Here is a 263,104-nt window from a genome sequence, read left to right on the forward strand (position 1 = left end):
TGCTGTTGGTGGCCCCGTGTGCAGGAGGGCCCCGAGGAGCCGGCGAGAGCAGATGGAGAAGGGAGGGCTGCGATGGAAACGGTGCCCAGGGCGGGCTGGCAGCATCCTGGCAGCAGAGCCGCTTCCCCTCCTTGTGGCAGCCGGTGGGCTAGGGTCGGGGAGCCGGGCTCCCATGCTCCCCACGGCTCCCCTGGGTCTCCCAGTGCAGCGGAGAAGAGTCCGGCATCATCTCCTCCGCGGCTCCGCTTCCCTTTGGGAGCATCCCACCCCTGCCGAGCGCCTCCGTGCCATCCCCGCTGGAGCATCCCGGTCTGCTCCAGCCCCGGCTGCCCACCCTGAAAGATTTGTTTAACCCAAGCCAGAGCGAATGGAAAATTGGGGATGTTCAACCTGGATTGACAGCGCGGGCAGGGATGGGGTGGGCAGGGGGCTGCGAGCAGAGGCTGGGAAGGTGGGGAGGTGAGTGGAGGGCTGCAGCCCTCCATCCACACTGCATTGCCATACCTGGCACGGAGTGTGGCGTGGGAGGGGGGGAAGGTGCCAGGGTGACCCCCTGGGTATTTATTACAACCGGCTATTTCTGAGGCATTGGGTAGCCCGGGCAGGCTCACGGCTTGGCCAGGTCCCCTCCGCAGCACATCCCAGCGCTGCGGCGTGGGCAGCACCCATGGGTCTCTCGCCCCGTCCCCCATCTCCCCGAGGTGGGACACCCCCGTGACCCCTGGCACCCCCAGCACTGCCCACTCGGCCCATCCCACCCAGACAAGGGATGCTCGGGGATGGACTTCAGCCAGGGTGTCCCCTCGGGACTCGGGGCACGCTCCCACCCGTGGCCCTGGCCTCGTGCCCACGGTTGGGTGGGGAACCACAACTCCTATTTCTGGTTTTCTCCCTGGGATGGAGGACAGGAACACCCTGACCTGGTCCCCGAGGTCCCCGAGCTCCAGTCTTTGGGATGGGTCGAAAACACCCGTGCCCAGGGGACGGCTGTGCTGGGAACGGGGAGGGGAGGGATGTCCTTCACCTCTCCGCTTCCCCATCCCTCCTCCCTGCGGTCAGGACCCTCCCTGTCCCCATCCCTGTCCCAGTCCCCAGCTCGAGCCGTGGCTGCTCCCACCAAGCCCGTGCAGCAGTGAGACCCCGGCAAGCTCCTCGGCGTGCGGGGGCACGGAGGGATGCGGGGGCACGGAAGGATGCGGGGGCACGGAGGGATGCGGAGGCCGCGCTCATCCAGGGTTACCTTGGAAACGGCGCCCGAGCCACACGTCCCTGTCACCACCGAGGAACCAAGCCACGGCGATGGCGAGGCCAAACCTTGCTCGCCGGTTCGGGGTGACAGCAGGGGTGTCAGGAAGCGTGTGTCCCCCATCCTGCTCGATGACCGGTGCCGGGCAAGGGGACAAGTGGCCGCAAAGGGGGCTGCATCCTCCCCCTGGGTAGGGGGGCATCGCCCAGCCCCGGGTGGGGGGAGAAAAGCCCCCGCAAGGGCAGCCGGCGGTTCTCCCCGGCAGCCGGATCCCTCCCTGCAGGACAGGCGCTCCCCGCAAAGATGGAGCTTTAAATAAATAACGAGCTGCCGACATCTCCCCGCTCTGCTGGCAGCGCCACGCTGGGACCCCTCCCCGGCGGCCCCCACGCTCCAAAACGTGCTGGGAATGGGGACGGCGGCTGCTGGGAGCTCAGCCCAGGGTGGGGGCGGTGGTGGGGGGAGATGGGGGAAGGGGGTTAGGGGGTACTGGGGGGGCCGGTGGGACCCTGGCAGGTCAGCACTGGCTGACGGCTTCTGCCAACCCTCTCCTCAAAGCCTCCTGTGATGGAGCATCACAACCTCGCATTGAAAATGTGATTTAAATGCTGAAGGTCGGCCGAGGGAGAAGCCCTCCGTGTATTCTCCAGGGACACTGGGATGGATGCAGGGATGCGGGCAGGATGTGGGGATGCAGGCAGGGTGCGGGCAGGGCAGCGGGATGTGACCCATCGGTTTTTCCCTGGTGGAAGATGCTTCATTGCAAACTGGTTTGCACGGTGGAGCGCTCCAGAAGTCAATGCAGGCAGGGGCGCAGGCAGCCAGATCCTGCAGGCAGGGTTCAGGCAGAGGCCAGGCAACCCAAGCGAGCAGCGCAGGCAGGGAGGAGAGGGACCGACCAGCGAGCCAAGGAGCCTGAAAGGGCAGCCACAGGCTTCAATTAGCCAACGAGCAATGGCAGGATCTGGCCTTAAATAGACCCTCCGCGCCTGGCCGGCGGGCAGGCAGGGAACCGTGCCCGTGGGCAGCACTGCCTGGCACCCCACGGCTGCCCGTACCGGCAGCCCCGGCACCCGGCATCGCTCGCCTGGCCACGGTCCGGGGTGTCCAGGGGATGCTGGGGATGGAGGGGCCGGGGGGATGCGGGTGGGCAGGGGGCTGGCGTGGGTGGGGTGGGGGCTGCCAGTGGGGGAGCGGCGCTGGCCTCTGCTCCGAAAGCAGCTGAGAGGAAGGAAGAAGCAGCTAAAATAAGCAGGTGGGTGGACAGGGAGGAAATAATAGTGAGGCTGATAACAAATTGGCTGGGGAAGGGGGAAAAGAACTAAAATGTCCCCAGGAAAGAGGAACCGGCTCCCGGGAAGCAGTGGGAGATCGTGGGGGGCAGCGGCACAGAGAAGGCATCCCGAGGGAGGAGGAGGGATTGGGGGGAACCGGGTCTTGTGCTCCCACAGGGGGTGGGTGTGTGGGCAGGGAAAGGGCAGGATGCTCTGCCCGGCAGCGTGGGAAATGCCGGCCAGGAGCGGGATCAGCCCCGGTCCCCCCCTCCCTGCTTTAGGCAGGGGGACAGCGGGAGGTGAGTGCAGGCAGGGGCATCGCAAGCACCCTCGGAGTGTGCGTGGGAGCCCGTGGGTGAGCCCCCCGGGAGTGAAATGCCAGGAAGAGGCAGGCAGCCCAGAGCTCCGGGTGGTTTATGTGCAGGCAGCTGCCAGCTCCACTCCAGGAATGGCCCTGCTCGGACATGGCGGGGGGACAGGGACCGAAACCAACTGCCCAGCACTCAAGAAGCAATTTGGGCTGGCCCCAAGGGAGATGGGGCAGGGGGTGGCGGGATGCGAAATACTCTCTCAGGCAGGGTCCTTCATCCCCAGCATCCTGGGGTCTCCCGCAGCATCCCACCTCCCCTCTGCGTAACAAAAAGGGGGGGGACGGGTGCCAGCGAGGGTGTGGGGCCGTGGGACTGGGGTCAGGGCAAACCCAGGTGCTTGTGCAGAGGGGTCGGGGTGCTGGGGGGGGATCTGGGGGGGGGCCGGAGCCCTGCCACGGGGAGCCGGAGGAGGCAGCTTGGCCGGAGAGCAGGATGCACAGGGCCGGCTGTCGCTGCTGCCCTGGGAGTTTCCACATTAACCGCACAGTGTTTGCATCTGAGCATTTTCCCCTCGCCAGGGCCGCTGCTGCCGGGGGTTATTTCCTGCCCTTTGCGCTCTCCCCCCACCACCCCGGCCTGCCCGAGCCCGGCTGCTTCCTCTCGTCCGCCCCGGGGGCTTTCCATGCTGCCAGAAAATAAATCTCATGCTATTTTTAACAGAGGGGAAAACGCCAAGGTCTCCTCCAGCCTGGGCTGCTGTGGTGCTGAGTGCAGACGGGCACCCCCGGAGAGATGAAGGAGGGAGAGGAATGTGTGGGGAAGGATGTGGGCAGGCAGGGCAGGCAGGGCAGCGTGAGCCCCGCTTTCATCTCCCTGCCTTCGGGCAGGATTTGGGGGAAGGCAGAGAGGAGGGCGCTGGGAGGGGGGCACCAGCTGGGTGCTGGGGGACCACCTTGCCCTCCGCCACAGCCCTTTGCAGCAGACAGTAGCCCCTGCCGTGGTCCCCCAGCCCAGCACCCTTTATTAGCGTCACCCATCACTCCCCCACCCACCCCGCAGGCAGGCAGGGAGGAGGCAATGTGGGGGGGGGGGTCACCCCACATCTGCCCCCACCGCCCCAGCTGGGAGGGGATGGGGTGACCATGAGATAACACCCATGACCCTCCTGGAATGGGGTGGTGGGGGACGATGACACCCACGCAGGGGGGTGGCCAGGGTGCCCACCCTGCACCAGGGCAGCGCCAGCACCCCGAGGGAGCTGGGGACGTCAGAGGGTCCCCTGGGGTCAGGGCTGGGACAGTTGCTGTTTTTAACCCCTGTAAGTGCCTTAGGGAGGCTGCGAGCGGGATCAGCTGGCTAATGCCAGAGAGGGATGAGGATGGAGCTGATGATAACCGGCCGGGGGGGGGGGCACGGAAAGGCTCCCCCCACCTTGCTGGTCCCCGAGGGTGGCTGTTCCCACTCAAGACTGGGATGCCACCGTCCCCTGCCAGCCGTCTCCACGGCTGTAGCGAGAGCCAGGCGAATTGCACTTTCCCATGACTCCAGGAGCTGAGGATTTATTCTTTGCAAGGCTCCTGCTCAAATCTTTTCGCCTGCGGGACCTCCGCCTGCCCCCACACCCCCCAGCCCTCCCGTCTGAGCAGGAGGAGGTCCCCGCTCTCCTTCTCCTACCGGGAGATGTTGTGCAAAGCCCACGGCCAGCGGAAATGCAGGAAGAAAAGCAGGGAGAGAAAGAGGAGCTGTTTCCAAGCGCCGGGTGGGAGGAGAGCAGAAAACAGGAGGTGGAGGTGAAAATGTCAAATCCAGCTCCCATTCCCCCTCCCGGGGCTGGCTGTGCCAGGGACATGGCGATCCCCGGTGGCTTTTGGTCCTCACCCCTCGTCACCGAGACCACCTTTGCCTCCGGTCCCCAACGTGGCGGTGATGCCCGTGGCCACCTCCCCACCAGTGCTGGTGGCTTCGGCTCAGTGCACGCCATGGCGTGGCCATCACCGCTGGCACCCGGGGCTCAGCCCATGCCAGAGCTTTCTGGGAAAACCTGAGCTCCACGTTCACAGCCCGAGGGCCACCAGCCAGCTTCGATGCCGCTTTCCTACGTTGTGGGGATGAGCAGCGTGGTGCAGCCAGGGTAGCCGGTAGGAAAGGCACCCGTTGGTTCTCTGTGCCGGGAGGAAGGGGGACACGTCCCACCAGTGTCCCCCCAGTCCTTTGGGCATCCCCGGGGTGGCTGGCAGATGCTATGGGGTCGAAGCCCTATGCGGCTGCTGGCCGGGGGCTGCCTGGGGGTCTCCTGCCCAAGCAGGGGGAAGGGGAAATCGTTTTGCTCCGGTTCAGCCCAAGCTGTCAGAGTCAAGCAGCCTTGCCCGAGCTCCTGGCAGTGGGATGGGAGTTTGCAGGGTGTAACACAGGGCAGAAACCCCCGGGGCTGGCCAGGATGGGGAGGGGGCCGGCTGTGTCCCAGCATCGCCCCAGGCTGGGGGTTTCCAGTGCCAGGAGCGGGGCAGCCCCTGTGCCATGGGACACCCACAAAGCTCCAGGCTGGGCTTCACCTGCGCCTGCCCCCAGCCGGGCCTGATCCTGCCCACGGGGAAAACCCTGCTCTGTGCCCTGGGACTGCCCAGAGCACCCGTGGGGACTTGCCCCGGGAAGGGGGATAACCGGGGTTTGGGGACCATCCCCACCGTGGGGCTCACTGGGATCACCCAGAGCGGGCCTGATCCTGCAGCGGGGATGGTGCCGAGGGGCTTTGCCCATGGCCAGATGGCTCCGAGGAGCCCTAAGCTCCCAATAATGCCCCTAATTGTCCCACGGCACGGGAGCGGGTGGCCCGGTCCAGCTGGTGCCTGCATCCCCCTGCAGCAACAGCTTTGGGACCTCTGGCTATTTTTAATCCCGGGAAGCTATTTTTGAGGAGAGGCTATTTTCCCTGCCTGTGGCTAATCCTGTCTTGCTTTTCAACCTTACCCAGCTATTTGCCAGGGCTAGGCGATGGGCAGCTCCCTTCCCCGGGGCAATCTGTATCCAGAAGGATCCAGGGCAGGAGGAATTGGGTGGGAAATGCCAGCTGGGATGGGGTGGTCCTGCACCCTCTGCCCCGCTCTGCCAGGTCCCAGCGTGGGGCTGGAGCTACTGGGTGCCTGGCATGGCACTGGGCAATGGCACCACGGTGCCGCGGAGGGGAATGCGCCCCATTTGGGCACACGAGCTGATGGTCCCCCCAGCCCTCCCCATGAGAGCCAGGAAGGCCATCAAAGGATGGGGATGCCAGAGGTGACGGGGCCGCGTGTCCCTCGGGCGTTGCGGGGACCACGGGGTCCTGGGAGCGCTGGCGAACTGGGACTGAACTGGAAGCAGGTGTCGGGCACGTCCCGCAGGAAAGGAGCCGGCAGGGAGGAAGGGTGGGGCGTGCAGGGGGCCGGAGGGGGGGTGCAGACCATGGCGGGGGGAAGCGGGGTGCACATCTGGTGGCGGAGGGGTGGCGGGAAGCGTCGCGCTGGCTCGGCCCCCCCGTCCCGTGTTCGGCTGCCTCAGGGTCCCGGGGGGCTGTGCCGCTGCCAGATGTTGTGCAGCTGTCTCCGGCGTTTCCTCTCTCCCCCCCCCATGCCCCACATCCTCCGGGAAGCTCTCCCCTGCGCTTCCTCGGCGGGGAGAGCAGGGGGGAGACCACCCCCCCGGTCCCCCGCTCCTCTGGCCCCGGCTTCCTGAGCCGCAGAGTCTGTCTGCTCCCGCATTCGGCTCTTTTGCCGCCGGTTCATTCCCCCCATCTCCTCTCCCACCTCTCCCCAGCCTCTCGCTCCCTTTTTTCTCCTGCCAGCTGCCCCCCAGCTCCCAGCCCTGGGGGTTCTCTCCCCTCTGCTGCCTCCTGATCCTGGGCCGCATCCTGCTCTCCAGCCTTCTGCCCTGGCTGCAGAGCTCGCTCCGCTCCCTGGGGCAGAGAGGAGGGCAGGGAGGCGGAAGCGTCGGGCATCAGATTGATTTTCTTCCCTCTTGTCTCCAAGTATTTTGCATTTTCCCGCAGCACAGGGGCTGGGCTGGCCGGATCCTGTCCAGCACCTAACCAACCCTGGCACCATGGGCAGGGAAAAGCCGGGAGAGCCGCAGCAAGCGTGGCCGTGGGCTGCCGGGGAGCGTGGGCTGCGGGAGCCGGGGAGATGCTCGTCGCTGGCGGCTCACGCCGACTGCGGGACACAGATAGGATTTGGGGATTAAAGCAGCTTAGGGACCAGGGTTTTTCCAAGCAGCAGATGGTGCTGGATGGATCCCAGGGCGAGGTTAGCAGGGTGGGAAGCAGGTCCCCGAGCAGCCCTGGGCAGGGCAGGGAAAAATCAGGCAGAAGCGGGGAGGAGGAGGATTTTTGCCCAGCCTGTTTCCTGACAGGAGCATGAGGGAGGGCTGGAGGGCCAGATCCTTCCCCCAGTGCCCAGGCATGCTGGCTACCAGCGAGGACATCCCACGCTGATGCCCAGAGCCGCTCGCAGCCACGGTGGCAGCTCTTGCACCCCATGTCTCCCCCCGGGAAGCATCCCTTGTGTCCCAGCCAGGCTGGGAAGCTCAAGGTCCCAGGGATGGGACGTGGCTCTGTCACCCATTTGGTCCTTTCGGCTGCATGTGTCCCCTGTCCCCGTGACTGCACGTGTCCCCGTCAGTGTGTGCATGCTCCCAGGTCATTGTGAGTGCATGGGAAGTCCCGGGACCAGAGGCTTCCCCACAGGAACCCCCACATTCCCCTGGGGGGAGGTTTGGCCATGGGGATGGGGCTCATGGGCAGGAGGGTGCTGGCGTGGGGCTGGAGCAGGGCAATCCCTCCTGCCCCACGGCGCTGGTGGTTCCCAGGGCTCTGCTGCAACTGCGGAGGTGAGCAACTTCAGCCCAAACGCTGCCGGGGGAATTCCCGGTGACGAGGGTGGAAACGAGAGGCATAAGTTTGGTTCAAGAGGAGATGAGGTGGGGACCGGAGAGAAACCCCACGGCCGGGGAGGCAGTGCTGGCAGCTGGCACGGTGTGCTCAGGCAGCCCCAGGAGCTGCTTCGGAGCTGAGAGCACCCAAACGAGCCAGGGTAACGAAGCAGAAATTAAGGGACCCATTTCCAGGCGGAGGGGTGCAATGACGGTGCTCCGAGTCTGGCCCCAAAGGAAGCAGGAGGAGGCCAGTCAGACACGGAGGGGAGTCCGACCTTCCCTGGCCGGGATCTGTCCCATGGCTCATGAGGGCATTTGGGGGGGAGCAGGGGAAGCCCAGCCACTGGCCTGGAAGTCACCGGCACTTTCCGGGGAAGAGCGGGACCCAGGCGGGAACCCCTCAGGCAGCCCGTGGGTACACGGGGCTTTCTGCTCGGGGTGGGGAGGTGGGTTCGGGGACCCCCCAGGGGATGGCAGGACCCCAACCCACCCCAGGCTGCTCCATGGGACGGAGTCACACAGTTCATGTGTCCGCACCGAGCGATCCGCACCGGCGGGGAGATGGCAATGTGGGGGATGTTGGGTTGGTTCAGGCAATGAGCCGGGCATCCCGCAGAGGATGCTCCGGATCCGACCCACGGGCCCCACACCTGACGTCTGTCCTCTGGCCCCAGCCGCTGCGCCCACGTCCCCTCGGTTGAGCCCTGCTTGAGAGTCCCCATCCTTTCCCCAGCGGCTCAGAAAGAGGAAGCATCGCCCCCGGCATCCCCCCACCACAACCCGGGGGCTATTTTGGGTTTGGAGAAAAGCGGAAGGCAGCACCGGGCGGGCGGCTGCTGCGGCAGCAGGCGGGCGATACCCCACAGCATGCAGGGGACAGCGGTGGACGGGGAAAGAGGAACGCCAACACCGCCCCGTGCCCCCCGCTCCCGCCGCGGGGGTCGGGGAAAGAGGATCTGTCTCACCTGAAGCGTAAAAGGGTTTTTTTGGGCGGCACGCAAGGGGGGCTCGGGCATCCCCCGGGGTGATGCCTGGGGAGTGACGCTCATGGGGGACCCCCTGATGTTCCCAGTTCCCAACTGCCGCCTTTGTGCTGTGAGACCACAAGGAGCAAAGGAGTAGCCGGGGGGGGGGAGGGGGGCTGGTGCACACGCCATTTTTTAATGCTGTTTTTTGCTCTTAAGTGTGTGTTTGGTCACCAATGCCCAGGTAAACGCCATCCTGCGCGGTGTGGGTGATAGTGAGTGGGTGACAGCTCTCCAAGGAAGGGTTGGATCTGTAACCGCGAGTGGGGTCTGGCTCTGCTGGGGAGCCATGGATGGTTGGATGGATGGATGGATGGATGGACAGACGGATGGATGGATGGACAAATGGATGGGCAGATGGACACAGGGATGGACAGACACATGGATGCACGAACAGACAGATGGACACACAGACGGATGGACAAAATGATGGATGGACAGACAGGCAGCACGGTCATGCTGCACCCACACTCCGCCGGAGGCCACCCAGCCGTGCCCCCTCCCCGCTGCACCGCCCGGGTGATGCTGTGCCCCCCGTGTCAGCCCAGGCACAGACGCCCTGCTGGGGCTGAGGGGTGGGATACACCGGGAGCTGGGCAGGGACGGGGGGCACTGCCGTGGGGGGAGCAGGCAGCGCTGAGGGCTGGCCGTAGGCCATCACCGCTGCATCTGGGCGCCCGTCTGCAGAGCAGAGATAGCCCCACCGGCCGCCCCTCCTGCACGGGGGGGATGCTCCGTTAGAGCCTCGCACCTGGGAATCGTGCTCGGCCGGGCAAAACGCGATAGGGCTCTATCAGCCAGCACAGGCTGGCTCCCGACGGGGCTAATAGCCACTGGCTTAACAAGCAGAAGCCAGGACTGCTCTGCTGGGCCCTTTCCAGCCGCAGGGAGGGGCGACAGGGAGAGCAGAGCCCAGCCGGCTTTGCAGCGGGCAGGGAAATCTAGGTCAGGGCTTGCTTTAAAAGGGGGCACGGAGCCCAGATCGCATTGGCTTCCAAGCGAAGCCACAGAGCAGCGGCGCCTGCCCGAGCCCGGCGCAGATGCGGGGAACCAGCAGCCGGGAAACGTCGGTGCTCACCCGGAGCATCCCCGTCCTGGGAGCTGCGGTGGCCAAGGACGCCCACGGGTGCCGCTGCCCGCCCGCGTGGCCGTTCACGCAATTCCTTGTTTTGCTGGAAAACAGCCGTGATTCATAACTTGGTCTCTGCCAGGGCTGGAAAACAACAGGCTGCCCGGGGACGTGTGCTTTCCAGAGACACAGAACGATGCCCAGGCGCAGTGAGATGCCGCTCACCTCCCAAACGAGACGTCCCCCCCCTCGTCAAAGCCCTTTCCCTCCCCTCCGCCTCTGCACGGCTGGAAGGGGACCAGCGAAGGGAACCGGCCCCAGGCCTGACATTTCAGCATTCGCCAGCAAATGGCAAAAAAAAAAAAGCCCCAACCGAGCGAAAAGCCCAGCGGCAGCAAAAGGGGAACTCGGGGGAGCGTGGAGGGTGCGAAGTGGCGGCTGCCAGGGCGAGCGAATGCCTCTGCAAACAGTACAGACATTTTGCTCCCAAATTACTGCCCAGCCCTGGCAGAGCCGCAGCGGTTTCGAACGAAAGCAATGATCCTCCACAAAGAGAATTTTTTATTATTTTTTTTTCCCCCGCCCCAAATGCAGGATTGCTCTCTGCTTCCCAACACCCTACAAGGGCTTGGGATGGGGAATAATTAAGTTGGCAGCATGATGCATTTAATTAAAAGCCAGCACTTGAAGGTAAGAGTGAAATTAGCCGTTGGAGCAGTGGATCTTCGGAGGGCGATCCTCCGCGTCCCCATGAGGCACAGCCTGATCCCTGGCCGTGTGGCGAGGCTGGATTTGGCAGCGGGCTTTCGTGCCTGGCAGAGCTGGCAGAGGCCACCGCAGCTCCCTGCGAGCCACAGCCCTCCTGGCTCCTCCTGCTGCAGCCACCTCTCAGGGCCAGATTTTCAGGAATCCGGGCTCTGGTAAGCCTGGAAAAATCCAGATTTTTCACATGGGCTCAGCGTTCGGCCACTCCCTGGGTTTCCACTGAGCTCAGCTTTGAAATGGGACCTGTGATGCGGCTCCAAACTTCACAATAACCACCCCCCACCAAAAAAACCCCACCAAAATAAAAAGCTGAGCTGTTGAAATGCTCCTCGTCCTTTCCAGGACAAGCAGACACGCAGGGTGGATGGTGGTGATGGGCCGTGACGCAGAAAGGGCATTTCCAGGAGCACTGGCGAGTGTGAACTGCAAACCCTCTGCTCTGGGCGGCCGAGGAGCGCTGTTGGAAAGGGCTCTGAAAAATTCATGCCCGTTTCCCCATTTATATTCGCTTCCCTTTTCACGCTCGTCCTGGGCAAGGCGAAGTGACCCGAGTGAAAAAGGCTCTGAAAACGAAAGTAGCTGGAAACGGGACTCCAACCCAGCAGGGTTTTCAACGAAGTGAGTTGTAAAACTGATGGAAGTGGAGCAGCCCAGGGCTTCCCCACACCCTGATGCGCTTCGCAAAACCAAGGCAGAGACGCAGCCGGCACTGCCGGGGGAGTTTCGGCTCCCGCTTCGCTTCCAGCCCCTCCGAAACCAAGGGCAGGTTTGTCGCCGAGGGCCGAGCTCTGCCTGCCCGCAGTGGGGAAGGGCGAAACCTCCTTCTCCTGCTATCGCTTCCCCCTTTTCGGTGCTGCCACCAGCTGCGGGCTGAAAATCTGATTTTTGAGGCACATCTGGAAGTGGGCGATGACCCCCATCCCCGTGGCAGGGCGACCGGGGGTGGCCTGGGGGTGCTGGGGAAAGCCCCGGGCACCGGCAGCCGCCTTCCGACCGAGGCAGGAGCCCCAAAACCAGCCGAGGCCGACGGGTGAGGAGGGCGGAAAGGCCACGCGGTTCACAATCACGGTGAGTTACCGTCGTTAATTAACGAGCTCGGCGGGAGAAGGCCGCCAGCTCCCGCCCGGCCCGGGGTTACCGGACCCCTCAGCCGGGGCTGGCCGGTGAGAACCGGGGATCTGAGGGGCCGGTGGAACCGGTCCGGGCCCGGGAGGCCCGTGCTGGTGCTGCCCCCTTCCCTCCGGTCGAGCGAACGGCACCGCCGACCCCTGGTATGTGCGTGAGGGCTCCCGCCCCCATGACGTCACCCCCGCCTTGCCGCCCTTTCCGGGAAGCGGCGGCGGCGGCGGCGGCGGCGGGAGGAGGAGGAAGAAGAAGAAACATGGCTCCGTCGCCATGGCGACGCGGCGGGTGACGCACTCTCCCCACGACCCTCCCCGGAAGCGGGTTGGGCTGGGCGGCGCGGCGCTGATTGCGTCACGGGAGGGGGGCGGGGAGAAGGGTAACGGCGGCTGGACGGGCCTGAGGTGCCGCCATGGAGAGCGCGAACCAGGGTAGGGGCGAGTCTTCGCTCCGGACCCCGGGGATGGGTCGTCGGGCTCCGGTCGCCTTGTGGCCGGGGGACCCCGGGGACGGGGCGGGGGGGTGGTGGGAGGCGGCCCGGGGTGCTGCCGTGCGGGGTGGGCCCAGCTGGGGGCTGCGGTTCCAGGGCCCCGCGGTGGGAGCTGGAGGCCCGGTGTCCCCCTAGCCCGGGGTTTGTGGCTCGCCTGGGCCCTTGTGGGTATCGATCAGGCGGTGCTGGGCCGAGGAGGGGTTTTGGAGGGGTAGAGCTCGGTGCTTCTGTGGCTTGTGATAGATGTTCATGGAGGAAACTCCGCTGGAGGTTTCTCTTCCTCTTTCCGTGAAGCCCCTCGCCTCACCTTTCCCGTCAGACTGCCCAGGTTTGCATAACGCGCTTCGCTTGCTGGCTGCTTATGCTGTCTGCCCTTCTGCTCCTTGTCTGTGACAGATATCAACCTTAACTCTCCCAACAAAGGTCTGCTGTCGGATGCCATGACAGATGTTCCCGTGGATAGCGCGGCTGCGGCCAGGACCTCTGCGCCCGAAGGGCTGACTCTTGCTGAAGAGGAGGAGTTGAGATCTGAGCTCGCCAAGGTAACGGGGCACCCCAGGTTTTGTCAGTGGGGGCCGTGTGTGGCCGTAGCTGCGTTCTGCTGGGAAGGAACAAACAGGAGCAGGACTCGGGGTTGTGGTTCGTTGTTTTTTTGTTTTTTTAACTTTGCAGTGGCGTTACCTTTGGACCTCTCAGCCAATTGTTAAAACGCACAAAGCTGGCAGGTACTTCAAACGCTGTGGTATGTTTCGTGCTCTTTCCCAGATTGACTTAATTTAGAGCTCTAAGGAAATAAGTGGCTTTTGATGCTGTGAGCTTAATCTAGGCTTTTAGCCCCGTTTGAAGCGAGAAAATGCTTTAGGCAAGTGGTGTGTGAAAGAAACTCGTTTTTGCTTAGGAAGCTGAAATAATGAGCGCTTAATGTGCTTTCTTTTTCTACCTTTTTCTCTTAAATATTTATGACACTTTATAGGCGACTATTTTTGGTGCCTATATGCTTTTGAAGAGCTGAGAGTTTGAAATGTAATATCCTAAGTTTTAGGCACCTGTGGGGGTTTAAAGGTCAGTTTATCATTTCTATTTGAAATGTAGCTGAAGGTGATTGCAGCTGTTCTTCTGTAGTCCTTTCTTTTATTTGAGAGTCTCGTGGTGGTTCTTTGACTTGCAAGTTTTAGCAAGGGAGGACTTTGCTGCTCTGGGTGGTCACAAAGATCTTGGTGAGCTGCAGTTAAAGCAGAAATGAACCCTCTCTGCCTGGAAAGAACTCCTGAGTACTTTGAAAATGTTGTAAGAAAGATCTCTGAGGAAAAACTCTTTGCTTTAATGACACCAGAAGAAAAGAATCATAAACTAGAAACCTTAGTCAATAAGGGTTAGCAACTGATTTTTTATCTGCTGTTGAAATTACAATGCTAGAAATGAGTTCTGTTAATCTTGGTGCCATTAAGTCACCGGTATGCTGACTTGTATGGATGTTTTCCCAATTGAAGTCTGAGCTGTAGGCCTCCCATTCCAGCAACATTCGTGTTGAGTTGAATTGTTCTGCATGCACCTGAAGTTCCTACCTATTCTTTATGTTAACGAAATCTTGCTCGTTTTGAGGAAGGTAGAAAGTTGGCTTAATTTTCGGAATTTTACTAAACTGTCGTTTAAGATGAACCTCTGCCTCTCTCTAAGGTTGAAGAAGAAATTGGTACTCTCAGGCAAGTTCTGGCTGCTAAAGAGAGGCACTGTGGAGAGCTGAAGAGGAAGCTAGGTTTGACTCCCTTGGATGGGTTAAAGCAAAACCTGTCTAAAAGCTGGCACGATGTCCAAGTCTCCAGTGCGTAAGTGTTGCTTGTGATGCATGTTTATTTAAATATGAGTCTGTAGTAATTATTTCCCAGCAGCATATTCCAGGGCACTTCCAAGTGGCTGGAGGCTTTTGCTCTGATGGGTATAAAGAGTAAAAGGCGCTTGAAAAAATAAAAAATTAAAAAAAAAAAAAATCATTGCTCTTATATGTTAGCGTACACAGAACTTTCCTATCTGTGATCTGAAGAAATTGTTGCTGGATGCTTTTTCCCGTGATGTTAGAGATCTAGATCGCCACTTAACTGTTCAGTGTGCCCATTTCTGCCCGTTCTTTGAGATGTAAGTTCCTGCTACCTCGTTCTGAACTCAGGCTCAGAGAAGTGCAAAAGGCTTAAAGAGAAGTGCCTGCACTTCCTAGGAAAATGTTCTGTAATATTAGCGTGCATTACGCATAGTCATCTCTGCCTAAAGAAGATCTGAAATTAGACTGTCTGTTCCTGAACAGGCATTAAGGGTATGGTCACTGCAGTGCTTAACAGTGCCAAAAGGAAAGTCAAAGAGGTAAGTCTGACCCTGCAGTTGTGCCCGGATGTAAAGGGCTCTCGGTGCCCATAGAGATAGAGATACCGTTCAGTCTAAAAAGTCTTGGGTAACTTAACTGGAATTTGGAATTACTGACAGTGCTATTGCAGAGCAGATCGTTGAGCTGTTCATCTCACTGTTTCTTCTTTCCCTTTTCCTCATCTTCCCTCCTGCATCGCTGCCCAATTTCTGTTATTCCTTTGTAACTGAAATCTGTGTCATTGTCTTCTAAAAAATGAATATTAAAGGTTATATTCATTAACACTTTCTGTTTCTAGTTATGTGAAAACATCTGAGAAACTTGGAGAGTGGAATGACAAAGTGACACAGTCTGACTTGTGAGTGCCTCGGGCTCCTCAGCAACACCTCCTTGCTCCTTGCTGCGTTCCCCGATTTGTGCTGCTACTTGTTCTCACAGGCATTAGGGGTTGATTGGGAGCTGGAGGCATGGGGAAGCAGGGCTGTTATTAGCAGCATGCCTGGCTTCTTCCAGCTATAAGCATCCCTTGGTTGCAGAGGAGATGAGTAAACATTACTGCTTTTGTCTCTCTCATAGTCTTGTTATTGCAGAAGAAAAATTCCAATCAGTTACCAGACCACATTTTATTAAAAAAAAAAAAAAAAAGGCAAAAAATCAACCACGGTTTCCCTTTAGCTGGTCGTTGGTAGGTTACTCTGTTGTTATCGAATGTCTTATTAGTGAACCTCTGTCTTTACTGTGAAACTATTTCTCTTCTCATCATCGGATGAAGTAGGAATCAGTTTGATTATTGCCTTTCTGTACCGGGAGAGAAGGTGCCTGAAGGCATTTACCTGTAGCTGGAAGTAGGGGCTGTGCAAATGCAAATACATACATCAGCTTTTGAAAGTCGCCTGGCTCTTTTCCGTTGATGTATGTGAACCTTTTTACTGATGTCAACGCTAGAATACCATGACTTTTAGTCTTTGCAGTATGTATGAGCAGGTGACAAATGCAGACAAAGAACATCTGGCTGCTTTTGTCTCTAGAATATATTCTTTAATTATATTAGACCTCCATTCATATTAGACATGAGTCATTTTGATTTCCTGCTGCATAGCTGAATGTAAGGGAGCCCTTGAATGTGTTCTGCACTGGAGATTCTCTCCCTTCTGTCTTGTGTGGAAGGAGGTGATTATTCAGCTAAGAGGAAAATGTGGATTGGGAGCATCCCGTCATTAGGCAAGATGGCACTGATCTAATTGGGGACAGTTACACTTCTGGGTGACGTGGACTGCCTGTGATCTGTCACCTCCTCTGAGCACTTCTGCGTGTTGTCTGAGCTGGTAGCAGACACTTCCTGTAGTATTTGTTCTGTACTTCCAGTGTTAATTCTCACAACCCCTAAGGTACTGTTTTGTATGTAGAGAAACATGATTTCTAAAGATTAGAAAATGAAACTAAGTTTAACAGTTTGTTCACATCATGCTGTATTGGTAAAATACAGCTTTAAGTGTGGCAGTCAGATTTTTTTGGCCTCGCTCAGTTCACTGCTCTGTGCTTTTAATACATAGGTGCCACGCAGCATGTAGGAAGGGAGCGGAAAGTCTTTCAATTCCTGACACCTTCTAAACTGCAGACTTTGTTTCTTCATGCTCAGTGTTTGAATGTGCTTAAATAAGAAAGAAACTGGGGCTTAGGTGTCTCCCCGCCTCTCAAACAACAGCTCTTTTCCTTCTGGCTGTGCGAGAGAAGGGGGGAAGCTATTGTCAGAGAAATAAACCTATGATACTCTAAGTGTAAAGAGACACTAATAATGTGGAAAGTGTCAAAAGAAACATCTGTCATGAATCTTGGCACCATATCTAACCTCCATTGTGTTTGTAGATATCTTTCAGCCAGCAGCACACTGGAGGACTGGAATGAAAAATTAACTCAATCAGAAGCGTGAGTGTCTTAACCTTCAGTGTTAACAAATGCTTTCATGACAGTCTTCTGCCATTAATGTCCTGTGCCCCTGCTCACAGTCCTCTGCTTTGACTAGATCTATTTAAATATTTATCTTTTCTAGCTTTCACTCTTTTAACCCAATAAATGCCTCTTCTGGGAGAGGAAGCTTTTCCTCAGGTCAGTATTTGATTTTGCTGTGGTCCAAGTGATACTCTTCAAATGCCTGCCTGCTCTCAGAGGAGAGCTGGCTGAAAGCACTGGGTAGCCGAGACCTATGTGCCACGCATTGTAGCTTCAGCTGACAAGCTGTGGAATAGCCAGACTGACCTCCTCTTGTTACCCTCAACGTGCTCTGCAGGGAGCAGGAGCTTTTCTTTCTGCTGTGGTACCTGATGAGAACAAATAGAGCTGTAGTGTCCAAGGCAGTTGTTCTGTCATGTTGGGACCCCAAATGGACTTGAACAGCTTAAACCTCACAGTTATACTCCGGTTGTTGGCTGCGAAGGTCTCTTAGCCATGTTTTTATTAAATGCCTGAAATGAAATTCTCATCTGGACTAAATTAAGGAAGCATATTATGGAAGTTGGCCTTTGTCCTTCTCACTGCATCTTTCCCACAGTATATAGGGGAATACTTTACAGCGATGCAGCGGGAGCAGGTAGGTAGTGTCATTGTTTTCTGAACTGATTTAAACCATGGTAAGGTAGGTCTTAGGTAAGCCAGCTTTTCCTGTTCTCTGGAGTGGATATGAAATTCAGTCCTTTCAGCTGGCTTGTTATTGGCAGTGTGTGTGAATAGAAGGTTTTCTTCGTAAGACAGGTGAAAGATGAGCAGAGATAAAAAGTAGGAGTATTGGAAAAAACTTCCAAGTATGCAGGTCTACTTTCAGTGTTCCATATATGTTTGCTAGATTAAGATAATGTAAATTGTCATTATTTCACTTGCTAAATAGAATGACCATGGTGTTTATGCTTGCTGACAGTATGACTGACTCCAGCAGCATTTAATCAGAGTTCCCTCCCTGGGTGTGCCTGCTAGAATAGAAAACTTCTCATTATATCTGTTTCCTTGTACTTAATAAGCGACAGAAATGTGGCGGAAGCGTGCTTTTGTATAGCACTTGAGGCCTGAGTAGCTGTGGCATGCTAGTTTTCCTGCTTGCTTTGGCACCAGACAGTGACAAGTGACAGTTAGCAAGGTAGATGCTGATTAAAATGGAGGGGTGAGGGGGATTGAAAGGTAAGATTCCAGCAACATTTCAGAAAATAAACAGAATTTCTGCTTCCTTTGTCTAACACTCAGTAAGTGCAAAGAGTCAAGTTGAAGAAATCCAAGGTTGAGGTTTTATTCATATGTTTTGGGTTTTTTATGCAAATGCATCCTCTTTCCTGTTTCAGAGCTTCTCTGCATTATAACTAACAAGCATCCTGACTGAACTGGGAATGGGCCTAACTTGTGACCTTATGGTGCTTCTGTGCACTGTTGAATTTCCTGGTAATTGCCATTCCTGACAACAGACTTGCCCTCTGCAAGCAGTACATAGACAGGACAGAAATCAGCCCAATCTGTCTCTAGCTCCGGTTTCATTGTAACCAGGATGCAAGATGACTTGGATGGTTTGTGTACTTGGCCAGACAGCACAAACAGTGATTGCTGGATAAAGGCAAGTGAGACGAAGCTGGTATTAATGGATAAAGGAGAATTTGAGGGTGCAGGTCTGGCTCCTCCCTGTCAGGGTTTATAGGAGAGGGTGCAATGAAATGTTTGAATGCTACAAGATGAACACCACAGGGCAGAGATAATTTCTGCAGCTTCTGCTGCAGCCAGTTGCCTGTTAGTAGAGCAAGGTATTAATCAGAGCTCATATTTATTATTCCCAGATTTCGATTATGCTGTTGTGCTTTGTACTGGTGCTAAGGGAAGAAGGTGAGTGAGTGTCAATTTATAGCCATGGTAAACCTGGCCGTGTCACTTGCAGGAGAGTAGTTGCGACTTCTGGGTCAGGGCTGAGCATAGTTAAGTTGCATTAAAGTCTTGTATAACCTGATCCGTGGTTGTCACAGATGCAGTTCCACATGTGTGTCTGATGGCAGTTCTGGGTTAAAGAGCTTCTCATCTCAGCTGCACTTTCCTGGCTCTGCCTCCTGTGTTGCAGTGGTGGAGCTGTGTACGTGTGTGGGGGAGCTGTGGATGCAGGACTAGACTGGTGATCTGATCTGGCTGCTGCTGTCTTTTTTGTTCTTCCAAGTTTATATTTTAGCCAGATCGTTTCCTTGATCTAGATTACTGTGTCAGCACAAACAGTTCTGGCATCATGGAGGAGCACACTCAGGCAGAAGGAGCAGCACTTGAGTGCTAGATCTTTGGTTATCTTAAGAATACTGCTGTCAAGTGTGGAAAATACAGTTGGAAAATCTCTGGCCTTTATCTGCTGAAGCTAGACATAATACCTGGGAATCTGCAGTGTGCATGGCGTGATGGTGTCCTTTGAGTCTGTAAACCATTCCTCTCATTGCTGCTGTGGTGCTCAGTGCTGATCTCTGAGAGTTGAGTGCCAAGTAGACGTAGAGTCAGCACAACATACTTTGGTAAGCATGGGATCTTTGATGCTTCTGTTAGGCAGCTGTAAATCAAATCCCATGACAGGACTCAGTCAGCCGAGGAGGAGCCTGACTGCTGAAGGCAGGGATTGAGATCCTTCTCTTCCAAAGCAGCCTTGTCCCTAGGGTTCAAACACAGTTATTGCGATAGGAAGGCATATGTGTGAGCAAGGAGCACTGATGCTGGCCAATTCACTCCTAAATTGTCCTGAGGCGACTGCTTCTTGCAAAAGATTGTGCTGAGAAACAGTATTGAGGCGTTGCTATTGGGGCACACTCAGGTTCCTTTGGAGTCACTAAATTCTAGAGGAATTGGTCTGAAAAATGTGTAGGTTATAGGAATTTTCTTTGTGGGATGAGGGAAGGTAAAGCTGATGTGGTTTTGCCCTGTTCTGCATAAGTCTTGTGTACACTCTTGATTCAGAAATACTTGGCTGTGGTCTTAAATAAAAAAACCCCAACAAACCAACACGTAATTCAGATGCTGTGGTGCCGTCTCACGCACTTCTGGCTGTAGAGAGTGAGATGTAATTAAGTCGGCTGTCATCATGGTACTTCTAGCCTTGGGATCTCAGGCACGAGAGAGAACATTACCTGTTTATAATGGCCCTCTCCTAAATACCCTAGTCAGGCAAAAAAATAATCTCAAGCTGAAATATTTGGAATAAGAAAACTTGGCTTAAATTGTTGAACTTGTTTTCCAGCCTGAGTTTTTTTTTTTTTTTTTTTTTTTGTAATTTGAAGAATGCCATAAATCTAGATGTTAACTACCAACTGTGGAATAGCTTAGAGAGGATGAGTTAATGAAAGTGGCTGAGAGAATCATTGTTCCTAAGATTAGTCTCATCTGAAGGAAACAAAGGTTCTCAAGTGTCTGTCTTCTCCAGCTCTGGTATAAACTGAAATGTAATCAGCTGACAAAATACAAGCTGTCAGACTTCTTATGTATTGTGGTTAATGGTAACTGATAGGAAACTTCTCTACCAATTTATTTCTAAACCGCAGTTGTAGAGATAATGCTGATTCCCGCATTTCTTTTCTATAGAGTGGTGTTAGTCTTGCCTTTTTCCTCCATAACCTAATGCTACAACAAACGCTATATCCTCTTCAAGGCTGCAAGCATGTTATGGAATAGGTTCCTAGACTTACTTTCTCAAGGAGACCAAAAGATAGTTGTAGAGCAAACAGGATACGATGCTATGGTATTAAGAGTTTCCACATGGAAAATTGGGTGGTTTGGGGTTTGTTTTTGGTTTGTTTTTTTTTTGCAAATGTTTGTCAGATTTAAGATCGCGTGGTCAAAATGGTAAAGTGAGTGTAGGGAAAGGTTAATCCTACACTTGCTGTTTTTTGAAAACTTCCAGTCTTTGAATATAAGCAAGACTGGAACGGGTTCTTCCAGTGAAGTCAGGGCAGCTCACTAACCTAGCTTCTTTCCTTTAATATGGGTTCCTTTTTCAAAATGGGGGGGGGATGCTTCTTGCTTTCAGATCCGACCTGTTAGTTCAATTTATGATGGTTTTTTCTATTTAGTTATAAGAAGACCCAGGAAACCCTTTCCCAGGCAGGACAGAAGACTTCAGCAGCGCTTTCCAATGTAGGTTCTGTTATCAGCAGGAAACTTGGTGACATGAGGTAAGATTTCTGTTTTGCTCTCTGGTGCTTTGATCTTGGTTTCAAACAGTAATGAGACTTTAGACAATAACTAGGCTCTTTTCCATTTTTCTGCTTAGTCGGCAGCACATTGCTGTTGATAGGCTACCCTCTTCTATGTGGCCCTGTACGTTGTAGTTTAGGTCAGATTAAACACTTATTAGAGACTTGTTGGTGGGATAAAACCTGTTCTAAGGCATTTAAGTTTGATTTGGCTTAGGGGAAGTGGCAGAACGTTTTCAGCAGCCTTCCCCCTTTTACAGTCATATTGTTTCACTGCAGCTTTTACATTATAAGTAAGAAACTAGTATTAAAGTTTACCTTCTCCGTTCATTACTGGATTATAGAGGTGTGTCTTATCAGTGTTACTGCTAAGGATTAGAAAGGGGTCATCACTCCTGTGCTCTGTTATGCTTTAAAATGGGGTAAAGTCTGGATGCTGCATTTCGTGCAGTTTCAAGCCCTGTGTGTCGACTTTCTGTAGAGAAGGGCAGTATGCCTTCCAGGCACAGTTATGTCGTGTTGATTGGAAGATATGAATTGATTCAGAAGATCATGACAACATTAAAAATTCCTTCTTGTTGTTGTTGGTTATCTAGATTCCTGAAGCAGATGACTGCTGAAGTAATTGCAAATTTAAACCTCTCTGAATTGGAAAGTGGAGGGCTCGTTCCCTTGGTTGCTGGCTGAGGTTCTTGCTCTGTGAGTTTCTCAGCTGTACAAAATTCAAGGCTAGAATTGGTGATTTACTCGCTCTTCAGAAATTTAAACTAAAGATTGCTTCCCCATTAATGGTTACATCCAAGTTTTTCATGCAGAATACCTTGACCATGTTTTTCTTGGAATTGAGAGCTAATTCTGAATATACAACCTGTCTAGGCTACTAAGGAAGTATTCTTAGAGCTTGTATTTAACATGATTTATCAGACCTTGGATTGAATGGGTAGCTGTCATTCTTTGTAGGGAATTTCCTATTCCATTGTGGCTGGGAGTATCCAAGTGGTAAGAACTTGTTGGCCTCTGATCACATAGTACTGATTTATTCTAGTTCTATCCTCAGTGAGTTATTTACTGTGTTCCTGGAGGGTAATTTTTGGTGTTTTCAGTAGCTCACTTCTCTGAACTTGGCAGAGGACTAGCTGGCTTCCTACCCTTTCCAGTATTCAAGTTTTAACTTTTCTTTGCTGGAAACTACCTAGTCTGCTGGAATAAGAGATTTACATGTAATCACAGCAGATTACAGATACTGGCGCAACATGTGGTGGTAACACGTTTTGCTAAACCGATAAGTAAATTTGGTGCCTGACTTCAGCAGTCTGGCCAGGCTGTTGTGGCAAAGGGATGGGAACTGTGGTTTTTGGACCAAACGGGGAACTCCTGAACCAATGTTGCCACCAGAAGAAGCTGTTTTGGCAGGCTTGGTCCTGCCTGTTGTCTTTTGGTTGGGAGAATCCAGTTCACCATGCAGCTGCAGAAATGTTTGTGCCATCCCAGGAACAGATGATGGAGGGAGGGGATGCATGGCCGAGTGAAGAGTGCGCCTGTTACTCCTGGTGACAGAGCTGGCCTGACATAGTCGTAGTGAAAATGGGCTGTGTAGTCTGCTGGCCTGCAAACAAGTTAGACCTTTGCAGCAATGGTGTTGCTCAGCATTAATCACCAACTTAAACACCTGCATTCCTTTTTATAGCTAATACCTTGGGTGATGTATTATGAAATACAGGCAGCTTCTGTCTTGTCACCCGGGAATCCCGGCCAAAGTTATTTCAGCAGGATTTGCTTTATATATGTGGCCCTGTGGGGGAACACAGTAATGATTTTTTTTAAGACTTTCAGTTTTTATATGTGTATATAAACAGACTTCTGTCTCCTGTGCTGCATTCACGTCTTGATATTTCTGATTCTGAATAAGGTTTAACTCTGAGCATAAGTTTCTGCAGGAACTGTCCCACTTTCCACCCTTGTCAGGTGAAACTGTGAATGGTGATCTCTGATATGTGATCAGAGCTGACGAGGAGTGAAGTCTGTTGTAGTGTTGTGATCACTTCTCTGAATGAGTGGGGATGATCTCTGTTCCCAGAGAACCTCTGTTACAGGCCTCATAGCCTACACTGCAACCTCCATTACCGTACTTTCTTTTTTTCCTTTTACACTACAAATTCACTTGTAAAGCAGGTTTATTTTCCATCACTGGAAGTGTTGAGATAACAGAAGGGATTTCCGTGTTTAGTCAGCCTTCACCGGTTGATAAATGCAAGGAAGGCATGATGAATGGGACAAACGCCTCCGATAGACGGAGGGCGTAGTCATAATTCCATTAAAAATACTTGGACCAAAATGCTATGAAATACAAGCAATGTGTCCCTGGGTTAAATCTTTAGGGTTGCTGTATTCTGGTCAAAATAATTTTAAATGTTATAGCTGTGGATTGTAAGGAGACATTGTGAAGTTAATGTGGTAACTGTGTGCTAACTGTATTAATGCTGTTGCTCTATTAGCTTGCCTTGAGGGGAGAAAATGTAGCTTAATTAGTGGGTGGGATTTTTTCAAATCTTGGCCAATTCAGCTTTTTCTGTTATCTCCACTTACAGTTAAAAAGTAAATTGGCTTTTAGACATTCTGTTCCTGCATTTTACTGACTCCAGTAAACTGCAAAATTGAAAGTGTTTTCTTTTTGTTGATAACAGCTTGCTTTGTGGTTTTGTGTCCCCCAATACACTTCATGTTGTCTGATGAAGGTTGCTGCTGTACATAATACTACAAGCAAATTCATTATAAAATGTTAGCCTGAGCCCCAAAGGTGCCTGCAAATTCCTGAATTTATGTAAACTTTAAATCCTTATGAGAGGAGGAAAAGAGTTACTGCTAGGTCCAGGCCAAGATACTGAACAAATGAACCAGTGCTTGTGGTATTGCATACAGAGTAGCATGGTGCATGGACATGTGTTATCTGTGTTGTTCTCCTTTAAGCAAGAGTAAGTAGAAAGTTAATTTATTTCACATGCAAAGACAGCATTTCAAGGAGTCTGCCCTGCCAAAGAGCTGACTTGGATGCATGGGGAAATGAAACCACAAAGCCTAACGTCTTTGCTCTGGCTGTAAGGAAAAGCCCTTGTACTCCTTGCCAAGTACTTCAGATCCTACTTGCTGTGACTGTTTCCTGCTGCAGAGAAAAAAATTATACTGAAGTGGAATAGAACACTGCTTCTGGTCAGAGAAGTTCCTTTAGAGCATCCTGGTAATCTTACTAGTAGAAGTAGGAAACCTTGGTCTGTTATTTCAGACTACTGAGATGCTACTGCATTGCAAAATCACACATGGAAATCTGGTAACCTGGTGGGGGATAGTTTGCCTTGAAACCTAAAAATGGGCAACCAGGTTATAGAGTAAACACAATACCTTTTATCCAGATACTCTTATCTTTATTATGCTGAGATGTTTTGTTCTCTGAGCTGTAACTTTGAGATCTGCAGGCTTGGCAAGATAGTGTGCAGGTATCTATTGCATGTTCCTGTTACTGAAGTTTTCAGCCAGAAGTCCGAGCAATGCTGTCTTTGTATGAGAGCTCGTGGGGGGAAATGGGGGAAGGAAGTGTCTTTACCAAATTAGCTAGTGCTTGGTAAAACCCTCAGTTTAGGAAAACATACTCTAGAAAAACAAAATCACATGAAAGCAATGGATAGGGGTAGGTAAAATGTTTTAGTTTGTTGTTGCACACCCACTCCTTTCCCTCCCCAGCACCCTGGTTCTAAGTTGCTGTAGGTGCTGTTATTGTTCTCTGAAAAACGTCTTAGCTTGGCTTGAGTTAATGAAAAGCAATTGGGTTTTTCTTGCTTCTGTAATTTATTTTGAGAGGCTTCCTCCTGGGTAGTTGACTTTGCTGTCCCATGATCCTATGACCATGTGCCTGCTTCACTGCCCTGCATTTAGTGTTTAGATCTGCACAAGTATCTGACCATTGCTTCCCTTTTCTCTCTGCTGTCCGTGGCTTTTTCCAGGGCTCACCCGTTCTCGCATTCCTTTAGGTAAGACACTCTTCAAGGCTGCTAAAAGAGCATTTGTTTCTAGGCTAGCCCTTGCAGATATTAAAGGGGAAGTTGATTATTTAAGCCTTGCCTACCCTTTTGACACAGATTGAGAAACCTTCCACAAACCAATGCCCTCTAATTGACTTTTGTATCACAGTTGCATTTTGCCGTTAATAGCAGTTAAATACTCGTGCTTACAGTCCTGTGTCTGGAAAACTAGTTCTGGGCTGCAGCTGTTAAATAAGGGAAGAGAGGGCTGGCTCTTACTGCTTTGGTTGTCCATAGCAGCCTGTGTGTGGACTGTAAGTGCTTAAGAACCAGGGGTATGCTGCTTTTGCATGGTATCAGTATAAAATTGTCATTTAACTTTTTCCTCCTTATTCTGAATGCTTCCGAGTAGCAGCTACTCCATTCGCCACTCGATAAGTATGCCAGTGATGAGGTAATGTAGCAAATATCCATGTCTCCTGAGTGGGGTCGGTGGGAGAGTACAGCTGACTCTGTCATTACTGGGCTTTTTGTTCCAATTTGTACAACTGGTTCCCTTCTTAAGCAGACCCTACGCAGAGTATGGGGTAACCATGTCCTGCAGTTTGAGTAATTCCGGGTGGTTTTTTTACCCAATCTCTTTTTATGGTTATTAGCACCTGTGTTGTTCTTGGACTAAGTGCAGTGTTGCAACTGTACCAAAGTCTAATTGAAATTCGCAGCTTTCAGAGGTCCCTGAAGGGCAGGGATTACAGTCCTCCTCTCGCAATGTACAGCATGGCCATTGCTAATACTGAGATGAATCCTAACTTGAACCCTCTGTCTCCAGCGTGGAAACTCAGCGCCCTGCCCAGCATGCCCTTGTGGTGCATTAGGTGGTGATCCCCTTGCAGGAGAAACAACTGCCAGGGCTGGATGAGGCCCACAGAAGCCCCCTCTCTGTTCATCCTCATTCCAGATTGACGGAGGTTATTTTATGGGCGCAAATATAAAGCGATTCTTTGGAACAAAAATAACTGAGATAAGACTAGTCATCTCCCAGCTCCCAGTGCTCCCACAGCCTAGCCCGGGGAGAGCAGCTCTGTATGAGTAATTGCCTGGTCTGCATGCTCGGTACAGAGCACTCCCCTGGAATCGTTCGCCAGCAAAGCAGCTTGTCAGGTTATCAAACAATTGATGTGGTTTTCTTGCTAGAAATATGAAATCCTCTGATTAATTTATTGCACTGTGTTTATGAGCATTTCCTGATGCAGATGATTACTCCTGTAGCAGTAAAGCTACCCATAGGTACAGGCACGTGGCCCTTTCCCTTCCTGCCTGCGGGATGTGATATGGGAAACTGAAGCCTTTGTTTTAAACCCTTTTCAGCTTTTCCTTTCCATTATTTAAGACAGCGTGCTTTTAGTTGGAAGCCTTGTAAAACTAAGAGCTAGTTTCTTCTCTACTTACCACACATTGATTCTCTAGTGAACTAGGACTTGTTTCCCTCAACATTTTAGCTTGAGCAATTGAGTGGATTGTACATGGTATAAATGTTTTCCTTCAGAGTTTGTATGTAATGTTCTTGTCTGGTGTGCCTGAGAGACTTGTGCCAAAGGCTGTGAGGAGCTGGAAGTGTTCTGGGTGCTGCTGTCACTGCATGGGAATAGCCAGAGAGCCCAGTCACGCTGTGCGATTTGCTTTAGTTAAGAACTAACTTGTCTTAATTTGTTCTTTGTTTTTTTCCTCTCCTTTCTTCAAGGAATTCTGCAACCTTCAAGTCATTTGAAGATAGAGTTGGGACCATAAAGGTAACAGTCTGCTTTGTCTTGTAAACATATAGTGTGAAGCCTTATGCAGAAACTTTAATTTCTGCAATGTTTTTCTTATAGACTAGCATTCGGGCAAATGGCCTCTCAGATATGTGAAGTCTTTGCTACAGTAGGTGACCTTGACAAGGGGGAATTGACTTGGTATTCTCAGTGCTGCTTTCTTGTTATCCTAACTCTTTTTTCCTTTCAGTCCAGAGTGGTGGGCAGCAGGGAAAATAGCACTGAAGGCCTCCACTCCCCCTCAGGAGCTGGAGACAAGCCTCCACAAGACAACGCTCCTTTCTAGACCTGCGATGTGGCTTTGCACGGCTGTGCACAACTGTAAGAGTGAGCCCCCTCCCTCCCAAATCTTCACAACAGCAACAACATGCGAATCCAAGAAGGGGCTGAGAGCCAGTCTGGAGAGATCCATCATTCATTCATAGACACTGCTGCTGGATCCAAGTCAAATAAAGAGAATGCAAAGTTTTGTACACAAATAATATTTTACACTAAAGTTTGTAGATTAAATGTATCACTGCTGTCCTTTTGGGAGAGCATGTAAGATGGAGTTTCCTTAAAGCAGCTCAGAAATGCCACTGTTGCAGATGAAAACAGTTTTCCCTTGTCTGACATAACTTGGAACAGATACGTTGCCCTGAGCAGCGTGAGGAGGGCAGCTACTGGAGAAGCCAAGTGCATGGGCTTCTTAGCTTCAGCTTCTGGCTATGTTCTCTGTTCAGGGCATGCCATGCAGCTACTCGGTGAGCTCCCAGGCTTCTCCCGTTACTGTTTTCTCTGGCTCTCATTGGAGCAGTCTTGTAAATGGGGTAAACAGTTGGGTTTTCTTCTGGGCTCCCAAAAGGAAAACTTCACTTAGCAGCTGCCTCGTTGTTACACTAATGCTCTAGCTTTAACAAAACTAAAAATCTTTATTTTTAAATGCAATGAACTTTAAAGAAATAAAGCTTAAAAAAAAAAAAAAAAAAAAAGGAAGCTTCGGCATCATATTAGGGAAATGCTCCCTTGGACTCTGAAACTGAATTGCAAGCCTTACATCACCTTATGCTTTACTTGTTTATGATTTTTTTTTTTTTCTATAGAGAAGACTGTAAGGGTTATAAAGCTGGATGTTGAGCACTGGAGTTTTGCATCATACAGTAGTAGCAGCATGCTTATAAGCCTGTTCTTGTGTTAGAATTCAGTGGTGCACTCCATTTCCTGAGTGTATGAAACTTGCTTCTCCCTTCTCAGTTTATGCCTTCGTTCTTGGAGGAAGAATTTCTGAAGGCTGCTAGCAACAGGGCCAGATTAAAAAGGCCAAAGCTGTCTCTAGCAATACGGACACTATGTTGGAGGGACTCTGCTCTGCTCTCTGTGGGCTCCTCCATCTGGTACATCTGACTGTGACTGGATGGGTTTTTCAATTGAAAGCCCCAGCTCTAATCTTGGTTTACAAAACTGGCAGAGAATCACAGAGCTCAACCAGTTCCCCCAGGGGCTGGACGTTTTACTCTTTTGATGTCCAACTTCATTGCTCAGGAGCTGAAAAATTCCACGTTTTCTTTTAGATGCCTGATCTTATTCTAGGCAAGGTGCCTCCACATAGAAATATCTAGAGTGAGCAGTTCTGTGCCTTGGAGGCGAAGTGGCACTTACTCAGGTCTTTAGACTTGCTTATGTACATATCTGGGTAGTTTTAGTGGTTTATCACCCTGGAGGGACTGATCCGTCTCTGACCCTTCTTTAGAGAAGCAAGTTTTGACACTTACCTGCTGATTAATCTCCGTTTCCCCCACCCCTGCTCCCCTCCCTCTGCAGACCTGGGGACGCGGGATGAAATATTAGAAGGCAGATGTACTAGGCAGTAGGTGGAGTGTAGAGTGTCATTTACTGGCACTCCTTGTTTGACTGAAACTGGCCTCCCTGTGAGGAACAGAGCCAGTGAAACGGGGACTGCTGGAGCTTGGGTATTGAACTGTTTCTCTATATGGATAAATAGTGAGGAAACTTGTCAATAAAGCGTTCCTTTGGGAGAAAGTGGGGTGAATGTTCTTGTCTTGTTCTGTCTAACAGTACTGGAGTCTGGTCTTGGGTGTGTGTTCTGAACTTGTCAGGCAAATAGCAACTGCCTGCAGCAGCTTCAGGCGAGAAGCAACTCAAATATTCTTTCTGTTGTATCCTGTCCCTCTGGCTTGTTTGTTCATTGGCTCTCCGGATGCTTTCTTGTGAAGGGATGTACTAAGTAATATTTACAGTCTGATGTTTCCTTTACAAGAGGCCGAACACCAGCTGGTTCCCCAGACATACCTGTGCTCAACCAAGGGCTGGGGAGTCGCAAGCCCACGTTTATCCTCCAAGTACCATTACGTTGCTCCCTTCCCAACCGGTGCCGCAGGTGAACCAGACGCGCCTCGAGCTTCCTCACGCTGTTTTCCTGAGCTCGGAGCGTGGGACCGCAGTCACAGCGGTAATCTTGGCAGTGGGGGCTGAGGCTGGAGAAACTTCTAATGTGGAAAAGCAGCAGCTGTGGTGCTGGCTCGGATTTACGGTGTGATACCTCAGGGAATTGGTTTCTTGGAAGCACTGGGCGTCGCTACTGATTTAAACAACATGGTGCAGGGGGATCAGCAACTGTATGGCTGGAGCTAGGAGCTGCTCTCTTAAATTTAAAAGGGCAGCGGAGAGCAAGCAAATAGGTTGTGAGAGAGGCCAGCAGAGCTCTGTAGCTGCTTGGTGTGCTGTGCTTTCAGAGGAAGGATGCCTGGCTAGGTTTGAAGCATCTGCTTGGTGGTGAGGGTTTGGCTTTGGTTTTGTGGGGTTTCGGGGTTGGTTTGTTTTGAACGTTGGGGTTTTTTTGCTACTGCACTTCTATAGGTAAAACTACATCTCTGCAACTGGTCTGAGAGCAAAGGGGTTGGTATGATACCTGATCCTGGAGGAGAGATGCTGCAGGGAACACCCCAGGCTGTGGAGCTGGGGCTCCGAGCTCCCCTGCAAGAGCCCCAGGGGCAGGGTGGGGGGATGCTTTTCCATCTCCCTAGTCCCTTCCAGTGAGGGATCTCGGGTTTTTTGAAGGAAGGTTAATTAAGCCTTCCCTTCCTGGTTACAGGCCTGACAGCGGTTTTGTTAGTTCCCAGTTTCTAAGTGTGCTCCTGGCAGCTCTCATGGGTGCAAACCCCCGGTTTCCTTCGGGGCTGGCTGTGGACTGCAGTGTCCCCTGCAAAGGATGGGGGAACACAGCTTCCTTCCCTGCAAAAACCCGGGACCAGGAGCATACGAAGCCCCGGCAGCCTTGTGAGCACCCGCCTGCTCTGTTGTAACTGGGGGAGACGGCTTTGACAGCAATATTCCTTTTCTGTTCATCCCCTGCCAACAGCCTCGGAGGGCCAGAGCTGCTCAGAGGCGCTCAGGGGCAGCCGGTGTCCCTGGGTGGCTCTCCTGCTGCCTTGGAGCCTGGAGAGGGTTTGTCCTGGAGCTTTCCCAGGGTCACTTCTCTCTCCTCCCTTTCTCCTGTTGCTTCCCTTAAATGAAACATCCCGCTATTAAATCTACGCTAACGAGGCCAGCACACGAGACCCGTCAGAGTTGGGATCTTCGCAGGCAGCGACAGAGGCAGCAACCAAAACAGCGTCTCCTCTTTCCTGCTCCTCTGGTTTTACCGCATGATTTTCCTTTTCTTTCCTCATCACTGAGGACTTGCTGGGCCTCCTCTGACTGCTGCCATGTGTTGGGGGGAGATCTGTGCTGAGCAGACGTTATCAACTGGGGACGCAGTAGCCGATGAGAGGCTTTTCCCACAGTGGTGCCTCCAGTGCTGCTGCCTCCCCGGGAGGATGCTTGTCTCTCCCCAAACCTCCCGCTGCTGCGGTTTGTCTCTCCCGGCTCCATGGTGTAAAGCACAGGGCCAGGTGAAGCAGACGCCTGTTTCCAAGCTGGGTGCTCATGCAGCAGCATCTCTGCATGGCCAGATCCCACTGCCGGCCTCGGCTGCTGTGGCAGTGGGCAGGGCTGGATGGGTCAGAGGGATAATTTAGGTCCGTAATTGGGTGAGTACCCAGCAAACAGGAGGGAGCTGAGATTCACCAGGGAAGGGAGAGCAGCAGGCGCTCCCGAGGATGCCCGAAGCCACATTTTGGGGTGTGGAGACACATGAAAGAGACTCGGCAGTCATCATCGTCCCCCGCCAGCAAGCACCCAGGGACAGGCTCACACTCTTGGCTTGAAATGAAAACTTCCCAGGGGATTTGGGATGTTTGTCTCCTGCCCATGAGGGAGAGGATGGGAGCCCTCATCCCAGCAAAGCACCAACCCCTTGCTCCTGCATCACTGGGAGTTTCCTAAACCCCAAAGTTTAAGGTGACGTGCGGTGGCCAGGCAGTTTGGCGTCCTGTACCCTTGCTCTCAGTTTGCATGCCGTAATCGCCTAGCTTGGAAAGGAGAGTTTGGGAAAGTCCAGCACGGGGCACTGGAATACCTGAGCCATCAAAAGGAAAACTGCATCACTTTAAAGGAGAGGGTGAGCACCTACACCCAAAGACTGGACGGCTCGGGCAAAGGTGCGCAAGGTGCGGAGTCTTCATCGGGAGCATTGAAGGTGGCGGGAAGCCGGATCACTCCATCCCACAAAGTGGGAACAAGCAGATAAAGAGCAGAATCAAAAAGCAACTGACTGCAAAAAGTTATAGGGAACGATTTTTCCATGCTGGCACCATGTCCCGACTCTCAGCTGAAACCATGGCAAGCATTTTTTAAGGAATTTGACATTTATGCTCGTTAGAGGGGTTGCACAACTGCTCCGGTGGCCAGGAGCCTGCTCTTATCCCTGGCTGAGCAGGCAGTGTCCAGAGCCAAGCTCTGGCCCAGGGCTCCCAGCCTGGGACCACTTGCTGTATCCTTGTGGGTGCGAGCAGCCGGGGCTGGTCCTGCGTGGGTGCTGGGGTGGCTTCAGCGTCTCTTCTTGGGCGCAGACTCTGTGCAAGGCCGGTGCTGGGGACCCCCACATGTAGCCGGTGTTTTGGAGGGGGAGAGGTACCGGCTGTCCTCTGGAGCATCGGTGCTGGAGCAGGGCAGGGGATGGGGACTCGGCAGCCACCGATGGAAGCCGGGGCTTGATTAATGCGCGGGTGCATGATTAACGGCGATGACTCCGTTGGCAAATGGGATTCATCGTCGGTCATTTCTTTGAACGTGAGTCAGAGGCAGCAGACGGGAAAGGCTGTTAGAGCAGCGCGGGGAGGTCACAGGCCAGCGGGGCCGTGCTGGGGCGGTGGGAGGGATGGCTGGGATCAGCGGCGGTGCCCGGGCAGCGTTCCCACACCGGCACTGGGGTCACCCACTCGGGGATGCACTAGATGAGGGGGAAGCTGGCTTTTCACCCACCGGTGCGAAACAGCAGCGTTCCCCAGGGACCACCCAGGAGCACCAGGAAACTTGAGCAACTGGGAAAAACACTCAAGCTCTTGAGCTTAAAAAAACCTGTTTTCCTCTAATTGTAAGTGCTTGTTTGTTCATTAAAAGGAACTGGCTCAGCACCGTGCTCCCGGGGCACGCAAGAGCCGGCAACCCGCCTGGGGTTGTGCAGGTGGCAGGCTGGGGGCAGCACCCCAAGAAAAAGCCCAGGTGATGAAGTTGCTGCAGGAACCCGGTTTAAAACTGATGTGTGTGAGCGCTGGAGCCCGACCACCCCGCACACAACCCGAAAAGCCAGCAAACTCCCAAGTCTGCAGCCCAAAGGTGATGTCCTGGTCCTGTCCCCTGCCCTGCTCCAGCCTCCTCAGCCCCGCTCCAGCCTCCCCAGCCCCACTTCAGCCTCCCCAGCCCCCTCAGCCCCGTTCCAGCCCCCTCAGCCCCACTTCAGCTCCCTCGGCCCCACTTCAGCCCCCTCGGCCCCACTTCAGCTCCCTCGGCCCCACTTCAGCCCCCTCGGCCCCACTTCAGCCCCCTCGGCCCCACTTGAGCTCCCTCAGCCCCGCTCCAGCCCCCTCAGCCCCGCTCCAGCCTCCTCAGCCCCGCTTCAGCCTCCTCAGCCCCACTTCAGCTCCCTCAGCCCCACTTCAGCCCCCTCAGCCCCACTTCAGCTCCCTCAGCCCCGCTCCAGCCTCCTCAGCCCCACTTCAGCTCCCTCAGCCCCGCTTCAGCCCCCTCAGCCTCAGCGCGGGAACTGCAGCAGTCTGGAACCTTCCCTCATCACTCCCTGGTGGTCTAGTGGTTAGGATTCGGCGCTCTCACCGCCGCGGCCCGGGTTCGATTCCCGGTCAGGGAAGTTCTATATTTTCTTTTTTTTTTTTTTTTTTTTCCGCCGCGCTCTGCCCGCTTTTCGCCGCCCAGCACCCCCGAGGGCCACCCCCCCTCTCCCTCCTCCCTCCGCCCACGTTGCGCGCTCCACGCACACCGCGCTGCGGCCGCATGCCCGCGCCCCGCGGGGGTGGGAGAGCTCCGCGCAGGCGCGGTGCGCTGGCCCCTCCCTCACCCGCCGTCGGCGTCGCCGGGTCCCGCTCGGTGTCTGGCGGCGGCGGCGGCGGCGGTCGGCGGCGGCGGCGGCAGCGGCGGCAGCGGCAGCAGCAGCGGCGGCAGCGGCAGCAGCGGCAGCAGCAGCAGCAGCAGCAGCAGCAGCAGCAGCGGCTGAGGTAACGCCGCCGCGATCGGCGGCCTCTCGACGCCGGGAGGAGCCGCCCCGCATCGTGGGGCCGCCCCCGCCCCGGGGCTGACCGGCCACCCCCCCCCCCCCCACCCGTGGGGCGCAGGTGAGTGAGGCGGCGGGGCCGGGCCTCGGCGGGCCCGGCCCGCGGGTGGAGGCCAAGATGGAGCTGGTGCTGCCGGCGGGGGTGGGGGCGGAGGGGAACGGGGGGCTGCTGTGAGGGGAACGGGGGGCGGGAGGAGGAGGAGGAGGTCGGGGTCCCCCCCCCCCCCCCCGGGAACCTCCAGCCCGGGGCGGGGGGTGCGTGTGTGGAAATCCCGGCTCCCCTCCTTCCACCCACATGCGCATTCCTCCGTGGTGGTTGAGGGGCTGCGTCCTCTGCCTCCGAGCTGTAAAGATTGAGGGGGGGGGGGAACCTACAAAAAAAAAAAAAACAAACCCCAAACAAAAGGCCTGGAAAGGTGAATTCTAAATGAAAGTCATTCGTCTTATGTGTGAGCCGTGATTCACGATGACTGGTTTTTTTTTTTTTTTGCTGGAGGGAGCTGGGATGATTTTTGCTTCCCCTTCCTTACGTTATTCTGCTCAGATTCTGATGTGCTTAATGAATGACGTATTAGCAACGGGAAGTAAATCCAGCCTTTATGATGAGAAACTTGCAAAGGCAGCATAATTCTATTTATTTGTGCAGTGTCTTCTGGTTCTCAAATTAAGAATTCCGGTCAGGTAATTCTGGTGATACGGAATGCAACTGGACGAAATGGAGACAGCAAATTCACAGATAACGCCTCACTCTTGCTTTTATGCGTTATCAATATCTTGCTGTTATACACATAGTGAGACAAAGCTGTTGACTTTATTACCGGAGTATATTACACTGATGGAGCCGTTTCTCCCTTGGAGAGCAAGGTGAAAGCCATCTGTGTGACATAGAGAGGAAAGCTAAACATTTTTATCTTTTTTAGGTTTGTTTTTATAGGGGTGTTAATTTTCCTGTGCTGTGAGATGTTGCTGTAGAGCTATGTATGCTTAATATTCTCTCCTGCGGTAAGGCTTAAAAAAAGGCATAGATTTGGTACATCATCTTACACCGGTATGAAATAATATAATTCTCCTAGCCGATGTCTGACTAATGTCCTCATGCTAGCTTATCTTAAGGACACGGAAATGTTATATGTGTGTTTAAATACTGTATTAGTTTGCTGCTATTGAAGCAAAAACTTGTAGGCCGCATTCACCCAGTGGCTGACTGGTGGTGTTTCACCCATTTCGTTGGGTAAATCAAGCTATCAAAAGTATGCAAATCTGAAAGGATTTCCTTTTGAAATGCGTAAGGATTGTACCTATTTAAATTCTTGAATAGTAGCATCCACTTTTAAGTGGAATTTATTCTTTTGACCACAATTTCAGTAGAGGCGTTTTCAAGTTCTAAGGCATCTGTTGGTTTCAGGCTGCTTAGGATCAGTGTTTGCATTTTTGTTTGGTTTTGATAGAAAATGAGAGAGTCCTAATCTGACTAAGAGATCCCGAGAAATAGATGCCAAATTAATTTGCATTAATGAACTAGGTCTAATAATTCAAGTACACTCTGCTCTGGGAGGGAGGAAAGAGAGGAAGCAAAGGCTGGAGTCAAAGAGAAATTCACTTTAATATATAGAGTGTAGGATGAAAAGAAGTTTATTGAACAGCTTCCTGTGGTTTTCTTGCGGTGCTCTAAGGACTTTGGAAAAACTTGTCATGATGCTGGCCATGCAGAATCTGCTTTGCAGATAACCCCGAGTTTGGAGATGAGATTTTTCAGTCAAACAGCTTTTTATAAGCATAAATAAATGCTTCTTTCCCTCCCTCCTTTATTTCATCTTAGTGATTGTTCATGGCATTTAAATGAAAGGGGAGATGCTGCAATGTGTGATTTTTCCTCCTAAGTTTTCTGATGTATTGTATTGATAAGGCTGTAGGTTCAAAGCGTTGGTGAAATCAAAGTAGAGATTTCCCGACTTCGCAGGGTAGCTGTGTGCTATATTTAACTGTCTTTTATCAGTGAGTGTCTGCAGAAAGTAATGTCTTGGTAGTATGTTTTGTCTTGTAGTGTAGACCTTATATCCATGTTGCTTATTCCCAAGCAGTATAAACACTCTTTCAGTCTTTCCTAAATGCCAAGCAACCCGCCTCCTTGTCAGTTCGTGGTGTGCCTTGTTTTACAGCTGGGTTGCAGTAAGTTGATGTGGTTTGTGGCTGAGGTGGCACAGGCACCGACCTGACCAGTTATGAAGTTACCCAAGATGGTTGGAGCTGGCCAGAGACTTGTTTTGCAGCGGACGATCAGAGCAGAGGTTGAAATACAGCTGTGATACGGACAAGCTTTTCTTACTGTGTCATATGAAGGCATCTGTCAAGTCAGCGGTGGTGTTTGGATCTTCATACTTTGGAAAAAATTGAGCAGTACCAGCATATGACTTAGGAACCTAGCAGTAGCAACGCTGATTTTGAGACTTTTGGCCTGATTTGCAGGTTATGCTGTTAGGGAGGTGGTAGATGTCAGCAATGATGCTGTTAATCATCCTATTTCTTCTCTTTGTGAGCTTCAAGAAGGATTTTGTTTCTGGTTAAGCATTTTGATAGTGAATACTAATGGAAGCCTAACTGGATTACTTAAGAAGTCATGTTTTAGGTTAAATGTAAAAGTTGCCGATATGACTTTTTTTTTTTTTCTTTTTTTTGAATTCATGCATTCAGTTGCCAGAATATCCTCTTTGGGAAAGTGGGCACAATTCAAGACTGGGAGGTGGTTCTGCAAATCCTGTCTGTCCATTGAATGACTTGACTTGTAATAACAATGCTGTAACTGGCCTATGATAATTGCCGTATTTCCCTCTTTTGATTGGTTTGCCAGTGTTTTCTCATTTTTAAGTACCATTAATGTTAATAACCAGGTCAAAAATATTTTTTTGGTGTGTTTGGGAAGGGAAGGGGTTGGCAGAACTTTTTTGCAAAGCTTATACGTAGGACTGAGTGCTCCAGTATCCTCCCCAGAGCGTGCAAAATGGCATCTGCCAGCATTTTCACTGCTTTCCTGTCAAACACACAAGCATGGGGATTAATTTAAGGTAATTTTAATACCCTAACTGATTTCCTTCACAGTTTGACCTCGAGCTGTGCAAGTCCTCTTTGTTTGGCTTTGCTGCTTGCAGTTCTAGCTCAGGGCTCTGCCGCAGCTCTCCTCATAGCCTCTCTTCTTCTCCAGGTTTACCTGCCTGGGTAGAAAACGAAGCAGCAGTAGAGAGGGATTGCCTCTGTCTGGGAAGACGTGGCTCTTCGGTCGCTCTCCAGTAGTCTGAGGAAAAGATGTTTTCAAGGAGCGGGTGTGTGCAGTTTGGCGAGTCGCTTGGTTTCTGTGAGGTGACCCCCAACTTGTAAGCAGATGGCACAGAGGGTTGCAGTGGGCCAGTCCGCGGTCTCAGGAAATAGTTGTGTGGCCACCTGTGCCGTCAGACAGATGGGTCATGGCAAAATGCAGAGGGATGAGGAACATGAGTAACGCTGAGGATCAAAGTGAAGTGTAGCACTTTTTTTTTTTTTTTTTTTAACATGAAAAATCCTTGTGCTCCAGTAATGGAAGTACTTTGAATTAAGCAATATTGGTTTAGAAGTGTCCATGTAATATTTTTTGCATATTTAACTCTCTAGCTACCTGTACTGGCCATCAAAGCTCTTCCACACATTCAGGATGTTTTGGTGACTGACTGGACATTTGCAAAAGGAAAGACCTGGATGATAGAAAGGAAGTTGAGGAGTGATCTTGGTGCACCTGGTCAGTGTATGCTGTCAGCGGGTTGCCAACACTTATAATCTCTCCAGCCGTTTGTGAATTCTCAGCATTATTTTAATGTATTTTTTATTCTTATAGTTTTGTTACTATGTCAGCTACTATGTGTTGATGCTGGTTGGTTACCCAGTGACTGCTTTTAATCTTGAAAGACAGGAGTTTGAATGGTGCTATATCTTAAGATTTACTTAGAAGTTCAGTTAAAGTATTTTCTTCATCAATAAAAACGTACAAAGCACAATTGTTAGAAAGTACGTGTCTTAGCTTCGGAGGCACTTTGTTTTCTATTTCAGGCAGTGTAAACTGATACAAAAGAACTGCATTCCAGAGCAAACATTCCTTGAAACATTGTTTAAGTATTTTTAATGAAGTGATAATAGCTACCAAAAAAGTAACAATTTTTTGTGTGTGCATAGAATAGCTAGAAAATAGTAGTGGTTGGTGTTAAATTGCGGGTTTTTTAGGGTATTGTTGATGTGTAGGTTTTTCTTGGGAAAACGTGAATAAGATTGCTTTAGCATACGTTGAAATTTCTTATGTCCTGGCAACTTCTCCTAATTGCACTTACCTTGTATCTGCATTGCACTAAAATGTGCCTTTTTAAAGTCCTTTTCTGCCTTCTTCAGTAATGCTGAAACGCTTTCAGTGCCAGGTCATTGTAGGGCCAACTGTAAAATTTCAGTACGTTTTTCTTCCGGGTGCAAGTTTTTCATCCTCTCATGCATGCATTGGTAGAAAACTGCAGGCATGTGGTGTGCAGCGGTATGGTAGCTCCCACGCAAACAGAACGAGTCTTCTAGGCCCAAGTTAACTTAAATTAGCAGCTGCTATCTCCTCTTTCATAATCTGCTCAAGGATTTTGTAACGAGAATAGAGTTTTTCGATGAAAGATTGTTGTGTTGGGGTTTTTTTTTTTTTTTTTTCAATATACTTCAGTACCGTGATCTAAACTTTGTCGGGTGAATGATTGAGCAAACAAAAACCTAGGGGCATTTGGTTACCTCTTATCAAAGCACTGCTAATGAACATTATTATTTTTTTTTTTTTGTGACATGAGATAAGTGTGCTTTCATTAACTGGTATTTTTGTGATGGTCTGATGGCTTCTGACAGATGAATGATACAAGTAAATAGTTCTGTAGATTTGATTGCAATGACAGGCAGTATCTAGTACCAGCGGGGAGAAGTTGGTAGAAGACCACAAACCAGAGATTGAGCCAGCACCTCCAGCTTCTCCCTGCCTGCCTTCTGAGTTTCCTCTTCCCTCCAAGAATATATATTTATCTATCTGTCCCTCCAAGAATATATATTTATCTATCTGGCCCTCCAAGAATATATATTTATCTATCTGTCAAGAATCGTATTTTAACTGCTTGCTCTAGGAACGCTGACATACACCATCCTGCTTTTGCTTTTGTCGCATGGGACTTCACAATCCTTACTTGGTTTCATCCGTGTCATACTAAAGTTGCGTTAGGTGGCAGCGGTAGGGATTCTGGAATGTTTGCATCTTTTACGGGACAATCTGTAGATAAAGTGAATGTATAGGACCTATACGTTGATAGTATTTTACAATGCAGATAGGAAGAGTCCAAAGTTTACTGATGTCATTACAGTAGCCAAATATGCAGTTACATAAAGCAGAAACTTGCACAAGTTTTCTGTTTGCTTCTCCCCTTTTATGTCTTTAAATTTTTGGCTGTATTTCAAATGAAAATGTTCTTTTCCCTTCCATCTGTCACTACGTATTTTATTTCTTAACAGGATTTTCTGTTACTGTGATGGTAATATCTTAGCAATTTTATTTGTGCTCAGAAATAGTTTGTAATTTTGTCACAGTTCCAGTGCATGGTGTGTAATGCGGGCCTTTGCCTAGCCTGGGTCAGTCATTGAAGAATTTTCCTTACGAATCTGCTTCTCATGGCAGGAGGATTTAGGGACACTCACTGTAAAAACATAATTAGGTTTAAAGCTGGCTGTAGAGAGGAGGGGGACTTGGGAGCCTAACTCCAAACGTTTTCATGGGCAGTTACTAGTGACAATGTCTGCAGTAATCTAGAACATGCCAGGTGCAGGAAATTTATTCTACCAAGACTAGGTTGCACTAAGTGAGAGTTTTATAATTTCAGGTTGCATCTAGTGTTACTTGATGGTATGCAATTAAGGGATTTTTTTTTTTTTAATAAAAAATATGTTAAGAAACGTCTTAATTTTTCTTTACTTCTCTGTAGTTACAAGGTCAGCATGAAAGTTGGCAGTCCTGCTTCTGATATTTGGAAGTACGAGAAGGGGGATCAGCGGACAAAATGGGACGTGTTAAGATCCTTGTTCAGATACTGGAGCATGGCAGTGTGTCTTTGGGAGACACGTGACGTTGTGATAACAGCGGGTAGAAGGGGAATAAAATTAATGAGTGTTCATGTGCTTTTACAAAGGGCATACGGGATCCCTGTGAAATCACCTAGTATCTGCACAGGGAATTGAAGCAGTGCTTTCTTTTTTAAGTTCTGCTCTAGTTCAGGTCCATCAGGGACTGCTGTTATTCTGATACAGTTCCAGGTCAGACTGATAACCGCTTTGATGTGAAACAGTTGGACTGATCTGATAACGCTTCAACTGACTTGATCTACGTGACGTTTCGGGCAGGGGACCTTGCCACATAGTGCGAGCTCTGGAAGAGGGTGAGGTGGTTCAGGAGGGAAGGGACCACGAAATTGTTCGGTGCCTCCATTGAAATCTGAGGTGAGCTGTTTCTCGGAAGCTATAACCAGACATATTTCCTGTTCTAAACTGAGTTAAAAAAATGGATTCAGTTACTGTTCAGAGGAGCGAATTGATTTCAGTTCTGGGTTAGGAATATTTTCCATCTGCTAACTAACAAGCTCTGTCGCACAGGGATGCTGCTTCTCTGCATGTGTACGATTCTGATGTGTGTCTCGAGGAGTTATTCTGGTCTGAGTGGTGAAAGAAAAATAGGATATGAACCATGTCTTTTCCTTAGAAAATTTATTTTATCGTTGTTGTGGTTTGGTTTGACAAAACACTAGTAAGCCTGTCATTCTTTTGAAGGCCCTAACATTAATGTTGGGAAATAACGTTCTTGCTTTGAGTAGACCGTTTTTATCACAGAGTGAAGTAAATGCATATTGAACAGAAACATTTTGCCTGTATGGTAATTAGTGAAAATATTTATCTTCCTTAATAACTGTCTCTTTCTTTCTTTTCCTACAAAGTTCCCAATTTCCACACTTGCTTACTTCATTCTTGTTGCACTTTTAAAAATTGCTTTGGCACACCATTTGCTATTCACAATTAACTTAGGAAAACCAGGCAAACAGAGTTAATCAAAAGGTGTTTGGAAGGTGCATAGTTATAATTTCCCAAGCGTACCTCACTATTTCACTGAGTGGTTTGGATAACAGGGCCAACAATCAACATGACTTTATTTTTCACTACTGGTCCTGAAAAGAAATATATACTGGGTAATGAAAACCCAGCATCTTCTGTAGTTGTCCTATAATGTGTGACTTCTTGCCCCGGTTTCCTGCATCTTATCTTAAAACCACGTTTCTTCCTGTGACTCATTCTCTTGACATCTTCCATAGAAAGCCCAGTTAGTCCCTCTTGCATGTTAAAAGTTATCTTTCTATGATGACTTTTAATTTGTCTTTCCTTGCTGTTTTGAGGCTGTTTAAATATGTAGATGTATAAATATTGTTTAAAAATAACCCTAAATGAGGAAAGGTGCTGTTTTGCAACTAATTCTGTTCCTCTTAAGGATCTTCAGGAAGGCATACTCTTGGTTTGGGGAGTATGCGTAAGAGTAACACTGGCTTAACACTGCATTGGCGGCATCATGTCATGTATACAGGCCACGTATACAGGCAGACTGAAGAGATGTGTGTCATGCTCCGGTGTTAATTAAGATCGGAGGGAGGAATAAAAGCATCACAGTCACAAAAACTATACGGTTTTCTGGCTTTGTTCTCAGTTACTACTTTAGGTGGAAAAAAGACCAAATGTGGTAATTCTATACTTTACACTGAAACTAAAAGGCATGTGTGTTGGGAATGGCAGTGATTAAATTATGCACCAGTATAATAGTGGCCTTTTTGTTGTAAGTCCTCTGAAGTGTAATTCCAGTCTGAAAACTTAGTTTTTAAAATCTATATGCGTTTGATGTTCTATTTCTTATCCCAATTATAATGTTAGAAAACTCAGTTACAATTAAAGTCTAGAACATATTTTTTCCTTAAGTGCCAGGTTTGCAAACTAAGTCTTCGGTCTGAAATTCAAGCTGTGTCTTTTCTTGTTAATCACTAGTGAGTTAGTGGGAAAATCAGTAGGACAAATACCATTCTCAGTTGCCTTATTATTTCTAAATTATGGGCTGGCTTTTTTTTTTTTTTTTAAGCAGCCACAAAATACAGTTGCCAGACTGAATGGTGGAACTGAGGACATACTTCATCACACAGACTGCAGAAAGTATGTAGAGTGAGAGAACAGTGGAAATAAACATCAGTATGGTTTCTGTAGGAGTAGTATAAAATAAATCTTTTTGTTGGTGAAACCACAGTGTATAGTTAGAAAATACCGAAGAGTTTATCTCCTGTAAGAAAATGTCGGTTTAAATTAAAACCACTTTTAATCCAACCCTGTGATTTGTTTGGATATTTCTAGCCAAATGAGCTGGGTGGAGACAATGTACAAGGTCTTAGTCCTGAGCACCTCACAAACCAGACTGACTCAAACATATGAGTTGTATACTGGTTAATATATTCCGGGCGTATTATAAGAATATAGTTAAATTAGCGGTGCATTCATAGTGACTTTCTTCAGTGCTGTGAAAACTTTTGGATCGCTAGGGAGTAAATGGTGCCTTCTGCTGTGTTTTACTCTGTGTTTACCTCTGGACGTGGGCTCTGTTTTAATTGACCTAAGAATAAAATAAAAATACTTGCATTGAAGGCATGCCCCTCCAGCATTGCCCAGCCTTCAAAAGAAAAGGCATTTTATTGCATTTTCCTGCCAAAACGACAAGTTAAAGTTTGAGTGATACAAGCTGTGCTGGTCAGTTCAGATGTTATTGTGAAAATCCTAAGTCTTAACTGCTCTTATCCTTCTAAATGTCCATGTGCTGGGGACTGTATGGGGCGGGTATGGAACTCATCTCTTCATGCCTTTTAAACTGTTTTCTGTAACGTCTGACACTATCCAGTGAGGAGGAAAGTGTTGTATGAAGATGACTGAAGTGTCTTGCATGTCCAAAATATATATACATTTTTGTTGTTGTTTGTATCAATTAGTTCAGCAAATCTGTATTTATGACTTGCCATTTCACCTGCAGTTTTGTCATGTCTGTTCTACCACTCTGTGTTTGTGCAAGCATAGTTCTCACTTGCAGAATGGTAGGGTACGCTTTGAGGTCTTGCAGTTGCTGTGGGAGTGTTGTCCTTACCTCAGATGAGGCTGGCTGTGGAAAAAGCAATTTGTGGTTTCTCTGGCAGTTGACAAGTTTTGTTTGGGGCAGAGGTTTACCTGGGGGCCTGGAGATGGTCTGCCTGGGGGGCTTGGTTTGCTTGGGTTTATGCTCACTCCCTCACAGTGATCAGAGGGTTTTTATCCTACAGCCTGTGCCCGGTTTGTCATCAGGGGACCGTTATTCCTGGTGATGTCTTGGTTTGGGTTTTTTCAAAGCTTAACTGGATGGTGCAGTTTGGTGGCAGGCAGTACTCATGTCAGTATTGCAGCTCGTTCCCAGCACTTCGGTTCATGCGAAGAGTCTGGTGATCCTAGGGTGGAAAAGAGCATGCAATTTAAAAAATGTTATTGGTGTGATTCTAATTTTAATCTGTGGTTTCTTGAAAGCAGTGGTTTTGGGGGTGTTTTTGAAAGTTGTCAAAAATATTATTTTCAACCTTAAAACATCTTTTACAACACCGATTGCTCTGTCCTGGCATATTTTTCTCAGCTGCAGGACTGCAGGAGTGACTTCCTATTGTGTTTGTGATGTTTGACTAACAGGGAATGGTGACAATCGGTGTGTTTACACCAAGGACCTGTCACTCGAAGTTGCTGTAGCTCTGCTGACCTGGATTCCTGAGCTGTTGTCATGGCTTGGAGCACCGTAACTTGAAGCTATACCAGCAAATTGCTCGATTGCCAGATCTGCATCAGAAGGTTATGTCAGCGAGTACCTCTTCAGTAGAACAGGATGTTATTAAAACTCGTATTTATTGGCGTATGGATGTCCTTACTAGGCATGACCACTTAGCACAGTGGTTGATCACCAATACAGCTCTTCTTATCTTTGACTGCTGTGCTGGCTTTTCTGGCTGAAGCTTGTGGTGTTGGATGCAGCTTTGTGATTAGGAAAGGAAAATGAGTGGTGGTTTGGTTTTGTTTTTGGTTTTTTGGGTTTTTGTTTTGTTTTGTTTTTAACATTTCTTATTAGTATTCAATCTCATCTGAAAAGAGACGAATCTGTTGTGCTGGTTTTGCCTTTTTTTCTTTATGATCTAATAAAGAAGTCTTTGAATGTATGTTAGAAGCCCATGTTCTCTGTTTTTTATGGGAGGAAATTAAAATGTTCTTTTCTGTGGCAGTTTCTGTGAGGAAGTGAAATAGTGAAGTCTCCTCCCCATGCCCCACAAAACCTGGGGAAATACAGTTAAGCAATTAAGAGAAGAAAGGATTTTTAGATATGCTTAATTTTTAAACTTTGCAAAAGACAAAAGTCTTTGGAACTAAAGCCTTCACAGCTTAACTGAGTGGATGCAAGTGTTGCTTGAATAATTATGCATCTTTTTCGGCTGGGAGGACCTGATCAGATACATGAGGTAAAAGTAAATTGGGGAAAAAAGTTTCTTTTCTGCCTGTATTATTAAATAAATAAGATTAATTTTTAGAATGTAGATTACTAAAATAATAATCTTGTAATTTGGTAGAATACTAAAAACTAATTATGCTGTCAAGTAGAAAGAAAGGCTCTGATGTTACAGAGACAATTACGTTGGATTCCCAGTGGTCGTATAAAGGCATTTTAGCTTTTCTTTTTCTGAGCTAGGTGGCTTGGTGGGTGGTTGTTTCTGGAAACTTGGCTTTATAAATTCTGCTGTTCAGTTCTGCTTATTTTGCTTCTTTATTCATAACTTTTTAAAAGAAAGATTTGTGTGCTTGGTGGGGGAAGAGATAACTATTAAAGAAACGAATGGCAGAGATTAATAACCTGAAAACAGGTAAAATTTCTCAAAGGGAAACACCAGACCTGATCATTTTAGATCAGGTTGAAGATACGTGAATTACCTTCTGCTGTTGGTACAGCCTGGTCTTCATTTTTGCTTTTTTTACCCATTAAAATAAACTATTGATTTCAAAGTCATTAACAAAAACTGTTCATGATTGAAACTGCCAAGAGTGTTTATTTGACAACAAAGCAATTCCAATAATAAATTAGTTGCAAAATGTAGACCAAAATTATTTCACCATTTGTAAAACCATACTTTTACATTATTTAAATTTTGAGGAAGGGGAAGATCCTTATTTACCTTTTCCTCTGCCTCCACAATTGATAGCAAAAGAAGATAGGAACTTTTTTTTCCCTCCATCTCCTGCTATTGCAGATGAGTACAGAGGGTAATCTTCCCCTGCCCTACCCTTCCAGATTAATTTCTGATAAATCTCTTTTTCTTTCCCTTTGCCGACCAACTTGTAATTTGAAAGATGTGTTCATGTCTGGGAAGGTCATTGCATCATTTCTTTTGCCTCTTGGACTGCTTATATGGCTTTTCTAGATGTACTCTGTAACCTCACTTTGCCTGGTCAAAAAGAGGGAACAAAAACTGCCTGTGCTGTAAAAAGCTACTGCTTAGACCAGCATTGTCTCCTTAACCTGTTGCTAAAGTTGTTTTGCTTTCCTGTATGTTTATTGTACAGTTACTGCTTCATGCAACAGAAGACTCATCCTAACCTACCGAAAGTGGCGAAGCATTTGGAGCAGGCTGTTGAGAGGTCGGTGATCACATTTTGACAATTGATCTAGTTTGCTGAACCTTTGTCACATGAGACAATAGGCATTTTTTCTTTTATTGCTGTTTAAAAGCCTTTAGTTGTCTTACCTACAGGTGTGACATGATAGTATAAATCCCATTTTTATGTGAGTAAACCCATTTGTTTGTTCCAAGACTTTTTCTATATTTTTAAAGGTTTAATGCTTTGACTATATTGGTGTCCTGGTTTTGGCTGGGATAGAGTTAATTTTCTTTCTAGTAGCTGGTACAGTGTTATGTTTTGGGTTCAGTGTGAGAATAATGTTGATAACACACTGATGTTTTCAGTTGTTGCTAAGTGGTGTTTAGTCTAAAGTCAAGGATTTTGCAGCTTCTCATGCCCAGCCAGCAAGAAGGCTGGAGGGGCACAAGAAGTTGGGAGGGGACACAGCCAGGGCAGCTGACCCAAAGTGGCCAACGGGGTATTCCATACCATGTGATGTCATGCCCAGTATATAAACTGGGGGGAGCTGGCTGGGAGGAGCAGGGGAACTAACTGGGCATCGGTTGGCAAGTGGTGAGCAATTGCATTGTGCATCACTTGCTTTGTATATTCCAATCCTTTTATTATTATTGTTGTTGTTGTTTTCTTCTTCCTTTCTGTCCTAATAAATTGTCTTTATCTCAACCCACGAGTTTTACTTTTTTCCTAGTTCTCTCCCCCATCCCACTGGTTTGGGGGGGAGTGAGCAAGCAGCTGCGTGGTGCTTAGTTGCTGGCTGGGGTTAAACCATGACAATTGGTATAGTCATTAGCAATATGATTTTATTTTTATTGATACAGTTTATCAATTATAGCTCACCCATTTGGGCTCCCATCCAAATAGAGCTGTACCTCTGCATTGATGCTTTAGAAGAAGTTTAAAATATTTCTTCTCTAGAAGAAATGAGTGACATCAGTATCACTCTACCCACAGTACTGAATGTTGTGGGTTTTCTGATTTGTTCTAGTGAGTTTGCATGCTATGAGTAGTTACAGCGATTCAAACACTGCATAGATTTATGTAGAGAAAAAATTAAGAGTAATAATGAGGCAAGCAAACAGAACTACTGTTTTTTCATAATTTTTAAATAGCTGAGTAAGCAGTTGTAGGGTTTTTTTATAGCCATATGCAGTTTGTAACACATGCACTCTGCCATACAAACTACTGTAAAGCCATAAACAATAATTTAATTTTGCTGAAGAATTAAATAGGAGCAATGAAATCCCAAGTAGAGAATCCACTAAAAACCCCAGGGTTTTAGAGAGTAATTCTTCTAGTTGAGGAGAGAGGATAGAAAATGTGACTCTAATACTTTACATTTCTCTCCCCCCCCGCCCCCAATATGGAAAACCTTTGCTAGGTTTGAATCTTACTCTTGTATAGGGTACAAGGTCACAAGTCTTTATAACAGGTTGGTGAATCAGACTTAAATGGCTAAATTTTAATCTGCTAAGCTTATTAGAGAAACAACACTTGTACCACTGTAGTTAAGTTTGTCACAAGTTTCAGTGTAACCTCTGTTTCAGTCTTAATGATGCATGTTAGATCAATTTAGACTTGAATTTAGCAGAGGAGTTGTGTGGTCCCAGATTTCATTTATGTAAAAGCTCTGTGTTTCTGGTTTTTTTTAAAAAACTCAAAAGAATGTAATGAAGACTTTAGCAGTCTTCCACTGTTAGAGACCTATCTTCTGTTCCCAAGGCAAATGAATTTGGCCATAGTAAGGTTCTTTTTTTCTGGGAGAAAGATGTATACAGTTGAATTAATTCCCTGGATACTAGGTTACCTTTCCATCACGGTTTATATGTTAAAACAGAATAGTTTTATGGATATGAGATTTCTCATGTGACCTTTAGCAAAAAGCTACAAACCGAATAGCAAAACTTAGCTAAAAGGCTTTTGTGCTATGATAGAAAAAAATATAAGCAACACCAAAACACTCACTCTTGGATGCTTTAATGAAACAGTAAATGTTAGTGCTTCAATTAATAGGTTAAAAATTAGTATTTCAAGACAGCTCGGGGAATGTTGATGAAGAGTACTTTAAAATAGTAATAGTCTTCTGAGTGCACTTATTAGCCAGTTTGCTTTACCTTCAGCCTTTTCACATCATTTTTCCAATACTGATTCATTTTGCAAGTGATGTGAGCAAGTAAGACTGTGAAAGTAAAGACTTGGGAGTTTCTGTTTTGTCTATTGATTTTTTTTTTTTTTTTTTAATATGCCTTAATTGCAGCATTATTTCTTTAAATACTTTGCAACTATGATGTAGTTCATGTACGTGATGGGGATGGATTATGAAGCAAGGTATCCTAAAGATACTTATCTCTTTTTGTTAACAGCATACGGAGCAGGATGATGACAATTCTGTTAATAGAACTGTTAAATAAAAATGGTTCTCCTGCACCTGTCAGAAGACGTTAGGGTAGACAGAAGAAACAGATGTGCTTTTTATCAAAAAGAATAGATCTGAGAACATGTCTGATTTCTGTAAGGAAAAGGTAGTATATATCTCTTGGTTAGAGGAAGAAAAGGTGCTGAGCACTATTTATGGTCACAGTATATGGGGAAAATACAATATTAGATAAATCGGATCCAAATTTGCAGGACAACTGAGGCTAAAAGAGCTGGTTTTGGTATGCGCAAAATGGTTGGAAGAACAGGCAAACTTCCTAAGTGTATTTCTTCATTCGTGTTACAAAACTTATCACAATTTTAATGTGTTGCTGAATTTAGTTTGCATTCGTGTAGCTTTGCTTGCTTTTGTTATCTTCATCATGCTTTAATTTTGTCTTCTGATTTTCATACTTACATATGGATTCTCTGCCTCTCAAACAATTGCTTATTCCCTTCCCCAGCCTTTTTTTCTTTGAGTTTTTGTGGTTTTTGAAACTGAGTAACATCCATTAATCTTGATTTTTAAATGCTTCCGTCTGTTTTCCGGCATCTGTCCTTTCATTTTCTCTCCTTTTGTTTGTATTGTGAATATCATGTAATAAGGAGGGGAGATATTTACAAGTAATTACAAGCAGGGTATTATGTAGAGCTCTGGGTCAGTGGATCTGGCCTGTTGAATAATGAGATTGGATGGGTAGATCAAAACATTCCTGAGTCACTAAATTAGAATTGCCAGTTGCAACAGAAACCAAGCAAGCAAAACCCCAGAAAGGCGTGCTGCGGATGGCTACCGTGCTGGCAGGGAGCACGCACGGGAGAATGCGGTGAGGAAGGGGTGATGTGGAATAGCTGCTGCGGGTTTCTCATGTACTTTGATTTTTATAAGAAGTAGTTTTCTTTGGAATTTATTTTGGTCTTGTTTGGTTATTTCCAGCTGTAAATCAGGCTTTCTGCTGTTAATGAAACTTTGTAGTGGCATAGCTGAGAGACTAAAGAAAATATTGCTGCTTGCATCCATATTAAGATAAAAATACTTTTCTATATATTCTGAGTTCTATACGTGGCTAGGTATTATATATGTATGGTGTAAAAAATAAAGACTTTTCTTCTGATGGAATTTTGACAAGGCCTGGGCTGGAATCTTGTATTTGAACTATTTGAAGCTTCTGTCTGCACATCCTTGTATTTTCATTTACTTCATTATATGCCAAATGCTGACTTTAGCAGGATAGCCCTTTTTGTCAAAGGCAAGCAAGTATAATCAAATCTGCGAAGTACATTTGGACTTGCTTTCTTCTCCTGTTTCACTCTCAAATTTCCAGCTGTGTACATCCATAAATTGAGCATACTGTGGCTGTTTTTCAGTTTGACTGTCAACATTTCTGAAGCTTAGGTTGCTGTCTGAAACAGAATTAGTGGTGAATTTAAAGATGGTCTTCATTTAGGTATGAAGGGAGAGCTGATTTAGGAAAAAAAAAATTACTGTGCATCTGAGATTGAAAGAGAAGATTTTCAGTGACCACAGGCAAAACTGGTGGACTTGTCCATCTGAATATGTCTGTTCTAGTCCCCAATGTCCTAAGAGCCTGGGCCATAATTCTGGTTGCTAACCCCGTTAACCATCCGCAGCTTTCTAAAGACTGCTTTAAAAATGTTCCATTGTTGATTACTTTGTAATGAAGGAAGCAGTGGGCAGGGAACCTGGAAGGTTTTATAGCTTCACGAAATAGGACATTTTGCATCTGAGAGGTAGTCTAGCCTTTAATATTGCACACACTCTGCCTGAGTGGGAAAGTTTAAATTCTGGCTGTAGCTTGTGCACTCCCTGACTTTCATTTTTCAGGAAAAGTCTTTTGGTGGTATCTATTGAATGAACTAAATAGATCCATCAACAGTAGGCTGATTGTCTTGGTGGTTGATTCATTCTTACTCATTTATGGATATGCTGCTAAGATCAAGCAGCTTCTTACAGATTGCATAAAACAAATTCTGTGGTCAGTAACGCCAACAGCTTACTGGGTGTATTCCCAACATCTCTCTTTGCCACACCAAAACCTTCCAAGTTTGTGAAAGGTGTACTTTTTAATTGAATGGGGAGTTTATTTCTCAAGTGCATTCAGAGCTTGTTCTTTGGAAACTGTTGAAAGGGTTTGGATGATGATTAAGCGATGACTTGCCGGGTAAAAGTTGCTCTAAAGTTCCACTCACGAAGTTTATTGTTTGGTAATCTAACACATAAGTGACTTTGTGATTAAGGACATGGGTTTCATGTATCCTATACCTGCTTAATCGGAAAGATATTTTAATCTGTTGCAGGGATTTTTTCCCTAAATTTTTCGATAGCATCATCTAGCATTTCCTAGGCTCCTCCTGCCCATTCATTCTCTTATTTTCATGTGATCGGTGATCCACAGCAATCTGTCTAACTTTGCCTTGACCGCTGAAAGAAGGGATTTGTGTTGCTGCGTCATCTCAGGTTCTCTTCCTCCTTGTACAATGAAGGGAGACTTGTTTCTTCTTTGGGTAATCTGCTTCAGGATGAGGGAATGTGCATAGGATAAAACAGTGGGTTTCTTGGTGGAAATTTGTCCTGGCAAAATGAGCTGGTATTGCTCTATAGTTTAAGCACAGGAACCAATGTTGATGCCAGGTAGAGTGGCATTAGAAATGGCATAGAAATCAGCTACTCCATGTGCTTGCACGTCTTCATCTTACTGGCAGTGCTGTTAATAACTTGTGAAGAAAAGTGCTGTACAGACAATACTGTTTTTCTATTGAAATTTTTAACAAATGTATGTTTATTTGTCATGAAGGCGTCTGGCATCTGAACGCCACTAAACATCTCTGGGCTGTTGTGAAGTCTTGCTCTGCTGTGGTTCACTTTGCCCCGCGCCTGTGCTCGGCTGCAGCCTTGCAGGGTGGTAGAACAGGCTGCGCGCCTGCTGCTCGTGTGCCGGAGCTTGCGGTCCGCTGAATTAGCTAAGCTTCTTTAGCAGTTTCTCTCTAACAACATTACAGATTATCAAGACATGAAAAACACACTTCTCTTGTTTTAAGTACAGATATTTCACAAATGCCCAAGCTGAAAAAGTCCAAAGTCTTAAATAGATAATGGTTATTAGAGTTTCTCTATGACTGGTATCTTTATTTTAGGTAAGTGTGTGCCTTTCACATGGTAAAAGGTTTGGGAAAAGAGGCTGAAGCTACAGATAAAAGCACAGAGCCCTTGAATCTATACTTTAAAATATTTGTTAACTTACTTTGACAGCTAATCAGTTCTAAAGTTTAGTATTTACATTGTGGCAACTTACTCTAGTATAAAATATTTTGGACAGTAAAACCACTTCTGTTTATTCTGGACTTTCACATCAGGGCAGTGTTTGAGTGAAAGCATAATGAAAATACTTAAATGCAGCCTTTAAAATGTATTCTCTGATGCCAGCTGACCGTGTTGTAGGAAAGTGTGTGCCTATTAAACGCATCCAGACTGCAGCATGCCTCCCCATTCCTGGTGGCTTCAATACTTACCTGCTTTAAGTGAAAATTCTCTGTAAGTATAGAAAGTTACATTTCTGTTATTTCACTTCCATCTTGCCTTTAGCATATTATGAAGGATTGTCATAATAAAATAATGGGATGGCAACTTTGCAATGAGCCCTCAACATATGAGTTAGTGAACAACTGATTTGCTTTTGTTTTGTCTTTAGGAGATTCAGTTTTAGAGGTGTGTGGAGGCTGTTACCACTTACCTTAGAATATTCAAACTAGATACCAGGTAAGTACTGTATTTTTTGATTTCTTGTAGTGAAAAAAAAAAAAAATCCACTAATTTAAATGCAAAATAACGCCGAGGAAACAAAGTTCAAAGTTTCTTATAGAAATCTGTAACACCTTACGAAGCCAAGCTTAAAATGCCTCATATTTTTCCTGATAATACATTCTTGTTGTCCTGGTTTCAGCTGGCATAGAGTTGATTGTCTTCCTAGTAGCTGGTACAGTGCTATGTTTTGAGTTCAGTATGAGAAGAATGTTGATAACACTGATGTTTTCAGTTGTTGCTAAGTAATGTTTAGTCTAAAGTCAAGGATTTTGCAGCTTCTGATGCCTAGTCAGCAAGAAGGCTGGAGGGGCACAAGAAGTTGGCACAGGACACAGCCAGGGCAGCTGACCCAAAGTGGCCAACGGGGTATTCCATACCGTGTGACGCCACATCTAGTATATAAACTGGGGGGAGTGGTGGTGGGGGGATCGCCGCTTGGGGACTAACTGGGTGTTGATCGGTGGGCGGTGAGCAATTGCACTGTGCATCATTTGTACATTCCAATCCTTTTATTATTACTGTTATCATTTTACTAGTGTTATCATATCATTATTAGTTTCTTCTTTCCTGTTCCGTCAAACCGTTCTTATCTCAACCCATGAGTTTTACTTCTTTTCCCGATTTTCTCCCCCATCCCACTGGGGGCGGGGGGGGCAGTGAGCGAGCGGCTGTGTGGTGCTTAGTTCCTGGCTGGGGTTAAACCACGACACTTGTCTATATTTCGCTCCTCTCCCCTTTAAAAATGATTTTTGTCACCCTAGAAAAATACCAGATTGTGAGAACAACTCTAAATGAATCTGGGACAGATGGACAGGATGCAGAGGCCAGTGGTGCTATTCTGTTTTTGTGATAAATCAATATTTACTAAGGCGTTTTCTGGCTTGGTGTTTTTATTTAGACTTACTAGTAAACACTGGTTGAGATAGAATAATCTAGTTTAAGATTAACACCTGTAGTTAACTTTCTGCACTGGAAATCTTTGAAAAGCTAGTAGTCTTAAATTTAACTGACATTATGTTTTACCACGTAGTCAGTAACCAGAAATGCGTTGTGGAATACGAATCTTTCCTAAAATACTCCAGTGCTTCCTAAAGTTGTACAATAAAGCATCAACTAGATGTAATTTTTGTAAGAGCTGGCAAAACATCGTTTCCAAGCTAGGCTCTTTAATCATCTGCTAATATGCTCTTAAAACTGTCATTGCAGAGGGCTTGACAATGTTACAGATAGTTTGTATTAAAGACACTTGCTGGGTTGGTACCTCAGGGGTGTTGGGCTGTGCTAGGAGAGCAGCCTACCTCTTTTCCTGTCCAGCACTTCCAGCACGGCTTTGAGCTTATCTTTCTCATTCCTCTTGTTTCCTATTTGTCCCTTTGGGGGATTTCTCTATTCTCTGTGTTACTGGTGACATATGGAAAGACTGGGAAGCTGTTTTTTTCTTCTGGTTTCAACCAAACTCGTTGCAATTTGGATAGAGAGTATCAATTAAGGTTAATGACCTTCCATTATCCTTTGTCTAGTGGGTAAGTATCATTTACCATGTCAGGAGGTGGTAGATTTTGCCCGTTACAGTGGGATTTCACTTTTTGGAACAACTGTTGACAGCCAGATTCCCTACATTGAAGATAGACACTTCACTAAAGTTGTTGTGAACAGCATGTATTTAAAGGTCTGTGCACTGGCAGATGCGTTCAGGACATGATTTTTTTTAAACTTTTTTTTTTTTTTTCTTTTTTAGTAACTTAAACTTAGGACTATGCAGATATTAAGAAAATTAAAATTCTGGTGAAGATTGTACCCCAATGTCCTGCTGCAGTAGTATTTTTAAAGTTAACATTGTTTGGTTTCCTTTGCCCCTTCTGATTTTTATCAGTGGAGCTGAACAGCCACAACTCCTTTCAAAAGCAGTCTTTCCTACAGTGAGGAGATCCAAGTGAGCAGCTGTGCCTTTGTGACTTACATGGGAAAATGTACAGAATTAACTGGAAATGTGAAAAGTGATATTTTAGGCAACTTGGTACTTTACAGTTTCCAGAGGTTTGTTCATGAATAAATACTTAATGCTTCAGCCTTGAAGTGAAATGAAAAGTACTGCTGTTAGCCTGCTTCCGGATGCTAATGACACTGAAATATTGTTGATACTGTCCATCGAATTAGCTGTCCATCCCTTTACTGGTGCAAGGCGGTTCTTTCTAGCAGGGATCTGACTCCTGCGATTCCATGTTGTTACAAGCATCTGCTCCTTGTGCAAGCAGTGTCAGTAACCTCCACCCTCCATCCTGCCCCACAGCTAAGCACGTTTTCTTGGAAAAGTTGATCCCCCCTCGCCGCCCCTTTCCAGTTAAATTCTTTGCAGCATCTTGTGGTGCGGTCAGATGAAGTTTTAGTCCTCCCTCACTGCTTCTGGCCACCTGATCTGTTGTTACCCTTTTTGGTGCTGGCATTCATTGGGATGTTCTGTGAGTATTTAATTCCCTAAACTGGCAGAGAACTATTCATTTTTCTTGACTGTAATAATAGTTTGCCATTTTAATGAGTTAAATACAACTTAGGAAAGGGTCAACAGACCTGGCAGAAACTTAAGGTCCCACCAGTTCCATGAAACTTGATAGGATTGTTTTGGGAAGCTAAAAAGAAAATCAGTCTTTCTAAGGTTCCGTTTACTGTTGGTATATTTAAAATGTTAAGGCTGGCTTCTGTATAACCTTTCAGATTTAATCTAAGTCTTTTGAGCAAGGTGGTACCAATTATACTCACCTGGTCATGCTGAAAACAGTTGCGTTTTCTGGTAAAGCTGACTAATGCAGGATGTTCTGGTACACAGATGGTTAAAAACTGTGCTGTTTAATCCAGGGGATTACCTTTCTTCAGAGCCTTCTGACAGAAACCTCTTCAGGGCATCCTGCTTGGTTAGAATATGTAGCAGATGGCTTGTTGCTGCTGAATACAACACTTTTTAAAAATACAGAGCAGCTTTCACTACGGCGAATTAGAGCCACTTGTAAAAACAGTAGGATAGATAATATCCTGGTTTATGAAGTACTCTGAACTTAAATAACTTGCACCTTTATTGTCTGTTTCATATTTGAAAAGCCAAAGGTTGCGTTCCTAGTAATAATACTCTTCTGTTCCCTTAAATAACAAGCTTCCCAGATGAATTCCCATTACCACATTGTCCTCCACTCTTCTGCCAAGGCCAGTGTGTCCATTTCATACCAGTCTTGAAAAACAGACACCCCATTACACCAAACTCCAGATACCCTGAACTGTTCAGATTGAAGCGATTAAAGATTGTATCAGCGTGGAATTTTATTCCTATGCCTGTCTTTATTATTGACAGGCACCCTGCAGACTGATAGACCTCGCCTGGATCAAATTAAATTCATTTTTATTAAACAAATTGGCCCTAATTTAACAGTGGAGATTTTATTAAGCAGAACGTAGCGTATACCTGTGATCTGCAGCATCTGTGCACCAAGGGCACGTTGGATTGATATTAAAGGAAGCTTGTTACGCCTAAATAGAGCTACACACTTTAAACAACACAAATGTTCATAATGTCCTCGAAGCTCCAGTTTAAAGCAGTGCCTTTGGAAGAGCTAAATTAACATGTACAATCTCAGCCAGGATGTATTTTTTTTCCCCGCCCCGACTTCAGATTAATCCCACAGGTCCCTGGCAAAGAGCAATAGCGATAGACAGACTCCCCTTAGCTGGATGCTGCTAATGAGTGACTGACGTGATAGAGCTGCAGGAGGGTTTCCTGGGAGGGCTGCGGGGAAGCGGTGGTGGTCATGGTCGGAGAGCAGCAGAAGCTGCACGGGGGAGCCGGGGCAGCGGTTGGAGCAGGCCTGTGTGATTAGCTAGATTACCAGATAGATGTCAGGATCATCAGTCTTTGACCTCAGCGCTGGGACTGCTTGGGTAGAGGGGGCTGGGAGGCTGCGGCCAGGTTGACCCATAGCTGCGGATGGGAAGAGGCTGTCCCAGAGGGTTGTGCCTGGTGTATTCCTGCATGTGGGATTTCTTGCCTGAAAATTTTTTTTTTTTTTTCCTGTCACTGAATCAGATTGTGCCCAAATGAGTTGTTTGTATTGTGTCTTGCAGCACTCAATAATTTTCCTCTCACACAGAAAGCTTTTGGTAGCTGAACAGTATCATTTAAAAAAAAAAAAATTTCTCTCCCTACCCACATACTCACCTTCCAGATTTGGGGTGTATTTTGAATTCTTAGCCAAAGCATTAGAATTTAGACCTATTATTACTATTAATAATAATTTATAGCTTCCTTACTAGGTAGCTTAATTAAACTTACCAGAGCTGCTAAAGACTTCTTGAAGGAAATTAGATGAGAGTTTGCTAGTTTCGAAGAAACTGGACATAGTGCCCAGTGTTAAACTAATCTAAAGTTGCAGAGGCCAAATGCGGAAGAGTAGTTAACAGTAGTCTCTGAGATGAACAAGAAAGTTGTAATGCCTCTATCCGCATCCTTGCCACCTAGTCACACTTGTACAGGCATGATGATACCCATGTGTTGGTACAAACAGAACTGTGTTTTTTGTGAAGCGTATCAACGGTATGAGGTCATATCAAGAACCAGGCAGTGCAAGATGTGATGTCTGAGAGTATTTCTTTCAGGTAGCCTTTTAAAAGCTGAAGTTACTAACTTTGTTATATAAGGCAAAGGGTTAAATTAGAAGAGTCTGGTGCTTTAAATATCTTTTTCAAAGACTACATAATCTGGTGTAGGCTAACTGTAATGACATAATCCAAAAATAGCCAATAGTCTTCTCCTCAATGCTCATCCTTGCTGCAGTTCTGCAGCTAAAGAATGGCAAATGCTAATCTCCTCAGGATGTTAGAGGACATAACCGTATCTGTCCGTGACATGGCACAGGAGAGACCTCTAGGGTCTTTCACATTTGAATTTGGAGCAGGAGGTTAATCCACGTTCAAATGCCATGATTTTAACTAGAATACATGTTAAATGTTTGATCCACGACTTTAAATTACGAGAGGGGAGATGTCCTTCTCTCTAAGCGGGCAGGCATTCCCTCTTTTGTAGTAGGATGCACAGGCCTAGTCAAACTGGATTTTGTCTAAAGGATTCTGCTTGACCTGGTGTCAGTGATAAGGTGGGAGGCTGGGGTTTTGGGAGGTATGTGGAGGTTTGGTTTGTTGTTTTTTTTTTTAATGTAACAGAATGTCTGCAATTGAAAATGCAAATGAAATCACTTACCCCTATGCAAGTGTGGTGCAAAAAGGCAGCCTCAATGTAATAGCAACCTCTCTGTTGTCAAGTTGTTTTTATAGGTATTATCACTAATAAATAAGACTAAGAAAGAAGGTGAAGTAGCTTTAGGGATGTGTTATGTAGTACACAGCTATGCCTCAGCTGTTGATTTTGGTTATTTGGAACGAAGAGTTGAGTATATACAGTAGTGATTCTAGGGTGCCTGGTGTTGTGCTGAAAATGTAATACTTGTTTTTCGCTGATAATTCACTGAGTTTTGTAACTTTTTAACTTCCACATATGTTAAGAGCCTTTTCTTTTCAAAGCACATTTAAACCTTATAAAAGATGAATTTTCACATGCAAACTCTGGTTTTAAGGATGATTTGATTAATGAGGTCTGTGTTCTTCTTTGTTTAAGTGTTTCTTAATCTTTTTTTGGCAGGGGCCAGTTTTCTCTTCAGGTTAGTTCAAGATGGCAGACCAGAGGCAACGTTCGCTCTCTACCTCTGGAGAATCATTATACCATGTGCTGGGGTTGGACAAGAATGCAACTTCAGATGACATCAAAAAGTCATACAGGTAAATGTTCATGTTTTACACCTGTTGCCCAATAGCACAAATAGCTTTAATTAAGTGTTCAACAGATGGCCTATTTATGTATAGGCTCGAGTTGATTTATTTAAATGTTTTTCAAGAAAAACTAGTAAGAAAACCAGTGAAAACATGGTTGCTTCTTGCAGAAATTGGTGTGAAAACATGCCTAGGCTTCAATTCTCAGATGTGCAGTATCATTCTGAAAGGTCTTTATCTAAAGTTGATGTATTGGCTTTGTGTGGCAAGCTTTTGGTAGCGGGGGCGTTACAGGGGTGGCTTCTGTAAGAAGCTGCTGGAAGCGTCCCCTGTGTCTGACAGAGCCAATACCAGCCGGCTCTAAGATGGACCCACTGCCGGCCAAGGCCGAGCCAATCAGCGATAGTGGTAACGCCTCTGTGATAACATTTTTAAGAAGGAAAAATGTTGCTGGGACAGACAGAAATGGCAGCCGGAGAGAGGAGTGAGAACATGTAAGAGAAACAACCCTGCAGGCACCAAGGTCAGTGAAGAAGGAGAGGGAGGAGGTGCTCCAGGCGCCGGAGCAGAGATTCCCCCGCAGCCCGTGGGGAAGACCATGGTGAGGCAGGTTGTCCCCCTGCAGCCCACGGAGGTCCACGGTGGAGCAGATATCCACCTGCAGCCCGTGGAGGACCCCACGCCAGAGCAGGTGGGTGCCCGAAGGAGGCCGTGACCCCGTGGGAAGCCTGCGCTGGAGCAGGCTCCTGGCAGGACCTGCGGATCTGTGGAGAGAGGAGCCCACGGAGCAGGTTTTCTGGCAGGACTTGTGACCCCATGGGGGACCCACGCTGGAGCAGTGTGCTCCTGAAGGACTGCACGCCGTGGAAGGGACCCATGCTGGAGCAGTTTGTGAAGAAGTGCAGCCTGTGGGAAGGACCCACGTTGGAGAAGTTCGTGGAGGACTCTCTCCCATGCGAGGGAACCCATGCTAGAGCAGGGGAAGAGCGTGATGAGTCCTGCCCCTGAGGAGGATGAAGCGGCAGAAATAACGTGTGATGAACTGACTGTAAACCCCATTCCCCATCCCCCTGCGCTGCTGTGGGGGTAGGTAGAGAATCTGGGAGTGAAGTTGTGCCTGGGAAGAAGGGAGGGGTGGAGGGAAGGTGTTCTGAGATTTGGTTTTATTTCTCATTACCCTACTCTGGTTGATTGGTAAGAAATTGAGTTCATTTTCCCCAAGTTGAGTTTGTTTTGCCTGTGATGGTACTTGGTGAGTGATCTCTCCTGTCCTTATCTCAACCCACAAGCCCTTTGTTATATTTTCTCTTCCCTGTCCAGCTGAGGAGGGGGGAGTGATAGAACGGCTTTGGTGGGCACCTGGCATTCAGCCAGGGTCAACCCGCCACAGTTGAGCAGAGTTTTAAGACAGTGTGATCAGAGTTAAATTCTTCATGTCATGTAGCCTTTTATCTGGCTTACAGGGATCACAGACGTGCAGTACTGCCCTTTTGTCCATAGTTTCCAATTCTGGCACAGTGGGGTATAGATTAAAGATGCAAATAAGGATGAAGACTGAGTATCAACAATGACTTTTTTCTAAAAATCCATTCAAAATTTCTTATTCCTTGTGGAGTTACTATTTTAAAAGAGGATTTTTTTTCATTATTTCTTTTGTTAAAGAGTTAGACGCATGAAGTGATTTCATATTGACCAAATAAAAACAAAAAAAAGTCCTGTAACATCTTCCCTTTCCACATTCCCCCAAAATCTGCTTAAAAGCTATTGCTGCTTCACCTTAAGCATGAGCTGCAGTCTTGCAGACTATTTGACAAGTGGCAATGTATTTAACATTACACTAGGGGTCAGTAGTAATCTTTACACGAGGATACTCTTTTTCGAAGTTGTTTTCTTTTAGTCTTTAAAACTTTACCAGAACTTTTTCCCTTTCAAAGTTACATCTTAATACTGATGGCAACTATATGGTGAAGTCGATGAATAAACTGGGTCCACAGATTCTCAAAAATAAGCTGTGTCTTCCTAAAACCTTTAAGTGGAAGTTTGAATCTGTAATCTTCAAGCCTTAGCAACTGGAAAATAATTTTACCTTCTTGGGGGAAAAACTGCAACAGTTTTTCCTTTTGGAGGAATGACCCAACTAGATCCTAGGGTGAAATGTCACTGCTTCATACTTACCTGAACCTTTATCTAATCTTGTTTCCTCTGCTGCACCTTTACAAAAGGAAGACTGAGCACCTCTTGTTTTCATTCCATTTGAACATTCTTTGCTGGCCTGTGGGCTGTGGGGTTTGTGTACATGTAGGAAATGGGAAATGAAAAATATTTATTTATTGCAGCCTAATAGTAGCTAAGCCCTTCCCTCTAATTATAAAAACTGTAATTTTCAGTCCTTACTGAGGCTACGGCATTAGTGGCAGCTGTGGACGTTATTTACTTGAGCAGCATCATTCACAGTTTGAGTGTTTCAAGTGCTCACTCAATTCATTGTTTGAATGTTGTGATATATTTACATACACATCCACATGTGTGCTTGCATAAATCTTTATTTTATGTTTGTCTAAACATTTCCGCACTGCAAAGTTGACATGTGTAAACATCTCCAGGCTTCTAGTGTATTTCTCAAATATGGGACTTTGTGGTAATTTTCTGTAGGAGGACAAGTACCTTTTTTGGTGTGGCATACAATTCTGTATCATTTTTCTACCTGGGAGCACATTTTTTCTGTTTATAAGGAGGTGTTGGCCAGTTATTTCTACTGATTTCTATAAATAGCCTGGGCCATGTCAGAACTAGCAAATTTATCAACGCTTAATCTGATTTTTTTTGTGCTATGCTCAAAGACCTCTGGGGACTGTAAACTGCTGTCATTTAGTTGTAAGAGATGTAGCATGATTAGGGGAGGTACGTTGTGATTTCCTGGTATCTCGAAACTCTGAAGTGTTTTCTATTCTAGCAGGCCATGAACTGAAAAGTACTTTGTTCCTGCACAGGAATTGGTGAATTAACCACAAGTGATTGTCTGTTCTATTTTTGTGTTTAGATGCTGCGGATTAGCTGTGGTAGGTTGCTTTTATTTAGTGTTCCGTATGACATCTTAGACTTGTGCTGTGTCTTTTTTCTGTTAGCCTGGCCTTTGCTTTAGCAGGAGCAAAACTTACCGGTGGAAAGTGCTGGAGCAGAGGGGTAAAAAAAGGCTACTACTTTCCTTCAATGTTTCTCTTTTTTTCCATTGGATTTCTGAGGGCCAAATCTAAGAGTCTGAAGTCAGTCCTGTGAATTAAGTTAGACACTGCTGTAGCCTTTTGTTATCATCTAAGGAAGAATCATCAGTGAAGTTGAATCACAGATGAAGGAAACCAACTGGAACTTGAAAGTCTCCCTTGAGTGACAGGCTATGGAATGAAAAAAAAAAAAATCAAAAACCAGGAACCCAAATCGCAGTTTTTAATCTATAACGATCTCTTTTTTCTTTCTGCAGGAAACTGGCATTGAAATACCATCCTGATAAAAACCCTGATAATCCAGAGGCAGCAGAAAAATTTAAAGAGATCAATAATGCACATGCAATATTGACCGATGCCACAAAGCGAAACATTTATGATAAGTATGGTTCTCTGGGTCTGTATGTAGCAGAGCAGTTTGGTGAAGAAAATGTGAACACATACTTCGTGCTATCCAGCTGGTGGGCAAAGGTAAATAAAAGTGCAAAGAGAAGTTATCCTGGATTGGCATTTAAAACTCTTCAAGAGCTTCATTTGATAATTGTGTTTGTTTCTACTTTTGGAAATTGCTGAATTTCTGACACCTGGTAATTAACCTCTTACTGTGTTGCATCTCTAGTTCAGAAGTATTTTTCTGTTACCTTTCAGTGATTCAGGCCTAATAAGCAAGACTTATATTACTAAGAGAAGCTTGGACCCTTCTAGTGGATTTAAAAGTGAGGAGGATCTCGGGGGTATTCTTTCTGGTAGTATCTGCCAAATGATTTTGCAGAACAAGTCCTGACTGTGAACTTGAGCTAACACAGGAGATGCTCTTTAGAAGTATGCTTACAAAATTACTCAGAGGCTTCCCTGAACAAATGTCACTTCTTCAGCTCTTCTCTGATGTGAGAGACTGCAGGTTATTTGTTCACTTGCCTATCCTTGTTTCTCGTGCAGCAGAAAGAGCATCACCAGTATACCAAAATTACACTGCAAGCTCATGTTTCCTCACAAATGCATGCAAAAAGCTGTTCAAAAGTATTGCATGCATGCAGTAGATGTAACAATTATTGTATAGATGCCTTCTAGGAGTCTTCTGTCAGTACCAAGGAATTACTGTGTTTTACTGGACTCAAACTATTTTTAAGCAGAATATGCTTCTGTCTTTTTAAGTAACACATTTTAAAATCACATTTACTCAAAAGTGCAAAAACCCTATACGTTGCACATTTACACATTTCTCGTACTGAAATTGTCCAGGCTTTTGCATTTCGGAGTTCATGTGATTGCAGTCTGCTTGCACAGAAAGTAGTAAGTAAAAGATAGCGTGACTATGAAACTGAAGTATGAAATCATAACTGCACCAGCTTACTTATTTAGTGACATGATGTTGTTCACAGTGTTTTATGGGTGATTAAAACCTTTTCCTAGTCTTGGCATTTCATTTCATGGGTTCATTTTTCTACCCTTTGCCAGCATTATCTCCACCTCTTGATTCCCTTGCAGTAAGAGAATAGTTTTATCAGCATGCTTGTTTGCTATTTTTCAAATTATTTTTTCAAACAATTGTGCAGTGACCTATATGAAAATTTTAATTTTGCCCATTGTCACTGTGATAAGCACCTGGCAGGCTTGACTAGCTTTGAGTTGCCTTGCTCAAGTATTGGTAGCATCTAACCTCAGCACCCCGAACTTCGGTATGGTGAGCTTTGCAGCCATGCCTACAGCCCTGAGTAGGTCCAAGTCCCTGCTGCAGGTACATTGCGACCTGTGCATCAACTAGCTAGCGTAAATCTTTTCCAGGGTTATTTATGCATGCTACAATCTGTCCTAAACTATTGTACCTCTGGATTTTAATACAGTGTCCTGGTTTCAGCTGGGATAGAGTTAACTGTCTTCCTAGTAGCTGGTACAGTGCTATGTTTTGAGTTCAGAGCGAAGAATGTTGATAACACTGATGTTTTCAGTTGTTGCTCAGTAGTGTTTAGACTAATGTCAAGGATTTTTCAGCTTCTCATGCCCAGCCAGTGAGAAAGCTGGAGGGGCACAAGAAGTTGGCACAGGACACAGCCAGGGCACCTGACCCAAACTGGCCAACGGTGTATTCCATACCATGTGACGTCCCATCCAGTACAGAAACGGGGAAGTGGGGGGCAGGGATTCGCCGCTCGGGGGACTGGCTGGGTGTCGGTCGGCGGGTGGTGAGCAATTGCACTGCGTATCATTTGTACATTCCAATCCTTTCATTATTGCTGTTGTCATTTTATTAGTGTTATCATTATCATTATTAGTTTCTTCTTTTCTGTTCTATTAAACCGTTCTTATCTCAACCCACGGGTTTTGCTTCTTCTCCCGATTTTCTCCCCCATCCCACTGGGTGGGGGGGAGTGAGTGAGCGGCTGCGTGGTGTTTAGTTGCTGGCTGGGGTTAAACCACGACATACAGATACACTTCTTAGACCTGTATCTTCTTTCAGAGGTAGCAGAATAGTCCACTTTAAACCTAAATTGTAGGAATTCTTCAAGTAAACCAGGTCGGCAGTATTCACCTGAGTATAAAATGTTGGGAGCTGCAGCCAGTTTTGCACATGTTTTTAAATATATCTTGGTGATGAAGTATAAAACTAGCTAGTAAGTTCTGTGTCTACATTGCTGTATTTTTGGTCTCTGGTTTCTGTATCTGAGTCTCACAAACTCGGTGATCATGGCGTGGTAGGCACAGGTTATGAATATTTCTTTGTCTTCTGTCCTCTGCAGGCCTTGTTTGTGTTCTGTGGGCTCATCACAGGCTGCTATTGCTGTTGCTGTCTGTGCTGCTGCTGTAATTGTTGCTGTGGGAAGTGTAAACCTAAACCTCCTGAGGGTGAAGAGCAGGAATACTACGTCTCTCCAGAGGACTTGGAGGCACAGTTGCAGTCAGATGAAAGGGGTAGGTAAAAACCCTGTGAGATTTCTGGAATAACCGTCAGTCTCTGATAGAGTGCTTGGTGTGCTGCTTGCTTTGTAGAGATCAGCACGGGTCTTGGATTGTAGATGGTGGTGAGGGAATACTTGTGACTCAAGAGTTACGTGGGTGACGCCAACACCGGAGATACAGTTGCTGAAAACTCCTGGAGGGTCTTTGTTGAACTTGGTGGGGTCAGCTTCAGAGCAGTAGGTGATGACCATCATTTAGCTTCTTTCCCACGTCGCTGGAGTAACATACCAGCCAGACACGTGTGATTGTAGAAAGGGGCTCTTTTACCCCAAAGGATGGGGGTGTCAAGGCGGCTTTGTTAACTGTGTCAGATGTAAAGGAAATGGGACTGCTACCCTAGCAGCTATATCTAATACTTGTTAATGAAGATATAATGCTATTCCTGTAGAATTAAACCAATCGTTTAAAAAATTGTAGAGCCTTGTGTATGCTCTGATGATGTTTTTAACAGGCATTGCTGAATGGTGGGCAAGGATCAGCTGCTTTTACATGAAGAAGGAAATATAATAAATGTTCCACATGTAGATTTGAGTCGAATGGTATTGTGTGTGGACTGAAAAACAGTAAATTAACATCATGCTCTTAGTGGAGTGTAAAATTGTGTTATCAAAGTGTTGTAGGGAGATGTAACTTATGCTTACCAAAACATACAATGCTGGTTTTTTTTCCTAAGTGTGCTAAGCCTTTTGTCTTCGCTTTTCAGAGGCCTCAGATGCACCTATTGTGATACAGCCAGCATCAGCCACAGAGACAACCCAGCTCACAGCTGACTCTCACCCCAGCTACCACACTGATGGATTTAATTAAGTTAAGGAAACACTGTAATTAGAATGGATTAAAAAAATACATGGCCAACTCAACACTAGATTCATGAACATTAGAAGTAGAGAATGGGGAGGGGGAATAATTCTGCCACAGTAAGAAGGCAGCTTTCCAACCTGCCGAAAATATTTTGTAATCCCTTCAGCCTTTTGTCACCTTTCAGTGTCGTATCTTGATGATACGTGAAGTGCTGTAGCATGCAGTATTTAAAGCAGTTTAGCTACGGTCTTATTTGTTTCCTTTCTTTCTTTTTTTTTTTTTCCCTGTTTTTTTTTTTTTATAGCATGTATGGAGTTATGTTAAATGTCTGTGATGTAATGTATTGAGTTGTCACAATATAAGCGTGATGGAGACATTCTGCATTTTAAGCAGTGGTACTGGCCTAAAAATGAGATTTAAGGTGTTTCACAGAAGCCACCATTCTTCCGTACAGCTGAGCTGTCAAAGACCTTTAAAAGTCCATGATTTTCATTTGAGTGCAACAAACCAATTCTTTTATTCCTCATTCTATTCCTGCGTTGTTACCTAAGCAAGTTTACAAAGCCAAGAACCAAAAAATGCCAGTCCTACAGAGCTGGAGTTCTCTCTAATGCTGGTTTTCAGCTTAAATAAATCTACCTTGAAAAATAAAAAGGGAGAGTTTCCAATCTTTGAACAGTAAATTGATGAACAGCTCTTTACGTGTAAGGCGATCTTCAGTGACAATATAACCGCAAACTGTAGTTTGCCACAAAACCAACTGTGAATGGGCTTATTTGGTGGTGGCAGTGGGATTTTAACTTCAAGCACAATTCTATTTTGGTTTGAGTTCAGTTGTTTTCCTGAAATGCTAAAGACCAAATCGTGCAGCTTTTTTTTTTTTTTGAACGCATGAGAATCTTAAAGTGAAATTTGTTAATTGGTTTTCACTGAGCAAGTGAGTAAAATGCAGACAGTAGGCAACAGCATAAATGTTTTAAAAAAAATTGGTTTTTAAAAATTTGTTCTAATAATTTGAGATTTTAATAGACAAATGGGGTATTACGTGTCTTTTTTAAAGCTTTTATAATACACTAGCCCTTTAATTTTCTCATGAACATCTTTGAGGAGTACTTAAATGGATTTTTAAGAGCAAAACACCTTTCTTTGTGTTTATATTGTATAATTTGCACATTGTCTTGCATTTAGACTTGTTTACACCAGTGTTTTTTTTCTTCCTCAGAACAGCTATGGGGAAACCATTGAAAGGTTTCCTGTACTATTGTGAAACCAAATCATGTTCGAATACTGCTCTGGAAACTGTGGTTTATTGAGGTTTAACTGTTAAAAAAAGCATTTTAGGCAGCTACTGAATTGCTGGTATATTTTGTTGTTAATAATCCTGCTTTAGATGATACAAAGTCAGGATCTAGAACAGCTACCAGAGAACCTACACTTGGCACTTTTAGCAGTTAATTACAGCCTCTTTAATTTTGATCTTTATGGTTTTGTATCACAATGCCTCTACTGTCCTTTGTATCCCCTGTCTTCCCTCTTCATTTTTCACCTATTTCTGTTGAGAGGCTATTTACAGCCTTCCACCCTGTGTTTGCTGCTCTCTTACAAGATCCAGGTGTTACTTTTGAATGGGGTAAAGCACTGTCGGTCTGTAAGAAAACCACCAGAAAAGGAAGGTGACTCTCCTGCCAGAGAATCATTCTGAATATATTTTCACACTATCTTTGCATGAGCCAAAAATGATGGAGCACGTAAGATCTGACGTGAAACCGCGTTAAACATACTGGGTAGCAGAAAATGTTCTTAACACGGTCTCAATGCTAAGTGAGGGATGTTTGCAAAATCAGACTTTCCTGTAGCTGTAGGTACAAGCACATGTTTGTTGCCTGCATGTGAGCTTGTTGCAAATAAGCATGCTTGTGATACCACATCAGGTCCCAAAAATGCAAGAAGAAATGTTACTTTTAATTAACTGGCTAGATTTCAGTAGCACACTTAAGTCATTTCTTCCTTGTTGATAGTCCTTTTAGACCTGGAACTTGGTGGTTTACTGGAAGATACTTTTAACTTTTTCTGTCTGGAAAACTCTCTTGGGTGGCCTTGAGGACAGTTGTGTATGATTTGGCTTGAGGTCCTTATTTAATTAAAGTCTTTTTTTGACCCCTTGGAATGAAAAGCAATTTTTTAGGCTTAAAAAAATAATGTCACATTGGCTGTCCTTGTAGATTTTGCCTGAAGCCTGTCCTTAATGTTGAATTGCACACTGGAGTATGCTTGAATATCTGCAGGCTTTCTCCCCTAAAAACTCACTGGTTAAAATTGCCCTTATCTGTGCAAATTATGTTCTTGGTAAAAAAGAAATAGTGTCAGGGGGTTTTGGGGGCTTTGTAAATAAGCAGAGTTGATCAGAGTGACTTGGTAGAATGAGGGAGAGGCTGTTTCCATTGTTTGTCGTACTCTGTGTCCCCGTGTTCATCTAGATGGGTAACACAAAGCCAGTTGTTTCGATTGTTGATCCGCTGCGGAGCAGCTGTGAACCCCGAGGCTGGGGGCTGGTTGTCGGTGTTAAGTTGGAATAACACTCTCTTATTTCTTAACCCCTCTGGGCTACTTCCACTGAACTAGAAAGGCTGGCAGGAGGTTGTGGCTCCAGGGGGGGCTGTAATGCACCTGGAGTCGCTCCACATGCTCCTGACATCAGAACCGAAATGTGGGCAGCAAATGAGGGTTAGAGGCGATACCGTTACCTGTTGTTTCGCACTGCTTGGGAAAAGATTACATCCAGGATAGATTGGCTGGTTTAGTTCTTCGCTTAGCCAGGCATGAGTTTGAAAGAGACTGCTTTCCTTTCAGCTGCATCTGTGGGTGGTGTGTGAATAGTAAATTAGTCTGTATGCTGTTATACGCCAGAATGATGTTAGATGCTCCAAGGGAAACTACTCTAAGATCCCAGTTACAAGGAATGACAGGAAAACACATTTTTAGATGAATATTCATGGGTTTTGAAACTGTTTTAAGTTTGCCCATGTTACTCTATAATCTCTGAATTTAAGATTATTGTGTATTAATGTAGTTGTTCTTGAACTATATAAGAAAGCTACTTAAACCTTGCTTCTTTAAAACAAAACTCGTGTAATTGGAAGATAAGTAGGTTAAAGCCCACTTTTTTTCTGCTCTTGTAGGTGAGGTACAAGAGTAACCCAGGCTCTAACATAAGTTGCACTTCAGAATGGCCAAGCTGAATCCTAGTAAATGCAAAGTTGTATTGGAAATAATGGTTAAAAATCTAGTGCAGAAAATCACTCAGCAGTTCTGAGCTTGGGTGGATGGAGCTGCGGTGTCCCCACCAGAACTGCAATAGCACAGTATTGCAGGCACTGCAACCCCTTACCTGGCTTACATGCAGAATGTTTCTTTCCAAAATTAAACCTGAGCACTGTTGATCTCTGTTCAGCGTGTTGCCAGAATTAAAACTTGAGCTTTGACATTTTTTGTTCGTTTTGTTTCTTAAAAGTTGTATCATTTTTTACAAGTTGCCTGAGACCTCCGTTTCTGTAGTTCAGCCACCTCCATCTAGCTCATCGAACCTCTTCAGCACCAATTTTCTTAGCACTTGTAGCTCCTCCTGACGAGGAGGAGTATCGGGGAGAATCCGATCTGGAGAGCTTCTGCTGGCTGGTGTTTAGGACCACTGACTTTATTCCCGATCTGTGTTGCGTGGAGAGCCATTCGTAGCTTAGGGTGAGTAGGGAAAGCTACTGCCTCGCTGCAGAGAGTGCTCAGGTACCATCCCTCCTGGCTGCGGCCAAGCTGCTGGAGAAGGAGGTGGTGCTGGACCTGCGGTGCCCCGTCCTCCCTGGGGTTGGAGAAATCCCCAACGCACTGTAGTACAACCAATTGTATGCTTCACTTGAAGTGAATGAAGGGGCATTGCACCCGTTAAATGCCAGTTTCATTTTGTTAGTGATGTTTGTAGGAAATTCTTAAATATTTATCTGTATATAAATTTGTTTATGTAAACCTCAGTGGCGTCCGATAGGGTGTAGATTTCTGCTGATTCCATGCAGTGATGTTTCAGAGCCATGTTACCTTTTTAGTCTTATTTTTAGATTTGTAATATTTTTAAACTGCTTTAGATATTAGTGCTCATAGTGTTCTTAAAATGTGATGCTCTTTGAGATTTGGGTGAGCACAGCCTGCAGTCTGAACAGAAATGCCCGTTGAGGAGGAAGGCTTGAGCACAGTACTGAGAAAGACCGAGTCCTGCAGTGGATCTGTGGTCAGGGGAGTACAGTCTTCAAACCCTTCGTGTCAGCCTATAAACACTACAGGTGTAACCAGGGCAGGAGCCCGACTGGAAAGATATTCCTGTCCCATCTGTAAAGCGGTTGTGTTGTGTGGTGTAGAGGGACACCAGTGTGCTTTCAGGGGGGTTATATCAGAGCGTTTGTATCGTATACACTCCTTGAGAGAGGTACCCGCTTTTCTCAACTAGTTTGTGCCCTTCGTCTGTCTGGTGCCCTTCGGTGTTCTTGACATTTCCAGATAATTTAGGAAATGTGTTTGTGCTGCAGGTTTTTCCTACCCGATGCAACTGGGTATTGGCGTCATTTTTAGCAGGAGATTCTTGCAAGGTGGTCAGGGAGGCTTTTGCAGCCTCCGCCTCATGTTACTAATTCTGGATGCTGTTTAAATACGCATTAATCTTAGAGCACTGAAATGTAACCCCCCCCAGTACAAGTGTTTATAGTGTAAGGTTGGTATAAACTTAACATGCTTAATCATTTGATGCCGCTTCTCTGTATTATAGTGGAAATCATCTAGTTTGTAGTGTATCATTACACCAACAACTGCTTAAAGTATCTTGAAAGAAATGTAACTGATAGCTAACAAGGTGGCAGGAAATTTGTCAGTGTTCAAGTCCTGCAAGAACCATGGGCTGCTCCTCGTCCTGTGCTGGGAGGCTTACGTGCTATCTGGGACTCGGCAAGACTGAAATTCCCATTTCCTTCCGAGAAGATGCTTTCTTTACTGTGAGAAGAAACTGTGTGAGGGAAGCTGTCTGTCTGATGTTTGCACAAGCCAAATGCCATAAATCTGGAAGACAAACCTTCATTTGGAAATCAAATGCCAACGTTACACACGCAGTTAATTTTTTTGTTAAAAGGATAGACGCTGGGAATTTCTGGTGGTTATATATATATATATGTATATGTATAGAGGAAGCTCTTATATAAAATGGCCATTCATTCTCAAGTGCTGTTGTCTTCTCTGCTCCCTTTCCCCCACAGCCAGCCATGTGGGTGTACTCTTGCAGTCTGTGAGCGGTTGCTTGTCATACCCTTCCAAAAATTTTAACGATCTACTTGAATTCTGTGAGGTGCCCTTTGTCCCCGGCCCCTCCGGTTGGAGCTGGGCTTTGCCTGCTCCGGCTTTCCTTCGGATGAAGGAAGGGAAACCCGATGGTAACGAGGAGGGCAAGGGGCCATCTCTGGAATGACTTGGACTTGTGTAGGCTGGCACGTGGGGTGTTTTAAATGTGGTCGATGTGCTCATCGCTAGAGGTGTGATAGAACACATTGATTTGGGTTTTTTTCCTTATACTCGTTTTCACCACATTGTACTCTCCAAAGTGGGACTCGGTGAGCTCACGGAGCAAGGTCCAAACCCGCGCTGTAGCTTTGGATTGCAACATCATGTGTGTGTATGTATGTATATATGCACATATGTATATATTTATACAACAGGTGTGCACCTAGTACTTGCTGCTGTTTTTTCTTTGGTGGTAAAAACGTGAAATTTGGCTCGAAGTACTGCTATGAACTCTCAGCCAGACAAGCAGAATGTGTGAGTTTTGTGTGTCCAGAATTGTGCTTTTTCCTTTCAGCTGCAGGAAAAAAAACCGGAACAAGATCAGTCAGGTTAAATGACTGGTGAAGGAAACGGTGGAAGGATCCTGTTGTATAAATAAATGGGTAGTACAAGTGGGAGAGCTGTGCTGTTTGAAAAGGAAAAGCAATCTTCTGCTCCCAAGGTCTTCCCTCCTTGCTCGAGTGAGTTTACACTTGAACAATGTGGCGTGTGTGCACGGCCTGCTCCGGTTACTCCCTTTACAGTGCTTGCAGGTGGGATTCATAAGGACTTGGAGTTATTGCAAGTCATAAAACTGAAGTTAGGCAGTGATCTGTGTAAAGGCACAATGATTGTGGCCAACGTATGTGTGAGTACCACCAAATCACTTCCAGTCATAGCGGGTCGAGCCCGCAGCTGGCCCTCCTCGGGCCTTTTGTTCCAGGGGCTGTTGCCTGACGTACAAAACACCGCGGGGGGGGGGGGGGGGTCTGCTTCACGGCAGAAATAGGGGAATATTTGGGGGGGATTCCTTTATCGCTTACACATTTGAAGTTCTGTTTGTGTCCGTCACGGTAGATGAACTCTGAGGTTTGCCAAGTTCCGAACACGTGATGTTTCCTTGCCTGGATGCGTGCTGCCTGAGCCCATCACTGTCATTCCTTCCTTCCACTCGTCCCCGCCTTCGCCCGCTTTTTTGGGGCTGGGCGTGGATGGTTTGGTTTGTGTTATCGCAGACATCCGAGGCGGTTTATATTCATTTTGCATGTGAGCAAGGCCCTGAACTAAGTAATTCATCATGGGGTTTGGTTGTATTGGCCTCTTTATGAAGCCTGAGGGAGCTGAGGACGCTGGGAGAGAATGCGTTCTGCATTTGCACTGTACTTCAACTCGGGCGGGGTGGGGTGGGGGGAGTCCATCTTTAAAAAAAGAAAAAAAAAAACTGTAGAAAAAAAAAAACCAAAACCAAACCACAATCGAAGTATAAATGCATCTGAAAAGCAATTATAATATAGACATATATATATTTTGTTATGTTACTAAAGGACCATACTTTGAACTGTATGTAAGTAGATGTGGCTGTTTGAACTTTGTGGATTGTAACACTCGATACTACTGAGCTCCTGTACATACACGCAGTTACGGCAGAAGGAATTATTTTATGTTTTAGCATGGTAATTTGTGTATTGTATGTCTGAATATAAACTAAAATAAAGATTGCTAAGTTATCTGAAACCACCGTTGTAAAATAAATGTTTTCAATGCAGAAATGCACATCAGCTTTTTCTTTCCTTATCTTAACTCATCACAAGAGGAAGGGTCTGCACGGCCCAAGGGGGATGTGTGTGGAGTTGGGTGGGATGTGGGAGAGGTCTCCCGTCTCCTGCTGTCCCTTGGGTGGGCACGTCGTGGTGCCCGGCAGTCCTTGGCTCTGGGTGTGCGGATGGATGCAGGGTCCCTGGGGCAGGGACTGCAACTGCTCCCTCCTGCCGCCTCTTGCACCCGCCGTGGGCTCCCCAGCATTTTTTGAGCTTTAAAGGCCAAAGCCCGTTAACGTGATGCTGGACCGTGGCAGGTATTTGGGGTGTAAATACAAGTTATAGTTGCTAGGCGGTGCGAGAAATGATTACAGGGTGCTGGGGAAGGGGCTGGCTGCTCCGGCCTCGGTGGAGGTCTGTCTGTTTGCAGTGAAAATATGCTTTTCTGAAGAAGCTCACATTGTCGGAGACTGGTTTTGCTTCCTGGTGTTGCTGGTGGAGAGAGAGAAGCAAAGAGGAGTGAAAGACGTGCCAAAGGCTGCTACAAGACTTGTTTCCAAGCCAAGGTGGGGACTGAGGCAGCGTAAACCTGAGTCCTGCCCCAGCACCAGTGGCTTCCATTACCCGTACGGCTTCCCTGGGATCACTCATTTTGAAGAGGTTAATTCTGCTTTTGATGGAAATCTGCCAGAAGGAGGTAAGCACAAAATTATGACATTTCAACTCCGCGCGTGCTCCCCGGCAGGACTCACGGTGGGTACGGCCTCGGTGTAGCTGGGGGGTGCTGTGCCCCGTCCTGCTCCAACCCCTCGCCTTGCAGGGTGGTTCACAGGGGGGCAGCTGCCTCCGACCGCCCTCCCCTTGTGCCAAAGCCAAGCCATGTCCTGGAGCCACGGCCGCAGGGCACGTCGGTGGCTTTGGGCAGCTGTGCCAAGAACCGAGGAAGGGCTCCCATCACACCATGCCCTGGTGGGGGTTACTCGTGGCTGGGGATGCCTGGCAGGAGTGCAGGCAGGGCACAGCGAGCAAAACACTCCTGCTGGCAGCCTGAGGTTGGAAACATCCATGCCCAGCAGGGACAGTGTCGGATGCCTTTTGCTGGGAAAACGCATCCCGTCATCAGGCACCTTCTGGCCGTGCTGCCCTTGGGGCACTGGGCAACTGAGCTGGGGGCTGGCTCTTTAGATAAAATGACATTTTCTATTGGAGACTTCTGGTTATTTTTTTCATTGTTCCCCCCCATAACAAATTAAACCGCTTTATGTGTCACTTTGAGGTTTGTATCATGGGCTACTTGGGTGTAAGAATTTCATCCTCGCCCCAGCTAGGGATGAAACCTAGTACCCACATACGGCCCTTCATCGTGGGCAGGCTCCGGGCTCCCACCCCGCAGCCAGGCTGTTGGCTGCCATGGCTGAGGCCGGCTGCTGCCTGCGCACCTTTGATTTCCCATCGCTTTGAAATGCTAAATACAAACAGTGGCCGCTGTGCTGATGGCCAAAGGATGCTCTGCCTGTGTGCTGACAGCTGAAGGATGCTCTGCCCGCCAGTGGCGTGTCCTTGGCTCGTCCCGGCCGGCACAAGCTGGAAATTGCACTCTTGGGGACCGTGGGAGTGAAGTTTGGCACCACGTACGCCAGCCCAGAGGGGCCAAGGAAGCGCAGGATGCAGAGGGTCACCGATGAGCGGGAGGAGATCCAGAGCCTCTGGTCCCTCTCTGGGCTCTTAGGGACCACCCTGAGCCATCCTCTGAGCTGAGGCCACGGCACCGCGGAGGAAGGGGCTTCAGGGCGGTTGGGCAGGGGAGAGGATGCGGTGACACGGAGCCGGGGCTGGAGCGATCCCTCGCTGAAGCCCGGTGTTTGGCTCATCAACCGTGAACTGCTGCGGCCTCGCTTGGAAAAGGCGCTGAGGGGCAGAGGAAAAAAAGCTGCTGGGGCAGAGAAGACCTTAGGGAAAGCCACCAGGCTGGGGGGTGCAGGGTCAGGGCCAGGCTGTCCCCTCTCCGATGTCCCTGGGGTGTCAGAGGTCCTGTCTGTCTCCGTGCCCACCCCTGGTCGGTCCCAGGGCTGGGATGGTTGAGCCAGCCGTGGGGAGGTGAGGCCGAGGACCCTGCAGTTTGCAGAGGGCCCCCAGGACACTTTTTCTCCTTCCCCCAGGAGATGCAGCAGAGCAAACCCTCCCACCATGATGGTCTGCGCTTGGCAGCCTTCCCCAAACCCAGTTCAGCTCCGTCTTGCCCCAGTGCTGCTTCGCAGCCCCATGCCGGCAGCACAGGCAAGGGCTGACAGGCAGCGGTCCCTGCACAGCCTGCGATGGCAATGGCCGCTCCGAGCACGGTGCTGTGTTTTTGGGAGGGGGATTGAGGTGATGGGGGGGGGTCCATGCCTCAGTGCAGGACACAGTGTGAGGAGGGAGGGGGCCAGGACCCCCTGGGGGGGGGCTGTGATGCTCTTGCTGCTGATGCACAGTCAGGAAAGCTCTTACACGGATGCTCGTCTTCCTCCAAGAGCCACCAAGCTCAGGTTTCATTAAACCTTGTCCCAAACCACCAGCTGTGACACTAAAAGGCACAAACTTGCTGTGAGGCCAGGAAGCGGTGGCTTTCGGAACCATTTGCAGTGATACTGGAGGAGGAAAAGCCCTGGCTGGGTCTTGGGGCGCAGCTCCCAGCCTGGGGCTCGGAGCAAACCCCGTTTGTAAAAGCCATGTCTGCCCCGGGAGGGCTCTGTGGCCGGAGGACATGGGGCTGCTGCAGCTGGAGCTTGCTGGCACCCACAGACAGTGCTGCGTCCCTGACGGGGCAGGAGGAGCCACCAATACCTGCCAAGCCACCATCCCCAGTGCAGCCCCCCCGTGGATGGACCCACACCCCCCAGCTGTCCCCCACTCGTGTCCCAGGCCAGCCCCTGAGTGCTTGACTTGCCTTAGGCTGCTGCCGGCACCCAGCAAGCAGCAGAAATTCTCCTCCTCCTCCTGCCAGGTCTGGGGGCCTCAGCTCAGCCGGTCCCAGAGCCCCCCTCCTGCCCCAGCGAGGCCCCAGCTTTCCAGAGACGGTTAGAAGTGCTTCTGAGCTGCTCAGGCTGTGTGTAATTGCCTCTGGTTTAACAAACTGTTCCTCCCTTTCCTTGCAGTAATTACTGCTTTTATATATTCCTTGCCTTTTTTTCATGATGGGAGAAAATGTACCTTTACAGAAGAAAAAAACCCCAGCCCACAAAGCGATCACAGTGCATTAGTAGTGTGAGGAGAAGCTTTGTCCCGTGTAACCACCAGCTTCAGAGAAGATCAAACTTGGTTTGAGAGACCCAGGACTGCTCTCCAGGATATTTTTGGTTGCCAGCACCAGAGCTACTGCTAACACAGCCCTGGAAGGAGGATGAGGGACCTTCGAGTGCCTGTGGGATGCCGGTGTCTGGCTGCATGGCTGATGGAGATGGGCTCATGGGTGACAGGCGCATGGGTGATGCTGATCACTCGTGGGCAATGCCGATGGGCTCACAGGTGATGGCAATGGGCTCATGGTGATCACTTGTGGGTGATGCTGATCCCTCACAGGCTGCTGATGGGCTGTGGTGGAACACAATCACCAATACCACATCCCAACCAACTCAAGACCCTCTTGCAGGACTGACCGTGAAGCCCTCTGCAGCACTTGTTGCCCCATCCTGATACAGGGAGCTGTTTGTGCAACCTCACTTCTTATTGTGCAGCTGATGGTGGTTTTTCACATGCACGCACGTGTGTGTGTGTCCACGTGCTCCCACGACTTCTGAGTGGTGCAGCTCCTGCCTCTCCCGCCCGAGGAACTTCGTTCCTCGGGCGGGAGAGGCAGGAGCTGCACCACTCAGAGCGCTTTATGCCGGCGCCTTTCACCCAGGGATGAATCTAGGATTGCTCCGGTGTTTTTGGGGGACCTGGTTTGGGTCTATGGGTGGTGGTAGGGACTGAGCAGCTCTAGGAGGGGAAAGGATGCTCGCTACCCACAGTTGCTGCAACAGCGGTATGTCAAAGCATTCCCAAACCCTGCGTCTGCAATGGGGATGGATCTGGAGGGCTCAAAGTCAGGGATAACCCCCCCAGGGGGGGAAGCAGAGGAAAGGGTCACCTTTGCCAGCCCTGTGTAGGGTGGGGGGGGAAGCGCAAGAAGACAGCAGGAGGGCAAGTGCGAGGGCAACTTTAATGCACAACAGCAAGAGCAACACACGGGACACAGTGATGGGGACCCCGCTGGGCAAGGGGGGGGCTCCCTGGGCACGGCTCCAGCCCCTGGCTGGGCAGCAGCACCCCCCCCCTTCCCCCCATTCTCCGCTCTGCCATGGCCACTCGCTATAGGGTCGGTCTTCTTCATTCCCCCCCCTTCCCCACCCCCCCGACGCTCCTTCATTTTCCTATACTCTGCAGCAAGAGCTTATTGCTGAGCGCTTTCTGGGCCAGTCTCTCCTCCCGGGACATCTCCAGGAACTCACGCAGGAGGTGGAAGGTGAGATCCAGCGAGTTGGGTTTGCCATCTCGCCTCTTGCCGGTTTGCAGCGCCCGTGGGGTGCGGGGGGCCAGGGTGGGCTCTGCCCTGTGAGGCTGACACAGTCTTTGTGGCAAGGGGCCGGTATCCGGGACTGGGGATCGCTGGGCTCCTGGCCAGGGCTCCCAGGTGGGTTGGGGGGCCAGGGTCAGCCTGCGGGATGGGCCCCGGGGCCACTGCAGGGGCGAGCAGGTCTCCGAGGGCAGGAAGAGCAGGACGAGGACGGAGGCAGCTGAAATCATCCTGACCCGCATCGCAGCCGCTCCGGGGCCAGATGCCTGCAAGACAGCCCCCCCCCACCCCGGACCCCCACATCCCCCCCGCTGCTGTCAGGGGGCACCCGAGGGGCTTCACACCATGGGGGTGAGGATGAGACCCCCTGGGGATAGACCCCCCCCCCCCGGGACGGGACCCCTGAGGATGGGACCCCCACCCCTGCAGATGGGACCTCCCCTCCCCTGTCCCTGGGACAGAAGCCTCCTGGGGACAAGCTGGAACCCCCCACCCGGGGCTGGGACACCCCTGCTCCCGGGAAGGGACCCCCCCTCCCGGGGCTGGGTGTCCCCCCGGGCACGGGACACCCTTGGCCTCTAGGACGGGACACGCCCCCCCCCCCCCCCCCAGGATCTAGAACCCTCCTCCTCCTGACACGGGACCCCCCCCCGGGGGATGGGATACCCCCCACCCCGGCCATGGGACCCTCACACCCCCAGGACCGGACACCCCCCCCCCCCCCCCGGGGTTTGGAACCCCCTTCCCCGAACCGGGACCGGCTGGGGCTCGGTGGTGGGGGGGTGCCCTCCCCAGGTGCGCTCACCGCTCGCCGCTCCGCCCGGCAGGACAGACAGGACAGGACAGGACAGACGGATAGATCGCAGCGCACCGCGCCGGCCGCCCGCCACCGCGCTATATAGGGGCGGCGGCGGGACCCACGTGACCGCGCTATAGCCGGGCGCGGAGCGGGGGCCGGGGCGGCGGGAGCTGTCCGCGGTGCTGAACGGGCGGGGCGGGGAGGGGCGGGAATTTTGGGGGGTACACGGGGGTACAGGGGGGGTGAGGGGGGGTGAGGGTTTTAGGGGATATATGGGGGTGTCCTGGGGGGGTGTGTGGGGGGGCACAGAGGGTGTGAGGGGTGTTCCTGGGTCTGTAAAAGGGGTGGGGGGTCTTTGGGAGATTTGGGGAGGAGGGCGGGTGTGTGGGGGGGTGTGCGTGCACGTGGTGGACCCTCCACGTGTGACAGAGGCAACTGGGGATGCAGCAGCACCAACCGGCCGAGACCCCCACTCCCGCGTCGCACCGGGACGCAAATCCAGGCTCAATCCCTTGGAAAACCCCACGGAGGGTGGTGGTCCCCGCGGGGCCGTGGGTGCCCGTGGCAGAGGGGCACGCCGGGGTGCACACGCGTGTGCGGGGTCAGCCCTGAGCTCTGCACCTCTTCATTTCCCAGGGAAAGTTTTTCCCGTCGGTGCTGGCGGCTCCTTCGGAAGTTGCCTGGCGGAGGCAGCCCTGGCACCCTCCCCAGCTCCTCTGAGTGACCCATCTCTTGGTATCACATAGATGAAAACTTGACTTCAGAAGCATAAATGCGCTTCTGGAACGCGATGTTCCCCCTTTGGTGGAGTACCAAAGGCACGTTCCTTCCCTGGCCCGGTCGCCCAGCACAGACACACACCTCTGGATGCCAGTTGGGGCCCGAGGGATTCCTGCGTGTGATTCATTTGCCTTTTCCTCCCCCCCTGCTGGAGCTTCCATCATTCGGCACTTGGAGCTCGGCAATCACTTCATCTTGCAAAAGTGCTGCTGCCTCTAAAATTAAAATTCCCTCATGAGGAATAAACATTTCAAGAGAAGGGGAAAAAAACCCCAAAACAACCCACATTAAATAGAACTTGAATGAATGGCAAAAACAACCCCCATCCTCCTCCAGGACAGGAGCCACCCAAAAAACGAGGGCTCTGCTGCTTTCTGGAGGGTCACTGAAAAGGGCTAAAGGGATCTGGGGGGGGCAGCGAGCTGGAGGCTCCCCTGCACCCCCTCAAATGCAAAAGAACTCCTAGCAGAAGCAAAGCGGCTGTCAGGCAGGCGGGAGCGGGGGGAGCGTTTGCCTCCCACTTGCTTTGTGCGCGGTGCATTTTCTAAGTCCTTTTCTTTACTGAATCATCAAGAACCGCTGTAATTTCCAGTGCTCCACCTGAGCCTGCTTCTCCCGCTGTCCCCCGAAGCCTGACCCCGTGCCGCAGCTGTGCCAGGTGCTGAGCCTGTCCCCCCGGCGCTGGCAGGAGCCCTCGGCCGGGGGCTGCTGCTGCCCTGCTTGTAGCACCCAGGGCATCTCCCAGACCTGCTGGGTGTTGAGGGCAAATGTGTCCCCCCCCATATCCCAGGAGGAGAAGGAAGCAGCTCCACCAGCCCTGGCTCCAGGGACCCCCAGTACGGGGGAACGGAGTTGCCTCCCCCGTGCTGCCCAGCTGCTTGGGGGGGTCCCGGCATGGTTTTACGTCTCCTTAAAGTCGGGTTGGGACTCAGCGGGTGCTGGTGCTCCCCTGCCTACCCAGCCGCTCTCTGCCACTTGCTGCAATGCATGCAAGTGAGTCTGGGGCTTATTTTTACACAGGCCAAGCACGGGGACAGGTGACCCCAGATGACCCGGGGCCACGGGAGCTGAGGCGGCAGAGCCCGGCACCAACAGCCAGGGAGCCCTCACTGCAGGGGCAGCCCACGTTTTGGGGCTGCTCTACCCTCCGGCTGCAGTGGCTGTGCCCAGGGGTCCCAACAGCAGTGATTTTGGCTGCTCCTCTGCATGTGGGGCTGGGCTCTCTCTGCAAAACTCTTTTTGCCCCATCTCCAGGGGCTGCTCTGCAGAAGCAGTGCTTGGGAAGGCCAGGGGCTGCAGGCGGGAGGAGAGCTGCAGCAAGAGGGGCTGACGCCCAGAGCATCACCTGTGGGGCTTTGGGGACCACCCTGGCTCAGGAGGAGCGAGCCAGCGGATCTGGGCAGGGACAGCTGCTCCGGCACTGACACCCTCACGGCCAGGAGCAGACGCAGGGAGATGCAGCTCGGTTCATCTGTTACCCCCATGGCCAGCAATGGGGATGGGAATGCTTTAGGTGGTTTTTCTTTCAGTCTGCATGCTTTAGGATTAGTCATTTAATTGTAGGAAAGACAGTGAATCCAACAAGTGCATCTTGTACTCGTGTTTTATTTAGGAAGCTCAACTTGGAAAATTAAAAATATTTTTTTTCTGCTCCCTTCATAAATTACTGACACATTCAGCACTGAGGGGCCCCGCATGCTGTCTGGGGATTCATTATCATCACTTTAGGGATGTCACTGTCTCTTCCTCTAGTCAGGAGTGTGAGGAATGATGTGTTAATGATGCTTTCAGGAATGCCAAATTCACCCCTCAGCTGCGCTCATTGGCTCGCAGAGGCATGGATCCGGCGGCCTCGCAGCTGGTAGGAGTCAGAGAGGCTCCTAATTAGGCACTTTTAGCACTCCAGCAAGTTGCACGCGGCAGCCGCTGCTTCGCCAACCGTGACAGCTTTGGCGCTGAAGTGTGGCCAAACTTCCAGCAGCTTCTCCTGAGGAATGGGTGGGATTTGCCGGCCACTTTCCTCCCTTTTCTCCTTGGGGACTGGCACCTGCCCCCGTCCTTCCCCATCGTCACAAGCAGCCGTGCCAGGGTTCACAAGTGTATCGGTGAAAGGCTGCAGACAAAGCTCCGGTGCCCGTCTGCTCCCCACCGTGCATCCCCTGTGTGCTGGGTGGAGGGGGTGGCCGTGGTCCTGGTGGGGGCCGGCACTGCCCATCCTGCTCTGGAGAAGGCATCTCACGGGCTGACGAACCTGAGATTGACCCTTATGTTTCACCATTCTCAGGTTAGACAGTCCTCGAGGTGCCCCTCGCTTGGGCAGCTGCTGAACCCCATGCCACCCCGTCCCCCACACCCCGTGCCCCACGCCATGTGCTCACCCAGACCCTCCAACCTTTGAGGAATTTGGAAGAGAAAGCAGAGAAGCAGGCCTTTGGCTCTGCCTTCCCACAGCAGCACTTCACCTCCTCTCCATCCCGGCTCGACCCCTGCGCTCTGCATGGAACAGCCCCTTCCCAAAGAGATGCTGGTGGGATGCTGTTTTCCCCTAGGGATGCCTTGATGCACGGAGCCAAGGCTGTTGGAGAGGGAATGAGTTGTCTGGCAGGGCTGAACCCCTGCCTGAATGCCGCCTGCTCCAGGCTGGCAGCTCGCCCTCCATCGTTTCCCCGTCCTTTTCGTTCCCACCATTGCACATTGCTGGGGTGGCTCAGGGCAGCACCTGGGACTGTTTCTGGGCTCAGCATCCCGAAGCGGGTGCTGAGAGGGGCAGGAGGAGGGATGTGTCCCCGGGCTGGGGACGTGCAGCCATGGGCCAGCTGAATGGCTGTGTCCGTGGGTTAAACAGCCAGTGGTGGATATTTTTGTCTGTGTTATCTGATGGCAGTGGGACTCTGGTTTTACAGTGGGGTTGCCTGTGGGACCTGCCCGATCCTCCTAACATCCCTAGCCACCCGGCCCTGCACACTCCCATGTGGGCTTTGAGTCACTTGATTGAAATTCCTGCTCAAGCCAAACTGCTGCAGAACATGGGCATCTCCTGATTGCAACTGGACCAGCCAAAGGGCTTTGCTCCTCTAAGGAACTGGTTGTGGCCCTGCAGGTTTTGCAACTGTGAAGTGCAGGCAGGAGGAAGGTTCATGCCATGCGTACGAGACTTGTCCCTCTCCAGCCACCGAGGTGATGGCAGGAGGTGCCCAGGGCCTCTGAGAGCATGAGCTGCATCAGACAGGGACCAAGAGAGCGCGGTCAGTACAATCTCCAGTTGAGCCATATGCATGGACTTAGGAAGGAGAAGCAGGGATGGTCACGGCCACCAGACACGCCTGCCCCGTGCCATGTTTCTGAGCAGCCTGGGTTCGGTGGTGGAGAAAAACTTCTCCGTTTACCTTGATGGGAGCAGGGAGGAGGGTAACCACATGAGTGCAGGCCCTTTGAAATCCTGACCCTACTTCTCGGTGGATATTTTTTTGTTTTTAAAAGAAAGGAGGTGCATGCCTGGGCATGCTACAGCCTCTTGGTAAGCACAGGATGGGGGCTGTCCAGAGCGCGAAGGCTGTGCGCCTGCTCAAAGAGGCATCGGCTGCATTTCAACACATGTAATGAGCGCGGGACAGTCTCGGAGAGGGAGCACAAGGCACAGCCCAGCTCCCCTGGTGCAGAGGTCTGCGTTCGGCTGTGTGGGGCAGAGCACCAGACTCCATGAGCCCAGAGGGGCTGAAATCACCCAGTGCCACTGTTAAACAGGGACACCGGGGCTCAGGGCTGCAGTGCCCCGGGCCAGGAGCGAGCAGAACCACATATATGGGGCTGCAGGGGACCAAAAGGGCTGGGCTTGGCATGGGCTGCAGGGTTAACTCTGCCTTAACCATTTTTGAGAGCTGCCTGTTCCTGTAAACACCACTAATGGAGAGTCTGCCTGCACCCCAGGAAATCCTCTAGCACCTCATTATCTTCAAATTGTCTTCACATCTAATGCATTTCCCTTGCTGCAATTCCTTGGGCCATCAGCATCCAAGGCAGGGAAGAGCAGATCTCCTTCCCTCCGCAGCAGCCGCTCCTGTGGTTGCAGATGGCAGCACCTGTGTGAGCGGCAGGAGCGGCAGAGCATGTTTCTGTGGGGGCTGCCCTGGATTTTGAAATCTGGTAACACAAAAATCTTCTGTCCATCTCTGCAGGTAAGGGGGGGGGTGTGTCCCAATTCAGCTTCCTAATGCTATGGAATGCTGAAAATCGCTTCTCTGGGGAAGATCACCTCTGGCTGCCCTTTCTGGCAGTCTCACGGCAGAGAGATTTGCCATAAGAGTGGAAAAATAAATGTTAAAAGCTCATCAATTAAAGTGAGTGAACTAACTACAAAATCAAAGGGAAGGATTTTTCAAGTTTGGCACTGACAAGCTGCATGCAAGAGCTGAGTGGGCCTAGAAAAGCTGTCAGGAAAAGGCACAGAGGAATCTGTGATCCATTTTCAGCCCCTTTCTGGATTTCTTGCTTCGCTTGGGTCCTAACATGTTCCCATGTGTATGGTATGGACTTAGCCAGGTGCATCTCCAGGTAGCCCACATGCAGCGAAGGCAATCTGCTTCAATGGACCGACTCTAGATTTGCACGGGAGCAAAGGAAAGAAAAATCTTTCAGGCAGGAACTAAGGGGATTGCAGAGCCACAGCACAGTTTTTTCTTATCGAATACCTCTATTGCAAATCTGTGATCGACTTGGGGGGGGGTTTAAGCTTTGCATTACAGGCTTACAAAGACCAAAAAAAAAGAAAAAGCCAAATAGAATTAGTTTCTATGAGCATGGTTAAGTTTTAGTAAGTTTGGGACAGAGCAATGAAGTAGCGGCAGACTCCTCCCGACCTCCTCCGCTGTGAGAAGGAGCCGAGCAGAAACGCAGTAAGGACTTCCAAGAATAATTAGAAATCACTTCTGCAGAAGGGAGAAAAAGAAGGTGCAGGGCAGTGCCTGCCTTACCTGCGAACCTGTGTTGTCCCCGGGGAGGCCAGGCAGAGGCCGGATCCGCTGCACTGGCTGCCCAGCCCTGGCCCCTCTTGCCTGCTCTCCTCTACCCTGCCACCCCCACGCCAGCTTTTATGGCCTTTCTTGTCACTCGACTGAGTTGAGCCAGGCTACAGCGAATTGCCACACTTTCTGCTGGCTTCCTGTTTGTTCATCGTGAGCGTCTGTGGTAAAATTTCCATTACACACTGGACAGACAGGGCGGCAAAGAGACGTGAAGCAAAAAAAAAAAAAAAAAAACCACCCAAAGACCCGATTCTGTGTTTTAGTGGCTCTCTCACCTCATTTGAAAATGAGAAAGTGCCTGGCTGCTGTTAGATAGAGGGAAGTGAGGAGGGATGCCCTGGCTGCGGGAGCTGCAGAGCATCCTCCAGTGCCTGGGTCCAGCCTGGGCACGAAGCTGCTCTGGGTTCCCCCCTCCCTGGCCCTGGGGGGATGGAGGGGTCCTGTTCCTCAGTTCAACAAGCAGAAGACCCTCATTTTCACTCCATCCACCAAAAAAGTGTGTTTCCTAAATGCTGCCTTTCTGAATGGAGCCAGAGCACAAGGCAAAGCTTGGTCCTGCCCTGACCGAGGGCTGTGGCATTGTCTGCATCCCCCTCCACCCTAAAGCCACTCCAGCTCAGCCAGCAGGTCCTCCAACAAGGCTAATCCTGGAGTGGAGAACAGCTCCTGCGTCTCACGGCTTTAAGAGAGCAGATCTGGAGGGGAGTGATTTATTTTGATCATTCATTCATCCTTGGCAGAAGAGCCATTTTGGCTGTAGAACGGAGGAGAGCAAAGGAAAAGGTGGAAAACCGCCTGCCATGAAAATACGGATGCTACCAAAGGACCCAGGCTCATCTGAAGCAGCGTCCCTTGGTCTGGAGGAGCACAACACATTTCTGCGGGGCTGGAGCAGCCTGTATACGTGGCAGGACACACAGCCGCGGGGCAAGCTGTGGTCCTCACCGCCTCTGCAAAGGGTGATTTCCATCGGCTGTTGCAGAGTCTCTGACAGCTCCTGGGCTGCTCCAGCCGTTGTTTCTCCCTTGGCCCCACCGGTGCTCTGGGCTGCCCATGTCTCATCCTGCTCTGTGCTGGGCCCTGCTTTAGAGGGTGTAAAACACCCCGTGTGCTGCTTTCCGAGCTGAAATGGGACTGCGCGGGTGAGCAGTGGTAATGGTGGAGGGGGGCAGTCTGGCGGCTCAAGGACCTGTGGTTCGTTTGCTGCCTTCTTCAGCACCCCTTTCCAGGAGACCCTGCGTGACGGCAGAGGGGTTGTGGAGCTGCAGCCCAGCTTTCCCAAGCTCTGTGTGTAAAGGCTGTGTTACCGCGGGCAAAGCTGTAACACCGGGAGTTTGTTGCGGCCTTGGTGTTTGTATCTGCATCCTTGGCTGCAGCACACTGCATACACGTCCCTCTGCACCAGCAAAAGCAACGAAGAGCGCGGGAAATGCCACAGTACCAGCACCACTGGTCGGTGCCAGCCATTTGAAGGGTATATTTAGCCAACCGAGTCCCATCACTTCCCTTAAACACGGCTCAGCGCGCAGGTCGTGGTGTCGGTGTGGCTCCCGGGTGCAGCAGGCTCAGGGTCCTGCCACAGCGAGTGGAGGTCTGCATCTTACCCCCAGCTCGGGCTCGCCTGCAGTCCCTGGGGGACGGACGCCCGCAGGGAGGCTGGTGAGCCCATCTCCACTGCACGTTCTGCCCTTGCAGTCTCACCTCTCGGGGCTGTTTTTTCCTCCCTGTTCATGTCAGATGAGGGAGTTACCCCAGCCTGGGCCGCTCAGGGACGAAGCGGTACCTGTAATGAACTTGTTAGCGTGGCTCAGCGAGCTGCTTGGAAAGGCTGCGCTGCTCAAACCCTCCTTTTCTCTTATCATTGCAGCTATTGTTCGCATGAGAAAGGAAGGGAGGAGGGCACTTGTATGTTCTTTGTTTTTTCTTTCAGTTTATTAAAAGCAGAGAAGGAATACTGGGGATCCAAGATTTCTTACTCTGCTCTGACTGCGTGTGTTTTAACACCCGTGCTTTTCCCAGAGCACAGCTATCTCCCTCAGAGGTGCCCTGACTCGGCAGCGGTGGGATGCACGGCAGATCCTGGCACGGCAGCGACCTGTGCCCTTGGCGTGAGCCAACCTGCTACTACCCCACATCTGCAGCCTTCACCCATGGGTGCTCCACACTAAACCTACCCTTCCCGAGCACAGCTTGTGGTGCTACAGAGAAAAAAAATGACAGTCAGTTAAATAATGTGACTCTCTCAATAGCTATCTGTCTTCCCAGCTATGGTGTGCAAGCATGCTGCTGCTTTTGTACCTAAGGCTCTGCAATTTATCAGTAATACAAAGATATTATTTCCCATTAATTAATATTAAAACAATTGTGGCAGCAGAGAAGATAGATGAAACAGCACAATTTTGCAATCGTATTTGCTGGGCGCTGGGAAATGAAACAGCATCTGAAAAAGTCCTGAAGCCCTTGCTGTTGCTTTTCAGGGATGTTGTACTGAGTTTCAAGGCGCATTATAATTTTACTGGCTAACGAACCATGTAAAACACTAGGGATAAGGCTTAGAAAAGAAAGCCAGATGAGCTTAGACTGGCTGCTAAAAACTACCAAATGTGTGTGTGCAAAACTGTGACTGCCGGTAACCAAACTACTGCACCCTCCAGCCCACTGTGACGGACCCCCCCAGACATGCAACACGTGGAGAGAGCAGCCCCGCGCCGGCGGCCGGTACGGATCTGCCGTGGTGGCTTGGCCATGGCTGAAATTTGGCACTGAGCATTTCAGTGATGAGATACTGCTCTCCACCTGCACAGGGCCAGCGATACCAGCAAGGCAATTGCACAGCCCTGCTCTGAACATGGCTGAGGCATCTGTATCCGTGGAGCTCGTGAAGGACTCCCGAAACAAGAAGTGTCCCAAAGCAGGGAGAAGCTTCCCAAAGTGCTGCACTATAAAATCCCAAATGCTGGAAGCTTGAGACACAGACAGAGCAGTGGACCCCAGTTTTTTTCTGTGCTTTGAATCTTTTTATTGAACTCTCTCCCAACCTTTTCCCTTCTTGTTGCAGTTATTCAGTCTAAGGGTTAATGGTGTCAAATAAAGCTTCAGCATACATTTGTTGAGGTTGAATAAAGTCTTTCAAATGTCTTTGATTTTTATAAATGTCTCTGTGGTGAGTGAGCTTGACCAAGGTTGCTTTCAGCGAGAGACAGTGCGAATTTCACTTAAAGTGTTGGTGAAAATGTTTCCAGTAGCACCAGGTAAACAAGTTAGTGCGTAATGTGTCAGATGTATTGTCTGATCACCGTCTCAAATACTCCTCATACAACAGCTTAAAAACACCCCATTTTCCATTGTTGTTTTGATACCGACCTCTGAAAAACCGCCTCTGTTAGCAGAGCAGTGTTTTTAATGCAAGCCCCGCCAGCGGTTATTTGCAACATATTTCCTCATTTATAATACACAGAAATTAAGTATTTTTTTTTACAGTTGGCCAAGATTGTACCCTGCAGAGCTGTGGGATGGAGCTGCCAGGTCCAGAGACCTGTGGCACCTGCTCTGCCCAGACCCAGGCATCGGGAGGTAGCAGCGAGGCTGCTGCTCCTGCTTGTCAGCGCAGCCCACTCCTACAATGAATTGCCAAGTCCTCAGATGAGTGGTGGGGCAAGCACGCAGGTTTCAGTCCACAAGTTCTGCCTCTTTCTGTACAAATAAGAAACAGGTGGGTAGCAAGCTCGAAAGGAAAATGAGTCGTTTATTCTGACCTGATTGCTCACTGGGTTGCTTTCCAGCTCCACCAAGCCTACGAGCAGGGCAGCCACCAGCCCTGGAGATGCCTCAAACAGTTATCTCAGGCTGGTGGCAATGAGATATTTCATCTATTTCAAAGAAAACCAAGCCCATCTGCTGCAGAAAGAGAAAATACAACCCGAAAGTTCTCCCTTCAGGTGCTCCTGCCTCGAAACGAGTGTGTTTTCTCTTTGATGGTCAAGCAGATATTATTCTCTGTTGTTTTTTTTTTTAACCGCTCTGATCTATTTTTAGCAGTGAGGGGATGGTGTTCAAGAGTCTTCGCTGCTGGTCAGATCAGCTGTGGTTTGGGTCGCTCCGGACTCTGGGAAGGAAGTCAGGCAAAGCCAGTCCTGGCGCTGCACTGGGTCTGCAGGTGCTGTCGAGAGCAGGGGTCCTGTGGTGATGGAGTGGGACCCCGACTACGGCAGGAGGTCCTGCAGCCGAGCCTGCAGGCACCTTGCGATAGCAACAAATCAAATGCCTTTGGGAGTTCTTTTTGGCTACTTCAATGGGAGAGCTGGAAGCGTGGCGTTGCCCGGGTGTGTAATGAGAAAAAAGGGATTCCCCCACCCGCTTTCTCCAGTATCCCCGTGTTTTGGGAAGAGGCTGTGAGGAGAGCAGCTGTGGCTGCCCCAGGGGTGGCTGTCCTGCAAGGTGTCCCTGTGTGCTCCACGGTCTTGGCTGGGCTGGTCAACAGAGGCAGCAAGCTGGAGCTGGAGCGGTGCACAAGGGAGGGCGGCTGCCGCCTCTCCCGGTCAGGGTCTGGGGAGCACTGCGCTCGGCTGTGGCAGCCGGGCACCGTGCCACAGCTCGACAAACCACCACACTTGCTTTTTTTTTTCCCACTTAAAAAAAAAATGGCGTGACCCCCGTGGGGCTTTTTGGGCTGGTGAGGAGAGCGACGCTGCCAAGGGCTGCAGCAGCCGTGTGGGCAGCCCCGGCTGCCCAGCTGTGATGCAGCCTCACGGCTAGGGCTGCCTGAGAAAGCCTTAGATCTATATCTTGGCAAAAAAGAGTGTTTTTTTTTTTGTTGTTGTTCTCGCTCACACTGCCCCAGCCTGCGAGCGGCCAGCATGGCGGGCGCTGGGGAGCGCGCGTGCCTCCTGGCCAGGAGGGCAGAGAGGCAGAGGCGGGGAGGGGAGCCGCCCGCCTCCCACACAGTGTTTCCGAAGCGGTGTGTTAGCCGCCGGCAGTTTGTCACGAACAAAAGATAGTCAATCTTGTAGTGCTGGTAATGGCGGGGTGGGGGAGAGGGGCCTGGTGGACCCTCCAGACCACGGCCATGGGAGGCTAAGGGGATCCAAGATGGCGCCGTGGCCCAGGGACAAGGCCAGAGGTGGCGGGGACGGGGTTGCCCAGCATCGAGGCCGCCCGGTGCGGTCTTCGCTGCGAAATTTGCCATCGCCACCTCAAGCAGGGTGCAGAGAAGGAGGGGAGGGGAAGGCGCCATGTTTTCAAGTGGCAGGAGCAGCCCGCCCTGGGGGAAGGGTTGGTGTGGGTGCACTGGTTTGCTGAGGTAAAATAAGTCTGTGCGGAGGCAAAACCAGGGTTTGCTGGGGAGAATTGTGGATGTGCTGAGTGAAAAGGTGGATCTGCTGAGGGAAAACATGGCTCTACCAAGGAAAAGCATAGATGTGAGAAAAAATGTGGACCTGCTAGGGAGAGTGCGGGTCATCTGGAGCAAAATAGGGTTCTCCTGGGGAAAGATGCAGATCTGCTGAGGAAAAATGTAGATCTGAGGAAAAACGTAGACCTGCTGAGGAAAAATGCAAACGTTCTGAGGAAAATTATGGATGTACCGGGTTAAAAGCAAGAATTGTCCTGGACACAAAGATCTCGGAGACCTTTGGGCTGTGTGGTCCCTGTTGCTGTGCTAGTGGGACAGGGTGTGGGTCACCTGGACCTTAATGCGGTGGCAAGGGGGGCCATGCCACACTCCGCCGTGCCATCATGGGTGTGCCAGCCACAGGCCATGGGTGCTAGGGACTGCCAGGGTGCGTGGGTGGCATTCAGTGCTGCAAAACAAGACGTGGCGGTCTGAGGCTCTGGTCATGCCTTCTCCTCCCCACATCCTTCATAGCCCAATTTTTTGTCTTCCCCTCCCATGGCTGAGTAGTCTACAGCTGCTGTCTATGCCCGTCACAGGCTCACTGGGGCCATGGGATGGACCACGGGTGCAGGACACCCTCTGATGCTCTACATGGTGGGTCACAGCCTCATTGCTTCTCCATCCACATGCCTCCCTGGGTCACTGCCTACATGTTACCTATCGAGAGGTGTTATCAGGGGCACAGAGAGGCTGCATCCATGATGTTTCAAGGAGTTTGGGTGTGGGGATTGGGATGAAGGATGTTGGGGGAGAAGAGGTGCTTTGCCCCACCATCCCCACAAAGAAGTGTTGTGGGATCTTCACCTCCACGGTGGACCGTGGGGGCAAACCCTGCTCAAGACCCACACGCTGTCTTGTCTCCCTCAAGGAGGCCGACGGCACTGCTCAAACAAGGTCTGCTGGAGCTTTATGCATGAGGGATAATGGTGGCATTCATTCATGGGGTTGAGCATGGTCTAGGAAGAAGACACCAGGATCCTCCGGCACTGAGCTCCTGCACTGGTGGCTGCAGCCCAGAGGCAGGACTCCGGGCGCAGACATGCTCCTCCATGGGCCGGGTGATGCTGCTGTCCCTTGTCCCACCGCTGCTCACCTGGTGCCCCAGCCAAAAAACCCTGCGTCTGCCTATCCTCCTGTGTTTGTGCTTATGAGCTCTCCTTCCACCTACGCAAGGAGCTATTTTTAGCAGACGCTAATCAAGTGTCAGTGCTGGCTCTGAGCATGCCTTTCAAGCTGAGGGCTCATGCTTTCGCCCAGCGCTTGCAGGAACTCGGGCGTGTGTTTTCTTTTAAATTTAGTTGAGAATTTATACAACATGCTGGAAAGCGGTAGCAGTTATTTTGGGCTCATCACACCTGAGCCCACACTGAGTTATCACCAGGAGACTCTCCATTTTGGCAAGGGCTTGGCAGAACACCCCCCCACCCGGTCCCGCTCTCCTTGCTGCCAGCAGCACCTGCCTGCCTTGCCTAACCCCTCAGGAGCCGGCTCCGAGTCAGGGACACCCAGCCGAGGGGTAGGTTTGCTCCTCTTGGCTCGTTTATCTCCAGCACAAGGCTGTTGCATTGGTATTTTGAATCACGCAGGAAAGGAAAATTTTCTGTGTTCAGCCACAGGGGTCACAGCCTCCTCTGATTAAATCCACCTCATAGGGCTGGCCGGCTCCCCTTCTGCTGAGGTTACTCTGGCCTGCTAACAGCTTCCTGGAGACCGTTATGAGATCTGCTCCTCACCACATCTTGAGCAGCTCTGATTCAGCAAGAGCGAGCTGGTATTCGGGTGAGCCGCGTTTCACTTCGACTGCTGAACTGAAAACAAGGGCTTGGTGCTGCTTAAGCTAAAGTGTGATGTGATCCCAGCCGAACTTCAGCTTTCTTGCAGCCATTAAGAACTGCCTCTCCTCTGGTACCGACCCTTCACTTGGGTCTAGAGCATGGTATTTCCTCCCCGGTGCAAGGCAGCAAGAGGAGGGAGCTGGGGAATGGGAGTGGTGGGTTCTTCTCCTGCTCACAGCCCTGCTGCAGGCAGGAGACCTTGGTCTGAGTGGGGCTACTCTATCCTTGCAGAGAGATGGCAGGGTGCTCTCTGTCCCTACCAGCTCCCATGAGGTGAAGGCTCCCTCCCTGCCTCGGTAGCATCAGGCAGCGAGTGCATCCCTTAGGGCAGGCTCTCCCCGGGGTGTAAGAGCTTCAGTGTTCACCGAAGAGAAATGACAACCAGCTGCCTGTAACCAGCACAAAGACAGAGCCGTAAGAACCGCTCCATGGCTGCAGGGTCAGCCTGCTCCTCAACAGCAGGGGCTTGACCTCCCACCATCGCTCCCAGAATCTCCCCTCCCAGGGCAGCAGTCCTGAAGGGTTGCAAATCCTTTTGGGGATCCATGGAAAGTGACAAAGAATGGCTCCATTCAAGAAAACCAGAGAAAAAATTTAATATTTTCCTTTATAAAATATCTCCAATAAGTTATATAGGCAAATCTTTAAATTAAAATAAATTAACTCCGCTCTATGCTGGGACACGCGACCGTCCACAAAGTCAAACTAGGATTTGTGTTTGAAAAAATATGCCCTAGATCTCCAATGTAAGATTTGAAAAAAATATCTATGCTTGGTGAGGAGAAAGGAGAAATCTGCAATGGACAGAGGGGTTAAGGTGCGGTGCTGAAGCTGCCTGTCGCCAGTGGCACCTCCACATCCAGCTAAGTGCTAAGAGCATCTTCATCGTCACTCCAGTCGGGAGGAGCATCCGTCCCAAAGTACCGATCGCCAAAGTTCCCTGCGGGGAGAAAGAGAGAGATGCAGTCACAGTGCAGCTCTGCAGGGAGCCCTGGGATCCATCCTCCAGCCTGCCCTCGTCCCAGCAGGCAAGGAAAGAAAAGCAGGTTTATCCAACAGCTTGAACAGCTCTAAAACTCGTGTAGCAGCAAAACTGGAGCAGCCTGGAGTCTGTTTTAGCACCCAGTGGCAGGGGTGTTTCCTGGCATAGCAGAGGCGCGGACAGAACAACACAGTGAGCTTGTTTTGGATGAGCTTGTTTAAGGTGGCAGCTTAGGGAATGAGGTGGGCACAGGTCTGCTCCAGCTGTCCCAGCCCAGCTTCTCCACCTGGGGCCGGAGGAGGCTCATGGCACGTGGAATGGCTCCTTCTGCCAACAAAGCTACGTCTGCCCGACAGCGCTCAGAGCGTGCATGTCGATCCCAACGCCCACGTGGCAGCAGGACCCAGGAAAAGCAGTGGGTCCCTGGGTAAAATAAGGCCAGACCTAAGCTGCTGCTGACAACCAGGGCTTCACCTCCTCTGGCGAGTGGGTCAGGAGCACCGAAAATCCCCCTGCAACAGCTCATTCCTACCTAGATACTCACCGATGCCGGGGATTATCCGGAAAAGGTCATTCACCTTCTTGTCCACAGCTGTGGTGATGATCTTCACTCGGGGGAAAGCATAGGCGACTGAGTGGACACCCATCTCCGCCATAAGCAGGGAGAGGAGGAAGATCTTGTCTTCTGGGACATCATGATCCTACAGGAAAGGGACAGAGACAGCTCGGGGTAAGGGTGTCCAAGGCATGTTATGGCCCATGGCTCCACGGAGCGGCACTCGGAGCACTCAAGGGCCTTCCTGAAGCCACTTTTTCTCCTCCCCTCTCTGTGGCCAGCTGGGGTTGCTGGGCACAGGACCAAGAAACCAACTCAATCCAGGCTGTTACTACACAAGGAAGGGGTGACTTTGTCAGCGCCTGGTTACAGAGTCACCCCAGCTTGTGCCGTCTCCCATGACACCCTCCTTCACAAGGAGGAGCCAGTTTCAGTGCAAAGCCCCTCAGCATGGCTGTGGCTGGTGTTTTGCACGTTACTCAGGAGCGAACCACCCGCCCTCTGCACCGTGCCCCGATGTCCTCCGTACCAGCAGCACCCGCACTGCCATCATGGCTGCTGCGCCCGTGGAGACCGTGCAGTCCATCAGGATGACGTGGTCTTCGCTGATGTCCTTCGGCAGCCGCAGGTAGTGGAGCTGGGCAGGGGGAAAGAGAGATCAGCTTAGAGGCTGCAGGCTGAAGGCAAATGGAGCAAACCGAGCCCTTCTCTTAGAGGGCTGAAGGATCTTTCACGCATCTCTATCTCTGGGACCCCAGCTGTCAGCTTGGAGCCAGGCGCTGGTGCAAACGCTTGGACAGCAAACTAGCCCCTGCGTCTACAAACACGCTGGCAAAGCCCACTTCAGAAGCTTTCAAAGCACTTGCTTTCTGAGCACTCATCCCCTGCCGAGATCAACTCTTGGATCGCTGAAGAGCTCTCAGGAAATACCCGAGTCACCCCCTGCCTGCAGGCTAATGCCAGGAGATGCCCTCGGCAGCCCAGGGCCCTGGGCTTTACCTCCGGCTCGCCCGTGTTGCAGTTGGTCTGGATGAGGATGGTCCCGATGCGGACGTCCTTGCACACCGCTCGCAGTGCCGGCTCCATGGTCTCGCCCGCTCGCAGGATAGACACCCCGGTGATCTGCAGCACACCGCGGAGGTGAACGGGAAGGCAGGGTGCAGGAGGTGCACACGCACCACCCCAGTATGGCATTGGGTCTTGACAGTGGGGGACTCTAATGGGCAACCCCAAAGCACATCCCTTCCAAGAGGGTTGTGCCGCTCCCAGTCCAGGCTGGCTCCCTCAGTGGGAGGGCAACACTGGCACAGTGACATTGCTGATGGCACCCCTGGCCACCGACCTGCCGCCTGTCCCGATGATACAGGGTATGGTGCTCATGACAGCAGGCACCAAACCCAGGCCTGATGGAAGCCCCGAGAAGCCAGGGTTGTCCTTCCCCTGCATCCACGGGGCTTTCAACATAACCCCACGGGGCAGGTCTGAATAGTACTTTTTGCTTCCACTTACTTGCTTCCCGCTGTATGTCCTCCCTTCGTAGTCCTGTCCCTGAGGGGTCTGCACTGTGCAACTCTACAAAAACCACGTGAGAAGCATTACCAGGGGCTCTGACGTGGCTCTCAGAGGAGCCCTGGTACCGGGGAGCCAGCCAGCTGCGGGCTGGTCTGGACCCTTGGAAACCAAGTCTGGACAAAGAGTCATCACCCAGGGCCACGCCATGGCTCCACAGCCTAGGAGAGCCCTGTCCCTTTTTAATCTAGGAGGAAAGGGCTGATACACGGGGAAGGCTGGAGGAGCAGCGCCAGGACTGTCCCAGCTCCCTGGTAGTATGGGTTAGGAATCGGAGAGGAAACACAGCGCCTGCTGCCCACCCTCCCAGCTACACCTCTGAACCCACCTGGAACGGGAGCAAGGAGAGCGCGTGCTCAATCAGCAACCGCATCAGCCTCTTGGAGTAGAAAATGAACTCATCTCTGCTGGTCTCCTTGTTTCTAGAGCGGAGGGAAAGCCAACGTAAGCTTTGGACCAAAATGTGGCCCGGGAGATGCTGACAGAGGTCGGAGTGCTGTGTGGAGGTGGGCAGCCCCTGCCCCTGCCTGGCTCTCAGCATCTTGTTTGCAGGGAGCTCACCAGCTGAGCCTGGAACTGCGGTGGCAGTTTTAAGATAAAAAGCAGAAAAATTGTTGGCAAGACCATGGAGCGCTCACAGCACAGCTTCTCTACACGGGGCCCACCACTGTCTGCCCTGTCCTGTGTCCCCAAGCCACGAGGACAGGGCGCAAGTGGGATTTGGGAGTCCAAAGCAAGCCGAGACCGCCCCAGCCGGCAGCGAATCATAGAATCATAGAATCCTTTCAGTTGGAAAAGACCTTCAAGATCATCGAGTCCAACCATTAACCATGCCCACTAAACCATGCCCTGGAGTACCCTGTCCACTCGCTTTTTGAATACCTCCAGGGATGGCGAAGCCCCATCCCGCCCCAGGAGGCTGCGGTGGCGGGGGCTTTACCTGATGATGGTGTGCATGCCCCTCACCTGAGGGGTGCTCTTCAGCACACTGAGGGTCTGAGGAAGGGGGTGGCACTGGTGGGCTGAGGCCAGGGCGGCCCTGAAAAGCAAAGACACGGTCAGAATATTTCAGGGCAAGGCTGTCCGAAGGCTGGTGCAGAGCACACGGCCGGAGCCATCCTCCCAGATGTCATCTCACACTGCAAATGCACACCAAGGCCATCCAGCCGAGCCAAACGAGAGGCCAGCCCTGCCCGCTCCCCCACGATGGCAAAAAGGGACCTGCTCCCACCGACGGGGCAGACAGCGGGTGGTCGGTAGAGCCAGGAGGACCTCGCAGCCCAAGGACCTGCCCTTCCTGCCGGGCAGCTGACCTGTGGTTGGCCCATCTTGGTTTCCTCTGGTTGTGAAGAAGATGGAAAATAAAAACAAAACCTTCTCCTGGTCGGGAGTCTTATCTGGTGGTGGATTCTGAACTCTCGGGGTGAGGAGGAGCTGTTGTGGTTGCCTCTGTCCTGCAAGTGCCAGATGTCACCAGGAACGGGACAGGCAGCCAGGCGCGGAGCCAGGCTGCAACGAGACCATTTCAGAGAGCTCCTGGCCCATTCACGGATAGTCAGATCGACACCAAATTGGGAACAGCTTGAAGACTTTACGGCTGGACAGGACTGGCTGTGTGTGACTCATCTCCACATAACTAATAGGGTTGGGAGCTATTCTTGGATCAAGGGAACACCATTCATGGAGAAGCACACAATGGAGCCCCATTAGTCACCTCTCTCTTTGAGAGCGGCAGTAACGAGATGAAGGTCACATCTGTTTGGCTTCCACAAGGCTGGGCAGGATGGACAAGCGACTTTTTGTCTGGGAGGAGGGCTGGGGTCCGAAAGCCACACGTCAGATCACACACGTGCCAGCAGCTGCATCCCGGTCAGAGAGATGTTGGGGAGGAGGAAGAGAGAGCAAACAAACGAAAGCACCAGGTGATTAAGACTTCAAATCAAGCAGAAACCTGGATTAATTGCACACACACAGAGGCACACAAGCGGAGAAGAAGACAGAGAAGATGACTGGGTAGGAATGGAGGAGGGCACAGCTAGGTGACTTGAGGCCTCCATCCACATAGCCATCTCCTGGTCTTGGCTGACCAACAACAAACGAGACATTCCCAAGGCCTGTGGGTACTTAAGGGCTCCTTCTTGCTTTCGCCAGCTCCAGTCCTGTGTAGCAGCAAAGAGCCCCTACGCAGGGAACGCTCCCGAGAGCCGAGACAGCTCGTGGCCATGTGGAGCGCATGGGACCGGTTGCGCTCCCGTCGCAGGCTTGCCTGCTGCCGGCAGAGCCCGGCCGGGTTGGGGCCAAACCCAGCAACGCTCCCGCTGTCCGCAGACCCCACCGCCTCTTTGGGACAAGCAGCCCTCAAGGCCCCGGACCTGCCGTTAGTGAAGCGAGCTCACTCTGTTAGTCACTGCAATTCGGGTTAGCTGCCTTCGGAGATGCTCCCACGTCAGGGCTGAGCTGCCGGCAGCACCCAGCAGCTCTGTCCCCGCAGCCCCCCCTTCCTTCCTCCTGCCAGACCAGGCTCGGGGACAGATCCTGGGGACGCAGCCCTGCCTAAATCCCTCCGGACCCCAAGGATGCAGACCCACGTGGTGGGTGAGGACCTGAGCCCTGCCTTTGCAGACACAGGTGCCTGCACAGGGGCTGCCTGCTTCTAGGGGGGGACAGATATCAGCCCCCCAACAGAGAGCCGCACACCCACTCATGGCCCCAGCTGGGTTTGCCAAGGTGATAAACCGCTGTCGCCCAAACCAGAGGAGCTGTAGGGGTCGTAGCCCACAGGGCTGTCTCCCACCCACCATGGCCCACCCAAAGGCACACGCCTGAGCTTGCCACGGGCACCTCTGCCCTCCATCACTGGCAGGTCCGTGTCACAGCATTTCGCCGTGCCAGCGGGATGGACAGCCCCTCTCCTGCCGTGGTCTCTGTGGTGCTGCAGGTGAGATGCTCCTGGCTCCTGCTCCCCGCCGCAGATGCCAGCGAGTGCTCCCGTCCCCGAGAGCAGTCCCGCGTTCCTGGGAACACCTACCCTGCACCCCGAGCTGTCAACAAGCCCCCGGGAAATGCTGTCAGCATTTTGTCACTGAGCTTTCCACACCTTCCTCTGACACCTGTGCAGGGGCTGGTGCTCAGTGCGAGGACAGGGAGGTCTGGATGCAAACCTGCTCAGACCCCTGTCCCTGACAGCCCAGGGAAGCTGCTCGGTGCTGTGGGGGTCCTGATGGTGCTTTCTGGGGGAACAGTGGCAGGTGCCATTTTTGGGATTGGGATAAAGATGCTCTCTCAAGTCCCCCCACCCCGGTTTGGTCCGCACAGCCCCAGCAAAGCAGGACCCTGTGAGCTGTGTGCCTGAAGACCCCCGGCCCGGGTTAGTAACGTGGCTCACACTCCACAGCCCTCGCCCCCATTCCCTGGCGTTAGTGTCACAACCAAAATACTGCCGTTAGCGTTTGTCTCCTCACATATCCCAGCGCAGCTTCCTCTGGTCACCAGGTGGGAGGGATGTTCAGGGGAGACAAGACAGGAAACATGAGAGTTTAAGGGGAGAGGGACAAACATGACATGAAACAAAGGAAAAAGGACTGTCATTAGTTAAAGGGGGAAAAAAAAAGCCCTAATTGATCTATGGCTCTTGGACCTGCCTGGTGCCTGGGCCATCACCGTACAGACCCCAGAACTCCTCCCTTGATGACCAAGTCATGGCACAGCTGCTCTCCACGGCACCGGCTCCACTCCTGGCTCCACGGGGGGAAAGCTCCATCTGCTCTCACCGCCCCGGAGTCACGGCAGGGACGCTGACCCATCTCTGTCCCAGGTGGTACCACACTGCAACACCAGCTGCAGCTCTCGGAGCCCGGAGGGAAATGCCCAGCCCTCGCCCAGGGCTCTGCTGCAATCCCAGAACAAGCGAAGGTGCTCAAGGCCAAACTTGCAAAACCTTCATCCCACCTGCCCCGCACCCGTGCAAACTGCTTGTGGGTGCACAGGGGTGCCCACCTCCTGGCACGCTAGAGACATGATCTGCTGAAGCCTCGGAGAGCCTGGAAAGCCGAGAGCACTGGGAACATAGGGAGAAACCCGGCTCTGAACAGAACATCACCGCCACCGGGAAGACCTTCCTTCCCCCGAGTTCACCTGGACCTGCCCTGGGATCGCCGTCCCTTGGAGAGGGGCTGCAGGTTGAGGCAGAGAGAAGAGCTCAGCCTCTCCAGCAGCCTCCCCCCTACAGCCACGTCGCTTGCGGTGAAACCCCTTGCCCAGCCCTGCCGGGAGGGATGGAGAGAGCAGTTCTCTGCCACCATGACCTGCAGGCAGCCTGCCTGTGGGAGCAATGTTTCCCATTCCTCCCCCTGCCAGGCAGGACCGTGATGGAAAATTCAGATGGGCAGCCATGAGCATGTCAAGAAAACGTCTCACTTTGGAAACTTATTTTTTCCCCCCAGAACAAAAGCTTTAAAGGGAAAAAAAAAAAAAAAAAAAAAAGAAGAAAGAAAGAAAGAAAGGGAGAGAGAAAGGGGTGACCATCTCTCAGGAAGGCTTCAGGGAACATCCTCAGCTCTTTGTTGAGCATGCTATCAAGCAGGAAGCAGACAAGAGACATCCAGCTACAAAGGAGCTAATGCAGTCAAGGCATTTCAAACACGTACAGCGGCTGGCTTTCACGGCTGACATTTCAAACAAGGGCTATTAAACTGCGCCACGGGCTGATATTTAAAGACACAATTGGCAAAGGGCATGCCAAGCTGATCGAGACCTTGGGGGTGGGGAATATTGATTGGCAAGGGGAATTCAGCTGAAAAGAGCACCGGCTCCGAGAGCTGGGCTGGTTGCTGAAATAGCGTGGCAGAAGCCCGTGGAAAACGGGCTCGGCTGAGAGCACGGTGCCTCGGCAGGCATGGGCTCGCTGGTCCGGCTCCTGCCGCTGGACTCGAGCAGAAATACTCACCTGGGAGTGCCTGTACGTAACTGCATCTCCAGCACATGCACGGTTAAACATGTGGGAAGCTGGACAAGAAATATCCCAACTGCAAGGACGCTAAGGTCTGACCTGCGCTCTGAGGGAACACAGAGGAAGGCAATGATGCTCCTCAGCAGCCAGCAGTTACAGGAGGAAAACAAGGCTTGAGGCTCCAGGGAACAGCACCACTTTCTTTAAACTCCTCAGAATTCACCCATTTGCTCAGCTGAGAGCTGGGGAGAGGCACTCCCTGCCCGTCCCAGCCACCCTCTGGGACAGGAGAGGCAGCCCAGGGCCAGCCTGGAGCACTGGGACCAGAGAAGTACCTCGGACTGGGGCCAGATCTAAGCATCCAGGTTTTATTCTACCAGCTACAAAGGCCTCGCTGCATCCCTACGGCCGCCAAAAGGTGTGATATCAAAACAACAACCGACATTTAGATGAAGCCATTCAAGACGAGGATAGGGAATTGTTTTAGATGAAAAGCCCCCTGTTTGCCAAGCACATCTCATTTGACACACGTCTCTCCATCTACCTCGCTCCTCTTGCGAGTGCAGAGCTGCAGAGGAACTGATGGGAAACCACAGCAGCAGTAAAAGCACTGGGACTCCAGGAGCATAAACAGATTTTTCTGCAGGAAATTTTTTCCAGACTTTCTGGCAAAGTCATAAATGGAAACCACGAGCCTTAAACAGAACATAAAAACGTCTGTGGCTGTGGTGATCACAGAGTTATTTCTGGAGGTTCAGATTTACCTTTCCAAACTCGCTATCATAAAACTACTAATACTTTCTCGACATATTATTAAATACCTGATTTTTAAGGTGCACAAAAAGATCACCTGTACTGAGTGCCACTTTGATTAAAGAGGAGAATCACTGAAGAGAAAGGAAATTTTTTAGGGGGTTGTATATATATATACACACACACATACACATGGGCATGTACACATATATACACACACACACACACACACATTAGTCTACTCTCTAATGCTATTCCTGCAATTTTTTAAAGCAACACCCTTCTCTCCACGCCAAAGAGTACCTTCCCACCTGGACCTCCAGACATACAGGGAAGCTTATGCCATCTGTATGGAAATGTCAGGCCCCATGGTGTTCAACAAGCAAACAAAAATAAAATAAAACATCCAGTTGCCTAGTCTAGGAAATGAATGGCTTAAGGAGAAATAAGTAAAGCAGAGTCTTTTTCCTGTTCGTCTTAGGTATTTTAAAAGCTTGTTGTATGCCAAATGTAAATTTTAGGGTTACTTGAGTTAAGTGTCTCCATACAACGATGGAGATCTAAATGAAAACCCATCTGCAGTAATGCATCCCCTCTGCTTCCTACAAAAATACCTGGAAACTTAGCTGGCTGCTTAATGGAAGCAAGAGAGCTAAAGTCCCATCTGGATCCACATGCTGAAGAGGTTAAGTAAATCAACGTATACTTTATAGCATCCACCTGCAGATATTGAGAAATTAGAAATCCTGCTGGATTAGGACATAAGTCTTTTCTCAGTCCCTATGCAGTTGCTGTGTAGTCTTTAGACACTGCAGGAAAGCGGGTACCTCTCGCCACGCCGAAGCTGCTACGCTCCTTCTGGGTGCCATCAGGCTTGCAGCCGAGAGCCTCTGCGCGCGGCGAGGGATCCAGGGCTCCCACCGCCCTCGAACCGCTTTGCTTAATCTAATAATTGATGTTTAATGATGTTTAATCATCAGGGATGGAGAGTGGCTCTGAACAACTGTGTGTCTTAAGAGGATGAAGGGAAATAAAAGAGAATCCCAGGATGCGAAGCCTCCCCTCCTGCAGAGACGGGGGGGTCCCCAGCTAACAAACCTGGCCCTGCCCCAGTTTCAGGGGTCTGCGCTCAAGCTGGTGGTACCCTCGCAGGACGAATACACCCCTGGGGAGCAGCCCTGTCCCTGCTGGTCCCAAACCCAAGGACAAGGTGGCCTTTCGTCAGCTTCGAGCGTGACGAGACCGTGCGTTAGGCGAGCTGTCGGTCTCGACTGCAGGTCAGGGTTAGGCCAAGCAGTGCCTGGCATTGGAAATGCCTCGGGCTGCACAGACAGGACAGAGTTAGGGGCTCTTACCTGACACTGAGTTCACGCTGCGGCAGCAACACAAAGACACAATGCAACCGGTATTAAGCATTGTCAACACCAGGGTCGTTTCAAGATAAAAGAAAAGGAAAAATAGGAATATTTTCCTGCATTCACATGTAGCCTTTTCCCCTTCTTCCCCTCCCCAGGTAAATGAAAGCCCCCCCCAAGCCAACCCCTCGCCTGGCTCGCAGCAGCGCCCTGGGCAGGAGCTGCCGTGTTTGCTTGCTGCAGCGTCCAGCCGCAAGCTTTCCTGGCCAGATCCCAGGGGCTGGGAGAAACAGCCATTTCCCTCCTCCTGGCCCGTGCCCCACGGCAGCGTGCCCTCCTCAGCCCGGTGCTAGCGACGACGCCGGGGCTCTGATCCTTGCTCCTGTGACCTAGGGTTTAGAAACCAATGTCCCGACCTGCCAGAGCTTAGTAAATCCCGGGCAGTCAGAAAGCCCCGAGTGCCGCCTGCAGCCCTGCGGAGAGCGGGGTGCTCGGGGAGGGGGAACCTGCCAAGACGCCTTTGCATCAGAGCGGTCCCTCCTGAGCAGGCGCGGGAGGCACGATGCTGTCATGTGCCAGCGCACATCCAGGGCCTGAACGGCTCCTGCCGTCTGGGAGCTCAGAAAGACCTGCAGGAATCGAGCCCTTTACTTTCAAGTGCGTCCATCTCCAGGTCACGCTCCTTCCACCTCCCAGGGAATCGCTCTGAGCACCTCCACAACTTAAAACATCAAAGCTACAAACGTGGGGCGGGAGGAGGCTGTGCTGCTCGGGGAACAGCAACACGCAACGGGGTCATTTGATCGAAGGGTCCCAGGCTCAAACCACTGGTGAGGACTGGCCCAGGACACACAGAAGACGACTTGTAAAAGCCAGTGATGGGGAAGTGGGAAGTGATGGAGCATGTGCCTGGATCGGGGCTCAGGCTGGGCGTAAAACACGACAAGACTTTGGGTTTTGAAACCCACGGGCTGCACCCAACACAGAAGCGGAAAAGTGGGCTCTTGACTGGAAAGACTGTGCAGCAGTGCCTGCAAGGGGGTGAAGAAGAGAAGCCAGAGCCAGAGAGCTGAAGTATTGCAGGGTTTGGGGCGATGCCAGCCCCAGGAGGGCTGCGGGCAGGGAGGGCACATCACTCAGATCACTGGAGGATGGTTGGTTTGTCCCCAGAGGACTTGCTCTCCCAGGGAGGGAAGGAAGCTTGCAGAGGAGCCTTGCACTAACCAGAGCACAGGGATGAGGCAGTCTCCTTCGCTGAAAAGGAGGGAGCATGGCTGCGAGGGCTTCATGAGGACAGCCCCATGGCTCACACATCTGGAGCACGGAGGGAAGCCAGGCCATTCCCACCTTGGCACCCAGAGCACTGCTTCCCGCAATGCCACCGTTGCACAGGCAAGGTCGACCCCACCATTGACAGCTGGGGGACCAGGCAGCTCTTACCTCTTCCAGCTGGCTGTGGACATGCTGAACGATCAGGTCAATAGCCACTGTGTTCCCGCTCCCTGGAGTGAACCAAAAGCAAAAGAGAGACAGCCCGGTCAGGGCCACAGCGCTAGCAGTGCCTGACGTGTGTTTCTTCCCCAAGCTCCCCACTATGTTAAAAAACAGACCGTACCCCAAACATCCCTTCCATAGCAAAGCATCATCCAGCAGGAGACATTCCTGCTATTATTAAATTCTTATTTAGTAATCTATTATTGAATACCTGGAAGTCACCTCTAGCTTTTAAATCGCTAAGCTGCAGGAGCTGGTAGGGCAGGAGACTGGTTGAGGGAAAAGTGCAGACTTTCCCCTAGGAATCTGCTTTCAGCCAGTGTTTGGAGACACTCAACTGGAGGGACCTTTTCTTTGGCATGGGACAGCCACTCTTCTGTCCTCGCCAGCCGGAGGGCGGTGGGACTGGCCAGCAGAGCTGAGGGCAGAGGGACGGGGTCTCTCAGGTCCCACTCAGGACTGAGCCACGCAGCAGCTCGGGGCTGCCCTGGGCAGGTACCTCGGGGGACGACGATGTCGGCCAGCCGCATGGTGGGCTGGATGTACTGGTCGAAGGCAGGCTTGACAAACTTGTTGTACTGCTTGATGACACCCTCGATGTCACGGCCGCGCTCGCTGATGTCCCTGCGCAGGCGACGCACCAAGCGGATGTCCGAGTCCGTGTCCACAAATATCTTCAGATCCAGGAGCTGAAATGAGAGGGGAGGGAACAAACCCCACCAGGTTAGGTGTGTAACTCGAACCGACCTTCTCCACCAGCCACAACCAGAAGGCTGAGCCCTGCGCACAGCACAACACCAGTTTAACAGAGCTCAGCTCAGCTCTGCTCTGGCCTGGAGGAAGCTTTGCCTCTGCAGTCGCTGAACTTGAACCTGGCTGGCACTGCAGATGCTGCAGCGAGTCCCTTGCTGCCACCTGCCCCTTACTCTCATGCCCCCTGAGACCTGTCCTGCTCCAAACCCCGTCTCCACTTCTAAGCAGCTCCAACAGTTTGGCTGGATGTTATTTAAGAGCGAGGAGGAGACAAGAGAAGTTAATGCTCATGACACAGACCAACAGGCTTAACCCAGGAGCACTGGCTTGTTAATGCTGGAAGGGAGCCAAGCACAGCAGGTCAGCTCATGACACTGCCCTTAATTGTGAGAGACAAGAGCAGGGAAGCTCCTGGGGGATTTACCCAGATGTCCACTGGAGGTCACCGTTGCTCCAGGAAAGTGCAACCCAAACGCTCGCTTGGCAGGAAAGGAAACCTTCTAGACTGAGCTTGGCTAAGTTTGTGCATGGCTCACTCCCTCCTATAGCATTTTTCATGTATCCAAATAATTCCCAAGAAAGCCTAAAGTGCTGGATGAGTCCACCCTAGGAACACCAGGCTTTGCGCAGTAGAAGTACATCAGACTTTGCTTCTGGCTGTGCAAGCTGAGGCATGCAGCGTGGAGGTGGGCTATTTCCAGTCATATTTATGCAGCACCACTGCCAGGGACCAGATCACCACTCAGCTCCTAGTTCCTGGAAACAAATGGCTGAGATCAAGGTCTCTGCTTAAACGTTTAACCTCTGCCGGGGGCTCTTCCCCTGCCGCTGCAAGAGTCGAGGACTATTTCTCCTGCACAGTGAAGTGCTGCAGCAGCCAGTGTAACCTGGCAGAGAAGGTCATCTCCCTGCTGCTGAACCTCAGGAGAAAGCATGCTCCCACCATCTCCCCCCAGCTGGCTACGGGGTGGAGGGCTGGTTTGTAGGGGTGATGTTAAAGCACTGTGGGAGAAGAGGGTCCCATCCAGCGGTGTACATGAGCCCCAGGGCTCCTGGGACTCTCTTTGTGCTGTGACATAAGGCTGCAGAAGAGGGGGCTGCAGCGCTTGCGCCTGTCAGGCTTCTCTAGAACTGATTCTAAACCCTTCCTCACCTTCAGGAGCTCCTTGTCCGCGAATGCCATGATGCCTTCAAAGATAATCACATTGGCGCCATACAGGGTTTTCTGTGGAGTCAAAATGGATGTGGTTAGACACAGAACGTGTTCAGAGATGCCCCATCCCGGGGAATCTCTCCGGGTTGTTAGCGACTGCGACAGCTCGCCCGCAAAATGCGCCCTGAGCCAGCCACAGAGCAGAGGGCGACTGCACGAGTCTGACAGCAAAAGGCAGAGGCCGGAGGGGTCCAGTCGGCACTCCCCTCTCCTGTCTTGGCGGTCCCCTCACCTTCTCCCACTCCCCTCAGTGTCCCGTACCCATTCCTTCTTCCGGCTGTGAGTGGTGAAGTCGTAGATGGGGATCTTCACGCTCTTGCCTTGCTTCAGCTTCTTCAGAGTGGCGATGATGAGGTCAAAGTCGAAGGCATCGGGATGGTCAAAGTTGAAGTCATTGCTGGCTGCCTGCTCCTGCTGCTGCTTGGTCAACACCTGCCCATAGAGAAGAGGTTAGTGCACATGGCCGTCCCCACCGGCAGCATTCCCTCCCCACCGCTGTGCCCAGCAACCTCTCCCCCTGCCCCAAGAACCATCTGAAGGAAAAAACATGAGGCTGTCACTAAATCCACATGGCGTTTCTCCATCAGGGTGTTATGCCAAGGGCCATGGCAGTCCACGAACCTGGCCAGGACAACGCGCAGCCTCACCTTGTAGAAGGAGTCCATGGACAGCAGAACCACCCAAGGGACATCGAGCGCCTCAATGATCATGGTGGCCACCGTGGTCTTCCCAGAGGCGCTGCCTCCTCCCAGACCTGTCAGGGAAAAGGGGATGGAGTCACCAACCCCACAATCTGCCTTTCCCATCACAGACTACAGCCCAGGATCCTGCTCTGTTGCACCAAGTTGGAGGAACCTCCGAAGAGGGAGATTGATAGGTACTACAAGATATTATCCTTCAAAATGTCAAATGGCACATACTATAACTGCCAGCAATGTGCACAGCAAAAGCTGGGAAACCCTTCACTAGAAGGTTGTGTAACAAGGGGAGAGCTGGCATGAGAACCAGCCTAGACTAAATCCCTGGGAACTCGTGACAACCCAGGCAACAAGAGTTGAGGGAACAACAAGCAGAGATTGTGGTCTGCCCAGTGCCTGCTATAATCCACCCACCCCATCTGCAAGCTCTCAGCTTCTGCCCAATCCTACAGCTCACCCAGTCAACGTTGGACTAACCACGGGGACTCTTCCTGCTGCTGTCTGGGCTAAGCAACTCACAGCCTGGAATCTGGAGCCAACCTCCAGTTTCCAAGGAGGGTGTAGGGCAGGAATCCCCCCAAGATCTTCTGGAAAGCCACCGGGCAGGCAGCACCGATGCTGGCCATGCTAGCCTGCACCAGCTGAAGCGTACAGGTGGGACAGAGCCCGGACATGCGCTGCCTCTGCCTACCTATCACGAAGGCCTCTTTGGACTGCGTCCCGTGCTCATTGTACCACGGTGGTCGGCCAGCCGTGTAGATGGTCCTCTTGCTGGTCCGCAGCAGGGGTGGCTCAGACTTGCACTGGCTAGTGGTCCGCTTTCGGGGTGGCTTGGTGGAGCCCACTGCAGGGTACAGCCGGTCCAAGGATTCGGCACTGCTGTTGCTGGGGATGGGGAGGGGAAGGAGCTTGGTTACCGCTGGTGGGGAAGGGCCCGCGTCGTTCCCGGTGCGTGGGAGCAGGGTCTCCAGGGGATCCCACGCTGTACGGGTGAGGGATGCGATGGAAGAGGGGGAGAAGCAACCACAGCCCTGCTGCAGCACTACCAGCACCCACACCTCCGCAACCCCAGGCCATGGCCAACAGCAAGAAATTCTCACACAGGATCACATTTTATCCTGGGAAAGGTGCGGCACAAGCATCACTTCCTACAGCCCTACTGCCTGGGGAATGTCTACATTCTATAAACACTCCAGTGAGCTCTCAAAAGCACTGAGGGGTGTTATTACAGAGGGCAATAACCTGCCGAGGGACCCTTCTGGGGGATGAAAGCTTAACACACGGGCTTACAGCTCAACTGTTCTCGTCCTCCCTATGCACAACCCCTTTCCTCTCCCCACTTTGAGTGCTCCACTCCCACCCAAACCTCTAGTTATCCTTACCCTTTAGGCCTGAAACCCCTGGGGACAAATCTACGAGCTGGCCAGAGCCGGGCAGCAGGGCTGCCAAGCCGTTCACATCTGCTCTGCCGCATGAGCTGAGTGAGCACCGAGCACAACCGGAGCCCTGGAGCTGCTAAATGCCTCTCTCTTATCTCCCCTGCCATGGCAGACCTGGGGAGGGAGAGGAACAAACCACCCTCCGGAGCCCTTCGAGCTTGGCAGCAGGAGAGCAGCGGCTGAGAGACGATAAGTGGCCTCTGGCCAGAAGATAAGCTGCAGCCACGCTCCGCGGCCAGCACGGGGATGGGGAGGATTATTTATACCGGCTCCTGCTCCTCCCCGCTTGCTGTTTTTGCCACCTCGGGAGGGATGTCTCCTCCCTGTGAGAAGGTGCAAAGGGCTCTCCTTGCTCAACGCTTGCTCCTCTCCCCAGCTGTGACTGGGCTGGAAACGAAACCTCTGCAAGGTCAGAGAGCCCCGGGCACCGAACGCTCCAAACCCAGCACTGTTTGGTACAGCCCAGCCGAGCTGGTGGGGCTTTGCTGCCTCTCTGTTATTTTTTGCTCTTGAAAGGGCTTAAACTACAGGGCTTTACAGATTTTGGTTTGATTTTAAGCTGTTTTGGTATGAAGATTAATTCCCTTCCCTCCCCCAGCCCTTTTTAGAACAATATTAGATAAAGATCAAAATTTGAGACCAGCCATCTGCACATAAAGCGACCCGGCAAACCCCCTGAGCACGGCGGGATCCCCCCCAGCACGCCATTCCTACCTCCCGCACCGGCACATCCCTGCGGAGCGGGCAAGGAGACAGCGATTTGCCTGGCTTTGCTGAACCCCTGTTAGCAAAAGGCAGGCTGCAGCTCCTGCCCCTGCGCCAGGACATCTCACACCGATGCCAACCCTACAAGTGTGCCCCTACAGGGCCCCCCCGCAAGAGCCTCAAGCCACCAACATCCCGTCCCTTGCACGAGCCCATCGGCACGCACGGCCAGCATCGAGCACCGCCAGCCTCCGGCTCAACCAGGAGCCGTAAACACCCCAACCATCGCTTTTAAAAAGCAACGTCAGGAGGTCAGACCCACTGGGAAAGCCTTCTGGGGTTTCTTTCTGTGCAAAGATGGCTCCTTCCACCACAGAGGCAGGAGAAGCAAACCCAGACGCGGTATTTCGGTCTCCTCTCCCACCAGTGACGCTGCAGGAGCAATTAGCCACCGCGCGCTATTCCCAGAGCGGGGCTGACATCAGCCGACGATGCCGGTGCATAAACAAAGTCATTTTGGCTTGATATAAGCAGAGATGACAAAAACACAGTTGTTTACCAGAAAATAAAACAGTTCCTTTCATCTGTGTCCCAGCCCCTCTCCTGGGACTGCGGTTACTCAAGAGCCGTGCCGCCGGCGCTGCCGCCAAGGGCTGCTGAGCCGGTTTTCCTCCAGGGATGCACGCCGGTCTCCATGCGACAGGCGAGTGTTTAGGGATGCTCTGCTCTTTGGCGTAAGGCAGTGCCAAGCTCTCCTGTGCCAACCTCAGCCCGCAGATGCCGTGTCCGAGACCACGATCCACACGCTGCGATGCTGACCGAGGTCACGATTCCCGAAACGACTCCGAGTCAGGCAAAACTCTGGTTTTTGGAGCCGGAGCAGAGCCCAAGAGAGAGGCTGACTTCTGCAAAGACTGCTACCAGCGTCTTTGGTTAGTACCAACATAACCCAGCTCCTGGCGGGGACGAGAAGGTTTGCACCCCGATGGCTCCGGCTGTGCTCAGAATTACAGGCTGTGGTCACAGCAGCTCCATGCCGGGGCATCGCTGCGGGATGTAGGGACACACGGGGGGACGGGACGGTGTGGGGACGGCCCTCGGCGAGAAGCGGAGCCATCATCCCTTGGCACACCCGGGGCTGCTCTTGGATGCAGCACTTTAATCCTGTTCCAAGAGCTGGCCTGCTTTGCCTCTTCTCTTCCAAACATTTCTGGACTTTCACCTAAATTCTGATTCTATAGGTATCTATCTATACCATCTGTATCTGTACAAGGTAGATATTCTACACCTCTTAAATCAACGTTTCCCATGATCTATCTCAGATAAGCACGGCCGTGGGGAGGGCTGTGGGACTGTCCTGGAGTTCTGCAAAGGTCATGCATTTTCTCCTAATGTTACACTTCAAGTTTTGTAGATGTTTTCTGCGGCTGCCTTTGCCAGGAAGGGACTCTCCTCCCCTCAAAAGTAAGGGCTGATCCCAGCCGTCTCGCTTGGCCATTTCTTCCTATCACTTTGTAAAAATTCCCTGCAGCAGCGACAAAGCCCGTGCAAGGCCCCTACCCACAAGGTAAAGCCCCCAGAGGAAGGGGACTCTCTATTTATAGCTGAATTTAGTGCCATTGCTCTAACCAAAGGACAGTCCTTGTCCCACGTGGACCCTTCCCAGCCTTCCTGAGCAGAGCGTACCCCTTGGGTTTCAGCAGCACGATGCCATAGCGAGGCAAATATGAAAGGAAACATGTCCCTGGGCTTGGTAACCCCCGTCTTGCAAAGCCTTCCTGGAGGACTCAGCTGCCACCAGCTCTCCGCAGACTGTCCTCAGCTTTTGGGGACGCTTTGCCTTCCCTGTAGCTGATGCAGCCTTGCTGGAGCCTGCCCGTGCCCCATAGGGATGCCCGGCGGTGGGGTCTGCTCCCCAAAAGGGCTCTCCAGCCCCGCAGATGTCCTGGCACAAACGAAGGAAGAGTTTTGCTCCCGCTTACCCCAAGCACAGATTTACTGGGGTAAGAGGGACACCCCTTTCCCTTCCCCACCGCCGCTCCCATCCCCACCCCTGTGCCCTCTGTGCTAAGGCTTTCTGCATCCCGCCGCCCTCCGAGACCCCCGACCGTCCCGGATCCATGCTGGGCTGGGAGGAGAAAGGCAGCAGGTCCCAAAAGCCCCCGCAGCCAGCAAGGAAAACTAGCAAAGCCCCAAACCTGAACTTGCAAGCAAACAGGAGTGCTCGTCCTCAGCACCCCGCAAATGACACAACCGACCAAGCGCTCAGCCCTCCAAATCCCCCTGCAAAGTCCCCCGCAGCCTGCCGAATGGCGCCGGGCTGGCTTCATGCCGTGTCCCGTGGGAAGCTGATCTTTCCCCCAGCTGCTGCCTGCGCTTTCGCAGCCCTCAGCCGGCTGGGAGCCGGGGACCGGGACTGGGACACTGGGACCAGGGCCACCGAGGGTTCACTCCAGCAAGCAGGGACTGAAAGCAAACAGATGAAAAAAAGTAAAAAACCCACCCAAAACCAAAGCGAAGGAGGAACTCACCCACCGTCCGGCCCGAGGGCCCAGCAGCCTGATATGCGGACACTGGAGAAGGCCGGGGGGCTGCTCATCTCCACCCCACCGCGGAGCAGGAGGCGATGCCAGGCAAAGGGTGTCACCCTCCGTCCCTGCCCGCGTTTTGGCTCCTGTCCCCCAACCTCCCGGTTCTACCGTGGCGAGAGGATGGCCGTGCCAGTGGGGCTCCCCAGGTGAACCTCGGTGTGGGGAGCCATGCACGGGAACGTCCCCGCCGGCACGGGGACCGCGGGCTCCCGAGGGGCCGGGGCAACGTGGACCCCCCCCCCCAGCAGATCCGGGGGGCTCGGGACTGGAAGATGTAGAAAGAGAAAAGACTGCGGGCGGGGGAGTGTCTTTTGCTGGGAGCTGTGGAGCGGTCAGCACGCATAAGAGGATAGCTTAACCTAGAGATTACGTTCATTACCTGATATTAATAGCACTGGCTTGATTAAAGAAAAAGCGGGGGGGGGGGGTCGGGGGGAGCGAAGTGACACCTCCCCTCACCGCCCCCTGCACAGGCAATAAACACTGGCCCCCCCCGGCACCTCTGCTCCCTGGGACCGGGGCTCGCTCAGCTGCCTCGGACTTTGGGGGCTCGCCGGGGCGGCGGGGAGGGCAGATCTGTCGCCCACCCGGTAAGTACGTGACCGCAAACGCCGGTTGAGCTCCCGGCACGGCACCCGGCACCGGCAAGGAGGAGGCTGCTGGGGGGCAGGAGGGGACAGCCCTGGGGCAGGGATGGAGGGGGTACCCAACCAGCACCCTGCTTCCAGTCAATGGAGCCGGATGGGGCTCGGGGCAGGGGTGCTGCTGGCCGGGCTGGGGTTTTTGGTGCGGGACTCATCCCCCTCCCTTAGCTCCCAGCGGCAGGAGGTCCGGCTGCGAGACACCCCCCCGGTGCTCAGCTCCCTGGGGAAGAGCTGCCGCTGACCGTCCCCTCGGCCCCGGAGTAAACAAGTGGGTGAAACTCAACACTCTGGGGCTGCGGGTGGCTAAGAATAACGTCCCGCTGGCTGCTCGGGCCCTGCAATCTGCTCTCTCAGCCTTCCCCCTGCCAGCTGCCCATTGCCCCCCCAGCCATTTCGGCTCCTCTCCCAGTGCCAGCCTCGCCAGGGAGGGCAAGGAGCCCAGGCATCCAGTGCCCAGCAGCTTTTGGGGGAAGCCGGGCAGCAGCTGAAGGGCAGGACACCCAGCAAGGGGTGGGAGATGGCCGGGCACCGTGGCAAAAGGTATCCCAGCCAGCCCTGGAGCACAGGGATCGGGTCAGTGCAGCACCCACCACACAGCATTTGGCTGCTGAGGAAGGGAGGAGGTAGCAGAGGACACACCAAAAGGCCAGGCAGGGAGCAGCGGGCAGGCTCTGCCAGGGACGTGGCTCATCACGACGAGGTCCTGCGGTCACCGAACGAGCCCCCAGCCCTCCCCGGCACGGTGAGACAAGAGCTCGGCTTCAGCGCACCCACCTCTGAGGGGGTAAGGGGAGGATGCTCCCCCCACACTTAGCATCAAGCAGGGCTGAACATCTGGAGATGGGGCCAGAGATGGGGAGAAGATCCCTTCCTCCTCCTCCCCAAAGCACCGGGGCTATTCCACAGGCGGGGGATACACGCTGCATCCCGGTGTCCTCAGCAAACCCCTGCTGAAGATGGGGGGCACCGGGCACAGCCTCACCAGCCCCCTCCTGCTCCTGTCCAGCAACGGGACCCGCAGAGGAGAGCATCACCCCGAAACACGTCTCGAATGACTACAGCGCTGCTGGCAACCAGGGACAAGGGGCTGGTCCCTGGACAGGGGCTGTGGGAGGAGAGGGAAGGGGATGGGGTAACCTGTCCCCAGCTCGAGCTGCGGCTGCTGCCCCAACAACGCCAGTGAAGTCAGCGATGATCAAAGGAACCTTTTCTATCCTGTGATTTCAGCACAGACTCCCCTTTCTCTGTAAAAGCTCTTTCAGAAGTTTAAAAATAAATTTCTCTTCCGCAGCGATTTCTATTCTTTCTCATTAAAGAAGCAAAAAAGAAAAGGGACAAGGAACTTGGCGGTGAGGAGCCCTCGCCCTCGCCAAGACGACATTGTTCCTTATCGCACGCTCCCCGGTGCCTTTTTTCCTGCCTTTGTTTAAAAAGCCCAAGCAACGGGAGCAACTGTCCCAGCAGCTCACCCAACATCCCAGCCGGGCTCCCAGGTAGGATGGGAATCACCCGCACCGGCTCTGAACCCTGGCAGTGACCGAGCCTTCCTCCCAGCACACGCTCCTCTGCTTCCCAATTCCCTTCCTGGTTTCTGAGCTCTCGCACAGGCTGACACTCCTGGGTTTTGGACTTTTTTTCTTCTAGATGATTTTTAAGCATGAATCCTGGCTTTGTAATCACAGCCTCCAGGAACTGGACTTAAAACTGGGAGAAATAGCAGACCCCGTGAAGGCTGGGGTCCCCTTTTCCTTCCAGGGATGGAAAGCTGCTCGGCAGGTTTTCCTTGGGATTTAAGGACAGAAGCTGAATTGCACATGGCTTTTCCTGGTTTGGTCGCTGTAACCCAAATATCATCAATAGGTCCGTGTAAAAGCTCAGGACACACCAAACCCACAGCGGAGAGGGGTGCCTGGCCCCGTGGGAGAGGGTCCCTCTCCCAGCTCCCACCCCTGCGAGCAGCACCCATGGGTGTGTGGAGGCCAAACCTGCTTCCCTCCATCTTCGAGCGTGGTTTTTGTTGGGCCTGACCTGCGCGGGCCAGCCCTGAGCTGGGCCTTTCATGTCCTACGGCATCTTTAAGCCGAAAGCGGTTGCACTGCAACAGCCTGGTGCAAAACCCTGGGGCCCTACGCCAGGAACCCCCTCATCCAGGGACCAGGGTGAGACGGGGCCGGATCCCACCACCCGGCGAGCGAGCCAGGCTGGAGGATGAGTTTCATTCAGGGAGCGCACAAGGAAAGGCTTCAGGAAGTCCTAAGCGTTGGGATGGAGGAACCAGCCCATGGGATGGAGGGACCCACTCATGGGATGGAGGGACCTACCCAAGGGATGGACAGACCCACCCATGGGATGAAGAAACCTACCTACCCATGGGATGGAGGGACCTGCCCGTGGGATGGAGGAACCTGCCCACGGGATGGTGGAACCTGCCCACGGGATGGTGGAACCTGCCCACGGGATGGAGGGATCCACCCATGGGATGGAGGAACCTACCCAAGGGATGGCGGGACCCATCCAAGGGATGGAGGGACCCACCTGCCACCCCATTGCCAGTGGCTCCAGGGGTGCTGAGCCGCTACCCAGCGACCCCGCCGTGCCGTGCCCGTGCCGTGCCCCTCCTGCAAACCCATCGAACATCACGCCCGCTTTTCCCCAGCCTCGCATCAAGCTCTGCTGCTGCCGTGCCCTGACAAGAGCCACCCTGGAGCAGGACGGAGCATCCCTGGGCAGCTCAACACACACACGCTCCCTTCCAGCTCTATTAAGGCCTCCGATTCCTAACGACAAAAGGACAAACATTTCCCTCTTCAAACCCAATTATCTCGCTGCTATTTATACAGAGCGAGGGCCACGGGAATGGCGTGGTCAGCCTAACCGCCGGCTCGCTCCGCGGCGGAAGGGGCTTGGTTATACAACCCGGTTACTCATCTCCCACCCGGCCGGCGTTACTCGGGGCAGCTCCTTCCTCCCCTGCTCATCCTCAGCCTCCCCACTACCCGCCGCTGACTCACAGGAAGGGCAAAGGCAACGCCGTCACAGGCAGCTGCCGGCTCCATATTTAGTTGCTGAAACACGAGGGCTGGTTTGGCACTGACTCAGGCGGAGCCGGGGTCGGTCGGTGCCGGTACCCTACAACCGGGGATGCTCCCATCCCTATAAACCAGGTTTGCCTCCGCTCCGGTGATGCTCCAGAGCCAATTCCCGGGTATTTGGTGTTTGGGAGCGGTCACGCTTCTGCGTGCCTGAGGATTGCAGTGAAAAAGGGAGTGGGAACCCGCGAGAAAACCCAAGTGGAGGGAAAAATAAAGCCACGAATCCCGTGTGGGGTTTTTTTGGTAGCAAACTTGCGTTTTTTTTCCCCACTCTGCCAGCGCCTCGCGCTCGCTGGAGCCGAGACACATGCCAGCTCGTTTGCAAACGAAATTCCGCTGCAAAATTAAGGCCAAAAAGAAAAAACAAGGGGGGGGGGGGGAACCCCCAAAAGGGGTGGGGGACAAAAAGAGGGGGGAAAAACAAAAAGAGGGGGTGAAAGCAGAAAGAGGGGGGGAAAGCAAAACGGGGGGGGGGGAAAGGGGGGGGAAGAGAGGAAAAAAACCCCAAACCAAACAAGAAATGAGCGCAGTTTGGAAAAAACCCAAATAATAATGTTGGATACATGGTTCCCTGCGCTGGGAAGCGTCCGCGGCGTTGCTTGTCGGGCTGGGAAGAGGCAAAGGGTTTTTTTTTTCGGGGGGGGGGGAAGGAAGGAGCGATGGGATCAGGGAGGCCCCACTCACGGAAGTGGCATCGTGGGACGGGACCGGGATTCGCAACGCCCCGGAGCCGCCGGTTCCCGGCGGCTCCGGGGCGTTGCGAATCCCGGTCCCGTCCCGGGAGGGGTTGTAACGGGGAAGGATGGAGCCCGGGGGGGGGGGGGTCCTTACCTGTCGTGCGGCTCCACCGGAGCCCCCTCGGCCACCGGGGCCGCGGCCATGGTGCTACCGGGGAGAGGCAGGAGCGGGCGGGGGAAGCGGCGGGGCGGTTCTGCCGCTTGGCTCCCCGGGACTTGTAGTGCGGGGATGGGGATGGGGAGGGGAGGGAGGGGGGAGTTTTTGGGGGGAGGAAGGGTGTTGGGGGGCATAGGGGGGTGCTGGGGGGGGAGGATGGGTGTGGGGGGGAGGTGAGTGGTTTGGGGGGGGGGGTGGGAAGGGGTGGGTGCTGGGGGGTGGCATGGGGTGCTGATGGGTGCTGTGGGGTGTAGGTGGGGGCTGTGGGCATGGGGGGGTGCTGTCAGTACGGGGGGGTGCTGTGGGGTGCAGGTGGGTGCTTAGGGCACGGGTGGGTGCTGTGGGGTGCAGGTGGGTGGTGTGGGCACGGGGGGGTGCTTTGGGCATAGGTGGGTGCTGTGGGTGCAGGTGAATGGTGTGGGCAGGGGTGGGTGCTTATGGCACAGGTGGGTGCTATGGAATGCAGGTGGGTGGTGTGGGCACGGGTGGGTGCTGTGGGATGCAGGTGGGTGGTGTGGGCACGGGTGGGTGCTTTGGGCCTGGGTCGGTACTGTGGGATGCAGGTGGGTGGTGTGGGCACGGGTGGGTGCTTTGGGCATAGGTGGGTACTAGGGAGTGCAGGTGGGTGGTGTGGGCATGGGGGGGTGCTGTGGGGTGCAGGTGGGTGCTTAGGGCACAGGTGGGTGCTGTGGGGTGCAGGTGGGTGGTGTGGGCACGGGTGGGTGCTTTGGGCCTGGGTGGTGCTGTGGGGTGCAGGTAGGTGGTGTGGGCGCTGTGGGGTGCAGGTGGGTGCTGTGGGGCTCCGAGTGGTGCTGTGGGCATGGGTGGGTGCTGTGGGGCAGCTGAGCAGGAACACCCATGCCCAAGCAGCTGAGGGGTGCAACACACAGCACCCCCACCGCCACCCCGCAGCTGCCAGCAGAGCCAGGAGCAGCAGGGATTTGGGTGTCCCCGCACTCTGGAACGGTCCCTGGGCACTGGGAGGACCCCGGCCCCATGGGGCACTGGGGGGGGACCTGGTTTTACTTGGCATCGTGCTCCCTTCTCACACCCGGGGTCCCCCGGGGCTGAGGTTTGTGGTGCCACATGTTTGGGGGGATGCCGGGGCAAGTGCTGCTCCCCGCGGTCCCCGTCACACCCTCGGGGAGCCGAGACTGTCCGTCGGGAAAGGCAGGGTTAACGGTCAGCAACGAGGAGATCGGCCTAAATCTGGCGCTTATTTGGGTTCGGTGCCAAAAAAGACATTAGGAAGCGGAAGAGGATGTATTCCCACGCTGGGGTGGCCGGGGGGTGCCCCGGGTCCCGCAGAGCTCCCCGGGGACGAGAGGTCCCATGCTGGATGCGGCCCTTGGGGCTGGGAGACGCTGGGTGCTGCTAACGGGAGGACAGGCGGATTGGGGGCAGCTTTGGGAGGGGGGTTTTTGCCGTAGGAGTGGGGGCAGCCGGGCATTGGGCTGTGGGCAGCGGGGATCCTCCTGGCACTGGGGATTGCTGGCTGTGCCCAGCGCCGGCGTGGGAAGCATCACCGGTCCTCGCCCCGGCCACCCTGCCCCGGTTTTGGGGGCACTGCTGGGATGAAGACCACGCGCTCCATCCCCGGCACGAAGCCGGGTCGTCCCGGGAGTTTTCCTCTGCCACCACCAGCCGTCCACGGAGGAAGGACAAACCCGGCCGATCCTGTGTCAAACCCTCCCGCTGAACTGCAAAATAACGATGATAATAGTAATAATAAAAAATCAATAAACATTTATTCGATACAGCTGTTTTTAATACATACAGTACATCGAGTTACCCCTCCGCGGTGCTCGGCGGCGCGGCTGTTAAGAGCTGCTGTTACAGTACTCTCCAACTGAGGATTTGTCAATGATTAACAAAAGAACAGATCGTCACAAATCGGGAGTTTATTATAAGATAGTTTACTGTTAAAACAATTTTATTTTTTGCAAATAAACACTTTTTAATATATATATTTATATATTTATATATATGGTTACAAGTGATAAATTGAAAATTCTTTTTTTTTTTTTTCCATTTTCTTTTTTTCCCCAAAATACACTTATGCACTAATAACTGGCATCGACGAGAAACATTCGGATATGCCGTGGGATGGGTGTCACGAGGAGAGAAAGAAAAGAACAAAACGCTCCCAATGTTCACAGGTGTGAGCGATGCTCCGGGCCAGGGCAGCTCCACCGTGGCTGGACTCGGACCCTCGCTCCTTGCTCCGGGGCGGGTGGCTGTGCCAGCGTGGCACAGCCGAACTCGCCGGTGCGCCATGTCGGTGCCGAGGGTTCCCCGCCCGCGGCAGCCCCCCGCAATTGAAGCTTTCGAGGACGGCTCCGCGGGGTTTTCCTGGGGGGGTCGCAGCCCCCCCGTCCCCGACCCCGCGGAGGTCTAGCCCTTTCCTCGTGGATGTGGGCGACAGGATGGTGGGTCTCTGCAGCAGTGGAAGCGCGGGAGCCATGGGGCCACGGTGTCGGGGTCCTCAGGGTGCTGCAGAGGCTGGTGCCACTCGGGGATGCAGCCGGAGGAGCCGCCACGCAGCCCCCACCGCGCCCTGAGCCCCCGCGCTCCCATTTACTTACCGTGAACGACCCCCCGAGCACCCCGGGCAGCGGGTCAGGACCGCGGGGGTACCACCGTGCCGCCGCTCCCCAGCACCCCTCTCCCCTTTGCGGGGCTTTACATTAACTGTAGGTTATTCCCCGCTGCCGCAGGGGACGACCCTGTGGCTCAGGCCCCTGGCCGGTGCACAGAGGGCAGGGGGGTGCCAGGCCCGGGGGGGGGGGTCCCGCGCTGCCGGACCCGAGGGTCTCCAAACCCCCGCGGGTGAGGGGACGGAAGGGGAGAGGACGTGCTCGTCCCCCGTCTCACCCCGCAGCTGCCACCTACCCCTCCGGATTAAGGTGAGTTTCTCCCTTCGGCTGCTGCCTGGCTGGGAGCACCCCAATGGGCACGACCCGCCGGGCACAACCCGCCGGGCTCCTTCGGTGCCACCGCGGCTCCTCCCTGCCAGCTCTCGTGCCGCGGAGCAGGCAGCTGCCGGTATTCCCTGTATCGCTCCGGAGCCTTCCCTGGACAAGCAAGAGACTAAAGGATGTCTCATGGAGAAGGCGGCGGTGGGAGAACATATTCCTCTTGAGTCATGACTACTGGGGGAAAAACACCTTTTAAGGGGAAAAAAAAAACCCTGAAGATTTGACTTGCTCATAAAAATTTCCATTTGACCAAGGCGCTGCTTTCGCAGGGGGCTGTGAGGAGCATCTCCCAGCTCTGAGGGTGACAGGGGACAGCCCCAGCACCGGGACCACCGTCCCCACTGCCCTGAGCCCATCGCCTGCCCCGAGACCCCCCGGACCGTCCCTGGGGTCCCCTCCGGGACGGTGTCACCCCTGCGAGGCCACTGCGGCTGTCCATGCTCCTGCCCCTTGCTCCTCCCAGGACGCTCGTTTGCAGACACTCTCGTTACCGAAGCAGCGGGATGGGTTTCGAGCGGGAGCCCACAACGACCCCCCCAAGCCAGCCCTTCCCCTGCCCTGAGCAGCTCCCAGCCGAGCTCCTGCACCGGGCCTCACCCTCAGCACAGACCACAGTACTGTCTGTTAATTTAATCAATGAGAAGCCAATTAATTACATGTTAATGAGAATCGAGCCCTGTGCTATGCCCAAGGGGAGGCGGTGGGGATTATAAGGTGAACATCCAAACCAGCAGCCTGGGCCACCTGGGTCCCCCCTCCCCAGGCCAGGGCACGAAGCTTTGCCGGGGGCTTTGCCCCATGGTGGGACAAGATTTTGGGATCCAGTGGCTCCCTCTGCCCCTTTGCGGAGATTTCAGTGCCAAACTCTGTGCCGGGGCCCCTGCTGCTGCCTACCCCCCCCCCCAACATCCACGGCGTGCCCCCCGAGCACCGCCTGAGCACCTTCCTCGGGTGCTGGGGTCCCTCCTCGCCATCCCTTCCAGTGGTTATTGCTTCGGCGAGCGAGCACGGGGCTCTGCGGACAGCCGCCGCCGTCCGTCAGGCTCAGCACAGCAAAACGTCACCCAGGACAGTGTCCCCACGTCCCCGTTGTGACAGAGACCGAGACGGCTCTGAGAGCGTGGGCCCTATGGCTCCTGAAGCTCTCCTCCCTTCCCCAGGGAGGCAGGATTTGTACCGGTCACACCATCAAAACAAAGATCGGATGAAGAGCAAGCGGCAAACAGGCTGAGCCGCAGTGACTAATTAAGCTTTTCCGCTAATTGCTTCGAAGGCCGGCACAACCAGCAGCGCTCAGGCGGGTTCCCTCGCCCGCAGGCACGTGCCCAGTTTGCGGCTGAGCGTGCCAGGAGATGCAGATGGTGGCATCCAGCTGCCGGGAGCCGCGGTCGGAGCAGGAGCACTGGCTCCCCCGAGAAGCTGCCCTGGCTTCAGACACTACCATCCCCTCCCTCCCTCCGTGGCTGTAATAACCTGCCAGTGGAGAAGGACGTTAATTATTACTGAGCGGCTCCTCGGAGCAGGGAAACCATACTGAGCCTCCAGTGGGCGGTGAAGAGCAGCGAAGGAAACGGAGGGTTGAGGTTTTAATTGATAAAAGTAAAAGCAGAAGCTCTCCTCCCCCCGACGCCACCTTCCCGGCTCTGCACAGGGGAAAAAAATCAAATTAAGGTTTTCTGTTCTGTTACCGAGAGAAAACGTGCCCGTTTCCCAAGGACCGAGGTAGCCTGGTTTTTGTCTGGAGACAGACACATCCCGGTCCGGGGATGGTTCCCTCCAGGCCGGAGCGAGGTGTTACGACGATATTAGTACGGACGCAAAGAAAAGCCCAGGGAAAGAGAACCAGCAAGGGACAGCGTGCCGTGCGGGGACTCCCTGTCCCCGAGGAAGATGGTCGGGGGCTTGGATGCATCTCGGGGGAGCCGAGATTCACCCCACAGTGGGTCCCAGCCCGGAGGGACAAGGCGAGTGCAACATGCCCAAAAGCAGGACCCGTGATTGTCACTTGATGCTGCCCCCCTGTCCCCGTTACACACCTCCCACGGCTGCAGCTGGGTGACCAAAATCCCATTCCTCCTTCCTGGGCGATCGGTACCTTTGGGATGGGGCATGATGGGGACACTGAATCACCTTTTCCTCTAGCTGGACCCCCCCCCCCCACGCCGGTCAGGCAGCTCGACGGCTGCCGGCTCACCCTGACGCCGGCGCTGCCGTCGCGGCATTGCCATTGCCGCCGCAGCACTCCGAGTCCGGCTACGCTTGCAAAGACAATCTGAGCACCGGGGCGCAGCTCCCCCCCATCGCACCCCCTCCGTGGTCTTACCGTGATGCTCCACGGTGCTCGCAGCATTCCCGCAACTTTCGGTTAAACCCTTCAACCTGACCAGTCCTCCAGCAACCCCCTCTCCCATTGACTTCCAGGGGTGCTCACACCTCCCGCACCCCATCTCGCCGCCACAGCCAGCCCTGCCGTCTTGGGATGATGCTCTGCTGGACCCCCGCCACGCTCCCGGCTCGTTCCTCTGCCTGTGCCTCGCGCTGCCGAGTCAAACCCCTGCACTGAGCCGGTCCCTGCCAAAACACATCCACTCTCGGCCCGAGGCTGCGGGGTGAGAGTGACCAGGACCCCCCAGTATCCACTGCCAGACCCTGCTGTCCCTTTGCCCCTGCCCGGCCACTTGCATGGGTCAAACATCTTTGGAAACATCGTCCTGGGAGCAGGGATGCAGGCGCTGCCTGCACCGGGAGGCTGGAGCCCATCGGAGGCTGCCCGGACGGGCAGGCAGCAGGCAGCACCACCACGGGCAGCCCCCTGCCCCGGCACACAGCCGCAGAGAGACCCTGTCCAAGGGGACCCTGCTGCTATTGCACTTTTCTTTCGCTCAAGCGTCACCAGTTTGGTGCAGGGAGTAAAAAGGGAAGTCATGGGAGGAGGGGGAAGGCAGCAGGTTCCCGTCGGGCAGGGGGGTATGTACATGGGCAGGGGGTGGAGAACGGTCCAGCTTCCTTGATCCTCTTTGTTTTCCAGTGTGAAACAAGGTCCGTGACTTGTTTAAAGTGGTTAATTGGTATTTTCTGTCTCTTTTTTTTTTCCTTTTTTTTTTTTTTTGTAAAAAGGGGGTGAGTGGAGGGTGGGGGGGGAGGTGGGATGAGGGGGACAGAAAACCGGGAGAGACCCCCACCCTGTTACCCTGGGCTGTAAACAAATCCTCGGAGACGAGTCTCTGAGCTGCTCATTTCTCGGGCATCTTACTGGCTCCCCCCTTCCGCTGGCTCGGGGGCTTGGGGACACGCTCGTCCCCGTCGGGGCTGCCTCTGGAGCCTTCCCAGTGCTCGAGGGTTTTCTTGTGATTAGTCTTTGCTGCCACGCTCTCTCTGCCCTTCGGGGACATTTCGGGAGGCCTCTCCTTGGGTTTCCTCCCCCTTTTCTTCCCGCTTGTGCTTTTCTTTTTCTCCTCTTTGCTGGAAGAAAGCTGTTCCCTGCTTTTCTTTTTCCGGCTGGCCTCTGCGGAGGTTCGGAACCAGTTCTGTGTCCGCAGGGTGACACGGTGGTTAGTGACCATCCTGGGGCCAGGCACTGGCACCGGCACGCACAGCCCATGCCTTGCCTGCCCCAGCCTGGACCACCCCACGTCCCGCTGGCATCACTTCCCCGAGGACAAGCTGGCCGGCGCTGAGCAGCTGCAACCAGCCTGGGGGTGTCGGGGACCCAAAGGGGGACAGGGAGGTCCCCCCCAGAATGTCACAGCACTGCTGATGCTGCTGCGAGCTGCTGTGCTCCGCTCTTGGCAGACACGGATGGATGGAGCGGGGCAGCCCGAGGATGGGCGTGTTGGAGCAGGGACCAGCCCGGACCAGCCCCAGCCATTTCCTTACCTCCGAATGAGCCTTGATGATGTGGTACTTGACTCCGCTCTCAGAGCTGAACTCCTTCTGGCACAGGAGGCAGCGGTACTTGCCCACTGAATGGTCCCCCTGCAAGACAGAGCATCCTCCTGCAGCCCCAAGCAGAGCCAAAAATGCCCTGGAAGGGTGGCTCCCCCCCCGGCCCTGCTCCCCCTACCCCGTGAAGGGAGGTTGATGTTTGAACCTCGAAGCAACAGAAAATAAATGCTCATTTCTAAACCACCAGATCTTGGCCAGCCCTCGGTCTGGGAGCTCACAACCGCATCTTCTGCTCTCAATTTCAGCCCGCGCCGGTTGTGCCGCTGCAGCGCTGGTGGTAGCGGCTGTCGTGGCATCGGTGCCAGGCCTCAAAGTGCCGGGTCCTAGATACTTGGACAGCAGCGAGTGACAGATTTTGCTGCCTGTGCATCCCCAACACCGGTTGTTAGCACTGATGCCGTGTGTGTCCCCGGGTGTGCAGGAGGCTGATGGGGCCAACCGCCCCATTTCCTCACTGTCAGCAGATTTGTGATCTCCTGGGACTGAACCGACATCTAATTTATGTCCAACAGACTCACCTAATTTTCCTTTTATGCTGTCAAAGAGACACAGCGACTGCTGGATTTCTGTCATTAGAGCCCTTGTGGGGATGACTGATCTCCTGGCTCAGCCGTAGTTCACGGCACAGGGGAGATAATGTGCTCTCTATTGACGAGGGGTTTATGGATGGGCCCCTCCAGGCGATATATATGCTCCCTGGGAATTTCTCCATAGCTGACTCTGTGCTGTAAATCTGGAGTTAGACAGGTCTTTCATTTCGGAGGCAGGCAGGACACGGGTAGGCCTGGCTCGCTGCAGGCTGGCTTCAGAATTACTCATGCAAAAATCACCTTGGTGCATCAGTCCCGACTGAGGATGGGGTGTTGCCTGGGAGCAACCTCCTCTCTTGGTAAGCCTTGATGTACTTCAACCAATTCTGCAGGATTTTACAGCAGAAATCACAGGCCAGCTCAGGAAGGGCTGCGATTTACTCCAGATTTGGTGGCACATGTATCCATTGCAAAACTAAATCCTCTGTAAGGGCGAGAGTCCTGCTGATGGCAGCGTGTGGGGGACACAAAGCAGCAAACTCTCCCAGTGCTGACCCCCAACACCCAGCCCTGGCTACGCCGGACTCACCAGACCTGGAGGGTGCAGCTCTGCGGTTAAAGAAAATGCTCGTGCAAACACCTGGCTGCTTTCTGTGCATGGAACCAGACAGAAAATGGCTCCATTTTCTCCCAGAGACCGTTTGCTGCAGCCTAGCAAAGGAACTGTCCTAGTCTCCTGTGTTTGCACTTTCATCCTGTATAAATACGGCTTCTTCTGCCCGATCTCTGCAGCCCATTTTCTAAATGACCTCATTAAGGGTTGATGTTCCAGCTAGTGTTGGAGGAGCGCGGAGTTTGTGTTTTTAATAACCACGGGGTATGTATTGGAGCTGCCTCCTGGAAGCTCCATTCAATGGAAGCTGCAGCTGGAAATGTTTCAGGGTATAAAGCTTTACCAGCTCTTACTCAGTTCCAATTTGAGGGACCTACGCTGAGCTCCCCATCCCTCCCCTGTAGCAGCTGCAGGCCACCGGAGCTCACTGCAGCCGGCAGCGTTGCTGCTCTATCGAGCGAGAGGGCACTGGTCTTTGCACAGACCGGCCGCCTCTTCCAGCCTCAGCTCCATCCCCAGGAGGCACCTCACCAGTGTCCCTCCAGCTGGGGAAGCTGCTGGGCTTCCAGAGGGGCTGCAGGGCTGCCCAAATCAATGGAGAAAGACTCCCAATTCCCACCTGCCTTGGGAAATGTTCAGCTTCCAAAACGTAGCTCCCTGGCTCTGAGCTGCTGTGGTTGATGCATGGCTGCATGTGAGATGCTGGCCACGCTGGGTAGCCGAGGGCTCATGAACAACTCAGGGGCTGCAGGAACCAAGCTGGGCACAGGCTGCAGGACGGGGACGCCGAGGAGGGAGGATGCGAGGCAGGCAGGCTTGCTCCCGCTGCTCCGACTCTGAGGCACTTGGTGTGTTAGAGGTCTGGGCTCTTGGGTGAGACATTTGCGTTGCAAGACCTCTCCTCCAAGGCTGGGGTGGTAGCTAAATCCCCTCCATCATTATCTGCTCAGCTCGAGCCTCTCTGCCTTCATCTGCCCGTGCCTGTGGGTTTGATCCTGCCCAGGAGGACGGTGCTGAGAGTGAGCAGCCGGACCAGGATGGTGTGACAACGGGCTGAGCAGTGACAATTCAATGGGCAGGGGCATTGCTCGGCCAGGCCTCCCAGCAGCCACGATCCTTTAACCTGTGCCGTCGTCCCTTGGCCTGTTGCTTCCAAACAAGCCAGGGGGGAGAGAAAACCAAAACCCAACCCCACCTCTGAGCCGAGGCTGTAAAAGGAGGGACCTACCTTATTGCAGTTGGCCAGGTGAGCTTTCAGCCCCGAGACGCTGGAGTAAATGGCTTCACAGCACTGTGGGAAGAAACAAAGCAGGGTTTGCCACAATCCCCCCTCATCTCCATGCCTTCATCTGTGCCGGGGCCAGGAGTCCGCTGTGCCAGCAAGGCCACCGGTCCAGGCTAAGCAGCGTGAGGTTAATGCTCTGCGAGACGCGGAAGGCTCTGGTCACACGTTTCCTATTAGTGCTAATGGGAGTCATGTGGCCACATCCCTCTGCAACGGGCTGAAAAATGTCTCCCCTAAATGTCTCCATGGAAAACGTACATTTGTGAGCAGTCGGGAGGTCCTGCTGGGCTACAGGAGTTCTTGGAGCCACAGCAGACACTTAACGGAGAAGAGAAATCACCCGGGCAGCAGCATGACCAGTTTCTGAGCAACGTCTTTTCAAAGTGCCTGTGTATGACATTAATTAGCCAGCGTGTCTCCCCCCGGCCTTGTGGTAACAGCCTCGTTCAAAACTCCCATTAGCAAGGCTTTGTTTCAGATGATAAATCAACGGCCCAGCACGAGGGTGGAGTTCACCTCCCTGCCAGCTCAGGCCAAGGCTGCATTTTACAGCAAGATGAAGCACACGCACCATGTCCCCGAGGTCTTTGCCTGTCACAGGGGTTTAAAAAGAATGGCTTAAAACCAGCTCCAGCTTTGCTCTGGGAAAAGCAGGTTCTCTGCATAAAAAGGCTCTCGAGCACAAAGCGCGCAGCCTTTGCCCCGTCCGGACCTCGGGAGCTTCCCAAAGGCAGCTCCAGAGCCCGAATTGGGCAATTTTGAACTGTCAGCTCAAGGGCACCTGGGGAGAGGGTGGTCCGGTCCCCAAGCCCGGTGGTTCGAGCACACCAGGAGGGTCCCAAAGATTGGACATGCTTCAACCAGGCATGGCAGCAACCCCAGGGAGAGGGGTGAAATGAGGGTCTGAACATCACTGCTAGCTTCGTCTCGGGCCCAAAAAGAACCTGGCTTTGGTGGGTTTCTGCCCCCAAAACTCTCCCCTTCCTCCTGCAGACTGAGACCAGCCAGCCCGGAGAAGAACAGAGACGTTCCTTACGTTGTTGGGACAGTTGATGCGGCCCTTCTCCTTCACTTCGTTCTTCCAGTTTTCCAGCAGCCTCGGATTGAGCTTTGGAAGCCCTGGTCGGGTGTAATTGAGCTGCAAACAATAGAAGACGATTAGCAGAGCGGCACACACCAGTCCGGTCCTTGGTGGAGTCCTCGCTCTTCACATGGGTCTTTCCCCCCACCGGGAGAAGTGAATCGGAGCTGAAAACTAGCGGGGAGGCTTCCCCCAAAGATGTCATCTCCCACCCGCCGGCACCGCACAGCGGTGGGGTGGCTCTGCCCGCTGCGGTGCCATCAGCAAGGCAGCAGCCAGGCTGGGGGGTGGCTGTGGGCGAGGAGCAGGGCTGGAGCCCCTGGCACTGCAGCCACCTCCACGCGGTGCTGGCAAAACGGAGAGGAGAGGCTCCTGCTCCCGTTCCCGGGTCTGTGCCCCGTTGCGGACCCAGGCCCGGACCTGGTGTTTTCGGCGCATCATGTTGGCGCGGCCCTTCTGCCACGTTTCATAACCAGGAGAATAAACAACCCTGCACGCCGGGCAGAGGGGACGGACGCCAAGAGCCTCCATGGCTGCCTTCCACCGATGAATGGGCACAACCCGTTAAACAATGAAAGGCTCTTGTGTCTCTGCCTCTCCTTCTGGCAGGCCTGCTCTTTCCAAGTGCTTTTAATTACCGCTTTATTAGCGACTTTGAGGTTTAGCATAGCAGGCCGGCCTTCCCAACTCCATTTCTGCATGTTCAGCACAAGCAAACGCAGCTGCGGCATCTCCGTGCCTCTGGACCCGCCGCGCCTGGCCCTACCTGCGGGGCTGGTCTCTGCCTGCCATGGTGCCAAGGTCCGCAGGGGACACGGGGCTGCTCTGCCTGCAATCTGAGCTGCCTGCCTGCCTGCTGCACGACCACAACTCCCATCCCAACCCAGCCAGCTCTGCTAGGACCGATCGACGTTGCTTGGGTCCCAAGCCCCAAACTTGCCCTGAGTCGGAGCGAGGCTGGGTGAGCTCGCACGTGGCACCGTACAGGCGCGGGTACCCGAGCATGTGCCGCTCTCTGTGGGCATCTCCAAGTGTGGGACACGGCTGCATCAATGCATCCGCGCTGGCCGGGGAGGATGCATAGCCAAATAGTGCTCACAGAGAGGTGCAAACCCAGGCTCTGTTTTTGAAATGTGCCTTTAGGACCCAAGGCTCACGGTTCTGACATGGCAGGGAGCAGCTGGCTGGATTTCTTTTCCAGCTGTGATTTTCCCTGAACGTGCTGATAAAGCTGTGAATTTGCCTTTGCCCAGCTCCCCAGAACAGGCTGCCCCCAAACCTCCCTGCAAAGGGGAGCTCATACCGAGGGCTTGGAATGTGGATGCCTCGGGATGTGGAGGGCTCAGGCTCCAACCGCTCGTTTCCACTCAAATTTAAGCGATCCACAAGTCCCCACAGCCCCCACCTCGGCACGTGGCAGGGCACGCGCGGAAGAGAAGGGGAGAGCTGGGCTCCGTGCGAGGGGCAGGGGCAAAGGGTCTTGCAAAACGCTATGAACGCTGGTAAGGACGGATGTGGAAAAATCCCCCGAGCCCCAGCATGCTGCTATTCTGTTGTGCTTCGCGGCTGGGGGAGATGCCAGCAGAACTCTTTGAAGCTCTGGGATGGTGCATCTACCAACTGCTGGGTCCCCTGCCCGGGGAAGGCAATGCCACCTCCGGGGAAGAACACAGGAGTCCCTTTTTGTCATTGATACTGAGAGTTGGGATGCCAAACAGCCTCCTTAATTAAAAACCAATCAATCCCATGAATGAGCAAACATTAACGGTAACCACACACAGCCCCAGCAACAACCTCTCCCTCCACGCGTCCCCAGGGAGGAGATGAGGGGGGATGTTCAGAGATGCGGACTCTGCTGCTCCAGCTTCCCACTCCAGAGAAAAATCCCTCCCCACTCTCCTCCAACAGCCCTGCACAATAACATGCAAATCCCATGTCTTCCTGGGGCGCTGCGGTTCTGGGAATGTCAAAGTCATCTTTATGTCTCTATTAAGAGGGAGCCCCAAGCATGGAATATTTTTTTTTTTTTTTCCATTTATTTTCCTCAAACAGCCTGTAAGTGAAAATCTTCATGGCCAAATCATTAAACAACTACAACTGGATTTGGCCGCAGCCCATCTCTTCTGAACAGTCGAAGGATGCTGGGGTGGGAAGGCTTGTTTTCTTTGACTGACGGTTTTATTTAATTAAACTTTCATATTTCAATCCTCTCTGCTCCCTAGACAGCTCTCCCCTTCCCCAAAATATATCGCAGTAAATGAGAACCATGCAGGCTGCCTCGGCCCTGGCCAACGAGCTCCCCTGGAAGCCTTACTGAGGTCCCCAGCGTGAGGCACGGCTATCCCATTGCCCCGCAGAAACCACGGCTGATGCCATCCGGGAGGCGAAGCCAAAACACACCCAGGGGTGCTGGCCGGCAGCCGGGTCCCATACACAGCTCTGGGTGGCTGGGTCACATCACGCCGGCGCTGCTGAGCAAGGGGAGGAAGGAAGGACTCGGCCCCGCCAAGCTCTGGGTCCGCAGCCGGAGGTGGGATCCGGTTTGGCCCACCAGTGACATGAGTCTGCAGGGCTCAGCCTGGCTCCCACCCGGATTGCAAGGCCATTGTTTTGGGGGACAAACCCGAGCCAGGCTCTTGTGCTCTGGAATTTATCCTGGTTCCAGGATGGGGTTTTCTTAAAAACTCAAGCCTGGAGAATGACTTTTCCCCTTTAGCTTTATGACTGGCCTACAGCAGCCCTTCACTCTGGACCCCCAGCACCCCCATCCACAGGGATGTGCAGCCTCCATGGCTGCCCCCAGCCCTGCAGCAACACCCAGACTCCGAGCCATGGGAAGCCGAACGGGATGCTCTTGCACTCTATAGAAGAGCTCTGCATCCCCCTGTGTGGCATGGCGGCTGCCTGGGCTGCAGAAGCCCACCACCACCTCTGGCACAAAGCACCTTGAAACAAGCAAGCCCACCTCGAGTTCTACAGGGAAAGCACCACACCATGCAACTGTGGGATTTCCACCATGTTTTCTCCCCTCTCGCCTCTTAGATGTCTCTTCCCTCTGCTCGAGGAGGCTGTTTCTCTCAGTCCAGCCTCCAAAACGGGTAAGGGCATCATTCCCCGCCAGATCCCAGAGCCCACCACCGCCTGCCCGTGCCACCAAGCTGGGAACCTGCTGGCCTCTTGCTCCTTCTGCGGCAGCCCCAAGACTGCTCACAGGCAGGCGATGGCCCCAGCAAAGGCCAGAGGAGGGTCGGAGGAGCAGCATCATCTTCATGGAGCTTCTGGAAAAGGGATTTTTCCCAGAAAAGCAGCAGGGGTGTGCCCTTCCCCATCTGACATCCCCAGCAAGCGGCCGTTGTGAAACACCCCATCTGTTTCAGCTTATCCAGAGGCAAATAAAGATCGGAGCGAGAAAATAAGACTCCAGTGTATATTTAGAAATGCTGGATTTGGTTAGTGCAGAATGAAGGCAGCGCAGGGCCTGGGATCAAGCAGCAATCGTTTATTCTAATGCCATTGCTTTGGTGCGAAAGAATCCATTCTCCCAGGGAAAGGCAAACGCATCCCACCGCGGGCCACCAACGGGATCCAAACCCAACATCCCTCTCCCTGGCCGGGACCAGTTGCCACATGGCCACGAGGGCAGGCCACGGTGCAGGGGCTGCAGCGGGGCCGTGCCTGCCGGGAGTCTGCAAACCCCCATATCCCATCGGCTTGCTAAGGAGCTGCTTGCCTTCCCCTGCGGAAAAGCTTTGCTGCCTGGAAAAGGGATGGAGAGAAGGGGTGGCTTTCTCCATCAGCTCCCTTGAAATCAACGTTGACTGCTGGGACTGTGGCAGACAACTGGAGAGCTCGGGGATGGAGTGGGTCCTGTGCTGAAGCAAGCGTGGGTGCATCACTGGTTACAGACTGGAGCTGGGAAGCGTCCATTCCTCCAGGACCCTGGAAATGCCCAGGTCTTGCTGAGATGGTGCAGGAGCAGTTGAAATCTGCTGCCGATCCCTAACATCCCACCTCTCTCCAGGTCCAAGTCAGCGCAGGGGCCTGCGGGCCCTGCAGCATACTCCCACTGGCTGGATACGGCCCGTGGGAAGAAGCGATGGCGTGGCAGCTCTTCTGGGAACCATTTGTCCTACTGTCCTGGTCACGATTAACTGGCGTTTGTCTTTCTGCCGCTCCGGTGGCTCTGGGTTGTCAGCTCCCTTTGAGGGACGGCCACCACGCGTGCTCGTTGGGCAGTGGCATGGGGACGTGGGGATGCTGCCCACTTCTCCGAGCCTCCCACGCTGCCTGGAGCTGGACCTGCCACAAAGCTGTCCTGCCAGCAAGGCTGAAGCCAGTTCTGAAGGAAGGGCTATTTTGGGGGCTGTAACAGGGTCAAACTGGGTGCTTGCTGGTGTATTTGAGTTGCTCGCAGCTGGGAGGTTTTTTTCCACACCCTGAACTGAAGCAACTTGTAAACGTAGACCAGTCCTGAGCGATGCAAGATGCTGCTCGGCAGAGCAGCACAAAGTGTGCTGAAGTCAGCAAGCTCCCACCAGCCTCTCCGGGCAGAACCTGCCTCCCACTTCCTTCCAGCATCGCTTGTCAAGAAAAATGTCATAGACTCAACAGATAATATTTTAGAGTGTTGTCAAGGGAACGTGACAGTCACTGCAAGATGTACCCGCAGGCACACTCACAGCTACATACGTATTTGCCCACTGCACTGACCTCCTCTGAAATCCATCTGTGCGACACACAGCCAGCACAGCTGGGGAGAGCAGCCCATGCAGGGCCCGAGGTCCCGATCCTCCAGGCCAACAGCCTTGTTTTGCCACCTGGGAGCTGGTCCAACTCCCCCCTTGCTCATCTTCAATGCAAACCTGCTTCTGCCAACCCCACAGCAATTCTCTTTGTTTTTTAGCGCCGCGATGGGGCTCAATTAAACTTAAACAATTGGACTCTGAACACAAGAAATGTCTGATAAAAAAACCCACCACCACAAACAGCATTTTACAGAGCAATTATGCCAGCAGCCAAGACCTTTACAATGCCTTTGTATGTCAGCTTGCACATGGGCCCCTTGTCCAGGCCTGGGAGTCCTGGCTGCTCCCTCAATTCAAACAGAAAATACCCAAAGTCAAGAGTAAGGGGAGCAATTCAAGGAGGAAAGAGAGGAATGCAAGTGCTGAGGCTGGAGGGGGGAAGAGAGCACCACACCTCTCCTCCCACAGTATTTGAAATGAAACAGCTACTTTGCGCTTGATTTTTTTATGTTATAAATGCATTGCAGCTGAAGCCATCTGGAAACCACCACCACCACCACCAAGCATAGGGAAATAGAAAGTTTGTAACCTGTTCTGGCCCTAAAACCCCCAGCTCTGCTCAAAGGCGGATGGCAGCACTGTGGCCGGATCCCGTTCTGCACCAGCTGCCTCGCCAGGATGCCAAGGCGGGTAAAGAAGATGCTGGTTTGTTTCTGTGCTGGTTTTTCACCTGCCCACCACATGCAGACTGGGAGCTGAGTCTGGCTGAGCTCCTCCAGGTCTCTGCAGGACAACGGTGGCACTTCAGCCGAGGACACACACGTGCCAGGACAGCACGGGACAGGCTGTGGCAGGGGGAAGGCATTTCAGCTGAAGTTCTGCTCCTGTGCCACTCATTTTCCTGGGGTGAGCTGCATCGCTTCTCCAGGCTGGCTCTGGGACTTGGGCTGTTTTCCTGGCTTGAGGCAGGCTGGGGCTGTTCTGCATCCTCAGGGCAGAGGCACCACCACGCTCTTCAGCTGAGGCAAAGCTTTAACCTGCTGCCCTCTGCTTCTCACTCCCACCTTTGCAACGTGCCCAATATCCTACCCAGGGTGAATTTTGGAGCACTGGACAAGAAACGCCCAACTGTTCAGAGCAAGGAAAAGACGTGGTGCCTAACTGCAGAGTTACTTGCTCAGGCAACAGGCTGCCACTTGTGCAGAGGCTTGCAGGATGGCTCTGCGTTGAGTCCTGGCACTGCCCAAAAAGTATCAACCACAGGATTAAAAGACTCCGACTCCCTCTCTTTTTTCCCTTTTACACTGAAAAGGTTTATGATTTACTGCTGCTTCATTCCTTTCATGGTCCAGGAGCGTTCCTGGAGGGAATTTCAGCTTTGGGACATTCCCAGGAATCACCTCCTCCCATAGCCAGGAGGGACGTTTGATTTCACATGTTACTCCAATGCCTCCATGAAGCTCAAGACTGCCAGGGCACCAACTTTCGCCATGCAGATCCTGCAGCACCAGGCCATGCACGCATCGCTGCTGGAGACTGCAGGGCTCAGCCCTGCCTCCATGCTCTGGCTTCCTCCACTTGCAGGAGCACTGCTCCAGCGATGTTGCAGGCCCTTTACCTCTGGGGAAGCATCTCCCAGAAATTAAGGAAGAGACATGGAAGGGAGGAAATTCTGCCCGAGGCATCTTTGCTCTCTAACAGTGCAAGGGAGATCATTTCAGATGCAGCCTCTGCTCTCTTCATGTGCTCCTCTTGGCTGCCAGCCCCTACTTCATTGCTGAGCACGGACCAGAACTGACCTCCCTCCACAACATCCTCTGGGCTGGACTCTGATCTATCCACCGCCCACAAAGCACCACCTTTTGCTCCATTTAGATTTGGGTCCTGGAAGTGGAAAGGGCAAAGCTGCCTGCTGCCAGGCTTGTATGGAGCCTCCAGACCACTGGGGCTCAGCCCGTGCTGTGTAGACTCTTTAGCAATAAATTTGCCATCACAGCTAATTGATTTAAGGCACAGAAAATGAGACATGTGAGCCCTCAGCCAGCCGGGGCCATGCTAGCATCCCAGGATCTCAGTGTACAGCTAATGCAAAAAAAGGAGAAATAAAGGCTTCTCACCCGCTTCGTTTCAGGCACCAGGTCGTCCTTCATCCTCCGCTTGGTCCAATCCTTGGCGAGTTCGTCCTCCGCTATCTCCTGAAGGTGGAAGACAGCTACTTGGGCTGACGTCCGACGGATGCGGCCGCTTGGGGTCCTTTCAAAATCTTCTATGGGGCCGGGCTCCTGCTTCACCTCTGGCTCCTCCGGAGGCTGCAACAGAGCCAGAGTCAGGAAGGGCATGACAGGGGGTGAAGCAGTGAGCTCTCCGGCCCCGGGACGGGGATGCTGGGGTTTGGGCTGTGTGTTTGCAGACCTGCTGTGTGCATGCGGGGGCTGCAGAGACACCAGTGTGACTCTGCACCCGAGCACGGGAACAACGGGAGCACCCCCGCCTCCCTCAGCCCAGCAGCCAGCCGTGCATTAGACTGATGCCATCCTTTCGCGCTCCCACGTGTATAAACGTCTCCATTTATTAGAGTTAGGGACTTATTAGCGTCAGATGCACTGTCAGTAGGGATCAACAGAACAGAAAAGGATGCTCCCCAGGGACAGATCCTGCCACCCCAGCACTGGCAAGCAGCCGGCACTTGCTGCAGAGGGAGCGGCCTGAGCTCTGGGTTTTTTTTTTCCCTGCAGAGCATGGATACAGGGTGGGCTGGAGCGCAGCCCCGTGGGCATCAGGGAAGGGGAATGCTGCTGACCGCTCCGCTCCCATAAACGCAGCATCCTGCTTTTCTGGAGGGACAGAGGGGGCTGTAGCCCGTTCCCCCCCAACACCGCATGGTCCAACACACGCGCGTGGTGATGCAAGGGAGAAAACAACATCGGTCCGATGTCTGCACCTGCCTTGCCCGGCCCGGCCCTGCCCGGCTCTGTCCTGCCCACAGGCTCTGTAGCTCTGCAGTCACCCCCAGGGGGGGATGGCCCCGCTCCTCGGGCTGCGGAGGCGTCCAGGGGGCTCACCGAGGCCGTGTGTTCTGACCGCACATGGTAGTCGTGGCCGGCCTTGGATTTGTACTTCTTGCCGCAGTGTGGACAGCTGAAGACAGGCTTGTCGGCCTCGGCAAGCTGCTTCCCACACCGCTTCTGGTGGTACTGGTAGCCCATCAGGCTGGAGAAGTTGGCTACGCAGCCCTACGGAGATGTGGAGAAGGGGAGGGTTAAGGAGGGCTGGGGCTTCACATGCCCATGTCCTAAACGGTCGGGGTGCCGTTGCTCCAGGGAGGAACATGTCCCAAGGAGCCCCCTCTGCAGAGCAGCTCCACCAACCCATCCCCTCCAAGCGATGGGGGATTGCCAGCCGGCCCCTCTCCCCCGAAGAGCCATGCACAGGCACAACAGTGCCACGGAGGGACGGGGGCTGCTTCTGGCACTACCTGCCCCGACACACCGACAGAGCTCCCCGGACAGACGTACAGAGGGCAGCGGGAGGGAAAGGCATTGGGGAGGCACTGCCTGCGCGGAGAGTAAAGCATCCGTGGGGACAAACCTCTGCCACACGCCCCCGTTACCTGTTCGTGACTTGTCTGCCACCAGCTTACGACCGTTTTTTGCTGCGGTTTGGTTTAGTTTTATGCTGCGCCCAGGACAATGCCGGTTGTGCCCCTTCCCGAGTTCAGGAGGCAGAATCTGCCCTTCAGTGCTCCTCAACCTGCCCTACGCCCACCCTCCTGCCGGGACGGCCCATTGCTGGAGCGCACGGAGCCAGCGGGACAGGGACCGGGATAGCTGAGCTAAGGTGGAAAAGTCGAGTGCATGCCAAGGGATGCCTGGAGAGTACACGTCCCCCTCTGCACCAGGACTCACTCCTTCCACCTTTTCACAGAACGAGAAACAGGAATCGTTCTCGTACCTCATTGGGGCATTTCAGTTTTCCCATCTGCTTTAGCACTTTCCTCAGCCTTTCCCGCTCCTCCTGTTCACCAAGTCCAGTGGTTTCCACAGGAACAGGCTGGAAATAAGGAAGTAACAGAAGCAACAGAGTCAACCATTTACTCATGTCCTCTGTGCCAGGAGTGAGTGGTAAACCTCTGCCTCGCAGGAGCCGCCCTTGGCTGGGGGGAACCTCTCATTAGAAGAGCTGGATCTCCCACTGTTTTACTACATGCCAACGCCTTCACCATTAGGTGCCAGATCTGCTCATGCCTTTCCTGAGTTTGCACCCCAAGGGCCAGCTGAGAAACCCAGGAGCAGTTCCTGCACAGATGATTCACCAGCCAGACTGAAGAGCAGGAGATTAATGCACAGGTAAAACACAAGTCACAACTGGTAAGCACGGGACATGTAGAAATGCGGTTATGCCTTGCCCTGGTATCTCAGAGATGTACATGACCAGATTTTTAAGAAGAGCATCTAAATGGGTGCCTGCCAGATTTTATTCATGATAAATTTTGTGGCTACTTCTCACATGCATCATGGAGAGCTAAAGACTGGATTTTGAAATTCATGCAAGGCAGAACCCATCAGTCCCGGATTTGCGGGAAGTTTTGGAGGCAGAGCTTTGCCACTCAAAATCCACCTCACCGTACTCACCGAATCTTCCCCTGTTCTGGTATTTGAAATCCTGTTTTATTTTTCCAGCCCTCTGCCCTACTCCCCAGGATCAATGTGAGCTTAACTAGCTGCCTGGGAAGGAATGGCTTTGCTCGGCAGGGAACGGGGAAGGCCACCGTCTGGACTGAACAGCATGTGAAATACTGCAAAGATGGTGGTGTGTTGTGAATCCCTCCTTTACAAAGACAAAGGAAAGCAGACTGCCGATTGCTTCGTCATCTGCATCGAGAAATGAGGTGCGAGATGAGAGCAGGCCAGCTCTCTTACCTTGCTGACGTGTTCAGCCATGGTGTGGTAATTCAGCCCAGCTTTGGACTTGAACTGCTTTTTGCAGTGCTGACACTTCAAGGCATCCTGCAGCTGAAGAAATTAAAGGCAAGTCACCGTGGAGGCCACAGTCCACCATTCATTTTTCCAAGGGCTGCTGCTGCTTGTCAATAAGTCCCATGGGTAGCTGTTGCTGCAGCAGTACCCAGCGGTGGGACCCAGCAGGCAATGCAGCATCCCTGTCCCCCATCCCAATCCCAGTCTGCAGCTCAGAGTTTTCTCTCTGTTGTCCTGGATACTGTTATCAAACCCACATGCCCCAGTTTTTGGAAAACGTTCCATTTTGGATGTAGATTTAAAGCCCCACTGGCTGGAAACATCTGGACCTGGTGTCTTAGTCTTCCTGTTAAAGGGTTAGGAAAGAGAAGACGCTTTCATCTACCAATATGTTAGCAGACTATGCTCTGCAGCCCTATTAACTACCACAGATGCTGGCGTACAATACACTTTCTGGGTGCCTGGGCTGTTTGAAATTAAGACACTGCTGGACACGATCACAGCAGAATACTTCCCGCCTCATGCTGCTCTGCTGTTTGACCCGACTTGGCCTCCTGAGTGACTGGGGAGATGCATTAAATGCACACACCAATGTACAGGGGGAACTTGCAAAGTAAGTAAGCAGATCATGACTTTTGCTGGGGCAGGTACCAGAATTTATTGACTCAGGAGGTGAACGCTCTGGGCACCTAGAGACAGGATGTCTTGACGGGGAGCCAGTGCCTGGACAGCCACAGCTGTTCCTGCTCCTCCTGCTTGGCTGATGCCCCACCTTCACCACTTCCCCTTCAATCAAGCCTGGACTAGAAGCTGGAGAGGGAACGAAGATAGAGCTGCAAAACCCTCCTCATCCTGGAGCTCTGGGGAAATGAAGAATAAACTCACTGCAGCCAGCTGGGAATGACTCACTTATACCTGTGCTCCCATTGGTTAACCTTGTTCCAGACCCAAGTGTTTGAGCCTAACAAGGTGGATGCTGAAAACTCCTTGACTCATCAGATGTCAATGCCAGCCAATTTGGGGTTTACTCCTCCTGTCAACACTGAAGAACATGCCATGTCCATATTCTAACAAGCCCTCCCACCTGGGATGCTGGAAGGATATACCTGCCCTCGTCTCTTTCAGGCCCCAGCATGTTGCAACTGTCCCCATCCTTTATTTCCTTTCCAAACCCAAAGGAAACAGGGCAGACTGCTTAGTGACAAGCAAGGAATGGAGAAACCGATTTCTGTTGTTTTGTTAGAGTTTCGGGAGCCTGCACATTCTTTTCCCATTGTCCAGCTAAGAAATACTTCAATCATTAAAGCAGAGAGCAAGCTGAGAGGGCACCTGCACTCCAGGGTCACTTCTGATGGGGTTACCACGTGCCTGTAGCAGCCGGGCCTCGCTAAGGACGTGCCATAGTTTCATCTCAGAGATGAAATGCTGAGAGCTGGACCTGTGGTCACACACACAGAGCTCACGGACTGTCCTCCCTGGGCCACAGGCTGCTCTGGCAGGGATTCCACAAAGCACCCTAGCTCCCAGAGCAGCACAGCCAGCCCCAGCAAGGACCGTGTCTCCCGGGGAAGGGTGACAAAACACCTGCTTCTTAGGCTGGATCCCCGATTCCTTGGCTGAACACTCACTAGCCTATTTATAGCGGCAAAGACAGGCCTGACTGCTCTGGCAGAGTCATGCTCAGCAGGCCAGCTGGCCGTGCAGCCGACGTGGAGACTGCCTGGCTTGGGAGATGCTCTAAAGCGCAGTAGATATGAGCAGTGATGGCCAAGATCCCCACTCCACTGAAGCCAGGAGGGCTTCAGAGGAGGCAGGATGCTGCCCAGCATCGATGTAGTACAGGGTTTGAAAGGGAGAGTAGCGTCCCACTGCTGTATAAATAGCGAGGCAAAGGCTGAGGAGGCATTTATAGAAAATGAATGTGGAATCAAAGCCGAGACACATATTTTCAAAGCGGGAGGCATCGATCCCACGTTGGCTTTCTGTGGCGATGGCTCTGCACCGCGCCAGGTGACGGATGAAGACGTAATCCTGTGCTCTGATGGATGGCAGTGCGGCAGAGAGACAATTTTTCACTGCACCATTACTGAACTCCTGTGTCTTGACAGGCTGCCTGAGCAGATCCAAGCTCAGTGTCTCCCCGAGACATGCTCTCATTCAACCACAATTTATCTGGCCTGATGCAAGGCATGGCACACAGTGAAATCCCACAGCCAGGACTCCAGAGGAGGCCAGATTAGAGACAACCCCAACAATCTCTCCAGCTTTAAAACTATTCATTTAGCTACTAGAAATACCCGACTCTGCTGGAGACCCTAGGGCAAGGGGCCCAGACCACAAAGGGATTCAGAATTGCTGAGAATTAGGTGTCCAAATCCCTCTGAATCGATGCAAGGCAGCCAGCTCTCTGAAGATGACTAGCAAGTGTTCTATCAAACACAGCCCAGAACTGGTTTTAGGAGCACCAATACGCATTTATGAATAGCACAGGGACACATCCATTCCCCTCCAATATCCACATATGCGCGATTGAATAAAGCAAGTCCTTACTTTCTGGCAGACATCCATGTGCTTTTTGAGCCCCACAATAGTTTTCCTGGTTATAACGCTGCAGGTTGGACAGGCGACTTCTCCCTTCTCGCTGATCTCCCGCTGCCACTGGTCCTCAGGGTTTGCTGGTGAGGGAGAGGAGAGAGGAGTTATGCCCAGCCACAGAGACCACAACATGCCTAGGCTGCTTGGCAGAGGACAGCCCCGTCATAAGCCTTGATTTGCTACGTTGAAAAGCACTGAAGCAGGGAAAGTTCCTGATGTTAAAAAAACAGAGAAATACTCTCCCAGGCATGGGCCAAGCCAAAACTGGACACAAACCATGCAGGCACTTGCAGCTCTTCCTGCCCCACAGCTCCTGCAGCTGCCTGAGCAACTGGGTCACTGGGCCACTTTATGTGGAGTTACCTGACCTGCTGGCATTTCATGGGGAAAAGGAGGTTCATCTTTCCAACCTTGCTGGTATCCTACACACTGGGAGTTAAAACGTGATGATGCTCTCGGCCACCACATCTTGCCCTGCATGGAATAACCACCCCTTGCCAAATGAAACAATTAGTGGGAGTGAAACAAAGGTGAGCATCTCAGCTCTACCCAGACGTGTGCCTGGAAAGCTTCCCTGGCAATCCTCTTCCCGGCAGACACCCAGGCAGCTAGGGGAGTGCTAGCTTCCAGGCATCTGTTTATTTGAATGGCTGTGACAGGCTTTAAAAACACCCGAACTAAGAGATACGTGGGGCCAAAACCTGCTCCCAGGTCCAGAGTTCACGCTGCGTTCTCAGCAGAACAGTGCTGGGCTTCCAGCAAGGAAAGCCCAGTCTGAATAAAATCCACCAAGTCTGTTTATTTGGAAGCTTTTGCATGGCTGTGAGATCAGAGAGTCTTTTATTTGAATTTGAAAGCAGTGCAAGGCGTTGCAGCTGTGTTTATCTTGCACATCCTGCGTTCCTCCTGCTGTCAGAGCTCCCAGGGAAAGTCAGCAACCTGCGCTAGGGTGTAGGCTGCACCTCAGAGGCTTGGGGAAGACATAATCATGCCCAGAGTTAGGCATTGGTGTCATTCATGGAGATGATGTTAGAAAAGTGCCATCATCCCAGATGCCGACCCAAATTGTGGTCACAGTGAAGCCAGGTGGGACCAGGATTTGGCTATCAACTCCCAACACTTGCAGCAATCTGTCCTGGCAGTGACACAAAGGTAAGGCACCCCTTTCAGGATATCCGTTGTGGCTGCACCAATATTTTAGTTAGGAGCAGCGGCTGTTCCCCCATCTGTGCTACACCTCAAAAGGGCAGGAGCTGCATGCTCCTACTTCTGATTTTGTGCTGCTTCTCCTTGCAAACCTGCTAGAAAACTCACCCAGCAAACAGCCTGCTGGGCCAGGAGTGGTGTGGGGACCACTATCTGCGGGTGAAGGTGGGGACTGTGCATGCTTGGAGCAGAGCAGAGGGTAAGCAGCTAAGCTGCACACAGAGCTGCTGCCTGTGCTTTGCCTCTGCCAGCCTCACCTGCTGGTAGATGCACAGCCATTTCCTTCTTCACACCAGCTCCTGGAGGTTTCTTTTTCAGCTCCTCTGTGTTGGTGTTCCCCTCCAGCTTCTTAGCTCGATGAGCTTTCGCCTTGTCCTCTGCTTTGACGAGACCTGTAGACAGAAGATTTTCATTCAGTACTTGCTTTAATAGCCTCAGACCAACGCGTATTTAGCATGTAGGAAATCTGTACCTCTAACCCAGGGACACTGAGCTGGCTGTAGGTCTGCCAAGGCTGTATGTGTAGGATCAGGTCCGTAATTATGACAAGCAATATCATAGCAGCTTGTGGTGTTTTATAAACAGAATCATTTCCCCCAACCCAGACAGTTTATGAACTATGGAAACACCATGGCAAAGCGGGGTAGGATGCTTCTAGCAAGGCAGGCTGTGGGGAAGACAGGCTGAGGAGGAGGCAAAAGGGCATTTTGCAAGAAACTGAAAGGAGGAATTGGAACAGCAAATTCAGGATATAAAAGTGATGTTCCTGCTAATGCTTCTACACTGGAAAGACTGTCTAACTGCTTACGCCAAGGAACCAGAGTCCCTCTTAGAAAACTGGGCAGACTTTGGGATCCCAGATACCAGATCCTGCAGGACCTTTCATGGCTGGATCTGTATGCAACTGTCACAATGAACACAGGCCTCTCCCGGTCCTGCCAGGTGCTGGGAAGGGTCAGGAAGGAACAGAAGGAGAGGAGGGGTGACTGGGCAACAGGCATACGGGGAAGAGGAAACCTGGAGCAGCTGCCCTGGGTTGCTGGTGACTGTCAGCAAGCCTGCCTGCAAAGCGGAGAGGAACTTGAAGGCAGGGCTCTCCATGCAGGCAGAGCGCCAGGCTCTCAGTCAGCTTCTCCTGAACGCATCCATCCTCCCACCTTGCCTGTGCCTCATCCCTGCATGGCTGCACAGGCAAAGCGTGTGCTTCCCATTCAGACTGCTAAAGGCATCACTGCCAACCACCGAAGTATCCTCCCTGCATGGAGCAGGGCCAAGCGAGCAGGAGGAGGCTCAGCACATGCTGAGGCCATGCCAGCAGCGGCAGTGCTACCCGATCCCCCTCTGCTGCACCGAATCCCTCAGCAGTTCCTGGGCTGACATAAGAAATGGAAAACACAACTTGCAAATGACACTACAGAAAACACAACTTGCAAATGACGCTTTAGAATGGCCAGCGAACAGACGAGGGGGGGCTCTCCGCTGGGTCCACCTCCCCCAAACCCATGTGGAGTTCAGCCCTGTGCCTCCGCTTCCACAGAAGGTGCTGGAGGCAACACAGTGAGTGTCAGGGTCAAATCCACGCCTGCCCTGCAAGGGTCCACATGTCCTTGAATTTGTGGGTCGTGGCTCTTGCAAACCCAGGGTCTGAACGGAGACAGCAACCCACAACGGTGTGCTGGTTTTGGCTGGGATAGCTGGTGGCACCCTTGTCTTTGGGCAGTGAACTGCTGCATTGAACCCTGGGGATGAAAGCAAACGCCTGCCCCATCTTCAGTCTCTATTTGAGGCAGTGGGTCACCAGGGGGACCAGCTTATTCTCGAGGAACCCACAGCAGACGTTTCAGTCTATGGCAGTGCCTCTGTGGGGAAGTTAAGGGTAACAACCCCAGACTTCCCAGGAGCCAGGGGAAAGGAAATCACAGAGACCACATCCAGCCTGCTCTTCGCTAAGTGTTTAATTCCTTCAAAGCCATTAGTGCCTCTCCGCCAAGAGCCTCTTGTACTAGAAGGTGGTGCCTCCTGCAGTGCCTGGAAATCTGCTTTTTATTTCCCTGGTTGAATGAATCTCATAGCCAGTACGAATCCAGCCACTCTCGTGCCAGGGATGCTCCAGATTTCCTCCCTCCTTTCCAGCCCAGCCGCGTGTATTTATGGAGCACGACCACAGTCCCACTTGCTCTTGCTTTGTCAGGCTGAAGCAGCCAACTGCTGAGGCTCCTGTCAGAAAACATCCTGGTAACACATCTCTTCCCCCTTGAATTCACTTTCTTGAATGTGGGCAACCAGCATTGGAGACGATGTCTGAGGGACGGATGCGTCACTCAGCCTTTCTACGCAGCAGAAATCCTTCTCGACGCTATTGGAAATACTGTGACTTCCCAGGACGGTGGGATGATGATGAGATGATGTTTCTCATGTCTCGCTTGTGTCAGCAGCTCATTATTCTTGTGTTACAGCTGGACACACCTGGATCCTTTCCTCTCTTCCCTCATTTCCCAATGACAAGCTCCCGAGCAGAGCAGACAGGGTTGTTATCAGTGACAGCTCTGCTGCTGCCTTTCATTCCCGTTATGACACTCTTACGTTAAAAGGCACCAGCTCCTCCAGCGTGATATCCCCAGGCTCTGGGTGGCTGCCATCTATCTCCACCACAGGGAGGGCTCTTGGGGAAGGGGCTTCCCTGAAATACCCCAGGGAGAAGCTACAACCCTACAGCTGACCAGAGTCATCCCTGTATTACCTTTCAGTCCAAATGTCCCCGAGATGGACGGCTGCTCCCCCGTAAATTTCTTAGGAGTTTTCTGTTTCCTTCCTGACTCAAAAGAGAGAAACAGAGAGAGAGATTTGGTCAAATAACTGTACTGCCAGGGGGGCTTCAGCAGTCCCAGGGCATGGGGTGGGCACATGCTCCATGTCAGGAGTGGATCACCTTGAGCAGGCCTTTACCCTGTGAAATACAGGGGCTGTCAAATGAAGCACCCACCCACCAAACAGTAACGGGATGCTGCTTCCCACCCCACAAAACCAGGAGAGAGAATGGTATCCAGGGCTAATTCAATGAGTGGAAGTGGTGGCTCCGTCTAGTGCCAAAAGCTGTGTGGTTTCCGCAGCTAAGGTGGCTGGGGGTGGCTCACTTTGGTGCTGCAAGCAGCGTAAACCCATGCCATGATGGGGACAACCACAGCCCTGCCTGCCAGCCCCGCAGTGGTAATGGACAGAGTGAGCCTCCTTACCCTGTCCCAATACTTCAGGATAATGGGTTTGCCAGAACCACGCTGGTTTAAACTGCCACACTCAGTGAGGACAGACAGGCTGACATGGCAGCTTGCTATGCTGCAGGGAATTCAATCCATTTCCAATCCTATAGGTCCTATGGAAATACCTCCACCACAGCTACAACTGGTTTTTAACTCCCAGTGGAGCTGCAAGAAACTGGGGGGGGGGCAAATTATCAGGATTTTGAAACAAGGCTTGGATACATTCAGAGAGACACTCGCAGCAGCGTTGGCTGGAGCAGAGCCCCTTCCAGTGGGACACCATTCTCTGGGCTCCTGAACCAGCATAGCCCCAGGCTCTAATCTTACTGTGCTTCATCCTCTCGGGGTCTTCCTCCTGCACCGAGGCCTGGCTGCCCCCCTGCTGCATGGCATCCTTGCCGCTCGAGGACTTCGCCGTGGGGGTGGCGGCTGCCATTGCCTCAGCTGCTGCGATCTGAAACTCCTTGCTCTCCCGGCTCTCCACCAGGCACTCGCCATTCTCGGCATGGTCCTGGGCCACGGCTTTTTCCGTCTTTGCCTGTTTGGGATGGATGGTGGGGCAAGCTGAACTCTCAGCAGCTCTAGGGCAAAGCACAGAGGGCTTGTTTAAAGAGGGGTTGTTAGACAAATGTCCTGACACCTCTCCCCGCTTCGCCAGCCCAGATCATGGGAATGGAGGCAGGCATGTTCCCCTTCTCCCAGCCGTCCCTACATCACCACCATGCAGCCCAGCCACAGCCTGGTACCTTTTCTTGCCACTGCTCTTCCCAATGGCCTTCGGCACTTTGTTTTCTGCTTTGCTGGTTGGCACTGGCCGGTCCAAGTGATTCCAGAGCCGATGCTTTTCTAGCTGGGTTTTGGAGGTGAAGGCAGCTTCACAGTAAGAGCACGAATACGTCAGCTTCTCTGAGATCGCACCCTGTGGGGAGCAGGGTGAGACAGGTGAGCACGGACGTTAGACCATAAAAGGGGCTTTTTCTGATGCAGGCACGAACACCCTTCTGCCCCTCCAGGCAGTTACCAATGGTCCACGATCCCCCCAGGCCAGACCTCACACTGACCTGGAGGGATCCCAGTCCCTCTCGTACACACCTCACGAACTGCCCCGACCCATCTGTGCCCTCCCCATTTTAACCTCACATTTCTCCTGGGGTTTAAGGCCTGAGAGGGGCTTTACCCTGTTGATGGCAATGTAAGAGCTGGCCACTGGAAAGGACAGGCAGCCCTCCGGTCTCCTTACCCCTTGGCAGCGCTGGTAGTGGTACTTCAAGCCATAAATGCTGGGGAACTCCAGCCAGCAGCCTGAATTGGGACATTTCACCCTCGAGTGGGCTTTGAATTCATCCTTCCACTGGTTCATCAGGGGGAGCTGGGAACAGGAGAGACAAGAGACACAGCTGAGCAAAGACCATTGCATGCCTGGGTGCGTGCTGGTGCATCTTGAGGGGGTTGCGGGGGGGCGGAAATGGGACCTCTGATCATTCCTGTCCACCCCTTCCCACCACGCAGCTGCAAAGTGGACCCCAGGGCTGTGTTTCAGTGCAGCGGTGCTCCCTCCAGCAAGAGGTGCTGGGACAGATGCTGCAGGCTCTACAGGCTAATGATTCTTTGCAAGACTTTACCTTGCCGTGCCTCCCAGAGCACAGACACGCTCCCGACCAGGCTGGAGAATAAATCAGGCCAGAAGTCACCCGGGTGATTTAACCACCCCACATTTCATCTAGTCAGTAAATCACCCCAGGCCCATGCTCTCATGACAAACTGCTCTGTGTGTTGTCCACACTACTGTGCAGGAATTAAACTGCACAACTCTGAGGGGAATAAATCACGCTTTCGCCAGTGCTGCCGGATCATTAGCCAAACCTGACGTGGCTGCGAAAAAATCCAGCTCGTCTGGGCATGGCCCTGGGAAGGGGAGGCTGCAGGTGGGTACTGTTGCCTAACCAGGGCTTTGGAGGATGCTGGATGCCTGCATGGAGGGGATTGAGGGGCCAAGATCTTGCCGAGCCCAAGACAAGGCTGCTCCGAAGATTAAACCACCGGGAAGGCAGGTTTAACCCCAAAGCGGGGCTGGCTAGAGCACACGGTACAGCAAGGCACGGAGGTCAAGTCAGAGGGAGTGGGGCGGGGAGGGCACTGGGGATCAGAGCGCGTGTGGCCTTACGGGGATGTCTTTCAGAGCCTGGTTCTCAGCCTTCGGTCGCCCTTTCTTCCTGCCTTCGGTTTTGTCACTGGTTGCATTTCCTGCAAACAGACGCAGCGCATGTCACCCACCATCCGGCCAGCCGTGACGGAGGAGCTGCTGTCCCGGCAATCCTGCTGCCTGGCCCCAGCCTCCCGCTGCCCAGCCGGCTCCCTCGCCCCGCACGGGGTCTGCCTCGGCTCTGGGCTACCGTGTCCCTACCCTGGCCAGGATGGAGATTCCTCTTTGGAAGGCAATGCCAGCTCCCTTGCAATTCAGTGCACAGCCCCTACACCTGCAGATACCTGCACGGGAGGCGGCTGCTTCTCCTGCTGTTTGCTGACCCCTCTCCTTTCATTTACACAGAGCAGTTTCAGCACAGCTGGGGCTTCCTTCGGAAAACCACCCTTCCGCTTGGGTTGGAAGAAATCCTTCAACAACTACGCTACTTAGCAAAAGAAATCTGCGTCTAGGTCGGCACGCTGGGCCCTGAGCAGGCTGTCGAGCACAGAAGTCCCCCATCCCCTTTGCACGGCCAGTGTGGCTGAGCAGCCCCAGGGCTGCAGAAGGACACTGGCCCAGGGGATGCGACGAGCACATGGGGAGCAGCAGGGATGGGGATGGCCAGGGGGTGAGGACAGGGCAAGGCAGTGCTTGGGGGACTCGGGTGGGGAGGAGAAGCCACGGGGACAGCTTCACGAGGGGTCACAGCTCTGCATGTGCTCAGAGCAGACTCTTTCAGCATCCTGAGCATGAGCTGAATGCCAGCGGGGCAGAAACGTGCCCAGTTCAACCAGACATTGCAAGCAGGGGAGACTACAAAGTCTCTGATGTCGCATGATGCCGCCATGCCAAATACAAGCACGTTAAACTGCCAAGCCCCAGACCAGACACTTCAGCTCACAACGGCAGCAAACTCCCTGATTTCACCTACTTCGCACCCAAAACGGATTGAGCAAAGCGGTACAAACACCACAACAACTTTCACCAGGGTTTGTATGCAGGGCCTGAGAGCAGTTCACCACATCAATCCACTTTCACATCTAACCTCCCATCACTCCAAGCAGGAACAGAGCACCCTGGTTAACCCACGGGTCTGGGGAGCCTTGGCAAGACCCCGCTCCCTTCACCCAGTGCCATCCTCTCCTGGCTCTGCGCTCCCGGCAGGCCTTTAGCTGCTTTTTGAGGGCTGACCTGTAATTTTAAGTGATGCTGGGAGTCAGTGTAACCCGAAGACAAACAGGACAGATGTGAGCAGCCTACGGAAAATGCCGTGTACAGAAAACTGAGACTGAGATCTAGGAGGGCTTAATGAACGGGACTGGCAATAAAAGCCATTTGCTACGAAAACAAAAACAAGCCCAAAAGCATCCCTGAGAAGGAAACCCTAGAACAGCTGGGAGAGGATAAAAGAGATTAAAAAAACTAAACTCAGCCTGTAAAACACCCTTCTCTGGTGAAAATCAGGTAAGAAGAAGAGGCTGGAAGCCGAGCCAGCAATCCATCCAGCTCCTGAGAAACTGGAGCTCAGCTCCAAGTCTGGCACTGGCTGTAATCAGAAGCCAATCCAGGATTCTTTTTGAAACAAGGGAGAGAGATCAAATGGAAAGCCAACCAGTTACCTACAAAGGAACTGCCAAAACTACACACTCTCTCCCTTTTCATGCCTTCTGCCCCAGCAGCCAGGGGTAAAATAGCAAAGACAACAGTTGGCTCATTTATTTCCAGTCCCCTGAAGTCCCGCCAGCTGGTTTGCTCCACTTTGATACCTGTTAAAAGCATCCCTTGGTGCTGTAGCATCCTTTGGGAATCCCTCTAGCCTAGAAGGCCTTGTCTGTGAGAGGGCTATAAGAAAAAGTCCCTAAAAAGCCACTTACCTGCCCCCCCTGCAAGGCAGCCTCTGAGCTGTCCCAAAAACACCCACTTTTGTTTGGACTCCTACCTGCCTGGCTCCTGCTCCAAAATGGCTCGTGGCCCTAAGGAGAGGGGAGGGTTTTGTAAGCTTGGCCCCAAACCATGCTACTTCTGGAGCAACAGTGCAGGCTTCATTTCAAAATTCTCGGTGAGTGCCCGAGAAGGATGTCTGTGCATCGCAGCTGACCTCTGCATTTTGTATCTTCTCCAATGCTCCTAAGTGCACACTTAGACCGGGCTTTTCCCCCACACTCGTGTAAGTGAGGGCCTCACCCTACACATGAAACAGAGATACGTTTCTTGCACATCAAGGGACTCCATGAGCTGGGAGTTTATGAAAAACCACCAAATTATACAGGATTTGCAGCAAAAGCTCACAACACTGCAGTTACCTGCTTATTGCTCTCCCTGTTTTTCGCTTTCTCTCCTAAACACTTCAAAATATTTCAAATTTGAAATGTCCCACAGCAGCACATCCCTGCCCCTCCAGGCAGCTCTCCCCAGAAGCCCAGCATGTCTGGGGTCATGGCTCATGCAGAAGCTTGGGTGAAAGCTCTCCTCTCCTTTTCACAACCTGCACAAGTTTCAAAACTTTTGGAGATGTTTCATGCCAAACACAAGAGCTCCCAGTCTAGCCGCCCCTCAATGTCCTCGTTATCAGCTGCTGTCAGGGGACAGCGAGGACAGGGACGGGAAGAGCAGAAAACACGTCTCCTCTCCCAGCATCCCGCTCCTGGCTACTCACCACCGGCTGTGCTAAACCCTGACCCTCACAGGCCCTCGCAGGAGTCACAAACCCGACGGTGCTCAGTGTTACGGCTGGCACCGTAGCTGTGCCCCCCTGCAGCAGGTTACCACAGTTTTGGGCTGAGTCAGCCGCGTGGAAAAGTTGTGCTCATTAGAAACGGGGGACTGGGGATGGCCTGCTGATGGACTCAAGGCTTCTCTGGACCAAGAGCTGGCTTGGAAAGGATGCTCCCTGTGCCAACCAGGCTGCTGCATCTGAGGGGGGGCCAGCAAAGCAACTATAGGAGAGGCCCCTGGCTCCCCAGTCCGCATCAAGCCTAATTCACCCCAGTGAAGTGAACCCTGGCAGACATTTCCACCTCCAGCACTTTCCCAGGGAGAGCAGCGAAGTATCTTCATCACGGAGCATCCTTTACTCCACTTCATCGCTTTCAGTCCATCTAAACCAGAAGGGTGGGCTAAAAAAAAGGGCTTTTCTACTTTTGAAGGTGCTGATAAGATTTGGCGCAGGGAAAAATGCTCTCCTGAACACAGGTACGTTCATGCTGTGGACAGCTGGAGTTCATTCCCCTTAGTAATAAGTTACACCCCTCTGTTAGCAATTACAGCTTCAACCCCCTCAAGGGAAGAGTGGCATTTGGGAAACATTTAGGGCACATGCCATTTCCCCGTGAGGCCACTGATTTTGGGTGCTTGTCTGAGATACATCCCTGGGGTCTGACCCTCGCCTGGGGTGCAGGTAGCCCTCAGCATCCGGGGCTGCTGTTAGCAAGGTAAAGGCAGCGAGAGCCTCTCCGTGCCCGCAGAGGGGATCTGCCCAGTGTAAGCAGACAGGAGAAAAAGTCTCCTTGGGCCTGGAGATTCCTGGATAGAGAAATCAGCTATCCATCAGAGTGACAGCCCTTAGCAAGCAGGTCCCCTGGGGCTCGTACGCTCACAAGGCTCCATCCTGGGGGCCGTGACACGGGAGACAGCAGATGGTCTGAACTCATTTAAGCCTTTCCATCCTTTGATGTAACACTTAGCTACCAACACGATAAATAGGCAGCGAGACACCCATCTTGTTAAGCCAGATGCACGCCTCTCGAAAGGGAGAGATGGTCTCCATCCCTCCCTTCCCGTTCCCAGGGACTGGCTCTCTGCAGCTCCGAGGGCCTGGGGCTTTTTTGGCCCAGCACAGCCCTCGCCAGTGGGTCGAAGTGAGGAGCGGAGGCATGCCAAGATCCGACGCACTCACATCCCCTCGTTTTGGCAGCTGCCCCCCAACCCCTACCACCGGGCTCGTCCCGTCTGCCCCATCCACTTCCATGGAAAGAAATACCCAGTTCCTTACCGAGCTTGGGCAGCTCTGCTGGCGTGTTTATCCTTGTCTCCATCCTGCTTTCTTTGCTGGCAGCGGGTTTGTTAGAGCCTGCAGTTTTCCTTCCACCTTTACAGGTATAGGAATCCGCCATCTCTGAAAGAAGCAGGGGAGGCATTAAAATTCACTCCTCGGAGCTGGGAGCAACACATGCTGAAAGCAAGGAGAGGTGCTGGGGAGGGAGGGAAATTAGAAAACTATCACGCAGCTTAAAGCTTCCCACAAAGAGAAGAAACGGGATGTGTTTCCGAGCATTTGTTCTACGGTCGAGCAACGCCATAGACATGGCTGAAAAGCTGCTTTCATTATAGGCTGGTTTCCCCTCCACATATAACAGCAAAGACTTTATTAAAAATTATGGGCTGACTTTGCCCAGAGAAGTAGCGAATAAATGGCTTTTCCTCTTCGTTTATTTCTCTGCTTTCATTTAATACACCAAAAGAAAAAAAAAATAGTGAGTTTTAATGAACAGATGTAGTGATAAATTTCCAATTTTCCTTATTAATGGGAAACTGTTACAAACTGAGAATTGTTAATGTTATCTGAATTTTCTGTATTAATAATTCAATTTGGCTTCTCTATAAATAATGAACATCAGGAATTATCGCAGAAGGCTCGGTCTTGCTCCCAACGGAAGCGGGCAGCAGGACACCTCTCCACTTCGGCATTGCCAGGACGAAGCCCACGGCGTGGCTGGCTCTGCCCCCGGTTGGTTTTAAGTACCCTCCTTCCCTCCCGACAGCACGAGCAAAGACACGTCTGAGGACGGGGGCTGCATCGAGAGATGCCGCATACAGCCCCAGGGGAAAGGAGCCCTCCACGCCTCCACAACGAGAGCATCGAGCCCTCGGGAGGCGATTCCCCGGACCACCACAGCCTTGAGACCTTGATCAGGACGCGATGCTGATGCTCAGCCAGGCACCAGCAGCGTGACTAAGGGAAGTGCCAACTGATACCTTCTTCGCTTTTGCTCGACACTTCTCTCCCACACACTTGGGTTTTTTAAAACACAGATTTGACTCGTCACCCCCAATCCCTCCCACGAGATCACGTTTAGCATCATTTAACTCTGAACAGAGTTGATGCCCTGAGCATCCAAACTTATCCTGCCTGTCCGGGCAGCCCAGAGTGTGCCCAGATTGCCGGCTATGCCATCAACACGTGGGACATGAGGGTCCAACAGTCCTTTCTGAGGTGCCCCTGGGGACTTTCTGTGCAGGATTGGGCACTGCACATCGCATACAGCCCAGATGCTCCAAGAACCCGCAAACGCTTCCAGCATGTGTTTTGCGGGTGACACGTATGTGGTTGTTTGCACGGACACAAAGGTTAATCTGATCAAGTGAGAAATTCCAGCCTTGGCAACAGGTTCTCTGGCATTTGGTGCTGAACATCGGGATCGTTTATTCAGCTAATTTGGGCTCTTTTGGTGGGAGACCTGGGTGGGAGCTGCAGCCTGACTGCCAGTGGCTCCTTCCCAGGGATGGCTGGTCTCCGGAGCAGGCACAGAGAGGGGTCCCTGCGGCCACTTCCCAAATCACCGCTCCGCTCTCACCCGCATGGGCACTGCTACAGTCCCTGATCCTCCGAGGACAAACATGCCAGTCCCCTCCTTCCTGTGCTGCCTCCTGGCACCTCTGCTCCTCTGAGCAACCCTCAGTCAAGTTGCTTGAAGAAAAAAAACAAAAACAAACAAACAAAAAAAACACTCACAAAAGACCAGTGAACTGCAAGCTGAAATCGACACGATCTCTGCACTTTACAACAGGGTGAAAACCAAGGGGAAACCCATGCAACTGACGCCTTAATCCAAACTGGGCTAGTGCCGAAACACAACCGTGCCATGGCTTCGCCCCCTGGGCCGGATGCACATCCCAGCGGGAGAGGGAAAGACCAGCGCCGGGGCCCCCCCACACCAAACGGCACCCACTGGCACGCTCACACCCCAGCGCAGGTGGGCAGGGCTGCCATCTGATGGGTGACAGACCACAAAACCTCCGTGTCTGCCTTGCTGGGCAGCTCGAGGATGACTTGTGAAGGGCAGCGCAGAGGGCAGACCTCACCAACAGCCGGGCTGCCCACCTCCTGCTCGCTGAACACCCCACGGCAGAGCACACCAAACCACGGGAGCCGGGGGCTGGTGCCGAGCATCCCTTCCGAAACCACTGCCGCGTTCAAGGTGCTCGGCTCAGCTTTGCTCCCAAACGCTTCTTGTTCCCCTTAACGCATCTGTCCCCTCAAAGGGATCCTTTCTGGCCAGCTTAAGAGGTTTTGAACGCCTTTTGTTTTTCCACACCAAATACTTCTTTGAATTTTGTTCCCTTATTTTTTGGCTAAATGAAAAATAAAAATCCCATAAACCACTTAGTGAGAGCCAAACTCTGCTCCCTGGCCACTGATACAACCCCAGGAATCCCAGAGGAATTGCCCCAGAGCCAGAAAGCAGAAATCAGCCCATTGTTTTTTTTGTGGGGCTTTTTTTTTTTTTGTAATGTCCAAACTTCTCACTCGTTTTTGAGTAAGACATGCTGAAACTGGACAACAGCCCGCGCCCTTCCACGCTTTCATTATTTTTTTGGTTAAACACCCTTTTGCAACTGGCAGTGGGAGAAGATATTGGCAGGTCCTGCCTGTGAGCAGGGCTAGGATGTGGCACGGGAAGGTCGGGGCTGGCAGCGTCTTCGCTGATGAAGCCCCCAGCTCAGCCGTAGGCGCCTTTTTAGAAGTTCGCGGCAGCATTTTTGAAGCGTCCCACTCCAGCTCCGGAAAAAAAACCTCGTGTCAACAGGGGAGCCAGTGCAGGATGAGCAGAGGCCAAGTCGGTGGTGCTGGGAGCAGGGGCGAGGAGGAAACCTGTGGCTGCGGGAAGGGGGGAGCAAAGCCTGGGAACCCACCATGTGAAAGGGACTGCTCCCGAGCCACCAGCAGTCCTGCCCGGCTGGCACGGCCAACGCTCCTCTGCTGGATTTGACAAGGGATGGCAACGTCCCAGCCACTCGCAGGCCCAAAAGGCTCTTTCCCTCCGTGACAGATCCCTCCTGCAGAGCTGCCGGGCTCTGCGGGCTGGGCACAGCCTGGAAATTGGGCATAAACTGGAAAAGGGGAAATAATTCCATGTATAAATGCCCGTCTGTGACCTTAGATCGAGTCCACGGGAGCATGTGTACAGCCAGGGATGGCCGTGACCCTCTCAGCCCGACGTTGTCCTTATGGCTTGTTACAAAGGGGAAAGTCACCCATGGGTTCTGACCACAAATTCTCCTGCCGGGACTCCCGCCCCGGTCCCATTGCTACGGATGCACTGTTCTGCACACCGACCGGCCCGATCACCTGTCAGTCCGTTCCACTTATCATTAATAATTTACCAACGGCTCCAGATGTAGGCAACGCCAAAAAGGCAAGCGAGCTGCCCGCCCCTGCCTGCGGTGCCCTGGCACAAGCGCTGTGACAGGCAGGGTGCAGGCAGAGATGCGACGAGGCCAACGCGGATGATGGACGCCAAAGGGCACTGCTGTCTCCGTCGCTGCCGGAGGAGCCGTGCTCCCTCCCGTGAACTCGAAGCCGAACCGCAGCTGCGGCCACACGCTGGGAGAAACTTCCCGGGAATCAAGACGAGGAAGCGGCGGGAGAGGCTTCCTCGGGAGGGAGCGGAATCACCCTCGATGGAAGTTTCCCCAAGAGGGACCCACATGGCGGGTGAAGTCTCACAAGCCGATCCCTCCCCGGGCATGGTCGGTGACCGGGTGGCTCCGGAGCCACGCGGTGCAGCCCCTCGCCATCGCCCACGCCGAGCAAAGGCCGGCGGCCGGTGGCTGCTCCCGGCAAGCCTCTCCTGGAGGAAACCTCTCACGCCGCGGGCGTGAGGCCACCGTGCTCCCGCCGAGCGGCTCCGTCCGGGTGCCTGGAGGAGGCTTTTTGATGGTGTAAAAGTTTCTGTCTGAAGCACGTTAGCCAGTCTGTCCCCCCCCCCTCGCCCGTCCCCAGGCACAAAAGCAAAGGGGAAAAGCACAGGCACACGCTCGGCAGACAGACAATGAGACCTCGTTGTGCTGAGGTGGGGACCGGGGTGTCCCCCCCACCACTACCCCGGGCACCCCCGCAGCCAGCGGGTACGGGGACCCCTGCCCTGCCTGCTCCTGCTGTCACCTCCCCGGGCCTGGCTGGGCCATCGTCCCTGTCCCTGTCCCCTCAGCCGCCCCACACCGCCGTTCACCGGTCACCGAGCAGGCAGGGCCGCCCGGGGCCTGTCACCTCCCCGGGCCTCACCGGGGGCCGCCTCGCCGCCTGTCAGCCAGCCGGGCCGCCCCGCGGCCTGCCGCCTCATCCGCGGGCCCGGCCGCCCCATCCCCGGGAGGGAGTCGGGGCTCACCGCCTCCCTCCCTCCCTCCCTCCTCCTCCTCCTCCTCCTCCTCTTCGGCGGACCGGGGCCCAGCGAGGGGCCGGCGGGGAGGGCCCAGCCCGGCCGCGCCGCCGGGAGGGGAAGAACTAAGCGGCAAAATGGCGACGCGGCGGGCGGAGCGGAGTGGGGCGCGGGGGGGGATTCCCCGCCGCGGCGGGCCGGGCACGGTGGACGGCGCGGGGCGGAGGGGTGAGGGGTTTGGGGAGGGGGGGGGGGTGGGGGTGGTGGCGTGGGTGCCGGCGGGGCCGGGCCGGGCCGCAGCTCGGTGCTTACCTCGGCGGCGGCGGCGGGCCGCGGTGCGGGGCGAGCAGGACCGGGCGCCCCCCGGCCGGCGAGGCGGTACCGCCCGCCGCCCCCGGCTGCGGGCCGCCGTGCGGGGCTCCCCGGCGCGCCCACACCCGCGGCGGCGGCGCCGCGCTCCGCTGCCGCGCTCCCGCCCGCTCGCCCGTCGCCGCCGCCGCCGCGGCTCATGCGCGCTCCCCGGCCCGCCCCGCCCGGCCCGGCCCGCCCCGCAGCCCCGCCGCCGCCACCGGCCCCGCGCCGGCCCCGCGCCGCGCGGATCTCGCGTGGCTCCGCCGACGGGGCCGCGACCGGCGCCGGGACCGGGGCCGGGTGCGAGGGCGGGCGGGGGCACCGCCCCGGGAGGGCGGGACCGGGCAGCGCCCCCCGGCCCGGCCCGGCCTGACCCGGCCCCCGCTGCGGGCAGGGCAGGGCAGGGCAGCCCTCCCGCCTACCCCCGCTGCCTGTCCGGGGCGCGGGCAGGGTGCCCTGCCTGTCGTCCTCCCCTCCAGGGTGTCCTGCCCGTCATCCTGCCCTCCAGGGTGCCGGCAGGGTGTCCTGCCTGTCGTCCTCCCCTCCAGGGTGTCCTGACCATTATCCTGTCCTCCAGGGTGCAGGCAGGGTGCCCTGCCCGTCGTCCTCCCCTCCAGGGTGTCCTGCCCGTCATCCTGCCCTCCAGGGTGCAGGCAGGGTGCCCTGCGTGTTGTCCTGCTCTGCCAGGTGCAGGCAGGGTGTCCTGCCTGTCATCCTCCCCTCCAGGGTGCAGGCAGGGTGCCCTGCCCGTCCATCGCCCCGACTAAGCCCCGGGTGCTGGCAGCTGGAAGGAGGCTCCGGGTCCCCTTGCGAAGCCACCCCAGCTCCCAGGTGCGAGACTGGCACGGTGCCTGCGGGACAATCCGGTTTTCCCAGCTCCCGGGCTCAGGGTGTCAGCCACGCAGTGCTGGTGGCACCCAGGAAGGTGCCGCAGGGCAGAGCCAGCCTCAGTTACCGGCACTGGGAACGCACAGCCGTGCCAGGATCCAGCACCGCCATCCGAGTGGCTGCAGCAGCCCAGAAATTAGGGAAAACTGGACAAATTTTGCCATGTGAGAGCAAAACCCAGAGCGACTGTTGCTGTGGGGGCCACCCTGCAGCACCATCACCGGTGCTGTGGCTCACGCCTTGCCACTGGGAATTGGGAGGCCCCATGGCGCGGCCATGCAAAATCGAAGCGAAAAAAACCCCAACCCAAGTTGGGAGTTTCCCCGCAGTTCCCCTCTTTGTCTCCATTGCGGGGAAAGAGCTTAATTAACATCTGCGGAGAGCAGGGGAAGCTTTGTGTAATTGCTAGGTATTATTATCGACAGAGCGGAGGGTGATCAGCGGGGTGGGAGGGACAGGCACAGCCCACCTTCTTTGTATAAAATGAGGCATATCCGAGGCAGCTTTGCTCCCCAGCCAACCAGCTGCCTGCCGGGAGAGCTGCTAACCTGCAGCAGGCAGGAAGGCAGCTGCCTGTTAGGGCTGTCAGGCAGCTTCATGTGCCCACTGGGACCAGGCAGCATCTTCAGCACCTTCAAAGTCTTCTCCTCGCTATAAGGCTGCAAAAGGTGCCCAGTCACCTTCGCTCGTCCCTGCAGCATCCTGACGGCCACCCTGGGCACACTTGCATGCAGGCACACGCATGTGCAGAAGTGCCACTGTGTTTGTTTTCTGCTATCTGCAAAGCACAATTTTGCATCTCGAGGAGTGGGGTGAGGGTGTGAAGGAGATGCCGAGGAGCCCGGCCAACCGGGGGGTTAGAGAGTGGCCAGCCACGGGCTGGTTGAGGTACAGAAACTCTGAAATAATCCAATATAAAGGCAACGACAGCTGCTATTTTCAGGCCCAGCTGAGCAGAGGGGAGGGGGCCAAGGAATGGACTTGAAAAGAACAGCAAATGTAGAGCAGATGCTGAGGAGTGCTTTGTTTCATGTGCAGAGTTGTACCGGTGTGGAAGAGCTGTGCTGGGAAGGGGAGGAGGAGGAGAAGGAGGAAGAGGCGAGGAGGAGGAGGAGGAGGAGGAAGAGCAGCGGGGGCAGTGGCGCTGCCTTTCTCCATGTGCTCACGGGAAACCATCGCATCTCCTCTTGCATCGTGGCTTTCTCGCAGAGGTGGGTCGTGGATGAGAGCTCGTCCTCGCAGACCGGCACGATGCCGTGGCGGGGACGGGGCCGCACGTACTGAGCGGTGATTCCCTGGTGCTCTGGCCCCTGGGTCACCGTTCCCACCATTGCCACCGTGCGGGAGAGGAGGAGGCAGAGGAGAGGCAGCCCGGCGCACGCTGCAGCTGTAAATGCCTGAGAAGGTGCTTGGCAACGGGGATGAAGCAGTTCAAGCCGTCGAGCATGTAAATGAAATTGATACAGACCCCAGGAAAAGGAGGGGGGGGGGGAAAGCAATTATATAAATCTTGGTGTGCAGCCCGTCTTACCGGGCTTCCCATGGAGGCCGTTTCATTTGGTGCGGTTGCTCCTTTGCATCGCTTCTGCTCCGTTCCCGCATCAGGCTGAACAGAGGGCAGGGGCTGCAGTCAGCGGTGCGGGCAGGGTGGGAGCCTCTGCCTTCTCAAGAGGGCAGGGAAAATTCGGGTGTATTCAAGGCAGCCTTTACCAGGGCTGGCAACCCTGGCCTCATCTCCCCATGACGGGCAGGGGTGAAATGGGGTCACCCAGCAGGGTGTCACCCGGAACGAGCACACTTATGCCTTCCCTCCTCCTGCTGCTTTCCTCGGCTCAGTGAGGACAGCCGAGGTGCTGCCATCCTACGTGTGCTCCCGACATCGCTTCTCTGGCCTCTTATGCTGGTGTCGAGCAGAAGGTCTCCCCGGAGCTGCTCCTGTGTCTGCCAGGATGCAGCCAGCGTGGTGACCCCCACCCATGACCCAGCATCGATCTCGGGTACCCCTGACAAGGGTCAATTCTGGCTTGTAAAGACAGCTGGCCAAGAGTGAAAAACACCACAAATGAGCAAAAAACCTCTTACAGGAAAGGCAGGAGATAATCTGATTTTCTGGCTGCAGATCCTCCAGGGGTGTTGGGACCTGAAGCCAGGACCATGCCCCTCTCCCAGATCAGGGCTGGCCGATCGGGAACTTATGCAGCGGGTAACTTTAAAACATATATTAGCTCAACTGGCAGCAGCAGCACCTTTCAAACCATTAAAAATATTAGAATAAAATGGATGCTGGGTGTGCAGAGCCTCTTCCTCATGCCTCTGGCTCTGGAGACACCTCAAAAAGTCCTGCTAAATGCTGTGTGCATAGGGCTGTGTGGGGCCAACACCAGCATCTCTGCCGGTGGGGGGTGGTGGGAAGCTCAGTGCATGGGACTGGGAGGCACTGGGACGGACTGGGAGCCCAGACTTCAGCCCATGTCTGCTAAGCCTCATGCACTAGGCGCAGAGACAGGCGAGGGAAAGGGCACGACCGTGATGCCCAGATCCAAGGTGGGCGACCTGGCACTTCCATGTCTCCCAGGGCTTTATCCTGGGATAAAGGATCGCAGCCAGGTCCGGAGCCTGCAAACCCACTCCGCGGCTGCTCCGTCCCCTAAAATCCTCAGAGTGTGTGTGTGGGGGGGGGGCACAAAGCCCCTCGGACCAGCTCAGCGCTCCCGCATCCGCAGGACGGGCTCTGCGGTGTCTGGTTTGGCTGAAGCAGAGCGATCCCAGAACAAAGAGAGAATCGCTGCTGGTTTGTGAAGCAGCATCCGGGCCAGCCCCAGCCCTCCTCCCCAGCGCGCTGGCTCCGCAGCCCGGGCCTCTGATTGGAAACCGGAGCCCGCGATGACTGTGAGAGCCATGAATTATGCTGATGGCTTTTTTTATTATTTTTTTTTTCCCTCCCTGTGCTTGAATGCACTCAGCAAATATAAGCAAAAGGAGAAAAAAAAAAAAAAAAAGAGCGAGAGAACATCCTAACAGATTTAATTTTAGATATGGCGAGAAAGCAAAATGGCTGCAGTGCAAAGAAGGAAGGTTAGCAGAGGAAACGCTCCTACAAAGAGAAACGAAGCTTGCAGCAGCCCTGAGGCTGCTATTTATTATTTACAGGGTCATATTGGCCTGGAGGGCATTTCCCAAAGGAAGCCAGTCCCAGGCCAGGGGGGTCGGGTCCCTGGGGCACCCAAAGCCCCATGGAGGGCAGCAGGGAGATGCAGGGTCGCGGGACAGAACTGGGGGACCGCAGGCTTGGTGACAAAGCTGTATGGCTGCAAAACAACCGCACAAACCCCCAAATCCTCCCTAATTTTAAAAAACGTATCCTCTGACGGGAAGTGAAGCAGCTCATTTTGTTTGGGGGGTTTGAAGGTTTTTTACTGGAGCCCCCCGTTAATGGCCCATGCAAACACGCAGCCTGGAAATGTTGTGTCAAAACCAAGCCCGAAACTTTCCCTTCCAAAAAAGGCCCAAGTGAAATGCTGCGAATGTTTCAGCATGTTTCTGCAGGGCTTATTTTTGCAGCAAAGCTACTCATGTTTCCAGGCTGGGGAACAGCGCTGGTCGAACCAAACGGTATTAATTTTGGACAAATTATTTCTCTCAGCCCCGCTGCCTGCCCTGGGCTGAGCTTCAAGTGGTCGCTGCTGCCCCGCGGGGCTGTCCCATTCCTGCCACTTTCTGCCCATGCTGCCTGCCCTCCCTTGGGTCATCGCTTGGGAGTTCCCAGCCTGCAAATGCCATCTCCCCCTTCCTCCAGCCTTGCCAGAGCCCCGGCCCTGTGCCGGGCTGTCCCGTGTGCCGCCGAACCTGGCGTGAACAGCCGGGGACCTGCTCCAACCCTGCCTGGGTGCTGCCGGTGCCTGGCGTTGCTGCAAGCAACGGTGAAAGCTGCAGTTCCGCAGCTGTACCTGCACCCACTCTTCTCCATCCTTCCCAGCTCCGCATCGTGCCTACTGGGCCTGGGAGCGTTTCTGGCTCTGGGGAGGCAGGGCTTTCGGCGGGCATCCAGGAGCTGAGAATAAGGACCCAAAAATGAAGGAAGTAATATAGGGGAAAAAAATGAAATGAAGCAATTATCCCTGCTCCGATACTTTCTAATTAAGGGAACTGTCACCCTTATTAAGAGGCCATTAATTCATCGTCATAAGTCACCACCAGAGTGCAAGTACCAAAAACGTGCCTGGGCCATCGGGAGCAGAGCAGCATCCCCTCCTCCCCACGCCGCAGGCTCCAGCGCCATGTGAGAGCCGCTCCTCGAGGCCACAGGGCCACTCGCAGCTTTCTGCAAACTGTGACCTGCTCTCCGCGCTGCGGCTGGTGCTTTAGGAAGCCATAAGGTCTGCCGTGGTGCTCAGTCTGTCCCGGGCAGGGATGAGCCCATCCACCTCCACCTGCATCCCTGTGCCCGTGCGCTTTGCTCTGCGTAGTCCAAATGCATTTGCAGTGCAAAGGATGCAGTGATTTCTTAGCAGAGGTCAGCTTTCGGCCGCTCTGGGGGAACCAAACCCCCAAAGAGTTGCCAAAATGTCCCCAGCCCTGTGTTTAAGGTCAGTGTTTCTCCCAGCATCACCTCCCCCTAATAGCCAACTCTGTCTCCGGCAGCCTCTCATTATGCATTCTGCATGGAGGGCCCCGCATCAGCTTAATTAACAAGGTAAGAAAGACGGGACCTTTGAGGAAATCTTAATTATGTTATCCATCTCACCCTGAGTGGCATCTGATCCATCCCAACACTGTTCTCAAGTTCATTAGCAATGAATCAAGATTGATTAGTCCTGGACATGCAGTGAGGACACGCTGGGGCAGGCGGCTTCCGCTGAGATCGCTGCGAGACCTCGTGTGTCCCCAAGCCCCATCCGGGGATAAGGCAGCCGGAGGTTTGCCAGCACCGGGCTGCGGCTGCCGGAGCATCCCAGGAGCAGCCGTTTCGCTGTGCCACGCACCAGCATCTCCCCCAGCTCACGCCTGCCCGAGATGCTCTGATTTCTACCAGCACCCGTGCAGCCCTACCAGGCTGCTGTGCCCCCCACCACCCGCACCCTGCTCTCCTTCCCCGGGGTTTGTGTGGCCCTCACATGTGGCATGTGCCACCAGTGACTGGGATTCCTCCTTTTTTCTTGCCTGCCATCCTCCTGCGATGCATTCAGGTGCCTGCAGGTCTCCAGTGCAAGAAACTTTATGAGGAGCTGCCTGAGAGCACCAAAAAGGTGATGGTTTGAAATGGTTTGTAATCCCCCCTGGACACCTGATGGGAGGACAGGGTCCTAACTAGGTCAAGCGTGTAATGTACTGGGGACTGGCATTCAGATTCAAACGGGCCTCGGTTCAGCAGAGCCTGTGGTAGGCGCTGCCATACCTCCCTGCTCAGAAAATTGTGTCCTCGAACCCCGTGCAGCCAGGGAAATCGCAGGCTGTGTTCATAGCCCAGCATGAATTTCAATGTTGGGGGAATGGGCATTGTTTCGTGAATCAGAGATGCAATCAGCAGCGTTTCAGAGCTGGAGGTATCTGTATCATCAAGCCGGGCTCTGTAATTACTTGGACAAATTAGGCATGCATTTTCTATGTGCAACTGTGTTGGCTTTTTTTTTCCTGCTTGAAAACCTTGCTAGAATCTGCAGACTGCCTCTACCACTGGAAAGGGATTGCTGGATCTTTCCTTTATAAGACAAGAAGATGCTGAACATTATTTCTGATGCCAGTAGTGCATTGTCCTGCTTATTGCAGAAAATCACCACAAGCAGAAAAAGTTAATCAGAGACGACAAAAAGTCGCATGCTCTCCGATAGCTGCTGTTGCCTGCCCCTTCGCTAAGGCGCTGCTGTCTGCATCCTCCTGCCCGCTGCATAGGATTGATTTATGCTTGCTGGTGTTTTCTGTTTACTTTAATTGTTGTCTGGTTTCAATATTGCATGAATCTGCGCCCAATTCATCTGCGTTTCATTGTCTGGCGCTGTTTGTTTTGGGGCAATGCCTGAAATACCACTGGCAGATAAGTGCTAGACAAATGTAAGGTATTTTTCTTCCTCGGCAAAAGCTGAGGATTGACCGAGCTGCCTCTTGGTCCGGAGAGGAACCCGAGCACCCGTCTCCCTCCAGCACCCGGGGGTCTTGGTGCAGCACCCACCAGCCCAGGTTCTCGCTCAGGAGCCCTTGAGGAGGACGGTGCTTCCTCAGTGCCGCTATGCAGATGGATTTTGCTGTGTGCCCAGAATGACCAAAGGCAAATCCGTGGTCGGGGCTGCTCTGGATGTGTCCCTGCTACCCCGGGCAGAGTCCGGCCCTGGATGCCCCTCGGACGATGGCACCAGACACTGGTCCAGAGCCAGAGCAGTGGTCCAGACCCAGCCTGGAATGATGCTCCGCTCTCACCATCACCATCCTCGCCGGGACGAAGGCGCAGCCAGCACAGACCCTGCTAGGGCAGGGGGCTGGGGGGCAGGACGGCATCCTCCCACCTGCCCCATGAACATCGTTTCACGCTGCTCCGCCAGCTCCGTCCTGCCAGGTCTCGGCAAGCCCAGGTGGGTCTCAGAGGGACACTCCAAGAGGGCTATTCTTCGGGCTCCGGCCGAGTGCGCTGGTGGGGTTTCTGCTTTCTTCTGTGCAGATAAGGAGCCGGAGGGAGCCGGAGCACAGCCTGGCACGGGTGGGCATGGCACACGGGGAGGGGAGCCCACGGCTGCGCACACCCTCAGGAGCCCAGCAAGGGGCAGCCAGGCTTTGGGGCAGAACTTGGGGGGGGACCCTGCCTTTGCAGGAGGGGTCACGGGCAGCCCCAGCACCACTCTGTGCACCCCAGCTGCGTTTCAAGCAAAACCACCACCAAATTGCTGTGTGAACACAGCCCGAAGCCGGAGCCTGGAGAAGTCATTTCTCCTCCACGCAGCTCCGAAGCTCTGGAGAGAAGCTCAGCATCTCCCTCTAACGATGTGCCTCACCCACAGCCAGACACCCAGCAGCCTTCGTCTGCTCTCGGGGATGCTGCCCACTCCCTGGTCACCCCACAGCCCCGTGTGCCCCCACCATGGCTCCTGCTGCCCCCCCCCGGCACCCACCACCCGGGCAGAAACTAAACCCGTGGTGGGGGAATCAACCCGGCTCTTGGCCACGGGTTGTCTCGCTTGGGTTTTATTTAGCTCTGATCCATCCAGGATTGAAAGTTTAATAGTTTCCTACGTGGCTGCATCAGGAGGGGATGGGGCCGCATCCTGCGCAGGGCTCTGCTCTCCGCGTAAGGGGGTAACATGGACCAAATGTGGATCCTGCACCGGCCGGGATGGGTGCGTGGCTCCATCGTGGCTGTCGGTGCAGAGCCCACGGCTGACAGCGCTGCTGCTGCAGAGGAGATGGGTGTTTTTCCTGGTTGTTTTCTTTCCTTTTCTTAAAATTCAATAAATTCCCCCAGCTTTGTTGCTTGTGAGGTTCTAGTGAGGTGAGAAGAGCCAATTTCACTGCATTTTTGAAAAGGTCAGTATGGGCAGAGGAGGAAATTCTGATTTCTGTGTCCTCGGGGGACCGGAGGCTGCACACAGCGAAGCCCCAAAGCCGGTTCCCTGCGGCCGGAGCCCGGGGGTCACAGCCCCCCCTCTGCACCCACCACAGCAAAGCTCAAACGGGAACTACCCACTGGCAGGGTCCGGCCGAGCCGACCCACACGCAGAGAGAGGAGAGGGCGGCCGCCGCGGTCTGGGTCACCCTGTTGTAGGCACCGAGCAGGTGACGCCTTTCTCTGAGTTGGTAGAAATTTGGATTTTGGAAATTTGGAGGCTTTGCCTTCAGCCCAGCACCAAACCGCTGCTCTGAGGGTGACAGATATGAGTTATAAATTCCTTCGGGAATGCCGGTGTCGTGAAAATCACCCTGGTGCAGGAGAGAGAATTCACCTGCTTGGATCTGAGTACCATTTGGTGAATCTGTTATCCAAACCAAAACGGCTTGAGAACCGGATTTTGTTTCTGAGACCTTCCCATCACCTGAGCCTTGTACAAACCCCGTCAGGGACCCAGCGTGACCACCGCAGTCGGAGCCCGAGGATGCTCTGTGCATCCCGCATCCCGCCCAGGCCCTGCCACGTCCTTCCCTGAGCCCCGAGCCGGGCGCTGGCTTGAAACCCCCGTCCAGCCTCAGTCGGCACTCAGGGGTCCAAGCCATGGGGAGTTCCTGCCCTCCAAACCCCGGAGGCAAATCCCTGGAGCGTTACATCTTCTCCTGCCCCACCAACACTTTGAGACTACCTGGAGGGCTCTGGGGATGGCTTTTCTTGGGGATTTCAGGGGGGGAGACAATAAACCTTTGGGTGCAATCACAATTTTTGCTAGCTGTGGGCAAACAACTCGTTTTCAGCTCCTCTCTGATCCCACCCCCGTGGAAATCTTCCAGCTCCTTCACCAGTGAGCAGTGTCACAACGATGGGACAGGGATGGGACAGGGATGACACCGGGCTGCTGCTGCCCCATGCCAGCCCCAAGCTCCGCTGCTGGCTGCCTTAATCCTGCCCGCAGCCCCACGCTCTCCCATCCCACTTAGCACAGCTCGTTAGCTGGGGTAATGCCACTCACAGACAAGCTTTGGAGACCTTTGCTTTGCCACGAGCCGTTACCTGCGCCGGAGTGGTAACTACAACCCCAAATCCTTCCCACTTCCCCCATCCAGCTGCTCGCCGGCAAAGGCTAGCAGCTTCTTAATTCTCAGCAGTTCTGTGGAGCTGGGGGAGGGATTTAAATACTGGCAAACCCCCCAGGCTGAGGCTTGTTCCCGCAGGACCATCCGTTGGGACCCCTGGCCCCCGTGGAGATGCTTGTCCCGGGGGATTTAGGGCTGTAGACAATTCCTGAGCATCCCCGGGAAGGGCTGGAGGGACTAAACCCACGGCGCAGGTTCAGGTGTGGGAAGAGTCAGAAGAGCAGCAAGTTAAAATAACAGTCTCTTATTTTATTACCAGCAGAGGAGCAGGCGAGTGGTGGGTGGGCACCCGGCCGGGGGGGCCACCGTGACCTGCCTGCGCACCCCTGCCAGTTCCGATGCCCCAGGGGCTTTGGGGTGCTGCTGTTTTTGGACCCCCCCTGGCTCCACAGCCCTGTCCTTGTCACCAGAGGGGGAATGCGGGGAGGTGACAGCATCCACCCTTCCCCCAAATCCTCGGTTTTACACATCATTTTTCCTTACCTGCCTGCATGAGCGGTCTGTGGCTCCGGACAGTGGGGGGTTCGGGGGGTGGGGGGGGTGTAACAGTAAAAGTTGCTTCACCTTAATGACGAGCTGGGTCATCAGGACGGTGCCTTGGTTTGGTGGCACTGTCCCCAGCCCCTGGGCAGGAGGTCGGGATGAGCATTTGCAAATGCCCGGAGGAGCAAAGCTTTGCAAAGAGCTGGTGGGAGCACAGAGGGTGTGGGAAGGAGCACGACTAGGCACCGGGACTGGGGGGGACCTGGCACCCAGGAACCCCCAGCCTCACCCCAGGCAGCACCCGGCACCAGCTGGCAGCATCCTCGGTTTCTCCCACCCGGCCCCTGCATCGGCTTCCCCGTCTGCCCGCAAACAAGGACGGATGAAGGACGAGATCCTGGCACAGCTTCCTCCAGGTCACGGCACCCTCCTGGCGCGTCCACCCTGCCTTTGCTCCCAGATTTTCCAGCTCTGATGACTCAGCTCCCTTTTTAACTCACCAAGTGGAGCCGGGTGCTGGTGGCTTGGCGCTGCTTTTAATTTTTTTTGGCTGGTCAGGTCATCTTATTTGCTACTGATAATTTTACCTCCTGGGATGCTGGAAGACAGCCCAGTCTGAAGAGAAGACTAAAGCTCCCTAAATAAGCTCCAAGATACGGACACGAGCCGCCGGGTGCTGGGATGTCGCCCATGTGCATAAGGCTTCATCTTCCTGTGCATGGCTCTGAGCCGTCCCAGGAATAACTGCGCTCGATTTGTCCGCAATGCTGAGCCCTGCCTGTCGCCGTCTCCTTTTTTCCATCTCTTTCCCTGTGAACCCTCAGGCTCAGGTGGGCAAAAGTTCATCTGTCCCAGCGGCTGTTTTGCTAATTTTCCTCCAGCCAAGAGCCACGTCTGCTGGAGGAAACCTCCCATCTCTGCACAGAAATGTATTCATAAAAAAAGAAAGAGGGAGAAGAAGGAGAGAAGCCCCGGCGTGGCTGGGAAGCTGTCTCTTCGTATTCCAAGTGTGTGGTTCAGGTCTCGTATCGGCGGTGCACAGTCCATCCCAGAGGTGCTCGGTTCACAGTGTTGGTGCAATCTGCCAAACAGACGGATCAGCTAGGAGACATTTCCAAAAGAAGCTGGAACAAGGCAGGAGAGGAAGGAATAAACAGCCTGCAGGGTGGCACGTTCCAGCTCACCCATTGCCAGCCCCGGAGAATCCCATCCCTTCCATGCAAAATGCCGCTGATGGATTTTGGGTTGTGCACGGCAGCCTGCCCCTGTGCACCACAACTCATGTACCACAACCCATCCCTGCGCACCACAGCCTGTCCCCACGCACCGCAACCCAGCCTTCTGCACCGCAACCCCTCTCCATCCACCCCAACCTGTGCTCCGCACCCCATCCCAGCCACAGCGTGGGTTGCATTTGCATCGGCGACGTGCACGTGGGTGCCTCTGGTTTTGGCAGCCACCCAGCCACCGCTCTCCTTGTCTGGATGGGCCGCAGGAGGGGCACAACCTCCCCGGGGTTGGGATTCGTGGCCTCTCTCCCTGTTCGGCCTCTCGCCAGCCCTACCTTGGCTGAGCAGCTGCAGGTTTCGGACCTCCTCGCGCACCTGGAGCTGCAGGACCTGCTGCAGGACCTCCTGCCGCTGCGCTTCATGAGCGATGCCCATGCGCTGCAGCTTCTCCCCGTTCAGCCGCAGCAGCGCCCGACCTGCAAACACGGCATCGCTCAGTGCCCGGCTGGCAGCACCGCGTGGCGGGGACACCGTAAAAGTGCAACTCAAATGGGAGCCCATCTTCACGTGGGAACAAGGAGAGGGAAAGGGAAGAAGTCCTAAAATGCTCTTTCACCACCTGGACCCCCAGGGATGGAGAAGCCTCACAGGTTGCCCCGCTTTTGGAGAGCACCGGGTGGCAGCTCGAGGTCCCCAGCTTTGGGACAGGTACTGGCTCCAGCAATCACGTAACCCATCCCTGCAGGCAGGAGCTTTCCATTTCTCCACTCCACCTCCCACATCAGGAGATGTTTTTCCGAGCGCACAGTCCCTGCGCGGGCTGGCCGTCCTGGGGCAATGGCGGTACCCATCAAAATGCATTAGCGTTGCCGTCACCGTCCCCGGTGAGCCACTCTCCTCCAGTCCGGGGGCTATTAGATGAGGGATTTACAACCAGCTTTTGTCCTTGTTTCCCAGCGTACATTTGCTAATGCTGCCTTTGTTTCCCATGCAAGGGCTGGCTGAGCTCTTGCATTAGGGTTTCGCATCCCTCCCGGGCAGCTCCAGCGCTCCCTTCCCTGCTGCTTTCTCCTGGCCCTGGCAGAGCTCTGCCCGGCCATGCACACGTCATGGTCAGACCAGGATGATGCTCATACGTAAAGGTCAAAGCCACTGTCCCCAGGGGGCAAAGGGGAGAGAGCAGGTCCTAGAGGTTATTGTCCTCCAAGGACTTGGCTGGGAGTTGGATTCAGACCTGGAGGAAGACATCTGCAACTTGGACTCCAGCTGGGTGGAGATCTTTCCTCTTCTGCAAAAATTTTCAGTATTTAAAAAACTATAAAAATAATCTTATTATATTAATCTAGGCGAGGAGAAGACTCTTCCCCATTTTATAAACTACAATCTCCCCTGGGCAATTTATGCTCATTTTAAACAACCTCCAGCCCGTCCTGGAGCTCACCCCGGTGGCGGATGCCTCCTGCCCAGCCCGGGTGGGTGTCCCCATGCCCGGTGCCATGGGGCGGCTCTCCTCCCGGCTGCATCTCCATGGGGAGAGGGGACAGAAATGGGGGGTACATCTGTCTTCCAAACCACAAACCCCCAAACAGCTATTTCGCAGGAGCGCATGCCAACGGCAATTAGTACCGGTGATCAGCGAGGGTGTATACCGTACCTGTGATGGCGTGGTGGGAGAACGCCTCGACGTAGATGAGATAGTTATGCGGGCAGTGCTTCTTCAGCCATTTGCACACATCCTGCTGGGTCCAGAGCACCACTGGCTTGGCCAGGCTGCCCAGCGTGGGGCTGGTGTGGTAGATGCCATAGTGGTCACAGGCACGGCCCTGTGGGGAGTGGGAGGGGAAGGGGTTAACGGGATTTGGCCCCGTGAGGAGGAAAATGCCTTGGCCGGGAGCCCACGGGGACATGCGATGATGCCAGCGGACTTTGGCTTTGCACCTTCTGGAGTCCCTCGGCTCACCCCGAAATAGCAGCATCAGAGGAACTGGTGAGGGAAGCCAGGGGAGTGGGGACGGGAGGCTGAGGTGGGGGTCCTGCCCTACATAGACCCCACACCTGGGAGCTCCCTGGCCCTCCTGCTGCAGGCAAGAACCCTGATCCCCCTCCCCTCCATGTTTCCCAGCCCAGCAGAGAATCGTATGGGCTCAGGAGGTGTCCCGGGGGTCCCCAGGCTCCCCCCCACTAGGCAGGGAAGGGCATTCGCTGGCAGCTCTTTGGGGATGGAGCCAGCGAGGTCCTGGGGGGCAGTGGGTACCAGTGCAAAGCCATCCCCACCAGAAGTCGGTACCGGTGCAAAGCCATCCCCACCAGAAATTGGTACTGGTACAAAGCCATCCCCACCAGAAGTCCTGGGGGAGGCACCCACCAGCCAGTTGATGCCCTGGAGCAGGAGGGACTCTCTCTCTCCTGCTCAGCCTCCTTCAACCCTGAGCTGACCAGCCATGATGGTTGGTGTCTAAAGCCACCTTTGATCCCCGCAGCTCTTTCTTGGGGTGCTGCCATGCCCGGAGACACCTGGGTTGCAATCCTCATCACCCTGGTGTGCCCTGGCCACCCTCCACCTCCTGGAGACCTCTGCCATGCGTCCTCGCCCCTTGCCCGGACTGCCCCAGCCCCCAACGCAGGCTGCTCCCTCTGGCACCGGCCGCCTGCCTGGCCTCGGTGCCCGGCAAGCACCTGCCTGGTGGCAGGATGGGACCAGGACCTGCAGAGCGGAGGGGATGGAGGGGGCAAAGCGGTGCCCACTGGGAGATGGGGCTTGTCCGCTGGCATCCCTCCCTCCCTCCAGCTGCCTGCTGGAGCAGCCGGTCTCTCCCCGAGCCTCCCGGTAGCTCTATTTCCTTGCGAGGTCCTTGCTGCCCGGATTTATCCCGGTACGGAGCAAACCGAATGCCTTGAGCTGTAACAGCACAGAGAGACGAGCCGACTTCTCCCAGGGGGATCTTCAAGGCTGGCTGCAAAATGGGGCTGGGGGATGCAAGAATCCACCTTTTCATGGGTTTAGCCCCCGGGGGGGAGATCGATGAGCTCTCCGCTGCCGGCAATGCCAAGACTTGATCCTCAAGCAGCACCAGCAAACATCACTCCTCCAAAGCGGCTCCCCGCGCCCGAGCTGCCGGGACTGTCCTGGACTGGACCACGGGCAGGTGGGGTTGGGAAAGGGGTCCCCGCTGCCCGCAACAGGAGGGGACCGCAATTGCCAGGGTCCTCACCCGTGTCCGGGACACGGCAGGGGCATGGCAGAAGCAGCAGCCGATGCAGGGATATGCCAGCATGGGAAAGGTCGACAGCGCTTGGACCGCGGTATGCCAATGTCATCCTCCATGTGCGAACATTGGCTAATTAAGCATGCCTAATAGATGAGCAGAGATAATTAGTGTAACACTGACTCTAGACATCCTGCTGTTACTGATACTAATGACACGTCCCTGAGAGATGCCAAAGAGGAGGTGGCAGAGGGCTGCGGGGTCTGGGACGTTTCCCCTGGCCCCATGCTGGGCAGTGCTCACCCCACGGAGCCCGGCCAGCCTGCTGCGCCCAGGGGATCGCTGGGGCTTGGAAAGGGACCTTGCCTCAAGGAGGGCTCGCCTGTGGCAGCTGGGGACATTCGAGCGAGAGGGAAGAAGGCAAAGTTGGGAGGCTGTAAATTAATAACCAAAGAGTCCATCTCCAAACCAGACGGAAAACGTGATAGGCAAGGCGCACAATCTGGTTTCCCAACCAAACAAAACACCACCTTTGGGGGGGCCCCCAGCAGCTGCCCGTCCCCCTCGGACACATCCCGGGAGCTGCCTGCCTGCGGGAGCAGCCCCAGCCTGCGCCGGCCACTCAGCTCCTTCACACTCGGCTGAGCGTGCCGGAGAGCGTGCTGTGGGGAGGAGGAGGGGGCGATTTGTTCTGGGTTCACTAACGAGCGATGATGAGAAGCGGAGGGGCTGGGAGAAATAACAGCCAGCTTCCCGTAAGCTTCCTGCGAGCTTCCTGTGAGCTTCCCGCAGCTATTATCCAACTAACCCTCTGAGGCACTGGGGAAGAGGTGACAAACAACCTGCAGTTTCCCTGGGCACTCTCACATCTGCAAGCACTTCGCCTATCAGACACAGCCCCACGCTCGGGACTCACCTCAGCATCCCTAAACCCTGCATTGCCGGCTCGGGGCGTTATCGTCCCCTCCGGCTGGCGAAGCCCCCCCAGCGGGTCCCCGAGCGAGCCCCTGCGCATCCTGGGTGGGAAGGGGAGGTGTAATGAATCACAGACTCATTTTCCAGCTGGTTGAGCTGCGCTGTCTCTCTGATAAACTCTCAGCCGTGAATATCGAGCGCCGGTGTTGAGGAGAGCAGGCGGGAGGGCTCGGAGGCTGCTCCCATGGGGAGGCAGGAGGTGGCTGGGGGGGAGCTGGGTGGTGGGAGCCATCCCCTGGGAGCTGCAAGGAGCAACTCGCGTCACCTGCCTCCTCTTGGGCATTTTTCCTTGCTTATGGCAAAATTAAAGCCTTTCTCCCCGTCAAATCCCTCTGGGAGGTAGGTAGAGGCAGACAAGAGAGAGCCATGATGAATGCAGCTGGTACCCGGAGAGTGGCTGGCGTGTCCCTGTGCAGGCAGCGCTGTGCAGGCAGGACTGTGCAGGCAGGACTGTGCAGGCAGGACTGTCCCCATGCTTTTCGCAGAGGTGTGAGAGGGAAAGAGCTACCGGGGTGCTTGAAGAGGTGATGGGGACAGTGCCACCGGGACAGGGGACACTGCACCCCTGGGGCTGCCACTCCTGTGAGCATCACAGCGTCTCCATGTTGGAGGCTGGAAGCCGGGCAGTTCCATTTCCCCCATTTTCTTTCCAGCGCTCACCAGCTGGATGTGCTGCCTCTGAACGCCGCTCCCAGGGTGTTACAAAGGGGTTAGGAAGCACCAGGAGCCGCACGCTGGGAAGATGCTCCTTCCCATGGCCGTGCAGAGGCAGGGCAGCAGGCAAATGGCTGGAAACCTTCAGTTCACAGCCTCATTAATGCAATAAAGTTCAGAATTTTAGGAGGACAATGGCCCAAACCTGGCTAAGAGATGTACCCAAGCGCTCAGGGATTTTAAGGCATTATAAGGAATTTGGTTCCGGCACATTTACTGCAAAATTGTATTTAGTCCCATGTCCAGGCGTGGAGGGGAGGTGACACGCAGAGCTCACCCCAGCCCAGCCCCCAGCCTGATGATAATAATTAAATTATTATATTTATGTATATTACTATAATTAAATGACCAATAATCATGCGGGCTTTCAGCAAAACGGGATCTAAAGGCCTGATCCTGCAGAGAAAGGAGAGATGTTCCTGCAGGGAATCGATGGGATGGGGGGGGGACGACAAGGAGCCGTCTTCCCCCGGGCAGCGCCGGGGCAGGGGCCGGGGGGTACGGAGGAGCCCGGCGGGTACCTGCGAGCCCTCGGTCCCTGGCTGCCGCAGGAGCTTGACGGTCCGGCCGCCGTCGGCCCGCTGGCTCCGGCCGTCGTGCCAGGTGAGGCTGCTGCCCGGGTTCCTCTGCAGGCGGTAGCTGAGGTTTTCGGCCGAGACCGTGTGCTCCAGGAGGCTGCGGCAGAAGCTGAAGTGAGCGGCGGCGGCTGCGGAGGGAAGGGGGGTGAGAGACGGCCACGTTTGGGCACCCAAAAATGCCTCTTGTACCCCACGGGACCTGCCGAGCTCAGCTGTACCCCCCACTGCCAAAAATCTCTTCCCTTCCCATTGCCAGGGAGAAAACCCATCAGCCCACAAACTCGCCGGCTGGCACCGATGAGATGTTTGCCCACACAAACACCTCTTGAGCGATGCTTGTTTTGACACCCGCCTGCCGAGCAGACGTGGGGACCCTGCAGCTGATCTTTGCCGCGTGGTTATAACCTCCTGCTCATCACCGCCGCTCTGCCGGGCGAGATGCCGGGAGGGGGCAAAGGGGAAAAGCCACTTTCCATGGACCAGGCTGACATTAAACTGCTGCCGCCTCGGGATGGCGAGCAGAAAAAAACCCATCCTGGGCAGCCTGATGGAGAAGGGGATGCAGGTTGGTGTCCCCCCCAGCACAGACCGTGGTTGCTTGGGGACGGCTGCTGCCCCACAGGCGTGCAAACCCGCACACCCAAGCAAGGGCTGAACATGCACCAGCCCATCTACCGTGGCCCAAAAAGAGCCATTTACCCACGATGAGGGTTTTTGTTCCTCATCCCTTGCGTTTTAAGCAGCTCGGGGTTTTTGGGTTGCAATGAGGATGCAAAGCTTTCCTTTGGGGGGGCTGAAGGGACCCGGCTGCTCTGGGAGGAGGATGTGTGGGTATTAGGGGTTCACGCACTCATCTGCTCTGGATAAAAGCCAGCCGGCTTGACATAAGCAGCGCTGATCCACAGAAGCAAAGACCAGAGCATCCCCCAGCTCACCTGCTCCCCACCACAGCAAGCTGGGCAAGCTATGAACCACCACCGAAATCAGAGCAGCACCCGAAGGAGATCTACCTCCAGGGGTAACCCACCCTGGGAGAGCAGAAGGGCTGGAGAAAACCTGCTGCAGCTCATTTTCATCATTAGTGGGTTTTAAGAGGGAAGAGGTTTCAAAGAGACCTCTCGAGCACACCTTCATGCAAGAGGAGACCAACCAGCCCAAAGAAGTCAAAACGGAGCAGGAAACGGTTGTTGATGTATCCGTGTGGCCCAGATTACCCAGACCACATCACACCACTTTGCTCCTTAAACACACACAGCAACAAGCATTGCCTTGGGGAAACTGAGGCAGGGGACCTGACCGACGGCTGGGGAAGTGATTTTATGGAAAACAAGCTGAAGGGAGATCCATGGAGGGGCTCGGTGCCAAGCAAAGGCAGGGCTGGCAGGGGTGGTCTCTGTGCCTGTCTCAGGTGAGGGGGATATCTCTGATGGCTTCCTGCAGCCTCAAATACCCCGGACCCAGCGGGCAAGGACCGCAGCGAGTTGTGGTCCCTCCAGCCAAGGATGCCTGAGATGCCCCCGGCTGTCCTGCCCCGGCACCCAGCCCTGCCGTGGCCGTGCTGGGCTACCCCTGAGCTGAAAACCACCCATCCCACTGGGCACTGGGGGCAGATATGGTCCCGGCAGGTCCAGAGGGGCTGGTGCCAGAGCTGTGTCCTTCGGGCTGTGCCGGGGCTTCCCCAGGACTGGCTGCAGAAAGGCTCAGTTAGGGAGAGGTGAGGAAGAGGGCTCTGGCCATCATCAGAATCTATATCCATGGGGGGCTATAGAGCATCTGCCACCAGCAGCAGGACGTGGGTATCTACGCTCCTCCAGCAAACAGGGCTGGAGGTGAGAGAGCCAGAGCGAGAGCAGATGGGAGAGTGGGGGGGAAAGACGAAGGGAAAAACAAGACAAGAAGAAAGGCAGGGCTGGGAATGCCAGCGGCACCGCTCCCGTCGGGGGCAGGCAGCTGCCGCCCCGGAGCCCAGAGCCCCAGCCAGCTCCTCCGGCAGCTCCTCCGCAGCCTCCTGCTCCCCCGGTCCAGCCCTCGGGTCCCAACTTTCCCATCGCCCGGCGGCACTTGACCCGGGTAAGGGTAGGGGGAGAGCTGAGCCAGGGCACACGGGAGCGTTTCGGAGCAAGGGAAGGATGGGGGTCAGAGGAACCCCACAGCAGGGCAGCCCCTGGGCTGGCTCCACGCAGGGACACGGAGGTGGCCTCTGCCACGGGCTCTCTTCTCCTTCCCATGCCCTGCATGGGAGCAGCCACAGCAATACCATGAGCACCCAGCCGCCCTCCATCCCCTCCTCTCCTCTTTCTGCTGAGCCGGAGGCTGTGCCCACCAGCCGGGGATGCACATGCAACATCTCCCCCCAACCCTGCCGGCCCCTTAGCCCCCCAGCCGTGCCCTGAAGACCCCGGCCATGCCCTGCAGCCCCCCCTCACCTGGCTCGGGTGGTCCCTGAGAGCTGCGGATGGTGGAGACGCAGCAGAGGGATGGCCGGCCCTGCTGCATCTCGGCGGGAGGAGGGATGCGCGCGAGCGTTCGGCAGCACCGGCTGTCACGAGCACGGCTCCATCCCTGCCTTCCCTCATACCTCGTCCACACCTGACTGACTCCCCCGATCGCCTCCCTCCTGCTGCCAATAAATGGTGGCTGCACGCTCGCCCCAGCTCCGGCGCTGGGCAGCCCCCAGCTGGCCTCGAACGGGGAGGGGGAGATGAATTACACCCCCTCCCCGCTGCCCCGTGGGTGTTTGATCCGGAGAGATGCTCAGTGTTTTCCCTGCGTGCTCCCGCCTAATCCCGTGGCAGGGCCAGCTGGCACTGGGATGGATGGGAAGCCTGGGGGGCTGCTGTGGGGGACACTGGAACCGCCGGGCATCGAAGTGCCTCGGGGCTGAGCTGAGCCGTGGCAAGCTCGTGTGCGGCAGCACCGGGGTCACCGGTGGCTTGAGGCGTTTGGGATGCAGGAGGAAAAGAAAAGAGGGAGCATGGTGATGAGCATCCTTCCCAGGCAGGGGCTGCGGGGCTCAGCATGGTCTGCTGCTGCACCCGGCCAAAGCCGTCATGGTTATGGCCATGGTTGGGGTCCAGGCAGAGGGGGGTCCCTGCAGCCGGCAGCGTGGGTCGGTGAGCAAATGCTGTGCTGAACCTTGAAACAGAGCTGCAGGAGCCTTCAGGCTGGCTGAGCCTGAGCCGGAGCAGAGAGGAGAGAGCTCGACTCTGGACCCCCAACAGCTGCTGTGCCCCCATCTTTCTGGGTCCCCACAAACCAGTCCATGGTCCCTGTGCCTCGTCTGGCAGCCCTGTGCAATGGACATCCCATCGCCTGCTCGCGGGCTGAGGAATCGCTGCCGGCTCATTTTCTCTCGGTGGCTCATTGATCCATTTTGGGCACCTCTCCAGTCACACAGGACAGGCGGAGGGGGAGGCCAGGGGCTGGGTCACCACAGGGAGACCAGCGGCTGCCTGCCCCGGGCGGCAGGACAGGGTTTGCAGCAGTGGCAGGGACAGACATCGCTCCCTCCCCTCGCCCGGCACGCCACGGCTCCCTTTCCTTCTCCAGACACTTTTATGGCTGGTGAAACGTGAGCGCTGGAGAGGCTCAGAGCAGCAGCAGTCACTGCTGGGGAGAGGGACAGGAAACCTCCCGGGGATGGAGACCTCAGGGCAGGACATAGCAGCACGCACCGGCAAAAGCATCCCTGGATTGGTTCCAAGGTGGGCACGGGCTGCTTGCTGCCAGCAAACCAGCTTTGAGCTGACTTTCTGTGGGCATTGCCTGCCTGCTCACAGGTGTCCGGGACCTGCCCCAGGGGAAGCGGTGACAGGCAGCCAAGCTGCAGGAGGAACAGGCAGGGGCACGGAGAGGGGAGCCCAGCACCTGGACAGGCAACACACTGCCTGTATCTGTCTCCCTCCTCTGCCACCGCTTCCCAGCACGGCCTCGGGGACGTCCCCGTGTCTTTGACGCCGTCGCGCGCGTGGGTGTCCCACAGACCTGCCCTCTTGCTGGGGACGTGTCTGTAGGCAGCTGCCATGGGGGGAAGCCAGGCTTCCCGGGGTCAGTCAGGCTTCCTGGGGTCAGTCAGGCTTCCCGGGATTAACGGCGGGCCCTGGGAGAAGCTTGGAACAAGCTTTGCAAGGAACGAAATCCCTTTGTCGGTTTGCGTGGTGTCTGGGAGGGAAAGAGACATTTAGCACCAAATGGGGCGAGAGATTTGCCTACAGGCGCAGAAGGATTCACGGGGAGCTGGTTGTTCCTCTTGTGTTCCTCCAGGCAGGTGAAGAATGGATGAGACCAGAACTCTCCGGGGACTCCTAGGACGGGGAATCCACTCTGCTCACGGAGCAGCTTTGTGAGGGACTTATCTCGCTTTTAGTGGCACCTGCACGAGCCACGAGCCCGGCTGGCATTGCCATTGCCCTGGTCCCCTCTGTCCCTTCCACGTGGCTTCACCCTGGTGGAGGGCAGAGCTGCTGCTTGCACTGACAGAGCCCCTGGGGAGACGGTGATGCTCTCTGGGACCCCCCAATGCATGTAATCTTTGAAGCAGTACCCATAGGATGGCCTTATGGACCAGATCCTGCCCTGAGCCATTCCCTAAGACCTGCTGGCCCCAAGGAGGACGAGACCACATTCAGAGAGGATTGACACCCCCTCAAGCCTCTCCAGCTTCCCCTGGGGCATACTCGGCCCAGGCCCTGGCTGCGATGAGCATCACCCAGCATTTCCCTCTAAATTCTCTGCTTGCGGAGGTGAGCTGGGAGCCCCGCACAGGGACGGAGCTCAGGCTGGCAGCTGCTCGCCGCTGGTGCTTCCCGAGGAAGGAGGAGGAAGGGAACAAAAGGCAAATGCCCTTTCCATCCTCCCTGTGCAGCACGGTGCCCTGGGTGCACATCAGGGGAGCGTGCATGGGTGCTGCCTGCCTGCCTGCACAGCGGGGCAGGCAGCCCTGTGACAGAGGGCCCTGGGGCACAGCCTTAGGGGGGACTGCCTGTGTCTTTGGGGGTGTCTGTGCTCCTGAGCCCCCTGGGGGTACTGCTAGGAGGTCCCCAAACACCCCAGGACAGGGGACCTCTGTAGGGTTGGGTACCCAAGAGAGCATGGGGTGAGGGCAGCAGGCAGGACCTCGGGGCGGCTCTGGGCAGGGCAGGGTCTCCTGGCAGGAGGCAGGCATGGGAGCCCACAGGCATGGACACCCCTGCCTGCAGCGAGCCCCCTTCCACCTTGACGTGCTCTTCCCGGGGGTCCTGCCCAGCTCCAGCACCCCCAGGCCTGCCCTGCCCTGCCCTCACACCCACTCCAGCCAGATTTTCCCAGCCCATTTCACTGGTACCCCACAATACCGGGAGTAGGGAATGTGGACAGACCCTCCTCGGGATGTTGAGGACAGCAAAGGGGGATGTGGAGGAGCAGACCCCGGGGATGGAGAGCAGACACCCGGGGTGGAGAGGGCAGCACCGGGGGGTGGAGGGCGGGCAGACCCCCGGGATGGAGGGGGCAGCATCGGGGTGAGATGGAGGGCAGACCCCCGGGATGGAGGGGGCAGCACCGGGGGGTGGAGGGCGGGCAGACCCCCGGGATGGGGCGGGCAGCACCGGGGTGGGATGGAGGGCAGACCCCCGGGATGGAGGGGGCAGCACCGGGGTGGGATGGAGGGCAGACCCCCGGGACGGAGCGGGCAGCCCCCCAGGGACATGCCCGCCGCGTTTGGGGCTGGGGGAGGCGCGTCCCGCCGTGCACCTGAGGCCCCCCCCTCCGCCCCGGCCCGTGCCCGGTACCTTCCATGTCCTTGGGCTGGCCGCAGCTCATCCTCCGCGCAGCGGGGCCGCGCTCAGGCGGGGACGGAGCCCCGCGCCCCCCAGCGCCGCCGCCGGCACCGGGCGCTCGCGCCCCGCCCCGCCCCGGTGCCCGCGCCGGGGGCGGTGCCGCTCTCCGCCACCCCCGGGCGCCCCGCCCGCCGCGCCGCCAGCCCGCCCCGTGCTGCCGCCCTCTCCCTTCCCGAGGATGCTCCCAGCATCGTGGCTCCGGATCCCGGCCCGGAGAGCACCGGGCATCGTCCCCCCGGATCCCTGCCCGGAGAGTACCGGGCATCATCCCCTTGGATCCATGCCCGGAGACCACTGGGCATCGTCCCCTTGGATCCCTGCCCGGAGAGCACTGAGCATCATTCCCCCCCGGATCCCTGCATGGAGAGCACTGGGCATCATCCCCTTGGATCCCTGCCTGGAGACAACAAGGCATCACCCTCCCGGATCCCTACCCGGAGATCACCGGGCATAACCCCAGATCCCTCCCCAGATGGGGCGACAGGTCCTGGGGACACCAGGGTGCAGTGGGCACCACGCACAGGTTTTTGGTCATGCTTGCGGTGGACACCGCATGGAAAACAATGCCTGGTTGTTCCTTCCTCCCCAAATTTCTCTCCTCCCCACAACCTGCAGCTCCCCAGATGGGTGCCAGCGGGGTGGGTGAAGAAGGATGCTCGTCCCCTTGTGTGCAACACGGGCTCTGGTGGGCGGCCTCAGCATGAGTGGGCACCTGCCAAACCTCACCGAAGCGCAGCACACCAGCATGGAGCAGAATGGCATCACCAGCACCCGTCACTCCCCCGGGGATGGCAACCCCATGAGTATTTTTGGAGGTGCCTGCCTTCAGCTATCGCACCTGACTCCCAGCCAGGGACCGTCACTGTCAGCCCAGGCAGCTGCAGAGTGGCTGGGGTCCGGCTGTGCACCCTGTCATTATCTGGTGCTGGGGTGGGACAGGGACGGGGACACTCCTGGGTGCCCAGGATGAGGACAAGTAAATGCCTGTGCCAAGATTCTTCACCTTTGCAAGGCGCTCCCTGTCACAAACCTACCACAGCACCCGGCAGCACCCTCACCCTTGTTTTAAGATGAGGAAAACTCAGGTTTGTGGGATGCTGCTTCCAAAACGATGCTCCCTTCTTAGCTGACAGCTCTGGTAGGGTTAGGCACTTTGCGTGGTGATCGACCACCATGGGCTGGGGCTGTAAAGGTGCAGCAGGTGACAGTGACCTTGCATGTGGCCTCGTGCCAGGGGTTGTGTGGTTGTTCATGGTGCTGGTATAGCTACGGCATAAAACCCACTCGGATCTGGGCTACGCAGCCGTGTGTGTATGTGCAGCACCTGCAGGAATTAAATTCAGCTCCCCAAATCAATACAAAATTTCCAAAATTTTGGATGCTTGCTAAGGAGCTGCTCTGGATGGGGCTCAAGCCCCCCGCCAGGCTCGATGACGAGGATGCCGGCTTAGCTCTGCACCGCAAGCTGGCCAGGGCTGCCGCATTTGGCGAGCCAACCGTGCTGCCGCACACGGAGTGGGGACATCAGGCTGAGCCTGCAAACAGTCTACTACTAAAATACCCACCAGCCCTGGTGTTAGCATTCCTCCTCCTCCCGCTGCAAGAGAGTGGTCAGGGCAATATTGCTCATTGCAGGCATCCGACTCCATCAAATAAAGAAAGAACTTATTTTCCACCACTCTGAAATTCCCAGTTCTCCCTCAGTCTCTGTCTACACACGGAGCTTTCAAGCCATGGCAGAAATCTTCCAAGAGAAATATGGTTAAAGATGGGCCTTGGCAGGAAAAGGCTAATGTCGCTTGAAAAATGTGTGCAGATTATGCCAAGCTGTTATTAAAAATAAATGCTGCACTGTTTCCAGTCTTTGCTTTCCCGGATTTTTCTGGTAGTAATTGCACTTCTCCAGGAAAGGTTTCATGTGTCTGGGGGAAGGAATTTGTTTCCTCATTATCATTTGCGAACAGGTTAAGTGCCAACCTGGCATCCTGATGGTGCAGTGGGGTCTGGGTGTGTGTGGAAGCCTGGACCACTCACCCGTCTGTAATTCCAAAGGATTTTCAGGAAAACCCCATGCCTCAGGGCTGCCCATTGAGGGTTGGGGAGATGGTGTGGTCCCACGCATCTCCACATCTGCTCCACGCTCCAGCCATCCATGACTGTTACAGCATCCAGCCTCATCCTTGGGTTATCAACTCAATCCCTCCCAAGTTGGAGCATCTCTTAACCAGCCCCAGCAACTCTGTCTTGGCTTTTGGTCTGTCTTGGGGTCTTTTAATATCTGATTGAGGGTTTTCTGCAGTTGAACAGGAGTTAAATAACCAGAAGGAAAAGCCTGGGCATTGCACTCAAACCCAGAATATAGCTCGGGAAGCTCAAAGCACTGGTCAGGGGCTCCTTTCCCTCACGCCTTGGTGGGGTGGGAAGGGGATAAGCTGGGGCACCAGCCCCAGCCAGCCCCAGACCTACAGGTTTCCCCTCTGCTTGTGTACAGATTTGGGTAGGGAGAGCACTCATGTCATCGTGAGCCCCGTCCCTCCCCTCCGCCAGCCTCCGGAGAGGGTGCAAGGGTGGGATGATTCAGCATGTTCGTTTTTCAGAGAATAAAGGAAGTAATTAAACATCAGCTTTCCTCCCGTCGCAGCCCTGCGAGGATGAGAGGGAGAAGATAAAAAGCCTTCAGACGGAAGTTATTTGTCTAAGGAGAAAAGTGGCTAATTTCTCTGTTGCTTTGCTTGTCTGCTCATTAATGAAAACCGCTCGTCAGCAGGAAAAAGGAGCACCCAGCGAGGGGGGAGGAACCGCACCATCCATCGGTGGCCGGGCAGGTGGCCGTCGGTGGCCTCGGGATGTCCCAGCCCCGTCGGGATGTCACCCTCGCAAAGCCCCCCGTGGCATCCGGACGCTGAGCCGGGGGCTGCGGTTGCAGCTGGGTGTCAGGGAGCCCCCCCTTGCCGCAGCCCCACAGGCTGGGGACCGGAGCTCGCAAGGCAAATGCCACAGAGGGGTTTTCCCAATTCCCCCGCCCTGAATTTTTGTGCAAAGAGTTTAAAATGAGTTTGTTAAGGCACTTGCAGGGAGACAGAATAGAAAACAGCTTCGTGCCTGGAGCCTCCTGCCTGGCGCGGGGTGATGGATGGTGCTTAGCTCGACTGGGCATGGAAATATTTAGAGTTATGAAAATCTCTTCTTGAAAATAATTTATTTTCATGCTGATAATAAAGCACCAAACCTCATTGCTGCAGGGTGAGCATTGCTTCAGGTGGCACCGAAGCTCTGGCTTATAAAGCCCAGGTGGTGCCTGTGGTCTCCTTCTGTCCCCGGCCGTGCAGGAGACCCTCTCCCTGCTCGCACCACGAGGTCTGCACCTTCCCAAGGACGATGATTTACTGGCAGAGGATGTCTGAGGCACCGCTCCCTGTTTTCTGTTCCCTTGGACATAGAGGGGGGCTTGAGACTATGGAAGCTCTTTCATTTGGAGGTTTATATAGCTGTATTTCTAATTGGATTTTGGCATGTCACGGTTATTTTCAAGGCAGCCTGTAATTATTTGAAAGCGTAGCCCAGATCGCCTCCTTTCTCTCAGCACAGAGGTTTTTTTAATATTCTTTCCCAAAATGAAATTGTGAATTTGCAACTTAATCCGGTGAGAGGACACACGCGATGCCATCATCCACAAGGGCACAGCGAGGCAGCGTGATTCACGTTTCCCAGCTTTGTAATCAATTCACAGCAATAATAAAAAAAGTCAAAGCAATATTTTAATTCTTTCCAGTAAGGAAAAAAAAAGCATATATTTTCTAAGAAGCTGCTTTACGCTCATGGATATTTTATGAGCTGGGGAGGTTTTGCTGGTCCTGCTGTATCTCAGCCCACCCCGTGCAGAGATGCTGAGCACCACGGAGATGCAGTCGGACGTAAGGCAGCCTGTGCATCGTCTTGGCATGGCCGAATCTCCCGGCAAAGCCAGGATCGTGGCAGAGGAGGGCGGTCAGATGCTGTTCTCAGGCTTTTTCTCTCCCAGCTGAAACTTGATGAAATTGCCATTAGTTTTGGGTTTTTTTTTTTTACATGTGTTGCAATTTTTTGGGGCCAATATAATTTCATCTAGCTCCATCTGCTCTCCATTAGGTAATTGAAGCTTGAGCAGGTTGGATCCTGCCATCCTCGCCAGGGATACACCCCCAGGCCAGGCACTGCCATCACCCCAGCACTGCAGTTGTTATTTCAGTGCCCACAATGGGCACAAATGAAAATCATCATCTGAGCAAAGTTTTCCAGCATCTAGCAGCTAACCAGCAAGAGCAAGTTAATGACTGTACCACAGCCCCGTTACATCTCAGCAGCCTGAAATTCTTCATTTTCTTCAAGCCTGATTTCAGGGCTCGCTAGCTGTATTCAATTGCTTACAGAATCCGATTTATTATTTACGTTGCAAGGTACAGCCTGGCTTGAATTGATTTGCCGTGCTCTGATTGCCACCACACGCTGGTGTGGGGTCTGGAAACTGGTTGCACACACAGTCAGGCTGCAAAATCAGGGATTCAACATTTAGGGAATGGCAGGCTTAAAACTGCCTGTGCATCCCAGTGCTCTGCATTCTGCTGCTGCCTTCGGTTGCATCTCTCGGGATGCAGGGAGAGCTGACCCTGCCAGGGGCAGTGGGATGGATTAGCTGGTGTCTCCCCCAAGGGTTGTCACCCTGGTGCTATGGAGAAGATCAGACGGTTGCAATGTGTCCCCCCTCGTTTAAGCAGCCCAGGTCCAGGAAATGGGTGAGGGCAAAGTGACACTGGTTTTTAGGAAGGAGCTGTGGATGGGAGCGTAGAGCAGATGGGGAGAGCAGAAGTGATGGGAAATACCAGAACTGGGAAACCACTGGGAGCCCTGGTGTTTTGGGGGATGCTTAGCAGGCCTTCACCTTCACCATCACCTGCACCTTCACCATCACCTTCACCTTTGCCATCACATTCACCTTCACCATCACATTCACCTTCACCTTCACTCCTTACCCTGCCCATGGTCAGAGCTTGCAATGCCTTGGTTGGCAGGAACGAGTGAAAATCCCACAAACCCGAGCCCGTTGCTCCAGGGCAATGGAGACCAGAGGCAGCAGGGGCTCGGGCATCTTTACTGTCGGCTGATCTGTTGGAGATGGACCTGGACCAGTGGGCCAGTGGGCAGGACCACAGGCACACTGCCCTTGGCACAGGGACCCTCTGCACCCACCTCGTCCAGCTGCCCAAATCACTGGGCGCTTTGGGAAACGTTGGTCCGCCTCCAGGAGCTCTTGACTTTAGACATCCCTGGATTAAAAGGTGATTTTAAAGAATGCTATTTGGGTAGCATCATCAGCATGCTGCTGGCAAGCAACCCGCGCCCTTGAGCTTTCTCCCACGTGGGGATTATTCCCAGCAAACCTCCAGCTGATGCCAGCTCCGCTCTCTCGATTGCCGAGGGTGTGAGCTCCGTGTTGAAGACCCTTTAGCAGCCTCCGCTAATTGTCTCCGAGATGTAAGATGGCTTCAGGGGAGACGTTCAAAGGCACCTCGCTCCCTCCCAGCTGTGGTGGGAGCTTGGCACCTGCCTGCCGCCGGCTCTGCCGAAGCTCCCCGCCACGTGTTGGTGCTCGGCTCGGGGCGCGGAGGGGAGCAGATGCTGCAGACGCGTCCTCGGGGCCCCTCCGCATCGTTACATGGGACTAATTAAAATTTCAGGAAGTATATTTACCTAATGCAGAGTTGATTTCGCTAAGTAGGACATCCTGTCTTCAGAGGATTTCACGGCACGGGGTGATAATCAAGTGAGAACAGGCTCCAAAAGTGTTAATTTAGTAGATGAGCCGACAGGGATTAAAAACAAGCCCCTGTTTTAGTCTTTTCTCGCATTTCCGTGCCTGAAATCTAAGTAATCATCCCATTTGGGAGGGCAAAGCAGCGGCACCTCCACCCAGCAAGCACCGTGCCAGCTGCGCATGTAAATGTGCCCAGGGCTGCGGTGCCCAAATTCGGCCTCTTTTACCTCCTGGGGCTCAGCTCAGGAGCTTGCACTGCTCCGGGTACCCCCCCAGTGCCCCCGGGTACTCCCAGGGTGCTCCGTCCCTGTGCATGGCACCGGCACCAGTACACAGGCAGGTGATGCTGGTGTGGGGCTGGGTTTCTGCTCCGGGCTTGCAGGCAGGAGTTTTGCAGGCAGGCACCGGGAAATGGTGCTTGGGAATGAGCCCCACCATTGATCCTGCCCCGCGGAGGCATTCTTCCTGCACTATGTGATATTTAAAACCATGAATTTCCAGCTTCGGGAAAGCCCTGGGGTTTGTTTTCCCGTTATCCCGGGAGAAGCCGCCTCCGCCTCTGCTCTCCCGGGGACACAGAGGCGGCTTTGTCCGACCGAGGGGGCCGCAGCAACCCCTCTGCAGCAGCCACAGGCTGGGCAGCTCCTTGCTCAGCTTTGGGCCAGATCCTGAGCAGCCCGGCCCCCAGCGGGATCTGCAGTAAATGAGCTTGGCCTCACACTCCCATCAAAGTGATTATTTTTCACTTTCAAGCCTTTGTGAGCGATTATGCGCGTGTCCATGCCGACGTGCCCAGCATCCCCTGCCCACCCTCGCTTTCCTTAGCAAGGCATGCAGAAACTGAGCTCGAAAAGTCCCAAACCAGAAGCGGGGTGACTCTGTGCAGCCAGGAGAGAGAAGCGACTGACAGCAGCTGCCTTTGGTGGCTCCATTCCTCCGGGGTTTTATTTCCCACCCACAAAAATGCCGTCGACGGAGATAAGATGCATTGTGCCGACACGCAGACCCGTGCGGGTGGTGCATCGTATTTGCACGTTTAACAGGTGCCGTTACCCCCTTGCCCCTTCAGGTTTTGTTGCACCAGGGAGAAAGCATCTCCTCCCTGCTTCTTGCCCTGTTTCAAGGTGTTTTTGCAGGGCACGCACATCGCAGACATCCCACTCCTTCCCACCACGGCACTGCAGGGACCAGCCACCTCTCGCTTGATGCCCACGGCCACTTTGCTGTGACCTGAGGAAGAGCACATGGCTTTCTCGCCCACCTTGCTTCCCAACCCACCACCCCCTGGCTGCATTAATCAGAATAACCACTGATTAATAACCCCGCGGGGCTTTCGGTCATGTCCCTGCAGCAGCCTGGTGCCTGGGCTCGGGGAGCAAAGGGTAACCCCAGCAGAAATCCATGGGGGTGTCCAAAGAGCAAGAGCTAGGTTGGTGAGGATGCTCAAGGGCCAGATCCTGAACTGCTCATCCCCTCTGTGTTCCAACACCACTGGAAGATCAAACCAGAGCTCCCAGTGTGCAGGGTCAGTGGGATGTGCAGTGGCTCGGGGCCATGGTGGTGCCTGGCTGGTGGCTCTCCCCTGTGCTTGCCAGTACATTACAAACCCCGGGTCCTTGCACAGAGATGATTAAAAATCATTTACGATTGATTTTACTCAACCTATAAATTATTCTGAGTTTTCTCCTTGGTTGGAACGTGTGTGTGCTGTGAACGCCAGCCAGCCGTGGGAGAGGGGAAACCTTCCTGCATACGGAAAGGCTGGATTTGTGCCGGCGTTGTGTAAAGAGAGAAGATTCACAGACCAGCCCCGTGCTGGGGTCACCTTGCTGCCATCCCTCACTTCAGCTCTGTTTTTCAGGAAATATCCTCAAAAATGAAATTCCTGCAGCTTCCACAACCTCAGCAGAGACCGGGCGCTTCCCTGCTCTCCCCATCCCTGCTACAGCTTCTCCCCTCGGGTCGAGGAGGTTCTTGGTGGCTGCTGCCGGGCTCTCCTTCGTCCCCCATCCCTTCATCCCCATCCCCTGGGAGGGACAGGGATTTATCCACCTCCCAGCCAAGACCCTCTGCGTTTCACCCAGCGCTTGGTGGTGCAGGATGTGCTGGAGCACAGATGCAGCATAAAATCACTCTGGGTACATAAAGGAGGCCAAACTTGCTGGGACAGCAATATCTTTTATTAGCTCTACCATAAAAGCCGCAAGAGCTGGTGGGGGCTGATGGACCCTTCTTCCAGGGCCAAATCCTGCCCCAGCGGGGAAACGGTCCCCGGACACATGGTTGCATGCAGGGGCTTTGCAAAGCCAGCGATGCCGGGTTTTCCTGCGATGGGGAGTGTTTGCAGAGCAGCCGCTCAGGGCAGCCCCTGCAGGGCTAGGGGGGTCGGGGGGTCCCGCAGCCCTCCCTGGCGCTGGGGATGCTCCCATGGGCTTTGTCCTCACTTGCTACAGGGTACCCATCCAGGAGAACTGGGACACCGCAGCCTCCCTCCCCCCTCTGCCACCCCAACTGTTTGGCAAAAACGGTTTTATTTATTATTTTTTTTCTCCAGCAAAACCCCCAAAATAGATTGGTGGGAAGCGGCTGGGGGCTGGGTTGCCATTAGCATGCCAAATGGGGCTATTTGTCTTCCCCGCAGCTGGTTTCTGCTCTAATATTTGGAGTGTGGAAACCTGGCAGGGGCTGGCACTGGGATGCAGGGCTGGATGCTGGGAGGGGGCTGCGGGACGGAGACAGCCCCCAAACTGGCCCCGGGCCCTTCGCACCCCTCTTGCTCCCCCTTACCCCTGCGATCCGTAACCCTGAGCCTCTCCCGAGGGACAAGGACCCTTTGGTTCCCCGTTACAGCTGGACACGGCTCTCAGGGGCCCCTGGAGATTTTGCTGAGGGGCAGCTAATTAATCCTCACACCTCTGGTGTGGGTGGGCGAAACCTGCCCGGTGTTGCCGGCTGGGGAAACTGAGGCAGGACCCCTTGGGACATCCTGGGGTCCCGTGGGAGGATGGATGGTGCAGGCAGAGGGGCTGCTGCTCTGTCCAGCCCTGAGGGGCCATATCCTTGCACCCCAAGGGGCTGGACCTGTGCCCCCTGGCCCCGCGGGATGCCTCAGCCCCTCGGCATGGCCGTCCCTGCTGCTGCCGCGAGGCAAAGCCGGGGGTGAGCGATGAGCATAAAAACCTGCTCGTGCTCATGGAGATAATTGGTCTTGGAAATTGTTAGCGGGTGGGAAGCGGAGGGGAGCGGTGGGAAAGCAAGGCGCCCGCGTCACAGCCCTGCAAGCGAGGGCTGGGGAGGGACGCACAGAGCCGGGGGCTTCGACATTCCTGGCCCCTTTTGGCTCTTTTTTCCTCCCTGGTTTGGCTGGGGGTTGCTAAATAGAGGGTGTCAGCTTTGCTCCCCAGCAGAGACGCTCACCTCTCGGGGATGCTCCAAGCCATCCTCAGTAGCTACTTGTTTCCTAACAATAATTGCCATAAATTTTAAATGCTGTGATAGTGCAGGTTCAGCACCCCCAGCATCCCCATCCCCAGCATCCCCAGCACCACCAGTATCCCCATCCCCCCCATCGCCAGCAGGCCCCACTGCAGGCAGAGCCCCAGCAGACCGAGGCACCGCTGGCTGTAAATGAATGGCGCACCATCTGCTCCGTTAATTACAGATGCAAAAGGAGAGGGATCGAGTTTGTAATTAATCAGCAAAAAGATCCCGGTTGTTCAATGCCCACAGAGGGTTTTTGCCGGGCGCGGTGTCGATCGGCGAGGGTTTTCTCCGTTATTAGAGAGAAATTAGGAGGGAAAAGGGTGGTGCGTGGGCTGGTGCACCCCAGGGTGTCCGCACACGCGTCCACCTGTGCAGCGGGGATGTCTGAGCCGGCACGGGAGCGCGTTCGCGTGTGTGACTGCGCATCTGCAGCCACCCGTGCGTGTTTGCCAAGAAGGGAGGTGTGGGCTCGCAGGGGGGCCAAATGGGGAGGTGGTTCTTCGCATAGGGGAGCTGGGACCGGGGGGTAAGCAGCAGGCGAGGGAGGGAGGGGGGGGAAGGCGTGTTTCACACGTGGAGGGAAGAGATGTGTGTGGAGAGTGCGCGCGTGCACGCAGCGCGCGAGTGTGCGTGGCACACATGCATGCACGCAGGGGTGTGTGTGCACCTGGGGGGTGTGTGTGCGTGCGTGTGTGTGTGCGTGTGTGCGTGTGCGCGCACACGCGTGTGCATTCAGGTGTGCACGTGCCGTCAGGTGTGCGCATGCGCGCCCGTCCCCCTTCCCTGCTTGGGACCGCCGCGGCGCCAGGGGGCGCTCTACTCTCCTCCCCGGGAGCGGAAGTGCCGCGCTGCCCTCCTGGCTAGCCCCGCTCTGTGTCGCCGCTTGCTCTCGCTGCCGCCGCTCTCACGATCGTGTCCAGCGGCTCCGGTCCCGGTCCCACCTCGCCGCCGCCGTCCCCGGCACCATGAACAAGAAGAAGAAGCCGTTCCTGGGCATGCCCGCCCCCCTGGGCTACGTGCCGGGGCTGGGCCGCGGGTGAGGCGCCGCCTGGGTTCCCCCGGTACCCCCGCGGGCCCGGCCTAGGCCTTTCCCGCCCCGGTTCCCCCTCACGGCCTGCCCGCCCTCCTCGCCGGGCCCCGAGACGACGCCGGGCTCCGTTTCGTGCCTGGCTGGTGCCAATCTACCCCCGACCCGTCCGTCCCCGTCCCCTCGGGGCAGGCCGGAGGCCCCTCGCGGCCTGCTCGGCTTTTCAAGCGTTATTTCTATGTGATGGTTCCTGTCTACTGTTTAGATGGGCGGGTTTGTCTTTAAATGCGAACCTGGCACCGGGGATAAGTTGCTGGGTGCTTTAGACGCTGCTGGCTGGGAAGGGATTGTGTCCCTCCTGATTTTGTAACTCTGTGTGTACGTGGGACCGTCTTGAAAATCATTAAATCTGGGTGCGTTTGTGCTGGGAACAGTGAGAGGCAGGTTTCGGTGGGGGCGGACACCGGGAGCTGCCCTTTGTGGGCTGTGAGTTAGGTTTGTCCTCTGCTGATGTGTCAGGGCCCTTACACTGGGGTGATTCTATCGGCCGTGCCCTGGGAAACGCTGGCCGGTTGGACGCGGGGTTTCTGACGAGTCCCCCCTCGCCCTGTCCCTGCGCCCAGACCCCCACCCCGTAGTGCCCTACAACCTGCAGGATCAGCTCTTTTACTGTGTCTAACCAAGAGAGACAGTTTAGAAGAGAAGGCATGCCTTGGTAGAAGGTGGATGGTAGAGCAGTGAGCCAGATGATTGCGGTGTCTTTGTAGATAAAATTCTCCCTATAAGAAGACAGTATTTTTTCCCCCAGGCTTTATGAACGGTAGGGATGGGGGATGGCTGATGCCATTCTTGCAAAAGAATGATATTTTTATTGTCTGTTTTAACTAATAATTTTGACAGACTGCATGTGTAACAAACGGTGGGGTTGCAGTGTGCTAAATAGCTGCTACTGGTTTATTAACACAGAGCCACAGGTTTCACCACCCGCTCTGATATTGGCCCTGCACGTGATGCCAATGACCCTGTGGATGATCGTCATGCTCCGCCGGGGAAGAGGACTGTTGGAGATCAAATGAAAAAGAATCAGACAGCTGATGATGACGACGAAGATTTGAATGACACCAATTATGATGAGGTGATGAGATTTTCATCGTCCTGGAGATGTTTTTCTCCAAGTAGAAGAGAAGTCCCTTAGCTCCCTGCTCTCTTGCTATGAAACCCTGTATTAGTGGAGGTTTCAAGGTCAGAATTTCCCGTAGTTTGCTAGCAAGACTTGCTTTTTTTCTTTTTTTTTTTTTTTTTTAATTGAGACTCATTATACATAATGGCATAGTGCTTGCAGATTTTTGTTGTGGCATTGGTCCACGTATTGTGGTTTAATTATCTATACAGAGCCCTGAGAGTCATGGGAAGAGTTCCATAAATAAAATATTAGTTTAGGTACTTTGGGGGATGTGTTTTTTTATTCTGCACTAATGAAATCTAAGCTCTTGTGCTCTGACATGTATTTGTCTTTATGTGGCCTGTGTAGTCTCTTGTGTTTAAATCCCACTTTGGTTAGTTGAATGTTGTGTTATTCTTTTTGTTTGCTTTCAGTAGTTTAAAAAAAAAAAAAAGTGGTTAATGGAAGAAAATGGCCCTTCTATACTGGGATCTCATTTATTGCTTAATAGAAGCAATTTTGAAAGAGAAGCAATTTAGAAGCAGTTTTGCTTTTGAAATGGTGTGGGAGAATAAACACTAGGGGTGGTAGAGGAAAGCTGCTTTTATTTAGGGATGTGTTAGTCTGATGCAATGTTGTTAGAAATAGCCTGCTCATGCTTTTTCCTTGCTCTGGGTGACTGTTGGCTGTAGCAGGAACATAACAGGAGCTTTAAACTGAGAATACTGCTTTGGTTTTTTTGCTTTTTTTCCCCCTCTTTCTCTCTCTCTTTCTCTCTCTCCAAATTCTTAGTTCAATGGGTATGCTGGGAGCCTCTTCTCAAGCGGTCCCTATGAAAAAGATGATGAGGAAGCAGATGCTATTTATGCAGCTTTGGATAAGAGGATGGATGAACGCAGAAAAGAAAGAAGGTAGGATGAATTACAACACTAGCATGGGCTGTTTCCTAGTTAGTTTGTGCTTTAGAGTTTTCCTCTACCTCTTCCATTTTCCAGTTCAGATTTTGTCCTTGTCTACTAGGTACGTTTTCAGACGCAGTTTTTATTTGTTTTAATGCCGTACGTTTGACCCTATGGCTCCACATTTTAAGGGTGATGGGTATTTTGCACAACTTGCTCTGAGAGTTGATGTGGTTGAATTACTTCACTGTAGTTAAGATTCACTGTAGTTCATTAAGATGCTGAGTGATGGGTTTTGACAGATCACATACCGCATGGCACACTGGAAATGGTTAGAAGAGTCACGTAATGCAGGTGTCTTGTAAACCATTGAGTGTTACTTAAGTTGTTAAACTCGCTACCTGGTCTACAGGTAAGAGGATGTTAAAGACTGAAGTTCACTTGGTTGGAGATGTCTGTTTTTACACTACGATATCGTCTTATCAAATAAGACATGTCTGTCATAATGTTGATAATCTAAGCTTGGAAAAAATGCTTTTTTTTATGCCTTGGCTCTGATCAAACACATTTTTCTGTAATATCAACACTTTGTTTAAAGACTTGCCGAGTGTTACTTTGAGCATAACCTCAGTAATCCTTTTCCTAAGGGAACAACGAGAAAAAGAGGAAATAGAAAAATACCGTATGGAACGACCCAAAATTCAGCAGCAGTTCTCAGATTTGAAAGTAAGGAAAAAATGTCTGAAATGTGACTTTTATTTTTATGACATATGAGAGGTGGATGTATGTTCTGCATTTCTGTGCTCAGATTTTGTGTGTTAGCAAACAAGTAGTTCGTTATTCTCCAGATTAGAATTACTTTCTATTGGAAAAATAAGTAAACGAATATGAAGCTGGCCGTTAGTGGTGCGGAAGATCATCTTGCTTTGAAGCGCTCAGTTGATGGAAGTGGGTGTTTATAAGCTGCTTTTTAGGGATATGGGAGAATACAGTGATTCTGCCTGTTGAGCACTTCTCTTGTGGATACACAAGGTAGTGAAATTTATGCAAATTTTGATACTAGTCTTTTGTTTTGTGCTTTATTATGACTTCACATCATTCTTGAGAAGGTGCCCCACTTCTGTCTTTGAGGGACTGATACCTTGTTGGCACTGAAATAGTAGTTGAGCAGGATCTGACTCTAAATCTTCTTTTAAATAAAATGTATCATATAAGCTATTGTTGAATTAGTAGTAAAACCCTGAGTGCTACAGGCACTGAGATTAATCTGAATATTTGTAGCACTGAGTTTAATAACAATTGATTTGAAATCTCAGTCTGGACTAAAACCAAATTCTAATTAAATGCATCTAATTCTTTTGTACATTGGATTAGAGAAAAAAATTTGATCTTTGACCTTTAAGTCTTTAATTGATCTGAATTCTTTCAAGAAAAAAATAATCTATTAAGGAATAAGAGCAGTTGAAAAGAAAAAAAATTCTACAGCAAGTAATGATGACAACTCTTGTTCGAACAGCGGAAGCTAGCAGAGGTCACAGAGGAAGAGTGGCTGAGTATTCCAGAAGTTGGTGATGCCAGGAACAAGCGTCAGAGGAATCCTCGTTATGAGAAGCTGACTCCTGTACCCGATAGCTTCTTTGCAAAGCATTTACAGTCAGGGGAGAATCACACTTCTGTGGACCCACGCCAAACGGTGAGTACCAAAGAAAACCTGATGAAGGTGTGATCCGTACTTTATAATTAGAGACAAGGGTTAAACCGTGCATTCATTAGTGGGATTTGGAAAAAAAGATACTTGACCAAAAAACTTGGGTGTAGTTTGTGAGTCTGTCAAAGGAATTGCTGGATGTTAAATTCTTGCACTTGCCAGAGTCTTTCAGTGCACACCTGTTGCCAGACAAAACTCAAGGGTAGAGAGGGAAAGATTGGTTCTTGTGTTGAAAATGGAAGAAAGGGTTTCTTTTTCTTTTCCTTTTCTCTGGCTGTAGAATGGTGATAATGAGTTTTGGTGAACATAACCAGCATCTGTTTCTGTTATAACAACATTTTGCAAAAACGGAACAGAAAATAAAGTTCAGTTTCACCTAGTGGTTTGCTCAACCCTGGAGCAATTGTGTTAAAAATTATTTGCCTTACAGTCAACTGAAAATTAAGTGATTTAGCTTGTTGCTATATGGCTGCAAGCTACTATGCTCATACAGTTACAGGAGAAGCTGACTGGCCCTGGACTGGCACCAGATGTCCATGGGACTTCCTTGTTTAAATGTGCTAGATGTAGATGCTTGTGCTTGAATTTTTCACTTTCTTGTTACTTATGTCACTGACTTGACTAAACTCGAGTAATTAACCACGGATTTGCAAAACCTGCATGAGAAATGTTTCGTGATTCAGGGAAGCCACTGTTCCAGAAGTACCTATGGGGTTTTGGCATCTCTGTCCTGTAGCCACTGGAGAAGAGTGGATCAGCCAACAGCCTTGAATTATCTTTGAAATCTCAGAAGAGATTTTAAGAATGTATTCTCTTGCTCTTGTTTTTAGCAATTTGGTGGATTGAATACTCCATATCCAGGGGGCTTGAATACTCCATACCCAGGAGGAATGACACCAGGCTTAATGACACCTGGAACAGGTGAATTGGATATGAGGAAGATTGGCCAAGCCAGGAACACCTTGATGGATATGAGGCTAAGCCAGGTAAGGATGCTGAAAGGGAGGATCTGTCACGGGCTCACCCGGTGTTGGTGTTGTGCTGCTATTTAGGACCTTGTTTTAGAAAAGTTTTTCATTCTCTTGGGTGTTGGAGGGAAGAAATAGCTCGGCTGTGACTAGAAATAATTTTGCACTCCTCAAATCTCATGCACTCTACACTGATAAAATTTCCTGAGAAATAAGTTTGTCCCTGGAAGTCTTGGTCATTGTGGGAGAACAGACTGCCCTTTTATACCAGGGGTGGACTGCAGACAAACAGCACTGGTAGTTTTACCAAGGGAAGCCCATCTTCTGTCTTGTGTAGGGATGCGGCACAAAATGCTGAAAAATACTGATCTTAAATTGTTGTTGACTTCTGTTCATTTTCATTGATTTTTCACATCTAAATCTGGTTTAAACTAAAAAGATGGGCTTTAGCTGGCAGGGCTGCAAGAACCTTTTTGTGACTGAAAGCCAAGCTGTTCGTTTTCTGCATTTTCAGTGGTACTAAGTTCATCACGTTAAAGTTGTGTATTTTAGAAGTGGGAAAATGCTGATAAGCAAGGCTTTGTGTTTTCCTCCTTCCTTGGTTTGCATAACACTAAATGTCTAGGATTTATTTGTATAGCAGCAGTGTCTTTTCCAGTCTTCAGTGCATGCAGGCAGGCTGTGAGGCTATGAATGGTCATTTCAGTAGCGCTGATTTGACTTTCGCAGGTGTCGGACTCTGTGAGTGGCCAGACTGTAGTGGACCCGAAAGGATATTTGACAGACTTGAATTCGATGATACCCACACACGGAGGAGATATCAAGTAAGTTTAAGAAGGATTAACTGATTTATCCTCTTAGTAATGGCTGTGATCCTGCATATTAATGGAAATCTGTCTGAACGGGTGGCTTTCAGCTGACATTTAGTTTGTAAAAGATGCTAGGTGAGTTTTTGGGGATGAATTTCTTTAGCATGAGATCTGGTGTAGTCTTTCAACTGATGTATTTAGCATCTGACCTGGATGCATCAATTGTGGGGATTGTTTCTATTCTATTCCTGGAGTAACATGCTAGAGTGATGGCAGTGTGTGGCAACCTGCCAGCCAGGAAATAACCTGGTTAATTGTACTTGTGTACTGCTAATTTAGGCTTGATTGATGACCTCTGAAAACCTCGTTAACCTGAAGTTTGACACCTGTTTCATAAAGAATTGCCATTTAAGTCAGTGATATGTGCAAATGTTGTTGCTAACACTTGATTTAAATCAATGCTTGTGCTTATCAGCTTCCAACTGCAAATGCCCAGCTGTAATTCCTAAAAATCTTACTTAAATACTTAACCAGTTTGCAGTGTGATCTCACTGGGTTAGTGTGCATTTGTAAGCTTGTTTTGTAGTATGTAGTTTGTGTCACCAGTATGGAAACATTTGAGGTCACAGTTACTGTGCATCTGAGTATGGCTGTGAAGAACTGACTGTAAAGCACTTACTGATTCAGGAGAATTGTTTGCTAGTGCGCTGAAAATTTTCCTGTCTTGTCTTTCCTTCTCCTTTAGTGATATCAAGAAAGCCCGTTTGCTCCTGAAATCTGTACGAGAGACCAATCCTCATCATCCACCAGCCTGGATAGCATCAGCCCGACTGGAGGAGGTCACTGGCAAACTCCAAGTGGCTCGAAACCTCATCATGAAAGGAACGGAGATGTGCCCCAAGGTCAGAATTGCTTTGCTTCCCTGCTGATCCTTGCAGAACAGTAGGAAAAGATTGTGGTTACAAGCAGGCAGCATCTCTGTTAAGCTTGTATCAGGCTATGCCTGATACAGCTTCACTATCTGCAGTATCAAAAGAACACCTTTAGCTAGAAGCTCTGATTTTAAATTCTTGTTTTGATGTAAAGGAAGATTGTGTCTTTTTCCTGACAGAGTGAAGATGTTTGGTTAGAAGCTGCTCGGCTTCAGCCTGGGGATACAGCCAAGGCTGTTGTGGCCCAAGCTGTCCGCCACCTTCCACAGTCTGTCCGAATCTATATAAGAGCAGCAGAGCTGGAGACAGATATCCGTGCAAAGAAACGCGTCCTTAGGAAAGGTGAGAGCTTCTTCCAGGGTCAGGGAACAAAGTCCAAGTTTCCCCTCTGTGTATTGCATTGTAAGTTGTTCAAGATGTGTGGTTGTTAATAATGTGTGCCTTAATGATGGAACTTGCTGCTGTTGAGTCAAAGAGTAGAGTTGTTGAAGTATCTGTAAAATATCCTTCAGTGGAAAGCTGCTGTTACTAAGCAATTGCAAAAAGATGTTTCACTTACCAAAACCAATTCCAACTGATCAAAGTTAGATAGGTAGATGAAAGCAATTAAAAAATGATGCTCTGAGGAGAAAAGGGTGTTTTAACTGTCACCTTGTGATACATTTTGGAAAAGATACTGGACTTTGTGTTTGACTTCCAACTTGTATGTAGCCTGTTAGAGACCACAGTGATTCCTGGTAGAGGAGCTTTAGAGGCTTTGGGGTTCTTGTATCATTGAGCCTGTGGGCCTTAGGGTTTGCTTTACTGTAGCAAGTTCTGTGTTCTTGACAAACAGCTTTTCTCTGTGGTGCTTACCTTAGAACCTTACATCTTCTGTTGCATTGCACTTGGAGGTTTTCCTCTTTTGTGGAATTCTGTCTTTTCCAAACAGTGATCTCTAACAGCAGTTTGTTGTGTTGTCCTGAACCCAGGTCTTACTCACAGGTTCATAGTATTAATTCTTTGATTACTTTAAGTTGCTGTGCCTGTCTCAGTAGAGATTAGATCCTTCATGACTATTGAATTGTGTCAATTATATCTCCTGACTTAAATCTAGACAGGGAAAAGGGTCTGGATTTCATACCTTTTCTAAATCATTGTGAAGCAGTCTACAGTATTGAACGGCTTGGCTTCAAAGGAAGTAAATTGCCTCCTACCTCTTACTGTTGCAGGTAAAATCGCACAGGTCTGGTGAAATGACCTCTAACTGCATATGGATGAAAGGCACTTAAAGGTTCCTGGGTTTGAAGTAGTAAGAGTTCAGATATTAACTATTCAGTAGCTTTTTAAAATTTTCATTGGCTAAGCAGTGCAGCATGCTGGGAAGTATTGCTCCTGTGACACTGCGTGTTCCTCTCAAGCACGATAATGGATGCTGAACAGAGAACACTTTTACATGAGCAGAAATAGATTTCTGAGTCCAGCTCGGGTAGGAGAACATCTTGTGTGAAAGCAGTGACTTACGCATTAAATACTGAGTTTTGCTTTAAACATTGCATTTTCAAAGAGAAAAACATCTTGCTTCAGCTTTTGGAACCACCTACTTAATGTCTGATACAAAGCTGTTAGTGGAATGGAACGTGATTTGTCATTATCTTTCCAATTTCTGCCTGTTAACAGCTTCACAGTGCTCTTCTGCTACCTAGGGAACATCAGTTATATGATGCTTGGAGCTGTTTGTATATACAGCCTTAAGATAATTGGCAGTTTACCCGTTATTTCTCCTAAAGTAAAAAAGACTGACTACCAGGTAATGTCACTGAAGTGTGAGCTTTCATAACGCATTTCTCTCGTCTGTTGGCTGTGTGCATTCCTACCGTCCAGAAGAACCTCTGGAGTTTTTAATGCCTCTCTCTGACTAGAAAGCCAGCAAGCTGAATGTTTAAAATGCATCTTGAGGTGTAAAAATTGAATGCTCTATCTATGAAAACATGTTCTGTCCTGCTGAGTGATGCTTTCAGCTCTCACAGGCTGATATTATTCACTTAAATCCTTCAGAAAAATCTCCTGCTGCTGCAGACTCAAGCAGAAATGGTTAATGCCCGAATCCTCAGTGCACACTACTTCTAAATGCTCTGTGTATTTCTGTAGAGCTGAGATGTGCTCTGAAGTTGAGCTTTCAGCAGTGTGCCTCTGCCTTTGCAGGAACGCTTAAAGGAACAGCCTTGCCTAGAAGCCTAGCTATTTTCAAAGTAGGTTTAGATGCCTCTTCCCACCCATTTCTGTGGTCCTGCAATTATGCTTGCTTTATTGAAGAAGGATGTGCTCAGTCCTCTGTTACTATAGCACGTTTGTGTACAATCACCATGGAAGCAATGAAACTACTACCGCAATGCAGCTAATGCTAGTAATCTGTGGTGTAAACTGTAGTGACAAAAGGCTAAAAAAAAAAAACAAACCCTTTAGTTTCTCAGTGTCATTTTAAGATACAGCTTATGAAGAGGCAGGCTGAGAAAAGCTGTTGTTTAGACTGCACATGTAGGACAGTCTGCAGAGAATGCAATTTCTGCTAGCAGTAGCTAACTCTTGGACAAGATTAAGGAAGCCTCAAAGACTCTTAATTAGATGGAGCCCGTATTGCATTGCTGAAAGAACACTTTGGATTCAGTGGCTTAGGGTGTTAGTGTCAGCGATACCTTTAAGCTTTTATGCATCCTCCTGTTTTATTTTTGCACAGGGGGCCAATAACTTTTTGGGAAGCTAAACTGGGATCTATTAAGCTGTCAGGAGATGCCTATAGGAAAACTAAATGTGAAGGGACAGTTTCAACATCTAAGGAACAAGGCTGTGTTACTGGTTAGGACTGAAGATACTCCTTTTTTTATAAAGGGAGACCTAGCATGATTAGGCTACCCAATTTTGAAGGTCCTACATATGCTCATTTGCTGAGACTGGAGGCTTTGTTCAGCTAGGTGTTTTACTGAAGAGGATGCAATTACAGCTTGTACAGGGAAAAAGCCCTTGGCTCTCCAAAACCTGTTTCCAGTTAAAATTATTAAGTAACTTTTTTTATTTTCTGATTTTAAGTTCTCATTGTTGAAGCAAGAGCTAATATAAGTACAGTTCCCTCCCTTCTCTTTTTCAGGAAATTGCATCTGTAATTGGACAAAGCCTTTAATATATCATCTTTAAAAAATACAATTGTCTTTGGTAAACTGCTTTGTTGTGATTGACATAATTGTTTTTCCTCTCTAGCCCTTGAGCATGTTCCAAATTCGGTGCGTTTGTGGAAGGCAGCCGTGGAGTTAGAAGAACCTGAGGATGCCAGGATCATGCTGAGTCGGGCTGTGGAGTGCTGTCCAACTAGCGTTGAAGTAAGTTTTAAAAAAGTAAAATAAAGCAACCCGCTACACACCGTTTTTAAGTTGGCAGTAGAGCTTTGCACTCACTCTGCCTTTTGTTTTCAGTGTGAGTTTTCTACCACGCACTTTATGCCACAATGAGAAGGATGTGATGAGTAGTGGACTGTGCTTTTTTCTCCAGAGTTAATTCTCTGGTGGTCATTATATGCCTCATTCTCCTGTGTAATTGTTACATTAGTTATGCCAGTGTAGTGCTGTGCCTGCTGTAGCCAATTAGCCATGTTTGTGTTCGGTGCCTCAACGGTTGTGAAAACAAGCATACGTATAGCCTGGGGAATCTAAAACCAAGTTGCTTGTTTCTGAAACACTGAACCGGAGTGTAATATTCAGCTGTTTAAAAGGTGATGTGGACAGAAAATATGAGTGCGGCAGCCCAGCAAACAGAGTTGATAGCTTGACGTGATTAGAATTGAGCTTTAAGGACAGTAGTAGACTCTGTTTCTACTATTTCTCCATTGGTATCCTGCAGCCTGCTTATACTACTTGAGGACAATTGCCAACTAGTAGCAAACAGCGTAAAGCTGCTTATCTCTTCGGGCCGACACTGCCATGCAGCAGCGTTGTCATCTCCTTGTTCTAATCTAAAGTACATCTTCTGTTGCTCTGCAGCTGTGGCTTGCGCTGGCAAGGCTGGAGACATATGAGAATGCTCGTAAAGTCCTTAACAAAGCCCGTGAGAATATTCCGACGGATCGTCACATCTGGATTACTGCTGCCAAACTGGAGGAAGCCAATGGAAACACCCAGATGGTGGAGAAAATCATTGACAGAGCCATCACATCTCTTAGGGCTAATGGTGTGGAAATCAACAGAGAGCAATGGATACAGGTATTTGCTTGGTCTTGGTTAGAGACCCAGATGAGCTCTTCAAGTTCTGTTTCGAAGGCTATTGATGGAAAATATTTTAGGATAGAGTAGTTTTGCACTAGGCTTATCAGTGGAGATCCCCATGAAAATACAAGAGGTAAGACTAAAAAGTTGACAGCCAAGGCCATAGTTAGGTGATACACTGAGCTAACATTGCATGTGTTGAGCTGAGGAATGTCTGGTTTAATTCTGTCTTGGAAGATAACCAGCTTCAAGTTGAAGCAGCTGCTGCCTTAAGTAGGACAGAGGCTTTAAGCCTCCAGTGAAGGATTTATGTATTTTTTTTTGCATATGTCTCTTCTGGCTTAAAAGGTACCTGTTTGCCTAAGAAGTCTTTGTCAGATAGTGTTGTAAGAAGTCAATACAAATATTGCATATGCAGCAGGCAGGAAATATTCTGTTAGTCCTTTATTGGCTCGTAGTCCTGAGGGTGTGTGAAGCGGTTACAGCTGACACGTGGAACTGTGTTGTACAGTGATGTTTACAACACACAACCTCTGTGCAGGTTCATCCCAGGTCATCAGATTTTTCATGTTCTGTGCTAGAAAAGTTGCAAAAAGTTGTAGGGGTTTGCAGTGTTTTGATCACGTTCAAAAGCTGTGGTGCTTGAGTTTCTTGAGTTAGTAAGACACTTCAGAGACTGTTGCCATCTAAATGGCTTGATGTTCAGGTTAAAAGAACCTCCTTCCTCTATGTACTGTGCTTTGTTTAAGCATAAGTCTTTAAACTGGTTTACTACTAAAATAACTTACAAGGGGTCAAGGCAACAAAATCTTCCTGCCACGCTGCTTAAGAGAGTATTGGTAATGAGCAAAGTATTTGATAATAAACGGATATCCTTGTTAACATATAGAAGAATTCTAACTTTCTTTACAGCAGTAAAACAACTAAAGGTTAATTTCAACTTCAGGTTAAAAAAATGAACACCGCAGCCTCTGCATCATTGTCTTCTCGAGTTCCTTTTCAGTACTAGAACTGTTCCATTTCTGTTATCTGATCAGAGGTCTTTTTAACAAGTTTAAGCAAGACACGCTTGGCTTTTCAAAAGCTTTGGATGTCAGAAAACCCCACTTTTCCATATATGCTCTGGTGAGAGAGCCTTTGCACCTTCAACCTAACAGTAGTTGAGGGTTTTGTTTAAATTTAGTTATTGCTTAGCCCTTATTGAGACATAGTAATCAACCCAAAGCTGAAAGAAGGTCAGTAGCTTTGATGTTACAATTCTTTTTTTTCTCAAACTCTTGCATTTTTTTTTTTTTATTGGCCAGGTCCCTGCTTGACCCAGCCCAGGGCAGGTCAGTGTAGCTGTAAGAGGAGACTTTTCAGTCTGGAAAGGTCACACGTTGTCACACTTAACTCCTTTTCAGTGGATGCAGTTGACAGGCTCTGTTTCTTAACCAGCTTCTGATTGATTCTGTGTACAGCTATAGCACCTTCCTTGTGGGTGTAGGCTCACCGGTTAGTGTCAAGATATGTTTGAGTAATAAGATATTTTTGATGTGGCAGTGACGCATAATGTCTCTGTGTTTGCACATGAGGAGTAGTGTTGCAGAATCTAACTTCTTGTGATGATTTCTCAAAATGATCAGGGCTTTACTCTTCTTTCTAGGATGCTGAGGAATGTGATAAAGCTGGAAGTGTGGCCACATGCCAGGCAATCATGCGAGCTGTGATTGGGATTGGGATTGAGGAGGAAGATCGGAAACATACCTGGATGGAAGATGCAGACAGTGTATGTCCAGCTGTGATGCTGGTTTTTGTTGTTGTAGTGGGTTTTTTTTGTTTTTTTTTTTTTTTAACTGGGGGAAATAGAACTGGAGCCTGGGAAGTGATATTTTTCCTCCGTGAAAGTGGATGTGATTCCCACAACACTGCCTACGTTTGGCCACTCTTCCTCTCAGGAGGTTATTGTATTGTAGAGCTGTTTTCAGATTTGAATTTTTACTAAGCAAAGAGTTGGTATTGTGATAGATTGTTTGCTGGTTTTGGTGTGGATTTTTTTTTTTGGGGGGTGTGTGTGCGTGTGATGTCAACAGAGATTGGGGTCTGGTTAAAGGAACTGGGAGTGGAGTTTCAAGGCATAAACATTGTAGCTCAAGTGTTAATGTAAGACTGGACAGGGGAGTGGGTAAAAGTTTTACCAGACTTTCTTTGCTTTAGGGGAGTAGTTTGAACATGCGCTAAAAACTAAATTATATTTCAGCATGAGAAATATCTGCTTTACTGGCCTTGAATTGGGCTCACAGCAGTAGGGTACATATGCTGTGGCACTGATAGTTTTGCCTGTAAAGAAAAAAAATATATGAAGTGCAAGCATGAGACAAGCATGAGAGCCTTTACAATGCCTTGCTAATGTTTCAAGCTGGCTTGTGTCCCACTGAAAGGCCAGTGACACTTGGGCTCTGATAGATGGATGCTTGAAAATTTCTTCCCTGCTTCCTTTGAAAAAGCTGATAGTAACTGTTCTGTTTTATATAATGCCCTAATTCATGTATTACTCTGAGTTATTGAGTTCTGTGTTGAATTATGCATGTGTCATTCCTTCTTGCACTTGATTTCAGTGCAACCCTAAACTGACTTAGTTCTGATCTGTTTTTCCTTAGTGTGTTGCTCATAATGCTCTGGAGTGTGCCCGAGCAATTTATGCTTATGCCTTGCAAGTTTTCCCAAGCAAGAAGAGTGTGTGGCTGCGAGCAGCGTACTTTGAAAAGAACCATGGAACGAGGTATGTGTGCTGGATAATCCTTCGGTGGAGGGGTTCACCCTTGTTACAGGGTGGTAGATTGGGGAGGAGGAAAAGCTACAAGATCAGTCCTGAAGTGGTGTGTTGTACGTGCAGAGTTAGTTCAGCTGGTAGGAACTTGCTGGCATTGTTTGCAGGTCTGACCTTCTTTGTTATGGTTGTGGTCAGAACATCTTTGGTTTTTATGAAGTCATAAAAAGTTCTTTGGCAATAGAGGTGACTTGGTAAAAATAGTTACGAACAGGCAAGGTAGGGACAGTCATCTTTGAGAAGGCATTCCTAGAAAAAATGGGGAATACAAATCACCTAGAAATACAGTATGTGTTTAGTTTTCATAGATAAACTACTTCATCACTGAAGTTGTCTGAGCATCTCTGGCATTTTCTGATTAAACATACTATGAATGTATATCACATTCTGTATTAAGATGGCTGTTATACTGTCACAGCTCAGGCCTCTTTTTAGAAGTTTATTCATAAAGCTTTACACATGTGAAACTCTCTGCCCTAAGTTTAGAATAAAGCAAACAGTCTATGCAATAGACCACTTAAGCACCTGGAATCATCCTTATTAAAGACAACAAGGCTGTTGTGTGGAAGTGGCTGCAGATGCTGAGTTCTGCCTCATTCAAGCTTTTTTTTTTTTTTTTTTTTTGGAACAAGTATGTCTTTGCTTTTGATGTTCTCCCGCGTTTCCCAGTGGTGGCTGGCTTTTAAGCCCCTTGTTCTACCTGAAAAGTATATTTTCCAGATGAGAAAAAAATTTTCAGTAAAATCAAGCCAGCTTCATCTAATAATTCTGAAAAACTTCCTGTCTCAGTTTCTGCTAAGGTGTGTTAAGAAGAATGGCTCTTTCCAAGACAAATGAGCTGTTTGTGTGCAGGGTCTTTCTGCAGAGGCTATCAAAAAAAGTGTCTGAACAATGAGTCGTTTGTGGAGTGCTGATTTCAGAACCCTTGTGAAAAAAGACCCCACCCTTTCCTTGTTATGAAACAACTTATCAAGGTTTACAACGTTGGACTTTGCAACAATATTTATAGCATTGAGTGATAGTGGAAATGGTGTGTGAGAGCTCACCTTTGGCAGTATTTCGAGTGATTGTAACTTGCTCTTTCTTGTCTCAGAGAATCCTTGGAGGCTCTTTTGCAGAGAGCTGTTGCTCACTGTCCCAAAGCAGAAGTGCTCTGGCTTATGGGAGCCAAATCGAAGTGGCTGGCAGGAGATGTGCCAGCAGCCAGAAGCATTTTGGCCCTGGCTTTCCAGGTGGGTATATTAGACTTGTGTGGTGGTGTTAAGTACAACTGGTAAAGAATACAGAGTAGGCTTTTTCTGTCAACACCTGATTCCTGCTGCCTTTCTAAATTATGGCAGCTTCCGCTGTTCTTTGATTGTTTTATGTGGCAAAATGTTCTCCTGTAAAATAGCAGCAAGCTAGAAGCAAGAGTATATTACTGCTCTTTTAGTAGTACCACACCAGGTTCTGAGTTCACAAGCCATTAATTTTACTACCATGGCTCCCACCAACCCCAGTCATGGATCGGAATCCCCTTGTGTTGGGTCATCTGTCTCCTCAGTAAAAAGGATAGTGGTCTGCCCTAATCGATGATGTTACTGCATCGCTTGTGGCTGGGACCAAACCCACTAATCCACAGCAAAATGACGGGAATTGTCTGCTGGATGCTGGAAGAAAGATGGGCAGAGCGGTACCGTTCTAACACTGGGAATGAGGCTTAAAAGCTAAGAGGTAGCAAAACCAAATGACAGATCCTGAGATGGAAGCTAAAAGATATTTACTTCCTAAATTTGTTCTTGGTGCTTTTTGTTACTGTCCTGAAGACTTCTTGATATGGTTGCCACTGAAATGACTTTTATTGGAGGAGTGTTCACAGACCTCGGTTGGGAGTTCAAGCTTCAGTTTTTTTGCTCAGGGATAATAAAATGAGGGTCTCATTGTGGCAAACCCTATGTTCTTTTCAGTATTTAAACTGGAAGTTCAGAACATCAAGCATTAAGGCTTTTCAACAATTGAGAAGCATCCAACTTCTAAACTGGCATATATCTTTGTGTTGCGCATCTGTTTTGGAGAATTCCTATAAACTTCAAAGGTCAAAGAAGATTGGGAGGAGCTTGAACTGAAAAAAATCCTAGTGTGGATTGACAAAGCTCTGATTTCAATTTTAATCTGGATCAAACGAAGGATTAAATCTGCTGTTGATTCACTGTATGCATTTGTCTGTCATTTTATGTTCTTGCAGGCCAACCCCAACAGCGAGGAGATCTGGCTGGCTGCCGTGAAGCTCGAGTCAGAAAACAATGAATATGAAAGAGCAAGGAGGCTGCTGGCAAAAGCTCGAAGCAGTGCCCCCACGGCAAGGGTAAGGATGTGTGAAGGGTGGAGAGGCTGAGACCTCTCTTGGCCACGGGGGAGTTGAGACGGAAGGAGGAGTTCCTTCAGTTCTGTGGCCTTAGTGATTGACCAGATGGCTAGCTGCCATTGCCTTTTGCAGGCATGTGGCCGCTTTGCTGCAGTGCTTCTCCAGTGAATTGCGACACAAAATCATGGCATGCTGGGAAAAAAAGGCTAGGATCAAGTGAAGGGTTTCAGTTTTTTTACACAAATGGCAAAAGTCAGGAAATTCCCAGTTTACAGCTGTTTGTATAATGTTCATGTTGCATAAAAGCATGTCTTGGAAAAAAGAGAGAGAAAATACTTTCACAGAAGACTCACTTATGCTTGTCGTGCTAAAGACAGCTCTGGTCGAGTTTGTTGTTTAAAGTTACACTCTTGTGTTTATCTCTAGAGTTACTTCTGGTATGATAAACTTTGTTGATTTTCAGCTGTTCATACAGAACCATTTTAACTTGTCCAAGTAAAAGAAAAATTAGTTTGGTGTCTGTCTGCTGTGTCCCTCCACCCCCGCCAATTTGTGCTTCATCCTAGATCTTTTAAACTGTCCTCTTCCTCTTTTGTCAGTCAGGGAGCTTCTCTCCAGCTAGCAGCTGGGACTGAAGCTCTGGTCTCAGACTTGATTCCTCTCTTGCGAAGTCATTTGGGAATGGGGAGGACAGGGATCAAAGAGTAGTGAAACAGCCTTCAGTCTATAATGTATTTCTCACAGCTGTAACTTCCATGCGTAGCCAAAAGAAAGGCATTTGGGGGCAGAAAAGTATATGTACCAGTTTGTAATTAGGAGGACAACAGTTGCAACTTGAAGCTGTAAGTAAGAATAGGTGGTCTTGGTAGCTTGGATCTAAGGAGATCAGATTGTGCTGATGAAGCAGGTTCAAATTTGTTAATTGGTTGTGCTCTTAAAGGTATGCTTTCTGTACAAATATTATACAAATGTCAACTCTACGCTAACAGGTGAGATACAGATTGATTACACTGTTCCAACTCCTTTAATATTTGCATTTACCTTTCTCATTGTTATCTGTTCCCACTATTATTTAACCCTGTGGTTTGTTTGTTTTTTTTTTTTTTTTTTACTTTAAACTGCAGCTAATCAATAACATTCAAATGAATATATGAAAGTGGGAATGCACTGCCTTGACGGAACTAATGGCTTTTCAGTGGCTGCTAGTGATAAACAGCTCTGGTTCGTTCTCAGGTCTTCATGAAGTCTGTGAAGTTAGAATGGGTGCTTGGGAACATTGCTGCAGCCCAAGAGCTTTGTGAGGAAGCCCTGAAGCACTACGAGGACTTCCCCAAACTGTGGATGATGAAAGGACAAATCGAGGAACAAAAAGAGCTGGTGGAGAAAGCACGGGAGGCTTATAATCAAGGGGTAAGATGTATGTTGTTGCACTTTGTTTGCTTTGTACTTGTGGCATGGAGAGATGTCTGTCTTTGAATCAAAACGGTGAAGGCTGTGCCCCAGACTAATTGAAGAGATGATTTCTGTTCTCTCTGTCATTGGTTAAAACAATAACAAAACAAAACAAAAAAATTAGGACCTTGAAATAAGCAGCAAGAATTTATCTTACCTGGTATCCGTGTGCAAAATTCACTTTCTTGCTTGAGAGAGTTTGCTGTATGCTTGACTCCTCACTGGTAGGAAAAAAGTCATTGCACAATAATTCTCTAAGACCTGTAAAGACTAAAAGCAGAACTCTTAAAAGAAAAGCCTCCTAATGAGCTCTTAGATACACACAGTAAAAGGAGGTGGCCTGCAGAGCACTCGTGTCTCTTCTAAATGGTAATTGGTGTCCTTGGGTATGAATGCTTCTGAAACTTGCCAGCCATGAAAGTAATATGGAAGCAGGTTTCTGCCGGTGTCAATATCCTAATGACTTCCCCGGCTTCAAAGGCTGTCTGTTTCCTGCACACTCTGTTGCTGTGGTTCAGTTATGTATAAAAGCCCTCCATTTCCAGACGGAGCACAAACTAGATGTATTATTAAGGGAAGTGTATTCTTTCTCTTGCTAATGGGATAGCTCAGTCATAGTTGATGTACCCAGCTGTTTTGGATATAGGAGAATCTTGGCTTCTGTACTGTTCTGTGTTGTAAGACTAACTAGGAGAAATTTGAGCGACATAATCAACTTTGTCTCTCTTCTTCTAAAGTCTCCAGGAGGATGTAGGGAGGGAAGTTCTTTTCTACAGGGGTTCTAAGATTTTTTTTATTATTTTTTTTAATTTTTTTTTTTTTTAAACAGTTGAAAAAGTGCCCCCATTCCATACCCCTGTGGCTTTTGCTGTCCAGGCTGGAGGAGAAAGTTGGGCAGTTGACTAGAGCAAGAGCCATCTTGGAAAAGTCTCGCCTAAAAAATCCAAAGAATCCAGATCTCTGGTGAGTTGTGTGGAGATTAACTGGATTTGGGCTACAAAGCGAATGCATTCTTCAGGCCAGCTATTTTACATCATCTCAGCCATTTGAGCCTGGAACTTGTGACCATGCTTATCCTAGAGTTTCTTCTGGACCAACAACTTTTTCTGAATACCAGAAATGCTTTGGTCGTCCTGGCTAGTATGTAGCTACTCTAAGGAGCTGGGGACTAGTTATTTCTTTACTGATAGTTGTAATGCACAGAGCATGAAACCCCAGGGAACTTTCATTTCTTTTATAGTCCCTTTTTCAGATTGTTTTTGATCTAGGCCATTACAGAATAAAGGTCATGTTTATTTTTAGATGGAGAGGAATGGGAAGATGTCAGTCACCTAAACTTATTCAGAATATGGGCAGATGTTTGCAATTTCCAGTGACCTTCATGTGACTCGCTGTTTGTTTCCACATGGTGAATATGTTGTCATATATATCACTGAGTCTTTTCCTTACCAGGTTGGAATCTGTGCGATTAGAATACAGAGCTGGGCTAAAGAATATTGCAAATACTCTGATGGCCAAGGCATTGCAAGAATGCCCCAATTCAGGTGAGCTGGATCTCATTTCTATCTTAAACACGGTTGTTTTGCCCAGTTGATAAAGGCCCATCTTTTTCCAAGGTGTCCTTTCTGGCCAGGTCTCAAAATACTATGTTTTGGAGAGGTATCAGTCATCCTTCTGCAAATGAAATGTTGAGGGTGTTTGTGAATAATCCCAGTTGCTTTGTGCTATCTCTCACAAAGAGAGGTCACAAGTTGGTGTTCGTTCCATTTCACTGCAGTATCCAGTATATTACTGGGTCTGTGTTCCTCAGTTTGTTCCTGGGTTTCCAGGGAAAGCATCTTGGCTATGGGTGGCTTTTCTCTGAAGCTGGTAGAAGTCTGCCAAGGTTTAAAATTGAAGAAAGACTCTCAAGTGTTTGAAGTTAGGAAGTTCAGTTGAAAAAGAATGGGTTTTTTCCCTGTCTCATTGGAGTACAGCTGGCCATAGGAGACTTCCTGTTGTTGGTTTGCCTGCACTGGTTGTACCACTAACTGTGTGCTTAATAACTTGTGCTGGCAGCAAATTTCAGTTGCAGTCATGATAAGGGGATCATGTACCATAAATGTTTAGTCCTGGGTTTTGATTATTTTAACTCATTTCAGAAAAGGCAAATAGGTCATATCATGTAAGTCAATTGGTTCTAACCAGCAGTGGAAATATTTGCCTCTTGGGATGGGAGGAGAAAGTGTATAATGCTTCCCTATTTTTTGGCAGAATCGCAGGAAGACTTAATTATTTAAACATGTTGACATCTTTGGAGAGAAGATGTCACGTAACTACAAAGTGTAGTAAGTCTACTGCAGGGCAAGCCTTTTTAGCTTGCCTTCAGGCTAGGTTTTGAAAGGTGTTTGATTGGCGGCTGCGAAAGTCCCCGTGAAACAATTGGGAATTAAGTGACTTTTATGACATAAACTCATTGCAAGCTGCTCACCATGCTAGTGGGTCAAGAAAGCAGTACCACCCAAGTCCCAGTTTGTTTTGTGAATGACCTAATGCTTAATGAGTGTTTGCCACCACAGGCTTTTTTACAGAATCTGCCTGTTGCTATGGAAATGGGCAGCAGGATCTCAGTTTTTGTTTAAATAAAATTGCTTCCAACTCTATCTTAAAACTCTACAAACCAGAATAAAAGCCTACAGGAATTAGCTCATTGGACACCTACAGTCATGTAAACCAGAGACTTGCGTCCATCGATTGCTGAATTGATTCACGGTTGCTTATGGCTGCTGTAGGCAGGCTGCACAAATTAAAATTGAAATACGATGGTGTTTGTGTCCTCAGCAGGCCTGAAAATAGAGGCCTGAAAAATGTGGTTTGACCCTATATATAAAGAGCAAGCAGAGAAGAGTTCTGCTCCAGTCTGTCACTGCAGTCATCAAAGCTTGTGTATATTCGTGTGGTGCAGTTTATGGGAAGTGAGAGCACTTGGATAGAGTCCTGGAAGACATGAGCTTTCAGGCTTTGCTTTGAAGTGATCAGCAGGTATGGTTGGCTGACATGAGAAACTGAAGATTTCATGCTCCTCTGAGCATATTTCCTTTCTGGCTTTTGGCAGTGAAAGGAACTAGGGATTAAACCCGGCTTTCCTGGACCTACTCTGTCCTTCATCGTATGAGCGGAGAGCCAGCATCAATAAGACTGTGGTGCTCTCTGGCACCCTTGAAACTGCTTCCAAATGGTGTACTTTTACCTTCTGGGATGACTTCTGCCACTGCAGTTTCCCATTCAGACAAATGGATATCTTTCCCTTCTGAAATGCTGATTTGCCTTCCCCTGTTCCACTGCTTGCAATGTCTCACCTGAAAGGCATGAGCTCTGGGTTAGCACACACCAGCGTAGGGAGTGCTGAAGCCGCAGCAGGGTTATGGTACAGAGACGTTCAGAACTGAAGGTCCAGCACGGTGCACACAGTAGCTAAAAATTCAGAGTACTAAATGAAGTATCCACGCAGAAAGAGTGATCTGGGATGAGGTTGGGGCACGGATAACTGCCGGGGTGGGGGCAGTAGTGCTGCTTGTGTTAGAGAGCACTGGCCTGATGACAGGATGGGGAGGGTTAATCTCGGAAATAACACTAAACAATCTTCCTACTTGACTTGATTAAGGAATCCTGTGGTCAGAGGCAATTTTCCTTGAAGCGCGACCGCAACGAAAGACCAAGAGTGTGGATGCTCTCAAGAAGTGTGAACATGACCCACATGTCCTGTTGGCTGTGGCTAAGTGAGTTCCTGCGCTTGATGTAGTAAAAATACCCGTTTCTGTGTGTGGCTGCATCCATGATGAAACATTGCACTCGAGCACGACCATGTGATTCTGGCTGCAGCAGCTCTAATAAGCCCCAAAGCAAGTAACAGCTCTCAAGCTGTCTCCTAGTAACTGTGCAAATCTCTCCCTTGATTCAAAGCAGGGGATGTCAACCTGCCCTCGAGCTGTTCTGGTGGGCCTGGGACTGCGGCACAGACAATACATTCACACGGAGTCCTTTTCCAGTGCTGGGTATTGGCACTCTGAAAATTGCTATCTTTGTGTCCCTTGAAAGCGATTTCAGTGTGCTTTCAGATGAGCTAGGCTTAATTAAGTTTTATAGGATATGTTTTAAGTATTTGTGAAACTAGGGGCAATTTTTGCTGGTTACTTTTCAATTTTTACGTGGCTGGCTGTGTATTCTTCATCTTTTCTCTCTATCCTAGATCCTGTCAGATTTTTTTTTAATCCTGAGCTAAATTCTGTACTGTTGTAGTTTTCTCCCCTCCTGAATTTCTGCTGTGTCATTTTTCTTCAGTTGTGGCCCTTCCTGGAATGCAGCCTACCAGTCATACTGTAGTTTGCTTCCCTGAAATGGGAAGGTAATATACTAGGAATTGTCTTCTTGTCTGGATCCAGTTGTGAGGCTTCCGGATCCAGTTGTGAGGCTTCCAGTGATGAAAAGCTGCTCTTAGAATTGACTCACGCCATATCTTTTCTGATCTGATGTGCGAACAGCTCTACAGCAGTCGTGATTGGAACAAACTTTTTTTTTTCCTTTGTGAATACCAGAAGAGGTTAATGCAGGAAGCATTTTGCCCAAACAGTTGCCCAATTCTTTCACAACTCTTTTTTATAAGCCAAAGAAAACTGTAGGATACACTCCAGTGACTGCAACACTGGGTTCTGCCAGATAATGACAGCTGACTTGTTCAGCTTTAGCAGCAAGTGAGAAAAATGTTAACTTTTGCTTTATGGAAACTGCTTCCAGACCCCTTCTGGTGCAACCTCAGAGAGTTTAGCAGCTAATCCCAACACAAACAGCTTCCACCTCCCATCACGACTTGCATGTAGGTACAGTAATACCATAGTGTCACACATCTGTGAAAAACTTTTGTTAAATATGTTGCTGAAAATGGCCACTACCTGCAGGTGTTGAGCCTCTGCTATCGTTGTTCGTGCTCTTTTAAATCACAGTTTATTTAACACGGAACAATCAAGAGTATTATAGGGCTTAAAAACAATCACATAAGCTGTATAATTTTATGACTGGCTAAGCTCTTTATGAGGGATGGCTGTCTGATTTGATAAAGACCTTACTAGCTCAAATGAACTCTTTAATGCAAAGGAGTGAAACCAAGAGGCTATTGACTCAGCTGGTTAATTACTGGGGAGGAATTTCAGAATTCATGAGTACCTTTATGAAATGGCAGCAGTCGGGCTGGGTGCCAGGCTGGGATTTGAGCGTGGAAGCTTACATGCTTGCCTTTCCTCGTAAAGTGGAGCTGACAAGGTAGGTCTGCTCCACCAGAGCATGCTTTGTGGATGTGAATGTGTGACCGCACACAGCTGTGGCTCCAGGAATGTGCGTGAAAATTTCAGCTTCTAGAAGTTATTTAGTTGTTAGATGCTAAAATTGACTTGAAATATTAAGAAGTTGGGGGAGAGGAGTTAGATGTAGGCATATGATCCTGTCTCTTTCTACACCAAATCTGGAACAGCAAAATTAAGCCATTGAGGTAGCCAAGATTATGCTCAGAGAGTCAAAGATTGAGCTCGGAGACTAATAATTCCCTTCTCAGGAGTGGCTGTCTCTTCCTGGGGCTAAGTTAACCTCCTTCACGAGGGGGAGAGTGAAGAGGAAGCAGTGGATGTTCTTTTCGGTCCTCTTGTATCTCTTCGCTTCCCAGGGGAAGGACAGTCAGCAGATGCCTACAAAATCTGCTGTTTCCTTCTTGTGAGAGCAAAGAATTGAAATATCTGTAGAGCCTCTAAGTTGGAGTGCTTGCAGATTGGCATGTTCCTCTAAAGAGGCTATTTGTCAACTCACTTTTGATTTTCTCAACAGGCTGTTCTGGAGTGAGCGTAAAATAACCAAGGCCAGAGAATGGTTCCACCGAACAGTGAAGATAGACTCTGACCTGGGGGATGCCTGGGCTTTCTTTTACAAATTTGAGCTCCAGCATGGCACAGAGGTGAGTGCGTGCCTGGGAACAGGCAGCAGGGGAAGGCAGCAGGAATCCCTGGCTGTTGTTGGTTACCCAGTCCCGGGGACTGCTGCAGCGCTGGGCTGAGCACGCTGCTGCTGCCTGTGTGGCTCACAGATGAGGCTACGTCTGTCACGCCTGGTCATGAATGAGCATGAACAGGCCTGTGTGGTGGTTTTTAAAAGGCTCTGTCATTAGCTGAGCTGTCTTTCAGGCTGCTTTGCTGTCCACAGTCATGCTAGTTTGTGCAAAAATCTATGAAATCAATCTTCCTTCTGTAAAATGCAAGCTTTCTCGTAGGAGATTTCCCTGTAATTGCAATGCTGGGTTTGTGTAACTAGTCCCGTTTCTTCACAAGTGTCGAGTACAGGTTGCATGTGAACGCAGCCGGAGGAACGGTCTGTTCTAATCTCTTATGGCAGTTTTTACTGCCTGATATTACTGCAATGATGGGAGTGTTTATCTTCTGACTTCAGAGAGACCTCTCACTTGACAGATTTCATGCAGGCGGTAATGCAAAGGAAGTTTCTGCTGCAATTTCTCTGGTGTAGCCAAAACTTGCTTGACTGTAATTTGGTCAGTTTGTTCAGCAAGGCAGGAGAGTTGCTGCCTCTGAATTTTGACTCAGGCTTCCGTACCGCCTTTAAAAAAGATAAAACAAAAAACCCACCATAAGCTTTGGAAGAGCGTTTGAATCAGGGAGGGAATTGTTAAATTTTTGGATCTGTGCTGGAACAAACCAAGGCATTAAGAGACTTGCAAACTGTCGTTTCTCTTCCTCGTAGGAACAACAAGAAGAAGTGAGGAAGCGCTGTGAGAATGCTGAACCTCGCCACGGAGAGCTCTGGTGTGATGTCTCCAAGGACATAGAGAACTGGCAGAAAAAGATCGGCGAGATTCTCGTGCTTGTGGCAGCCAAGCTTAAAAATACCTTCTAGAGTATGCTGGCTTCAGCTATGTTAGTCATCTCTGTAGGACTTGTCTGCTTACCTGCTTTCAGTGCATTGGCCCTTACAGTGGCACAGATTTTGGAGGACAGGAGATCAGTGGTGATGTGAAAGATCTTTCTTCGAAAAAGAAAAGCTGCTTCTTTCTCTTCCCAGTGATAGTGCTCTTGGCTCACACAACGCGGTCATTGGCTTCGGCAGCCCATCTGAATGTTGTTGCTGGTGTCACGTAGGAGAGACGAGCAGTCTTGTGAGGCTCCCTTGGCATTTTCATTTCGATGCCTGAATCCCCCCTGTAAATACAAGCTTTAATTAGTGCTTCTATGGATTCTGACATTTAGCAGTTCCTCTGGTTTCTCCCCTAGCATGCATTCCCGTCCTGTCCTGTCCTGTCCCCCTTTGTGCAGTTTCTTTAGTGTTTGGCCCATCTGATGCTGGTTTGTTGTCAGCAGGTCTGGTTTGTTGCTGTTTGAATACACTGAATGTCCTTGAAGGAGATGAGTGGAGTTCTGTTGGGGGAAGACCAGCAGCCGAGGGAAAGGGCTGGGCTGGCCCCTCTTTTTCAGTTTTTTGCCACAAGCCTGGTTTAGCTTGGTCTCCTCTGCTGGCAAGCTGCAGCACAACTCGGAAGTATTCCTCAAACCTGAGCAGACGGAGCATTTTGTGAAATTCAAGAGCATATTTTTAGAGACCTTTTCCTCAGTTTTTTTTAAATGTATATAGTATAACCTTTTAGGTGTCTAATTTCATTAAGCACAGCGGTATTTTAAAGTAACAAGGCAAAATCCAGCAATCCCTGAAGGCCCTTTTGAAGCAACAACCTTTGTTTAGAGTCGTTGAGAGACTGTGCACTTTTACAGTGGCATCTGCTTTCATTTGGGATGTTTGGGATGACTCTCTTCGAGCGCAGATGGCAAAAAGCAAATTCATGAGAGGAAAAGCTTTGTGTTTGGGACCCTTTATAGGATGTCTTCAATTTTCTACACTTGTGATCTGTATTATTTTGACCCCCAAACCCCTGACTTACTTGTGATCATTGAATGAAAAGCTGTAATGTCTTACATGTTAGGATATAGCAAAAGTATCCAGGTCTGTGTATGTGCATTATACAATGTATTTAGTTGGAGGAGAAAACCCCTTATCACTTGTGTGGACAATATGTATAAAATACACCTTGTGGTTTTTTTTTTGTTTCCTTACGTTCTGTTTGACTGTGGTCTTGCCCTTTGACTCTGACTGGGAAGAGTGGGTCCGATAGCAGAAACCTTTGAACTTATCAGGCTCCCACCACTCTGGGAATGTATCTGCCAGTGGTGGTTACACCAAGTTGTGCTACAGCCTTTTGCCAAAGAGGATGAGAAGCCTGTCTTTTAACACTGAAGTAGAAACGGTTGGTGTTGAAGCAGAAGCCTGTTTTGCTTTGGATTCATAATGGAAACTCTTGTGCTTTCTCCTGAATAGCTGGTGAAAGTGTGTGAAGCTGCATTTTCATTAAGGAGGGTGCAGATCACGGATGTCCCATGGAATTGTAGTTTCCCAAAGGTGAGTGAGAGGCCTTGGGAGTTGAGAGACTCTTGCTTGGGGATTTCATGCCGTCATTGGCATTCTTCCTGTATGTGGGCTTATACAAAGGGGAAGGGAGGGGAGTTTGGGGAGGAGAATGGAGACATCACTCTGTTGTGGAAAGAAGAGGGTTGACATGTGGGAAGTGAACATGGCTGGACAAGGATTTCAAGACTGAGCCAGAAACTGCAGGAGAAAAAAAACGTTAAAAAATGGTTTTCAATGCGTGCTGTCCTTCAGTCCCTTATGCTTCTCCCATGGCTTTTACTCTTCCTCCATAATGTGATCTGTGTAAGTGCTTGGACACGGGGACTGTATCCCGCTTCTCTGGTAAGGGAATACGGCATTTCAGTTGCTGCGACACTTCCTAGCGTAGTGATGTGCTTGGGAATGCTGGGTGCCAGTGGTACATAAATTCCCCTGCCCTGCGGTGCTCTCGTTTAGTGGCTGTGGAGTTGAGATGCGGAAGGATGGTTGGAAGCGCAGTGGCATGGCTTTTCTCGCTTGATAGACTCCTGACTTGTACCAAGTGTTTGCAGCATCCCCTTCGAGCCAGATACTGTGTGTGTGCCCACTGGTCAGGACCCGTGTGCTTCCCCTGCCCCTTGCTCAGGTGACAGCACCAAATCCCTTAAGGATTTGTTAGGAAAGGCTACCCAAGAGCCCTGGGATTGAGAAAAAGCCCAGGAAGGACTTGCTGGAGGAGAGTTGCTCATTGTGGGTGGTGAGAAAGGAGATTGTTTCCTAGTGCTGCACACTGAGATGTGCTGGAAGACCTGGGCAAGGGGACCCGTGCTGGATGCTGTGCCGTGTCCTCGCAGCACCAAGCTCCTTTTGCCACCTGCTCTGCATATCCGCAGCTTCCCCTTCCCCTGGCCCAGGGACGTCACGTTCCTTGGGTTTGGGATTATTTATATTAATATTTTTTTTTTAGATAAAAGGGATCATCAATCTTAGAGCCTTTTAATGTTTGTAGATGTCTCTGGTTTTTAAATGGATTATGGCACCTATGAATTTTAACTATATATAGAGCTCAATAAACAAGTTATATGGGTCCTGTCTTCAGCGGTATGTGGTTGTGTATGCTGTGGGTCCCACTTTGCGTGGAGGAACATTCTGGCCAAGCTGAGAAGAGCTGGATTATTCAACCGTTTGTTTTATCTCTTACTAAAACACGTGCGCTCCACTCCTCAGTGGAGCCTTGGTGCTGTTGGTTCATTTCTTGTTTTTTTCATTGCATCCTGGATGAAAGCAATTGAAATTGAGTCAGGGCAGTTTTCTGTGCCGGGGCTGGTATTGCTGATGTTGATGTGCCTGTTCGAAACTCAGAGGGGAAACAGGAGGGGGGGCTTGGGCTGAAAGCGGGGGGATACCACGCATGTGGGGGTATTTCAGGGGTCTCGCTCTTGGACAGTCGCTGTATGTGGCATGCGGTTGAAGTGCTAATCGGCAGCCGAGTGTGAACCCAGGGTGGTAACGATCACCGCAACCACTAGCAGAAACCAAAACTCGGGGTGCTCGCACCTTCGCAACCCAAAATAACAGCCCCCAGCCCCTCTCTCCCTCCTCCTGCCCTGCCCTGCCCTGCACCTGCGTAGGGACCTGCATCGCTTTGGATCCGCGGGTGGGTGGGAGCGTGGGCTCCAGGCAGCCTCTCCCCACCCTGACCCTCCAGCCGCGACCGAGCAGGACCCGTCCCTGCAGCCTCCCGGGGGGGGGGACACGGGGGGGAGACCGGGAGGCGATGCCAGGGGGCGCCGGGGCTGGGCCGGCGGCGGGTGTAACCGCCGGGTCCGGTCCCCCCCCTCTTCTTCCCCGTTCCCCCCCCCTCTTCGTCCCCGTTCCCCCCCCCCCCGCGGCGGCCGGGCCCGTCCCCTCCCACCGTGGAGCCAAGTTCAAACCACGAGCCCCGGCGGAGCGGGACGCGGCGCAGGGACCGGACCGGACCGGGCTCGGCTCCCCGGGAGCCACTGCAGGGTCCGCGACCGGCGGCCCCCCAGCTCCCGCGGGGCTCCATGGTGAGTCCGTGGGGGACCGCTGCCCCTTCCCCAATCCCCGGGACCCCGCCGTGCTGGAGGGTGCTGGAGCGGTGCCCCCCCGTACCGCCGGGATGGCGGGGGGGTCAGCTCGGTCGGGGTGGGATTTGCAGCAGCCGGGACCCCCTCGGGACGTGACTGGTTCTCCTGGGATGGGGGTTTGGATCGACGAGAAGAGGGGACGGTCCGGCTGGCAAGGGGCTGTTCCAGCCGGGAAAGGGGCTCGGACTGGTCGGGATGGGGCTGGTCCGGCAGGGAAGGGGCCTGGACCAGTGGGAACGGGGCTGGGCTGGGTCAGGATGGGGCTTGGATCCGGCTGGGAGGGTCGCGGTGGGATGGAACTGGGAGTCTGTGGGGAAGGGGCTCTGGTCCGACTGGGAGGGTTGGTCCAGAGGGACCAGGTTGCTGTGGCTGGGATGAGGCTTGGACCTGGCTGATCCCGAGGGGGAGAACGGAGCCTCTGTCCCTGCCCGGGGCTACGGCAAGTGCTGGGGGTCCGGGTGGTGGCAGGGTCCCTTTGGGTAGGAGGGTGCCGGGGACAGGGTCACTCTGGCTGGAAGGACCTGGGGAACCCAGTGGGGCTCCCGGGCAGGCGGCCGGCATTGCCCCTCACTGCCTGGGTGGCTGGGGCTAGCATGAATGTCACCAGGAGCTGCTCTATCAATAATGGTGATTTCCCTTATCTCTTCATATTTGCTGGAGGATTAGAGCCGAGGAAGAGATTAGCTTCCCCTGCCAGGTGCAGCAGGCTGTGACCGTCCTGCACCCACGCTCTCCTGGCTGCTCCTTCCCTGCTGGCCCTCCCCTGGGATGTGCCGAACCCCAGAGCTGCCCTGCCTGCCTGTAGCTTGCTGCTGCAGGGATGGGAGCTAGGGGAGACAGAATAACCCTAAATCAGCCCCTGAATTTAGCTTCCTCCATCCTGAAGGGTGTGAAGCAATAGCCAGGACTGGGGTTTGCTGGCTTCGTCTCTCCCCTGCATCCCTCTCTTGTCACCGCTGCTTCCCCACTCTCTGGGGGGGGGGGGGGGGGTGGGAAGCACCTACTGCACCCTCCGAGCTCCTGTCCCGGCTGCTCGCTGAGCTTTTTTAACTGCAGGCTGTGTTTCCTCCTGTGCTAAGGACTGAGAGTCCAGTGCCAGGCTCGGCTGCCTGGAAATGCTGTAAATGGTGTGCTTTCTCCTGGAATTTGGTCCCAGTTGTTTAATAAGCCACTTCAGGGAAGTCATTCCCAGTTTAATGGTAAAATTGCATGGCCTTGTCTTCCTGGCGGAGGAGGCTTCCTGAGAGCAACCCTTAGACTTTGGACAGGGTGTCCTCATGGAAGCAGCCCTCTTCTTTGGTGTCCCTGAGGATTATACCCTCGGCTCTCTGCTGAATCACCTCTGGGGCGAGATCTCTCTGTGGGTTTGCAGAGAACAAAGCTAGCAGCACAGGGAGGCTCTTCCCTGCCCTTCCCGGCCCCGGGATGGAGCCCAGCATGGCTCAACTGGAAGGCATGCAGCGATTAAGGAAGCTGAAGAGCCCAGTGGGATTTGTGCTGGTTGCATGTGGATTTGCTCATCTCCTCGCACATGCCTCGGCTCCAAGGTGACCCCTGTGTCCGTGGGTTCCCAGACTTGCAGCGTGTTGGGTTTCACCTCGTATTAAGCCCCCATCGCTTCTGCTGAGCTGCGGGAGGGTGGGGAAAGGTTTCCTCGTCCTTTTGGAGCCGGGACCAGCCTGTCATCGAGCAGGGAGCATGGAGCAGATGCAGGTTTTACAAACAAACCCTCCAGGTTCCCACCGAAGGGCAGGATGAATATCGTCTGCCTGGGTTTGGACTTCAGCAAGGGAACTTCTTCCTTCTGGCTTCTCTGAGCAAAAGGCCAAGCCTGAGAGCCAGACGTGGCTGGGACAGCAGTGAACCTGCTGAGATGCGAGCTGGGGCTCGGGGCAGGCAGATGCTGGCAGCAGGCAGAGCTGCCTGCCCCTTCCTCCTTGCTCATACTACGGCCGCAGCACAGGGGTTGCATCTTTGGAAGGAGCTGAGCTGCTTTCTGCCTGCCCAGACCTGACACCCAGGGCGGGGTGTGTGTGTGTGTGTGCTGGGGGGGATTTGGGGGGGGCTTTTCCTGCAAACGGGAGATGATAGAAATGCCCCAGTGCCAGGATGGGGCCCCAGCACCGTGCCATCACTCAGCGATGTGGAGACGTGGAGAGCTGTCAGGCTCCTTTCCTGGCAGATGCTGTGCATGTATCAGGCTTCCCATCCTCGCCCTGCTGCTGTGGGACCACTCAAATATCCCCAGTCCCGGTCACCTGAGGTTGCGTTGGCTTTTTTTCAAAGTCCTGGGGACTCATCCCTTGGAGGGTCCGGCCATCCCCTCCTTGTGCTCCCCCGCCAGCTCAGATGTCAGCGCTTGGGTTTCTCCGCTCTGCCGGGGCCAGCTCGGGGCTGCCAGGAAGGCTCAGAGCTGGGAAACTCGGAGGCAGCCGGGATGCACTGGTGAAAGCAGGTGCTTGTGCTGCTTCTAGCTGGCTCTTGTGCGAGGGCACCCGAGCCTGGGATGAGCTGGGGCTGCGTGGGAGCTGAAAAAATGCTGCAGAACTGCATCCTTGCTGCGGGGGTTTGCAGAGGTGCGGAGAGCATCCTTCCGAGGGTGCCTGAAGCTGTTTGCGTCGAGGCATGGAGGTTTGCTGGTGGGGAACCAGGCACCTCCCTGCCTCCAGCTCCTCTCCAAAGAGCAGAGCACATCCCTTTCTGCTCTTCTTGATTTTTGCTGGTTGAGGGTCTGGCCTTGAAATGCCACAAGCTGGGGAGCTACTGGGGACTCTGTTGGGGCAGAGAGCTTGGGGACAGACCAAGCCGGGGACAAGTCTGATGGAGGCTTGTGGCCAGGGGCTGTGAAGGCAGAACCCGGAGCATCCCTTCATTCCTGGCTTGCCCCCCTGGCTGACACCGAGCCCTTCGCTGCACAGATTCTCCCCCGGGCACTCTCCTGCGCTGTTCTGCTCCTTCTGCTCGTCGCCGTGCTGAGCAGAGGCAAGAGGTGCAGCATCGCCAAAATCCTCCGGCAGTACCGTGCCGTCATCTTCCACGAGATCCAGAACCTGGTGAGCAGGTGGTGGGATCTGCCCGGGGCCCTGGATCCCCACTCTGGGGGATGCTGCTGAGCTGGATGCGGCCCCGCTGCAGAATGTGGGTGGGGAGGGATGAGCCTGAAAAGCTTAGTATGGGGTTGGCTGCTTTGCTGGTGTTTGTGGGGAGAGCGCTGTGTTTAAATGGGGCATTCCTGCCTCACTTGGGAGGTGTGGATGCTTTGGAGTGCCTGATCTTCCCCTTGCTTTATTTCTCCAGAAAAACCTGAGCAGGTCGGCGGAGCGGAGCCCAAAGGCTGGGCTGGCTTGTCGTTCGGATAAGGTGAGCACCAATGGACCCAGGGCTGGGATGTCGTGTGGGCTGAGCCCCCAGGGAGCCGTCGAGCCCCTCTCCCTGCCCCGGGGCCGCATGCTTTTCTCCTCTCCAGGACCAGAAGATCCTGCTCTCCATCTACAACATCAGCATGTCCCTGCGGGAGGTGGCGGCGGGCACCCTGCGCGGCCCCGAGGAGCTGGTGGTGTGGAAGGTGGCCAGAAACACCGACTTCGTGCTCAGGGAGAACTGCAGGAAAATCAGCAAGGTGGGAGACCTGCCCCTTCCCAGTCACCCCAGTGGCTCCCAGTTCCCCTGCACGTGGGCTGCCCTGCCTGCAACATCCTGGGGCTGAAGGTCTGTGCCGGGTTTGTGGCTGGGGGATGCTGACGGTACAGCCTGGTGAGCTTTAAACTGGCCGGGGAGGGAAGCCTGGCTGTGGCAGCGTGGGACAAGTTGGGGGGGTTTTACCACCAGTTCCCAAGTGGGTTTGCCCACCTGTGCCATGATGCCATGGCTGATGGGAACACAGAGCCCCATCCTGGTGGGATGCTCACCCGGTGGGTGGGCTTGCCCAGTCCTGCTCTCACTCCCAGGTGCTTGTAGGCAAGAACTGGGATTTCTCCCCAAAGGGCTGCTCTGGGCTCCCCCGGCATCCCCAGGGCTCTGCCGGGGAAACCCCGGCCAGGAGGATCCCCTACAGCAGCCGCCAGCAACTCATTAACTAGCGGGGAAACCCCAGGGCAGCGAAGCGCCGCTCCTCGGCCCTGGCGCAGCGCTGGGGTTGTCCTCCTCACCATCGCCGGGGAAATCAGCTGGGGCTAACCCTGCCTGGGGCTTGCTGGTGTGCGCTGGAGATGCTGCTGGTCTGGAAAATCACCTGCAGAGCCGACCTGACTGTCTGCCCTGTCCGTGGATGAGCTGTGGGGTGCATGCTGCCAGCTCGGGGAGGGACGGCCAGCTTTGGGGGACCCAAAAGCACATCCCCGCCACGGCCACGGGTGGTTCGGCCACCCCAGCCTGCAGCTTTGCCCGTGCAAACCCCACGTACGCGGGGTGTGATGTCCCAGGCGCATCCTCGGTGCTGGAGCGGTGGTTTTTGTCCCCATGACTAACGCCTGCGTGGTGGTGGGGGGGTATTTCTGCTCCCTCGGCACGCCGACTGCAGAGCCTGCCGCGCATCCCGGCACAGCCCCGGCGCGGGGGACCCGGCCGCAGGAGAAAGCAGCTGCGGGAGATTGGGAGGAAAGCAGAGAGGCTGGTGACCTGCTGGGAGAAGCTCTACGCCCTGCACGCATCCCACCATGCCCGCCGGGACTCGTAGGGACGCCCTCGCCAAGTGCCGGAGGGACGCGCTGCTCCGGCACCGTGGCTGCCGGCTTCTTGTTTGGAAATCTGGGGCAAATTCAATCTTGAAGGCAGCGGAGTTGCTACCGGCGGGTGCCAAAGCTGAATTTGTCCTCCTGTCTCAAGCGGTAGCCAGGGACCGGCCCCATCGCACGTGGTGGGGGCTGGCAGGTTGGTTTGCCGTGGGATGGCTGCGGCGGGAAGCTGGAACATCAGAAACGTGGGGGAGAAGAAGGGGAAGTGCCAAAAAAAGGAGGTGAGGCGTTGGATTTCTGTGATGCTCCTGGCCCTGCATCACCTGCCGCTTTCTTGGGGGCAACGGTTGCTTTTCGGGGCAAAAAGAGGACACGTGGGGCCATGGCTTGGAGGGCTCTGCTGGAAGCGGGACCACTGCGCATCCGCAAGGCTCTGAGGGTGGCCGGGCTGCGGAGCGGGACGAATGTCCCTGTTACGCTGCTGGGACATGCAAAGCAGCTGGGCACCCACAGCAGACGGGGAAACCAGGGTGCATCACTGGGCACCCAGGGAAGCCTGGGGAGCACCGGTGCTCGTGGATAAAAAGCAAAACCCCAGGCAGCTGAGGGGGCTCGAGGCCAAGGCATGGTCTCTGGGATGGAGGCACCATGGAGGGACCCGGCTTCTTGGCACTGTGGGTGCCCCGGCACCCCCCAGTGAGCCGAGCCCAGAGGGATGCGGGCTTCGGTGAGATGAGGAGCATCCTCCCTCATCACCGTGCTCTGCCAGTGCCTTGGCCGGGGTCCCCGCTCCCCCCGTTGGGTGGCAAAAAGTCTCTGGGAAGCCAGAAATAAAACCTCTCCTTCCCTGGAAGCCCTTTGGGTGCTTTATCTGGTGACCCAGGGGCTCTTGTGCTGTGCATGGGGCTGGCATGGTGCAGGGTCTGTGCAAACCTGGGAAGGAGAGTGCAGCGGCAGTGGGCACTGTGGCATCCTGCCTCTGCCTGCCGTGCCTGCATCCCTGGCCCATGGGGCCCCATCCTGCACGCTTATACTGGTGCACAGGCGGTGGAGGACAGGGCTCTGCTGCAGAAGCTGCTTTTCTGGGAGACCGTTCCCCCTCCCTGAGCTGTGGGCAGAGCCAGAGCGGCGGCTGGGGAGGGAGGGCTCGCGTTGTGCCCCTGCCTCAGTTTCCCCAGCCCCTCTCCACCCGGGCGGACACTGTCAGCCGTGAGTGGGGCCAGCCCTGGCTGTGTGGTGGTGGGGACGTCTGTCGAGGACACGAGATGGCAGCAGTGGGCTGTGTGCGCTGAGTGGAGCCGGACGGCTGCCCACGCTCGTGTGTCCCCGTGGCCTGGGCCACGCAGCTGCCTGGACCACGGCCACACCAGCATCCCCTGGCCTCATCCCCACTGGGGTCTCGGCCACACTCCCTGGTCCCAGGGGGGTTACAGCTGGGGGGGGAAGGGGTGCTGCTGGCAAGTGGGTCCCTCACCTGTGCGCCTTGGAGGGGATGGGGGGGGGGCACAGTTCCCTGGGGGTTTCTCTGTGGGTTCCAGCAGCTGGCTAGGGTGGGGGGATGCAGGGAGGGAAGGGCAGGAGATGCTCGGGGGTCCTTGCCCACCCCCTGCCTCTGGGACACGGGCTGGAAGGACCTTGCGGGGGGGCTGCATTGCCGGGGGTGGGTAGGAGAGACCCCCTCCAGGCACACCAGGGCTCCTGGGATTTAGCAGGTGCAGGATGGGCCCCTTGATTTGATGGGGCATGACAGGGACCTTGGTTTGGGGAGGGTGAGAACAAGGTGGGGGGGGCAGGCTGGGGATGCTGCTCTTGTGGGGTCCCTCCAGGGCCCATGGGCCCCAGGAGACACTGTCTTCATGGCATGGGGCAGGCGGGCGCTGGCGGCGAGGCCCATCCAGGGAACCGTGGTTCGGCACATCTCGATGCCGCAGGCCTCCCGGAGCTGCGCTGTGCTGCCACCGGTGCCATGCTCCTCCCTGGCCGGCTCCTTCCTCCCAGCTCCATCCTCCTCCTGAGGAACAAGCACTGCCTTCTTTTCCTCCTGCCCTTTCTGTTGCCTCCATGGGGGCTTTCGCACCAGTTTAGATTCAGGTTTTCTTTCTTATTCCCCCCCCTGCATCCTGCCAGCATCCCAGAATAGCCCTATTGATGCTTTATATCCCATGGATCAGGCTGGGGGTCCCGTCGGGGCGTTGCGGTCGTCCCAGCCGTGCCGTGCCACGGTTCCCGCGGCACGGCACGGCCGGGACGACCGCAATGCCCTGATGGGACCCGGTGGCTCATGCACCAGTGTGAGCGGGACGGTGGCTTGGGACATGGTGACTCACTGCCTTTTTCTGCATCAAGGCTGGAGCAAAGTCCACCCCCCTCCACCAACCCGTCGGCACCTTCCCAGATAAAACAGAGCAGCAACAGGGGAGGGCAGCTGCTGCCGAGCTGGGAAATCACCGTGTGCTGCCTGCGCACCCCCCCGGCATCTCGCCCCGGCTGCTTCTGCAGACAGGGAATAGGGGAGGTTGTGCCCTGTGCTGCCAGTTTGGCATCTGAGTGGCAGTAGGAGGCTTGTGCTGGCGTTCGTGGGGGTTTACAGGCCTTGGCACGCTTGCTGTGAGCTTGCTGCGAGCTCACCGTGAGCTTGCTGTGAGTCCCGGCTGCGGCGAGGGGGGAGAGGGAACCCGGTGCAGCGGCAGGAATGAGTGCATGGAAAGGAAGGAAAGAGTGAAGGAAGAGGCAAAAGGGAGGGAGGGGAAAAGCGAGGTCGAAGCGACGGTGGAATCACAGCAAAAACAGCCGGAAAAAGGAAATGGGCCCTGAAAAGTCAAATAAAAATAGCAGCGAGGCGAACCCAAGTGTGCAGCACATGGGAGTGAGCGCATTTCCTTCGAGGGCAGCACCGCACGCTCCCGGCTGCTCCGGGGGGGCTGCTCTGATGTGGCTCCAGCTGCTGCCGTGGCCCCCCCCTCCCTGTACCGTGCCAGCCTCTTGGCAGCCGGTTGGCGTCCCGCCAGCCCCCGCTTCGCCCGCGGTCCGAGCACGCTTTGCCCAGACCGCGGGCCAGGCGGTTGGCGGGGATGCGGTACTTTCGCTCGGGGATGCGGTACGCTTGCTCGGGCAGGACACGGCTGCACACGCGTGTGTTAGAGCACGAGGGGATGTGCGGGGTGCGTGTGTGTGGGGCTCGCTCGCCGTGCCCTTGGCTGTCGTGCCATGTGCTGCTGGCTGATCTCCTTGCCAGATGCATCCGAGCGCTGTGCAAACAGCGCAATCATGGTTTCCTCCCTTCGCCGCTTGTTTTGCAATCGCGGCAGGGGCCCACCGGGAGCTGGGGGTCGGCGATGGGGATGAGGATGGGGATGGAGACGGGTGTTCCTTACCAGGGCCAGCGTGCTGCATCCCAACCCGGCTGCAGGCAGACCCCAGCGTGCCCGGGGACCGTGCCCAGGGGACGGTGGCTGCCCTATTTCCGCAGAGCCGATGCCGGAGGCGCGTTTCACCCCTTTGCACCATCACTGTCCCACCGAAATGCAGCTGCCCCTGGACTGGAGCAGAGCCGTCACCATCCTGGGGTACCAGCAGCCCCCCTGGCCGGTGTCTGGGGGGGGCCCTCACCCACACGTACCCCCTGCTTCGGTCCTCACCCCCCTCGCAAGCGGGGCTGGGGGCCCGTCCCCTGGCAGCCCCAGCGCTGGGGGCACTGGCACACGCAGGCTGTATCTGACGAAGCAGAGCAGCGTTTTGTTCTCTCTCCCATCTCCCTGCAGCATCGTAAAGCTGTTGAAAGCCCAGATTTACGGTGTGATAAACGCTAGGGGCTCTGCTGAATATTTTACTGCTCCATCCTTTGGAGAGCGGCTGGTTTGGAGAAGCGGGGAGAGACGGGCGCGGGGCGGCACACCCAGCGGCATCACTGCCCAGCTCCAGCTGGAGGACAGCAGGTCCCGGGGGATGAGGATGGCCAGGAGTGGGGCTGCGTAGAGCCATGCCATGGCCCAGGTGGCTCCCAGCACCCCCAGCCATGGGATACCGGGTGCCTGAGCTCCTCAGGGCAGCGGGAAAGTGCTGACCCCCCCCCCCCCCCATCATTTAGTGGCCTTGTTGCTGGTTTTGGAGGCATCTGCTGAGCAGATTGTGCCACAGCGTGCCGGGGTGCCCGTGCCAGGATATGTCAGCCGAGAGGCGGGGTGTGCCCGGGTACAGCTCCGGGTGCTCTCCCTCCCCGCTGCCCCCATCGCCCGCTCCCCCACCGGGTGCCGCGGGCTGCTCGGTGGGAGGCTGCATCCTCGCTGGGAAGAGCTGGGTGATGCTGGAAAGCAGCTCTGCCTTGCTCCACCGCCGCCTCCGCCAGCAAGAGGTTTGCAGCCTCGGGGCTGCGCATGGATGCGAGTGTGCACGTGTGTGCACGCGTGTATATGTCCGTCCACGCATGTGCACTCATGTACGTGTGTGTACACGTGCAGGTGGTGATTATGTGGGTGCGTGCATGCGTGTGCATGGGCGTGTGCACGTGATTCCTCTCTTCCCAAGGCGGTGGCTGCAGCTCCTCGGGGCCACCGGCCCCGTGTACCCTCCTCCCTGCCGCTGGAGCTGGAGCCGGAGCCGGGCGTTGGAGCTGGCAGGACTTGGCACGGGGAAAAAGCCAGCGGGACCAGGATGCCGGGCTCAGCGGGAGTGCCAGCTTGCGCTGAGGCTGGATGCTGCCGATCCGGGTCCTGATGGTATCGCGGCTCCCCAGGCGGATGCTGGCTCCGGCGGCTCTCGACGCCCAGCGGGAGCCACGCAGCGGCGAGGGGCCCGGCCAGACCCCGCTCCCGCTCCGTGCCGGCGAGCGGGCACACGATGCCTCCCGACACCGGCACAGGGCACATCCACGCCGAGCGGCCGAGAAGCTGGGGGGAGGGCCACTGGGGCTTGGCTGGGAGCTGGGGTCGGGGGGAGACCGGGCTGCCTCCCGCCACCGTGGCCCCTGGCCCCGCTGCTCGACCCACGGCGTCCTGCGCCGGGGCCCATTGTTCGGCCGCGCCGGTCTGCGGGGCAGGATTCCTTTGTCAGAGCTCGGTAATATTTTATTCTAACAATTAACCAAACACACCCGGGCCCCCGAGCCTGTTTGTGATTATTGGAGGGCGAATTCCCCAGCCTCGCTCCCTCTTGGTGTCAGCTCTGCCTGGGGCGGAGGGGATCCAGCCCCACTCCCACCGGCTCAGGGTTGGGGACCCCCAACCGCGCTGAGAGTCCCCCCGCTCCTGCGGCCGGCTCTGGGGTGGGAGGAGGGGGAATTTGGTTGCCTCGACCCCCTCTGAGCCCGCGAGCATCACCGACATTGTCTCCGCAGCAGCGGGATCCGTGGCGGCGCAGGGGCAGCGGTGACTCATGGCTGGGGGGGGATGTGAATCACAGCCCTCACTCTCCGGGCAGGATGCGGCCCCGTGCTTGCAGCTTGCTGCATGCCAGCTATGGACCGCAGGCTTTGTCCTCCATGGGGTAGAAGCTGCTCGCTGCCCGCGGCGGGATGGGATGGGGCCCCCCCCTCCAGCAGCCTGGGATGCTGGTGCAGCTTTCCCGGCCCCAGCTTTGGGGTGGGATGAGGGTTTTGTGGGGTGCGGGTACCTCCTGGCTCTCTCCGAGGCTCTTCGCCGTGCTCTAGCTGCATCCTCATCACCGCTTGCTGCACCGGTGGTAAAAAAAGCTGGCACCTCCTTTTGCAAACTATCCTGGAGAGTGGATTGCCCAGCGCAGGTTATCAAATCCCTGTAAAATCCCTCACTTGGGGCCAGCTCAGCTCATCTCACCCTGCCGCTGCGTTTCCACCCTCCAGGCAGTGGGTGCTGAGTCCCCAGCCCGGTGCCGTGGCCAGAGCCGTGGCTGGAGCCAGCAGCGAGCCGGCAGCCTTCTCCGGGTGCTACCCGTCATGGGCAGGGGAGTCCTGAGTGGGAGCTGGCGCTGAGGGTCGGGGCGAGCACCGCCGGTGATGCTGCCCACCAAGAGCGAAGCAGCCAGCACCGGTGCTGGTTTCCTGTGGCAGGGCTGTCCAGGTTAGCCGGGGGTTATTTGCCATCCTGGGCGAGACACCCTGAGCGGATTGTTTCTCCAGTTGCTGCCGGGGATGGAGGGATCCTGGGAGCGGCTGGGGCAGAGGAGGGGGTTCGCAGCCACAGGGTGGGAGGACGGAGGATGGATGGGTGTCACGGTGCTGCCCTGGCCCTGCCAGCATCCCCGGCAGCCGGAGCCGGGTGTGGGGCAGGGAGCTGGTACAGGCAGCGTTTCTGCCTGCTGCTTCCCACGGGTGATGGGGACAGAAAGGTACGACCCCTGAGCTGGTCCCCTAGCTCTCGCCGTGGCTGCACACACACCAGTGCCTAAACCCGCTCCTTCAGAGCCAAGGCTCCTTCCTCGGCGGTGCCGCCTGGCCCCGGGCTCTCGGCCTGATCCTGGATCTTAAAATACAGTGAGTCGTCGAAGCAGAGCCGCTCGGGTGGCTGGGCCAGGCAGGGCAGCCGAAGCGCAGCACCGGTGAGCAGCCCGGCGAGCAGCGAGCCACCGACGGCCACCGCTAGCCCCACTGCCTGGCACAGCGCTTGCCCGCCCGCCCCGCGGTCCCCCCACCATCTCCATGCCCCCTCCTTGGTATCGCCCCCGACGGGGGACATTTGGGAGAAACAGGACCCGGAGGTGTCCTCGGATGCCACCAGGATGGCCACGGCGCTGGCTGCGCCGCCGAGGATGCCGGGCAAGCCGTGGAGGTTGTGGATGCCGCACTGGTCCTGGAGCGCGACCTTCCTTGCCAGGAGCGGGGTGAGGAACTTGAAGCCGAGGACGCACGCCACGGCCGAGAGGTTGCCTAGGGCAAGAGCGGCCACCGGCGGCACGGCCATGTCAGCCACCGCGCCGATGGCCACTCCACCGGCCAGGCTGCCGTTCTGTAGGTGGCCGGGGCTGAGCTTGCTGTCCCTCTCCAGCAGGCTGGAGGCCACCACGGTGGTCACGGCGCTGGCGCTCATGGCCAGGAAGGTGTTCAGGATGGCACGGTGCTGGGCATCTCCCGGTTGGCAGAGGACAGCCACGAAGCTGGGCCAGAAAACCCAGAGGATGAGCGTCCCCACCAGCGACAGAAGGTCGGAGTGGGGTGTCGTGGTCTCCTTGGGGTGCACCGGCCGATGTGCCGCCCCGAACAGAGCTTTGGACACGCCAAGGCCGAAATAGCAGGAGAAGATGTGGATGGTGATGGTGCCCCCCATGTCCAGAACACCCAGACAGGTGACGATGGCCCACTCACTGGCGAGGTAGACGGGGATTTCACAGGTGGCCACGATGAGGAGCTGGCAGGGGCTCGTCCTCCCCAGGATGGCCCCCACGGAGATGAGCACCGTCACGGCGGCGAACTCGGCGGTGAGGAGGTTGCGAAGGTCCAGGTGGACCCGGCCGTGGTGGAAGCGATGGAGCAAGCCTTGCAGCACCAGTGCCCATTGTGCGGAGAAGTTGAGCAGGAGAAAGTTGTGGGTGAGGACGCTGAGCCCGTAGCGGGGCAGGAACGTCAGCAGGAGCCCCAGCCCCACCACCAGCATCACCTGGATGTCCTGGAAGAGGGGGAAGATGCCGGAGAGCTGGTTGGCCACCAAGTTGGCATCTTCTGCCTGCGCCGAGGGCTCATCATAGGTGATGAAGAAGGCGAAGAAGAGGAGCAGGGCACCCTGGAAGAGCCCCAGGGAGAGGGGCAGGAGGCGGCGGGGGTGGGCGGGGGGTGGCACGGCCATCCCAGGGTGGACAGGAGGGGACGGTGACCGGTGGGGTGGCTGGGCACGGGGCGGCAGCCCGGCAGCACTCGTGGGGTGAGCTCCTCTCACTCCTACATCGGGGGTTTTATGGCCACGGTTAATTTTTAACCGAAGATATAAGTTTATGTGCCAGAAGAGGTGTTTTTTCCCCCCCTCCCTTCTTTAAACACAACGCCCATAAATTACCCATGTGGTCTTGTTTGGCCGCCATAAAAAGTGGACGTGAGGGAGGTTATGATTTTGAAGGGAAACAAGAAAAACCTGCTGTGGGGCAAAGAGGGGAGAAGGACGATCTGTGAGGAGCCAGCCAGGGGTGAGGGTACCACGGCACGCACCCCCATTTAACCCATCCCTACCCGGGAACGGGGACCATGCCACTGAAACCCCCAGAGTGATGCTGGGTGCTTAGACCCCGCCAGCTCCCAGTCTGGATCTGGCCACATCCCACCCAGGGACAGCTCCGGCACCATCACCACCCCACGCTGCGGGATGATGCACGTTTTGCTCGGCAACTGCCTGGATTTTGCGAAGCGCCATAAAGCTCCGAAATCGGGGCCGAAAAGATCGTTTTCTCACAGGTTTGCATTGGCTTGAATGGCTGGAAATTCATTAACAATTAGCGCGCGAGAAAAACAAAGCCCAGAGCAGCCAAGCAGCTACCCCGAAGTTTCTGGGTTGCTGCTTAGTGTGACATTTTGCCAGTGAATGTCTGGAAAAAAAAAAATTAAAAAAAAATATATGAGAACCACAAGAACAAAAGGCAGAAGGGTTGGTAAATATTTGTTCCAGAGAGAAGATATTTTTGTGCTGTCCCTGATCTCAACACCCCTGCCGCGGGCGCTGGCTCCGCGCCGCTCTTCGTCATTGTTACTGGAGGATGAGGCAGGCGAGGGCGCAAAATGGGAAACAATTGTTGAATAATCTGCGCGAGGCTCCTCTGCCAAACCCTCCCCGGCCATTTTTCAACCCAAAGATGTTGGAAATGGGGGCAACGTATATGAGGAGGAGGTGCTTTGAAGGCAGTGCCTTTGGGGGTTGAGGAGGAGTTGCGTTGTGCCCAAGCCGTGGCCAACAGCGGCGGAGGGCTGGTGAGAGCTGCGGGGGTTTGCGGGATGGGACCCGGGATGCTTTGTCTGCCCATAACATGTCCCTGCCGCCCGACTGGTGATGTTAACGGCAGTGGATGCTCCTGCAGGGATTCCTCACCCGAGGAAACGTGGGGCTGGGGTCCCCATGGTGCTGTACGGCTTTCTCTGGTGTCCCCAGGGTGGCTGGGAATGGGATGGGATGGGATGAGTGGGCAGGACGTTCCCATTGCTCCTGCCTGTGCCCACACCGGGGTCACAGCCCGACCCACCTCCCGCGGCTGCTGCTGGCTCCCACCTCCATCGGGGCAGCAGGGACGAGGGACAAGGGGACACAGGGGAAGCCTCCCCCACTCCTTGCTGGTATAAAAAAGGCAAAGAAAGGTGATTTCAGCCCCCAACCCCTCACCTGTAACCCTCCGCGTGACACATCAGCCCTCCAAAGGGATTTTCAAGGGGACAGCCTGGCACAGTAAGACCTCTTTGGTTGATGGCAGGTGAGATAAAACCCCAGGGTGATGCTTGGAGCAGGTAGCGCTCCTGAAATGGAGGTGCTGGGCTGCTCTTAACGAGCTGGGGAAAGCATTTTGGCCCCAGCTGAGCAAGGGAGCTGCATGCGAGCAAGGGTAGGGCTCCCCTTGCTGTGCCTGACACAGGGGTGCTTGCTGCTGCGCGCTTGGTGCTGCACGCTCGCTCCCCTCCTGCTGTCCCACAGCAGCTCAGCCCTCCCCTCCCGTTTTGGTTTGGGTCTTTTTTAAGGTGAGGTTAAAGAAAATGCTAAAAGAAAAAGCTTTTGAACAGGTCTTTTTAAAAGTACAGCGCTTCAAAGATTTCAAGGTTATGGCACAGTGCCTCCTGCGAGGAGGAGGAGGATGATGCTGGAGGAGACGCATCCCCCTGGAGCATCCCAGCGCTGCCAGATCTGCTGGAGAGGACAAGCATCACGTTGGGAGGTTTGGGATGTAAAAGCCCTGCTGGATCCGGCCGTCACTTCTGGCAAGGGGCGGAGGCGTGGGAAGTCGGGGTGCCCTCGCTGGACCCGACTTGCTGGGTCAGCAGACTCTGTGCGGGGGCAAGCGGGGAAGCGGCAGCGCAGGGCCGGGCTGCCAGGCTCGGTGCTGGGGGATGGGGGTGTTCCAGGAGGTGACACGACTCCTTATCTCGGTCAGCAGGCGATAGGGAGTTGCAGGGTCAGCGGGATGTCCTTGAACACATGCTCTTTTTCCACCTGGAAATCTTGCTCTGGCAGTGTTTGGGGATTTGGGATGCTTATCCGGATTCCTAGAGGGGCAGAAGCCAACGGAAGGGCTCTGCCGTGACCTGCAGCCCCTGGCATCCCTCCATGAGCCACGCTGGCACATGGGCACACGTGGAGACCGGGACCAACCACCAACACGACCCTTTGTCGAGCCGTTGGGTACCACCATCCCCTTCCCTTGGGAAAAAGGCCATCCCATTTAGTCTCCTTGCTTCCCAAACCAGACGAGGTGCAAAGAGCAACGATGCCCAAGCGCTCCCCGGACCAAAGACCCCGCTGCAGAGAGGGGGGGAAACCCCTCCGGGGCGCAGATTGAAAAATAACCTTTATGGCACCCATAAAAGCAGGTCGAAGTTTCAAGAGGTCGCTGGGAAGGTGAAAGTCCCCCCGGCCCCGGAGCACCCCCGAGGGCAGCGAATGATTAACCCCGGGGTGCAGCGTGTGCCGGCGGGATGCCACGGTCCTCACGGAGAGGACCCGGTTGCGGGGAGGAAGGTGCGGTCCCTCCAGTAACATTTTCCAGGCATGGAGAATTTTCTTTCGGCACCGAAGGAGCGGGGATGGAGGAAGCATCTGGCGAGGGCCGGGGCGGCGGGGAGGGGAGCATTGAATTCCACCCCCCACGTCCCCCTTTCACTGTGTGGGCAGTTGTTTTATGGCAGGAGGACTGGGGAACCATTTTAGCATGATCCACGCTGAGACTGCTAGAGGAGTTCCCCGCTGAGGGCTGGATACAAAGAAAAGCTGAATTAACCAAGGGTCATATAAGGCAACAGGATCTGACAGATCGGAGCCAATATATGCTGGCAACAGCCAGTCCATGGCACTGTGAGAAAACACTCCTGCAAATTTAACAAATCCCTATGGTCTAGAAAGTCATGTACAAGAAATTACTAATGAAGGGATCTAGTCATATCTGGATTTCCAGACGTTGGTCATGCTCCCACCGCGTTTTGCAGGCCATATAAGTACATGGATCTGAATCCCGGGTGCTGGAGACCGGGAGGATTGTTCCGATCGTCTTGTCTGACCTCCTGCGTCAGACGAGGGCTCCCGGCGAGGAGGGGATGCTCAGCCCAGCTGGGCGGCGGCGGCCGGATCCTGCGGCCGTGCCGGGCTGGGGTTGGCTGGAGAAGCCCGAAGGGGTGCGAGGTTTGGGAATGCCGGGGTGGCACGGGGGTGGCTGGGTGCCCCCACCCCGTGGCAATGCGTTGGCACCCGGGGATGGGTGCTGGGGACCCGCTGCTGGGCAGGAGGGAGCGGGAGCTCCGGCTTCATCCCTGCGGTGGGGAGGGACTGCCTACGGCACCCCCCCGGCCTCGGCATCCCTCGTCTCCCCACCGCCCCTTCCAGCCGCTCTCTTGAGCCCGGAGCACCCCAAAATTCCCCATTCCCTAAAGATCCTGCTGGCAAGCCGGGCTACCCACAGAGCTACGCCTGGCTCCTGCTCCAGCCCCTCTGTAGGTCCTACATAAACTCCCGCCTGGTGTCTAAGCGAGCCGGGAGCGAGCACCGCCGGCGTTTTAAAAGCCCCGGTCCAGCTCTGACCCCAGGAGCCCCAGTGCCGGCTGTCAGGCGGCGGGTGGGGGGGCAGTCCCCCCCCTCCAGCCCCTCTCAGCCGGGTCCTACCGGGGGTGGGGGACAAAAGCCGAACAGACGTCACACCGGCATCACGCGGTCCAAGTGGCCTTCTCCATCTTGTTAGCACATTGTGTAACACAACATGTGGAGGCGCTGGGACCGCACACACATGCACTCCCCGACAGCCCAACCGGGGGGAAAAGAAGGAGAAAAAAAAAAAAAACAACCCCAAGAAAAAGAAGAAAAAAAAAAAAGGAAGCAATTTAAGCTTTGAATCTTTCTCTTTAAAATGTTCTCATGGCTTCATTAGAATTTGCAGCCACAGAGGCTTTGAAGAGCATGGTATAAGGAGTGAAACATCTGGAAAAATTAGGATTAATGAAAACATAATTCCCAAGACTAAAGGAAAGATTAATCCTGCGTTACCACTTGTGTGTTCCACAGCTTTTCCCCAGCTCGTAACGCTGAACTTATTAAATCGCCCTGAGCTGAGTTTTCCTTTTTCTCCCTCCCTCCCCTATTGAGCCCAATGGAAGCGACCGATGCCAAATGTAACGATAACCAACTGTGCTGAGCAGCGCGGCCGCGAGCGTGCCGCCCGGCCCCTCGGCACCCAGGTGGGCACCCACAGCCCGCCGGACCCACAGGTGGGGGTCCTTGAGTGGGGGACCCATGGGGCGGGGGTCCTGCGGGTGCTGGAGGGGTGTCTGCGCTGGGGAGATGGGTGCTGTACCCTGGCTGGGCTGCACCTGCTCCCGTGTGTGCTCCTGAGCAGGAAGGGGCCCAATCGGCTTGGGAGATGGGGGGATGCTGGTGAATTAAAGAATAAATTAATAAACTGCCCTGCTCTGCTTTCAGATGCTTAGCTGGCTTGAGACAGAAGTGATGCCGAGGTGCTGGCGTCTCTGGGTGGCATTTCTGCAAGGACAAGGCTAGCCCTGGTGCTGTGCCGTGCTGTGCCACGCTGTGCCGTGCCATGCCGCGCGCTGTGCCTGCGCTGGCACCGCTCTCTGCTCCGGAGGCAGCTGTGTTTCATTCTTGCAGGGCTGGGCTTTGAGCAGGGTGCTTGGGACACGCCAGCCCAGTGCCAGCTTGCTGCGCTGGGCTCTGGGGATGCAGCGGGGCTGTGGCACGCCGCAGTGCCGGAGAGTACCGGGGGCTTGCATTGGCTGTGCCAACCCCGGCTCGAGCCCCCTGCGCTGGGCTGGCACAGGGTCTCGGGCTGCTCCGGAGTGGAGCTCAGCCATGCAGAGGGACCAGCTGGGGAAGATGCTTTTGGGTGACAGACCCTTTGTCCCTGTAAAATACCGCTGCAAATGCCTCTTTATTTGGGGCAGCGATGCCACCAGCACATAGCACGCCAACACCAGTGTTGGTTTTGGGGGGGGTCACATCAGAAGTTCATCCCTGCAGCTTCATCACTGCGGATGCTAATTCACAAAAACGGATCGAGTCGGGGTTGGAGCGTGTCTCTCCCCGGATCAAGCGGCAGCGCAGCCCTCTATAGCGTGGTGCTTCTTCAGAAGAATGAAAGAAAGCAGATTTCCCTTCATTACGTCTTCATCCGTCCCACGCTGGGTGCGGGGAGGCCGGGCAGTGCCAGCTCCACGCCGAGGCCAGCTCTGCTGAGCAGCCCACCGCAGCTCTCCCGGCAGCCGAAGCCGGCAAACAGCTGCTCCGGCCGGCTGCCGGCGCCGGCTCCGTGCCGCTGCAGTCTCCCGTGGGGACCGGGATGCTCCGGCGAGCTGGAAGAGCCACAGGGGATGGGGACGGGGAACAGCACCCGCTCTGCGAGTCCCTACTGGGCTTTGAGTGGGCTCTTGCCTGCTGGGTGCTCCCCAGGACCTCGGGGAGGGGGGGCGGAACCAGATGTGGTCTGCACCCCCTCCTCGCCTGCTGCCCCCGCCACGGCCAGGGCTGCAGCTGGCTGGGGCCGAAGGTGTGTTTGCCCCACGCACGGGGGAAAGCGGCTCATTTGCCCCACGCACAGGGCAAATAAGGGGGGCTGCATGCCCTGGCCACCCCCCCCAGAAGGGGAGGCTCCCAGGGAATTCGACGGGACCCCGCTCCCTCCTTCCCACGCTGCCGCCCCTCTCGGCGCTCCCGCTTGTTTTCCAGAAAGGAAACCGGCAACCTTGCTATTCTTTTTTTTTTTTTCTCTTTTTTTTTTTAATTTTTTTTTTTTAATTTCTTTTTTTTTTTCCCTGTACATGTGCGGAGCAGCGGGGCCCAGCTGGGGGCCAGCGGCGGCGGTGCCGGGTGCTGGCGGGCGCCAGGTGCCGACGGGGCGGCGCGGGAGGTGCCCGTCAGCCGCCGTGGGGGGACAATGCCGGCGACGGCCCGCGGTGCTCGTGGCCGTATTGTGCGAGCGAGGAGGAGATGGATGAAGGTCACATCCTGCCGCTCTTCCGATGCCCGGCACCAGGAAAAAGCTGTGCTTTGTAAATATAAAAATAAACAACAAACTCTTCCCCCCATTTACCACCTTCCCCCCGCCCTGAAGAAAACAACAACAGCCCCGGCGGTATCGCAGCCACCTGCTCGGGGAAGTGATTTTTCATATAGGCAGGAAACAGGGGGTCTAATTAAATCTGGGGGTCAAGAACATAAAGGGAGAACAAAGTTTATTTAGGAGTCCTCCAGTGGGGCAGGAGGGGGATGCTCGGCGGGGCTGCGGCTGCGTGTGCCTCCGTGGGACAGCATTTCGGTGGGGCTGGGGGAGGACCCGGGGGTATTTTGGCCCCCGGGGTGGGTTGCAAGGCATCGCCTTCCTCCTGCCAGCGGGTCCAGCGTGGCACAGGGAGGGGGGATGGCGGTGGCAGCTCGGTCCTCAACGGGGCAGGGATGTGCTGGGGGAGTCCCCACCGTCCCCGTTCCCCGCGGGTGGAGAAAGGAGCCCGGGGAGCGTCACGCTCAGACCTACAAGAGCGTCCCCAGCCTTCAGCGAGATCATATGAGGTTCCTGTTTCACAAGACGGAGGATGGCATTTCCATTGTGCTCGCCGGGGATGTGTTGCAACGGGGCAGCCGCTTCCATCCTTTGTCCTCCTCCCCGCAGAGGAGGAGTCTCAGCCTCTGCCAGGGTGACCCGTCACACCCTGGCCCCCCCCAGCCACCAAATTCTGCTCCGCTGGCCGCAGTAACCCTCCCCGGTGGGTCCCGGCCACGGGCATCACCGGCACCGCCAGCGTTCTCCGGTCCAGAGGTGCTCCCTTGCTGCCACCACGCTGGGTGCCCTCGGCCGGGGGGGTCCCGGGCGGTTGCGGGGACACGCCGCGAAGGCGATTCCCCATCTCGAGTCGCTCCCGGCGCTGACCGCAGGGTGCCCCGGCTGCCTCCGCTGCCCGCTGCAGGGCTCCTGCCTAATTTTCACAACCAATTAACAAACGAGGGGCTGACCCCACCAAAGCCCAACTATGGATCTCTGGGTGCTGGCGACAGCCCCAGCTCCCTTGGGATGATGCCACCATCCCGGCTCCGCTCTCCTGCCTGCAGCAAGCAGCTTTTAGGAAGTGCTGCAGAAACCTTTGCCTTTGGGTCGGGCGCTCCCAGCCTGGACCTGCTTTCTATTCCCCAGCCAGGCCCAACGCGCTGCATATAAAGTAACGCGGCATTGTTCCGAAAAATAATTAAAACCCAACAAAAAGGCAAGGAGCAGCTGGAAGGGCGAAATCGGAGCAAGGTGGGCTGGCCGTAACCCTTTGCGGGCAGGCGGTGAGGACTGTGGGGCCGCGGGGTGGGCAGGGGACCAGCATCCTGCATCCCAGCTACGCTGCCGGTGCCTGCGGGAGCAGAAGGGGAGGTGACAGGCTCGAGGTGTCCCAGTGCAGACCATGGGCAGGATTTGGGGCAAACTGTGGGCAGGATGGGGAATGGTTCCCCATGGGCAAGGGTGCTTATGTCCTCGGGGCTTATAAACCAACGGGATTTTTGCCCAGGCTTTTGGGATGCTGAGGGGGTGCCCTGGTCCCCAAATCCCTGCTGAAGGATGGGATGTGCAACCTGGGGATCACTCAGCCTGGGGGGTTGCCCATCCCCATCCCAATCCCCATCCCCATCCCCATCCCCATCCCCATCCCCATCCCCATCCCCATCCCACAGCAAAGCGTCAGGTCCCTTCTGCGACCACCGATGGGACACAGGTGCCACCCACCACACCGGACCAGTGTCCCCTCCCTGCCACCAGCATCCCACCACCGAGCAGGGTACCAGGGCCGGCGGCAGGGGACGAGGACGCGTCCCCGGCCACGGGCCTCGCTCCAGCTGGGCGCTGTTTTGTAAGGACTCCTGGGCCTCTGCGGCACAGAGATAAGCCCAAGAATTCGCCGTCGGTTCCAAATATCCCGTCCGCTTCCTCCCGCCGTCCTCGCCGCCGCTCCAGCCCGCTTGTCTCATTTCCGCAGCAGCGTGCTGGGGAGAATTTCCTGTTTTCCCCCCCCCCCTCGGCCCCGGGGCGGTGGCGGGGGGCTGTGGGGCACGGGGAGGAAGGGCAGGACAATGGGTGCAGGCAGGGACGGGCAGCTGCCCACCTTCAGGGCTGGGGGGGGGGGGTGTCTGCGCCAGGGTGGGGTTTCCTCGGTGGTCCGGGATGGGGCTGGGAGGGAGGGGGCAATGGGGTGGCAGTGGGGTTGGCAGGTGGCAGCGGTGGGGATGTGGGTCCTGGGTTGAGCTGAGATTGCAGATGGGGTTTCTTTCCTTTCCTTTTATTATTTCTTTTTTTTTTTTTGTCTTGAAGGGTTTTGCTGTAAATCAACCCAAGCTCCCTCCAGAGCATCCTCTCTGCGATGCGGCGGGTGAGACCAGCTGGAGGAGCTCCCCAGTCCACCTGGGCATCACCCTGGCATGGGAATAGGGATGGAGCCGGGTACCACTGCTCAGCCCAGCCCGTGGTGGAGCAAAGCCCTGGGTGGGGGCACCTTGCCCTCCATGGGGAGATGAACCTCCCTTCCAGAGCCACTTTTTAGGGTCCCTCCAGTAAAACCACCCACCGCGATGCCCCCCCCCCAGCCGCAGCGTGGGAGAGCAGCATCCCCACGGGACTGCCACCTCCCAGGGGCCGTACGGTGGGGTGGGGGGGAGGCGGGATGCTGCTCCCCCATCCCAAACCCACAGCCGTGGGAAAAGAGGGATCCACTTTTGGGCTTTGTTCGCTCTGAGCCCAGCATCCTCCTGCTGCAGGTGGGACCGGCCGGTGGGCAGCTCCGTGTTCCCCTGGTTTCAGGGAGGGGAGAAGGCTCTTGCCCCCCAGCTCCCAGGCCGAGTGTGAGTGTTTACTCGCTGCCTTTCTCACCGCTCGCAGCGTGGCAGGAGTTATTCAAAGGCAGGCGGAAGCGAGCGCAGCAACTGAAACAACAATGAAAAGGAAACGGAGCTTGAAAAATTCTCCGTTCATAAATCAACTGAACTGCAGGTGATCCCTGGGCAGGAGCGAGCCGAGGAAAAGACACAGGCTCGGCTCGGCCGGCAGCTGGACAGAAACCGGCCCCCCCCAGGCAGGGATATGGTGGGGGGGGGCTGGGGTGCCTTAGGGTGGCTCTGGGTGATGCTGGGGTTGATGTCCACATCCCCGGGGCTGCACATCGGAGGCTTTGGGGCAGGTGAGGTGCAAGTATCGCTGGGTTTATTTTTATTATATATAAGCCAATCTGCGTGAGAGGGGCGAAGCTGTGCCGGGTGGAGCTGCTTTCTGTGGCAGGGCTGGTGTTGCACACACATGCACATAGGCACACGCATACACATGCACACGCACACACCTGCATCCCAAGCCAGGGAAAAGCACAGGAACGCAGCCAGCCCGGCGGTGGGAAGGGGCACAGGGGCCGTGCCACAGCCCCTCGGGACTGGCAGAGTGGGGAGACGGGGTTATTATGGTGCTTGAGGGGCTGCAGAGCAGTCCCCAGCTCTCTCTTCACCTCCTCTGCAGCTTCAGCCCTGCTTTTTGGGGGTAAAACACACCATTTTTAAAGCGGAGGAGCCAATGGGGTGCGGATGAGCGTGGCTCCGAGCCGTGGCCATGCCGTGGGAGATGCTGGGGTTAACGGGAGAAGATCCAGGGCTCTGGTGGCATCGGGCCACGGCTCCTCGCTGGGATCTCGTAAAGGCTTTTTCCTCCTTAGGAAAAGGAGCTGCTGTCTTGGGACAGGCTCCTCGGCGCTGGCAGCATCCCTGTGCGGGCAGGGGGTGGGTACGGGCAGAAAACATCTCCCCACCCCAGCCAGGTCCTGCAGCATCTTGCTGTGGGCGAGATGGGGACCAGTTTGGACAAACCTAGGTCTCCCTTCCTTGCTGTCCCCTCTCTGTCAGCCTCCATGAGCTGAGACCCGACCTTGGGGACACCGAAAAGGACCTCGTGCCTTTGGGACCTGTGGATGGCCCCAAGGACCAGGCTGGTGGCAGCAGGCTGAGCCTTACAGCGGAGGAAAGGATCTGGTCATGGTCCCTGTGCTGGGAAAGCCAGGCAGGATTGCTTGTCCCCCTCTGCCACTCTCCGTCCCCCCCTTCTGCAATTTCCCTGTCATCTTGTCTTTCGGCAGAGCTGGAAAACCGGGAGACCCCCATAAATAAATCCTGTGTCTTTAAGCCATTTTGTACAGTACAAGAAAACGCACTCGTTGAATTACAGCTTTTTAATCAAATACATGTAACCATGTCACTTAAAGTGCTCGCGAAAAGCAGGGGAAAAAAAAAAAACCCCAACACAATTGGAAGAGCACGATATTAAAACCAGCTGCTCGCTTACCCCCACCACAGTTAATAGTTTTTGAATGTTCTGAATGAGAGAGAAACCAGAGCCAAGCTCCACTTTCATGTCCATCTTTCTGATCAAGCCCTGTCAGACGGGGGGAGCCGGGCAGCCTGGCACAGAGGCGGGGGACGCGGGAGGGCTGCGCTCGTTTCTCCTGCCGCTTCTCCCATCCTCTCGGGCTTTCTCCCCATGGTGACGGGGATGTGGGAGCCCGCGGTCTTCCTGCAGGCAAAGCAGCGCAGCCCGGCTAGGACCCAGCCTGGAGATGTGAGCACAGGTTGCCCAAGCCCTGCGGCCGCAAGAGATGCTGCCCCAGGACACCACCGCTGCGTTGCATGTCCCCCCCCCCCAAGTTCAACCCAACTCCACCTCCTGATGCTTCTTCCTGCAAGTTGGCATCGCCGCTTGTCCCCCGCGGGTGCCGAGGCGCCGCGGTGCCCGCAGCATCCCTTCCACTGAGCGCGCCGGCGCGGTCCCCCGTGCCACGTCCCTGTGGCCCATTCCCTTGGGGCGCACATGCCAGGACCACCTCGACGTCTACCTCCGGCCTCGCTGGCCACCGATCCCCCCCCCAGCACAGCCTGCCAACCACCCCAAGCTGTGCGGTTCCCCCGTAACGTGGACCAACGCTCATTAAGCGTGAGGCAGAGACCACCAAATATGTCAAAACACACTTAAAATTTATTGTTTCATACCATACGTTTGAGTCTCTTGAACAGCGGCCAGTGTTTCTCCCTCTCCGCGATGGGGCCTATCTGCTGTCACCGACGCTTCGCATATATGCATAGCCCGCTTGCTTTCTGTCTTTTTTTTCTCCCCCTTCTTTCTTTAAATGAAAAATACAAACAATTGATGGAAAATGTACATTTGTTCCATATGGGACGGTCGAAGCGTGGAGAGGAGCCAGGAGAGTCATTTTTAGGCAGACTCCTCTCTCCAGCGGATGGCTGGATGGCTTCCCAGAACGGCCCCGCGCGGCCTGGCCTGACTCTCCTGACGAGGCTCAGACAGTCTGTGACGTTCCCCGCGCTGGTGGGGGGGACATGATTCAGCTCCCTGCCGGGCTAAACCCCCCTGGGACTGCTGAGCATGGGAGGAGGGAGAGGTTTCCACCGAGACCCCTGCAACGTCCCAGAAGGGCTAAGCTTGGCTGTGGGGGAGGCGATGGGGAGGCTTGCTTTGCACGGGAGGTTGAGTTAGGCTGGTTGGGTTGGGTTGGGTTGGCTAGGTTGAGTTGTGTTGTGTTAGACTGGGATATGTTGGTTGGGTTGTGTTGGGTAAGGCTGGTTAGGATGGGGTAGCTAGGTTGGGTTGGATTGTTTAGGCTAGGTGGCATTGCCTTCGATTGGGTTGGGTTGCCTTTGGTTGAGTTGGGTTCTTTTGGGCTGGGTTGGGTTATATTGGGCTGTGCTGGGTTGGGTTGAGTTAGATTGCGTTGTTTTGGTTGTTTTGGCTATGTTGGGTTAGGTTGCATTGTATCGGTTGTATTGGGTTGTGTTGCATTGAGTTGGGTTGTATTGGGTCGGGTTAGGTGACATCTGGAGAGCACTTCCAACCCTTCCATGACCCTTTGGCCTCTGGGTGCATCACAGCATTGCTGGCTCAGCTCAGAAGAGGAGCACAAAGTGGCTCTGATGGGTGTCTGTGGGACTCAGCTCAGCTGAGGGCCAGTGGGCAGAACAAGCCCCCAAACTCCCCCATGACTCATGCAATGAGGACCAAACCTGCCTCCCTTATAGTCCGGAGGAGACCCCAGCATGGTGTTGGGTGAGCAAATGGGTGGCATGGGGCTGGGGGGCTGTAGGGCCAGGGGCTGGTGGTGGCCCCAAGGCTGGGAGAGGGATGTGAGGCTGGTGGGGGCAATGGTGGGGGCAATGCCAGGAGCTGGGGGGACCACAGCCAGAGCTCCACTGGTGATGGAGAGGCTGAACTTTGCAGCAAGGGAAATGCTAAAAAAAAGTTTCAGGCTGCACAGACTTTCCAGGGCACATTAAGGACTCCTTGCTGGCTTATTTTCTTTTTCTTTCACAAAACCTGTAACATTTACGATACCATGGTCCCAACTCCCTGCAGGCAGCTGCCCTCCTCTGCCTGCAGCAGCCGATGGAGCAGTGCTCGGCATGCCTGCCAGCACCCAGGGCTTGCCACTGATCCGCTGCTGGGAAACTGCTCGGGAGCAGAGCTGGGGAGAGCATCCATCATCACCCCGCGCTTCTCTGCCGCCTGGCCGGCTGCTCCAGGCATGGCCACGGAGGAAATGGTGCCTTTCCTGTCCGGCAAGGAGCGTTGAGATTTTCAAACATTTCCTTTCCCAAACTGGGCTGCAAAAAAGAAAGTTGGGGAAGGTTTGGGAACTATTCTTCTGCTTGGTCAGGCAAGTTTGTGCTGGGAACATTTGAAACCTTTCTCTGCATTTCAACCTTTTCCCTTTGCTTAACCTCTACAACATATAATGCTGTTACATCTCAAAATGGTTTGCCTCCCATCTAAAAAAACCTGGAAACTTTTTTTTTTTTCCAGTGCTCTTTTTCTCGAGTCAGGAAATGTTTTGGAGCCATTTCCCACAAACAGGTTTGGTTTTGATAAATCTTCATTATTTTTCTTTTTTGATGGAAGAGGGGGAAAATAAAAATCCCATCACTAGCTCTAGAGCAGCTGCCTGGTGCCACGGGTGGGAACCAGCACCGGCAGCACCTTCCCGTTCCCACCGATGTCCCCACCGCAGGGATGTGTGGTGGTAAGCACCCAAAATATATGGACCGAGAAGCTCTAATTCCCCCTTAACATCCCAGCCAGGATGACTTCATCGAGACTGCGCGTCCGTGGACGTGTGTCGGCGTTCCCTCCCCTCTGGTGTGCTCCGGGCCAGGATGGCTCGGGCTGCACCGGAGCTGCCACCGGCCACCCCGGCGCGTCCCACTGGCTGCCGGCTGTGCCACGGCTTCAGCCTCGGGAGCGGCGAGCCCGGAGCTGCGTATCACCGGGCCAGGCCGGCTGGCACATGCTGTTTTAATATTTGGGTGATGTCATCGAGCACTCTATAATGCTGTAAAAAATCCAGAACATCTATAAACCTGACCAGTGAACCTCCAGCAGAACACACACGCGCACGGGTGTGCACATGGACATGCACGCACGCAGACGCACACACACACACACACAGATGCACACACAGACATGGATGCACATGCGTGTGCACACATGTATACACACACATGCATGTACGGACAGATACACACAGATGCACACGTGGATGCACGTGCAGACTCATGAACATGCAGATACACAAAAAGGGACACTCACACGTACATACACGTGCAGAGACGCACACGCACTCAGATGCATGCACGTGGATATGCAGGGATGCACACACACACAAATGCATGCACACATGGATACACGTGCTGATGCATATACACATGGATGCACACATGCTGAGACACACAAACGCGTGCACACTCACACGTGTCACAGCGTGTGGGGACCTCTGCAGAAGCAGCCCCGGTGCATGGGGTAGCGAGAGCCCCCACTGCCCCATATCCCCAGGGGACACGGAGCAGATGCCACCTGCCCATAAAGCCCAGGCAGGACCTGGCAGTGCCTCCCCCTCTCCCTGCCCCGGGAGCCATCCCGGGAAAGCCGGCAGGATGGGCCGTCAGGTTTTACATATACCTGCCAAATACCTTCTCCATATTTCTGCTGTAACGACCTGCTAAGAGCCCCTCGCTCCTCCTCCCCAGTCCAAAACCATCAGGCCCCGAGCTTTGGAGAGATTAAGTCATAAAAATCGGAAGGGGCTGTGTAGTAACAGCCCCGGCCTGAGCCATAACGGCAGTGAAATCATCCCCAAACTATTTCAGCCCCGTCCATTTCCAGTCCCACGTCACACCTGAGCCACTGGCACGCAACGAAATAAAACGCCGGTGGATGGTTTCCTGGCCCCAGCGCGGCTGTATAGGGATGGGGGCAGGGAAAGGAGGTGATGTTAAAAATAAAAAGGCTCTCCCGGTGCGCAGGGCTGGCTGTCTCTGCCTGGTCCCAGTGCCCGAGCGGTGCAGGATGCGTCCCGGCCGGCCGGAGGGACCGCTGAGCTCCCATCCCCAGCTGGCTTTTCTGACCCGTGGTTTGCATTAACTAACCTCGAGCTGAGCAAACCCACACGGCCAAATAGCCAAAGCTGAGTGAAACTGGGAGATAGCGGATTTAGCATCACATCGAACGCAGCTAATTAGTGGCGTGGTTAAAGCTCGTTAAGGAGCCAGCGCTCCTTCCATGGTCTGCCTAGCTCTCTGCCCTCCTGACGGACACAGACCAGCGCCAGTGCTGACCAGCCCAGCCAAACCCCGGGTTTGGAGAGGGCCAAATCCTGTCCTGGCCATGGCAAAAACACGATGCCGCAGGTCTGACGCCGCAGGAAGGCGCCTGCCCAAACCGATGCCGGCTCGGTACCAGCCACACGCCGCCCGCTCAGAGGTGAGGCTGGAGGAACGGGCGCCGTTTGGGACACTTCTTGATGAATTTGATGTCAAAAGGGTGAGTTTAGGTGAAAAAGGCTGTGCAAAACACCAAGCGATGGGAGGAGGCGGCATCCCCCAGGGTCTGGCACGGGTCCTTCTGCCTCCTGTTATCTGACCCAAACCCACGCTCCTGTTTTCTTCCTCTCTCCTTTCCCTTCTTTCTCGTTTCCCCATGACCTGGGGTAGGGCCGGCCAGTGAGATGGGGCAGCCATGCATTGTTCACAGCCTCGATTGTAATTAGGCTTTATTATTAATAAAAACACCCAGGGCTGAGTTAGGCAGGAGGGTTGGCAGGGCCCTGCCTGCTTTTGTGTTGAAGCAAGCCAGGGCTTTGCTGGCGAACGCCACACGGTGTTAGAGTGATGCAGACCCGGGGAGCCGAAATCTGGCGCTGGGTCTTGGTGACCTGGGAATGGGTGGGTTCGGCAAATTGCCCCGGCACCGCTCGGTGATTTCGCAGCGATGCAGCAGCCATGGTTTCAACATAATGCATCCCCGGTGCATTTAGGGATAGGAGTGAGCATCCATCACCCCACAGTTTTCAGTCCGGTACCCGCCCCAGCCCTGCAGTAGCATCTTTGGGCACTAAGCGAGGAGAGCCCCCCAGTCCCCCTCCCCAGCCCCACGGCAAAGGTACATTTTCAACAGTTTTGCAATGCAGGTGCTTTGGGAAAGCTCCTGTCCGTGCCCAGCCACGCTGCCGGTGCCAGCGAGCACCTGAAACTGGGGCATGCTGGACCCGAATTGCTCCGGAGCGAGGAACTGCAGCCAAAAAACCACCCCAAGGATTTCTAGCCATCCTCTGAGATCAGAGGCGAGCTGGCATGGCCCAAGCCATGGGGAAAAAAGGGAATTTCTGCTGCTGCAAAATGACTTAACATTTCCTCCGTGATGTGATCCGCTGCCGGCTTCCCCCAGCACGGCGGGGCAGCTGGGCGAGGGCCGGCGTGCGCATCGCTTCTTTGAACCGCGGGAAGTGATCGCATCCTCGCCTGGAAGGTACCTGGAAGCTGGGGGCTGGAAAATAAGTCAGGGCTTTCTTTCTCCCCCCTACCCCTCCTCACGTCCTTCCTCCCAGGCCGCTTCGGAGAGCGGAGTGGGATGGAGCCTATAGACGGCTGCTTCCTTTCATAGTCATCAGCGGCGGCACAGGATGCTTCTCATTTGGTGTTGTGTTTGTTTGCTGCGGCGCGGGTTCTGGCACCCGCTGGGCGCCCGCCAGCCCTCCCGTGTAGGTAGTGAGGTCATTTTTCCATGTATTCCCCCTTTTTACATACTGTATATGGAAAGACAATGAAGAGCGTTTCTGGCGTTTAATGGGAACGCGTCGCCAGCCCCCAAAGTGGTCCCGTTTATTAGCGCTTCACATTAAACAACAAAAAAAAGTGAGTCAGGATTTAGTCCTGTTAACACTAATGTGAATTTAATTTAGGAGAAGCTTGAAAATTAATGTCATTTGTTAAATATCCATTTCCCCTAAAAGGCAATTCTTTGCCAACAACAACAACAAAAAACTCTTCTTCTATGCAATTTTTTTTTTTTTAAATAGCCTTTTTTGGCGATATCAGCCTGGTTTAATTCACTCGGCGTTCAAGGAACGGATGCCACCGGGGTTTTATGCAACAGATTGTCATTTCTCCTTTTCAAATTGAACAAAAAAATGCTGTAAATCATAAAGTGTTTCGCAGGAGGGGGATGAGGCTCCGGCAAAGCACCAGCAGCTCCGAGCGGGGTCTGGCTGGGCACGGTGACGGCTTGGCAAGACCTGCCGGCTGCCGGAGCCGGGAAGCAGCCAGCGAGGGCTGGGAGGTGGAAGGGCTCCGGCACACGGGGTTTTCTTCCAGCTCCGAGGACTAGAGCAAAGGCGTCGGAGCAGCCAGGCTCTATTTTTGGGGGGGTTTCATGGGAAAAACGGGGTGAGCCGTGGGGACCACACACCGATGCGCTGCCAGCTTGGCAAAATAATAACCACACCGAGGCTCGTTTCGGAGGAGGATATCACACGTTTTATTATATTCTAATCTGAGAACAGCTGCTTTTCCTGCAGAGTGCATCTCCGGGCGGCACGGCGCGGTGCCATGGGGCGGCCGCCAGCATCCCATCCCGGTGCCGGCGCTGCCGGAGCCGCCGTCCCGCGCCGAGCCGAGCCGCGCTCACGGAGCCCGAGGCGGCTGATGGGGCGGGCGGGCGGCAGCCTGGAAATTAATACATTTGCCAGGTTGTCAAAACATTAATCAACGGATACAAAAATCTGGAAATGGTTGGGACAACATGTATTTGCGGAAAATATGTGTTCACACAACAAGCACACAAGATGGGAACAATTATATGAAGATGTTTTAATAATTAACCAGTATAAAACAGTTTGCTCTCCATACAGTTCTAGACAATAAAAGTGTTTGCAGTCATATTTTTCTTTTGTACAAAATTCCAGTCAATTGTTCCACAATATTTACATTGTCATTCCCTTTTCACAAAATATCTCCTCCCCCCCCCCTTTTTTTTTTTAAATCCAGCTTTGCTACATAAATGCTTTAGATCTCATGGATATCCCTTGATTTATTTTTAAAAAGTCTAATAAAAAAAAACCCCAAAGACATTAAATACCATTTTATATATAAAAATGCTTAGTAAAAATATAGTTTTGTTGCCCAATTAAAATATATTGCTGAGAATACAGTAAAAACTGTCCTAAAGCCCACCCCTAACGGGCGCCGACTCTTTAATGGCCCCGCCAAAGTCTTCCTAAAAGTTTTTTTTTTTCCCCTCCCGCAAGTTCGCCTGCCCTTGGGTTAAATACTGGAGGCAGGTCGCTTCGGCTTGTCCTGGTGGTGGTTGTTTCAGGCAGGATTTACTGGAATTGGCTTAGAAATGCCCCTTCGAGCTGGTGGGAGCTACAGCTACGCCCTGCCGAGGGCTGGAGCGGGGAGCGTGGCAGGCAGGCTAGTGCTTGGGAAAGGCGTCTATCTGTGTTATATAGTTATACGGTATATCAGTGAGTTCAGCATGTTTTTTCTCTAAAAAAAAAAAAAAAATCCAAAATAAAAAAAAAACAAACAAAAGAAAGCGATGCATTTAATGAGATACTCTAAATATTATGGAGCTCGTGGTTAAAGGAGGATGGCTTTTTGTTTTTAGAGGAGAGTCGGGGCTCTCCCGGTGAGAGCATCGGACGGTGGGGCCAACCTAACCGGTGATGCAGGGGCTATAGTAAACAGCGCTGCTGGCATCGGACAAGGCGGATATCAAGCTGCTCTCCTCGCAGGAGATGCTTCTAGGAGTCACTTTGGACAGGGAGACATGGTAAGGGAGTCCCGAGGCTTCGGGACGAGTCCTGCTCATGTTCAAATACTGGTCAAACTCGTTGCGGTCAACGTCTGTCCACAGCTCGGTTTGGTTCAAGTGATCCACGCTCTCCATGTGGTGGGCTTCAGGTGGGGGAGAGAGCTGGCCCAGGTGGGCAGAAAGCCCGTTCTGAGTTCCCGAGCACATCTGGTTGTAGTATATGCTGGAGGGATGGGGAGTCCTCATGGCGTCGGCCAAGTGCGAGGGGGTCTGCGCGTAGGGCACCGCCACGTCCCGCCCCATGCACTTCTCCTGGGGAAACTCCATCTGGTGATGGTGGTGGTAGCCGCGAAAGGGCATCATGTTGCAGTCATCCTGCATGTGCGGAGGGAAAAACGCCGGTTCGGTCTGTTCCAAGACATCCAAGGGAGACATCTCAGGAGTTGGCAAGCCATAGTTTTCAATATCCGACCCCATGGAGTGGAGTTCTCTGAAGTGGTTAAGTGGGGGAGGCTGGGGGTGGCCCGGCTGGCTGCCGCCATGGTGACTCATGCTGAAGTTGTCACTGCAAGGCTGGGAAAGGTTATGCAGGAGGATATTGGGTTCCATCCTCTTGATTTTCTTGGCTTGCTTCTTTCTCCTTGGGCGGTATTTGTAGTTGGGGTGATCCTGGAGATGCTGGATTCGCAGCCGCTCTGCCTCTTCCACGAAGGGACGCTTGTCGCTTGCGCTCAGCGCTTTCCATGACTGGCCTGGAAGCGGAAAGAAAAGTTCTGTGACACCGGCTTGGTCACCCGGCACTGGTCGGGGCGCGGAGGCACCCACGGAGAGGGAGCCCGTGGGGTGGGAAGGGCTCCCTCGGACGGTTCGGCGCCTGAGCGGGGTCCTGGTGCTGGGACAAGGAGGGGCTGGGGAATGGGAGCCCAAGCAGGGCTGTCCCCATGTCCCAGCACCAGGCTTAGGCTGTGGCCAGCACTTCGGCGCAGTGGGAGAATGGGGGTGCAAAGCCCCGGGGGGGGCCGCGGGAACCCCTCTGCCAGGGCAGGGGATTCTGCCACCCGCTGCCCCTCGGCACAGCCCAGTCCCCGGCATGCCTGCTTCCCTGCATCCCGCATCCCCAGTCCCTCACCTCTGCAGCCCCAATCGCCCATCCCCAAACCCCGCACCCTCATATCCTGAATCCCACGTCCCCGCACCCCGCAGCCCCATGTCTCCGCATCCTGCTGCCCCATCTGGCCATATCCTGCTTCCCGTTGTCCCGCATCCTGCAACTCCGTCTACCCATATCCTGCTTCCCGTGTTCCCACATCCCGCATCCTACAGTCGTGTATCCCGCATCCTGCAGCCCTGTATTCCCATATCCTGCATCCCCACAGCCCTGTACCTCTGCACCCCGCAGCCCCGTTTCCCTGCATCTTGCGTACATGCAGCTCTGTATCCTCACAACCCACAGCCCCACATTCCCACATCCTCTATCACCATATCCCACAGCCCTGTAGTGCTGCACCCCACAACCCTTGATCCCACAGCCCTGCATCCTTACAGCCCACGTCCCCACAGCCCCGCATCCCTGCAGCCAGCATCCCTTCATCCCATATCCCTACAGTTCACATCCTGCAGCTCTCTCACCTTGCAGCCCGCAGCCCGGCATCCCCCAGCCCTGAACCCCACAGCACCCTATCCCTGCATCCCGCAGCACCCCATCCTTGTAACCCAGCTCCTGCACCCTCAGATCCTTGCAGCCTGCATCCCGCAGTCCTGTATCCCTGCAGCCTGGCTAGCGTGGCCCCGTATCCTTGCATCCCACGTCCCGCTGCCTCATACCCTTGCAGCCTGCGTCCCACAGCCCCGTACCCTTGCAGCGCACATGCCAATGCCCCGTACTCCTTCATCCCGCACTCCCAGCCCTGTATCCCTGCATCCCAATACCCTGTACCCCTGCAACCCCCAGCCCCAGCCCCGTATCTCTGCATTCTGCTGCCCTATACTCCTGCAACTCACCTCCTCGGCCCTGTATCCCTGCATCTCAACACCCCGTACCCCTGCAGCATATATCACCAGCCCTGTAACTCTGCATCCCAATACCCCGTACCCCTGCAACCCACATCTCCAATCCCGTGTCCCTGCATCCCACTGCCCTATACCCCTGCAGCCCATACCCCCAGCCCCATAACCACCTATCCCTACATCCCCCGCCTCATACCCCTACATCCCTTCAACCCCAGCCCTGTACCCCCACATCTCTGCCTCCTCAGCTCCGTATCCTATCATCCCGCAGCCCTGCACTCTTGCAGCCCGCAACCCCAGCCCCATACCCCCACATCCCTGCACCTCCAGCCCCGTACCCCAACATCTCTGCCTCCTCAGCTCCGCACCCCTGCAGCCCTGCATTCTTGCAGCCCGCATCCCCAGCCCCATACCCCTATACCCCCAGCCCTGTACCCTTCCATCCCTACCTCCCTAGCTCCGCACCCCTGCACCCCGCAGCCCTGCACTCTTGCAGCCCGCATCCCCAGCCCCTTACCCTGCCATCCCCAGCCCTCTTTCCCTCCATCCCTGCCTCCCTAGCGCTGCACCCCCTCATCCCACAACCCTGCACTCTTGCAGCCCACATCCCCAGCCCCATACCCGCATATCCCTGCACCTCCAGCCCCGTACCCCCACATCTCTGCCTCCTCAGCTCCGCACCCCCTCATCCCACACCGCTGCACTCTCGCAGCCCGCATCCCCAGCCCCGTACCCCTCCATCCCTGCCTCCCTAGCTCCGCACCCCCTCATCCCACACCCCTGCACCCTCGCAGCCTGCACCCCCAGCCTCGTACCCCTCCATCCCTGCCTCCCTAGCTCCGCACCCCCTCATCCCACACCCCTGCACCCTCGCAGCCTGCACCCCCAGCCCCGTACCCCTCCACCTCTGCCTCCTCAGCTCCATATCCTATCATCCCACATCCCTGCACTCTCGCAGCCCACACCCCCGGCCCCGTACCCCTCCATCCCCAGCCCTGTACCCCTCCATCCCTGCCTCCCTAGCTCTGCACCCCCTCATCCCACAACCCTGCACCCTCGCAGCCTGCACCCCCAGCCCCGTACCCCTCCATCTCTGCCTCCTCAGCTCCATATCCTATCATCCCACATCCCTGCACTCTCACAGCCCCGGCCCCGTACCCCTCCATCCCTGCCTCCCTACCTCCGCACCCCCTCATCCCCCATCCCTGCACCCTCGCAGCCCGCACCCCCACCCACCCCCCGCCCTCCTCCCGCCGCCCGTCCCGCTCACCCAGCATCTTGCTGAGCACGGCGTTGTGCAGGTCGGGGTTCTGCTGCGCCAGCCGCTTGCGCTCATCCTTCGCCCAGACCATGAAGGCGTTCATGGGCCGGCGGATCCGGGAATCCTCGCCGGCCTTGCCCTCGGCGCGGCCCGCCGGGGGGCTGTATCCATAGCCCGGCTCGGGGCTGGGCGTGCGGCTGGGGGCCGCGCCGGGGGCCGCAGCGGGGGCCGCGCCGCCGGGACCGGGGCCGAAGGCGAAGCCGGGCTCGGGGCTGGAAGTGCGGCTGGAGGGGGAGGCGGCTCCCGGGGGGCGCGGGAAGGCGAGCCCGGGCTCAGCGGCCGGCACGGCGGCGGTGACCCATGAACAGTCGCCCCGGGGTTGCGATATCTCCTCTCGGCAGTAGTTAGACTCAGATATATTCATTCCAGCTGGACAGCACTTTGTGTCCGACCCGACCGGGTGCCGGAGAGAGAACCGGGTCCCGCCGCGTCCCACCGGGTCCAGCAGCCGCCGAGCAGCAGCCCCGCCGCTCGCCTCCGCTTCGGGGGGATTTGGGGTCGGCTTGTTTTGTTTTGGTTTCTTTCCTTTTTTTTTTTTTCCTCTTTTATTTTTTTTTTCCCCCCTTTCCCCCCCAAAAAAACTTTTGGGATGATGCTGGGCTGGAAGGGGCAAAATATAGCCGGGCTGGACCAATCAGCGGGGCGCAGGGGAGGAGGAGGAGGAGGAGGACGAGAGGGAGAGGAGGAGGAGGAGGAGGAGGAGATGATGATGCGGGCGAGGAGGAGGAGGAGGAGAAGGAGGAGATGAGGGGGAGGAAGAGGAGGAAGGGGGGCGTCCCCAGGCACCAGCAGGAAGAGCCACCCGGGGAGGGCCGGGCTGGGACCGGTGTGGACGCTGCTGCCCAGTTCCCTTCCTTCCAAGGAGGAGGGTTGTTAATTTTTTCTCTGCCTTCTTTTCCTTTCTTTCCTTCTTCTTTTTTTTCTTTGCAAGCCCCTTTCCTGGCTACTTGCGATCTGCCTGTGCCCCCCCCGCAGCCCCTCCGAGACGAGGCAGGGAAGTGTTTAGATTTGCCTGCCAGGCTGCCTGTTTGCAGGCGGACAGAGGTGCTTGGGGCTTTGCGTTTATTTTTCTTATGACTTATTTCGTGTGTGTGTTTTGGCCAGCGTTCCCCGTCCGGGGTCGGGAGCAGCCCTGGGGTGAAGGCAGGGGCAAGCCCTCTTTCCCCAGCAATTTTCTGGTGGGAATTTCAGTGCCGGGGCGAGAAACGGCTCCTTGCTTTTAAGCACCATTCACATGAAAAGAAATGCGTTTCCAGCCTTTCAGCCTAGGGACTGTTGAGGAATGGGGGGGTTCACCGGCAGCCAGCTAATTGCAGCTAAAATCTGCCTCCCGAGCTGCGCTGCTGGGGCTGGCACGGCCGTACCATTGCCGCACGCGCCGTGGGCACGACAGCACACCCACGGCACGCTGCCATCGGCAGCCGCGGAGATGCAGCGTGTCCCCCGCCACCAGGTCACTGCTCTGCTCACTTGGCCACCGTCCAGCAGAGATTTGCAGTGCCAAGGGCCAGGCTAGGTGGTCTGAAGGTCCTTCCTGCCCTTGGCACGGAGGAGTTTGGAACTCTGCGGGAGCCGTTTGTGAGCAAGATCTGCTTGCACACTGTCCCTGCTCCCCGACACCCCCCAGGCGATCGGGTTGAGGTGTGAAAGATGCCCCAGCTCTGGTATCTGCCTCCAAGCCCCCTCCAGCTGCAGACATGCCCAGGACCCCAGCCTGAAATCTGAACCTCAGCGTTAGGAAGACTTGGGGCACTGGGTTGCGCAAGAGCCCAGCTCCCAGCCTCCTCACAGTGGTGGAGTATTGCATGCCATGGTTTCTGTGTGTCTGGAAGTGATTTGAAAAAGCCGATCTGCTGTTAACCCTAAACAAAACAAAGGCCTTAAAAAAAAAAAAAAATTAAAAAAATCTTGTCTCATTTATTCTTCAATCGCTAGCCAGGAGCGACAGAGGTTTCGGGCTAGATTTTCTTCACATTCCTGGAGCCTCTTATTAATATTTTGCAAGAGCAAATCAGCACCAGTCCACGGGAGAGCCTGTACGGCTGCAAGTAGCCTCTTCTCCGCTCTTCCCCATCCTGCCCCGGCCGTACAGCCGAGGAGGGTGCTGGAGCCTCGCCATGCCGGAGGAGCAGCCGCGTGCCGCTGCCCGGAGCCGAGCCCCCGAGTCGCCGGAGGCTTTGGCTTTTTGCCCCAGCCCCAGGAGCAACAAGGTGGGTGCTGGGGGGGACCTGGGGGCCCCCAGCCCACGTCGCGTGGCTGCTTGTGGGGTGAAGTGAGCAGCCTTCGGAGCAGCCGGTCTGGGCAGCTGCTGGGGACATCCCAGGAACATCCTCCGCCGCCGATCCTGGCCCTTCTCCCGGGCTTTGGCCGAGCACGCGGCGCTTTCCCTGCTTGCATCCACCCTGCGCCTCCCACATGGCCCCAGCAGCATCCCTGGCCTCCGGGCGGGCTCAGGGCCATGGCTGGACCTGGTGCCACCGGCTGGCATTTGGGACATGATGGGGATGAGCTGCAGCGGGGTGGGAGAGGGGGCAGCTTAGTTTTTTCCCAGCTCTGGAAACGGTGCTAAGAGCCATGGCAAACCCTCCTGGGGGGGGGAGGAAGGCAGATACAGAGCCTCGTGACTGCCACGCTTGCTCTGGGCAACATCTCCAAGCGTGGGCCTCCTCCGCAAGGGATGGCAGTGGGCTTGCGATGCTTTCCTTACACTGGGGAGGCGTGGGGTGGGGGGATCAGAGCCGTGCTGCTGTCCCTGTTGCACTGGGGTTGTTTGGGACCTCCTCTGCCCATGGAGCAAAGCCGGGCACTTTGACCCCAGAGCATGTGTACAGTGCAAACCCTGCCTCGCAGTGTATTCGCTGCTGATGCTGCATCCCGGTGCGGGGATGGGGGGAAGAGCCAGGGAGGGTGGTGGAGGACAAAAAGAAGGACACGGTTGCTGGAGGAGGAGGGATGAGAGCTGCAAAGCAGGGAGAGAAGGGAAGGAGAGCTGCAAGGGAGGATGGAGCAGAGTGCAAAGCACCTAAAAATGCCCGGGTGCAAAAATACCTGGGTGCAAAGCACCCAAAAAATGCCTGGACTGGCCCAGGAGGGCTATGGAGGGGCCGCGCTGCCTGCCTGTGTGGGCAATGCCACACCGCTCCGCTCCCTCTCCCCACAGCCAGCACCCACTCCAGACAGCAAAAGCACCCTCACCCAGCCGGCGTGTGGGGTGAAGCGTGCGGGGTCTGTGCCCAGCTCAGCTTTCCTGGGGGGGAACGGATGCATAAATCCCCCTCCTTTTGCCCCGCTGCCCTGGGGATGTGGGTACGCGGGTATGTGGCACCAGGTGCTGGTGACCTACCGGCCCCGGCTCCTCACTGGCCGTATCTGCAGCGGCACGCAGGGAGAAAGCGCTGGACATCCCTGGGCAGAGATAAGATCGGCGTGCACGCCAGCTGGGTCACCTCTCCCTGTGCCCTCCTTGCTGGGCCTGGCATTGGGCGAGCTGGACCCTGGCCCAGCACACCACCTCAGGAGTTGTCTATTATTTTTTTTTTCTTATTTTTTTCTTCCCCCCCCCCCCCAGTTTTATTGGGCTGGCGGCTCGCCGCCCCCCCACCCCGGCCCCCGGTTTCCCTTCCTAGCATCCCATGCAGCCCAGCACCACACCTAGCAGAGGAAGCGTGGCAGGGACGGCAGCCTCCGCTCCCCAGCACAAAGGCATTTTCCCTCCCCGCCCCCAGCCCGTGCCTCTGGCTCCTGGTTATTCCTCCCAGCCGGGTCCGATGCTGAGCTCCCACCCGCCTAAAAATAGATGCGGCACCACCTGGTGCATCCCAAGGGGTCTCGGGGATTTGGGGGCTTGGGGGGCGGGGGGGACAGCAAGAAGGCAAGAGCCCGATAGATATTTCTGCTGCCGATGGCTGCGAGTGGGTGCAGGAGCCCCAGGCTGGGCTAGGGGCTGTGCAACCAAATCCAAGAGATTTACCCCCAAAATTTGCATCCAGGTTACAGAGGTGGCAGATGAATGCTGGCAGGGCCCCCGCGGCACAGCAGCAGCAAAGCCCTGAACTGTGATGGGAAAATTGTTTTTTATTCTCATTTTGCAGAGGGTGCAAGGCACAAAGGGGAGCAGTCAGTGGGGCAGGAGCAGGATCTGTCCCTGGGCCTGGGTGCGGGCACTGCACCCTCCTGTGGTGGCCAGCACCTTCTTCACTTGGTCACGCAGACCAGCCTCGCTTCTAGATACGTTCATGCCGCTAATGAATTAATCACCATGCAATTACCGGTGTGGGGCTGGCGCCGTGGTGTGTCCGATTGGATGAATGAGATATTTCAGAGGAAGAGATTTCTTATTAATTACAGCTAATAATTATCTTTAGGCCACACTGCACAGGGACGCGGTGCGGTGCAGCCAGGCAGGATGGATGTGACCTACACCCGCGCCTTCTTCTTCATCCCGAAGGAGATGCCCTTTACCAGGGGTGGCCAAGGGGAGCAGGGACATTCCTCACGCAATGTGGGGGGACCCGTGCAGGGCTGCCCAGGCTGGCAGCTCCCCTGGCACCCCAAGAGGTGCCCCTGCCCCGACGGGTCCCTTGGGCTCCCCTGGGGCTGCTGCAGCCTTGCTGGAACAAAGGCTTCCAGAAGAAAGGCGCTTCCTGGAGAGCAAAGGACTCGGGACCGGAGCTGCTTGTGAGCCCGGCCGGGAGGCTGAAATAATCTGCTGGGAAACACTCTGTGTTTTGCCGGAGCCTCCCTTTTTCCAGTGCCCAGCTCAGCACCCGGTTTCCTCGTGGACAAATAGTTCAGTGGGTCAGGGAGAGCTGGCAAGCACCGAGCAAGCCGGCCGGGGGCTGCCGGGCGCCGGTAGACGCGATACGGCATCTGTGTTAGGAGCATCCCAGCAGCAGCCACGTGCCCGTGCAAGGGTGACATGTCCCCCGTGTCCCCAGCTGGGGATTGGACTCTTTCCCACCTGAGTCAGGGCGGCGGGTGGAGAACGGGTGATCGCAGCTAGCCTCAACCCCAGGAATGACCGGCTCAGCTGTTTTCTGCTCATTTGTTCTTTTTCTTCACTTCTAGCTCCACCTGACAAGTGAAGGGGCACTTGGGACATAGTGGAAAGGTGCCCTGGGCCACAGTGGCTCTCTACCCCAGGAGCGTGCCAGCCCAGGTGCTCGCTGCCACCCATGCTGGCAGGTCCCTGACGGCTGCGGGGCTGAGCCAGGAGCGCGGTGCGGACCGTGCCGGCCAAGCCTAGCAATTAGGCACCACATCCGAGGAAGCGGAGAAAGTTGTCTTTCTTTTTCAGCTCTTTTCAATAACCAGAGGTCAGCCTTGTTTATACAGGATTATAACTGGAACGACAACAGCAATACCCATTGTGCGAGCAGCGAAACCCACAGCTAACCCAAAAAAGCTGTTTGCTCCGTGTAGGCGCAGCCGTCGTAGCCTCCTGGGCAGTGGCCGGAGCCCTTGGTCCTCCCCAGGGCCACCCTGCCTCTCCTTCCCCTTTCTTTGCTCCGCCACAGGCCCTTCTTGCACAGCCCTGGCTCTCCGGTGATGGTCCCACCAGCTCGGGGTGCCGCACTTCCAGCCACATCACCCCGTCTTTGCTCCCCGACCTGCTCCCTGTGAAACCCGGGGTGCAGCCCCCACACCCCAAGCGTGAGTGAAGCTGCTGCAAATCCCAGCCACTGTGCTTATGGCTGGGCTAATAACCGGGAAAGGCTTCGGCACGGTGCGGTGCACAGGGAGGGCTGAGCGTGCGGGGGGCACACATGTGCACGCTGGCTGGAGTCACTTCCCCGGCAGCTGATTGCGGTGGCAGTCGTTGCTTTAATATTCGGTTCCCATCACAGAGAGAGCCCGGGCTTTTAGGAAGGAAAGTCTTACACTTCTACCAACTATTTCAAGACTCCCATAAACACATTTTTGGTTCAGCATTAATGAATTACCTCAATGCAGAGCTGCTCATGCCAAATACATGAATACAGAGTGTAGAAAAGCCGCCGAGAAGCAGATTTGGCTGCCATTCAGCTGCTCCGATCGGCACAATTTCTTTTCTCGATTATAGCAAGAAAATGCGCTCTGCCTGTGGCACCGCGTCCTCCCAGGAACAGGCAGCTGGCCGACAGTTGGGCTGTGCAGAGCCTGGGCATGCCGGGGTTATTCGCTGCTTCCATCACTCGAATTGGCAGAAAATGCTGCTCACTGGTGTCTGTGCAGGAGACGCAGCCAAGAACCAGGATCCTGCTTTTTCTGCATGCCCAGGCTCGCTGCTCCAGGCCGCCTGACCTCCTCTTGGGTGCTGGGGAAAGGAAAGGAAAACTGCAATTAGAAGGTTTTCTGAGCCTGGCTTTTTTGGGGAGGCGGGTCGGAGCTGCCCATCTGCGGCCCTGCAGCCACGCGTGCCCACGAGCACCACGGCTGGGTGAAGCTCCACCGTGGTTCGTCTCTGCACGGCAGCGAACCCTCACCCGTGGCCTCGGCGAGCGTGTCCCTTGCTTTTCTCTAACAGCAACGGCCCTGCCACGCTGGGGACTGCCAGGAGATGACATGCCCCCCAGAGAAAGCACAGGCCCCCCTATTGCACAAAACTTTTTTGCGGAGGCTCTGCTCTGCACTTTCCCAACCTCCGTGCCCCGCTGGCTGTTTGCTCATCCCTTGCTCTTCAAGCATCATTCAGCTGAAAGCATCATGGATAAACGGGCTTGCACGACATCACGGATGAGGATTTCAAGCAGAGGAGGGGAATTAAGGAAGGAGACACACATAGCAATCACACCTCCACCACTTTGCGCCTCAGGAACTCGTCAGCAAGAGCTGAGCCAGTTAATTGCCTCCCTGCTCCCTAAAAATGAAACCCCAGCAGCAGGCGAGCAGGGGAAAGGGGGCAGCTGGCTGCACCTCTGCACCCGCTGAGCCCTGCAGCCGGCAGCAGGAGGGTCGCCTGTCCTCTCCCTCGCCAGGAGGGCTGATGCAGCAGCACAGGACGTCTCCATCTGGGAGAGGTTTGCTGTTCTCAAGAGCTGCTGTGGCTCCCGACATGTTTTAACTTAGCACGAGGCATTACCTCACCGGCTTGCTGCAGATGGCAGATGGCTGCTGGCTGCGCCGCGCTCCTTTCTCCCCTCTCCCCACGTCGTCTGCAGCCTCTGAACCCAGTGCTTTCTGCTCAGGTTTTCCACGGACTGGCCATTTTGCTCATAGGATATGGGGGAGATGGTTGCCAGGTTTCTGAGCGTCACCCCAGCCAGGCCTGGAGGAAGAGGAGGCCTTTGCAGAATCCGCGGAGGAACGGGAGCCCTTTGCAGTATCCCTGGAAGCGACAACCTTTGCTGAAGCTCGCAGCCCACCTCCTTGCACACGGGGTCTCGTGGCTACTTCTCTGCTTCACTAAGGCTTTCACCACCCAGCAGAAAGGATGAGGATGTTGCTGAGAGCATCCTCACCTTCATATAGACAGGGAAACCCTCAGAGCCAAACCCAAGTGGAAGAGAGGAGTTTTGGCTCAGAGGAGGGTAGATGCTGCCATGGCTCTGTGCCTCAGTTTCCCCATGTGCTGTGCAAGGCACGGGGCTACTCAGCCTCTCCTCGGGACCTTTAGACACAACAATCTCCCCAGCAAAGGGCAAGATATATGAGGGCAATTTTGACAGAGTGCTTATTTCCTGAGACAGAACAATAATAATAATTACAATAATAATACTAAGAATAAAGAAAAGGGCCTGAGAGCTTTCCCTCCCTGCAAGCAGAGGAACAACTTTTGCTTTTTGGTGCTTTATTGGGAACATGAAGGGAAGGGAAATGAGCATGAACGTGCTGCATTTGCAGCTCAAAATCCCAAGAACTGTGACATCCCACCCCATAAATTGGCCTAAAAAACAAGATTTAAAAGCTTGCTGCAGAGAACATCCTTTTCTTCACTTTCTGATTTCAGAGCATCCTTTGTGCTGCAGCTCAGGGAAACCGGCCGCGAAATCCCCTGGCAACAGAGCTGGGGCTCGGGGATGCTGCAAGCGGCCACGGTGGGGATCGGCACAGGGATGCAGGGTGGGAGAAGGAGGACAAGGTGGACCCCCAGGGATGAAGGCTGCGCCGATGCCAGGGATCCCCGTGGCTGGTGGGGTGCAGGGAGCCGGAGGCAGGAGGGAGGCGGTGGGGAAGGGCTCCAAGGGAAAGGCTTTGTTCACGGGCCAGCCGGGAGCGTGCAAGGGCCTCCGGGTTCCAATGTTTCTCCTCCACTTCGCTCCTGCTGTGCGTGGGAGCCGGGCCAAGGTGGAGCATGGCGGGGTGGAGCGGGTCCCTGAGGAAGGCAGAGGACGGCCGCGAATTTAGCCCTTAAATTGCCTGGGAAAGCAGCTCTATCCTTCCATCTCTCACCCAAGCTGAGGCCGTTTCCCAGGCTGCTCGCCCCGAACACCTCCACCTCTGCCCTCCTCCTAACGACCCCTCTTGCTTGGCCCGCTCAGATCTGAAATCTCTTGGGAAGGATAAGCAAAGGCTCACGACAGAACAGCCCTTCGTGGTGTGCTCGAGCTGGAGAAATAAGGTTAAAGGCTCTTATCTGATGGAGCCGCAGCCTTGCCAAAGCCTGTTGCTATCAGCTCGGGACACATGTGCTATTGGCAAAGCTTCGGGGACACAATAATACAAACAGTTTTCATTGTCGAGTCAACAATGATGGGAGAAGGAGCCTGGTGCTATTACCGGTATAAAAGGCGCGCTGTAGGAAAGCTCAGGACAGGAGGATGCAAGTCGGGATCAACAGCGGGGTTTAGCAGATTACAGTTATATTTGTATTTGGGAAGGAGAAACCTTCCATCCCCAGTGGGCTGGAGCCAGAAGGTTGGAGCCGGGGCGGGGGGGGGCAGTTTAGGCTGCAAGGAAAAACTCTTAGAGCAGCGCTGGAAGCAGCTGCAGCAAAGTGCTGATGGCAGCGCGTTTGGGCAAGGGCAGGAGGCAGGTTTGCAGCGTGTCAGCCTCAGGTCCTGCTCTGCCGGCTTGTGGGAAGTCACCCAGGGAAAAAACTCGTGGCTGTACATGACTGAGGGGGGCTGCAAGGAGAGGGAAGCTGCCGCAGTGGCAACCCGAGGCTTGCGGGATCCCTCTATGCCATCTCACTACAAAGTCTGTCTATTTGAAAATGCGCATGCAGGGTGGATGGGCGATTCGGCACACACTGCACCCAGTCTCTGCTGTCATTTGGGCAGATACGAGGACGGTGGGGAGGTCGGTGCCTCCGCGGGGACCGGTGCACAGGGGCCATGCCGCACCCGTGCATTTTGCAGGGGGAAGCATCCTTCCAACACCTGTGTCGCATCCCCCCACACGCTTCCTCCTCAGCCTTCCTGAGCCCCTGTCAATCCAAACAGGCAATTTTTGGAGAACACACACTCCTGGGCTGGGTTGGATGGGCGGGTGGATGAGCGGGATGGGAGGATGAGCGGGATGGGAGGATGAGTGGGATGGGGCCACCACCCTGCCCAGGGCAGCAGCCCCTCCGAAGCAGTGCCCATGGGGCTGCCACATGCCCGCAGCTCTGCCTGCCCCAGCCCCGGTGCCGTGCCATGCCCCAGGATCCAGGCAAGGTCCCGATCCGTGATGCCGCACACCAGCAAGGGCTCAAAGAGGGTGCTTAAGGGATGCAGGACCCAAAGCGCAAGATGGAGGGTCTCCAGCCACCCGGCTCGCAGGGGGCAGGGAAGGGGTGGTTGACAGATGGGGGGCACTGGGACCAAGACACGGTGCCATCCCGCACCCTTGGAGGGGGCTGGTGAGGTGATGGTGAGCATCGCCTCGGCCGTGCCTGTGCTGGTGAGGCAGAGGATGCGGGTTTGCCAGCTGTCGTGCCATGGCGGCAGGGGGATAGCAGGCACAAAAGCCCCCACGCCGTGGGGGGCTGTGGGGGGCTGGAAAGCCAGGCAGGAGGTCAGGAACTTATCGGCTGCTGTCAGGGGCCGAGTGGGGCCAGGGCGGCCATTCCCACCGGGAGCAATGATGTCAGGCAGCAGCCGGGAGGCAGGAAGCCCGACGCAGCCGGCGAGTCTGTCCTCCTCGGCCTTCCCCATGTGTTTTCGTGAACAACGCATCCCGTGTCGTCCCTCTCGCACTGGGGACGCCGCGAGGCTGGTGCTTTGCACCCGCGCTGGCAACCCGGCCGCTGTGCCGTGCCGGGTGCTGCTCCTGGTCCACGTGGGCTGCAGGACGGTGCCGGCGTTTGCACCTTTTGCGCGGGGATTTGGCGTGTCCGCTGCGTCGCTGCAAGGGCTGGAGGGAGGAAAATGCAGCACGCCTTGGCCGCAGCCTGCACCGCTCCAGCACTGCCGTGCCCCTGCCTATGCAGGCAGGGCTGCTGCTGCGGCTCCCTAGATGGCACATCTGGCCCCAGCAAGACACATGTGCGGGGCAGACAGGCTGGCGAACCCCAGAGGAAGCCCTTGGAGAAAGGACAGCCTTGCCAGCTGCTGGCCTGGCCCTCTCCCACTCCCAGCTCAGCTGGGGCAGTGTAAATACCTGCCTCGAGCATCCAGCTGTGCCTGCCCAGGTGTCCAGATATTCCATCTGGAAGCGGCAACTGCGATTACTCAAATGTGCCGAGAAAAACCTCCGGCAGACTAAGGCGCTCAGCGATGCTGTGAGATACAGAAGAGCCCCTCTGGGCTGGGGGTCCACTGGGGTGAGAGGGGAGGCACAAGCCCCATCTCTGCCCTCCCAGCCTGGGCAGCCGGGGCTTGGTTTTGCCTCCCAGCCCCATGAGCATCCTCCACACACCCAGTAGGCATCGGGAGCAGGCAGGGTGAGGGCAGCTGAGCCGGGGGCTGCGAACGTGTGCTCCTCGGTGGGGTGGCTGGGACGGGGCAAGGCGCCTGGTCGCAAACGCCCAGAGGGAGAGGGATTTCCTGAGCACATCCAGCTAAAGGATGGCCCCAAGGACTCCAGCTCAGCCTCTCCCTCCACCCCACCCAGCACACCCTTGTTTTTGCAGAGGTGCCTCCACGCCGGGGACGCGGCAGGCTGCATTTGCCAGCGGCTGGCAGCGATGTCCGTGCTGGTGCCGACAGGCCGGCTGGCATGTTTTCCCCCAGGGAGGTTTTAGCAGGAGGCTGTGCATTTCTGGGAATTGTGTCGGGCAGGGAAGGAGGTTATTGTTCGAGCTGCAAGTGTGCGGCGCGCTGATGAGATCAGGGCTTGGTGCTCGGCAGTGGGGCAGCTGAGCTGTCTGCAGCACTGCTGATGGGACGATAAGCTGGAGAAGGCTCTTATCTGTGGTCCCATCATTGCGGGGAGAGCTGGAGAGCAGAGGGCATGGCAAAACCCCGGTGACCTGGCTCTGCTCAGCCTCGCCGTGCGGTTGGCATGGAGCAAGGGGGTGTCCAGGGGGTTTCAAAGGGAGTGATGAAGGCAGCGAGGCAGGGAGCATGCTGCCTTCGCCCACTGGCACGCTGCGGTGCAGCCACCCGCCCTGCTGACTTCAGCCATGCAGACTCTTCCTCCCAGTCCTCCCAGTTCACCCAGCAGCCCCCTCAGGTACACGAATCCAGACCCAGCCCTAGGAACTCCAATAGCTTTTAGATCATGGGTGCTCTCGCTGCGGCAGGAACCTGCCCCGCATGGCTCCCTGCAGCCGTGCCAAAGGAGCTTTCGCTCCAGCCATGGATGGAGGAGGCCAAACACTGCTTGTTCGCTGCCTGGATTTCACCCTCTGCCTCGCTGGCGGGCAGTGGGAGGTGTGTGTCCATGCAGCCACTGCGTGGGCACTGTCCTTGTGTCCCCGTGGTGGTGGTGATGGAGGGACTGCCCGGCCCCCAGCCCATGGCTGAAATGGTGAGGGCCTTGTGCTTTGGCAGGGCAGCTCAGGGGAGGGTATTTCTGAGAAAAGGCCCCTCTGTGCTTCCCCAGCCCTCCTCGCTGAGCCTCTCCTTCCTCCCTCTCTACCAGTTGATCCCTATCTCCAGCCCCTCTGAGGTCTCAATCCCAGCCCTGGCTGCCCTGCCTTGGGCTTGCTCCTTTGCAGACAGGACACAGGTCCTTCGATCCCAAACTCTGTGGGAGACAATATCAGAGCTCTGTTTGCAAAACCGCCGAGAGGAAGGGGCTGGGGCATCAAAGCTCTTTGCAATCCTTTGCTGTGGGTAAGCTGAGAGGCACCATGCTAGCCCATGAGATGCTAACCATCCTCCTCCTCCGCCTCCTCGGGAGGATATCTCCCTCCATGCGCCATGGCTTTTGACACAGAGCAAGTCACGAGAGCCCAAGGAGGACAGACCTGCTGCCACGGAGGGGCACCGCCATCCGGAGAGCTTCCCCACCGCCCTGGTCTGGTGATCGCACTGGCGAGCAGAGACAGCATAGGAAATGCTACATGGGAAAGCCCAGTGTGAGAGCCCAGGAGCCCCTGCCTTCCCACAGCAGACTTATCAAGGCACCAGTTCAGAGTGGCGCTTTCCATGGGCCAAAAGGGAAGTGCATACACACCAGACTTCTCGGGGTCAAGGATGCTGGGCAAGCAGCGAGCCGAGAGGCTGCAGGGGGCAAGGGAGGGAACCGGGGCGTGGGGAGGGAGACACAAATAGCAAAATGAATGGCTTGAACTTCCTATGTTTTATGGAGGCGAATAAAAGGAGACAGAGTGGGGGAGAGAAAGGAGACCTGAGCGCTTGCACACACTCTCACGCACACACGGGCCAGCCCAGACCCCAGAGCCCGTTGGTGGCCAGCGTGGCGTGGCAGCCTGCACCCACTTGGCTGCCACGGCTCTGGGCCAGCTGCTTGTCTGGCCCAGCGTCCCCGAGAACACCTCGCGAAGTGTGACAGGCTGCTGCTTAGCACTTATTCCTCCCCCTGTCATTATTATTTTGAACAACAGCCAGTATATTTAAAATCGTTTGAAGGAGGAGATTTAGGGAACATCCAAAGTGTCTCGGAAGAGCATCTGCAAAGCTGGAGGTCCAAACTCCACCCTCACGCTTGCAATGAGCAGGGCCCAGGGGAACCATCATCTTCTCTGCGTCCTCCCTTCCACGCTCCCCGTTTCGCAGGGTGGCAGAGGCTGGGCTACCACGCAGGGTGGTCCTGTCCACGTTCCCCTCTGCGGCTGCTGCCTGCTGCAGCCAAATCCTGCAGCCCTTCCTGGTGCAGGACTTGTCCCAGGAGGTTCAGATGGCAGTGTCCCCAGGCACGGGCTGCTCACCAGCAGCTCCAGGACAGATGTGGTGGGAGGTTGTGGGGAGCGGAGGACACAGAGCCTCTGTGGGCTGCTCTGCCCGGGTGGCACGGATTGAGCCTGTGATATGTCCTGGGAGCCATGCCGGTTTCTGTTGTGGTAGGAGGGCCTGTGCCACGAGATGAGGTGTGGAGAGGTCCCTTGGCTCCTCAGAGGAGAAAACAGGATGGTCTGCAAGACAGAAATGCAAGTCACCATTTGGGCCAAATTCCCCAGGTTTCTTAAGTGTTTGGATGGAGCATTTTGGCCTCCAGGGTCAAATGTCCCTGGTGCCAGGGCTAGGAGCCTAAGGACATCGGACAATTGCAGCGAGGAAGGGGAAAAAGGGCAGATCCCTGCCTCTATTCTGGGGCTGGCACAAGGTCATGTCTAGGGGATTGGTTCCCCTGTCTCTCTCCTCCTTGTCTCCCAGATTTGAGCTGCCCTGGGCTCAGAGAGGAACAGCAAAGTAACCATCCCCAGGGAGGTCAGTGCTGGGAATGGCTTGACCATCGGTACAGGAGGGTGGCTGGCTGTGGCTATCCTCACCAGCGATGCGTGCAGGCAGCAGGACCCCCACTGCGGTGGCTGCCACGCCGGGTGGAGATGGCCGAGAGCCAAAAGCGAACCACCCAACAGAGCCAGGAGCTCCCTGCTGCCGCCAAGGCAGGCTCACGAGGGTGAAAAGGAGGGGAGACGTGTCAAAACCCCTCCCCAAAATCAGTGGTGCTCTGGCAAAGCCTACGACAGCTGGTCCCATCTCCTGGCTGGCGTTCGTGGTGCTGGATGAGGGCTCCGGGTTCTACCTACCAGCTACTTGCTGTCTGTTGCTCCCTGGATGGGGTATCTTGCTACCAGCTCAGAGCCCACCCAGTGTGTTGCCCAGGGACAGCCAACCTTCCCGTCCCTACAAGCCGTGACCCCAAGGCTGAGATCCTGGAGACCTGGGCACACCTGAAATTAGGTGTCTCACGACAGAGCTTCCCCGTGGGTCTCGTGGCCCTCTCCTCTCTGCCTTCTCCAAAAGGAGACCAGATTGAGCCTCTGGTGGTTGGGAGCAACATAAAGGGTGGGGTCTGGCGGCCAATCTCCAGACGAATGTTGGTGACTTGAATCTGCTGGGGATACTGGAAGCAAGGAAAGCTCGTCCAACTTGATCCAGCCCATCCACTGGGTCCAAATCAGCTGACACTCACTTGGGAAACACTATAACTCAGTGGGAGAACCAGGTGAGATTTTATGGGTTTTTATTTTGCAGCAAACTCTTCTCCTGGCTCCGCTGGCTCTGCCTGCAGAGGGGAGCTGCCAGCAAGGCACCATGTACAGAGACTTTCACAGTGCCTCTTGGTGTGCAGGGGTCAGCTAAAGCCCCCTCCCAACCTCTCTCCCAAGCCCAGCTCCAGAGACAGGCTTGCCCCTGCTCTGTTTTTAGCACATTCAAGTAGCTGCTTTCACAAGAGGTAAAAGAAAGTTCATGGATCCGCTGACAGATCAGCCCAAGCGGGAATTTCTCTGGGAATTCCTGCAATAGCAGGTTGGCTCCCGCGGAGGTGGAGTTTCCTCTGGATCTACCTCCACCCAGGCTTGGGGAGCGCTCCGGCCACCGGCTCCACGCTTGGGGGGCTGGGCTGAGCGACGCCACTGATGCTTCCCAGCCAAGGTCAGCCAGAAACCCTCCCCGCTCCGCAAACGCCTGTGCTTGTTAACCCTTGGGAAGAGTGGAGCTGCAGGCTGGCAGGGTTAGGCTGCAGAGCTGGCCCATGCCCGGAGGCATGCAAGGGCAGGGGGCATTTTCTTCTCCTGCCCAGCAGGCAGTGGACGGGGCTGCAGGTGTGAGGATTTCATGCCGTTATGTTCCTCGGGAACCTGCTGCCATCCAGGCAGTCATGGGGCCTGGGTGAGGACGGTCCACCGCGGCAGGAGGCCGGCGTTGGCGGGTGACGGGTTTGTCGCTCAGAGGCAGGGAGCGACAGGGTGACGGCGCTCGGCATCAGTGACTGTGCGCTCTGGAATCTGAGACACGTCCCCGGCCATACTTGTGGTCAGGAACCATCTTCGCGTTGCAGTGATACAAACCACATTCACAGTGGCAGCAGTGCCGCTCGAGCGTGCCTCTGACGCCAAGGACCGGCGTGACCCGACCCCACACACGGGACAGGCAGCTGCCCGCTTCCAAGGACCTCCAGAAAGTCCCCTTGTTGGGACTTGTTACCTCCTCCCTCACAGAGGAGGGCCTCTCCAAAATGGCACCCCCTCGCTTCATGGCCAGACCCTGCCAAGGGATGGAGGCTTTCCAGATGCTGCAGAGGCTCCAGATGGCGGGTTGGAGGGAACTTGCGTTCGCAAACATGGGGCCAAGCCAAGAAGTTTCAAGGTAGCTCCAAGTGTCATGCCAGGGAGAGGGTCTGGAGCTCAGGTTTGGTCTGGGGCCACCTCTGCTGGTTTGGAGATGAATCGAAATGTCTCTCGCACATCTGGGGAGCAGCTCTTGCTCGAGGGGATCCCAGAGGTCTGTCCAACTCCATGCGAGCTGACATAAAGAATAGCAAGCTGGCAGCTTTAGGTACCTAATGGGTAGTTTTGGGGGACAGCCACCCAGGAGAGGTTTAGCATCGATCTGTTCAATACTCCCCACCTTTGTGTGCTGGTAAAGCTAAACTCTGCCCTCAGGGCCTCAGTTGCCACAGGACACAGCAGGGCTGGAGCTGAGCTCAGGCAGCCCTGGTTCCCAACACCTAATTGTGCAGCCTGAGGCCACACGTAGCACATCTCCATGCTTTCCCTCGATCTGCAGCCCCACTGAGGCAGGACATGGCCGCTCTTTACCAGCACAGTCAGGGCCCTCTCCGAAACATCCGCGCTTGGCGAAGGCTGTGAAGCCGGCTGTGCGGGAGGAGGCATCGAAGGCCCTGCCAGGAACCAGCTGGAAAGAGCAACAATATTCAGCAGCGAGTCCCATTGCGCAGCTCCTGGGAGAGGGGATGACGAGGCGGGGGGGGGGAAACGACACATGCCGCCCTTGCACAGTGTACGAGTGCCACCTACAGGGGGGCTCCGCGCCCCGGCCTGGGCACCCCCAAACCATCCGTCCCCTCTCCAGCCTTCTGTTAATTAGTCTCAAGTCCCTAAGGCTGTGCTGGCCTGGTTGCACAGCCCCACGTCTCGCTTTAGCCAAGCAGCATGGCTGAGGGTGACCCGCCGCGGGATTGCAGCCACGGGCGATGTTCTTGGGGTGCTCGATCGCTGCTGGAGCCGTTTCCCCGGCTGCTGTCTCGAGTCGTCTTCTCGGACGGTGCTGCCGCCTGGGCTGCAGCGGCTCCATCGGGATCAGCTCACCTGTGGCTGGCTGGTGCTGGGGGGGGGCCAAGCGAGGCCCACCCGTGGCAGGGGCCGGGCAGGTTATAAAAGGCAGGGCTCCCCATTCCCTGCTCTTACCCAGGCTGGGCTGTGTATGAGGTGCAGCGGTCCTCAGGCCTCCACGATGGGGAATCACCCGGGGCCCAGCTCTGTGAGTCCTCGGGGTTGGCGGTGGTGGGG

The 263,104-nt window shown here is 53.7% G+C and overlaps 10 protein-coding genes, 2 long non-coding RNA genes and 1 other non-coding gene across 50 annotated transcripts; 7 read left to right on the forward strand and 6 right to left on the reverse strand.

Annotated features, from left to right (window-relative positions):
• Nucleotides 1-11,993: 11,993 nt before the first annotated feature.
• On the forward strand, nt 11,994-28,588 carry TPD52L2 (TPD52 like 2). 24 transcript variants are annotated; one of them, XM_052784705.1, is made up of 12 exons: nt 12,380-12,532; nt 12,628-12,746; nt 13,882-14,030; nt 14,859-14,918; nt 16,427-16,486; nt 20,623-20,724; nt 21,706-21,744; nt 24,741-24,767; nt 25,171-25,212; nt 26,500-26,548; nt 26,630-26,678; nt 26,760-28,588. In XM_052784705.1, the coding sequence occupies exons 1-11, from the start codon at nt 12,448-12,450 to the stop codon at nt 26,663-26,665; spliced, it is 768 nt and encodes a 255-aa protein (XP_052640665.1). In that variant the 5' UTR covers nt 12,380-12,447; the 3' UTR covers nt 26,666-26,678; nt 26,760-28,588. The 24 variants fall into 24 exon arrangements, with proteins under 24 accessions (XP_052640675.1, XP_052640627.1, XP_052640692.1 ...); XM_052784715.1 differs by lacking the exons at nt 12,380-12,532; nt 26,630-26,678 and adding an exon at nt 11,994-12,145; XM_052784667.1 differs by lacking the exons at nt 12,380-12,532; nt 26,630-26,678 and adding an exon at nt 12,023-12,145 and having other exon boundaries at nt 12,601-12,746.
• Nucleotides 28,589-32,741: 4,153 nt separating this feature from the next.
• TRNAE-CUC (transfer RNA glutamic acid (anticodon CUC)) lies at nt 32,742-32,813 on the forward strand. Its single transcript has one exon. It is a non-coding gene; the product is annotated as a tRNA-Glu (tRNA).
• Nucleotides 32,814-33,147: 334 nt separating this feature from the next.
• DNAJC5 (DnaJ heat shock protein family (Hsp40) member C5) lies at nt 33,148-71,168 on the forward strand. Of its 6 annotated transcripts, none has more exons than XM_052784879.1 (7): nt 33,148-33,294; nt 44,949-45,023; nt 51,149-51,216; nt 56,939-57,075; nt 60,545-60,758; nt 63,026-63,197; nt 63,949-71,168. In XM_052784879.1, the coding sequence occupies exons 4-7, from the start codon at nt 56,969-56,971 to the stop codon at nt 64,050-64,052; spliced, it is 597 nt and encodes a 198-aa protein (XP_052640839.1). In that variant the 5' UTR covers nt 33,148-33,294; nt 44,949-45,023; nt 51,149-51,216; nt 56,939-56,968; the 3' UTR covers nt 64,053-71,168. The 6 variants fall into 6 exon arrangements, with proteins under 6 accessions (XP_052640839.1, XP_052640867.1, XP_052640858.1 ...); XM_052784888.1 differs by lacking the exon at nt 33,148-33,294 and adding an exon at nt 43,501-43,852; XM_052784907.1 differs by lacking the exon at nt 51,149-51,216.
• A 4,361-nt stretch (nt 71,169-75,529) lies between these two features.
• LOC128140789 (corticoliberin-like) lies at nt 75,530-82,354 on the reverse strand. The gene is made up of 4 exons (XM_052785094.1): nt 82,236-82,354; nt 77,345-77,480; nt 76,492-76,580; nt 75,530-75,952 (listed from the first exon to the last, which is right to left on the reverse strand). The coding sequence occupies exons 2-4, from the start codon at nt 77,427-77,429 to the stop codon at nt 75,536-75,538; spliced, it is 591 nt and encodes a 196-aa protein (XP_052641054.1). The 5' UTR covers nt 77,430-77,480; nt 82,236-82,354; the 3' UTR covers nt 75,530-75,535.
• A 7,730-nt stretch (nt 82,355-90,084) lies between these two features.
• On the reverse strand, nt 90,085-113,249 carry UCKL1 (uridine-cytidine kinase 1 like 1). 6 transcript variants are annotated; one of them, XM_052784936.1, is made up of 15 exons: nt 113,137-113,249; nt 104,526-104,719; nt 103,784-103,890; nt 103,398-103,568; nt 103,077-103,148; nt 101,670-101,859; nt 101,117-101,178; nt 96,082-96,101; nt 93,561-93,659; nt 92,949-93,042; nt 92,561-92,623; nt 92,051-92,173; nt 91,581-91,688; nt 91,040-91,196; nt 90,085-90,453 (listed from the first exon to the last, which is right to left on the reverse strand). In XM_052784936.1, exons 1-15 carry the CDS (start codon nt 113,184-113,186, stop codon nt 90,377-90,379), a joined length of 1,587 nt encoding a protein of 528 aa, XP_052640896.1. In that variant the 5' UTR covers nt 113,187-113,249; the 3' UTR covers nt 90,085-90,376. The 6 variants fall into 6 exon arrangements, with proteins under 6 accessions (XP_052640896.1, XP_052640888.1, XP_052640890.1 ...); XM_052784928.1 differs by lacking the exon at nt 113,137-113,249 and adding an exon at nt 108,510-108,962; XM_052784930.1 differs by lacking the exons at nt 96,082-96,101; nt 113,137-113,249 and adding exons at nt 99,677-99,693; nt 108,510-108,960.
• Nucleotides 107,069-112,542, forward strand: LOC128140745 (uncharacterized). Its single transcript, XR_008234812.1, has 2 exons — nt 107,069-107,219; nt 109,043-112,542. It is a non-coding gene; the product is annotated as an uncharacterized LOC128140745 (long non-coding RNA).
• Nucleotides 113,250-113,852: 603 nt separating the features above from the next.
• Nucleotides 113,853-114,954, forward strand: LOC128140761 (uncharacterized). Its single transcript, XR_008234814.1, has 2 exons — nt 113,853-113,898; nt 113,985-114,954. It is a non-coding gene; the product is annotated as an uncharacterized LOC128140761 (long non-coding RNA).
• Nucleotides 114,926-151,419, reverse strand: ZNF512B (zinc finger protein 512B). Of its 3 annotated transcripts, none has more exons than XM_052784976.1 (17): nt 151,286-151,419; nt 146,587-146,709; nt 142,575-142,654; nt 141,651-141,779; nt 141,157-141,329; nt 140,738-140,991; nt 139,894-139,965; nt 137,411-137,545; nt 135,903-136,027; nt 133,296-133,388; nt 132,328-132,426; nt 131,322-131,609; nt 130,494-130,685; nt 123,587-123,688; nt 122,494-122,556; nt 120,054-120,152; nt 114,926-119,704 (listed from the first exon to the last, which is right to left on the reverse strand). In XM_052784976.1, exons 2-17 carry the CDS (start codon nt 146,705-146,707, stop codon nt 119,411-119,413), a joined length of 2,319 nt encoding a protein of 772 aa, XP_052640936.1. In that variant the 5' UTR covers nt 146,708-146,709; nt 151,286-151,419; the 3' UTR covers nt 114,926-119,410. The 3 variants fall into 3 exon arrangements, with proteins under 3 accessions (XP_052640936.1, XP_052640946.1, XP_052640925.1); XM_052784986.1 differs by lacking the exon at nt 151,286-151,419 and adding an exon at nt 150,880-150,972 and having other exon boundaries at nt 131,439-131,609; XM_052784965.1 differs by lacking the exon at nt 151,286-151,419 and adding an exon at nt 150,880-150,972.
• A 9,745-nt stretch (nt 151,420-161,164) lies between these two features.
• Nucleotides 161,165-174,000, reverse strand: SAMD10 (sterile alpha motif domain containing 10). Of its 3 annotated transcripts, none has more exons than XM_052785015.1 (5): nt 173,890-174,000; nt 168,065-168,249; nt 164,303-164,471; nt 162,984-163,124; nt 161,165-162,500 (listed from the first exon to the last, which is right to left on the reverse strand). In XM_052785015.1, the coding sequence occupies exons 1-5, from the start codon at nt 173,918-173,920 to the stop codon at nt 162,436-162,438; spliced, it is 591 nt and encodes a 196-aa protein (XP_052640975.1). In that variant the 5' UTR covers nt 173,921-174,000; the 3' UTR covers nt 161,165-162,435. The 3 variants fall into 3 exon arrangements, with proteins under 3 accessions (XP_052640975.1, XP_052640968.1, XP_052640983.1); XM_052785008.1 differs by lacking the exon at nt 173,890-174,000 and adding an exon at nt 170,548-172,440; XM_052785023.1 differs by lacking the exon at nt 173,890-174,000 and adding an exon at nt 170,548-172,440 and having other exon boundaries at nt 161,165-162,543.
• A 10,056-nt stretch (nt 174,001-184,056) lies between these two features.
• On the forward strand, nt 184,057-211,117 carry PRPF6 (pre-mRNA processing factor 6). Its single transcript, XM_052785037.1, has 21 exons — nt 184,057-184,247; nt 185,205-185,373; nt 186,193-186,311; nt 186,947-187,025; nt 187,816-187,992; nt 188,838-188,993; nt 189,705-189,799; nt 190,530-190,686; nt 190,896-191,058; nt 193,951-194,069; nt 194,727-194,945; nt 196,594-196,716; nt 197,588-197,709; nt 198,851-198,989; nt 199,982-200,101; nt 201,335-201,511; nt 202,383-202,516; nt 203,006-203,097; nt 205,197-205,311; nt 207,404-207,530; nt 208,328-211,117. The coding sequence occupies exons 1-21, from the start codon at nt 184,177-184,179 to the stop codon at nt 208,478-208,480; spliced, it is 2,826 nt and encodes a 941-aa protein (XP_052640997.1). The 5' UTR covers nt 184,057-184,176; the 3' UTR covers nt 208,481-211,117.
• A 2,438-nt stretch (nt 211,118-213,555) lies between these two features.
• C1H20orf204 (chromosome 1 C20orf204 homolog) lies at nt 213,556-217,625 on the forward strand. The gene is made up of 5 exons (XM_052783257.1): nt 213,556-213,677; nt 214,883-215,183; nt 215,428-215,490; nt 215,597-215,749; nt 216,650-217,625. The coding sequence occupies exons 1-5, from the start codon at nt 213,556-213,558 to the stop codon at nt 216,803-216,805; spliced, it is 795 nt and encodes a 264-aa protein (XP_052639217.1). The 3' UTR covers nt 216,806-217,625.
• Nucleotides 217,626-223,159: 5,534 nt separating this feature from the next.
• On the reverse strand, nt 223,160-224,554 carry LOC128143802 (ammonium transporter Rh type A-like). The gene is made up of 2 exons (XM_052795782.1): nt 223,467-224,554; nt 223,160-223,409 (listed from the first exon to the last, which is right to left on the reverse strand). Exons 1-2 carry the CDS (start codon nt 224,552-224,554, stop codon nt 223,160-223,162), a joined length of 1,338 nt encoding a protein of 445 aa, XP_052651742.1.
• A 17,527-nt stretch (nt 224,555-242,081) lies between these two features.
• SOX18 (SRY-box transcription factor 18) lies at nt 242,082-246,904 on the reverse strand. The gene is made up of 2 exons (XM_052785050.1): nt 246,325-246,904; nt 242,082-243,799 (listed from the first exon to the last, which is right to left on the reverse strand). Exons 1-2 carry the CDS (start codon nt 246,737-246,739, stop codon nt 242,949-242,951), a joined length of 1,266 nt encoding a protein of 421 aa, XP_052641010.1. The 5' UTR covers nt 246,740-246,904; the 3' UTR covers nt 242,082-242,948.
• Nucleotides 246,905-263,104: the final 16,200 nt, after the last annotated feature.

This window comes from Harpia harpyja, chromosome 1 (assembly GCF_026419915.1).
Source record: "Harpia harpyja isolate bHarHar1 chromosome 1, bHarHar1 primary haplotype, whole genome shotgun sequence".
Lineage (NCBI taxonomy): Eukaryota > Metazoa > Chordata > Aves > Accipitriformes > Accipitridae > Harpia > Harpia harpyja.

Bases quoted from the DNA above. Each gene is read 5' to 3' on its own strand.
- C1H20orf204 (XM_052783257.1), top strand. From the start codon at position 213,556: ATGGAGCCCAGCATGGCTCAACTGGAAGGCATGCAGCGATTAAGGAAG. The intron at 213,678-214,882 runs GTGACCCCTGTG...AAATGCCACAAG, and splicing joins GCACATGCCTCGGCTCCAAG to CTGGGGAGCTACTGGGGACT. The intron at 215,184-215,427 runs GTGAGCAGGTGG...TTATTTCTCCAG, and splicing joins TCCACGAGATCCAGAACCTG to AAAAACCTGAGCAGGTCGGC.
- TPD52L2 (XM_052784657.1), top strand. From the start codon at position 12,448: ATGTTCATGGAGGAAACTCCGCTGGAGGTTTCTCTTCCTCTTTCCGTG. The intron at 21,745-24,740 runs GTAAGAACTTGT...GGCTTTTTCCAG, and splicing joins TGGCTGGGAGTATCCAAGTG to GGCTCACCCGTTCTCGCATT. The intron at 24,768-25,170 runs GTAAGACACTCT...GCTTCCGAGTAG, and splicing joins CCGTTCTCGCATTCCTTTAG to CAGCTACTCCATTCGCCACT.
- ZNF512B (XM_052784965.1), bottom strand. From the start codon at position 150,958: ATGGGGCGGCCGGGCCCGCGGATGAGGCGGCAGGCCGCGGGGCGGCCC. The intron at 133,389-135,902 runs GTAAGGACTTGC...TAATTTCTTCAG, and splicing joins ACATGGATGTCTGCCAGAAA to CTGCAGGATGCCTTGAAGTG. The intron at 123,689-130,493 runs GTGAGAAGCCTT...TATTGTTTGCAG, and splicing joins TGGTGCCTGAAACGAAGCGG to CTCAATTACACCCGACCAGG.
- PRPF6 (XM_052785037.1), top strand. From the start codon at position 184,177: ATGAACAAGAAGAAGAAGCCGTTCCTGGGCATGCCCGCCCCCCTGGGC. The intron at 187,993-188,837 runs GTGAGTACCAAA...TCTTGTTTTTAG, and splicing joins CTGTGGACCCACGCCAAACG to CAATTTGGTGGATTGAATAC. The intron at 189,800-190,529 runs GTAAGTTTAAGA...CTTCTCCTTTAG, and splicing joins ACACACGGAGGAGATATCAA to TGATATCAAGAAAGCCCGTT.
- DNAJC5 (XM_052784879.1), top strand. From the start codon at position 56,969: ATGGCAGACCAGAGGCAACGTTCGCTCTCTACCTCTGGAGAATCATTA. The intron at 60,759-63,025 runs GTAAATAAAAGT...TGTCCTCTGCAG, and splicing joins TATCCAGCTGGTGGGCAAAG to GCCTTGTTTGTGTTCTGTGG. The intron at 63,198-63,948 runs GTAGGTAAAAAC...TTCGCTTTTCAG, and splicing joins GTTGCAGTCAGATGAAAGGG to AGGCCTCAGATGCACCTATT.
- SAMD10 (XM_052785008.1), bottom strand. From the start codon at position 170,617: ATGCAGCAGGGCCGGCCATCCCTCTGCTGCGTCTCCACCATCCGCAGC. The intron at 164,472-168,064 runs GTACCCGCCGGG...CACTCCCCACAG, and splicing joins CAGGGACCGAGGGCTCGCAG to GGCCGTGCCTGTGACCACTA. The intron at 162,501-162,983 runs GTAGGGCTGGCG...TCTGTTTGGCAG, and splicing joins CCTGCAGCTGCTCAGCCAAG to ATTGCACCAACACTGTGAAC.
- LOC128140789 (XM_052785094.1), bottom strand. From the start codon at position 77,429: ATGATGGAAGCTCCAGCAGGGGGGGAGGAAAAGGCAAATGAATCACAC. The intron at 76,581-77,344 runs GTGTGTCTGTGC...GCCCCTATATAG, and splicing joins CCCAACTGGCATCCAGAGGT to CGCGGTGGCGGGCGGCCGGC. The intron at 75,953-76,491 runs GTGAGCGCACCT...GCTGTCTTGCAG, and splicing joins GCCGGGCGGAGCGGCGAGCG to GCATCTGGCCCCGGAGCGGC.
- UCKL1 (XM_052784916.1), bottom strand. From the start codon at position 105,308: ATGCGGCAGAGCAGATGTGAACGGCTTGGCAGCCCTGCTGCCCGGCTC. The intron at 93,660-96,081 runs GTGAGGAGACAA...TTTGCTTTTCAG, and splicing joins AGGAAGCTGCGCTGGGATAT to GGCCGCCCTGGCCTCAGCCC. The intron at 92,624-92,948 runs GTGGGTTCAGAG...TGGTTTTTGTAG, and splicing joins TCTCCTTGCTCCCGTTCCAG to AGTTGCACAGTGCAGACCCC.
- LOC128143802 (XM_052795782.1), bottom strand. From the start codon at position 224,554: ATGGCCGTGCCACCCCCCGCCCACCCCCGCCGCCTCCTGCCCCTCTCC. The intron at 223,410-223,466 runs GTCCTGTTTCTC...GGGGGCATGGAG, and splicing joins GCATCCGAGGACACCTCCGG to ATGGTGGGGGGACCGCGGGG.
- SOX18 (XM_052785050.1), bottom strand. From the start codon at position 246,739: ATGAATATATCTGAGTCTAACTACTGCCGAGAGGAGATATCGCAACCC. The intron at 243,800-246,324 runs GTGAGCGGGACG...TTCCGCTTCCAG, and splicing joins CGTGCTCAGCAAGATGCTGG to GCCAGTCATGGAAAGCGCTG.